Source organism: Harpegnathos saltator, unplaced genomic scaffold (assembly GCF_003227715.2).
Source record: "Harpegnathos saltator strain DR-91 unplaced genomic scaffold, Hsal_v8.6 scaffold6, whole genome shotgun sequence".
Taxonomy (NCBI): Eukaryota; Metazoa; Arthropoda; class Insecta; order Hymenoptera; family Formicidae; genus Harpegnathos; species Harpegnathos saltator.
The window spans coordinates 1-265000 of NW_020230426.1; the positions used below are offsets into that span (position 1 = coordinate 1).

Here is a 265000-nt window from a genome sequence, read left to right on the forward strand (position 1 = left end):
AACGGTAGAGATACAGGCCTGGTGCGGACAAGGTACCAAATTAATTGCCCTGTCTCAAAAGACCCTGACATTTTATGGACTACAATGGACGATCTTCTCTACTCCCAGTAGAAGCGAGAGATATCGACGGATGAGGAATGCGATATCGACGGAGAAAGGTTTGGAAAACTTTAACCTTCGAATCTCCTAAACGGTTAGAGATCAGGCTTCGGACAGGTACCAATTAAAGCCCTTTTCAAAACCCCTACATTTTGCACTACATGGACGACTCTCTCCTACTCCAGTAGAAGCGGAATATCGACGGGGAAAAGGTTGGAAAACTGTTAAAAACCTTGATATCTCCTAAAACGGTTAGAGATACAGGCTTCGGCAAGGTACCAAATTAATAGCCCTTTCAAAAACCCTACATTTTGGACTACATGGACGCTCTCTACTCCCAGTAGAAAAGCGGAGACTATGCGACGGATGAAGACTGGATATCGACGGAGAAAGGTTGGAAAACTTTAACCTTCGATATTCTCTAACGGTTAGAGATACAGGCTTCGGACAGGTACCAAATTAAAAGCCCTTTCAAAACCCTACATTTTACACTACATGGAAGAACTCTCTACTTCCCAGTAGAAGGCGGAGATATACGACGGAGAAAGGTTAGAAAACTTTAACCTTCGATATCTCCTAAACGGGTTAGAGATACAGGCTTCGGACAGGTACCAAATTAAAGCCCTTTCAAAACCCTACATTTTGGACTACATGGACGACTCCTCTACTCCAGTAGAAGCAGGAATATCCGAGACGGATGAAGACTGGGATATCGAACGGAAGAAAGGTTGGAAAACTTTAAACCTTCGACTATCTCCTAAACGGTTAGAGATACAGGCTTCGACAGGTAGCCAATTAAAGCCCTTTCAAAACCCTACATTTTTGGCACTACATGTACGACTCTCTACTCCCAGTAGAAGCGGAGATATCGACGGAGAAAGGTTGGAAAACTTTTAACCTTCGATATCTCCTAAAAACGGTTAGAGATACAGGCTTCGGACAGGTACCAAATTAAAGCCCTTTCAAAACCAACCCTACATTTGTGCCGTAAGTGACGACTCTCTACTCCCAGTAGAAGCGGAGATATCAACGGAGAAAGCTTGGAAAACTTTACCTTCGATATCTCCTAACGGTTAGAGATACAGGCTCGGTTCTGGCCCCAAATTAAGTGCCTCTCAAAACCCTATACATTTTGGCCGTAAAGTGACAAACTCTCTACTCCAGTAGAAGCGGAGATATCAAAAGCGAGAAAGCTTGGAGAAATTTAACCTTCGATATCTCCTAAACGGTTAGAGTTACAGGCCTGGTTCTGGTACCAAAATAAAGTCTTCTCAAAACCCTACATTTTCGACTACGTGGGACGACTCTGCTACTCCCAGGTAGGAGCGGAGATATCGACGGGAAGGGCTGGGATATCGACAGGTAGAAATGGCTGGAAAAACTTTAACTCTTCGATATCTCTAAAACGGTTGGAGTTACAGGCCTGGTTCTGGTACCAAAATAAAATCTTCTCAAAACCCTACGTTTTCGACTACATTGACGAGTACTACACTTTGATCTTAGGTCAGAGGGCCGAGAAAGCATTGCTTTACAACTGCTACGTTCGCATTTTATCCTCTCCGAGTTGTTAATTCGACTCCGAGTATGCCAAATGCCCATCGAGCATCACATATCAGCGGCGATAGTTGTTGTAACAACAAAGGTACGTTCAACTGCTGAAAGAGAGCTGTAGTGATTCGTGCATCGAGATAATAATATGTAATAATGAGAATATAATAATATTTTTCCTTATAGGTGAATAGGCAAATATGGGTCAATCGATTTTCCACTCGGATCACCGATTTCACTGTAAAAACGCTACACTTTTCCATAAATTGCGACTCCCATCTCACTCAGAAAATTTATTTTCGGTAATCCGACGTTTCATTCAGAGTTCTGGTTAGCCCCGCACGGGTTCTAAAGAATATTATTAGCACTAGGAGCGCTAAAACCAAAATTGAAAGGGTTCTCGCCGATTTTCGTACTGAGGGACATGGAAATATTCGACTCATGGGACGAAAATCGGCGAGAACTCTTTCAATTTTGGTTTTAGCGCTCCGAGTGTTAATAATAATCTTCAGAGTTCATAAGGAGCTAACCAGAACTCTGGAACGTCGGATTTCCGAAAAAATCTTTCGATCCGAAGAACATGGAAATATTCGACTCGAGGGACAAAAATCGGCGACAACTTTCAATTTTGGTTTTAGCGTTCCGACTGTTAATAATAATCTTCAGAACTCGTGAGGGGCTAACCAGAACTCTGAATGAAACATCGGATTTCCGAAAAAAAATTTTACGTGTTTAATAAAACAATCAATTTTTTGAAAATCCGATGTTTTATTCCAGAGTTCTGGTTAGCCCCTCACGAGTTCTGAAGATTTTATTAACACGCGACGCGCTAAAACCAAAATTGGTAGAGTTCTTGCCATTTTTCGTTTTCTAATTCGAGAATTTTAAATATAATTTTTCTTATTGTTTTAAACAGAACTATTTTTAAAACTTATCTAGAACTATAGAACTTAAAAATCTATCTAGAACTCTAAAAAATTGTCATTTTTTACATAATGAGGGGCGTCGTGAAGTTGGCCCTCCGATTTTTAAAATGGTATTTTCTCTACTTTAAATGACGGAACTCTTTCTATAAAGGATTGCGAACTCTAGAACTCTGCGAGGGGCATTCAGAACTCTAATAATTTTTTTCAAATTTGAAGAATGAAGGGCCATCTTCACAGAGGTGATGGAGTGAACACATTCTCTGTCTCTCTTTTGCTTGACTCGTCAAAACAAATCGAGCGGAGGGCGGGGTCTCAGAGGAAGTGTCATCGACAAAACGTGCAATGCTTGCGATGCCCGTGTGTTGTATGCAATACGTGCATTTTCTTAAAAAATGAAAAAAAATTTATTGTGATACACGTATGTTGTATGCAACACGTGCATTTTCCTAAAAAACGAAAAAAAAATGATTGGCGTAAAAGGACAACGCCGACCGCCGAGGAGATGCGAACCACCGACCTCAACCCCGCGAGCCTAGCGTACTTCCACCAAGCCACACGCTCTTTGAGAAGCTCGCTCCTTCATTTGTTTCATGAAACACTCGCGATTTTCAATTGTGACTTTCTTGCAAATGCTTCAATGCTACGCCGTATCTTTAAGTGCAATGTTAATTTGTCATGCAAATCTATCGACACAACGAGTTTAGTCGAAATCAACTGCTATTGATCATCTCGTTGGATTCACGCCGAGAGTGAAACGTCAGTCTCGGCCGTGTGTCGGGAAGCACAATCTCGGCAAAGTTGCGAATCAGAGCGAGATGGAGCGAACACATTCCCTCTCTCTCTCTCTTTCGCTTGGCTCGTCAAAACAAGCCGAGCGGAGGGCGGGACTTCAGACGGATAGACGGGAGCAGTTTTTCTGTGTGTGTGTGCCGACTACATTCTTACATAGAAACGTATGGCAATTAAAAATGTTTAAGCGTATACCCTGAGATTCTATCTGTTGCGTATGACACGTGTGTGTGTGTGTGAGTGCGTATATGCATACGTACGTCACGCACACTTTCAATGCAACACATGCACACGGACACAACTGCGATAAAAAACGCCTGCCGGAGTATAAATAAATACTAACGTAACACTGAAATATTTTGGAAAAATAATTTTGGGTACACACAAAATATTATCTTATTATCATATATTTATATATCGATATAAATCGTATATAATCTTCATGATATTAATCATATACAATCTCAATTCTTATTTTTTTGTGCATGTTAACATGTTAATTCATGTTACAAATGCATAACAATGCGCGAGACCGTGCTTGTCAGGTACGCTATTATGGTTGTAGCACGGACATAAACCGCCTGAAAGTGGATGTAGCACGGACAGCCACCAGATGCAGGTTTTACCGTCGAGACCTAAAAGTGGATGTAGCATCGTAGTTCCCCTCTCAAAATGGATACAGATAGCGCCCATTCCCAGTGCGAAAAATCAGTGCCGCTGAAAACGCCGTGTTGGCCGTTCTCAGCTTCCTCTCTGGTCTGGTATAGAGATGGCAACTGTAGTTGCAGCACGGACATAAACCGCTTGAAAATGGATGTAGCACGGACTTCCACATGCAGATTTTACCACCGAGACTTGAAAGTGGATGTACCATCGTAGTTCCCCTCTCAAAATGGATGCAGATGGCGTCCTTTCCCAGTGCGGAAAGTCGGTATCGCAGAAAATGTGTTGGCCGCTCTCAGGTTTCTCTCCGGTATTAGGCCCAGTTCCACAATTTGCTTTAAACGGAGTTTAAAGCAAGTTGTGGAACTGGGCCTTAAACTGTTCACTTTTCTCCTGCAAACACTCAACAATCCGTTGTATAGTTTGTATGCTAACTCGTAAAAACCTCAAACAAAGAAATCTTTTCGAAATCAGATGGATATCCCTTGCGTCAATTCCCTTGCGAAATGATGAGTATCTCAAATTACTGACATCATTAAAATTATTAGCGTTAATAAAATTATTTAATATTAATAATTAAAATATAATAATTATTGCATATTAACATTTACAATGCATATGCATGTCTATGTTCATATGTTTATATTCAGTTTCTACGCGTCAAAATATACAAAATAGGTGAGTTTAAGCAAAATCCAAGGTGTTGTCAGACTTCTAAATAATTACCATAGTTTTACTTCATTTAACTTACCAAATATATGGAATGATATATTTTCATATATATATATATGTATATATATATATATATATATATAAAAGATAACATAAAGGAACTTTATTCAAAATATATATTAAATTATAAAGTACACACTAAGATCAATGATCTATTATGATTAATTCATCAATGCCCCAATCTTCATAGCTGTTGTCAGGCAGGTAACGGCGTATAACTATGGGAATTTTCCTTTGCTTCAATTCTTTCATGGCAATTTGTAATGGATCTGTTTCTCCTTCCAGTTCTACCATTACAGGAGCACACATGGCTATCTGTAGTGCTCTTGTTCCTAAAACTCTAGCCCTTTCATATCTGTAATAAAAATCTTTTATTGTATCTAATATTCTTTTGTACTTTCATATTATATAGAAGTTATGTATATATACTTTGTCATATATCTTGTAGTTATTCTGGTTGATCTTTCCACACCACCAGTAGCTTCAGTAGGATTCAATAATTCGATATTCTCACCTTCATCTTCCTGAGGTTCCAACTCAATGTTATCTTCGTCATCTACATCATCGAAGTCATCCGCGACGCTACAAAAGACCATGAATTGCATGAGATCATATTAATTTTTGCATTCTTTAGATATTTAATATTTTCTATTGCTTTTAATCTTTTACGAACGCGTGTTTGTGGACAGCACTCAAATATTTTAACTGTAAATTAAAAGAAACAATAATTATAACAACAAAACTATTAAAACTTGTGTAAAAGTTGACTTTATTATTATATTATTATTATTGATATTACTGTTTCTGTTTATAATTTTGTTATATTTGGGTTGCTGTCCGCAAAGATGCATCCGAAAAAGGTTAATGAAAAAGAAAAAGGATAGAAATTTAAAGAAATATAGCAGCAGTTATTGGAATAGCGAACTATATTACTTACTCATCTCCGTCAAAATCTTCATCAGCCATTGTTCGGAATTGTGCAAGCACCAAACCGACATTCCAATTTACTGTTGAGACATGTGAAACGGCACAACACCGTTCCACGGCGTCTCTTTCTGCCCTGCCTCGTGCCTTCTCACTCGGGCCCGCTATATCTCGCGCAAGGTACCGCCAGAGAGAAATCTGAGAGCGGCTACCGGGCCGATTACGCTGGGACGCTTTTTCCGCCGAATTCTGTTGCGCCCCCTGAGAAAATGTGTGCACACTACATCCGTCCTGACGGTAACAGCAAAGCGTGCACGGTTCTTGTTCACTCTACTTCCTTAAGGAAAATAGTAAGTTAGAAAAGTACAGACGATCAATGGCTGCGTTCAGTAGAACAAAATGATCAGTGAGCGCTTAGTGATTATTGTCTGTGATTGGAGCATTCTTTTAGATTCTTCATAGACCCAGAAGTATTTACCAATCAAGAGCGAGAATCACTAAGCGCTCACTGATCACTTTGGTCTGTTGAACGCAACCAATCGCTCTCGTCTTTGTCTCACCACCGATGAGCGAGCGCGCGGCAGGAGGGGGCACGAAGCGAGTCAGCGGCAAATTTTATCGCTAAGCTAGAATTTCTCCCGTCTGGCCCCTTCACCTTTCAATCTTTCACGTAACGCACTACCCACAATTCAGGAAGAAATATTTGAGACCGCGCAACTTCTAACAATGATACAAAATGACGTTAATGGGGGTGGCCATTTTTATAATTTTTATATTCAATTTTATAATTTTCATATTCAATTATGAACATGCACATGCACATATGTTGTAAATGTTAATATGCAATAATTATTATATTTTAATTATTATTAATATTAAATAATTTGATTAACGCTTATAATTTAAATAATGTCAATAATTTGAGATACTCATCTTCTCGCAAGGGAATTGACATATCCATCTGATTTCGAAAAGATTTCTTTGTTTGAGAGTTTTACGAGTCAGCGTGTAAATTTATGAATTGCTTGTAATGAATTGTTAAGTGTTTGCAGGAGAAAAATGAACAGTTTAAAAGAAATAGAATGAACAAGAACCGTGCACGCTTTGCCGTTATCGTCAGGACGGGCATAGTGTGCACACATTTTCTCAGGGGGCGCGTCGGAAAAAGCGTCCCGGCGTAACCGACCCGGTGGCTGCTCTCAAGTTTCCTCTGCACATATACATACATACACACACACATACACAAAACATAACTTTTTGCATCGATCAAATGTATGTTGAAGAAAAGAGATTTATCAAATGTATAGTTTTATTGTGAAAATTGAATTACATAGATATTTATTTCATTTAACGTCACCGATTCACCGTTACCGTTACGATCCTGATCGGAAATCGGTTGAGACCAATCTTTGTCAAACTCGACTTTAATTAAGTACGTATGATTATATACAAAGAGCAAATGCGAAGAATATTATGTTACATATATATAACAATCGGAAACGCACATTTGTAATCAGTACTGCGAGTAGTTTTTAACACAGAAATAGAGCCAGAGCACAGACTTTTGCATAACGCATAATACACAACGCATAAGAGAATCAACCAATCAGAGTTCTTCATTTCTGTCCTGAGGAGGGAAATGAAGGAAACTAATTGGTTTATTCTCTTATGTGTTATATATTGTGTTATGCAAAAACCTGTGCTCTTGCCCATAACCTAACACATGCATACGAAATATCCTAGAAAGGACAAAGACTTTCCTCAGTAAACACTAACCAATGGCTGCGTTCAGTAGAACCAAATGATCAGTGAGCGCTTAGTGATTATTGTCTGTGATTGGAGCATTCTTTTAGATTCTTCATAGATCCAGAAGTATTTACCAATCAAGAGCGAGAATCACTAAGCGCTCACTGATCACTTTGTTCTACTGAACGCAGTCAATGTATAGGAAAAGAGCACAGGCTTTTGCATACACGTAATACATAACGCATAAGAGAATAAACCAATTAGATTTCTTCATTTCCTTCCTCAGGACAGAAATGAAGAACTCTGATTGGTTGATTCTCTTATGCGTTGTGTATTATGCGTTATGCAGAAGTCTGTGCTCTGGCCCATAATCTCCAAAATGTAAGTATAGTAAATGTTATATATATATACATATATATATATATATATAATAGTTACATTGTCGAATGTTATTTCTATTAGCATCGTTGACTTTAATATCAATATTATCGACAAATTGTTTGCATATCGCATAATAATATCAATTGGTAATTGTTAGTTCAAAGGGCTCTAAATGTTGACAGCAAAAATCGAGGGATAAGAAGAGGATGTCAAAAATTGTCGACATAATTAGCGACTCGACCTGCTCGTGTGAGAAAGAAGAGAGTCGAAGAAGAGATGTTTAGGGTACGAAGTTTAAGAATACACGAAGGGGTCATAGGCGGAACGCGAGGACGGGGCGGAGAGGGTGAAACTCGGTGAAAGTAGTGGACGGACGAACGTGGCGAGGGTGAAAGCGCTATCGGCCGTGAATAATGCGCGGTGGCGTCCGCACATCGTTGCGTCTCTCGTGCGTGCATGCTCGTGCGTTCGATTCGGCCTCGGCTGGATGGATTGATAAAGATTAAAGGTAAAGGGAGGTGGCAGGGTCCAGGGGTGTTTTGGAGTTAGGCGACAGAAGTCAGCCAGCGAGACGAAGCGGCCAGGCGAGTGCGCGTGGGGGATGATGTCACATAGGGGTTTCCCCCTTGCTGCTCTGCTTCTCCACCTTCTCTTCCACCTCCTCCCCACCGCCAGTCTAGCGTAAATACATACAGATGCAGGCCGGATTGATGCATTGACCGAACGCAATGACGTAGGTACGCGACATGACGCGATGGACTTTCCTTCTGCGCGCGTCTGTTCACACACCGATGATTCGAGCGATTTTCTCCGACGTTATCATTCAGCCACTTAAAACGGTTCCCTCGTGTACCTGAGTATATTCGGGATGCGTTTCTCTGGCCAGGATAAATATATTTACTGCGTCACAGCTTGAAAACAAAAAAGAGTCAGATATATTAATCAATTGATATAATTATAGTATATTATTTCTTCTATCATATATAAAAATTTCTTCACACATTCGATAAATTGTAAAATGTTTCACCCGAAGATACCCGAAGATACAATTGTTCTTCAACGTCGTTAAAGAACATTTGACAATGCTCAACGACTCTCTTGTGGTATTTTAACGCGAATGTTGTTTCTCGACTAGAGCGAATTTCCTGCAGAAGAAAGGATGAAGGTTTCTGGGAGCGCGCACGCCCATCGAGAAGACATTCTACGCCAATGCGCCCGAAGCTCGGCTCGGTATGACTCACGCGATCTCTCTCGCAGCCTCCCCTGCACGGTCCCGTATCGTAGTCATGCACAATGGAGAATAGCAAACGCAGTAAAGGTAACTCACGTTCGCCAGGGCCGGGGCCAGAGTAATACGGTCCGAGTTTCCCTCCTGTTTCTGAAGTACCCGCGGGCCACGTGGCACGATTTTCACCCCGCCGTCGAGCTGTATCCTTGCAGTAGCGATCGTGGAAACGATCTCGTCGTCGTGAAATATATATTACGTCGTTTCTCTCTTTCTCCCCGCGATCGGACTTTGCACGTAGACTCGACCGCTTCGTTGTGGCGTTTCCGTCTCTTATCGCGATTTCTCTTCCAGGGACACTCGTATCCAGACACAGATCCTATCTGAAAGCCGTTTTACAAAACTACAGCAGTTGTAATATCGGAGGGTGACTCGGGCGTATGCGTTAGCGGCGCTGTGGCCGTCTACTTCTTACAAGAGATCGTTAGGAATAAATTTACGATACCATATTTGTATCTCGAAAGAGACAAAAAAGCGATAACCAATTTATTTCTTCGGCCCTCGGTTGTAGAAATCTCAAAACACGTAAATCGCCTTCAAAGTCGGAACATTTCCTCAATCGTAAATTTCGCTCATCGATTACTGAGGTATCAATTAATCTGTAAAGAACTGTAAAGCGAAAGTCTCGTATTCTTTTTGTTGCTAGAAGTGTTGCCCGACCAGTCAAGTATATTTGTATATCTTAATTTAGCGTGCGACTTGTTTATTTTACAAACGATAAGAATGCACGTTTATTTTTTACGATAGAGAAGAAATGAATTGCATGGGATAAATAAGGCGAGATCGTCGTTTCTGCGCTGCTGCTGCTGCTGCGGCGAGACTTTGGGAAACGTGCGACGGGAGAACAGAATCGTAAACGACCAATTTATACGGCGAGCGCCTCGGCGAGGATCCTCAATTAAACAATTACACTTAAATTGAGTGGAATTCCCACCGCGGTGCCCGCATGTTCGTTAACGATCATTCGTGCGCACCTACGAGCTGTTAAGGTAATAATACACAGGCGCAGGGAGCTAAATAACCTTTGATCAGGTACACGTGGACCCACATGCGACGAAATTTATGAATCATGAGATGAGCGATCTGCCGAAATTGAGATCGACGATAAATTCACGATTATGGTGGCTGCGTTTGTACGAACGAAAAGCCGCTCCCAGCCGCGGCAATTCCTGCGGGAATGTACGACCATGCGAAGCACGGTTGAGATAAGCGTTTACTTTCGTGGAAGCGTGTCTAAATTTCTCTTTCCGTTCGCGATACGATACCGCGGCGGCGAAATAATGCGGAAGATCGAGAAATAAGAATACACACCTCTTGTAACCATACACATATTTCAATCTAATTCACCCAAAAATAAAAGTAATTTCAAAACAAGCGGAATCATTTAAATTTTAGAAGATTTTATTCTTATATATGGCCTCTAAGATTAAGAGGAAAATATTATAAATACATTATTCTTAAAGTTAGAGGGATTATATGTTATATGTATAATGCAAATCTTATCGATTTTAATATAAATTTTTCCTTATACACAGATTACTTAATCTTTTCTCAAGAGGATTATTATTTATTCTTACTGTACTTTATTCTTATTGGTTGTACTAGTTAATTTAAAAAAATTATAATATATAGCGAAGAATAATATATATATATATATATATATATATATATATATATATATATGTATTTCTGGCTACTTCTGGCTAGGTAGTTCTACAATAAGTAGACACGAATGAGATAAGATCATCATAACAAGTAAATTTTCAGTCAGTTCTGTTATGGACTTCATAGCTACAAAGATGTTCATCATAATCAATTGTATGAAACATAGTTAAAAGAAAGAATGTATTATTCAGCTTCTTGCAATAGATTATAAACTATATTTGACCAAATACGGGTAAATTATTTTTGTTATATGCTACAGCAACACGCATACCGTTTTTAAAAAGCGTTCTAAATATTCTGACCCATGAGCATATGGTTATTTTTTTATTTATGAAGGTAGAGCATGACTGAACAAAAGAAGCCGACATTCAAATCAATATATTCCTCTTCATACAAGAGGAAAATTAATCGATATAAGAGGAAAACAGTCAGAATAATATCTAATAAACTTTACGATGAATAATTCACTTAACCCGTAACTGCTGTGAAGCCATTTTAAGTTAACGCGCACACTGTTCACCGGTCAAATTGACCGGTAGGAAACGGAATTGATGAATATCTTGACAAATAACACGACCATACAACTGCGCGTATATCAGTCGACTGACATTCAGAATGTAAGAAAATACACTGACGGATGAATACGCAACTAGAAAATTAACCGCGTTATTTAAATTTCAAATAGTGCAATGGTCAAATTGACCGGGGAACAGCAGTTACGGGTTAAATCACTTTATCGAAAGAGGAATCCTCTTTCTGTAAAAGGCTTCGCTTAGAATATGAGACTATGGGAAAAATCACTTTACAAGATAGAACACTTTTTTTGGGGTGATTAAATCTGAGCAATGGACGTATCAATGAATGCTTAGTCACCGATCGTGTCATCACCTCCTTTTTTTTCCAGAACAGTTTCCGGAGCCTACGAAGAGAGCTGGAAATCACCGATAACGCCCGCATCATCTGTCGACGATTCTATCGCTGCAGCATCTACACACCACCGAGGAATGTACCTTCCACATCCGCTTCATGGTTCCGGCGTGCCGATAGTCGTGTAACGAGACGTACGCGCACGACGTACGCGCGAGTGGAAGAACGCGGAAAGCGGAGGAGGGAACGGAGGGAAAATCGGGGAGGAACGAAGACGAAATACATGCGGACATGTACAGAACTCGGCACGTCGGTGTTTAAATGCGAGAAAGTGGAAGGCTGCAAGGGGGAGAGAAGCAAAGGGAGAGAGAAAGAGCGAAATCGGCCGCCCATTGTGCTCAGGTGTGAGGCGTGTGCGCAGGGGTAGGATTCACCTAGGGGTGACCAGGGGGATCAGAAAGGGGAGGTAGGCAGAGCGCGGTAAGATGGGGGTAGATTTGCACACGCGGCACGAGCCGCTCCAACAAAGGGATGGAACAGATTGGAAGCCATTCATTCACTCGCTCGCCCTGTCTTTTTCCCCTGTATTTGACCGGGAGAGCATCGACCATCCTCCGCTCTCACTCCACCCCTCCCGCGCGAGCGAACGCACGCGCGCGTGCGAGCGAGCGAGCGAGCGAGCGAGCGAGCGACCAAGTCGCCGAGTTTAACTCAGGATCACCCTCCTGCGGTACAGGTACAGTCAATCGCGTCACTAATTCGAAGTTTCATTAGGGAGTCTTTGTGCCACGGCGACGTAACGCACGTCGAATGCAGCGAGCGATAAAGTGTCTCACGGTTGGGTGCGAGCACCCGTGGAGTTTCAACCCTATCGCGGTGTTTTCCAGAAAAGAAGCTATCACGTCATTATGATTTCAGTGATTAACTGACAATAACGTTGCACGATGTTGAGCATGACGATTCGTATTTGCATCTTCTTTTCAGCAAGAGTCTGCGAGAGAGATCCTCGACCGCCGTCTCTTCGCAAGTTGAGGTGATAATACCTAGCCGGGGATGCACCTAGCCGGCGCATCGACGCGATTCCTCAGTTACTACTCAGCCCTCGCCATTCCGCGACTCGGGATTCAATAACGGCGAACGTGTGAGTACTAAAAGCCTTTTAACGTGACCGACTGTACGTGGGGTACCTTCTCAGTCAGGGTGAAGACCCCCGCAGCCACCCTCGAGCCACGTTTCGTGCACCGTGCCAGTAGTTATACGTGCGCAGATTCGTATGTACTCATGTGCTCCGAAAAGAACGAGAGATAGAGAGAGGGGGGAGGGGGAGAAAGAGAAAGAAAATGACGATGGGAGAGAAAGAGAAAGAGAGAGGCGGCGAAGAGGAACGACGAAAGAGAGGCTCGGAGGGGTAGGTTATGTTCTTTCCGCCTGCGTGCCCCTCTATTCAAGTTATTGCATTACTGGCTTAGCTTTGCTACCCCACAGCCGCTCCGTGCGCGCGTACCTCGGCCCGACACGGCCACCCCATCATCCACATCCAATATCCATCGGTACCGTGGCTGCATTTCGCAGTGCACACCTTCCCAGAATGCATAACCGCTGAATCCCTTTAAATTCCACCTCTTACAACGCCGGCGTATACCTGTGTATGGACTTTCACGGGTCAAAGGCCGACGTTCACTGCGAACGAGCAGGCGGTTACTCGCGATATTAAATTCGCGGGGATAGCGTGCCGCTAAGAGCGATAAACGAGTCGTCGAGCACGAGGAATTTTTCGAGTTTACAATGTTTACGGACTCCGCGGCGCCTCTTCACCGAGATGGCGACTGATCGCCCGAAGGACTGATCGCCGGAAGGACTGATCGCCGGAAGGACGATCGATTCTTCACCTCCTTCAACGCTGCTGATTTCGATCGAACCTTGAAAAATCGCGGGCTTAATTCACACTCGCGCTTAAAAAAATCTCTCTCTCTCTCTCTCTCTCTCTCTCTCTCTCTCTCTCTCGACGACACGTCGCGACGTTCGCGCTATAATACGCGCGCGTGTTCGCGTCTCGTTATCTGGAACATGTCAGATGAGTTGCGCAGCGCGAGAGCCGTACCCTCGCGCCACGATAAATCCTCGGTGTTGATTGAAACCAGAAGAAAGGACACTGGCGCGCATCGCAGAAATTGCGGTGCGTCCGCCGGCACCGTCAAATCCACGTAATTACACCGATCTCGTTAATATGGCGGACGAAAATCCGCCAATAGTGCGTAATTAACGACGGTGACGCAGCGTCGCGGTTGATACGCTTAGAACGGTACGTCGATTTAGCCATACGTATCAACGAAGCTATTAATATTATCCTGCATTCCGTTTAAATATAGCCCGCTCTCCAAGTTAGATAAAGAAATAAGAATTTATCGCCTATTTGCGCGCTTTCGCGCGGTCGTTTGTGAATGAAAAAACGAAAGTCTCAGCAGACAGTATATGTGTGTGTGTGTGTGCGCGCGTGCTCTTGCGTGTGTAGAATCTTTCTCTTGAATCATTCGGTTCAATCCCGGAGAGAGTTTATACAACCGCTCTCCACAATGACGCACTTGTTATTATGGCAAACTCATCGCGATCATTCCGCAAACAACGCGCGTGAGTACAATCATCGCGCGAGCGTCGCGCCGGCGGAATCGAAATTTATCGCGACACGCGCGCCCACGATTCGTCACGTATTAACGGAGGACCTATCCCGCGATGCCTGTCGCCCGCGATAAAACACGCCCTACGTCCACGATTCGTACGACGCGCCGAACGACAGATTTATGGCTATCGGCTCGCGTACACGTGCGGCTCTTTTCAATTAATTCAAACTGGATTACGTCCCGCGCCGGCGCGGCGTTGCATAATTTCGCGGTAACACGTCAATCCCGTAATTTCGCGGGACAAACGCCCCGGGACCCTGTTCCCCCCTCCCTTCCCCCCATCTCTACCGGGTCTGTTCTTCGACCGAGCTGGAAAGTTATTGTAAGAAGTGAAAATGGGGAGAATTATCGAAATAAAAAATAGTCCGGAGTTAGCTGGCGTTCGCGCGTGAGCCGAAGGCCGCATTTGCCGAAAGATCAAATAGACCAAGATCGCATAGCAGAAGTCACTCTAACTACTCTCAACTATCTCAACCTAGTAGTAATGACGCACATTCCCGAAGACCATTATTATCGTCTGATAGCCGCTACTGTCTCCGAACCGCCACATGTGATACTCCGGCGGAATAACATGAAGACCTTTCCGCTCGAATGACTCAAAGTTAATCTTCGTCCTCCGCGGGGAAGGGTACCAGACACCAATGTTTCTTCCGCAGAGAGAAAGAGAGAAAGAGAAAGAGAGAGAGCACCGTTGTGGGAACGACGGTCGCATAATGTTCGGCGGATATATCGATGACTCACGTGCGCGATCTCGTGCCGGCACGTTTTTGCAGAATCGTTTTCCTAGGGGAGAGCAGGCGGGCGAGCGGGCGGAGAGAGATGGGGAGTTTCACGGATGCGTGGTACTTCGATTCGTGCGTACCTCGTCAAGTTCTCGAAAGCTTGCTGGAGGGATCAGGAGAGCGGTGGCCATGCTGCCCCTGGCTGTTGCCATATGGCAGATATCGCTGTTCCGCAGCGGTCTCTATGCAAATCGATAGGTACATTTTTTGCAAGGGGTCATTCCTTACGAATAAGTCTACCTTTGCCTCCATCCCGATTAACAGAGATGCCATTGTTTAAAGCAGTCTTACAGACGAGGGTAGCGCACGGCTATTATTAAGGATGAAATTGCATACGGAAGGCTGTTTTCAAGACTATTTTTTCAAGAACTTTTTTAACAACGGTAAGATCAATGGACTTGAAATTTTCACAGGATATTCATTAATGTTCAAAGTATAAAATAAATCTTTTTGAATCACAAGAACCGATCCAATTTGTAATTATAAGTAAAAATGCAGTCATTCGTTTGCGAGCTCTATGTTTGCTGCCGATATAATTCCGGGCCTCTACTCTGAAACCAAAAAACGAGAAAGATTTTTCAAATATACGGTTGCCATTATAGCCTGTAGCAAAATAAAGGCAGCGAAGCCAAGTTCGGAAAAATAATGAATGTGCAAAAAAAATATCGAAAATGAAATTTTTTTCAACTTGTAATCATGTTTAAAAAAAATGAATAAAATAAAATATAACTGTGTTCGACGTAGGAGCGAAAACTACATGTCTACTGTATATTGTGTAAAAATTTCAAATTATTCGGTTCAGTAGTTTTTGCGTGATCGTGTCGACAGTTTAAGAAAATGGTGTTTCCAGATAAACGCATTTAAAGTTTTATGTGTACTTTCCATATAAATAATAACAAATTTATTTTATACTTTGAACATTAATGTAATACGCTGAAAATTTCAAGTCCATTGATCCTATCGTTTCGTTACGAAAAAAAATCATAAAAATATCCTTGAAAACGGCCTATTCCGCATTCCGTAATTCTTTCCTTAAAAGCCTTTTCGCACAAAATGCTATAGTCATAAATACGCGCCGCAATCTTAATCTGAATAATCAGTCGGGATATCCTTCAGGTTTGTATACTCTAGAGGAAGATAGAAAATTAAACTGTAAGCAGAAGTAACTGGGACTTGAATTGGTCGAAATCAAATACAAAGGATTATTCAAAATTCAAGTGGAAGATATTAATGGAGCCATGTATGAAATCTGATACTATCAAACACTACTAAACACGAATGAGATAACAAATAAAGGAACTAACTTGGTGCAATATATAGCGCAAGAAGAAAAAGTTGTATTAATGGAATTCGATATAGCTACAATCAGATAGTAGCCTCAACATGCACAATCCAGCGCATACTTATTTCACTCGAACATTTGTCGATAAGCAGAATTTTCGAGGTACAATGAGCAAACGTAGAAGCAATACCCGAATCGTTACAACGTTACCTTCGACAGCAAAAAATCACGCGACTGAGATATCTCGCGTCATCGCGAGAGTTTATCTCTCTTTCGGAAGAAACGTCATCACGCATGGATGGCGGAAAAAAAGAAGATTGCGCAAATGAGAATAACGGGAACACAATGTTTACGTTAAAATTTAGGAATTCATAATGATGTAACATCTCTATCAAATTGCTTATAAAATGTAAGATAAAATATTGATGTCCAACATAAAGCTTTTGTGTATGTTCACAATTCTATATTATTTTAACGCACATCTCAAAGAGTCGATTCCTTATATTGGACGAGTGCAAAAGTTCTGATGGGTTTCTCAGAAATGTCATAACTGATCCAGTTTTGTGACCGAACTTACAAATATGTAGTTGCAATATGTAGATACAATATACCAAAGACGATAGAAAACAATGGTGATTACTTGGTAGAATGAATAAGTCGTTTTTAATCAAATTACTTAGTCCAATTTCTATCGTGAAATTCATCGAAACTTTTACCCAATATTTAGTCCTATATATTAACAATGTGTTAACAAAATAATAACTTGGACAATTTTGTTGCATGGTAGATTGTGCGATACATCACACGATCACACGTGCGGTATATCACACGAAAGCAGATATCAAACTCTCTAAGTCCAGTCAGTTATGCCCACACACGACCGAGGCTAACCATTAGATATAATGCACTTCTATCTCTTTCTCTCTCTCTTTCCACTCTCTCACCCTCCTTCCTCGTTCTGCCGGGGTCAAGCGGCAAATATTTGTTACGATCGAGAAAACGCGTCTGCAAGTTCAGATTTCTGTTTGCCTTCCGAATGTCGTCATGAAGTGAAATATTGACTTTGACTGCCGTTTATTTTTATAGTCACACACTTCGCCGTAATGAGTAATGTAGCGCGTAATCTAAACCCTTAGCCGATAAAGGAATACGCAGGAAACCTGGGTGACCTGGGTCTACGTATTCCTTGACACGTCCCACGTTATTTGTATGATAAAGCTGCGGTGATTAACGACGATCTTCAGCTTCAGTTTATCATCGATTGCTGAAAGACCCGATTGTCTCTTACTCATATTATTGATGAAGTATCATTTCGAAGCCTCGATTTTCACCGAGTGGCGCTGAACCTCTGACACGTTCCGACATTCTAAAGTTTCAGAATTGAAGAGAGGCTTTTCCGACGTTCCCCAAATTTGCAACATCGAATCTTGTGTTTCAGATACAGCAAGCACATATAAGAAGTAATATTTGATATTTCCAACTTAATTTCGAGATGCACCTGATTCTGAAACAACCACTATCTCGAGAAGATTAAAAAACTTTAAAGGAGAAAAGAGTCATATACAGAAACGTACAGCGTTCAAAAAAACGTCAGCAAAGGACGAATAAGGATATCACGCTGATGGTACGAGAGAAGAAGAGAAGGAGAATTAGAGGGGGGAGCACATGTTGGAAACGCGGCACACATGTTGGCGGCATGCAGTTGTTAAGAGGTCAAGTTTTTGTCCACCTTTAGCTAGCTCTCAAGCGAAGCTAGCTTTCTGTTGCCTGTCGACCAGGTCACACAAACTTCATAGGGGCCATTTGCCTCAACAGACTTCGAAGCTTAATGTGAAATTTACGCGCCTAGGTGACCGGAAACGAGCAAGGCTAAACTCATAAGACACGCTGAAATTCAAGACGTAAAGAATACAAAGTAGATAAAGCTTCTCTCCGAGAGATTACGTCTATCGAACGATGGTCAAAGGATATTTTCTCGTAATCCCGTAATCGATATACTTTTAACAGGTATACCGATGCGAAAATAGATGTAGAAGCCGAAACTGGGGAAGAAGGCAAAACAAATGCAAAACAGCTGCTACTTCATCAGTAGAATCAACAATCCGCTATTGGAGACTAAATCAGTAGCAGATTCTAACAAAAGAAAGAAGCGATATATTCAATAAAATCAATTCGAAATTCATACCTTAATAATCTCAAAGTGTCTAGTTTCTTTCTATGCTGGAAAGCAAATGAGACGGGAGAGAGGTGAATGACCACTCGTATGTATGTGTGACTATTCTACATCCGTCTAAGAGACGTCAGAGTCGGATACTTTCGGCCGAGGATTCTTCCACAGAAATTCGACCGGGAGAAAGACATCTCACGAAGCATCGAATTTTTTCTCATGAATCATTGATTTCTCTCTTCGCTGTCGGTGAGTATTGGCCGCTGAGACAATCGCCCAGACTGAAAAAAAGAAGAAATAGTGAGCAAGGTGGAAGAACAAAGTCGAATGATCGGTAACACAAAGGGGAGCTCGCGTTATCAGAGGGGAACAGCGTGTGCGATACTTTATGTGCACAGTCGTGCCATACAAAGTATCCGCGGTAGAATGTATTTTCCAAGGACTTTAAACCGCGGAGCGGAGCGCATCGCGGAGCAATTTATCTTTGCGTGCAAACACGGGGAGGTTGTCATACCTATGGACGCTGATTCACGCGATCATTGTCTCATCTCGCAGAGAAAAGCCAGATAGAGCGAGAGCGAACGAGCAAGAGAGGAGGGAGCGAAGGCGGAAAGGGGAGGGAGAGAAGGAGAAGAGAGGTGCCGCAGAATCGACGGGCAGCGGGACGGAGACGAAGGTAGACGGACAATATACGAGGGGGAGGTGGATGAAGGCGAAGGAGCGACGAAGAGCAACGATATGGAGAGAGGAAAAGAAGTACGCAGGAACTCGCCTCGGCTACGGCCGAAGATAAAGAAACACAGTTGCGAATCACGCTGCGGTGGCGCCTAATGGGCGGCAACAAAAAGGGACACAGAGTGGCCACCACGGCACCGACCAGGGGGAATTCCCCTCCACGTGCGATACCGAATGCTACCGTACCGGGGGGATAACCTTCCCACTTCGCGCCGCTCCTATTTTTCCCCGCCGAGCTCGGTGCGCTTCGAGCGTGTTCGGTGATCTCCGCGTCGCGTCTGGACCACGACGCGCCGAAGATCAAAACAGTGCCGTATCATCCACACGCGAGCCCATGAGGCTGCCATGGTAGCTGATAACTATTAGTGCTATCGGTAGCACCAATATTAGTTACTAATGATAGTGATATCAACTACTATACTAATATCTGTATTATCAGAGTGCTCATCGGTACATAAACTGATTACTTCACTTTAACCGTTACTTTTTGAACTTATCCTTATCATGCAAATGTTGATCAATGTTAGTGATATTTAAGAGTTTGTCCTCCTTTGTATCAGCAATTTTTCTAGCTCTTCGTTTAACATTTAGCATGACCGTCCGATAATCGGGCGGTCTGAAATATTCGAACTGCACGGCGTATCGCAGCTATTAAACTGGTTTCGAGCTAAAACGGAGAAACTAAATTCTTTTGACCTCGGAAACAGTTTTTACTATCGCTACGCTTTCTCCTCCCTCTCTTGATCTCCTCTCTCTCTCTCTCTCTCTCTCTCTCTCTCTCTCTCTCTCTCTCTCTCTCTCTCTCTCTCTCTCTCTCTCTCTCTCTCTCTCTCTCTCTCTCTCTCTCTCTCTCTCTCTCTCTCTCTCTCTCTCTCTCTCTCTCTCTCTCTCTCTCTCTCTCTCTCTCTCTCTCTCTCTCCTCTCTCTCTCTCTCTCTCTCTCTCTCTCTCTCTCTCTCTCTCTCTCTCCTCCCTCTCTTGATCTCCTCTCTCTCTCTCTCTCTCTCTCTCTCTCTCTCTCTCCCTCTCTCTCTCTCTCTCTCTCTCTCTTCTCTCTCTCTCTCTCTCTCTCTCTCTCTCTCTCTCTCTCTCTCTCTCTCTCTCTATCACGGTCACATCTGGTACACACCAACACGCGGGTAAATTTATATTATACGCGATGACCTCTCTCTAGCGGCGTTATCGATCGCATCGCGCTGAAATCGCGTTTAAGTCCAGCCGACCAGTCGGCGTTACTCATCAAGACGCCTCGACGATGACGGGCGTCGTTAACAGAAAGGGGAAGATTAACATCGTACCAAGAAATTCAACACCTCGAGAGCAGCGTGATTAAAGACGAGACGAGTCGAAGAGAAGGAGGAAGAGGAGAAGAAGAGAGAAAGAGGAGAGAGAGCGGGCACGGCGCTATTGGCTCTAATTGCCAGTACTAGCCGAATAGAAGGCGGTTTACTCTCCGCTCCGCTCCGCTCCTCTCTCTCTCTCTCTCTCTCTCTCTCTCTCTCTCCCCCTCTCTCTCTCCTCTCTCTCTCTCCTCTCTCTCTCTCTCTCTCTCTCTCTCTCTCTCTCTCTCTCTCTCTCTCTCTCGTCTTGTCACGGCTCCCGCTAATGTTCGCTGTATCGCGCGATCGCTGCCTCTCTCGACGCCTCTCGTTTAACATACCGACACAAAAAACATAACGCGGGAGGAAGTGTCATACGTTTTCGTTCGTTCGTTCGTTGCCGCCGCAACGACAGGCACGACGGCGGCAACGCGCTTCGTTGATCTTCCGCAGACCATCTCGCCCCGAAGTGATGCCCTCGTGACTACAAATCAGACACGAGTGATCGCGGCGCAATCGCGCAACAACGCGTGCGTAGCGATACAATATTAAAAAATAAAATACGACGCACGCCAGAGGTGAAACATGACGTACGAAGGAATAAAAGAAAATGAAAAGACAGAAAATTAACAAGGCGGTTGTAAACGACTACGCGTGTATCAACGCACAAAAAGACTCGGTCAGAAGAAGAAGAAAAAGTGAACACTGAAGTAGTACCGAGGTGTCCGGGAACAACCAAATCGCTCGGTACCGCAAGCGTACAATTAATTTTTACTTTTACACATGACAAAAAGTTATCTTTTTTTTTTTAATCAGCACGTCACGAAAGAACTTATTGAGAAAGAATTAGGCTGTGCAACTAACCGATTAATTTGTAGCGCATGTTTGCGCGCTCGACAGCGGTTCGGCTCCGATTACGATCATTGGCCCGACGACGCCTGTTGTTTAACCGTTTGCTCTTGTCCGCACAGAGGCACCTCTCTCTCGCTCTCCTTTCTTTCTTCCTTTCTCTCAGACATTGTTCCGAGGCGGTCCTTCGTTTTCATTCAGTAATTCGCAGGCAGCTGCACACTAATAATAGTAGCGGACAGTGCTGCTACACCACGTCGCCGGTCTCTCTGCCTTCAACGTGATGACGCGTACACGATGAGGAGAGCGCGGGCGTGCTCGTGGAAATACGGGAGAAAGAGAGAAGAGCGAAAGGAAGCCGCGAAAGAAGAGAGGCGTCAAGAGGGAAATGGTATCGCCACATTGATTCCGGCCGCTGAATTTGGAAGATCCCGTGACTAAGAAGCGCTCGGTCCGCCAATTGATTAACTGCGTCAACTTGGCCGGCTGATACAGGGCGGTAGTGTGAGTGTGACGAAAGCTCGAGATACACATACCGATCTAGCCTCGACACGTCGGGCAAAAAACTGCGCGCACACATCTTAACCTGAGAGAATATTTCATCGAGAAGAATATTTCAACATCGCGAGATAAAAATAAGGCTGTACGGGAATTATCTCTCGAAGCGCTTGCCGTATAATACCGAGGAGAGTCTCTCCGTTTCTTACACCCGTCGAGCCGTTAATACGAAGACCTGAAACGACAAAAGGAATGAAGCAGAAGGAGAAAAAATTATCCGATCGAGCAAAATGGCGTAAAAATTACCGGTAAAAAGCGCGTTTCCACAATCTGAATATTCCGCGCTGAGATACAAAAGCGCGTTCCTTGCTTTTACTTTGTCGAACGTGGTGTATCTAAACAGAGAAATGGAACGTCGGTAACATTTGTAACTCCAGCTACGTTTTCAAAGAGAAAATAAACGGAAGATTTCAAGAAGCGGCAATATTTGTGGAGAGGCCGATATGTCTACATATTGTATGTTACGGCGTTGAGTAGGAAAACCCCGCTCGTACCGCGAACATATCGCGCACTCCGCAGCGGTGAAAAGTCAAGGGAATTAAATGCAGATAACCACGAGCGCGAACGTTATCGCGCTCGTTGCCCCGTCCTCACCGCGTTTAATTAGCGTTTCGCATTTAACCTCGTTAAACGTGCCATGCGCATTGTGTACGCATTTAGGAAAAATCGATTCTGCATTTTGTAACGCATGCAGGGTGTACTGAAAATTGCGGTACAATCCGAACGGAAGTGGTTTCTCGTGCAAAAATAAATCGAAAATGTACATTCAAATTTTATTCGTATAAAAAGAGGCCTTATTTTTGGGAAAATGAATTTGACAATTTGTTGATCTACACTAGATCTAACTAACACTAATCACTCGGTTGAACGTTGCATCTACACTAGATCTAACTAACACTAATCACTCGGTTGAACGTTGCATCTACACTAGATCTAACACTAATCACTCGGTTGAACGTTGCACCGCTCTTTCTGTATGTTTGTGATTCTTACTGTAAGGTAAACGTCCCAATGGCCGTACACATCCCAGTATCCGACCACTTTGAAAAAAATGTTTACTATTTATTTTAACAATATGAATAAAAGTAATAATTATTGTACAAAAGAACTCCTATATTTGACGATTAATTGGAAAAAAATATACCCAATTTGATACTTTTGTATTAAAATGAAAACTAATTAAACAAGTATGCACCTATAGTTTGGCAAAATAATGGTCAATCGTTGATAAATTTATTAAGAGATAGCATCTGTATTTATATTATTTCCCATTAGCGCATACTAATTTTTTAATTGCAGTCAGGCACTGGGATAAATTATAACATTGGACAACATTGGACCATAACCTATTTCAACTGTCCGGTCACTGATATATTAATGCACTTCATTACTTGTATAAATATTTCATTAATAATAGATATATACATTGGTTTAAGTCATTTTTCCCTACTTAAGGTTATAGGAATCTTAAGTTTTCGAATAAATGCAAATATTTATATCAAAACTATTCTTAATATTATATATTGTATTTTTTGTGACGACTTACGCTTAAACGTCTGGTTACTGGGACATTTACTTTACTAACAGTTTAACTTATGGAGCGTTTCCAATAAATTTTTGAAAGATTTTTTTCCATTCTGTCACGATTTTCGGTACACCCTGTACACGTCGCGGAGCCGAGGGAGAAAATAATTAAATTTAATTTAAACCAAATGCCGCGCCAGCGTAAGCGAAGCGACTAATGTTCTCGTAGCTACTCCTGTCAATTTTAACTTGTGAAAAAATATAGAGCCACGTCAATAATTTTCCATGACAAAGAATGACGCGGTCAAAAGTTGTCAGTAATCTGGCTCTAAAAAACATACGTCGAGAACGTTAAGTACGGTTTGTGATAAAAACCGCCGTGTCAAATGACGAAGAACGCATCTTCTGTTCCATTCTCATTTCCCGTGATAGCTCGCAGGTTAGCTGAAGGTTCCCTCCCTTTCGAGATACGGCACACCATTTTCTTCCTGCTGGGTCGGCCCTCGAGACGGAGGGCCATCGCGTTTTGAAGGAAACGACCGTACCACACGCATCTCCATACTACGCGCGCATCCTTCCACTTGTCAGATAAAGAACGAGGCAACAACGTCCGCGTGCCAGTGAGCCAAAGATACCGTGGTTTCCGGTTAACCAGCGCGTTGCGATAAGGAGCCGCTTTGTCGATACATCCGTGAACAGAGACGTATAAATCCGCTCCCTCTTCTTTCGACCCGGTCATTTTGATCCTACGACCATCATCGCGAGCTATCTGTTTTCGAAATTAGAAACGACGCTTTTGAGAACGATTGCAGAAAAGCGATAGATTACAATCAGGAGCATGAAACGCAACATTACTACAAAGAAGAATATTAACGTCGCATCATCATCTATATATTTCAAGTGAAAAGAATAGGTCCGGTCTGAGATATTCGCATAACAGTACTCGATTATCGTGCGTAAGTTACATCGTACGTAAGTTATATCGTACATTTGAACACCGACAGAAAAAAGAAGACACGTTCTCCTGGCTTGAGAGACGTAGATGCTCTGCTCTCGAGAGCAGACATATCGCTACCGCGTCGCCGGCCGGGAGGGTAAGGAAAGTACAATTACTCGTTCTCGCATCGTCCTCCCGGTGTAAATTGGAGCAGGGCGCGCCCCGACGAGAGCTACGGCCCTGATCTTGATTGCGGCCGACGCACACGCCGACGTGACGCGGCGGGACGCGCGACGCAGGTAGGGGATATGGCGACGGCACGGCACGGACAGACGGATACATAGCACACGCACGAATCGCTCGAGGATAACATCTCGCGGCCCCAGGACGGGCGAGGGCGCGTAGAGAGAGAGAGAAAGAGAGAGAGAGAGAGAGAGAGAGAGAGAGAGAGAGAGACGAGGGGGTGAGAATGCGAGAACGGGGAGGGGAGAAATAGCGGCGGCATCGCCGTGGGTGGAAGAGGTGGCGGCGGAGGAGGACATAGAGGAGAGGTTTCATCGGCCGGTAGTTGCGGATGGTGGGGAGGTAGAACAAGGAGAGGGGGGCGGAGGGGCTCCAGCGTGTGTCCATCGTCGGATACCGGCGCAGCGGGGGAGAGCGATTTCGAAGTCGGAGCGGGAGATTTGACTCCACGCTAGGCGATGGCAGGGCGAAACAGGAGGGACTCCGTCGCGCACGCTCGGGAGAAAGAGAGAAGAAACATGGGGGCGGTGGCTGCTAGGGCTACGTAGCCGCCATCACCATCCGTCCCATCCTATAGTAAACTCCAAAGCAGTCCCCGATCTGTCTCCGTGTGTGTTAGTTAGGGAACCGTGTTTTACCGGTGCTTCTCGCGGCCGCTCTTCAGCGCGAGGCTGCTAGTAACGCACTGAACGTTTCTGCCTTGCCCGCACTGTCTGTCTCTCCGTCTTTGCTATGTCCTGACGCGCCGCGCGTTCATCTCTTCTCGCTCTCTTTCGCTTTTTCCCCGGTTTCTTCCCTCATCCATTCCTCTTGTCCGTCCCTTGTCCATTCTCTGCTCCCTTTTTCCTCAGATAATTTCTGATTATCTCCTGTTATCCGTCTCCTCGCGCTAGTGTTCTTCTTTCCTCTCTCTCTCTCTCTCTCTCTCTTCCTCTCCCTCTCTCTCTCTCTCTCTCTCTCTCTCTCTCTCTCTCTCTCTCTCTCTCTCTCCTTTCTTTCTTTCCTCTGCGGGTGTCTTGACCGAGAAAGCAAAGGTGGTGGAGGAAGAGAAGTGGGAGGAGGAGCGGAAGGAGAAGAGCCAGAAGAGCAAGAAAAAGGAACGTGTATTCTCATTCGAGGTATTCTCGTGGTTAGAGCCGGTGCACCGTCTCGCCTCTCCCTTTCTCTCTCTCTCTCTCTCTCCCTCTCTCTCTCCCTCTCTCTCTCTCCCCCTGTCTATCGCACACTCGACGCTCGCACTGTCTCTCTCCCTCTTGCCCCCTCTTATCACCGTTTCCATGCGTCGTGCGATCGCACGAGATATACACGCGCGCGAGTGCAGTGATTATTTACAAAGAGCGGCGCATTATAGCCGCACGTAACAGCCGATCGCGGCATTTTAACCGTCCACACCGCGTCTCCACGACGGCCACGATAAGCAGTACGAAGAGCAGCGGCGCGACAAAAGCGGGACTGAAGAAACAAGCGAGGAGTAAGGAGAGCCAGAGTGGCGCATCGTACTAATGATCTGTCTTCGACGTGTACGACGACGTTTCTGTCACTCGAACCCGCCTGGGACGACAAGAGTCGCTTACCTGGAAGTCCCAAGGGAGACTCAGCATCACAACCGTCCCGCATAATCCGTGACATCGTCGTCGCTCCTCGCTCATCGCGTCGCGTCGTGCCGCATCGGCTGTGATTCCGCTCTGGACGGGGGAATAAGTGAGGGGAACGGAGCGGAACGGGCGGACTACTGCGGACCACCGCGAGCGCTTTTCGACGACTGGAATTCACCGTCCCGTCTCGTCGCGCTCTCGTCTCCCTCTCTCTCTCTCTCACTCTCACACACACACACACGTTCTCTCTCTCTCTCTCTCTCTCTCTCTCTCTCTCTCTCTCTCCTCTACGGTCAACCCTGTCTTTCTTCTCTGCGTTTCGTCCGCGCCTCCATCCGCTCGCTTTACACGCGTCTCGGCTCTCGGCTCCGACCGCGGGAGGAGCATAACGATATTCCGCTGACAGCGGCGCGGCGGTCTGAAGTTGTCCGCGCGCGAGAGGCGACGACGCCGCGGTTGGTTCGCGACGCGCGCGCTTTTAATGTCCGTCGACGGTGCCGGTCGCACCGCGTTCTCGTGCCTCGTCGTGCCCGACGTAGCCTCGAGTTGGCGCCGCGACGTCCGTCCTCGTCGCCGCCGTCGCCGTCGTCATCGTCGTCATCATCATCATCATCATCATCATCATCATCATCATCACGTCGGCGTCATCATCGCGACAGCTGCGTCGCCGTCGTGCCATTGTAGCCGCATCGCGACGATGAAATGAGTCGTCGTTCGTTTCGATCGCATCGACACGCGATTGATCGCAGTGGTGCTGAAATAGTGGGCACGGCGAAGGGAGGATAGATCGCCGGATGACAAAACAGTGATAACGGGACGTTCGCATGCGCGTCGTCCGCGCGGCTGAGGTAATCGCAAGAGAGCAACGCTTCGAATAAAGGAGAAAGAGAGCCGGACAAGAGGAGAGAGAGAAACAAGTGAGGACGCAAGAGTTGACAGGCATGATGCGCCGCTGTGCCTTAGAACGTCAATGGACGACGAACTCGTGAGGCGAGGATCGAGCTGACGCCCCCCTCCCTGTGAACGGAACCTGGCTGCGACGTCGAGGAGCCGAAGCTGGAGGAAGAGGTGGAGGGGGAGGAGGAGGAGCCGCCGGACGTAACCCTCGTCGAGGCACCGGCTCGCGCGAATATGAGCATGACTCTCGTTCGAAATTCGTTCAAAGGTTAGTTCCACGAGTACGAATATAAGCATGACTCGCCCGGAGTACATTTAATGCTGACGAACACTCTCATCAGCTCGTCTTGGATGTACGGAGACCGCAGACACTCGGATTGGCTCCATCGTTTCGAGTAATTAAATTTTTATTTACTAATTCCGAAAGTGTGAGAGGGCGAAATGAATAAGTTTGTGGAGCGCGTCGCAATGCCGGCGTTGAAAAGTACACAAATATACTCGATATTTTTGGTTAGGCGAACGCGCCGCTGCTGGCTGTTTAAAGAGATTGATCGTGGGATAGACGGAGACGCCGATAGTCCGAGACAATCGAGCAGCGATTTCGACGTGTAAGTGGGAGCGCTGTGGGGAACATCGCGGATGACGAAGTCACTCGGTTGCTTTTCGACTCGGTGAACCTCGGAAAATTCGCGGAATGCGTGCCGCGCTGCACGTGCGCGACCCATATTGCGCGCGTGATATAAGGTAGCGTTTAACGGACGAGTCAGCATCTGCGATTGACTCCGCTGACCGCTCGCTATCTCGCGATTTGTGAAAATCCACGTCGCTTCTAGTAACAACGTCGCGGAGCGATGCTCGTCCCTTCGTTCCACGTGTTTCGACATGAAAAATCGCCCGCGCGACTTTCGGCCTGGCGATCGAAATGCGAGAATAAGGAGTTTTTGCAATACCGTCTCCCAAATACGGTAAACGTAAATTGTGAGCGTATTCGCTCGGAAATAACGTCGCAATGTACGCAACCAGTGGCGCAATTCTTTAACTTGTTATTGGAGTTAACGAAACTGTCGTTAACTCCAACAACGAGTTAAAGAATCGCACCACAGTAGCATTCACGATCAACGTTTACCGTATCTGAGAGACGGTATTGTAAAAACTCCCCAGTATCCGCGATTGACTTCACTGATCGGTCGCTATCTCGCGATTTGTGAAAATCCACATCGTTTCCGGTAACAACGTCGCGGAGCGACGTAACGTAACGATGTTCGTTCCTTCGTTCCGCGCGTTTCGACATAAAAAATCGCCCGCGCGATTTTTGGCCTGGCGATCGAAGTGCGAGAATAAGGAGTTTTTGCAATACCGTCTCCCACATACGGTAAACGTAAATTGTGAGCGTTATTCGCTCGGAAATAACGTCGCAATATACGCGACCAGTAGCATTCACGACCAATGTTTACCGTATCTGAGAGACAGTATTGCAAAAATTTGCCAATGAATCGACACGCCGAGTGGCCAATGAATCGAATGGCGATCGAGACGCTCGATTCGACGAATCGAAAATAATGAATTTAAAGTGACGATAAGACTGCATCCTCGATCGCGATTCCGAGTAACTCGCCGCGGCGCTGATACGTCAAGTTGTCCTAAATCAATAACATTCTTACGATTTGAGCAGCGTGATATCCCCAGAATTTGTATTTTTGAGAAGCGGATACGATTCCGTTAATCTCGCGATACACGAGACATTAAAACGTAACCGAAATGCAAAAAACACTTATCGCGCATTGAGGAAAATGAGAGGAAACCGATCCGTGCCGGGGCAGAGGGAGGGGGCTTTGTTTTAGACGAACGTCGAACGCCAAATGTACCTTTCCGATGTTCACAAACTGAAATAACGGTGCACCTAAATCTCGCAAAAGGAAGTGTTAATTGAAAAGATACCTTGACATTCGCCATGCGTCCCCGATAAGGTGTCCAGATGTTCTCCTCAGGTATCGCAAACCTGCGTTGCACCGTCGTTGTTCTCATGGCGTGTCGAGACTCGCTTAAAACTCGAGCTTAAAAGTCAGCACGCATGCCGCGCATACAAGCGGCTTCTTCTCTCAGTTTTCTGAGTCGACTCGTCGCATATCTGCATAACACCGTCCAATTTATTGGCTTCATTCGTTTCGCCTTGCACATGGACTTGCACGCGCACACACGCATGCGTGTGAGCACGCGTAGAACGCGCAAGATCTACCTTGGCCGATTTACTCTTTAATGAGTCTTACCATTCTCGCGATATGTCACTCTCTCGGTTTATTTGGATCTTGGTCGTCTCTCGTCGCTGTGCGATTAGTCGTGTATCGCCAATTGTGATGCAAGAAAGTGCCGATTCTCCCTTGCATCGCGAGCGATTTCTTAGTTTCTCTCTCTCTCTCTCTCTCTCTCTCTGTCTGTCTGTCTGTCTATCTATCTCTCTTTCTCTTCGAATACGACCTCTCGAAATCTGCAGAAAGACGTCCGACGTCCGCGCTCACTTTTTCAGAGCGATCGAAGGTTGACCCTTCGCAGTCGGCGGCTATTTTCGGCTAGTTTCTTCCCAGCCGCTCCGGACGTTGTTGCGTAGTTCGTGTTTATCTCGATATTTCAGTATCTAACTGATGCAACAACACGCTCTTGCAGTGAAATATTTACTATCAATGTAGAAAAGAGAGAGTAATGAATTATGGCCACCGGGCGGGACGAAACACGACGCGCCGGGTCGGCCCCGAAGCGGCGGAGCCGCGAAGGGTTCAAACTCTATTTTGAAACGATAACGAGAGCACGCACGAAAGCGAAAAGACACGCGATTTCTCAAATAGCTCGAACCGGTCGGTCGGGATCGCGTCGGTCTCGCTACAGCCGCCGAGGCACGTAACACTCGAAGCAAAGGCGCTCAGCCAAAAATCAAACCCGACATGTTTCCCGCGACGAGCGAGCGGGCGTTTCTGATACGGCGATTAACACACCGGCGGCGGCAGTCAGGTAGCAACCAAGTCGTGCCCCGTACGAAAATATTTAACCATTCCTAATATTGGCGCACGGGAGGGAACTCTCGCTGGCTCTTATTTCCGTCTCTCGCGGCCGCGAGATCGCCAAACAAAAGTCGCGCGTGCACAGGAAAACGCCGTTGTTTCTGTCGCGGGCTAAGTTTAGACAGTTTTCTATGCGCATGCAAAGCGTAACACGTTGAAAAAATTCCGTATCGAATACAGAGAGAGAGCGCACAGTGGAGTTTCCCATTAGACGTCGCGGATTGCCGGGCGCGCCTTGCCGGTGAAATATTTTTAATCTCGAGAGAGAGAGAGTGAGAGAGAGAGAGAGAGAGAGAGAGAGAGAGAAGGAGGGGATAGGGGCGAGAAGGAGAGGAGGGAAGGAAGGATTCAGAAAAATGAGAAATTACGACAAAGTGATTAGTTGGAAACAAGATCTCTCTCGTCGTATTCTCGGAGGAAGCCGTCTCTGTGATCGAGCGGCTTCTTTCGACATCGTTTCATCGGCACGCTTCAAAGGGAAGTGCCCCGAACTCGATGCTGTTTATGCAACGCGTGCATCCATGTGCACGGGGAGGTGCATTGTTCTCGCGGGAAGATAACGCTCGCCCGACGTTTCATCCGGATGAATGGGCCAGGACGCGTCCCGTGATCTCTTGTATTCTTTTATCTCGTTCTGTTTAATGTATTATTATCGCATTGCATCCGAACATGTTCTTTTTTTTCGCCGGCGCGCTCCGCCCGTTTCAGCCACAGCGATCCGCCGCAATGTGGGAATGATATTATCTCGATGCTCGCGCATAAACACTGTTTCGATCGCTCAAGATGAAACGCCACTGCCATGTCGGGAAAGAAGGAGGATGTAACACGCTGCAGGATATCTCACCCAAAAAAATGTAATTTCAGAACAAGCGGAATCATCTAAATTTTAGAGGATTTTTAGAGGATTCTTATATATAGCCTCGAAAGGATTCCCCTAAGATTAAGAGGAAAATATTATAAACATATTATTTTTATAGTTATAGGGATTATATATATAATGCAAATCTTATCGATTTTAATATAAATTTCCCCTTATATACAAATTATTTAATCCTTTTTCAAGAGGATTATTATTTATTTTCATTGATACTTTATTCTTTCTGGTTATACTAGTTAATTCGAAAAAATTATTATAATGTATAGAAAAAAGTAATATATATATATATATAGATGTATTTCTGGCTCCAGTTCTATAAATAAGCACGAATGAAATAAGATCATAACAAACAAATTTCCAATCAGTTTTGTTATGGAGTTTGTAGCTACAAAGATGTTCACCATAACCAATTATATGAAACATAGATAAAAGAAAGAATATATTATTCAACTTCTTGCAATAGATTATAAACTATATTTGACCAAATATGGTTAAATTATCTTCGTTATATATTACAGCAACACACTTTTTTTTAAAAAGCACTCCAAATATTCTGACTCATAAGCATATGATTATTTTTTCGTTCATGTCTGGAGGTAGAACATGACTGAATAAAAGAAGCGGGCATTCAAATCAACATATTCCTCTTCATATAAGAGAAAATCCTCTTGAAATAAGAAGAAAACAGTTAGAATAATATCTAATAAGTTTTAGATGAATGCTTCACTTTAATCGCTTTATCGAAAGAGGAATCCTTTTTCTGTAAAAGGCTTCGCTTAGAATATGAAATTATGAGAAAAATCATTTTACAAATAGAATACTTTTTTTTTTAGTAAGATCTGAATTATTGGCACATTAGCCGCCTAGCTGAAATTCAGGAACAAAATCTAATTTGCTGCATATGAAATGTGGAGGAACCTTTTCTTCCTTCAAGAGCCATGAATCAGGATATTTGTTCGTTAAATATCAGTCGAAGAGGTTTTGTTTATGTGAGTCGAACGTATCGTCGACAATATATTGACAACCTTCTGAAAAAATGTGCGCGTGGAACTTTATTAGAAAAATAATAACTATAATGATAGAAGTGTTACATGTATAATAGAAGGATAAAATAACGCAATGCGGGAATCATTATAAAGCAGTTATAATTAAGACGATATAATATAATAGAAGAGTTACAAGAGTCGATATGTCACACCGCGCACTTTTCCATTATCCGGGACACGTCGAATGAGCTTCTACTTTCCGATAATTGAAATAATTGAAATTACCGGCGAATGCCGCTAATGCGCAGCGCGCAGAATATCGCCGCGAGACATTGTAACAAATGTCATCCTTCTTGGCTTCAAGGAACAGCGGGCACACGCAGTGCTCTCGCGACATCTCGTTTATACGATAACAAGTCGTGTTTGGTAGGACGATACGAGATTCGCGTGACGCCGGACAGATAAACTCGCGAGCGGCTTACAATATCGTCCGCATACATTTTTCTCACCGTGTTCCAATAATAATCGACAGAGACGCGTAGATGTTTCTCCCTCGTAAAGAGATAACTATTAGATTTCCTCCGACGACACGGTTCGCGGTCTCGCGCTCGCCGATAACTGATTAGTGTAACCGTTTCACCCATTTTCGTAACACGCTTCTTGTTTTTTAGAGCGATTCGATCGACCGCTGTTTGCTGTTTGCTCCTCGCGCTATCGCCGTGCGAAACTATCATTGCGAAACGTCCGTACCGGCGCATTAACAGGTAGTTAACGTTGACTTCGCGACAGTTCGCACCGAGTTAGAAGCGATCGGAAGGCAAGTCCGCATCTCGCGAACAAACGAGCGATGAAACTGTACTCCTCGGTGAATTTCGCGAACGGACTTCACTCCGGTGGAGTTCCAATTCGAAGTTCCGCTCGCAGAAATGCACGAGCCGGCCGGGAAATCGCGATAAACCGACTGTACACGTGGCTTCTTTTCGACCCGCCATCTTGCCATCTCCGCGCGCATCGATCTCGCAATACTGGCGGATCATTGGCCGCCAGTTTCCTTTTTCTTTCGTTTCTCCACCCTTTCATCCTTTTTTACATTTCTTCTTTTTCCTTCCGACCCGGGCTCGACGGTTGCTCAATAATTTTGATTGGTAGGCCAGCGCGGATTACCCACCGCGGCGCTCGTTTATGGGAGCGCGTCGAAGTGGTTTTAACGTTCTGGAAGATGGCGGCCGCCCGCGCCCTATCAAGCTCAATGACCTCTCCGAGAAATCGTTTACTTCGCACCGTGGCAAGAGAGCAGCGTCGGCGACGCGAGAGAGCACACGCGAGGGACCGGTTCGTCCGTCCGTATCTTCGGCGCCGTAAGAACGCGCCTTTACGGCTTAATCCACGTTGTCGGATGACGTAAGCGCACGCCTGTCCTCCCCTGCTCTTTAAGGCCCTGCCCACCGATGTCTTTTTTCTCACTGGTGTGCCGTGTAGATGGGCAGTCCTTAAAAGATAAGCCATTTCACAGTTTTTACGATTTGCCGACCAGCACAATTCACAACAGTATCCTTCTCGGAGATATTGTGCGTTGGATCCTCTCCTCCCCTCTCTCTCTCTCTTTCTCTATTTCTCTCTCTCGCGATTGGCTCCAGCGACGTCTCACATATGCCTGGTTGAAACGTGTTAATTAAATAAAACAATTTACGCGAAATTGACGACGTGGAGATATAGCAACGTTGAGGGAATAAAGGTCGGAAATTGCGGATTTTTATCAAGCGACCCGGCGGTTGCTGAAAAATAAGCAACTTGCAGTTTGCCGAGCGGTTTGGTTCAATAATATTCTTCCCGAGTGTTTTGTACTCCCGCGTAATGTTTCCGCCTGCATTTCCACGATTTTTCCCGGCGGCATGGCGTCTCGCGCACCTTGTTGTAATGCGCGTTTGAGCGAGCGACTGGGAGCTTACGCGCGATCGATGTCATCGAACCATAAATGTATCAGCGTTAAAATAAGAAACAGCGGAAATCGCGGTTTCCCACAGCGCCAGACGAGCGAGCGAGAGCATACCGATATGCATAGGCACGCGGTGCGCGACTAATGACAACGTGAACGACCGCATAATTCTCGAGAATCGAGCGATTGTTACGCGATAAATCCGCGATATATTCCACGACGTGGCCGATTCGCGGAGATTGTCGCCGATGTTATCTCACCGCGCATTTTATTCCGCTGTATCACGTCCAGACCGCTAAGTAATTCGAACAAAGAACTTTGCAAGCTTGACGCAATCATGAAAGCATCTCATCTCATGATATCCGTTATTAATTTTTCTCGCCGTATCTCTCACTGTCAAACACAACGCCGATTCTCAACGTTCGATGAGAAGTAATCGTTTATCCACTCTCATATTCAATATAATTTTTTATTTTATTTTTATTATTTATTTATTTATTTATATCTATTTATTTATTAATATCTATTTAATATATTAATATATATTTAATTATTAATATATGTTTATTTATTATCTTCATATAAATCTTCCGTGTATCGCGCCATTCAATCACGATTTATTCTTAACGACCGGTAGGATGATTATTTATAAGAAAACATTGTACAGGTGTGTCCGTTCCGACCGTGTGACATGTCCTCGCATTGAATTTCGTGTTCGCAAGACCGTGTCGCGTCTTTCTGACCGCCTTTGCGCGAAATTTCAGGGACTTCCGAGAGAATCGCGTGTCGCTGGCTGCCCACTCTCGAGGAACAATTGATGCTGCCGTCTGCGGAGATAATCCCAGGAAACGTCGTTTTGCAAATTCGTCCGCGAATAGATGATCCGACGTCTTCGGCGAAATTGGGTTACGTGCGTCACGCGTTTCGATAGCAAAGGGAGGAAGAAACGGGTTTTACCCGTTAGAGTACTTGCTACTGTTAAAAGCACGTTATCGAGAGGGACATTCCGAGATTGTCGAGCGCGTTAATGCGGCACAATGTCGGAGTGCCTATAGTTAATTTGACCGTAGATGATGGAAGCGGCGACACAGGCTCGAGCGCGCAATCCTTCACGAGGAAATAAGTATCGTAATGATCGGTTGCTCTCGCGCCGACTTTTCAGCCGTAACATTTCGTAATCAGGGCTAAACACGTAAACACGATGCGCTTATCGATTACCCACACGAAGAGCCGCGAAGAGTCGTAGCGTAACTAGGCGAGAGATAGCGCGAACGCGTGAGAGCTATTTAGAACTAATACGGGAATATTTTTCATCAACGTCGTTCTCTCTCTCTCTCTCTCTCTCTCTCTCTCTCTCTCTCTCTCTCTCTCTCTCTCTCTCTCTCTCTCTCTCTCTCTCTCTCTCTCTCCCCCTCCTTCTCTCTCTTTCTCTCTTTCCCTTGACATGATCGTTACGCAACGTCGCGTTGCGACGCGAAACACAAGGTGGCTCTATTGGTCATTTTTTTGTCACGCGATCTCAATGCAGCCGTCCTCTCCGTCGACGTCGTGTCGTCGTAATCGTGCACTCTCTCGGCGTGCCGGCTATCCGAGATTGCGCGGTATTGCTCGCAATTTGCTATACCCGTTTCCACATTCCGCTGACGTCATTTGCGGCGTGTGTCTCCTTCCCGACGCAGGAACACAGACGCGCGCACTCGCGGCGAGTCGGCTCGGATGTTAACGCTCGCTAACACGGCGAAGTTAACCCTTGCTCTTCCCGCGCCTCGGGAAGGACCGCGAAGATGGCGAAATCCGTAATACGCAAGCCTCGTCGCGAACCTGAAACCCCACGTCCGCCGTACACGCATACCCCGTCGTCGTGACGTGCGTCAACATTTACCATATCCGAAGCGCGCTAGCTAACGCTAACGAAGATCCTTCGTACGAGGATCTGTTTTCGCGCAGGCGGCGCGTCACGCATTGCCGACGCTCCCGAAACGTGCGACATGGTCACAGCGGAGGATGACTTTCGTCCTATATTGTTTATTGCGCGAAAGGACCGTGTCGATGAATAGCGATACGTCGTTTCGAAACGCTCGATATAACGCGGTTTCGTCGCGATGGGCGCGATCAGTAAAAAGCGCGTCTCGTCAGCCGCGGCTCGTGAGAGAAGACGCCGTAAGAGACGTCTACGACGGCCGAGCATCACGGATCGTACATAGGAAGGCAAGAAAGGTCACGGCTCTGACCCGTTTCGACGTCTTATCGGCCTCACGGCGAGCAAAGTTCGTTCGTGGAAGACACGAGAGCGAGCAGTCGCGATCCGAAGAGATACACCCGACTTCCCGTTTACCATGTAGTTTTGATTGAAGCTGGAACAACCGCTGGCGTGTTTTCGAGTCGCATTTCAACTCGGACTCCACTGAGCAAATATTACTGTTGCGTGCACTTCTTTTTTCTTTCTTTACACGAAAGTCAACATTTATTCGTTGAAGTTACAATTGTTACTCCGTAAGATTGCACGACAAACGTAAATGCAACGATTATTCGGCGATTGAATAAAAAGATGTAAACACTTAACGCTTAAAGAAAGAATTCGGATATTTATATATTTTTTTCATTATTCAGGCTCTTCCAATAATTAGATTGAAAATATTACATGTCGTCATGTATTTATTTTCTTCTTAATACCATCATCAATTTAATCCTAAAAATTATGATATAATCATTACTGCGTAAGCTTTGTGAGACAAATGTAGATTTGATGATTATTGTTCGGCGACTGAATCACAGTCATTGCGAATAGCTTAGCTTTTAACCCTTTGCTGCATAGTGGTTCTCCCAAAATGCCACCTATCATCCAAGCTTGTTTTTCCAATAATTTAAATTTTTCACATATTTCTTTAGCATATTTGGTATTGTTGGACTACTAAAATATTCCTCTAACTAATACACTAACTTTTAGAACCATTTCAAATAAGCAATTTGTTATTAATAAGCATATACTGAATAAAACTGTCGTTTTTAGAGAATAAATTCGTGTGCATGAAATTTTAAATAATAACGTATATTTCAAAATCATTATCTGGGGGTTTTTGGGGTCGCTGAGTACAAATCCGGTGTGAAAAATACAAAATTCAAAATTGCGGACTCAATATGGCGAATGGAGTTTTCAAAATCAGTCGAATTCGCTTGAAACTTATTAGTCAGGGGTTTTTGAAGTCGCTGAATATGAATCCGATATGAAAAACGCAAAATTCAAAATGGCCGATCTCATATGGCGAACATAATTACAGAAATGAAACAAGCTGAGTGCGCTTGAGAATCGGGCAACCTAACTGGTGTCAATCGAACCTTGCCTTATATATATCCGTCATTGCTGGCATTTCGAATTTTCGATAAAGAATTTGTAATTAGCAAAACCTCGGAAACCCCTAAATAACAAATTTCAAGCGAATTCGGCTGATTTTGGAAATTTCATCCGCTATTTTGAATTTTGTATTTTTCACACTGGATTTTTATTCAGCGACTCTAAAAACCCCCGAGTAACAAGTTTCACAAAATTATATTCATTACAAAAAACGTGCTACAAGGGGTTAATTAAGAGATATAGGCGCACTTTGTTTCACGTGCGCTTAAGATAGAAAAGGTTGTCTTGGATCTTCCTCGTATTACTCGCAGCCCGTCGCTTCCGATCTTGCGAAGTTACTGGGCGCAACGGCATATTAATTACGACGGTGCACGAACTTACGCGCATTGATTAGCGGCCGGCGCTTTCGCGGCAGCCGGTGTACGTACGCGAGATTAATATGCGTTGCTCGTTATGAGACTCGCATCGCGATCGCGAGTATAGCCACGGTGAATCCTATACATTTCCAGACGCGCGTCTATAGAAGCTGCATCCGACCATTTCCTTGACTTGCACGGATATATCCAGATGACGTATCTTCATCGGAACGTAAAACAGTAGGTGGTATAAAAGAGAGACGAGAGAGTAGAAGACGGATTGATGTAAGTGCTCTTGTGTGGGAGAATCCAACCCTTCATTGTATACTGGCGTAAAAATCGGCGATTGCATCGCTTATTAATTTATTCTCAGTTACTTATCGTTAATCATCAAATCTACGTTAATCATCATTAACGTAGATTTTCATTAATCGTATTATTGATTCAGCGTACCTCGCAACCGTAAATTTAGTTTGAGCGTTTGATAACCCCCTATCCCTCCCCCATTGACACGTTTTGATATACACGAATACTGTATTTTTTTCGGAACATAAAATTTGTGATAAAAGACGAATGCGAAGAAATACATTTTCATGTACTTCATTCAGTACATGGAGTCTAATCGTTAATTGTTGGGCACAATTGCACATATATATCGATATTAGCCGATAGATGAGATACTAATTTTTCGCGATTGAATTTATTCAAACTAAGTCATCTAGTTAACGCATCGCGCGATCAGCGCGACAGCGACGACGTCGTCGTCGTCGTCGTCGTCGACGTCACCCCCGGATTTGCGAGCGTGCGATCATCGCATCTCGGTGGGAAATCATACGTCGCAGGCATTTAAATCCGGTCCCGCTGACAATGGGCGCACCCGAAAGTTATCCAGGCTCGAGCGGCTCCGCCATGTGCCACTTTTTCTCGTGCTGCGCGTGTATGTGTACACGCACGTACGCGCACGTATCTGTGCACGAGCCCCGCTCCGCTTTTCTGTACGCACTATTATACACACCTATAGGAACCGCACAATGCCGCTCGTCCGGTATATTCCCCCCGTGATCGTCGTCATCTCTTTCCACCCCACGTGCGTGACACATGTGCCACACAATGGCAGAGGAGACGCAACGAACGGGTGGCTGCGGGTAACGAGAGACGAAAATTCGATCTTTCCATTCGTCTATTTATCCAATCGTTTATCGGGTAGGCTTGATTTTCACGATCCCATCGATGTCGGATCTGAGTAATTAAAAGAGGATATCGATATCGCCGGTTAATCACCTTGGGATTTTCTCTCCGGTTCCTTCGATTGATTAGATTTTCATCTCGAGGGACGCATATCCTCCCTCGTACTCTTCCTTCGAAAAAGTTGTTCCACTTCGTCCACATAAAATTAATAGTACTTATCGTAATTAGCGACACGTAATTAAGTATCCAGAATGTAACGATGTAAGATTTGAATCGTGTATTGTTTCATCATAGAGAGATATCAGCCGCAATACATATTGGATGCTCGAGGACGAAGTTCTCACGTCTATCTCTGTGCCTGGGAAAGTTGGAAATAATATTATTTAAATAATATTATTGGAACCCTCGAAGAGAAAGGAGATCTTTGTTAAGATCGCCTCTTTGAGCATGTGTTCGGATTTTAGATGAACTTGAAAGCATGTGCATGCATGTGAGAAATGAAGCTCTGTTTCTTCCCAATATTTCTTAAGGGGTCCAACTTAAACAATAATTTAAAATTCAAATGTCTCTTTATTTTTTCTCAATTATCGTAAGACATTGTAGAAAACACTATAATGCTGATAAGGCCGTACGATAAAATTCGCGCATTGACTCTGCACTCGTGAAAGCATTACAGTTCAGCGAATTTCTAAATTTTAGAAAATCGAAGAATCTCCCCCCACCCCCAATTTTGAAGAGACGGGAATTTTTGATGGCTCGCGCGAGTGGCTGGCCAGGTTGACGAGTCGATAAAGAATCCGGTCAAAATTATGAGGAAAAATCATCGATCGATTTGATATTTCTGAGATTTCATCGCGATGTCTGGAAAAAATATCGACAATTTAGTTGTTATTCAATTTACATCATACTCGAATCGAATCTCGATACATCCACGTATCGACTATCTGACATCTTCTAGATATATTATCGATATACAAATCTCTCGACTATACATCGACACGACATCAGTGAAACGTGCGAGTATATCGTCGATGCGTCGCATCGATATCAATAAAAAGTTTCTGTCAAATCAAACGGTCAAAAAAATCATCATCGATATTGACTGGATCTTACGAATCTGCGTCCGTACGATTATTCACGTTTCTGGACTTAAGCAATTTTCCCTTCGGGTCGTATCGCATCGCCGCTCGATCAGCTCGTGACACGGTGTGGGCGTCAGTGGATGAGTGCATGCGGATGCACTCGGATGCATTCGCTTAATAGCGGCGCCGCGAAACATTTGGCAACGCTCGCGCGGTATTTCTTTCTCCTCGCGCGTCCTGGCACTACGCCCCGGCCGCGTAAGATTCGATTGTGTCTATCGCGCACGCGTCTATCTTTTTTAGCACCGAACCCATAGCGAAGCCGCGCTATACATTGTCCTCATGAAGCGCGATGCACGTGCGACGCGCCGGGGATTATTACAAGTGACGTGCGGCCATGCATATATCGGTAATTGGCGAAGTCGCGATTAACTCCAGACGCATGTAAACCGCGATGCAGGACTGCCACTGGATAGCCGTACCGTTGCTGATTGATCGCGGCCAATTTTGCACGTGCGGCCCGCCGACGCCGACGCGGAATCTCGAATAATTGACTTCATCGCGGCGTGACAACGCTCGGAGTCGTTAGGGCGTCTCGCTGTAACTGGAAGGAACTGCGGGGTCTGACGAGCGACTTTCTAGATGCCCAATTAGAAATTATTGATCGCAACAAGTGCGACTAATCCTAAATGTTTAATAAAGTTTTAGCAAGTGGGAAATGGACAGAATTATTAATGTCTTCGGTACGGCACTCGTCCACCGCATAATGTTATTTGGATTAGTACCAGATATTTTCATATATATTTTAATGAAGCATTACCAATGTATATAATTAGCTTTTAATAAAAAAGAAAATAGTATTGAAAGTTCAATTAAAAATGACAAATTATATGTTGATTTAACTATGATATATATATATATATATATATATATATACATATATAAGCAACAGATAAACGTAAGGAAGAAAAAAATTAAATTTAAAAATAAAACTTGGTATAATAAATTTCGAAATACGGAACTACACACGAACCAATATTGTTTACAACAATTGTAACAAATCGTCGTGGTTATACATCTATCTATACGACTAAAGTCGACGATCGTACCGAAGAGGTTTAATTATCTACACGGTTGCAAAAGTCGCGTTATCGCGCGAATATAACGCATTCGATTACTTTACATCCGAGAGTAAATCACCGGAGAGAAAAAAGACCGAATCGCGCTCCCGTGATGACGTTGGTCCGTTTTAACGAGCGGTTCGATCTTCGTGTTTTGCGCGATGGCGCGATGCCGAAGCGAGATATAAAAGTCCTGCCACGTGTGCGCGTGTTGCAGGCTGCAGCGAGGACGACGCAGGTGTCGTGGATGCGGAGGTAGGCGGAGGTTGTGCGGGTGGAGCACCAACCGGAGGAGGTGGAAGTATTGCCGGTGATGGAGGTGGTGGTGGTGGTGGTGGTGGTGGTGGCGGTGGCGGTAGTGGTGGCGGCGGCTGCGGTGGAGGTGGCTGCGGAGGGCGAGGAGCTGGTGAGGGTGGTTCAGCGAAGCAGCAGCAGCAGCAACAACAGCAGCAGCAGCAGCAGCAGCACCAACAGGGTGGCGAAAGGTGCTCTCAGTGCGGCATCCTCTGTCGGGACGTCCATGTCCTGCAGCTTCATCTCGAGGACGCGCACAAAACATCCTATCCCATTGATAAGCACGATCTCAACGCCCAGTTCTCCCAAGTGGTGAGTGATCGCGATGACCCGTCAAGGACACACACAGCGAATGGGTGTCCTCCGAGTTTCGCGCGCGGACTTATCGATTATCCCGAGAGCGGAGCCAGCTCTCTTCACCGAGAAGCGTCGCTTCGCCCTTTTCGCACGCGATTCTCTCTGACGAAGAGGTAGGAATGTTTCTAGGTAGGAGCATAATTATGATAGTGGTGGTGGTGGTGGTGGTGGTGGTGGTGGTGGTGGTGGTGGTGGTAGTGGCGGCGGAGGGTGAGGGTGGTAGTAATGGTGTAGTGGTGATGGTGGTGGTGGGAAGTTGCCAGTTATTATACCCCTTTTCTCAATCGGTTTTTTTCTTTTACGTTTAAGATGAACGTAACCCGTGATGTTTAGGGGTGACGATGAGATATGTAATTCATATTGCAATTTATTGAAAAAATTAATTAATTGCTTATTCTAAAAATCGAAGAAGAGTCCTTTACGGAAGAAATAATGAAAAAAATATGAAAAATCCTTCATCTGTCTAACAGTTCTCAAAGGAAATAGTTCCAGAGATGAAAATAGCACGATCGCGTAGTAGTTTTGCAATCTATTTAATTATAAAATTCGTATTGTATGTAAAATCTGCTTATGTGATGCTTTGTTACCGGTTATGTATAAGTGTGCGCGCGCGCGCGTGTGTGTGTGTGTGTGTGTGACGCTTATACATCTTATATGACTAACATCTTCAATAATTTTACAGTCTTGCAAGGTGTGTAGCAAAACTTTCGCTAACGTCTATCGACTACAGAGGCATATGATCAGTCATGATGAAAGTGCCGTTCTGCGAAAGTTCAAATGTCCTCATTGCGAGAAGGCCTTCAAGTTCAAGCATCATCTTAAAGTAATTTGTCACTATAATTATCCATTAAGATAAACGATTGATTATTTTGCTATATCTTTGTCTTCTCGGCACATATTCCGCGTTTATCCGTCCTGTTTCTTCCTTAGATTAATGTTTTTAATTATGTTGGATTTAATTGTAGTATTTTATAGATATATTTTATGAAATAGGTGTATTTTAATTATAGTATTTTATAGATTAACTTTTTTTTTAATTATAGTAGATACTGTTTATTCTATCATATTGCTCTTAAAGTATTGTCTCAATTGCATATGATTTGATATATATTATTATCATTTCTTCAAACTCGATCTATTTTTGCATATTCTTTGTACTTCGGACGCCGATATAAATCGCAGTGATAAGTGGACATCTTTAATAATACATGTTCTTGGCATTTTTTATAGGAGCATCTGCGCATTCACAGCGGAGAAAAGCCATTCCAGTGCAACAATTGCGGCAAGCGTTTCTCTCATTCTGGATCGTACTCGAGCCATATGACGGCGAAGAAATGCTTGATAATGAATCTGAAGAAGTCCAGGCAGAATACCATAAGCAACGTCGATCGGGGACCGAAGAAAGCGCATCAGCCGTTGTCAGGACGACGCGACGTTGATCCGCTTGCCAATAATAACACGTTCCTTCCGATTCTGCCGAAGCTGTCACCTTCAGAATATCAAGATATGCAAAGGGAGGGTACAGGTAATTCTGTTAACATTATTTCTTTCTAATATAATATAATAACCAAATTATATTTATTCCCAATGTATCACTTTCTATATTTATTTACGCTCTTGCTATTTCTTTCGTCTAAAAATTTACTAATCAATTCGAAACATCTTTTCTTGATTAAAGAGATGAAAACATTAATATATCTTGAATTTTAAATAGTTAAGTAAAAAAAAGAGTAAAAAAATAGCAGTGCGCTTTCGTGTATTAAACTTTAAGCCAATGACAAGACTGCAAGGTGCGTCACTAGAATGCGAACAAATTTGAATTTGAATTTCCTACTACTAGGTGCGCAACTAAGTTTCCAGGTTTTTTTGATCAATGAAAAATTGAAAATTTCAAGAGAAATACAAAAAATGATTTATTCAAAGTATCGTTCCTCACTAGCTACACATTTCTGCCATCTCTCTGGCAATACATGAATACCGCGACGATAAAACAACGCGTCTTTGGACCGAAACCGTTCATCCAACCAATTTTGCACTTCTTCGAAATTGGCCAAGTGTTGCCCAGCCAAGCCATGCGCCATCGACCGGAACAAGTGATAATCGGAAGGGGCCAGGTCTGGCGAATACAGCGGGTGCGGTAGTAGATCCCATTTCAGCGTTTGGTGGTGTCCTGGACGATGGAAGTGCGATGGCACGGAGCGTTGTCGTGCTGCAATATCACTCGTTCGTGTCTCGTGTCCCATTCTGGCCGTTTTTCGAGCAATGCATGGTTCAAATTGATCAGTTGTTGTCGATAGCGATACCCATTGACAGTTTCGCCCGGCTTCTTTTCAGCAGCTCATAGTACACGATTCCTTTCTGGTCCCACCAAACGCAGAGCATTGTCTTCTTTCCGAAGCGATTTGGCCGTGCCGTCGATGTTGATGCTTCGCCAGGTGAAAGCCACGATTTTTTGCGTTTGGGATTCTCGAAATATATCCACTTCTCATCGTCAGTAACAATTCGATGCAGGAAACTCTTTCTTTCATGCCACAAAAGCAAAATTTCGGAAGTGGCTCTTCGATTTTCCATCTGTCTCTCAGTCAACTCATGCGGCACCCATTTTCCTTCCTTTTGAATTTTTCCCATGGCATATAAACGTTTGGAAATACCTTGGCGAGTCATGTTTAATGTCTCCGCAAGTTGATCTTGTGTTTGCGTATCATCTTCATCCAATAACGCTTGCAGATCGACGTCCTCAATTGTTTTTGGTCTTCCGGAGCGCTCTTTGTCCTCAGTGTCGAAATCGCCACTTCTGAAGCGTTTAAACCAATCTTCACAGGTAGTTTTCGATGGTGCATATTCGTTGTAAGCCTCCTCAAGCAAACGACGTGCTCCAGCTGCACTTTTTTTCAAGTTAAAGCAGAAAAGCAAAGCTTCCCACAAATGCTGTTTATTTGGCACGAAACTCGACATCTTCGTTGTTAGAAAAAGTATTTTTGTGTTGCGATATGTATTGGTATTATGACTGGTTATTGTTAACAGATGTCCAAGCTATAAAAAAACACAACTTCAGACATATATGTCGACTACATGTGTCATTAGCGCCATCCATGTGTGAAACCCGGAAACTTAGTTGCGCACCTAGTATATTAAAGTTCAGTAGTAGGTGACGGTTGGCGCCAGGTAAGCCAGAAACATAGCCAAAATATTATTAACTCGAAGTGGCCAAGTCAGTCAAGTCCAGCTCAGAATGTAACCAGAAAGCAGCTATTACCAGAGGCCTTCGCACTGGAAAGACACCGAATGAGATATACTTCTTCAGATACTCCAAGTCGATAGTGTATAATATTGCCCAGATGTACGCGGCTTCAAAGGAATCTAAGGAGGGCTCCTTCATCCCGGCGTAGAAGATACAAGTAAGAGAGAAGACGACATGGATTCCGGAACTCGTCCAAAGAACCTCATTTTAGAAAATCCAGAAACTTCACTCAGGAAATTAGCGGCCGTCTTAGAGGTGAGCGATTCTACCGTTTGTCGAACCGCTCAAGAAGACCTCAGGTACATGTCCTATGTCAAGGTCCGATAGATGCTCCCCGAGGTCGTCAAGGCTAAGAGATTTGCCTGGTACTAATTGCTCGTGTGTTCACCTGTGTGGCCAAGGACTTCTAGCCTCCTAAAAATCTCGATCTGAACCCTCTCGACTATTACATATGGAGCGTAATCGAGAAGGTTTCCAACAAAGCTTTCCAGGCATCTCAACGTGACCTTTCTCCGAGCCATTATTGAGGCGGCATTCGCGACTATGGATAAAACCTATTTGAAGACTGTGTGCTGATGCTTTAGGAATAGAATTGACGTGGTGGTTTAAGCAAAGAGAATACAAGAATAGAATAAAAGAACTCTAGAAGAATGTCTTAATTTAAATATAAAAGCATTTCTTCGTACTTCTAGATTTTATCTATGATAAAAAACTTTTTTGATAAAATATTTTCATGTCTAGATTCTAGTGACGTATCTTATATATTTTCCAATTAATGTCAGACGGATTTTATTTTCGCGAAATTCTAATTGGAATCTTGCTTGTAAAGATACATGTGATTCTAAAGGAATTAGAGGATGGAACTCAATTCGTAAGGTCCACTTTAACCATGACCATATTCATATTCATCTAATCATGGCTAGTTCTGAACTTATGTCGAGATGAGGTGTCTGCTACTCAAAATTGAATGGTATAATAAGTCATAACATCTGTCGACATTTTCATTGGGAAAAATCTATCTAGATTTGAAATTTATCTAGATGAATGAAATCACATAAATCAAAATTCAAATACCCAGGTGTCTACGACATGCCGCCGTCCTTGCTACCCTCGATGATCGGTTTGGGAAGTTATTTTCTGCAGACTTCACTGGGTAAACTCTTACATCACTTGCATACTAAGCGAATCGATGAGCTTACTGAACATTTCGAGACGCATCGGGAAGTAATGAGTCCATCAACAGCGGACTCTGAGGGAACGGAAGGCACAGAGGGCAAAGAGTCTCCCGCGCCAGCTGACTCTCAGGGTCTTGACGCTGTCCGGCGAATTTTAGAGACCGTGAATACTTCCGTCACGAAGCAGTTACTGGAAGCGAATGTGCGGAAGCTCTCCACGTCTCCAGCTATAACGAAACGAGAGTTTGAGGAGGATTATCAAGTACGTGGAATATTAGCGAAATTCAGCGCGCAATAGAATAGCAAGTAAAAATACTACTATAGTTGTTAATCTTATAATGTTGAAAATACACAGAAAATGAACAAAATAATGAAAATACACGTGAAAGTCACACACACACACACACACACACACACACACATATATATATATATATTAACATGGAATGTTAGACCATCACTTGCTAATAATGTAGCTTATATCTTTCGGAGAGAATAGATTCATAAATCTTCTATGATCATCAATTGGAATTTGTACCATTCTTTATAAGCATCTCTTTGGATATACTAGAGAGATAAAAGAGATGGGAAATTTATGCTTCAATATTGATCACAATTGTTTGATTATATGATTTAACGATTGTGCTGACTAAAAAACAGTTTGTTTTTTTTAATATTTAATAATTCCTTTCATTTAACTTATTTAGCATCTTTTACTTTTGTGATGTTTTTTGATAAGTTACTTTTAATGATGTTTTTTGTGCACTGTAATACTGTTATAGTGTTGGACGCTGTTGCTTTGACAATGATCACTGCATTGTTCTTACCAATATATAAAAAATCAGGCGCTTAACGCTAGAGCGGCACAACAATTTACATCTCTAACATGGTTTAGTATTTTTATTACTTTGTCTACGTCCTATGTATATAATGTATATACATATATATAATGATTTATAGATATTCAAAACTTTATCCCACTTTTACTTTTTTCGTCGCACTATCGATGGCATATTCCCGTCGGTAAATTAAAAATTTATTCGCAGGATCAAGATAGTGAGATGTCCAGTGAGATGACACATTGTCCGGACTGGGCTGCGACGGATCAATATGATTCACAGAGTGAAGGTTTAGCCGCAAAGCTCGAGAACGTCAATCAACCAACGTCGAGATCAACCTACAAGAGAAAAAGGGAGGACAGTTCTGAGGCGGATTCAGAGGATGAGGATGAAGGGAATCAAACTCACAACGACAATGGCAGGCGGGTGAGAGCTAGATCACTCATAGATGATGAACAGTTGGCTGTTCTGAAGGGTTACTATGCTATTAACCCGCGTCCTAAGAAGGAGGAGATCAATATGATCGCCGATTACATTAAGTTTCCTACCCGTGTTGTACAGGTATGTGTTAAAATTGAAGATAATTATTGTATTATTATACTGTATTACCACATATTGCAATTATGCATTTATTTTATAGGTTTGGTTTCAAAATTCTCGAGCCAGGGATCGAAGGGAATCGAAGGGAATGCCAGGTCTGGTACCTTTGACACTACCAAGAAATCAGGCTGTAATCGAGCAACCCTTGGATCTCTCTAAAAAGGAAGCGCTTGCTATGTCGACAACCAAAGAAAGCGATACGTCGAGTAGAAATACTTCATCTCCCTGCGAGCAGAAGGATGATAATAATCCAGCCCCGAACGTCGACAACGATGATCTCGAGGATTCACCTCTCGTCATAGATGAAGAAACTACTACTGACCCTGTTGAAGTCAAGCGTATACCACCAACTGGAGAGATAATTGCGAAGGTAATATTGAATTAACAACAAAAGGAAGGAAAAACAATAAAGAAGTGTTAAAATAACACTTCATAACAATCTTATATATAAATTATCATATTTGAAATTTTGCAATAGTTAATTCTAATATAAGTTATGTCATTCACAGAGCCAAAATCAAGTGAACGCGAAAGGCGAAAGTGAGGTTATACCTCAACCAGAAGTAACCCCCATAGCAACGGAAACCGAGCAGGGTCTTTATTTCTGTGATCGGTGCGACAAAACATTTTCCAAACACAGTTCCCTCGCGAGACACAAGTATGAACATTCCGGTGAGTCTTCATACTGCCATCACGAATTTCTACGAATTGCTGTAATGAGATACGTTATCTAATCATCTTTAGAAAAGATAATTTTTTCCATGACGAGAAAAGAGCGATTTCTTTCAATATTCTATCAGTCGAGTGTTTTCATACTTTGATGTAAAATTGTTATTCTACTCACAATATATATATTACAAACAATTGGTTTAGGATATAAGCAACCTTGATATATAATCCATGTGGAATCAGTAATCTTTTAAGCATTAGTCAATAACAATGTGATTCGAAATTGGTGAAATTTTCAAATTTTTCAATACAAAATTATAATCCCAAATCGCGACCATTTTAGGGCAAAGGCCGTACAAATGCGTGGAGTGTCCCAGAGCGTTCAAGCACAAGCATCATCTGACTGAACATAAACGGCTGCACAGTGGCGAAAAGCCCTTCCAGTGCTCCAAGTGCCTCAAGCGCTTCTCTCACTCCGGCTCCTATAGCCAGCACATGAATCATCGTTACTCTTACTGCAAGCCCTACAGAGAATAGGAGTACTTCGCCTGCTCACTCAAGGCTCGCTCGCTTACCTAGGTAGTCTTTTCTCCTTACATCTAGGATTTCCCTCTTTTACGCGTAAGTTTTTCCTCCAAAATTTCCGAGAAGGAAATCCACGATTTCACTTTGCGAAAAAGTGAAAACACAAGGAAATGCTAGAACGCCTTTCTATCTTCCACTCGGCACGAACTTTAAGAAAAAGATACCGCGACGTTTCGCGGAGCTATAAGTATAGTATACATAAGATACTGCGACATCACATAACGAAATCGTGGCGTTATATATTGGGCCAGTTCGTACTTCGAAGAAGGAAAGGAGGATGTGGATTAATAATTCGGAGAATGCGATTCAAAGAATCGGGAATTAAGTTCTGAGTCGCAAGTTAAAACTCGCGAGATCACAAAGATTTAATAATGCGTATAGAGTAAGATATCGATATCGATTACGAATAAATAATCGATTCGAAATCTCGCGAGTATATATGGGGGTGATAAATCGCGTATTAAGACAAATGTCGTTGTATCTCGTCTGGATTAGCTTTAGATTTTATTAATCTTCTATTCTACGTCGTGAAGAAAGGGGAAAGAAACAACTAGTTAATGCGAACGAAAGAAAACTATTCGCGGTAAGCGTAAGTTGACAAATAAACCAAACACGTGTAACGGTACCAAAAATGCATAATGCAATAATCTATATATAATATATAATATACATAATATTTTAGTATTTTTATTAACAAGATACTATATATACCATGACAATAATAAGGAACTAATTAATGTACAAATTTGTTAGCCACGTCCGCATGAGGAGAGAGCGCGATGTCCATTCTCAATGTTCGCGTGTAAGTAGCATACAAACCTCAATAATATACGAAGCCAGATTTGACGATTGGAAAACGCATGACGTGATATATACTCGGTGAATTCGTTTCATGAAAAGACGGTGCTTGGTATCTCGACAAATAACTTTACATCTCAGGTTCCAATGATATAATTCAAATATAAGAATGGAGATCGCGCACGCGCGCAGTGTAAAACGAGCGCTCGTTCTACACGGGTAAAAATGGATATATTGAGTTTACCGAATCAAATATGTCTGGACTCAGCTGTTAATTGAGCTTAACGTTAAAAAAGGAAGGAAACAGTCGGATGTAAAACGGGGAGTAGAATCTCATGTTCCGCCTCCTTAAAATGGATAACTTCACACGACAAAGGGCTATATAGTAATTATTATATATTATTATATATATATGTATAGACTGGGAGAGACAGAGAGAGAGAGAGAGAGAAAGAGAGAGCGAAAGAGAGAGAGAATGTGAAAATTTTAAGGGCCATGCGGGTCGGTGATTGATGTCATGCGAGCGACTTTTTTTTACTATTGTACTTACAAGTTGACAAGTTGATAACGCATTATTCCTATAAATATAACGACTACCGTTCAAAACTACACAAACGCATAGTACATAGAAAGTGCGCTATACATTCCGCGAATATTCGTTTTCTGTTTTCTATTTTCTCCTTTTCTTTTTCTGGGCCTCATTTACCGTTTTTTTCTTGCAACGAATAACACCGCATGACACGTAATTTTATCATAATCCTTCCGGCTTTTGTGAAAACGGTCACTGATTTTTTCCCGTGACGCGTTCGTTTTACGTGGCGGAGCGTAGATTCGATGGAATACGAATAACACGAAGTTCCGAAAAACATAAAAGATATCTAAAAATTCGTCCGAAGAGAATATCGTTTAGAATATCTTTTAGACGCGTTTCTTCCGATCATTCGTGTTGTTCGAAAAAGTGCGCGACGACGAATGAGAAACATGTAATAAAACCTCGCAATAATCTCTTCACCGAAATCCGAGGCCCGAATACACAGTAAACGTCTAAGTATGATATTAAATGCTTCCAAACACATACTATTATAAAATTATTATATTACGACGTTTATATGATTTTATTTGTTCGGACGCGTAGGGGTAAGAACGTGTGTATATATATATATATACATATATATATATATACATGTATATATATACATATATATATACATATATATATATATTATATATACTCTACAAGATTGATAATACTCGAGAATGTATTTTATAACAGTTTATGCGTCTTTTTATTTACACGAATACCACAAGTGATAAGTGATATTGTTATTGATATAATAGAAAGACGAGAGAAGAAAGAGAGATGATACAGATATTACCGTATTATATTGAAAAATTTTTGCCAGTGTGTGTGCGTGCGGCATATGGCAAACCGGTACGTCACGGTTGTACTTCCTCGACGCGTGTAGAAGCTTCGGTTATCCGCGACAGGCATCGTGTCTCCACTACATTACGAAAGAAAGACGAGAAGCAAAAAGAAAACCAGAAAGATGTGCAGATTATAATGCTTATAATACTCATTTATTATAGTGTTAAAATGATTAAGAAATATATTTTTATATAATTATAATGTAATATTACTGTACGGATATGATATAGTACACTAATCGATCGAGCAGCGAATTTCGAACTGCAACGGATCTCTTCCTCACACATTCGACACACGGGCGTACAGAGAACTGTCACGTTTCTTCTCTTACTCTAGATGTTCATCGCGACGCGAATTCGTTCATCGCATTTCCTTTTATTCAAGCACTTTACGCATATTACTCAAACGCGACATGTCGTTCCTAACTGTATTCTCTCGTTAACGATTCATCGTCTATCAGTTCTTGCTCGACTAGCATCGCTCGTCGAAAATTCTTCTATATCTTCACTTACCTCTTATTTTCGTTGATGAGATAAGTTTGAACCCACCACATTTTTTTGCGCATCCATTCTGTAACTTCTGCATCTCGTTCTTTTCACGTTGAATTGAATAGGTAATCAGCGTTCGAGTCGTTCCGCTTTGCATTCGCATTGTGGGAATCGAGACCGACGGAATCTTGGCAGGTCCGCGAGCTTGCGGATAATTCACCGCGATTTATACCGGTTTCGATCCCCGATTATATTCACATCCTCGTTTTAAGTAACTTTTTACATGACCAACAACGGGTTAAGACATCCGAAGGGAAAGGCAGAGAACTTACGAAGACAATATTATATACGTATAGATGATAAAAAGTATATATATATATATATATATTTCCTCCGATTCGGGAGCTTTTGCGACCCGCTTGCCTCAGTATATGTACGTACTACTAAATAACGGAAAGGATAAAAAAGCAAAAAAACGTATGTAAGTCGCGCCAGCTTTCGTGCATCGACATCGATTATCGCCGTTATCTCCTGTTCGAACAATAACGAGATGAAGTAACAGACGCAGCGTGAATAATTGAAAAAGGAAACAACAAAAAGCGTGCAGAAAAGAAAAATAAGAGCGAGAAAGATTGTTATGATTGTTGAAGCAACGATTTAATAAGCACCATACGATGCCTTCCGTGAACGACCGAGCTTGCCTAGTTGCCAAGAGATAAAAAAAACGATAAATACATTAAATGTTAGCGCGACATTGATGCAACGTCGGCGTCGAGAGCAGAGTTACCTTCGCGATCCTCTTCGAATCGGATTATACGTTCCATTGTTTTTGTTCATCTTGTTCGTCAAATAAAGATGATCGATAAATGACAGAATAAAAAGGCTTGATGAATAAGTCGCCATCAAAAGGAATAAAAGATACTTTTTTTTGTATTCTGCAAAATAGATTACATTGCGTCGACTATATGCGAGGAGTGTCGCGAAGCGTATGGACTTTCAGATTTATTGTACTCAATGAATACTACATGGACACGCCATTGAGCTTTTCATTGACTAATATAATATAAATACTGAAAAAATGAGAAAATTGTATATACTATATATATATACATATATATATATATATGAATATATATATATATATATGAATATTCGAAAACAAAAAAATACCGCAGACAATAATGTACCGTTTCTTTTAGAGTTTAGATGGCGTAAGCACACACTACACTATAGTACATATATATATATAAATATATTGTAGGCGTATAAGAAGATAAATTTACTATATATAAAAATTGGCGTATATATATATATATTATATATACACAATTGTGTGTGTGTATATATTATATATTAAAAATATATTATATATATATATATATATATATATATATACACAAAATTTACATTTAATCGCCAGAAATAGCGATGTGAATATTATTATAATGCGACAAAGTGTGAACGTATTCGAACGAAAGAAAGAATGTGAGAGAGAGAAAGAGAGAGAGAGAGAGAGAGAAAGAGAAAGGGGCAACTTGAAGGTTTTTTTCTTGATGATGTAGTGTTCGCAGCGCAAGTTTCGTGCGAGGTGTTCTTTTATAATTAATGCATAATTTAATGATAAAACGGGAACGAACTATATATTCGAATACGCAGTAACAGAATTTGGCGTCGTAATGTTTCCTAAACGGTGTTTATTACATTGATATTTAGGCGCATTCTGCAAATTGTTTAACCGTCGTGTCAACATTATTTTATAGCAGTCACTATGACTGAAATAATTTGCACACATAACGAAAGCTGAAATTTGCACAGATATTCTGAGAGCAAGATTAATGAAACAGTATGTGTATAAGTAGTTTATTCTAAATTGGATAATTAAAAAATTAAGCAGATGATTCTTTCAAATTTAATTTTACCTAAATTAAGAATTCAAGTGTTGAAGTTTTAAGAAATATTGAGCACAAAATTTGATCATGTGATTTATTCTGGAAAATTTTTCTCATAATTTTGAAAGGATGCGACCTAAAATTGTCGCGATAAATGCGATGACTCGCCTTTAGTGCGTCCTAGTTATTGTTCCGATTCTAATGCTAGTACGTATATAAATAATATTGTAGCTATGTAAGAATTTATTTCAGCATACTCGATATTAATTCTAAAGTAATCAAATTTGGCGAAAACGTTTGATATGAGAAACGCCTTACTTTTATCTAACAGAAGGGGACGATCCAGTCGTATTCGATAGTCGACAATGGGCATTCGAGGTAGATGTAATAACATGCAAATTAAGTAATTGTAATAAGTCGCGATTTGATCGATACGCGGAGAATCTTGCGCTACGTACACTACGCCATTAACTTTCGCGGCACTAACGATTTAACGGGCCGAAACCGCCGTGAGGCCAATGGGACGACGGTGGGGGAAAAGAGAGGAAATAAAATAATGTATTGTGACACGAAGTTCCATCCATAATAAATAAATGAAAATATTATACAGTTAGGCCGACTTTTCCGCCAGTTCGTGCCTTTTTTTCTGCAGGGAGAGAAAGAGAGAGAGAGAGAGAGAGAGAGAGAGAGAGAGAGAGAGAGAGAGAGAGAGAGAGAGAGAGAGAGAGAGAGAGAGAGAACGCGAGAGAGAAAGAGTGTGCAGTTTTGGAATCCGATCTAATATGTGCTACGATGTAATGCGATTGTGCGATAATAAGAGAGCAAGAGAGCGAAAGAGAGAAAGAGAGAGAGAAGGGGGAAGAGCGAGATCGAAGGAGTAAATTAGCCAGTTTAAAGAGTAAAAAGTAAGAAAAATAAGCGATAGAGAGAAAATGAAAGGAAAACGAGGAAACAATAAGAGGGACTTGAAAGGCGAAGAATCGACGCGCGAATAAAGAACGATCGAAGGCAGGCACGCATTGCTTAAATGCAAGAAAAAACGTGAAAAAAAAACCGCAAAGAAAGAGCGTAAGGACATCCGATTATTATATATATTTTCGGAGTACGCTACGGCGCGCTACTCGTATTCTTTCGAATAAAAAGAAAAAGTAATAAAAGAGCAGATAGATCGAGAAGCAGAGAAAGACGAAAAACGCGTGGTTGAACACATACGTGTTCAACGACACGTGTGTATGGCGAGAGCGAGAGAGAGTGAGAGAGAATGAGTGTGAGGGGGAGAGAAAACTATAGCAATTGTTGAACGTTCGTTAAATTGTCCTCGTTTCACGATGTAATAAAGGCTATTTTACTTTGACGTTCCAGTGTTGTGTTTCTTGTCTGCTGCGCTTATATCGTATTTCGTATCATATATGTGCGATCCTTGAAAATCGTCCTGAATCCGAAATGAACTACCGGGCAGAATAGATGTGGGAAGGAGACGGTGACGTGACGTGACGAGGGTTCGGAGCTCTGAAAGAAAGAATCCGCAGGCGTTTGTATAACTAAACATTATACTTTTATTCTCTCTCAATATATCACAACGATTACACCTTCCCTGAGGCTGAACGCTTCGCGACTCAAGTCCGTGCGCGGTCGCATCGAACGGAAAGAGAAAAAAAAAGAAGAAAAAGCAATAAATAACTCAACGTGGTGATGTCGAAGCTCCGACTGTTCCGGTTTGTGTCTGTGTACTGTGTGTCTGTGCGCAGTGGTGTGGACGAGATCCACCTTTGCGCAAATTTTCAGCTAGAACTTATTACAGTCAGGAATGACGGAACCGGCATTCCAGATCGCGCTAACATTGAAACAGTAACAACTGTACACCGTACTAACATCATATTGCTAATTTCAGACACAGAATATCCGCCGCGTCGCCCTTGTATCTGTTGAGCTGGCGCAGCAGGTGCAGCTTGGTCTGCTTGCAGTGCGTGGTGTGGAGCTCGTAGGACGTACACATGTTCAATAGGATCGGCTCCTGCAGACTCTTGATCGGATTCCTACCGACGAGACTCTCGTACAGTCGCACAGCGGCCTTCAGCTGACCGGTGTAGAGCAGGCATACGGCCATGTTATTAATCAGCATCACATTGGACGGATCCATCGCCGAGGCGGACTGGAAGCAGCCGTAGGCCTCTTGGAAGGCGTTCTGCGCGACCGCCATCAGTCCGCTATCCACCAATTCCCGGACACTCGACGTCCTCTCTTCCTTCCCGTCGCGGACGAGATATCTCTCCGCCGCGGAGACGTCCCCGAGGAACAGATGCACCCTTCCTATTGCCGACCTCAAGATCCCCACCTGCTCAGCGCTCCAGTCAGGTAACCTGCACAAGTCTTCCAGGATCTCTATCGCGAGGACGTAATTCTTCATGCTTATCGCACAGTTGACAACAGAGATGAGGATTCTGGACTTCCTGGCAGCCCATAGTCGCATGGCATCCTGCTGTTCGGACTCGCTAATCTTCGTCCGCGTGCCTTCACCGTGTAGACCCATTTGAAGGTTCGCCACGATCTGACTGACGGTCGCGAGAAGCCTGTACAGATTGTCCAACGCCTGCTTTGGCTTACCGCAGTAAGATGGAATCTCCGCTAACAGTAGTCTGAACGCGAACGACGCCATTGAGCCTGACCTGGTGCCGTACAATTCTGGATAAAACCTGAAGTACATATCGGGCTTGTCTAGATTGCCGAACGGCCGCGACTCGTTCTCTAGCACCTCCAACTGCCTAAGCTTAGCCAACAGCGAAAGTCTCGTGTACCACAGCTGCAAGGAGTGAGGAGTGTGCTTACTGGGCTGGTTGATCTTGCCGTAACCTTGAGCATAGATTGCCAATAACCTGCCGGACAGATTGACAGCTGCACGGTAGCAGCCAGCTTGGATCAGATTCCTCAGACCACGCTCGTCCTGCGTCACGTCGGAGGCGGTGAGCACGTTCCTGTGAATGTTCTCGTCCTCGCCGAGTAAGTGGATGGACGCGTTCTTGATGGGGTCGGGCATGTCGCCGTGCACCGCCAGACCTGGCATGGTGAGGTTCTCGCGTTCCAGGTGGTTGCTGCCAGCGGCGGTGGTCGCGATGGACCGCAGGATCTTCCGCGTGTGCTCCGATGGAATCCAGGCGTCGCGATGTGTGTCGTTCGACGCGCTATGCTCGGCGACTCGCTCAGCGGGCTCCAGCAACGAGTTGACGGATGTTCGCAGGGGGTCCGAGTTGAAAAAAGGCACGCTCGACGTGCCGTCGGACAAGGAAGCGTAATCCGAAACGCGACTCACTGAGGCTGACTGCACGTTGAAGTAGTCGGGCTTCTTCGGCGCGACGATCTCGTCGAAGATCGTCGGCGGTGCGTCGTTGAAGTAACGACTGATATCCACCTCATTGTCCTCGTTGTTAACCTCCGCGCGTTCGATTTTTGCTTTGGACGCTGCAGCGTTATCCTCCGCCATAATTGCAGGTTATCTCGCGCCGAGTCGTTGGATATGCATCTGCGACTGAGAAATCAAAACTAGAGGGACAGTTATTACCGTTTACGATTAAAGAATACCGTATTACACTGAGGAGAACTGTCAAACTCGGGATTGAGGTTATGTAGCTGTCCGCTGCACGGGGTAGCTGCTTCTAGAGATGGGCCGTGTCAGGTCACGTGCTTGATAACGACAGATCGGATGATGGATCTTCTTACCTTCAAGTAGTACGGGCCGACGACGAATCGGACGATATTTTCATTTTTTACATATAATAAATATAAGAGTCATGTATCGCGAATAAAGTAAAGCAGCCTTAAAATTTAATAATATGAAACCTAACGGAACGTAACGACATCGAATTAGCGAGAAACCGAATGAATTGAATTAGAAAAAAAGCCGAGAAGGTCGATTCTTCAACGGAAAAAGGAGGAAGAATCGAACATCGACTGATCGATCGGTACACACATCGCTTATCTCTGGTTGGTGCCACATGGCGCGCGACGTGATAGTCGGTCGCGATTCTCACTCGTCAGGTTCTCAGGGGCGGATATTTGCAGGAACAGCTGTTCGATGAGATATGTTTATCTCCGCGAATGCACGATCGGGATCATCGGGATGCACTGTAGTCGTTCTATCGTTCGCCGAAGACTCGCGAGATAACGAGTGGCGGTAATGTGATCCTGCGGGATGCAGCAGGCCGATTGAGTCGCAAATCAATGAGATAGAAAAATTCGTTCGTTGGTGCTGTGAGCGCGAGTGAGTACGGGTTATACATGTATCTTGATGGTTTGCGCCCAAACAAAGTCATGGCACAGTGCAAGTTAACCCCACGGGAGTTCATCGGCAACACCTTCTCCCCGCAGATCGCCGTGGTCTGCTCGGCCGCGGCTGACGCTGCGTGCCAAAAGAATAATCTGTCATTCGTCGAGCTGCTACAGCCTTTTTGCAAATTGAATACCGAGGGTAAGCCGAAATTTTCTAGCGCTTCCCACGCGTCCCCACGCCAGTGAGCGTTCAGTTGCCGAGATCATCGATGCAACATGTATATAATCGGTATTAGCTGAATCTTTTCATGCTAACATTAACGTATGTCCGTGTTGATTTATTTAGGTCATTTCAAGGATCCTCAGGGAAACACTATAGCGATCAGGAACCTCCGGCTTTCCATACAAGATATCAATGCACGACCACCGGAACCGAGTCTTGCCAAAAAGATGTTGAACGAGGCGGTCAGTTCTGCATTGTGCGAACGAACAACTAGTGTTCGTATCGGTACAACTGAACTCGATATTCCTATATCTGTCCCTTGGTTCGAGGCGTGGAGAGAGACATTCCTAAGTGTCCAGTTTCCATCGGATCACGAATTTACAAAACACTTACTCGCTTGCATGATAGTTGTTTCCACAGCCGAGGACAATCCATTAGAAAAGATTCAGAATATGGGTGCACAATTGCATCAAAGTATACCAGGGAAATTACCCAAATGGTTTAACAACAATTCTCTTAGATATTATATTTTAGTCCATGATGCTATCCAGGATGATAGAAATAAGCAAGTATATTATTCATTCTTTTTATGTTACATACTGTTTCTAAAACCAGTAAAATATAGAATTCCAGTGAGTTTTATATAGATAATCTACATTTCTTGTACAAATTTACATGAGTATGTATCTTTCAGAGCGGAAATAGTATTTACAGAGATGAAGACTATTTATGGTGCTAACAATTGTTTTCTATTGCAAATGAACTCGAGACCGCCAGGTATCTCGGATGACAATTCGCATTTACCTGATCCCTGGAGTCAGTTTCTAATTAAGCACTCAGAATTGTCTGGCAGCAGCGAACAAAACAGTTCTCCTCGTACACCCGCGGATACAGGTGGAGTATCTGCCATGCCGAGTGAGCTGACTACAGAATCCGACAAGTATAGCCTTTTTCCTACACATCTTAGAATTATTATTTCTATATACATAAAGAAATATGCGTATATATATATATATTTTTTTTTTTTTATTCAGAGTGCGAAATAATTCTTCACTTTTCATTGCAGAGTGAGCCAAGCCGGCACGCCGCTGATGCCGCAAAACTGCGCGTTGCCATCCCCGGACTTGGCTGATACGATTAGTCTCTCTTCCGAAATATCCGAATCGACGAATATGCATCTAGAAGTCGGACAGGAAGCTGTTCCGGTCACGATTCATCCGCTCAGTCCGGACAACGAGAAATCGCAGAGTTTTATTGCCGCAGCCAACGTCAAGAGTCAATCTGTCGTTACCAGTTCGCCGATAAACACGAATGTTTGGGCGGATTCTCCGAATTACGTTGTTGCTCAACACGGTGCTCGTCTCTCTACTCAAGATCTAGAAAGATTGCGGACGTTGATAACAGAATTCTGTTTACGAAGTCTGTTACCTTACGTAGAGAAGCAGATTGGCCTATTGAACGACGTGATCTCGAATAAAAAGGGGGTCAGTAGATCGCTATTCAGCGCCACGAGAAGGTGGTTTGGTACAAATAAGCCTGGTGCACCAGGTTCTGCGCCGTCAAACGCTGTAATGTAAGAGAATCGTTCCTCGTCCTCCTTGTTTAAGAGACCACCTCTCTTTTGTTTTTTATTTCTATCTTCATTCAATGAACTTGTTGCGTCCCGACGCGTCGCGATGCAATCCTGAAAATGTTCACGTTCTTTATGTTCCAGTTATACAGCGGAGTCGCCGGAATTGCAGCTACGACGTTTAGGTGACCTGTGCTTCATGTTCGGCCACTATTCGCTCGCCTACCAAGCATATCACAGCGCGAAGCGTGACTTCGCGGCGGATCAAGCTTGGGTATATTATGCAGGCGCTCTAGAGATGGCCGCTCTGAGCGCTTTTATGCAGGGCGAGACGAATAGGAAAACCATCGAATACATGGACGACGCAATCTTAACTTACGCGAATAGCTGCAAGATGCCTCAGTTCGCGACGAGAGCTACGCTGCTCAGCGCTGAGTGTCTGAAGGGTCGAGGACTGTATGGGGAAGCCGCGAAACAGCTGATACGAATGACCAGTGAGGATTCAGACTTACGCTCGGCTTTGCTGCTCGAGCAGGCCGCCTACTGCTTCATCGGCCCGAAGATGATGCGTAAATATGCCTTCCATGCGGTCCTCGCCGGACACAGATTCTCCAAAGCCGGTCAGAGGAAGCATTCGCTGAGATGCTATCAGCAAGCGTATCAGGTAGGCATAAAACAACATAAAGAGAAGTCAGCAGAAGACGCGGGAATGATCAGTCTATCATCTCATGCGACACGTGACGTTAGGTATACCACCAAAGAGGTTGGTCCTTGGCCGAGGATCATATCCATTTCACTATCGGCAGGCAGGCTGCGTCCCTGAAGCAAGTTTCCGAGGCGGTGAAAGCGTTTGAGAAGTTACTTAATGCCTCCAGCAAGCAGTCCGCTCCGCAGCAGGCGGCGTTTCTACGCGAGTTTTTGCATACTCACAACGTAAGTGTGACACACACGGTGTGACCACAAGACCAAGGTCGTCGAGTATGTGCTTTGTGCGCGGTCACGACGGATTAGTGTTCAAACTGTCAACTGTACACGGTGGTTTTGCAGTTACTGTTGCAGGAGAACGGCATGCCTTGCAAAGGACTTCCTATTTTACCTCTACCATTGTTAGATAGCGACAATATTAAAGTGCTGTACGGCCCGTTGGGCGAACAAACCAAAAGCAATATTCCAGCGAGCCATGTTACGTTCAGCGTCGAGGAGACGGATGACGCAAAGTGGGCGAAGATGGAAGAGCTGCTGATTACCGAAGCGCAGGGCTCGCCGCCGATGATATTTAAGCCGACGGTCGCCCTGTACTCCAGAACGAGCAACAACAGCGTGAAACCGAATGCGGTTCTGGGCGAGCCGGTGCATTACTCCATCGAGCTGCATAATCCGCTACATGTGCCACTGCCGTTGTCGGACGTGACGTTGCTATGGTCGTTCGCTCGCGACGACCACGATTTCGTGACGAATGAGGCGACGATGAACGACAACCCGGTCGACGCGGACGTCATCGACGCGATTCTCTTGCAACCTACGTGCAGGCAGAACATCGTGCTGTCTCTCACGCCCAGACGAGTGGGAGAGCTGAAGGTTTTAGGGTTGAGTTACAAATTGTCCAATCCGATACAAGCGACGAATGACCCGCCGGTCGCAAATTCGGCCATCACCATCGCCGGTAAGAGACTGTTCGAGATCACGCCGGCGAAATTGAAGAATGTCAAGGAGAAGCCCGGCACGAATATGTATGGCAAGGACTACCGGCTGGAGATGAACGTAATCGAGAAGGCACCATTCATGCAGGTACATATATCCTCTCGTGAAACTAAAGTACGCGTTTCCGCTTGTCTCCGTCTCGCAGGACAATTTCACACGCGTGGATATTTGCGCCCGCAGATACTCTTCACGAAGTTGTCGCCGGAGATGCTGTGCGGTGAAATACAGAAGGTGAAAGTGACGTTAAGGAACATAGGTAACGCGCCACTGACGAACATTTATATCGCGTGCACAGACGCTAAGCTCTTCACGTTGGAAAATGCGGACGTCGATAAAAGCGAAGGTGATCATCCTCAGGATTGATGTCATTCGTTTTCGTAGAAAGGATACTTCTTGATATTGCACGTCGTTGTTTTACTTGTCTGTTTACTCAATATTTCATTGAGCGCACAATGTCACATGTGCTGTTTACTTGCAGATTCAACAATAAAGAAGAACAGCAGATCGGCCACAAAGATATTATTACCAGTCGTCAAGAACGGCGTATTAAATGTCGCTAAGACTCACGAAATGCCGCTTTGGGTGCAGGCACCTCACGAGAAGGGCACTCACAAATTAGACCTGCTCTTCTATTACGAGAGCGTCGAGACGAAGGCTGCGCTGAAGCATCGCTTGTGTCGGCACACCTGGCAGCTGACGGTGCTCGACTCGATACAGATCAGCGCGGTTGCCTCCAGAAGTGGATTGTTCAAGGACGACTCGCCGACGTTGAATCTGATAATGTCGGTGAAGAACACGAATCAGGTGCACGATCCATCCATAAACGAGATCATGCTGTCCAAAGTGTCGCTCCAGAGCGCTTCGTGGTTCGCGTTTCGCTCTTCCGTTCTACTGTCTAGTATAAAAGTGCAGCCTCAAGAAGTATTTCACTTGATGCTGAAGCTGAAGAAGAAGACCGACAGTGAGTCGGCCATCTCCGACGTGTCTTTGACCGCCGATGATGGCGATGCGACATCGATCGACGATTACCCGTTCATTAATTTTGTACAGAGGCGTCACATTCAACCGTTGGACGTAAACGAGAGCGCGAGCGACGTGCAGCAATTCCAGTCGCAACAGAACATTGAACACAGCCCGATATCGAACACCATGGCGTTGAATTCGACGTTGATCGTCAGATGGTGCGCCAACGTGACGGAAAGTGGTGTGGTCACTCGAAAGGCCTTCGGACAGCATCATCTTGAGTTGGAACATGTAAACAAAACGTACAAACATCCCAAAGAGCCGCGCATCGCTCGCAGTGAGTACGGTTCTCGCTTGAAGATCTTTGGACCGGAACGAAATGTACCGAATGTGGTGACGATTCCCGTCAAGGATCCCACGTGGGAAGCGGAATGCTTGAAGAGTCTAATCACTTTCTCTCTGAGCCACGCGAGGCAGCTCGTGCATAATTTCCAACAGAATCGACTGTGCATTATCTCCGTAACAATGTACTTGCAGAATCACTCGGAGTTGCCAGTCGACGTTAAAATAAGTACGATAGGTACTAGCAGGTAAGACAATCGATGTACTCGGTGTAGTTGTAATTCTATTGTATAATTTGCACATAATAGGTTGTAATTTTGCCAAATTATTTATTGCACAATTTATGATCTGATCTTATTACATATCTTGTGGGGAAGCAGGGGCATCATTTCTTCAGTTTTCAATGACAAAAGTCAAAAAGAAGATCTCTAATGATCTGTCTCTTCCAAGATATGCAACTGTCCCTATGTTACCCCATTGTGTTAAGTGACATCACTCTTGTTGCAGCGAAACTCATCTTCCAAATATTAAGTCCCAGCTGTACTCGCCGCAAGCTTCGCCGTATTATAGGTACGCAGGCCACTCGTCAATTCACGCCACCGTTCAAGCGCACGCGAGTAACAACGTGAAGCTGCACGCTGTGCTGCCGACTGCGGGAACGTACGACTTAGCAGCGCGGATCGAGGTTTCCGTGAGAGTTGTAAATAGCAGGGAGTACGTCGTCCAGAAGGGCAAGATGGAGAGCATATGTATAGTCAACAGCGGCAGTGCATAGATAACATTTCGTGACGTTGTCGAAGTTAGAAATCGCTAGCGGTTGTATACGGAGGTACTATTTTTAGCGTGATTCAGAAGCATTCCTCGTCGATGTACGTGTACATACATACCGTCATACGTTTGGAGATTGTTACATTATATTACAACAGATATTTTAATAATGCGTCTCGACGTGTTTTTTACCTACCGGTGTGTGCTGTCGTCACGTTTCCTCAGCGTCGATTGTTTTTACATACTTAATACAAACACACACATACCCACATGATGATTTCATAATACGGAATAGCATATACGTCTATGTGCTGCCTGTAATCGTGTAGTTTCTCACGTACCGAAGTTCTCTGTCGCGGTATCGAGTTCTGTATTTTGTCGATTTTATCTAGACGTAGTTACCTCAACCATTTTGTAACCTGTTAGTCTTGAGCTACCTCACAGTGATATACGAAGTGATCGAGCATCCTAGCAGGCATTAAAATAACTCCTTACCGCTACATTGTTAACAGTCAATGCTCGTCATTTTACGGGAGATAACTGCATATCTCTAACTGCCAAACAATCGATACATGTTACCTTCTCTATCAGCACATATCGTCCACGAAATATTATTATTCTCATAATTATCATTATTATTGATTGTCTCTCATCCTCGCGCTCATTTTCGTTGGAGGAAATAACTTTTACACATCGTGCACCGTGTAATCTCTGACACGTGCGAAATAAACGCGGCGGATAATTATTCTCGACATTGAAAAGAGAGAAAATGTTAGCTTGATCTTTTTCTGTGTAAACTCAATATTTATGTATATATTTGGCGGTTGACTTGAATAATCGTTTACGTAACAGCTTATAGAGCATTATAAGGATTAGGCTCCTGCAGATATGGCTTTTCATGAGCGATGGACACGTGTAAAATAGAGTAGCAAAGATTATCAAAAATCAGAAAGATAGATTCGGTGGGAATTGAGAGAACAAATATATATATATAAGCATACTTGTGAGAGAGGGAGAGAGAGAGAGAGAGAGAGAGAGAGAGAGAGAGAGAGAGAGAGAGAGAGAGAGAGAGAGAGAGAGAGAGAGAGAGAGAGAGAGAGGTAGGTCTTTAGATAAATAAGCTCTTGTATTTTTTGTACAGTATACCTCGTGACATAAGATTGTGTAAATCGAGTTTCATATAAACAACATGAAGTTGATAAGCGTAAATTATAGAGTAAAGCGAAAAAAGAACCCTGTGTATATATCACAATGTCGGATTCTCTAATTAAGTAAATAATTAAATCAGAATTATATTTAGTGAGCACTTCTAATGAATGTGCAATGGCAATTGTGTAGTATACTGTCTTTCCATATAACATATTAAACTTTACAATTAAAAAAGTTCTTTTTAGATAGCTCTCTGTAATTCTATATACATATATATATATATATATATATATATATATGAATACGAAATCAATGAATTATCCTTTATAAAGCGAAGAAGCTTGAATTTGTAAATATGATACCACATTAGAACATTTTGTAAATATATTTCGGAAGGAATATATTATAATTTAATAATGCATCAAATGTGTATACAACAATCATGTAGATGCATATTGTTAATATATAGACTTAACAATTTAATCTAATTAACATTGCATATTCAGATGTATGCATTTATTATTTTGCGTACTGTAGGTTTATTAAAAAAATATATTTTATAAATGGATATCTGTTCGAAAATAATTTCTATTTAGTTTTACAGCAATATCTATATCCTCGAACACTTTCGGTAAAAAGAACGATTCGAGAATCATATTACATAATTTGATGAATTATCGGCCTGTATAAATTTCAGTCGAGATTTAATCCACATTCAATGGGGACTCGAATCATATTAAATGAATTTTCTTGAATAAGAAGAATAAGAAATACTGAATCAGCTGATCAGCTATTAACATAGTAAGTAATAAAAAATCTATTCATTTCTTTAATATTGTAAAATATTGTAAAATTAATAAATAAAGTCAAATTTGTAAACTGAAACAATGTATAACTGTGAAGCGTATGGTGCATTCCGTTTCACGCATATGCGCGCATTTATCTATAGTTTATGTCACGTATACTATAAAAAATGCGCGCTATACGTGAAACGGAACGCACTCGTGGTCTACAATGGCAGTAAGTAGTAAGAAGTAAGCGGTAAGAAATAAACCAATCACAGTCGATTATGACAAAAATAATCAACTGTGGTTGGTCACGATGCTTAAGCGTGGTCTACAATGGCCGTAAGCAGTAAGAAGAAAGCGTGAACAGTAAGAAATGGACCAACCACAGTTTATTATTTTTGTCATAATCGACTGTGATTGGTTTATTTCTTACCGTTTATGCTTACTTTTTACTGTTTACTGCCATTGTAGACGACGCTTTAAAGGTCATTCTACAATACGTGTTGTAAGTTGTAAGTTGTAAAAATTGGCGAATCATAGTCGATTATTACAAAAATAATCGGCTATAATTGGTTAGTTCTTACGGTTTACAACTTATGACACGTATTGTAGAATGACCTTAACGTTCAAGCGTAATCAGCAGATCAATTATGGAACGTATCTAAGTTAATTTAAAGCTAACCAATCTTATAACTAAAACCAAAGTTTCCGAAATTTATTTTGGAACAGACCTAAAGGTGCAACCACAATCTTATGTTACTGTATTCTCTATTTCATCACGCATGCGCAACTTTTTCCGTTTTAACATTCCGCTCCGCTGAAACTATCTTTTCAAGCTTAGCTTGGTGTGACATTGGTATGTTGTGCTTTTTGTCATCCGTTTAATACATTAACATCACAATATATATTAAATATTTATTTACATATTATATTCGCTAAGTTCGCTCTGTTTTCATTCACGTTAACATAATTCTAGTATTTGATATGAACTTATATTTATACAAATTTTAATTCATAGGTTCTAAAGGTTCATAGGTTAAAATGGGTCGTCGACCAGCGAGATGGTACGTAATAAATAATAAACTTTAATGTTTTTAACAATTTAGAGGTCACAAATTCAACAAATTCCATAATATATTTTGTTAGTTTTAAGTGAAATTATATGAAATTTATTTTATACAAAATAACCATATGAAGTTATCTTTTAGCTGACATACTGAAATAGCATGTAAACTGTACATTGCTATGTACATGTTAGAACACTATTGCCTTATATTGTGTAATATATAATATACCATAGCTTCATAACTCTATATAAAATATAATCTGCTAGAAATCGAATATAGAAACTTATACGAATAGATTATATATTTTAATATCATATCTCGTTATAGTTATCGGTACTGCAAGAACAAACCATATCCAAAATCCAGATTCTGTCGTGGTGTTCCTGACCCGAAAATCCGCATTTTTGATCTTGGCAAAAAGAAAGCATCTGTAGAAGATTTTCCACTATGCGTTCACTTAGTGTCAGATGAATATGAACAGCTTAGTTCTGAAGCTCTGGAAGCTGGACGTATTTGTGCCAACAAATACATGGTAAAGAATGCTGGCAAGGACCAGTTCCACATTCGTATGAGACTGCATCCTTTCCATGTAATTCGTATCAACAAAATGTTATCATGTGCTGGAGCTGATAGGTATGAATCTGATAAAACACAAGCTCATGAATCTAAAATATGGTTTGCTTGATGCTTTAAAACACTGCAGTATATATAACATGATTATACAAACTGCAAAATACAAGTAAACTATATTTTAGATAATTTGAAATGTATATAACATTTAGCAGATTGTATCTTTGATTTGCTTTATAGTTGGATATATATTATCTTTGAAAAAACTTTTGGAGCTTTAAATAATTTTTTACAGGCTCCAAACTGGAATGAGAGGTGCTTTCGGCAAACCGCAGGGTACTGTAGCTAGAGTACACATTGGTCAGCCCATTATGAGCGTTCGTTCTTCTGATCGTCATAAGGCGGCTGTTATCGAAGCTCTACGACGTGCCAAGTTCAAGTTCCCTGGCCGTCAGAAGATCTATGTCTCGAAGAAATGGGGTTTCACGAAGTATGATCGTGCCGAATACGAAGAGTTGAAAGTCGCGGGTCGTCTTGCTCCAGATGGCTGCAATGTCAAATATTTGCCCGAGCATGGACCACTTGAAGAATGGAAAAAATTCAGGAAGGCACTTGCTGTAGCCTAAATAAGTACCGAACATTTTGTGAACATGGGGTTGAATAAAATAATTGTAATAAAAAAAGTGGAATCGCTTTTATTTCTTGAGAAACTTAGAACAATCAAAACACGCGTTTAAGTCCATTTTTTGCTATTATTGCTGCTAATTAGAATCTAGAATTTTTTGCATGTTGAAGACTTGCTAGACATCTTATTAAATTTTATCGCATTCTACTTTAAATAGTAATTGAACATCTTTCATGAGAAAAACAGTAGACATAAAATAAAATGGAAGCACTTTTATTATCTAATGTTAATTTTCACGGGAATTTCATACATAACTTTACAATTTACCATCTAAAAAATACTACACCATAACATCCTTTACAAGTACTGTCCCAGTCTTTATAATTTGACAAGTACACAAACACATATTGCTCTCAATTCTAACGGTTAATTAAAAGGATAAAAAATTGTAACAAATATAATTTCTTCGTAATTTCTACTTTTTTACAATAGTAAATGTACAGAATAGAAAATATCTGTATTGAGATTCTGGACTAATTGCTGCAACCGTAATAAATTATCTTAAAAAAAAAGGGGGGGGGAGAAGAGAGAAAAAGAGAATAAGAAGGAAAATCGCGCGTAATATTTCACAGTGTTAGAAGTTAGCTTTATATGTCATGTTTCACTGAGAGATCATTTAAGATTTCACGATCCATTACAGATGCAGCAAATAGCTCGGAGCCTTTCAATAAATAACACGATTATCACTTATTCGATTTACACGAAAGATAAAAGATCATTTAAACGATACGAAACTTAACAATGATATATATACTATATGTAAAAATATGTCCTCGACTATCCCTTTAGTGCGATTGACACACATCAATCTCCGCATCGTTTAGGTTCTCCGTGTTCTGAATCTCGTCGTCCATGTCGATGTCGCGAATTCTATGGGAATGTATGTCTGATGCCTCGGTACTCGTGGTTGCGTCCAACAACGGTGACAATCTCTCCGCTTCGCTATCTTCATCCTGCCCTTGGCTCTTTAATGTAAATACACATGATAAATATACAAGGATACAAATATAACAAATATAAATCTGGTGCTACGCGCAAATTAGGATCAATTGCAGGCTACGTCACTTAGAGTTAATTTCAATCAATGAAATTTTCTTCTATCTATGAAATCATATTATTATTATTACAATAGAATCATTGAATCAATTTCAGTAAATCGAAAACTGTGCAACTAGAGCCTTGCTGAATATACATGCTGAAAATCGCTCGAATTTTTTCCTATGAAATTAAGACGTACTTCGTATGAAGAAGCAGGTTTTTCTTCGTTGACCAATCTTAGCGTGTCGCATGTTCTTAAACTAGATTTGTCGCGTGAATGCATTGATTTAGCTCGCACCGCCGGTGACCTGTTATGTAGTTCCTTTTGCGATCCCGAATGCTCATCTCTCGCCAATAACACAGACATTTGGAATTCAGGAGTCGGACAAGCGGTGCCGCTGGATCTAGCTGACATATCGACTTCTTTGGCGGATATATGTTTTGAAACTGGTGTACGTTCAGCCGAGCTGCAAAATACACATTCTTCTACATGCATTGCATTCATAGATATACCAAAAACCATAAAGCTACCACACGTCGACCGATCGTACGTACCGATTTAAGGTTTCAGCGGCTTGAATGGCACTCGCTGTATCTGTATCAGGTGTGTCCGGGGATTCCGGCGCGATAATGGCGGTTCGTGGAGTATAGGGTCCATTTAAAGCCTCTATCAGAGACACCGCTTCGTAACCTGATGGGATATTTTCGCAGCCTCCCTACATACAATTGTGAAATTTACAGCAACTGAACACTGATAATAATAAGAAAGACGAGGTGTATGTTGAGATACCAGCTAACACTAAAATTACCGACGATCAATAGCCTATTTTATTTTGTCTATATTTTTTCCAATCAAATGATGGTTTGAAAAACAGGTTTTCGAAGAACATAAAGAAAAAATTATTCATTTTTCATTCATTCATTCAATGCTAATTAAAAGTGTAAACCGCATCGTTATAAATTTTTATAATTTATGGAAAGAATTACAAAGTGAAATTACACTTTTGATCACTTTCGTAATTCTAGTGTTAATTGTATATTATTGTAAAATACGTATAGTGACGATTATAAAGAAAAAAAGAATGCTGTAACTTATTCTTAATTATCTGTACAATTACCTCTGGTAATGGTGGATTGGATATAATAGTACCCGTCGCCTTTTGCAGAGCTTTAATCTGCAGAAGCGCGCGGAACGGCGCACGACATATCGGACAGTTGTTCGCTTGATATCTTAAGGAATCGGCGCATCCGTTGCACAAACACAAGTGTCTGCATGGCAAGATTAACGTATCGCGTACGTCGCACATACAAATGACGCACTCGGAACCGTTGTCTTCAGTATCTTCGTCGCTACCTTGTTGCTGCTCAAGAGGAAAGTGAAATATAAATATGATGAAAAGAGAACGCTAAGAGAGTACCAATGCAAGGTACTCCTGTACCTTTGCGTTCTCGGTATTCTTATTTTCGATCCCATATATCTCTTGTAACAAATAACAGAGGCCATCGACGTAGAGTTTCTGTTTAAGGGCTTTCAACACATATGTTCCATCAGAATGTTTCTCAACCACAGCTATAGTCGTGTGAGATTGCTTGGGATCATCCGATCCTTCCTCTGCTACACAATGTATAGCTATTGGGATGATCTAAAGATTAGGGGATATACAAGAAATATTTAATTAATCAGAAAGTATCCACCTTATTATAAACAATACATGTGTTGTAAATACTTCTCTGTCCGCATTATACATCAAATCCTCTTCAGTATACAATGTTGGATCAAATATATGCGTTGATTGTGAGAATAATTGATTTGCTCCTTTCTTATAATAATATGTTTCAGAGTTCATAGATGGATCTCGTGGTATATAGCTGGATATAATAAAATATTTGGTTTATCATTAAGATTTCCTATATAATTATGTAAAGTTAAGTTTTAATTTCTTCTAATTTACATACGCGACTCCTTTTGTAGAAATCTCCTCTGTACAAAAGTAATATATTGTTATTGCGCATCTTACATCGCAATCAAACACAAACTCAATATTAAAACGATTAGGTTTCTTGTCAATATCAATGTCCTCGTAATGTTTGCCATTATGATATTGTGAAGAAGTTGACATGTGATCCATATTACGAACCAACCTTAAAGATTCCTTTCGTATATTTACTAAACTCTTTAATGTTTTTGTAGGATCATTGGGTTGTGGTGGAGGATATGGAAACTATAACGACAAAAACATAATCATTAAAATATATACTTTTGTCTTTGTGAAAATTTTGTTCAACATAAAGCATAATCTTATATCCTACATACAGGTGTTGGTCGACTGCCTAAGAAATTCAAGTCTGCATTTTCTCCAAAGAGATAGGCTTCAGGCTGAGGTGTGTCAAATCGTTCACCACCCATTATAAAATGGCTGCCAAAATAAGAACCTGTCGAGGATAATTTTATAAATTAAAAATTTGGAAATGCTATGAGATGTCATAGACTAAAAACTTTTTCATATCTCATCATATATATAGAGAGTAAAATTACACATACAAAATAATGACTTTATAGTAGTTAAAATAAATCGAATACCAGATCGCGGAGGATATTTATATGCATGGTTGGAGATAATATCAACTTCTTCGACGCCAGCATTTTGCCTACTTGTCAACGATCCCATTTTGCAATTGTTGAGCAATCACAAGCGGCAGCTCTCAATGAAATGACAGATGTGCGGATGTATTTATTATCTTCGTTCAGGAATGCTTAGCAAAAGCGTATGTATAAACAACACGTAAATATCGTTTTAGTCGCTAAACAGCGACTAAAAATTGCCACGAATTGTCACATTTATACATATAAGTGAAATTAAAACGACTCTGTCAAAGGCTATTATCAGTGAGAATATAGTGAATATAGACATCTTCTAAATTATGACCTGGAGAGTTAACTCCTTCGGCCAGTCATAAGGGTCACAAACATTGGCCGCGTTCAGTAGAACAAAGTGATCAGAGAGCGCTTAGTGATTATTGTCTGTGATTGGAGCATTCTTTTAGATTCTTCATAGACCCAGAAATATTTACCAATCAGGAACGAGATTCAGTGGTAAATCTAGTAATGTTGTCCAACTGTTGAGTCTGCTGAATTCAGCCAATGATGCATTCAGTACTACAACCGCTCGCTGAGCGCTCAATGAGCTTTTACATTTGATTGGTATATTCCTCTAGATTTAAAAATATACACCAATCAGATGCAAGAGCTCACTTAGCGCTCAGTGAACTTTTACATTTGATTGGTATATTCCTTCAGATTTAAAAATATATACCAATCAGATGTAAGAGCTCACTTAGCGCTCAGTGAGCGGTTGTAGTACTGAATGCACCCAATTACAGATAGAGTCGGTATCGGGATCGTGCACTCTCTACTACGTAGCACAGACTCGATGATTATAATACTACGCAACGTTGCACTCACGTTGATGGTGACGGAATTTTGCTGCTTGTGCGTGTTCAAATACAGCTGAACATAAAATGTCATTAATGAAATTAAAAGAGATAGATCCGGAATTTTATAAATATTTACAAGAAAATGACAAAAATCTTTTAGAATTCAATGTATCAGATGATGAAGATGATGATTCAAATGCCTCTGACAATAAACATGTCCCTAACGAAAACCTAGAGGTATATAATATATATGTTCTTTTATAAATTTAAAATATTTCTTAAATATATCTTGACATGTTAATAGAACATAATAGACATATTAATAGAATATAAATGATAAATTAATATATTAATATTAATAGATTGCTAGTGATGACAGTGATTTTGAGTTAGAGGATACAAATATCAATGAGGATGATTCTAAAAACAAAATTACACTGCAGTTGCTGAAAATTTGGCAGGAGAAAATACAAACAGACAAGTAAAATTTTTCCTTAGTTGGCACATTGTTACATTTATTTTTCATGAAATATCTAACAATATATTAAATATATAATGTCAATTTGTAGATCATTAAATATGATTAAATGTGCTGTGGATGCCTTTCATGCAGCTGTGGAAACTGTTGCTGAATCAGCTGACCCAAGCACATTACGATATAAAGTAGAAGGAAGTGCAGGTCAGATTTAACTTTTATCTAATAACTGATTAGTTCTTAGATAATTATATTTTAATATGATTAATTTATATTTTCAGTATTTAATGGTGTAGTTCAGTTGTGCATAATGCAATTACCTGAAGCGTTTAAATGTTTTTTAAAGCTTGACTCAACATCTATTAAGGAAGTTCATAAATGTAAAAAATTTCCAAAAGTACAAGGTATTTTAAAAACCTACTTAGCAGATTTAATTAAGGTATGTAAATTTTTACTTATATTTTCTATTCTTATAACTTAAATATATTGAATATTGCATTGTAACAAATGTATTTTATTCGTAGATATTACAAAGTGTAGCATCAGCCAATATTATCATGGTATTTCTAAAGCATCTTTATCAAATGTTGCCTTATACTCAATTATTTTCATCTTTAACAAAACCATTGCTAAGGATCTTATTGAAACTATGGTCAACTGGAGAAGAAAATGTTCGCGTTGTAGCCTTTATAAATATATTTCGTATTGCAACAAATCCTACAAGATCTGTGCTGGAGATGCTATTAAAGGTAAAGTCCACAGTACTGTAAAAAAGTTGGAAATTAGTGCGAAAATATTTTTCAGCAGTCGTATTAAATTGGAGTTCTTTGTTTATAGAACATGTTTGTAAAATATGTAGAGAATGCCAAATTTGTTTCACCCAACACGCTACCAGAGATCAATTTCATGAGACTCTCTTTGGCTGAGATTTATCTACTTGATCATAACCTTTCCTATAATCATGCTTTTCTTTATATCAGGCAATTAGCCATTCATTTAAGAAATGCTACAACATTAAAGAAGAAGGTAATCAATTATGGGTATTTCGAAAAATTATGAAACTTATTTTTAATGTTTACAATATCTTATCTTTTTTTTTCAGGAAAATTTCCAAGCTGTATATAATTGGCAATATATAAATTCTCTACGTTTCTGGACAGAGTTGATAACCAAGACAAAAAAACAATCGATGCTGCGTTCTTTATTATATCCTTTAGTGCAGGTATTATTTGTTTTTTATAAGAAAGTATAAAAAAGAAATTATATAACGGTTGTGCGTAACTGTGTTGAATTGTTTGTTATTTGAATTGGTTTCTAGATAATTACAGGGACAATAAAAGTCATCCCAACTGCACAATATTATCCATTGCGATTCCACTGCGTGCAAATGTTAATTATTATTTCTAAGCAGACTGGAATGTTTATACCAGTTTTACCGTTTCTTCTTGAGGTATAAATTGTTCTAAAGTATCTCTTAATGTAGACTTATTTGATGAGAATTTCATATATTCATTTTTTTCTCCCTTTAGGTACTGGATTCCTATGATTTCAACAAAAAACACAAGACTGTATCAATGAAACCTGTACCTCTTACATGTATATTGAGAATGTCAAAATCTCAACTCGTGGAAAATGGCTTTAAGGATAGTGTCATTGAAACCATTTATCAACTTATATTAGAAAATGCAGCAAATGAAAGTCACATGATATATTTTCCAGATGTATACATTCCTTGTCTAATACAGGTATGTGAAAAATAGCATCATATATTTTATAGTAATCTATTTTTATAAATGTCAAATATTAAATTAAATCACATTTTTAGTTAAAAGCGTTTCTAAAGAAATGTCACGTATCGAATTATTGCCGAAAGATCAAACAACTCTTAGACAAGATCGAAGAGAATAGAAAATACATTGAAACTGAGCGTATCAAAGAACCTATTGCTTTGAAGAACATGGAGGAGATTACAAATTGGGAAAATAGGATAAAGACGGGCGGCACTGCAATAGCCAAGTTTTACGCTTCATGGATTAAAATTCACGAATCGCAAAAACTTAAATTACTTACGAAAACTGAGGAAGTGTCAGAATATAAACTGCCCGTTGTAAAAAAATCGAAAAAACGAGAACTTGAACAGATTAAAGAACAGAGTGAAGAAGAGAGTGAATTTGAATTTCAGGTAAAAGAAACAAATAATGATGTTCAACAAAAGCCAGTGATAAGTAAGCTGAATAAACCAAAGAAAAAGAAAATGAAAAGATTCGAAAAGAATATCGAAAATGAAGATTTGCCAAAAGAAGACACCGACATCGTTCAAGATATAAATAGCGATGATTGGAATTAAAAATACATTTGTATAACCATTGTTAAAGTAATAGTGTAATAATTAATACAAAAATGGTGTAACAATACAAAAAAGTCATGTATTTATTTACTTTTAAATAATACAATCAGTGAAGACTTGAATGAACTTCCTTTTCATTCTTTAACCAAACAATGAATATAACATTACTTTAAACTTTCATTTTGAATTAAAAGATCTTTTCTGTATACATATTACAATTCTATTTTATATTTTACATATTACAACTCTAGTTTTAATTATCTGATGCTAGATCATGTCTAATAAAGAATTATTGTATGTAGTTTTAGAGCTTTTGCAGAAATATTTGAGTTTTCTATTTTGATTAAACTATTTATATAAAAATTGATGTCTCAAATAACATTAGTTTTAATTTTTTTAAAGTAATATGTCTTTATAGCAACTTAATATTTTATTTTATATATAATATAAAAAAGATAACATTTACATAAAAAATAGGACTCAAATCTTGGTCTTAATATGTACATAATTAAATATAAAAACAATTTGTAAAAATAAAAATGATTACTTTATGTATATAATAATACTATGTATATTTGTATATTGTATAAACGGAGTTTAAACTCCGTTTAAAGCAAGTTGGGGAACTGGGCCTAAAAGGTTACAGTAGCATCGACGAAGTAATACTAAAGATTGTCAGCTCTGGGTAAATTTTCGTATTACTAAATCCCGAAAGGTTCGAAGATAATTGAAGAGCGATAATACCGACTGTTATAATCAAGATCGTGAACTCAACAATCAATCAGACAAACTATAATGGTGTTTTTTTAAATAATACGGCTCAACGATAGTTCGAGATAATTTTTTACTTTTAAATGAGATGCCACGAATAATATTTAGATAAGAAAGATTATTATTTTCTAATTATATGACTTAATGACGGATTTTTTTTTTGTAACGATTTAATGACGAAAACAAATTTTTTATTTTTTATGAATATAATGAAATAGCTGATATACATATATAGAATAGATTTTTATTTTCATTATGTACAAATTAAATGCAACATGTATTATTTGAGAGAAAGTAATGCAAAAATCGAACTATCTATTTTTCTAAAAATAATAAATATAGAATAAAAATATTACTTCGTTTCTTATCATATATATGAACATTATATATTTCTTTCTCTTGATTGTAAACACCTTTAAATATTATTACTAACAACCAGATGTTAAATAGTTATGACAAAATTATAAAAATTTATTGATTATTTTCAATATTTTCGAGATACTGATTTCGAGAACTGATTTCTTAAACATCAATCTTCTTTATTGTCTATTTTTAACTTATATTAATTACATGTGTCAGATCGATCAGGTGAGGTTGGATAGCGTCAGTGTCAAGCAGTATCAAGCGTACAGCTTGGTACGGTGCACGTGTATAAGCAATGATGATGAAACAGGTTTTGTGTTATGACCACGTGGCGTACTTTTTATGCCTATTGTGCGACCGATGTATATATTTTTTGAGATTTACACCGTATGTATCTCATATATAGAAACGTTGTCATAATTAAAATGATTTTAGACGAATGAGTAAACGCTATCCTATTTAAATTTTTAGATGTTACAGGGTGAATATGTGACGACATTGTTCTAGATAATGTTATAATAAAAATGTACAGTGACTTTGTATCAAACAAGTATATAATGGAATTCCAAGATAGAATCTAAAATTTAAGGTAATTTATACAAATGTTTATCTCTATATGTTATATCTTTATATTATATGAAATGTTATAAATAAGACAAATGTTATAAATAAGACAACAATTTTGTCACTTAAACTCATATATTTCAAGTAAATTTTATGATTTGACATAATAAAATTCTGGCTTGCACCATATGTTGCATAAATGTTTAATGTTTCACTTTTGATTCTTGATTGTAGCTGTTAATAATTTGTGGGAAGTGAATTATATTTTTTTATGTTCACCAACCTGAGATCTATACATGTACTACTGGATTAAATGAGCTTTAACAGATAATGTGCTACACTGTTTAGAGTCTTTATTCACACCATATCTCCTTTGTAATTAGTGTTATCTCAGGGTCATGTCATCTTGGAATATAAAGTCAATGATCAACATGCACTATGGTCGGCTGATAATCATGATTCATTCCTCACTTACAGCTCGTGTCTAAGTTCTATGTGGCAGGCTCAGTTGGTTCTATTTGGCGGAAAGTAACAGATGTCAGTTTTAATACAACTGTGACAATCATGGATTATTTTGTGGGTGTGGATGTAGGAACAGGTAGTGTTCGAGCAGCATTAGTCAGCTCAAATGGAAAAATAAAGAAAATAGCTACATGTCCCCTTGAAGTATTCAATCCTGCTCCAAACTTCTACGAGCAATCTTCTGATAACATTTGGAGTGCAGTATGCCACGTCGTCAAGGTAGAATATTTATCGAGATAATTAGAGAAAACAGAGGCTAAGTTAGATTTTTCACTTTATCTATACTTTTACTTGCAGTCTGTAGTCGCTGATATTTCTGCAGAAAATGTTAAAGGAATTGGTTTTGATGCCACCTGTTCACTGGTAGCTATAGATAAAACTGGTTCATCCGTGACAGTGAGTCTTACAGGTAAAACCAAGAGACTGATGAATATTTTCCGCTTCAATCTCATATCTGTGACATGTAAATGAATATACTGATTGTTCAGGTCAAGAGAAATCGAATGTCATATTGTGGATGGATCATAGAGCACACGAGGAAGCTGAATTTATCAATGCTATAGGTCACGATATACTACAATACGTAGGCGGCAAAGTTTCTCTCGAGATGCAAACACCGAAGATGCTGTGGCTTAAGAAAAATTTACCCGCTTCTTGGAATTCGGCGGCACTGTTGTTTGACCTACCGGATTTTTTAACGTGGAAAGCCACTGGATCCGAGTCACGGTACGTTATCAATGCAGACTTTTTGATACGAAGAGCAATCGGGATCTCTTATTCCTTATCTTTTATTCTAGATCTTTGTGTTCTTTAGTATGTAAGTGGAATTACAGCGCTAATCCCAACGGTAAACACGGCTGGGACGAAGATTTCTTCGAACAACTTAATTTGCGTGACCTTAAAAAGGACAATTGGAGAAAAATAGGTAAAAGCAGATAATACGAATACGAATTGTGCGCAAGAAAGTTACGCGAGATCGCGAATATCAAATGATATTCATCTCAGTATATTTTTTATATGTAGGTAGCGACGTGAGGATGCCGGGCGACGCAATGGAGTCTGGTTTATCGGCGAAAGCTGCTGATGAATTGGGATTATTGAAAGATACTCCAGTCGGGACGTCGCTGATCGATGCACACGCCGGCGGCCTTGGCATGATCGGATGTTATGCACCGGATGTATCTCCAAATTTCTCCAATCGACTAGGTACGGCGAAGTACCGTTAATGATATTATATATCGCGATGTTACCTGATATTACATAGATATATAAATATAGATATATAGATATTATGATACATAACGTTAAATATGATGAACATTGCCTTGTGGAGAAGAAAATTTAGCATATTATCGTATTGTCCTCAATTTGCAGCTTTGATCTGCGGTACTTCGACGTGTCATATGATAGTAAACGAGAACAAGATATATGTGAGCGGCGTCTGGGGGCCGTACTACAGCGCGATGGTGCCCGGTTTGTGGCTCAACGAGGGTGGTCAGAGTGCCACCGGGAAGCTGCTAGATCACATCATCGATACTCACCCGGCGACGCCGGGAATCTTGAAAAGTTTGGCTGGCAATAAGTGAGCATAGTGTGACCAGGTTGACGTGTTGATGGGACAACGACAATTTCGACATTGTGTTTTATTTCAGACACATCCAACAACACTTGTCCGAGCTGTTGCACGTGATGGCTGAGCAGAGAAATTTGCAGAACGTATCGTACCTGACGAAGGATATACATGTGTGGCCGGATTTCCACGGTAATCGCTCGCCCCTTGCTGATCCAACACTGAAAGGAATGGTATCGATACATACATTGGATTCTTCCTTAAATATGACGCCGTGCATTGTGAAACAGATATAGTTTTTACACTCTGCATTTCAGATATCCGGATTATCTTTATCAGTGGATCAAGAGAACTTGGCATTGCTATACTTAGCGACGGTGCAAGCATTAACGGTATGTCGTAAGTTAAATAGAATATTAACGGTCGATTTATCGAACGTCGATAAATTAATTGAGTGATGCAATTTTTTGTTTATTTCGCGAGGATAAAATTAAGATCGATATTAAAGTTCTTTAAATACTTGATCGCAAAGGAATTACGTAGATACCTGTTACGTGTTTTTGTATGATTATTTATGACTAGAATTTATTATTGAAAGCAACATATTATTGCTTTACTATCATTAGAAAAGATGTCAGTATTGATATGCATAAAAAAATCTCAATCTCTTGATAGATAAGACAAATAATACATTTATTTCTTGATCACTGAAACACTCTGTATTAAAAGATAAATTTTTATTATAGTATGGTACAAAGCATATAATAGAAACTATGATGTCTGCTGGACATAATATCGAGACTATATTGGTTTGCGGTGGGCTTAGTCAGAATCAACTATTCATCCAAATACAAGCTGATGTATTAGCATTACCTGTACTTTGTCCCTTGGAACGGGAATCTGTTTTAATTGGCTCCGCGATTCTTGGAGCGTGTGCCACGAAACAATGTTCTATGCATGAGACTATCAAAAGAATGGCTGGATTGGCAAGTACAGTGAAACCGACGAACGAATGTTACAAGTGAGTATACGATCAATAAATTAAAAATGTATAAAATCCTAAAGAAGAACTGATATAGAAAAATCATGTGTGTGTAGCTTCTTGCTTTCTTTTTTGTTTAGTAATATGTATATCTTCTTTTTTGCTCAATATATTAATCGCATGTTTAAATATTTACTAAAAGTTGACGAAAAGTCAATTGCATAATTGTTAAAAAAAGCTTAGGAATCACATCATTTCTGTATGCTACTTTTATTACACATTTATCTGTGATTTTTTTAGGTATCATTTCCGAAAATATCATGTGTTCAAGAAAATGGTTCAGGATCAACAAGATTATAGAAGATTAATGAGCGAAGAACTGTAGTCTACTCTTCTTTTTTATACCATTTTAGTTCAAACGGATTAAAAACAGTGAAATCTGTCCAAAAAGTTCACCGAGTCCGGAAGTTTATATGTAACAAATAACATTCCGCAGATTCGATAAACTACCAAATGAATCTCCGATAATTCGATTAGAATGGATATTAAATATGATTTTAGTAACGCGGAATATCAAGCAATACGGTTTGAAAATACACGCGAACAATGATATTTCGCCGAAAAGTATCGAGGACTTTTCGTGAAATATTTTTATTAGTAGACGCAACAGTGGTGAATATTCTTCGTAATCGATTAATCTTATGATCTGGAAAAAGATATTGCTTTTATTAGTATATTTTTATAGTCATTTGAGCTATTATATAGCTATTGTAAAGCTATATTATAATGTCTAAAAATAGAAAGATATAAAGATTTTCTCTATCACCGAGGATATTTCATATATAATGACTGTTGAAAACAATAATATTGTATTATACTGATTTTATTGATTTTATATTGTACAAAGATCTTTTTATTTACAAATTATATTTTTTATTAACAAATTATCTTAGCACAAGCGTTATTTACATTTTGGAGAAAGACCCAGTGATTGTTTTCAATCTATTATCTTTTTTAATGATGAAGGTGAAGCAACGGACTAAAAGATTTCTCCTATTTGATAAAAATATAAGTAAAATAGAACGCTGCTGTGCAAGATCAAAAATATAAAAGAAAATAGAGTATTATCTAACTACTTACAAAAAGTAATTTATTTACCTGTTTTAAAATTGTAGCTCTCTACAAAGATCATCTTTTTCATTCATATGATCAGAGAAGAAAAATCATAATGTTATAACAAATAATTTCTAATAACATATATTACTTGGTCAAGAATTATTATATAACATGAAAAAATTATATACATAAAACATTTTGTCAAACTTGTCAAACAATTTATTTGAGACAATGTATGTGAAATATAATACTTATATTTATATTAACAGCTCTGTGGTATAATTTGAGCAAAAGCACTGTGCTTCAATATATTATGTTGCATTATTGTTTGTTCATGATGTGATTTTGATATCACTAAATATATTATCTATTTTTATTTTTATGCATTAGGTAAATAATCCTTCAATCTCATTGTTGAATAAGTATACTAATTATAACTTTTCTTTACACATACAAAATATATTTTGCATTGCAGTTCCTTGAATTTATTGAGAAAATGTGCTTTTTTTTCTCTTATACCTATGAATTTACTCCTTAATATTCAAATTTGTTTTGTCATTCACAGATTTTATTAATTTTATCTTGTAAAAATCCACTTATAGAGTGGAATGGACTTTATATCGTGAAATGTAAGAATATGGAAAAATAGGAAATATATTCAACTATACAAAAGAAAAATGAAGTTACTTCTGTTAAAGAATTATTTATGATTTATCAAGAGGGAAGGAGAGAGAGAAGGGACAAAGAGAAAGAGGGATCATCAGATTATCAGAAAGAATATATAATTCTATAATTCATTCCTATATTTTATGTTACAGCCTGCCAGTAATTATTTTATTTTAGCTTTTACTAAATTATATTAAAACCTTTCTGTGAAGTTATATCATGCTATTTCAATCATTAGCATATTTTGACTAATAATATTGACTGCTAATGCTTAGGAACTAGTAGATTTTATTATTTTTCACTCATATATTCTTTCATCATTTTATACACATTATATTAAATATTATATTGATAGATTGCACTCTCAGATGTAAATGCAATATGAATTAATTGAATCTTTAAGAATAAACACACATAATTCACAATTCCAAAAATGATTAAAAAAAGGTCATAAATTTCATGTGCATATTTCACACCTATAAGCTAAGAAAAGTATCAAATAAAATGTTTGCAAAATCTTCATATCTTTAAATATTTAATGTTTAACGCTTAATATCAAGAGCATTATCTCGTGCAAAATCTCATTCTACATGAGATTTGTATCCGTCACACCAATAGCAATCATCACACACACAGTCCAACTGGAGGAAATTGATTTCCGATAAAATCTGCTGTCAACGTGTGTTAATGTCATCTGTTAACGAGTGATATTTCTTTGCAGCTTGTAAGCTAACATGATCTACCAATTGTTATATATATTTTATTGATTTGCATACACATACCATTCATTTCAAACGACATATGGACTAAGATCGATATTCATAGTCAGGTTTTATATTTAAGACCCAATGACATACACAGTCTGTCCCAGATACGATGAGACTGGTCCCATCAAAGTTGTGGGGACTTTGAGTTCCCCAAGGCGCACGCATCTGTTTCCGTGCGGCGCTATAGAGCGCGCGCAAGTCTCATTCGTGCGCGGAAAAAGAGCAACGGAAAGCAGTAACCGTTGGAAGCGCTCACAGAGCACGCTGAACACAGTCGCTAGTTCTTAGCTTCGATTGTTTCTTTCGTGTCGTGTGTGATACCGCGATTTTACACGCAGTCGCGTGTGTGCGAGAGCAAGCAGGCAGGTGCATCGGCTCCGGTCTGCCTACACCACAGATGTCTATACTATACTAGATTGCTAACTTCGATCTTTGACCTATACAAGAGCTGTGTCCCGCCTATTTTCCGGTTCGGCCATGAAGACCGTCAAAACATGGCGGCGGTGTGTGTTTGTAGTGCGTACGTGAGTATCCGATGCGTGTGTAGTAGTGCTGTACTGTAAGTATGTGATACCTGATGTGTCTACACTGATGTGTGTCGTATCTACTGCTATTTATATTAGTAAAACTGTAAATATATAAACGAGATAATGCCAAGTACATGTTGCATTGTTAATTGCAATAATACGAATAAAAAAGGATATCACTTATTTAAGTAAGTAGAATACATTTATATATAATAAATGTTCGAGGTTTGTAATATGTGAGGGTTATCTTGCAATTAAACATTATTAATATTATTAATATTATGTTAATATTATTAATATTATTAATATTAGAATGTATTCACTTACAAAAACAACGAAAGATAGAAATCCTGCAAGTAACAGACACAAATTTATAAAATTAATATTTAATAACACATAAGTTGCATTTTATTCTTTATATGTATGTAAAAAATATTAATACAAATACTTTGACATATTTTGAACTGTATATATTCAATTTAATTTTAACCTTTACCAAACACTTAGATTAGCAACACCTTATTAATACACATATCTTTAAATGATATTCTTTCTTGTTCGTATTTTTGAAATTTACAATACTTATTCGGCATTATCTCGTTTGTAGATTTGCAGTTTTACTAACATAAATAGTAGTAGATACATCAGGTGTCACGTACGCATTACCACGCACTACTACATACGCATCGGGTATTCACATACACACTACAAACACACACCGCTGCCATGTCTTGGCGGTCTTCATGGCCGAACCGGAAAATGGGCGGGACACAGCTCTTTTGAGAAGTTAGCAATCTAGTATAATATAGACATCTGTGGCCTATACACATACAAGTCCCGCTGTGACTCGTATGCCGTGCGAGCGCAGAAATAGTTTTGTACCTTCGAGGCGCATACGCCACATCTGTGATTCACGTGCTCTGCGACTGGCAGGCACGTGCGCAATAAAGATACCAAAGGAAAAGAACACGCCTAGGTTGATTTAGGAACCTACCCTCCACTTGCAATCGACGAGAGAGCAAGAGGACATCAAAAAACCCTAAAAAGTTCTTAGCGCAGCGACATCTATGAATGAATAATGGTAGGTGAATGTTCTACCCTTCATCTACTTAACCTCAAAATTTGAGCGAATTCGGTTGATATTTTACTGTGGTTTGACATTTTATGTAAAGTCACTTTGTGTACGTCGGTCGAAAAACCAACATGGAACAAAGAGCGAATATTAAATTCTGTTTTAAATTGGGTAAAAGTGGTACAGAAACGTACGAAACGCTGAAAAATGTGTACGGGGATGAATGCATGTCCCGTGCACAGGTTTTCCGTTGGTTTGGCCGATTCCGTGACGGTCGTGAGAACCTTGCAGACGATGATCGAGCACCGCCGCCAAAAACCACTCGCAATGAAGAAAACATCGAGAAAGTCAAAGAAATTCTTCGAAGCGACCGCTGTATGTCTGCGAGACTCATCGAAGAGGAAAGTGGGATACCGAAAAGCACAGTCTATCGAATTTTGACCGAAGATTTGGGCAAACGGAAGGTCTGTGCGCGCTTCGTGTCACACACTCTGACAGACGACCAAAAAGATTGGAGAGTTCAGCATTGCAAAGACATGTTAAAAATGTCCCGAAGGAATCCGGCAAGCATGTCAGCCATTGTAACTGGTGGTGAAACGTGGTGTTTTAAATACGAGCCAAAAACAAAATGTCAGAGTGCGGCATGGAAGTCACCAGAAGAGCCAAAAGAGAAAAAATTACGCTTTCAGAAGAGCAAAATCAAGACAATGCTGACCGTTTTCTTCGATTCAAAGGGAATTGTTCACAGTGAATTCGTTCCAGAAGGTCAGACGATGAACGCAGAATATTATCTGGGAGTTCTACAACGATTGTGGGTCAGAATTCGACGAGTTCGACCGGAATATCGAGAGCCAGGCAGTTGGTTTTTGTTGCACGATAATGCACCATCGCACAAAGCCATCATGGTACGTAAATTCTTGACCAAAAAAGGCATCATTGTTATCGATCATCCACCGTATTCACCTGATTTGGCTCCGTGCGATTTCTGGCTATTTCCCAAACTGAAATTGGCGATGAAAGGAAATTGTTTCGATACCATCCCGGTCATCCAAAAGACTTCGACCGCCATACTAAAGGCCATTCCAGCCGATGAGTATAAAAAATGTTTCGAAAAATTTGTTGAACGTTTCCAGCGCTGTATTGACTCAGAAGGAGACTGTTTTGAATAAACAAGAATAAAAAATCAAAATAATAAACGCTTTGTATTTTTTTAGACCAGTCTCATTGGATCTGGGACAGACTGTGTATATAACTAGATCAAGCATTCCCTCGAGGGGAGTGAAGCCGGAAGTTGGCAGTTTACGATAGAGTGAGGACGTTGCATGGCATTAAACCTCTCTCACTCTATCCTATAGACTGTCAAAAGTAATATGGCGTACGACGTATGGACTAAGGTCGATATTCATAGTCAGGTCTTATATTTAAGACCCAATGACATATACGACTACGTAAGTCATGTGAACGTTGAATGCAAATATATGAGCACAGACTTCTGCATAACGCATAATACACAACGCATAAGAGAATCAACCAATCAGAGTTCTTCATTTCCCTCCTCAGGACAGAAATGAAGAACTCTGATTTGTTGATTCTCATAAGCCCCTTGCACAATGCCAAGCAACAGGTAATCACATTAAAAATAAACCAATCACAATAGATTATTCTTGTCATAGTCGATTGTGATTGCTCTATTTTTATTCTTATTGCTTGTTGCCTGGCATTGTACAAGGGGCTGTATGCGTTGTGTATTGTGCGTTATGCAAAAGTCTGTGCTCTGGCCCTATATCTGCATTAGTAAGTTAAATATATATTATAAGCATAAATAATTAATAATTACATAATATGTAGAGTTATTGATATCATATATTTTTCTGACGAATATTTTGATATGTTACATATACTATTTTCCAAAAGTTGTTTACTGTCAAACTTACATGATTAGTACTTCCTCACTCTGTTCTATACCTGTCAAACGCTTACGAACAACGTGAATAATGTGAATGTTGAATGTGAATGTGTACATTTGCATTGAATCATGTAAACATCAAGTACACAAAATATATATTAGAAAAATAAGTATCAGAATAATGCAATAGCGAAAACTGTTCAATGTAGATGTATATCTTTGCACTCAACCCAGCAAAAAATATTACATATAACGTCCTGGCTTTTCATCGTTTTCCAGTTCCCGGCCATCTTTCAATCGTGCATACTAGCGAAATATTTGTGCACGGGATAGATGTTTCTTTCCATATACTTCGCATCAGTATTACTTTTATTCATTTTGAGACTGAATTTTATATTTGCCCTTTGTTCCATTGTACTTCTGTGGTCACATTTTCGAAACGTTGACGGTATGAATCAATACAAATGACAAATGGCAAATACAGTTTTCTTGTTATATGTGGCTAGAGGACTCCTGAGTATCAGTCCGTATAGAGTTCCTATAATAAGAGTTGCGACATAGTGATGATGATTTCTGATTGGTGCCCTATTGCATATAACGAATCATTTAATTATTGCATATAACGAATCATATTTAATTACATTAGTGTGCACTAGTGCAGAACGATTTTTTTTTAAAAGAACATATCTGTTGTGACAGTATATATATAATTTGATATATGCGATATATAATTATATAAAATACTTTGAAAACTCGAAGTATTTTATATACTCAAAAATACACTGACAAGGGGACGGTCGAAAGTGTCCCTCACCGATTTGGATGGGCTTCGGATATATTACAAAGCATCAAAAAATATTAGACCCATATTTTTTTTATGTGCTTATCTCGAGGTTTAGGAGGTGAAACCACCCCTCGAAGAAAAGAGAGGTTTTCGTTTTTAGCGAATATGTCGAAAAGTATGAGGCATATGAAAAAATTGTTTATATAAAAGTTGTAGGGAATTTTATACTCTTTGCAACTGTGTACTCAGATTTTGCAAAATTGCAAAATTTTGTTTACCCCCTTTCCCCTTCTCATTACCCTCGCAAATTTTTAAATTCTTGTTAGGATGAATGTAAAGAGTATCAAATACCAAATTCATTCATGTATAATAATGGAAAATGGAAGCCATTAATTTGGTTAATATAGAGATGATAACATGGAGCTATAGACGCTGCGTTATAGATAGGCGCTTCTTATGTACGCTGTACTCGATATCTCTGTATTTTCTTTTGCACAAGCTGATAAAAGCTCCTAATGATATACACAACGTATTAAATATCATATGAACGTGACTTCGTATGCAATTTCGTATCCAATAAAACAAGTACGAAATCAGTGGATAAACTCAAGAGCGGCTTAAAAGTCAAGACATGTCTATGAATTCTGTCCATAAACAGAATTGGTAGAGCTTCCGAGAGCGATAAACGTTATCGTGCACTTTGATTATTGAGGCACATCATTTGATACAGGTCGACCTCACTCTTTACACTTTGAAGGACTTAAGTTTAAAACGCACTCGGCCTTGGGCTGCGACCGTGATGCTTGATAACAGTGATAACATGATCTTATCTACAAGCGAATAAAAACTTAATTCTAATGATATACGCATCGTTTTACATACCATATAAACGTAAGCGGATACGACTTTGCATATATAGCATATATAGACACCTTCGACCGTCTCCTTGTCAGTGTATTTTTGAGTATATAAAATACTTCGAGTTTTCAAAGTATTTTATATAATTATATATCGCATATATCAAATTATATATATACTGTCACAACGGATATGTTCTTTTAAAAATAATCGTTCTGCACTAGTGCACACTAATGTAATTAAATATGATTCGTTATATGCAATAGGGCACCAATCAGAAATCATCATCACTATATCGCAACTCTTATTATAGGAACTCTATACAGACTGATACTCAGGAGTCCTCTAGCCACATATAACAAGAAAACTGTATTTGCTATTTACCATTTGTATTGATTCATACTGTCAACGTTTCGAAAATGTGACCACAGAAGTACAGTGGAACAAAGGGCAAATATAAAATTCAGTCTGAAAATGGATAAAAGTAACACTGATGCGAAGTATATGGAAAGGAATGTCTATCCCGTGCACAAATATTTCGCTAGTATGCACGATTGAAAGATGGCCGGGAACTGGAAGACGATGAAAAACCAGGACGCTTCGTCTCGGTTTGCAACGAGATACTTGTCCAAAAAATACGAAAACATATCCAAAGTAATCGCTGTGCCACCTTGCGAATAATGGCGGAAGACAATAGTGTCAACAAGGAAACAATACGCAAAATTTTATGCGAGGATCTGCGAACGCTTCGCTCCGTATATCTTGACGGATAATCAGCTCTATGACTGCATCAAATATACTAAAGACTGTGACGTAATGGCTCACCTCGCCCTCGTCCCAGAGCATAAAGGACAACGTGCCCGCAGAAGGGCAGCGTGTTTGGTCCTAGGCAAGGAAGGCGCACCAGGAAAGGGTTGTAATCAATAATCGGCGCTGCGGCGCGTGTAGCATCCTTCGCAAGCTCCAGGATCGCGGGGGGAGGGGAGGGCGAGGTCCATCGCTCGCGGTACGTGCTCTGTCATTACTTCGTGGCGCGGTGCGAGAGTGAAACGAACGAAGTGAGCGGAGCAAGCGAAAGAGCGGAGTGAGAGAAATGAGCGAAAAAGCGGAGTGAGAGAAACGAGCGAAAAAGTGGGGTGAGAGAAACGAGTGAAAGAGCGGAATGAGAGAAACAAGCGAAGCTAGTGAAGAGCTTAAGCAAGATCGCTAAGGCGTCGTGTTCGCGACAAGTAGCGAAACGGCCGGAATCTATGTATTGTCACACTGTGTGTATATAAAGAATAATTGTCGCGTGCATGCATTACGTCCGATAGTCTATTCTATATTATTCTTGTCAGATCGAGTCGAGCGCGTGGTTGGCGGGGTAAACCGCAATCTTTGGTGTTATTTTGGTTGGACCAACCACACTCGTCGAGTTCTTATTTCTTTTATTTTCCTTTTGTTATGTCGTATCGCAAATAAGTATCTCTTTTATCCGTATCTATCTTTAGATGTTGCACGGATTATTTTATTAGTTACAGATCATCTGAAGATAAACTTAAGGAAGCCTTAAATATAAGGCCTGACTATGAATACGAGTGTTTCTTTTTTTATTTGTTAATCGCATGGACTTAAGAATCTGTGGACGGAGCGCAAAGCATATAGGTTGGGAAATATGCGGTAAGGGAGGTCTCTATAGTGCTGTCTCTTTCTACAATAGGACACCGTCGGGTGTTGTCGGGTCTGCCACACACACGATGATTTCCGAAAGACTTATATATGTTATATTCGTTAACTTCGGAATTAAGATACGTAATTTGAATTGTTTCTAGTCGTTAATTTAATGAAATATAGATGTATATTTAACATAATTAACATTAACATACGCTAAACATCTAAACTTACTTTAAATATAACTACGTTTCACAATGTTTATAAACGAAATAAAGTTAAAAATCAAACGATATTACGTACTTGTGAAATTAAATTCTTCTAAAATACTCCAGTTCGATCTGCGAGGCTTTTTTTCTTTTCGGATCGGTCCGATTAGTACAGCTCGAAATTATGCAGGATGGCATTGTCAAAGAAAAAAACACAGAACTTTCTTTTCATTCACAATAAGCTTAATAAAAGACTTCGAAGCTCAGTCTCTTTGACATGTTTATTGACTATATATCTTAAGCTTCGGATATTTTCGGTCAAATTCGTTCATTAGCCGACGGTGTCCTATTGTAGAAAGAAACAAAAGGCGAAGAAAGAAGGAGAGTACTCTCACTCCCCTTATTGCAAATTTCCCAACCCCCTTGCCATAAAGCTTACTTTGTACTCCGTCCATAGATTCTTAGGTCCATGGTTAATCGATAGTCGTCATTCTCAGTGCTTCCCTCTCAATCGTCCGTTTTCCCTGAACCACGCCCATCTCCGACTAAAAATCACCCGACTAAAATCACCCGGAGCAGTGATGACAAGTCGTTTGAAAAGTCGCGCACGCGTCGATTTTTACGTGGGGTCAGCTCATCCCCCACAAAAAGGTCGTTATTATTAACAAAGTATAATATATTATCAACTGTGTTATAGCTTATTATTATTCGAGGACATTGTAAATATAGACGCATTCATCATTTCTCGAAAACAATTAAACAAAATGGCAAAAAATATGTAAGAAATAAAATAAGAGCATAAAACGCCTTGTTATGATAGTATGTCAAATAAATGAGAATATCAATTAAAATACGCTATTGTACTGCTTTTTTTTCGATGGAATCTCATATTTAAAAGTTTATACAGAATAATTCTAATAATTATACAGAATACTTCAAACAGATTGTAATTATATTAAATAATATTTATTTTATAAGACTGTAAAGTAAGGCTGTGTCGCGGTCTTACCGTCGTCGGGGCAGAATCACGCTGGCCACTCGTCGATCTATGTGACTCGGTCCAGTCACCCCCGAGTCACATAGATCGACGAGTGGCCAGCGTGATTCTGCCCCGACGACGGTAAGACCGCGACACAGCCTTACTTTACAGTCTTATAAAATAAATATTATTTAATATAATTACAATCTGTTTGAAGTATTCTGTATAATTATTAGAATTATTCTGTATAAACTTTTAAATATGAGATTCCATCGAAAAAAAGGCAGTACAATAGCGTATTTTAATTGATATTCTCATTTATTTGACATACTATCATAACAAGGCGTTTTATGCTCTTATTTTATTTCTTACATATTTTTTGCCATTTTGTTTAATTGTTTTCGAGAAATGATAAACGCATCTATATTTACAATGTCCTTGAATAATAATAAGCCATATCACAGTCGACAATATATTATACTTTGTTAATAATAACGACCTTTATGTGGGGGATGAACTAACCCCACGTGAAAATCGACGCTAAAGAAATAGGCGCAAGAACTCCCGGATTAAGTAGCGGATGCTCGGATGTCTACGTAAACATCTTGTGTTTGTCTTATATCGTATCGTCCAATTCTCTATCTTTCGCTTTGAAGCAAGACATTCTCCTGCCGAAATACTGGCTTGAAATATTATTTCGATAAAGAGTGCGGGGTCGTCTTCGTAGTACGCAACGTAGTAAGGCGCAATAAGACGAATAAGGGTGAGTGAGTGCAGCGTGCGTTCAGGCTTCGCGCGGGGAGAAGGCAGAGCATGGTTGGTACCTGGAAGTACCAAGTAGTCTACCGGGTGATTTTGTCCAATTATATTTTTCGTTTTGTTTTGGCGTAATCTTTTGCGATCTTTACTTTTCGCGATGTATCATTACTTTGTTAAACAATGGCAGGTCGCGGTGTCTCCCGCGGTTGTTACAAATGTGGATTACATCCAAGAACTAGATCATTGGCTAGACACTCTATCCCTCGATCAGCTGAGAGCTGAGTGCGAGCGTTTGGAAATCCTGACAACGGGAACCTGTTCGGCTTTACATGATCGGTTAAAACAATATGACCGAGACTTTCGAGAAAAATTCGGTTCCGCCTCGGCTCCGAATCCTGGACGCCTTACGGGAGCACCTCTGACGGGGGAGAACCGCTATCGATACCGAAATATCGCTACCGACAATGTATGTGGAGATGACGGAGCGAACCCTGAAGTGCGACTATTGCGCTCGGTCTCTGCCTCCAGAAACCGAGAATCATCCAGATGTGATGCAGCATTGCCAGGAAGGGAGATGATCCATTCGCGATCGTCATCCTCGAGAGAGGACGCGAGGCGACCGCAAGATCGGTCGCGGGAAGGCGAACCGTCTGCGTATAAATTGTGTAAGATTTTGTGGGTCTGGAATTTATCGTTCTCAGGAACGAGAGGAGATGACGCGTACGGGTTTATACGAAAAATCGAATACGCTTGAGCCCTCGCTCCGACGGCGGACGAGAACATTTTGCACAGTTTACCGTTTTTATTAATGGCAATCACGGCTTATTGGTTTGAGAGCAAACAATTTCGCTCGTGGGACAATTTCGAGAAGGCATTTTTAGCACGTTTTAGTGTCGCGAGCCCATAATTGAGTAACGAAATCTTACACCTCATGCAGAGTAAACATGAGCCGGTCGCCGATTACATTACGTGTTTACTCGCGTTCTCCAACAGACTGAATCCGCCGGAATGGCGGTTAGCTCAACAATTGGATATTGCTTATCGAAATGTATTGCTGCGATTTAATCGAACTCATAATCGATCGTCGCGATTTTAGTGATTTTGTCATTTTTGAACTTATCGCGATCAGAGTCGAGCGATTTCTGGCGATCGCTGCGACTTCTGAATATCCTGTGTCTCTGCCACCCGAGCACTCCACGTATCCCTAATTCGCTTACCGGTCGCCACCGCGGTCGGCTCGAACTGTCGTTAGCGCAGCGGAAGAAGAAGACCCGTTGAGCTAGGACGCACCGATTAGAATTCAACCGGAGTATACAATCAAAATTTCCGCTAAGACGAAGGATAATTCGCGTACACATCGGTCGCCGTCGCGAGACCGAGAGTCCTCGGAGGAGCAGCGGTCGCCCAATAAGGATTTACATACATCATTCGGACCGTTATCACACAGACACCGATCGCTTTTTTCAGACGATCTGGACTTGCCGAGTGGGAATGGGACTTCGCGTGAAATCTATCGTTCTTCCGCGGGAAAATCGCGTCCGCTCATCCGCAATCGACAACCTGTGTATTACCATTTCCTGTCAGATAGTAGACATATCGCTAAGTCATCATTGCAAGTAAGCAAACCTGCGGAGCGTCGACGACGATCCCCGTCGAGAGAGCGCCGTCGTCAGTAGACCAGGTACACCCTTGCCAGTTCTTCGACAAATCAATCAACTGACGAAACGAAAGTCACTTCCGCTTTGCTTGTGTATAGGTTGTACGATAATAGAATATTTTACCGTTTTAGTAGGACAACGACAAATTAGCAGTTTAGTCGTTACTTGGACGAGTCAAACTATCTTCGGTATGGAAGTGCGTGCGATTGCGACGAAGTTAGGCTGACCTATCATGACCAAAAACCGCCGAGAGAAATTCATTTCCCCAGTGGAGAGATTAGGTATATAAAGGAGTCGATCAACAGCAATATCGAACTGCGCGGTATCCGATGTGGTCCGGTGACTTGCGAGCGAAAGAATGAAGTGAGAGAAACGAGCGAAGCGAGCGGCGATGCGAGTGAAGGAGCGGAGTGAGAGAAATGACCGAAAGAACGGAGTAAGAGAAACGAGCGAAAGAACGGAGTGAGAGAAACGAGTAAAGCGAGCGGAGCGAATAAAAGAGCGGAGTGAGAGAAACGAGCGAAACTAGCGAAGGGCTTAACCCTTTCGATATGGCTATATCTTTCGCGAGTATGCTTCCGCTATATATATATATATATAGATACTCGAGTCGCGAATGAGATTCTATGATATGAGCCAGTTGCAACGTACATTTTACCGTGGAATGGGTATAACATTTGATATTCGGTAGAATAATGTAAATTATAGATAAATTGTTTATAAAAAGGATAAGACATTACAATGTAATATATTTTAAATTATTCAGATTTAAAAAATTGTTTAATAATATAATTTCGATGATAGGTGATTATAATCACCCGTAGGACACAGTGAGTGTACGATGATGAGTGACTATAGTCAACGGTATTATCGAAAGGGTTAAACGAGGTCGGTAAGGCGTCAAGTATCCGCGCCAAGTAACGAAATAGCCGGAGTCTATGTACTGCCACACTGTCTATTACTGTGATCAAAAAGTATCCGAACTTTATTTTTTAAAAACTGCGGGTAAACTGTAAATCAAATCCGTTTGCTTTCTTAAGTCGGTACACATGTCCTCCACATTTGGTGAAAAAATCATGGCGTTCCTTCAAGCCGTTTGAAAGTGGCAGTTGTTTATGTCAGTGAAGATTGTTGTGCACGGCGATTTTTACGATGTCGAAAAATATGGAGCAAAGGATTTGTTTGAAATTTTGTGTTGCGAACGAAATTTCGTTCACAAACGCATTCAAAATGTTGCGAAAAGCTTATGACGATTATTGTTTATCGAAAACAAGTACGTTTGAGAAGTTTAAGAAGTTTCAAGAAGGACGAGAATCCGTTGAAGATGACCCACGCTCTGGAAGACCATCAACGTCAACGGATGACGCTCACATTGAGAAAGTGAAAGAATTGGTGCTCTAAAACCGTCGATTGACTGTGCGAGAGCCTGAGCAGAACATCGCCCCATAGTCGTATTAAAACCCCATCTGGCTTCCAAATTTCAACTAGGGTCCGGATAACTTTATCGGATCCGGCACGTAATAAGGAGTGAAACGCACTGCTGCATAATGCCCTGAAATTGCTTGAAATCGAGAAACCTGATCAAATGTCCATCAGGACCAAATCAGGCATCCAAATAATGACGTCATCGCTGGTCAGGGTATAATCCGGAAAATATTGCAAGACAATTACCACATTCCCACCGGATAAGGACCACTCATAATGTCTTCTTATGGCTTGCCTAATCATGTCATATCATAAAAAATTGTCGTATTTGATTCCTGCTCGGGAGATAGCAGATGAAGCTGGAATATCATTTGGATCGTACCAGCATATTTTGTCCAATGTACTGGACATAAATCGGGTCGCATCGTGCTTAATTCCGAGAAACCTGAATTTTCTCCAAAAAGATAATCGACTGTTGGTATCGTCTGAGATGATTTCCACGAGAGATGATTTTTTTTTTTCATACACTTTAGCGGAGCTATTTAACACTATCACGACTTCCTTCCGGCAATTTTATCCAGAGACAGCACATACATGAAACGGATCATAACTGATGATGAAACATGGGTTTACCAATACGACGTCGAAACCAAAGCAACAATTATTGAAATGGCGTTTGAAAAATGAAGCAAGACCGAAGAGAGTTCGCCGTTTGCAGTCAAAAGTCAAGATTATGCTCACGGTTCTCATCGCGGTATTGTGCACCAGGAATTCTTTCTAACTAGTCAAAAAGTCAATGCAAAATACTACTTGTCCGTCACGATGAATTTGCGCGAAGCAATAAGAAACGACCGGGATTGTGGGGAAACAACTCGTGGATTTTGCATCACGACAACACACCATTCGTCATGCATACCTCGACACTTGTGCATGAATTTCTGACAAAAAAGTCAACGAATGCCGCTCCGCAAGCACCGTATTCACCAGACATGGCCTCCTGCGACTTTTTCCTGTTCCCCCTACTGAAAAAACCACTTCGCGGACAGCGTTTCGAATCGATCGAAGACATCAAAGAAAAATCGCTGCATGAATTGAAGGCCATACTGTCTGCCGTATGAGCGATGTTTCCGAACAGGACTGGATCAAACGCTGGCATATGTGCGTTGCAAGCAATGGGGACTATTTTGAAGGAGACTATAAGAATTTTGATTGAATTGTAATTTTGATTTTTAAAAATTAAGTTCAGATATTTTTTGATCACAGTAGTATGTAAAGAATAATTGTCGTGTGCGTGCATTAAGGTAAATTACGCCATGTTAAACAAAGACTGATTTTTGAAACTATATATTTTTGAAAAAATAAAGTGATATTAGGTAAGACTATGAATCTTATTAAAAGTTATTATTGTAAATTAGTGAAAACACACATACAAATTAAAAATAAATAAGATTATTTATTTATATAAAAGAATTAAGTGTGAACTGTGTGAACTGTGAATTAAGTGTAAATGTGTGAACCAAAAATATTTCATTTTATCATATTATAAAGTACATATTATAAATGTCACTTCATAGGTTAGTAATCATTTAAAATTCAGTCGAAAATAGTCAAAAGTGACAGGTCTTTGATATAGACTTTTGAAACTGATTTTTATGGAAAATTACATTATACATATATATATATATTTTTTTTTTTTCATACACTTTAGCGGAGCTATTTAACACTATCACGACTTCCTTCCGGCAATTTTTAGACACTTTTACTCAACTGTGTTTTATTACATACATAGAATAAGCTAAAGTGGCATAATTCGGTACGTTTACCTTACGTCCACTAGTCTATTCTATAATATTATTCTTGTCAGATCGAGTCGAGCGCGCGTTTGGCGGGATAAGCCGTAATCTTTGATGTTTTGGTTGGACTAACCACATTCGTTGAGTTCCTATTTCTTTTATTTCCCTTTCCTTATATCGTATCGCAAATAAGTATCTTTGTTTGCTAGCGCGATCTTCCCGCTCGATCGACCGCGCCGCGATCGCCGCACAGTGGGCCAGAATTCCAGAAAAGTGTAAAAAAATACATTTTTCGACTGTTTTCTGGATTTAAACAAATACATGTCATTAATATCATTTAATCATTGAATATCGTTAATTTTATTATGATTATAGAATTATAATTATAGAATATGATTATAGAATTATAAATAATAATAGTAATAATAATAATTATAATAATAATTATTATTATGCTTGCAAGTTTGCTTTTGAATATAATGAGTGGTAGTAATCTTCTCAAAGAAATATAATACAGTTTAAGGATAAGAATTTTACATGGCTTAAGGAGATTGTCATAATTCTTATACTACCAGTCGTTAGTGTGAGTCGTATTCGAAAGGTTTAAAAAATCTGTTTCTTTTATTATATATATATATATATATATATATATATATATGTATGTGTGTGTATGTATCGATAATTTGTCTCAGACTTTCGTATTTAATATTATGATTTGTTGATAAATAGTCTTAGTTTTCAAATTTCAATATTTTTATTTTTCGGGACATTGCGTGTCTACCAACATTGCAATAATTATTTTGTTCTAGCTGTCGTAAAAGCAGATAAAAGCAGACGATCTTTTCTGGATACTAAAGCATCAGTTACAAAACCGATCAAGTCCAATCGACGAGTCACGACGAGTACGTTCTCAAAAATCAATATGCTCTGAAAGATAGCATTGATATGTTCGTGCAAGCGAACTAAGTTTTGATGCGTTATTATATGGTAATAAAATTATTTTTTTATAATTTATTATATACTATTAGAAAGAGGAAGAGTCATAGAATTTCCTTATATAATAACGATTATTATTCATGTCTATTTTATAGCTTGTTTTATTCGATAAAAATATTTTTTGTATCAGTTAAATATGGCAATCGATGGCATTTGTTAAAGACGTCAACTTTGTGAATATCTTGCGACCTTAATATATGTCTAAGAGGAAAATCATGTTACATTTCATCAGTTTGACATTAATATTATCAAATAGACATGTATTTGTTTAAATTTAGAAACAGTCAAAAAATGTATTTTTTGACACTTTTCTGGAATTCTGGCCCACTGTGCGCCGGTATCGCTCAGCGCTGAGCAACGAGATCGATAGAGCAACGTGTAAATGAAGCAGAGGCTGGAGGAACAGATGGCCAAGAAAGGATCCAAATGAAGGCGCGAAATACTTTTCCACCCTTTAATTGCACCATAGATTGCCGCGCGAACGGAGATCTTGAGTCGCCCGAGCGGGTTCGCGCTACTCCGCGACCGGAGATCTTCTGGGCCGGTGAGATGTCACCGCCGAACCGACGGAAATCTTCCTCGCGAACGCCGGATGGTCCTGCCGCGGGCGAACAGGCGATCGCGAGCATGGCGACGGTCAGCGCGGAGTGAGAGCGCGGCAGTAACTCGATATTACAAAAAAAACCAAATACAAAGAACACAGATGAATTCCGGCCGTAAGCGAAAACCGGCGCCGCACGTCGCAATAATGGAGTAGTTCGCGGGTCCGACAATGTAGGACGAGGACCTGACCCGTAGAATCAGGCGTCGAGATTAATCAACCACGTACACAATGTGTTCGATGGCCGTTCATAAGCGCACATGCCGAATCCCTTGGCGATCAGCCACTATATTCTCGGCGCGATATCAGCGGTAAAACTTTCTGGAAACACCCAATTGTTTCGTGACGAGGAAGAGATAAACATAATTCGAAATATAATAGATCCACCATTGGCTCGCCAGCTATTGTTCGGATGTTTATATTTGATTGGAATCGATTTCTCTTCACGATTTCGATCAACCTATGTTGTATCCGACAGCGCCGAGAATATTCGGCCGAATCGCAAGAATTCGATCGAATTTAAAGACTGAAATTAATCGAACTCCCGAACAATCTTCTTCTTTTTTTTATTTGTTCATTTTATTTGTTCGATAGTCGTCACTCTTCATGCGGCCCTCTCAATCGTCCGTCTTCCTCGAACCTCGCCTATCTTCGACTAAAATCACCTGGAGCAGCAGGACCTGCTGGCGAGCGACTAGCGATCGGAGATCTTGCGCGTGGATAAAGAGCGCGGGTGCGTTGTCGCATTCGCGATGGTACAGCTGATACCTGACGTCCAACAAGAAAATTACGCGATAACAACTTGAGCGAGAGAGGGCCGAGATCTTCGTACGTTGCTGTTCCGACGGTTTTCTGCTTGCCGATATGATTCCGGGGAAAATTGTGGCAAGACATTATCAGAGCTTTTCTGAAAAACCCCAAGTTCCTGCATATATTCGATCGATTGATCGACGATGAAACCTGATGCTTCCAGTATGACTTTGAGGTGAAACGCAAGACTGGCGAGTCAAAGTCGACGGAGATCCGCAAAAAGTTCCGCATCGAATTAACATCAAGATGCTGTTGATTATGTTTTTATGACAGTAAAGGTATCATCCATCAAGAATTCATGCCAAGTGACGTAAGCTTCATCGGCGCCATTTATCTGACCGCTTTGGAACATCTGTAGAAACAAATTACTCGCAGAAGGCTTGAATATTACGAGCCGGACGGCTGATTCCTTGTGAGACAGCAACACGCTGGCTCACAAGACGATCCAGGTGCTGAGCTTTTAGCGCAGAAACAAATCTGTGTACTCGCCGTTTTCATCCGACTTGGCGCCCTGCGACTATTTTCTACTTCCGAAACTGAAAATACCGCTGAAAGAGAGACATTTCAGAGACGTCGAGAACGTTCAGAATTTCATGTCGCTCTATCTGGAAGCCAGGAAGATCTCCGTCGTCGTTCCAAGTGTTGATCGAACATGCTACTCGAAGCTGGAGGGATACATGTTGAAGAAATAAAATAAACTGATATCAAACGTAATCATCGCAATTCTTTTTGTTGTTCTTTTCTTTTGTTTTTTTTTTTTTTTTTTTTTTTTAATAAAATCAGTCTCATTATTTAGTCGCCGGACGGCATATTATAGCTTGCTATTGTATGGATTACAAATATAATAAATGTGATATTTCATTGTTCATACGTGTACTCGTCACGAAATACAACAGAATTGATGTAATTAAAGCTCAATCATTTGTGATAATTATATGGGTAAAGAAACGTTATTTCTCCCCTCTCTTCATTCAATTAATCCCCTATTCTTCTACACTATTGCAATAATCGCACCTGTGGTTACAGTCCACACGATTCTCTCTCTCTCTCTCTCTCTCTCTAAAAGTCAATATAAAGAGAATTATCAATATATTACATTCGAGTTTCCTATACAGAGACAGAGTGTAAACATGTCAAAACAAGCTAATGGTACACAATAAAGAACAAGCTAGCGTATAACAAAGTATATAACAAAGAGAGCAACGATGAAGATATGTCAATTTTTGTATTCAGCGCCACTAATTACAATTAATTGTGCTCGTATTGCCTTATCCAGCAAAAATAACAAGTACGTCTTGAAGTCGGAGAAATTAGACGTGACTCTCTCACCGTTCTCACGCACACTCTCACATTGCACACGTATTCATACAAACTTGACGGTTTTTCCGTTCGAGCGAGTAAAGAAGTATCTCGGATATGTAATTCTCTGTGATTACCGTAATCGTTACAATAATTATGATAATTACAGCAGATAGATATGTCGCAGTTTTTCGTTGAGTTACCTCGGACGGGACGGGAACCGTGCGCTATTGATAACTCTGAAAGACAGCGTCGACGACCGTCTTTCATCCTACTTGTACCACAGCACGTAAATGCAGTTCCCTTGATAGAACCTTGCTTACCTCGCAACCGAATCTTTACGCGAACTTACTGCCAGTAAATGACTCAGACTGTCGTAAACGACTAATCTGTAACAACAAGCGAAAAGTAACGAGTAACTCTTGCAAGCGTTAACGCATCGCAACGCGCGCCACGAAAGGCTGGATTAACAGCGTAAATCAGTCGCTCGTTGCCGAGCAACATCGGCAGACGATGAGATTCACTCGATTATAAACCGAATCCGTAACACGATTCGCCCAAACATTGTGGGACGCTAAACGTCTTGAATATGACTGTTAATATGCATGGTATTCCTATCTGACCAGCTTATGGATATTCAGGTGCAATAGATACTGCGAGATACTCGAGATATAAACGACGAAAATTGACTCCGTTCAGTTTTCCCTACTTACGATATGTATTTATTTCATATGCGATACCGCGCGGGTTTCAGAACCAGCCGAAATCCATACCCGCCAGCTGATAGAAACGCTGATTGAACGGCCGATAAAAATCACGCAGACGTTGAACCGCCATGGGATCGATATAAGGATGACTGCGACCTTTGTTCTTTCCTGCAAAGTAAGCGAATGGTCCGTTAATTAACAATATATCGAGCATTGTTCGATTACACTACGTGAAATATCTTGCACTGAGAAAAAAGAAGAAATTGTATTAAAATTGAACGAATATTTCCTCGAATACGACTGTGAATACATTTATTCAAATTAAGCGACTAATTTCTAAAATGAAATACGGAGGTTCTCTCTCTGAATGTAAACTTTTTTCTTAAATTTTAGAAAATAATTGCTTAGTTTAGATAAATATATTCACAATCGTATTCGAGCAAATATTTATTTAATTTTAATGCAATTTTTTCTCAGTGTACGCGGAAGTAACTCAAAATTAGGATGCGGAAATATCCATTTTTCCATATCCAGTTTGATCGAACGTATAGAGAATAAAATTGAGGAGGTCGCGAGCCGAAGAGAATCAATATCTCGGCGACTCGCGTTCCTCTTCTGGAGAACGGTGGAGAAATGTCCGAGTCGTCGTACCGAGGCAGTGCGGCGTCGCACGTTCCTCCGACTTGAGCAAGCAAGGGAAGCCTTTGGTGGCGTTGAAGTAGAAGTGTTTCTCGCATATCACCCGCTTCAGGCCCAGGAAGTCCTGCACCCTGGTGACCTCCATCACGGGGTCGGCGATCAGACGTTCGCCCGACACGAACAAGAACTGCGACAGCGGGAAGTACTGCAGCCACCTCTCCAGGTGCCGCACGTAGACCCCGATCTTCAGCGGCACCCAGGACGTGTCGACGATCCGCGAGCCGTTGAGGAAAGCAAGGTCCTCAAACCGCGGCATCTTCACGCGCTTGCTCTTCACCTGCGTGTAATCGGATATCGCCCGGGTCACCGGGTCCCGCACCACGACGATCAGTTTCATTCCCGGATTCATGTGCTTCACCCGCTTCGGCACCTCGCTCGTCACGAAATACGACGGCGTCTTCTCCATGGTGATCTGGCCGACCATCGTCGGAGGCATTCTGCGTCTGCTTGGAAGAGAAATTATTAGACGCGCTTGTACTCACGTGTGAGCACATGTCGCTCTCTCGAGGATCATTCGCAAATTCGCTCATTTTACTAAATCCTCGCATAAAATTCTATGATCCTTTTGTACGGAGAGTGTAACTTTGTTGTTTGAAGCATTTTTAATTGTCCAGGTGATCTGGTCTATTAACTCGATTTGACCAAGCTTAAACAGAGGAGACTGTAAAATTTCAAAACTGCGAGATTCTTTCAGTAGAATTTAGACAGAGGCGACTGGTGGTATCAGTTGTAGAAGTGACTCGCCGTACACACCTGTACCAGCGGAATCCTTTGACATAGTGGTGATCGAAGAAGTGGACTTCCGAGCCGGCGGCGCGGATAGCAGGATGCAGTCTCAGGAATTCCAGGAGAGCTCTGGTGCCGCCTTTCTTCACGCCGATTATCAGAGCGGTTGGCAATTGTCTGCTGGGTATCAGACCTTGCTGCTTCAAGGTCTGGTACTTCGACGTGGACAAGCTGCCCTTGAACGTGTCGTTCGGGTTTCGCGGTGACGTCGACTGCGATTTCGTGATTCTCGAGGCCGCTCCGTCGTCCACGGACGACACCTCCTTGCCTTTCGACTGTTCGGCATCCTGGTGCAGGACGTTCCTCGCCGACACGGAGACCCGCGTCCTCTGCAGAGCCATCTTCTGCGACAGCGTGTGCGAGTAATCGACGAAGAACATCCACAGGTAGACGGCGAACACGCAGACGAGGATTATGACCTTCCAGGACCCTTTGCACAGTTCCATCGTGATTTTACGAATCGTCGTACTTCGTCGGCCTCCTGGATGCCATTATACCGCAGCATCCGTCTCCTTCATCGACACCGACACGGCCGCATCGATATCTTTCACGATGTCTGAAAGACGTTACAGTGTCTTATATCGTGGACGTCGACAGGATGGGAAGCTCGCTCATGGACAACGTGCGAAAACGCAACTGGTGCACGCGGTGTGCCGGACGAAAACTCAAACATCGGCATTACGGTGATCGCACTTAGCGAACCGCGGCGTGTACCGGTATCGAGTCCTCATGTTCTCTCATATCTCGGTTGTACATCCGGCAAAAAGTGAAAAGAAGGAACATACAAGAGAATTTGCACAAATATAACGTGTAGAAAAATGACTTTCTCTTCCACATTTCCTTTATTTTTCTCTTAGAAACATCACTTTCCACATTTACTATATAAAAATGGATGCATATATAATATATATTGAAACGCATATAATTATATTACATAAATCGGGAGAATGTAACTGAAAATCGAGATTCGCTAAATCTCTGCCGTCCACTCCCTGCATATTTCGACTTCAATCATCAAACTCGCAATTTTACTTTCAATCGATAGTTGGGGCAAAAATGCCAAATGTTCTCGCACGCGCTAGCACCTCGGAAGGACGCGTGATAAAATACCTTGAGGGAACTTGCTCTTCTTAATTCAATCTCTCGAGGAACTGAAGAACGCGACTTCGCCGGTCCTACTTCTCACACAGATCTGCGAAGGCTTTGCCGAGAATCCTCGAAAGTGGATGTCTCTCGCTCCGGGAGGTCCGATTGTCCTATCGAGCCGGCAGGACGAGACAGGTACAGATATAGGATTTCGAACGTACTTACCTCGAAATAGCGTGCCGCCGTCCGCGTCGGAGGCACGTTAGCTGTCAGCCTGTGCGCATCCGTCATCGGCCAACGTGCGACTGGCGCAGCCGGTGGTGAGTTGCAGATGTGGACGCACGCTCTCGCGCACGGAAAGTGCACATTTAGCGCGTTATCAAACGGTAAGGTCAGAGCCGTAACTGAGCCATGGCGAACACACGGTTTTCCGCTACGAGCGATGTGCCGCGACCTGCCGCGCGATAAGAATCGCGTCTTACTCTCAATCATGACAACGAAATATCTCGCGACATCGACTCGTGTGCGAAATCCGTCTTACCCGTCGATCCCCCCCCCCCCCATGTCGGGGAGATGATAAAAAAAGCGAGGTAAAACGCGACCGAGTTTTCACCCTTACGCTAGTACGGCTAGTTGCGTCCCGCCGACAAGTCGCGCTGATGTTCCCTTTCAGGCTCGCTCTCCTCGAGACGATCCTGAGGAAATTTTCGCGGTTTCTCCATCGGCTTTCGATACGGCCGAAAAATCAGCCCCATCGTCTCGTCGTCCTCGTGCGCCCTCGTCGAGAATAATTCACCGTAGGCGCCGTAATTCTCTAGTTACGGTTCTGGCTTCGGGGTGCTCGTAACAATCGATAACGCTCGGCTGGCCAGGAGAAGGGAGAACCATCGCCCTATATATAGTGCGGCGCGTAGGCGCGTAGGATATATTCGCCGATGGACAATCGGGCTAATCAGGGCGCGAACGGTCTTCACCCGTGGTAATTCACCCCCGTTATCGCGTCCGCATTGTCGTGTCACCGCATCTTCAGATAGAGCGAGAGAGAGAGAGAGAGAGAGAGAGAGAGAGAGAGAGAGCGAGAGAGCGAGAGAGAGAGAGAGAGAGAGAGAGAGAGAGAGAGAGAGAGAGAGAGAGAGAGAGACAGAGAGAGAGAGAGAGAGAGAGAGAGAGAGAGAGAGAGAGAGAGAGAGAGCGAAAGCTTCATTCCCCGGCCGTGTCGTCCGCGACGAGCGCGATAAGCGCAAGATCGACCTATATGCTATGCAACAGGGACCGGCGGTGAGGGGGAGGGAAAGGGGAATGGGGTGTGAGGCCAGTTACGAGTAACAACTTTTCTCTCCCTTCGGGATCATTTTCTTTTACGTATTAATCGTATAAAATTAACGACGCCATATGAATGCGCAAGCATAAGTACATCGTTCGGCCGTTTTACAGATCCACTGTGTGCGACATGCTTCTCCGTCGACGACGATATCGAGCTGGTAGGCTACTTTAATCGCCGGCGCAGGATGTTTCGTTCTGTTATTCAACAATGTTCAAGGAAACCTTTCTCTTCTTTTCTTTTCTCTCCCCTGTTCCCTTTGAAACGCCCGTGAAATCCTGATTACACATATAATGCACAAACTATCGGTCGACGTTGTCTCCTGACGAAGCGACGAGCCGCGCGCTGAATTTAAACACAACCCTCAACAATGAACGATTCTTTCGATCGCTGCGAAAAGAATGCGACAATGTCCGTCTCTCGTCGCGGAACGCTCGACATTAGAGCGCTCACGCGAGCACTCGCCTTGACAACTTACTCGGAGAGAAAGAGAGAGAGAGCCTGCCTCTGTTATTTAATTCACAGGGAAAGCCTCTCGCCTTCGCGCGCCTGCAAATCGCGTCGCGAATTGACAATGTAACAGCACTTAGCGAACACTAACGAGACAACATCGTCCTCTGCTGTATGACCATCATCTCATCTCCTGACCTCGTTTCTCGATCGTCCGCGCTAGACGTCCTTTATAAAATTATCACAGTATTGTTCTCGAACTTATTATACTTATATACAGGTGCTTCCAGACAGAAAGTTCCGTCCGAATGCTACCAGGTGGTGGAGCAGATGGGAACACACAGATCTATGGAATCTCTCCTTCACGTATGCACCACGATCTTAAATGTAGGTCTTAAATGTCTAAAGCATGAAGATCTTAAATATGGAAAACTGAATGAGGACATAGAGTCTTTGTTCGCGTCTTCGCTTTCGGTCGCGTTGAGCTCACGACAAGTACTCGAGAGCGGAACGATAGAGTTTACGAAGACGTTTCTCTCTTAATCCTAGTTCTCGACTTTCGTTTCTCGGGCCGTACGTGCCGTACGGAGGATCAGCTGGAGTTACCGTTCTCTTTTTTAATCGTGTCTCGAGAAACTACCTTGCGAACGAAACGAGCTTGCCTCAATGAGTTTCTTCCTTCTCAGGTGAGCAGCATCCGTTATCATCCGTCGAGATGTATTCGCGTCCCGGCACTCGCGCTGTCTTCTACGATCTCGCGCGAATCGAAAGTATTAATTTTATATTCCTCCGCTGAAGTACATGTACCGAATCGACTACGTTATCTATGGATCTTCGCTTCTAAACTTACATTGAATACTGTCGTTATCAGATATTATATAGATCGGCGATATATATCCTTCGGCTGTGTTGTTGATCGACGCGACGCAATGTCTGCTCGCCGAGCATTTAACACCTCGAGTCGCACGAATCTCTCCGTAAGCGGGTTAAACGCGAAGATACGATATTTCCTTGGATATCGAAATATACGTAAGTTCGCACGAGAGAAAGAGAGACAGAGAGAGGGGGGAAACGTTCGCGCGCGCGCGCGAGATATCGCCGAGCCGACGATGATATATAAATATGATATATAATACATACGTGTATATACGTCGCTTTGTGCAGATCCGCCGCTCTCGGCTGTGATTTCAAGATAGCACGTTAACTGCCTCGTTAACAGTCCCGGACTCCGAGTGATGCGCTACCCGAAAATAACCGCGAGACCGCGCTTTTCGCTCATCGTGCGTTCGCCAACCATTCGTCGAAATCCCTTTGATCGTCGAGGTAACAGAGAGGCTGATAAGGCGGCGGACCGATAACACTCGCGATTTATCGTCCCGTCAACATCCATCTCGCCCACGATCGCGGACCGCTCACTGGTCGCGTCGTTACCCCACGTCATCCTCATGGCGTTTCGCTATTTCTCTACGAATACTGCTTTCGTATCTGTCGCGCGTTTGGTAGCCAGCTGTTGTATCTCGATGACAGTCTTGATGAACGGCACGAAAGTGCCCGCGCATTTTGCACAATCACGCGTCCGACCATTGCGGCGGTCTGCCGCTGTTATTTGATCAGCTTCGGGTAGCCTCTCTTCTTCAGCAAGTCGTCCAGCGCCTCCTGCGTGTAATAGACGACGAAGTCCGTGGGCTCGACACCCTCGAAGACGGCGTACACCGAGGGCTTCAGGTTGTAGAAGAAGAGTGGCTGGCCTCGGCTGGCAAAGTCCTTCGTCAGGGTCTCGATGACCATAGCGGCCGTGAAGTCCGCGCCGTAGATGTGCGAGCAGTCGATCACCACGGGCGTAGCGACGTTCCCCGCGCGTTGGCTGTACTTGGTCACCAAGTTGCGAACGTAGTCCACGGATGGGAATATCAAGCAGCGATCTGGCGTCAGCATTAAGTACTCGATTCCGTGATAGGTCTGGAAGAAACGGTCAATCAAGTTTCGTTGATCAGCCTCGCGATGATGTTCTGGCGAATGACGTAACGCTACGCTACATTGCAAATTTATACTTAATTACTGATGGCAGTAAATGGATTTATATATAACCGAGACTCGCTCGTGCATCGTTTCGATTTGACATTTCTGAAATTCATGATTGTGGTACTGAGAATTGCGTTTTCTTGACAACGCGGGTGAATAACTCTCACCGTGAGCTTCTCCACGGATATTTTCGGTCTGGCGGCGTGGTACAGGATGAAGATAATATTCAGCCCCACTCCGCAGAGGATACCGATCTCCAGCTGCAAGACCAGACAGGCGATGAACGTGCCCAGGCCTGGGATCAGATCTGACTCTGAAACACCGAGAGGTAATTCACTCGTGGCGCGTTCACGGCGTCGGCATTTCCTGCATCAGAAGTGCGCGCTTACTTTTCGTCCTCCACATCGGCTTCACCACCTTGACTTCGACCATGAAGATGACCGCGGCTATAATGATCGCAGCTAGACTGGCGCGCGGAATGAAACTGAAGTACGGGGTGAGGAACAGCAGGGCTAAAATTACTAGCGCGCCTGGAAACAAAAATTTCGATATTCGTATCTTGCCGATCGTACGAAGAATGCAAATTTATGCCGCAAGCGCAAAGGAACACCCCGCCTCTTTGCCGGGACCAATGAACCAGAAGGGAATTACTCGATCAGACAGACTTGTGTCGTCTATTATTGAGGAAATTCAAGAACTTTCTAGCGTAAGAGGCGTCATCCATACTTAATCTTCTTCATTCCTGACTTTACGCTCTAGTCAAACAATTCGAGTTTAAGTAGACGTAATAATTAATTTCCGCGCGAACCGCGGATACCACACGCAGAGACTCACCGGTGTAGATACCGCCGAACGGAGTTCTAACTCCGGAAGCATTATTTACCGCGCTCCTGCTAAGAGATCCTGTGCCTGGGAAAGCTTGTACGAAGGCATTTCCAATATTCGACATGCCGATCGCTATTAACTCCTGCGTCGCGTCTACCGATTTTCCATTAGCTGTGGAATACAGAGATTTCATGTCAATCAACAACCTTAACCGTATGATAAAAACCGAATTGCTGGTTGCGCTGAGCAGAGCAGAGCTGAATCTATTTTTAATATAAAATTATGAAATAACGGAACGGAAAGAAGTTTTTATCGATTTTTATTAAGAAGTCAACATTAGTACATTGTACTCACCAAAGGCTTTGCAAATGGCGATATCCTCCATTAAAGAGATGAGTGGTATAACGAGAATGCCGGTGCTCAAATTACTGACCATGTCGACGAACGTGACCGTCGTGTTGGCATCCTTCATGTATCCGAACGGGGGGATTTGTACGATAGGCATACCTCCCGGTATATATCCTGCAACGAAAACTCTTTTTTAGCCTGACTCGACTTTCCAGAATAACCATCGATTACGTAGACCTCTGTAATGATAAAAACGAAAGTATTTTATAATTGTCGACTGAGCGTAATATGAATGTTTATTTATAAGCGCTACAAGCTTCATGAACGATGTCGGATAATTATATTAATATTTCCGAAGAGAAATCCAGGAGAAAGAGAATAAATAGAGAAGCGAGTATGTATGTCTAAAAGATATCATTTGAAATTACTAACTCTACTAAAATATAAACGTGTTGCTCTGTTTAGAAGTTTATTCGCAACAGTAAACTCTCATACCAATTAGTTTAACAGGTGATTCGTTTTGAAAGCTGTAGCCCAAACAGCCACAGAGTACCACCAACAGCGCATTTCGCGAAGTGCTGATCAGCCAGAGGATCTTGTTTACAACACGGTGTTTCGTGGTGCGAAGTTCCTTGTTTTCCGGCCCGATGTTGCACGAGGCTAACAACTACAATTCACACATCGCATCATATAGTCTCACATAAATTAAATTAAATCTGTATCCAAATGATTTGATAACATTTCAATATTAATTGCGGCGTAGAGAGAAAAAAAACATTCAACCCCTTCTTCCCACAGAAGAAGAATAATTACCCTCAAGATTAGGAGCAGTACTATGCAGGATGCCCCGAGGGCAGCGTCCCAGGCTGACGTGTCGTGTATGTTTGCAATGATACTCTGCCACATCTCGATGAATTGAGAACCCCTGGCGGAGATGCCGAGGATATCTTTAACTTGCGACGTGACGATTATCAGAGCTACTGCCGATGTGAAGCCGGAGCTTACCGGCCCAGATACGAAATCTATTAAAAATCCTGAAACGCAAAAAGGTATTCTGCATTCCTTCCATTCGGAAGTCTCCTTAAAAACATCTCAGGTGTCGTTGTCGATGGCTTAAAGAAGACATCGACGCCATATTGACAAATTATTGAAATGTTGACTCACCGAGGCCGAATATACCCATTATTAGCTCGACGAGCCCGGCCATGAAGCTCAGCAGAATCGCATGCGGCACCGGGTCCTCCAAATGAGACACCGTTTGATAAGTCAGCAATGAAATAATGGCAGTGGGTCCCATGGGTATATCCTTACAGGAGCCAAAAATTACGTAGATGAAGCAGCCCAAAAAGCTGCCGTACAGACCGTACTGAAACACGTGAGTGAGAAGAATTAGGCTGACATGAGAGATGTGATTTCAAAAAGTTCTTTTAACGAAAACCTCATGAAGAAAATCAGTACCAGACGCTGTTGATCGATTTCCAATGTTACGCGACCCGGTTGAGCCCGACATTAAAACGATCATAAATTAAAATCCTTATCGAAGATCAATCTTCAAACGACTCTTTCTTTCTAGAGAGAGAGAGAGAGAGAGAGAGAGAGAAAGAATGATCAATTGGAAAAAGAACTTCATCTCAGATTAATTAAAGACTATCCTCTTGAGAATGCATCGACTGCGACCGTTGCCGCGTAAGACCGATGTAACCCTCCACGTAATCTCTCGTGAGTCGTCGTGAGCGAACGATAAAAATCTCTCGGCGTACCTGCGGCGGTAAACCGGCGACGTTCGAATACGCCAGCGACTGTGGGATGACGGTGAGGCCCACGGTAATTCCGGCGACCAGATCTCCGAGTGCATCTTGACCATTGTACCTTGGTAGCCAGCTCAAGATCGGCAACCTCTTGTAAAGGGTTTTTCTCGTGCACGTGGCCCTGACACGGCGCTTCGTGTATCGCACTGCTGTCCTCACGACACCGTCCTTCTGCTTAACCTCGTCATCTCCTGGTTCTTCGATCACTGTTGGCGCAACAAACGATAGCCTTACACACAATACAATCATGGCGTTTTACGCATGTAAGCGAGAGATGCAGAAGCGAGATCCTGCGACTTCCTACTCGCAGCGACATTGAACCGGGTGGAGATCGAGGGAGGAGATTAAGATTGGGGAACATGTTTCTTCGCTCCTATATTCCGTATTACATGTAAATTCACTTCCTAAACGTATATAATCATACTCTTGCTACCATAAAAAAGTCTTCGTGTCTTCGAAAGTTCCGTTACAGCCACATTCGTGATTCGTTCGTTCGATACACAGGATAAAGCAATAACGATTATCACTTCGAATACCTTCGGAACATGAGAGTGTATGAGAGATAGAATAGGAGAAAAGTTTATTTAATAGAAATGACATGGTGTTGGAACGGTTGCCTGAAGAAGGTGATACTTTCTTTCGACTCTCGTTTCATCGAAGGAAATGTCATTAGCAAGATATTCAAAATGATAAGAGTTATCACTCTGTGTGTACTGGTCGTTTCTCCGTGTCAAGTATGATTCACTGGAATTCCGGACATATATAGACTTCCTAAGACGCATTTAATGAACTTACGATTACACAGAGTTCTTTCTCCAAGATAAATAAGAGCGACCCCGAGGACTGTTCTCTCAACGGCTGACCAAATTTCTCACCGTGACTCGAAACTCCCACGTACTCTCAACACACAGGGATTCGCACTCGTCGCGCTGTTCGGCGAGCACGCGCTTAACTCATAAATAATTTCGCGTACGCAAAAATGCGACTTGTCGCCGGTGACAAGGACGACGTACGTGCATATTGTACGGACAGTGCGTTGGATTTATCATCTCTCGTTGAAAGGAAGACGAGAAAAAATAGTATGTACTTCCAGGCACGTGCCGGAACGTGCGGTTCGCTCCTTCGAAGGACGACAATTCGCGCAGCACGTCAAGGAAGGCGAACCAGTTCCGCGGAATAAAGTCATTAATGACGTGTATAAATTGTAGTGTATGTTTTCTCTTTATCATATCAGATTCATCGCGTATCGCGAATCCGTGTTACAGCTTCCAGAATCTCGACGAAAAAGTCTGGATGATCATCATTTCTCCGAATTATTCACGATGCGCGGTGCAAGATGTTCGATGTACGGTGTATTCGAAGCCAACGACAAAGTTTTTCGTTAAAAATAAAAACCGATCGATAACGACCGTTCGCGTAAAATAAACGACGCGAAAATCGAAGGATATTTCTCTCTCTAAAAGCGAAGGATATTTCTCTCTCAGCTTGTCTCGTATTTGAAATCTGATTTCTGGTCGGTCTATTCAGGAGAATTCCTCGTCGAAATTTCGCATCAACTGCGTGCTATCTCATGCCAAGTATGTCGCTTTATTCAGAGTTGAACGATTGTTATCGTATTTCAAGCTAAAGGACGTCGTTGACAAAATTCCCCCACATTATCGGTTTGTTTTGCCGGCGGCGATGAAAGCGCATTAAGCGCAATTGACGACTGCACAAGTTGCTACTCTTTATTTTCTTAATTATCGTAACTACCGAACATACTAAAGTTACCCACCGATAATGCAAGCTTCGAGTGTTTCGTAACACACGAAGGTCGATTTTAATCAGTTTTTCGTAGAAGTACATGTCTCGACAATGAGCGACATTCCAACTTGTTCTCTCTCGAACTCTAGCGAGTCGTCGCGTCGCGCGAAACTGCGGCTACTATTTGCCGGCGACTCAAGCACTTTGTGTCTCCGTCACATGATCGGATCACATGAATCGCCAATATAATGAAGATGATTCAGGACTATTTATCCGCCAGATCGAGAGATTGAGCGAGAGTATTTTCGTATTATCGTCACGTGTGCGTCGTACGTAGGAAGTACGAAACTGCACGCAAGGTTGCCGCCGATTTCATAAGATACGTCGTTATTACGTGCCTGCTCCGTCGCTGGTAAATATCAATCCGGACGCCGCTGCTCCTGCGATATTCCCGACGCGCGCGCGAGCTAGCAGCTCCTTCGAAAATTTATACAATCGCATTTATATTCAATTTACACGTAGCTGCTGCTGGTTTAACATATGCGCCACATTCGACGCGATTCACCCCCTTCCGTAAATTGGCCATCGAGAGAGAGAGAGAGGGAGAGGGGGAGAGAGAGAGAGAGAGAGAGAGAGAGAGAGAGAGAGAGAGAGAGAGAGAGAGAGAGAGAGAGAGAGAGAGAGAGAGAGAGAGAGAGAGAGAGAGAGAGAGAGAGAGAGAGAGCACGATTGCGCGATATTTTATCGCCCGCGCGGGAAGGACTCGCGTCTCCGATACTCACAGATAAAATCCGAGGAGCCTTGTATCCCTCGATGAGTTTCATGCGAATCGCCGAAGGACTGGTACATGTCGGTGCCGTACGAATCCACATTGGTGATGGAGCCGCTCAAGCCGTGGTTCACGTAGCCGTCCAAGCTCGTCCTGCCGCCCGCCGGGCTATCGCCATTTTTCATTCTGCGAACACGCAGAACATAAGATCAACATCGTCAAGCCTCATGTCAACATAATACCGGCGAGAGCTTACGGAGAGGGAAGGAAGAAGAGCCCGTGTATTAAAATCGTAATCACGTGGCGACGTGATATCGCGAGACTCTGATCGCCGGTTGAGCACGATTGGACGCAATATTCACGAACGGAAGACAACGAGCCTATTAAACTTGGCCGTGAACCACGTGCTAATTGCAGTCAAGGCAACGCCGCCGTCGCCGTCACGAGGATGTCTTTAACCCGTGTCCATTAAATAAGGATAATGTATCGCAAAAATATTACACAATGTCGCGTAAATAGAGCGACATGCTCCGCGGCACGTACGCACAGCGCGGAACATCCGCAGTCGCAGCGCGCGACTGAGCTGCGCCGAAAAAAGAACCGCTTCGACGAATGAAGCCTCCGATTATTCTTTGTCGGAAGAACGTTAAGTCAATCGAATCGAACGAACAACACAATCGACACGGGCGAATGTTTGGTCGACCCAACGATTACGACTACCGGGCTTTGTTCCTCATCGGCGACGTTCACCGGTGCGTCAATTCCGGCAATTCCTATTTCCTGCTTGTCTGAAGAAATAACGGGATGCTCCTTTGGATAAAGGAGGAACGACGGCCAGCCTCGTCGTTTTCTCGACGCAGGGCGCTCCGCCGGTGCTGCTCGTCCAGGTGCACGCGTCGAAGATCGCGACGCGACGAGATCGCCGCCCCCGGTGCGTGCTGCCGGTTACGTGAACGCGGTTATCCTTACGGCTCCTATTTTATGTAAGACGCGCAGTTTCATAACTTTTTACGGATCCTGCATCCTGGTACCGATCGATAGCACTCGAGCCGTGGCAGCAGCTCGAATGGTCCTCATTTTTTCAGGATGGAACGTTCGCGCGCGTTTATCGCTCTTCGTTTAAAGTGGCTTAAAGTTATCCTTTAAGGATCCTTTAAAGAGGCTTTTTTACGGCTTTCGCTACAACTTTCATGATCTTGTTATACTCTTTGATAGAAGATTCTCAAGATCGCGTGACGCTCGCGATCCAAGTGCCGGCTAATCCGCGAGGATCTGCGCTCCCGCCGGTGCGTTCAAGTTGTTTGCACCGTGTAAATCACACGGCCCGTGAACTGTGCGGTGCATTAATCATTGCAATTATGCAGATAACGGTAATAAATAAAATCAGCCGATTAATCTTATCTCTAAACGGGACGAGCCTCGTTCGGTTCGTCGCACCGGAATCGTCGGTCTCAGGCGCGAGTCAACGTTTCCGCTCCTCGGCGAGTCATTTCATCTGCGCAATTCACCTGCACGTGCGTCGACGTTGATGATAATAAAAGCAACGGGATTTTATATCCTACCGCGAGAAGACAGAATCGAATGCGAGATGGAGATCGATAATACAAAAGAATAGAGACATAAGGATAGAGAGAAAATAGAGAGGAGGATACAAGATGGGGATAATGAAAAACCTAAATAGAGCGAAATGAGATTTACTCATATCGTTTTAACGGGCATGTGAAGAAATTCGGTACGAGACTTTTCACCGGGTAACTTCAACGTAGCGAACTGAAATTTACTTTTCTTTTTTATTTTCCGAAATTACCATCTCGGCGTTCCAATTTTGGCTCGCCACATTTTCGAGGAGAGCTACGTGTCGCGGAAATCAATCGAGCCGCGATACAAAGTATATAATATGCCGACGAAAACAGTCACGTGTGCGATCGTCAACGGCGCCAATATGATTCATCGTAGAGGCCGCAATTACCACAAGTGGGTTCGATTGACTGGCGTCACTCCGGCCGATTGTTCCGCCGTTACCGGCGTTTGCTTACAAAACGTTACATTTCCGAAAGAGAAAACACATTCGCGAAAAGCGAAGAGAAGAAAAAAGGGAGAGACCGACTGGCTTGTTTCGCGATTGTGCAACGGCCAGGCGGGCGCATTTTTCCCCGCGGCGATGTGCGTCCTACGAAATTCAACGATTCACGCATCTCGTGTTTTCCGTCTATCTCTTTATTGCCCGGCGTTTCGCGGGAACGTGAGGAAATCCACCGACAGTTTGCACGGATATCTCAAATATTGAGCAATACGACAGTCGTGTCTGATCTCAGACACAATTCATCTGAGATTCGTGACTCACGTGCGCTCATCCACGTGCATCTGCTTCGTCGGCGAGTCATCAGTTTCTGTCGGCATACTCTCTCGCGCGCGTTCAATTCAACGAAACAAAACGGCGAAAGAATGTCTACCTATCGCCGCCGAAACAAACACATGACGCGCTAATTCGTGTCCGTCGCATGTAATTCGCGCGAATGGTATATGGAAGTTTTATAAACACGTGCCGAGTTTTGCCGTATGCATAGCTGCGCCGCTCCACCTGCACTAATATATAAGCATTAGCCGAGCGACGCGAGTCTCATGGCTTATTTGCAAGAGAGAAAAGATCACATCAATTGACAAATGCGGTACAAAACGTCGCTTATCGTTTCTGATAATGACATTCTCTTGGTGCCAAGGCCTGTGAGATCTATGAAATCTAGGCGACAGCTAATTAAGCCGCGCACGTGACTGAAAGGTTAATAAATGGAACGTCGGAATGAAGGATTTTCAAACTGCGATGCGATTCGATCGTCGAACATGAATTTTCGCGGTTTCCCTTCACGCAAAGCCGGCCGTGAAAAATTACCATTTGTATTACGATCCCCGGATCTCTTCTGTCGCAGAGAGACACGTGCAAACATTAGAGACAGATAATTGGCGAAGTAGACGAAGAAATGTACTGTGAGCGATCAAAGGAAGATACGTTAGAAGTCGTAACGTATCTTCTCGTTTAATCGCTCGCAATAAATCTCCTTCAGTTGAACTTCAAAGCGGAATTAGACGCCGGCGGCTAGAGTAGAGATTAGATGTGTATTAATTGTTTAATTTAACAGGATCAAATTTGTTGATATCAGATTTGTTGATACTCGAGTTCTGCTTCGCGATAAATTGTTTGCTATTAACTTCGAGTCTCCAGATTATATGCGAGCGAATATCCATTTCGCCCCGTGAAATTTGTTATGCTGATGTGTTTCTTCCGATATTATAATTTGTTTAATTTTAATATTTTTGTGTAATTTTTTTAACTTACGCTCAATTTTTGTCAAATTATACACTTAAAATTATATTTTTCGTCAGGTGTGGTAAACAACAAGAAATTAATAACTAATTTTAAAATAGATATTATTAAGATTTCTTGTGGAGGATGTTTTAACCTTGAGAAGTCAAAAAATTAGCAATCCTTCACAAGAAATTCCATCCCAGATTCGGGATTGTAAGCTCCTCCACGTGTTGTGCATTCTCTAGTTGCGAATCAGTCTGCACACACGAGAGCAGGTCAGATTTGAGCAATATCTCCGAAGATTCGAGTTCGAGGACACATGAGACAAGAAAGAGAGTGCAGGAATCCTCGAAAAAGACGAGGCGTCTTAAAAACAAAGATAAAAAAGGTCGAGAGAGATGTAGCAGGAATGCGTTGCACTCACTTGAATGATTTCGCTGAGTAGTCTTTTCTCATAAGAACCCCGAGCTCGTTTAGTTATCGGGGAGTTTGTTCCTCCAACGAGAGTCACGTGACCCCACGTGAACACGACAGCTATCTGGAGAAATTCGAGCTTCGTGTTCAGTTTCCAGGATTTCCTCGGTTCTCTCTGCTACCTGGTGACATCACAGTCACGCGGATCGAGCCTCGTTAAGACATCAAACGCCGGCAAAAAGCATTGGTCGAAGGAAAAGGCAAACATTCGCCCGCGAATGGCGAGAAATTTCGGTTTACGTCGCAAGTGTCTTCGCGACGTTCGCTGATGGTTTCCCGACCGACCGGCGGCTATAACGTTGAAGAAACGTCGCTCGACGCGAAACGAGGAAAATAAGTGTGCACGAATAACGCGAATGGCGCGAGATTTCAGTGCGTTTTTCACGACGCAATGAAGAAACTGAGTTTGCGACGACGCGCGGCTCGCCATTTAAACGCGCCGCGGTTCGCGGGGCAAGCTCCCTCTCTTGTCCTCAACCTCCCCCGCGATGACGTCACCGAAGAACGGCCGTCACGTGCCGATCGTCACGTGATGACCTAAGCCTGACTTCAGAGCACGGGCGTCGATTCCCGGGAATTTGATTCGACCGTCGATCACGCTATCGGTGGAATGGCCGCCGCGCGTGGCGTAATTTAATATATAAACTGTGCCACGTGCTCGCGCGCGTTAGTTGGAAGTTTTCGAACGCACCGGTTTGTAGCTTTCCACAGTTAGTCACAGTCGTGAGGCCCCCGCCAGGTAATAATCTAGAAGATCTCTCCGTTCGATAACCGGGACGTTTGGCGAACAGGATGAGCGCGGTGAATACTTTTCGCCCGAGAGGCCGGTTTTTCCGATGTTTGCACGATGAGATAAATCGGGTCGACTCGATGCTGCTATGACTTGCGATAATCGTTGAATCCACCGATCACGCGGACACCGTATTTTTAATAGCGATTCTCCACTTTCGATCGATCGATCGCTCGATGTAATCCGTGTTTCCCTCAGAGTGTGTTCTAATTGCAGTTTGTTTGCTTGATCGTTTGCTCGTATTTTTCTCGATTCGAGAGACGCTCTACGCGGTCAATCGCAATAGGATTATTTGTGCGATTCTTACGTCAATATTATCCGTGGAATGGGCAAAATAATTGTAACAAAAGTCGCATGCACAATCAAGGGAATACACTGCAATAAACGACTACTGATGCCACTTGATGCTTTCTTTCCAAGCATCGAGGTTTCTCAGTTCGCTCATAGCTTACGACGCCATTCGATGCGACGCCTATCGAGTATCGACATTTAGTTCAATATCAAAACATCGAGATGACGGAGACCCTCTTGTGACGCGAAAGTCGCTGATGCCGATTTTTAGATAAGATATTCTCACAAGCGCGGGCGCGAATAATCGATAATTAATATTCGGCTAATGTGAGAGCGAAAGTATCGAGATCTCGGGAGTAGGATCTCACGGGATCGGAAACGAAGTATCGAAGTACTTGCGGGAGGCTAACCTTTGCGAACGCGAACGCGATCTAGCCTAGCCGTTTTATAGACAATGAACGATCGCAATGACAATTAGGCCAAATATCGACGCACAGATAAGCATACCGATACGTCGATACGTCGACGTGCGCGCGCGCGAAGTGTACGGCTCCGCAAACAGTGGTGATAAAGCTCGCGCCTTGATAATGCGAACGGATTATCGAACGCTCTATAAAACAGGCGCGACTACGTCACGTCCTCTTTCTCTCTTTCCTCGGCTCTGCGAGGAATTTGTCAAGCAAACATATTGTGTTGTTTGTGCATCGTCCCATTATCGGCTAATGCGGCTGTCACGAAAAGTCAAAAGCGGAGCTGAAGATACAGAAGGCTCCTCCTGGATCATCGTTTCGTCAGCAATTCCGGCGGTCTTACGCAAAAATCACGGTCTCACGAATTAATCCACTAAGTGGCTGCGGATAAATTGGCTGTTTAATCGCCGGAGCTACCATGTTGGCCTTAAAACGAATTAACTTCTAATTTGAAAGACCGTGTTCGCGTTCAAGATCGTTTTCAAGGAGTTGCCTTGGATTGATTTTTTATAAAGATCGGTCCATATTGCATAATAATGTATCTAGAACACACGGTTGAGATATATCGTAGAGTATAATACTAAATTTTAAAAAAATCCCGTGGATCAATGCATTTTTACATCGTATAATACCTTGCCCGAAATATATTCCAGCAAGTTGGGAATCCCTGATATTCGTCAACACAATATATCTCCATGAAGTGTCGTATCGTTTATATGATTAATTGCCCAATTAGTATTTTCACTATCTCCGAATTGGTCGCTTATTACAATAAATATTGATACTGCAATCGTAAATCATCGTTAATGTTTAAGTTCGGTGCGTTTTGACAATTGTTAAGTGCGCAAATACTTGAGCGTACACCACGAGTGTTAATATTCAATTAAAATATCATTTACGGCTCGTTTGAGAGAATTTGTCGGCGCGCCGTATCTCGCAAAATAACATGTACTCGCAGAGTTTTCGTCTCTGACGTAAGTGGTGCGAGGATTTTGCTGTGAGCGAGTGTGTATCAGTGACTTTAACTTTGCGCGTCCTTATCATTATTGGGGAGATATCGAAAATCTGCAGATTTGCGAATTTTTTAAGATACTACGTTCTTCCGAAACGGTTCTTTGTTTCTAACAGGAATTTTGTGTGCCGTAGTGTTCAAAATAATGTCAATATCGATTGAATGTAAGTCAATCTTTTTAAGTCTCTATCCGATATATAAACGCGTGCAGCGACTGAAAAGGATTGTTTTGAATCGTGTAAATAATTATATAAAAGTAGTTTCCAACAAATGATGAGCAATTTATCAAAGAACAATATCTGAATCGTGTTAATAATTATATAAAAGTAACTTCCAACAGAAGATTACAAATGATGAACAACTGTTATCAGAGAACAATATCCAATCTCGCAATTGGTTAATCAAATCTGCGCCCAGGTGTTAAAAATTCTAAAAATCTGCGAACTCATTCGACGTTATTTTTCGAAGGTGAAAAACTTTCTCGCAGAAAGAAACCGAGCGGAAAGATAAGAAAGACCGTTGACATTAAGAAGCACTGAGAGGCTGCTGTAACAGGTGCAAGTTCAATTTCAAGCCTAATATTTGCGTTGAATTATGCAATATATAAATATTCCGCGAAGTGTCTCCCGCGCGGCTGAACTCGCGCGAGAAACAAACGCGCGCCAGCAGTTGGTTTCCAAGGTAATCTCGTTGTTTTGCGGCATTTTAATCGGTCACGTGTTCGCATTCAATTGATAAGTAAATGAGCAGATAAAACGGAGATAAGTACCTTTTGCACTATTGCCTCGCGACTTCACCCTACAAGACGATCGTTGCAAAGTAAAAAAGAAAAATATTAAGTGCCTTTATTCGGATTCCAAATAACAATATTTACGAAAGGATACCAAGGGGAATCGTTGTTACATAACTTTGTATTTTTAAAGTCAAATATCTTCGCAACCAAGCCGGAGAAGGGGCGAGGTCCTCTCGTGGAAGTAAGATCCGCGTGAAATTAAACGACGAATAAAGTTTCGTTTTGTCCACTCCTGCGAGAGTTCATTAAAGAAACTTCACCCCGTTATCATTCCGCGCCGTCCCTGCGTTCCTCTTAGCTCGCTCGGAGTGGAATTATCCCGTGGAGCTGAGCGAGCGTAACTTTTATACGACACACGCGACACATCGTCGCTCTTCTAATCTACAGATTATTAGACCGATTTGAAGCACGTGAATCTAATCGATCAGTCTAATTAGACGATATCTCATACCATGTACCCTTTCATACACACACACACACACACACACATTCAGGGCAGAACTGGGCACGAGAAAATTAAGGCACGTCAAACGAAAACATGCGGTCCAAATTTCGCCCATAAACAGCGATTAAGCTTGCCTCCTTGGAATCCGGCGCCTCGTGCAAACAACATAATATATGACTTTCGAGAAACTGATATTTTGCATAATAGTTGCCGGAAGAGATCGCTGTTGACCAATTAAACAACGACATCACCTGCGAAGTTACGCGAAGCTTCTAATGTTCTCAAAGACTTACAAGACGAGAACTTTGTCGGGCGAAGGATCGGCCCGACGAAATTTCCCTGTCGATTTACGCGCGCGGCTGCGCTACATTTAAGTCTCTGTTATACATTTAAGAGGAGAATCACATGCGGAGCTAGCCGTTTTCAAAGCTATTTTTACGAATTTGTTTAACAGAAACGGTAGGATCAATGGACTTGAAATTTTCACAGTGTATTCATTAATGTTCAAAGTATAAATTAAATTTGTTACTATCTATATGGAAGAAGTACACATAAAACTTTAAACGCGTTTATCTGGGAACACCATTTTCTTAAACTGTCGACACGATTACGCAAAAACTACTGAACCGAATAACTTGAAATTTTTACAGAATATAGACATGTAGTTTTCGTCCCTACCTCGAACACATTTATATTTTATTTTATTCATTTTTTAAACATGATTACAAGTTGAAGAAAGTTTCATTTTCGATACTTTTTCTTGTATAGTCATTATTTTTCCAAACATAGCTTCATTGTCTTCATTTTGGTACGGGCTATAATGGCAACCGTATATTTTAAAAATCTTTCTCATTTTTTGGTTTCAGAGTAATGAAAGGCCCGGAATTATGTCGACAGCAAACATAGAGTTCGCAAACGGATGACTGCATTTTTATCTAAAATTACAAATTGGATCGGTTCTTGTGATTCAATAAAATTTACTTTATAACTTTTTATAAGTTATAAAATATATTTTATAACTTTGAACATTAATGAATATACTGTGAAAATTTCAAATCCATTGATCTTACCGTTTCTGTTAAAAAAATTTGTAAAAGTAGCCTTAAAAACGGCCTCCCGCACACTGAGGAAAAATTGTATTCAAATTAAACAAGTATTTATTTGAATATGACTGTGAATACATTTATTCAAATTAAGCGACTAATTTCTAAAATGAAATACAGAGGTTCTCTCCGAATGTAAACTTTTTTCCTGAATTTTAGAAAATAATTGCTTAATTTAAATAAATTTATTCACAGTCGTATTCAAGCAAATATTCGTTTAATTTTAATACAATTTTTTCTCAGTGCATATAATTCTCCCCCTTAAGACCCCGTCGCGAGATTTTCCACCGTGCTCGCCTGAAAGCATTTCGCTCGTTGCCTTCTCTCAACGTCTTCTCTCGCGGCGTACCCATGTCGTTCGATGAGAGCAAACAGAGACAAGACATCGCGTATATTCGATTTATGAATTGATGCGTCGAGCGCGGTACCACCTCGTTTCCGCGCGCAATAACAGCGCGACGCGCTCGACCGCAGCGTTACTCAACGCGACATGCAAACGTCATTCGTACCTCATGGGGAGATTTTCCTAATGCAAAAAATACAGCAGTCGAGCGGACGCGTGAACACACGCGCGCACATGTCCGTGTGTTAATTTCGCCGATAATTCCGCAAATTATCGGGCTGAAATCGATCGGAACTCTGCCTGCCGCGTTAATCAGCTCGCGCTGCGTTACCGTGCATTAATGCGCTTGTCACGCAACGTAATAACGCGATAACGCCCGACCGGCCGCGGCGAGCGCGTGGAAAACGCAAACGGATGCTAGAAACGAAAGGAACCCCCGAGATAGCCTACGAGAGATAGACACGACATGCGTCATATTCGAAAAGCCGCTCGCCGAGCGAGATAACGATTTTAATAACCACGTTGCGTATCGTCCTCACCGTGACGTATTGTTGCATACTCCGAATACCTTACAAGCGCTCGTTTATCGCTCGTACGCGACGGTACATACGCGGGTGATCACGCGAGCCGACTCTCTCGAATATTTTTCACGTGTTACGGCTTATCGGCGCATGTTGTTTCCGCGGAGGACTGCGTTACTTCGTCGATAGGATAGGCTCGTCTCGTGCGCGCTACTCTTATCGAACCTTTGCGATTGTTTATCGCTCCATCGCGAGGGAGCATCGCAGCACGATTAATTCATTATTAACGTATCTCTCGAGTTTTCACGATTATTGGTGAAATTAAAATACGGATCATCGGATCACGCGATCACACTGACTTTCCGTTAAGCTTAATAGAATGTTCCAGATTATATCGTCGTATTTTTAATTATTTTCTTCTCTGCTTTTTCTTTTTTAAAAATGTCAATTCGTGGATGATACAGCTCCTCCGTATTTTTCGGTATAATGATGCGGTCGGGCGCGTCAACGGTTTTCATAAATTTACAGCCGCGTGGCTGATATGACAATGCGGTTGAGCGGTGTGTAATTTTGTAACGAAAACTGCTTGACAGCCGATTGTCCGGGGTGTCGCGCAAAGGAGAAAAAAACAAGACAGGGCGAAATAACAGCTTTTCTCTAAATAGAATAACGAGGAGGAGTACAAAAGCAGACGGTGCTTTCGTCGCGTACATGAATGTCATGAATGTTAAAATGCTACAACGATACCGGGTTGTAAAATCCCCAGTGGCGTTGTTGTGTACTCTAAATTAAGAATGTGCGTATTAAAAGGCGACAAATAATAATCGCGATACTCAGCCACACGGGAATTCTTAATGCCTTCTTAATACCCGCGCAGAAGAAGCGCGTTTGTTTACACACGTTTTGCCAAATCACCGCGTCGGATAAGATTGCACCTTTGATTGCTCTCTAAATGCTCAGCGGCATAGGTAATGGCGCAATGGCATTCATTGCGCGTCTCTCCGCGAACGGACAAAATAACGGAAATAACGATAAGATTGAATGAGCGAAAGTTTCATACGAGGAAGCGTCATAGAAATATGGTATTGGCGATTCATCGACTAAGAAAATGCAATGCAACGGATCGATTAAATAACAAAGACCACAAGAACTGTCCGTCCAAATTGTACGGACGATCTGTGAACTGTTAATAAAATACTTATATATCTCTAAGTCGATAAAATAAGAGAAGTTAGTAGAATTAATAAAGAATATCTGATTTCAGCACAATATTCGACACACACTCGTAACCACACGTGGATTGGCTCTCTTACGGATCTAGTCATTAATTTTATATTTTCACGAAACTTCTCTCCCCCTCCCCCCCTCTCTCTCTCTCTCTTTATTCGCAATATAATAAAATCGATAATAATCTGCAAGACGACTCGAGCAAGACCACCTTCAATCGAAAAGAATTTTCTTAAATTTTACCTGGACATGCTGTGTTGATTCGTCCGGAGAAAGCAATACGAGGACAGTGTTGCTGCGTATCCGACAGGTTTCGAATGTTGCGCTTAACCTGACTTAGGAGACGTAAGTGTGATGTAACAGACCCTCGTGTCCCTTTCGTGAGTTTTATCAAATTCCTTCGAGAGGGGCATAGATTTTTCCATTAAGAACGAAACCGGTTCACAGCATCTTCACAGCACAAAATTATATCAACGACTGAATGTAAATGTTTGTTGACATTTCGTATTCGTACAAGTTTTGATTTATATACAGATCTGTCGTCCTTGATTCTTATTATTCATTCCTATTCACAAACTAATGTCATAACATAAAGGATCACTTTTTTGTCATTATTTCACAAAATAAATCTCCGACATACTTCGAGGATTCGTTGTTGATTGTTTTTGCCTTTTTCTTCTTTTATTATTACTATCATTATTATTATTATTATTATGAATTAAAAATATTCTATCCATGTGAGTTTTATAAATTTCTCATCTTGAATTATTCAACAAAATCCGCTTAAAATATTGGTAACTAGCAGGAATATGGCATTATTCCTCACGTGTCTCTTCTTTATACGATAAATTTTGTAAACGTTAATCGAAAGAGAAGTATCTGCGCATCTTTTTTGTTATCATACGCACTTTTACGAACTCTTTTTTTCCCTGTTGCGGTGAACACGAGTTCACGGACTCGACGATTGACGCTAAATCGAAACTGTAAAAAATACGCAGATACATACCTTCGTGGAAGTGTCAATGGCGGATCGGATAATTGACAGTTCGATTGAAAGCCATCGTTAATAGATACTTTCAACCGCGACACCAATACCACCTTTCCCCCATTATACCGCAGAATAAATTGTAGACTTTCCTTGTAGCGACTGAGTAATCGCGTTTTTTAGAGGAAAGTCGACGTCATAGATCGACGGGGAAATATCACGTGTAACGCATGTGAAACACCTGTGAGGTAAATATTCTCCGCAATATCCCGTCAGAATGTGGAACACGATATCTAACATGTCCCCAAGACGAGTCTAGATGCAATCGATATCGATCAGATATTGACAATTCGACTGGTCGCGTGCGAGCATAGTTTGTCGATTAATGAATATTTTTCTTTCTTTTTCTTATACGCTTTCAATTCGTACTATCGACGAATCGACTGAGTTCCCTGGAGCGATGAGAGAGGTTTTATGAGAAAATATAACATATATTTATACATTACTATCTATGTTACAATATGTATAAATAGCTTATTAATATTTCGCGTCACTTGACGTTATATAATTATCATAATAATATCAGACCTTTTGGCGTGCCAATTTTGATTTAACGTCTTTGAACCACTGTTCATTGGCTGCGTTATATTGCTGTCCGCTATTGCTCACAATTCACGAATGAGCTAATGCGCATCCCTGCACGCACGTGCTGCTGTGCGACGACAAGATTTAATCTTGCACTACCGTGGCCCGCAATCTTGAACAATTATATTCTGAATCTCGCACTATGTGTCTTGCACAATTATATTCTGAATCTCGCACTATGTGTCTTGCACAATTGTCTTCTGTATCTCGTCTTTTTGTTTTCCCGACACGTGTACTTTTAACAATGATACAGTGAGCGTTTATATACAAGTGCGAGTTATCAATTCTCTTTCATATTTCACCCTGTACATTCGAAAATATCTGCGCGATGTAAAGTGAATAAAAAATGCTTCGAAGCTCTATTTACAAATTTTCGAGATTTTCCCGAGTTACAAGGACCTCTCAAACAGCCTATACCAGTCGGGGGGAGCTAGTAATAATACCAATTTTGTAGAATATTGTCGCGTTACAGGAATCATCGCATCTCGAGCGATGTACCATGTGAAATTCCTATTCATAAAACGATGATTGCGGAACGATATGGAATCTCAGTTTGTAACGTAGTCAAATAAGATCCTTCATAAAACTTATAGAACGGATACTGCGAACGGAGAGAAGAGTTTCCTTTTGATACGTAGAATCCACAGCGGAATGAACAGCCATTACTTCTGTAGTACCTCATAAGGCACTCTTAAGAAATCGTGCAGGTATTCTGCGACGAGGAGTCTTCCGTAACGCTGAGATTATTGTAGCTCCCATGGAACGCAGACTCCTCGACAATCAAGGATGACTCATGCGTGCGTTCCTCTTCCAACGGAGCTGTATTGGAAGCATGACTGACCGACGAGTGTCTTGAGCGAGAGAGAGTCCCGCGTTGATTGCTGCTGGCCGACGGAGCCGGACTCGGTGAGGGACTCTCCGGTATCTGTTCCTGCTCCTGTTGCTGTTTCGATATTATCAGCCTATTCAACAACGATATTTGGTATTGGATGTTGGACATAAACGGACGGTATCCTAAACTGCAATCGAAACGTACGATCAATATTTTCGCCAAAAAGTTGAAGACTGAGCAATTGTTGCGATTAATATGAAGTATTACAGTGCATACCATTCTGAATGAGACCACTTAGTCAAAGTGAGTAGTCCATCTCTCAAATTAATCACAGAATCGATAGTCTGCATCGGCGCATGTGCCGTTCTCACTGTTCTAGCCATGGCTGCTCCGTCACGAAGAACGGTTGCCACTACAGCAGCCCATCCTAGGCAGCAGCCTTCGAGAAAGAGTTGCAGCAAATACCTGCGGCGATTTAAAATACAAAAGAAACAGTTATAAGGTTGGATACAGTTGATTGTGCATGATTTTATAATACAGGCGCATATGTTATTACCTAAGCTGCACTTCGGCTCGACCGATTGGCGCAGAGGCTGATGAAGCTGGTTGGACCTCTGTGGGCCCCACTGATTCCGGTGAGACCCAACACACTGAGCCAACGATGGACTCTGCGTCATCCCTCCAGATAGTACTGGTATCACTAAGGACACTGTTGGCATCTGAAATTTGGTAAACAGGAATATTATTTGCACATTTGAAAAGTTATTATCTACAAGAATATGAAAAACCGCGACTTCGCGTAGAAAAATTCGCGTAAATGAGAATCAATACGCGTTCTTCTTCTAAATGAAAGCTACAACTCACCGTGTATTAGATTCGGTGTTAATTTGGCTTCTGCGGTCGGAAATTGTGTTTCTAAGCTGGCAACGGGTGAGACCAATGTTGTATATGGTGGCCTACCACTTGGAAGACTGGTGTATCCACTATCGGGTAGATCGACGTTTAAATTTGGCGACAACGTCTCGTCATCAGACATCACAGAGTGTAGAGACGTGAGACTGGATCTACGAAATTTCTGCAATGTCGGCAACGAAAGAGTCGGATACGGGAATGCAAAGTCCTCATGAACCGCCTTCAAAGTTCCCACGTAGTCATCGACTTTCGCTGCTCTGTCACGTTCTCGGGCGAACCAAGTCACCAGGTGAAAGTCAAGACGAGCCGCGAACCTGCCCAAATCAGTCAAGCGGCGAGCTGAGAGGAGCCGTCGAGCGTGGCGTTGCAAAATGACGTCGATGAAAAACTCCTCTGCCGATCCTTCCCTAAAATGAGATTTAAATTTGAATATATATTTAGTATATTTAATTAGACAAAAAAACAAAAATATATACTTTAATCGAAGCAAGCATTCCTTCAATGTTATAGAAAAAAAAAAAAAAAAAAAAAACAAGCCATCGAAGAAGTTTTGCAAATCTACAATTGGTAAACTTCACTTTAAATAGATTTTTTAAATGTAAATTTGAAGAAGAGTGTAATAATTACTTGTTCTCAGTTTTCTCGGTTTTTACTGTCGGTACCGATTTTTTCCGTCTCATAACGACATTCCGGGTTTTCTCGAGCATAGAGGATGGCGCGATATCTTTCTCGGATTGTACTTTGGGCGTAACCGTAGTACTGTAACTACGGCTTCTTGAGACCTGCATAGTACCTAAGACCAAGGACAGATCGTCCTCGTGCGGAGAAAGTGGAGGTGTCTGCGGAGGACCACCCAATTTTGCACTGCCGCTCCATGATGTACGCGGCGACTCCACATCGTTTGGATCTGATAACCCGAGAGAGATATGGATTTACACAAAATTATGTATATGATATTACTCGTTACAAGAATGAATATAAATTGAAGCGCTTACCGATTGCTCTGAGAAACCTCACGAGGTCCCTCGACAATTCCCATCGACCTTGCTCCAACGCGGCGTCTAACAATAATGTAGCGTGTTGTCTGCTGACGGAGGACGGCTCCAAATTTTGCAGAATGATCAAGTAGCTGGCAGCGGTGTCGAGCTGCTGACGTTGCAAGCAATCTTGCAGCAGCTTCTTCGGAGGACCAGCGACGGAAAACAGATACGGCCAAAGGGCGATCTCGGTTTTCCGGGCGCATTGTACGACAGCTCTCGCCCAAACACCGGGAAACTCGCGAATAAATTCCACAACGGACGGCAACTGTGCGTCCGGAATGGGATCCTTACTCGTTGCCTCTTCCTCTAGAACTTCATGCAGCAGCAACTCCAGCGAGTGCGGGAAATACGGCAGTGCGGAACATGAGCGCGCTATCTCCCACGCGTGATAACCCAAGTTTCGACGTATCAATTGGCGCAGTATCTGATGCAAATATACTTGGCTCTGAAAATACGAAAACGTTATTAGAAATAAAAGTAGTTTAAATATGACATCTTCCCAAATTGACATCTACACTGTGAGTTTTACAGTAAAAGAAAATTTACATTAAGATATTTTTAAGATATACTATTTAAGGTATGATATGAAATGAGAATAAAATTGGTACCGTGAGCTCCAACAAATTGAAGGGCAGTGAAAAGGGCGAGTTAGTATCCGATGTGAACAACACAGTGTCGTTTTCGGCTCCAAGCAGAATCGCGTCCTCAAAGAGTATCGCCAGCGGATAAATCCGCAAGTGAAAAGGCAGCATTATGCGTTTGCTCATGAAGGCGTGTGTCTTCTCTTGGTGATTACGTGGTACCCAAAGCGGCAACCAGACTCTCATGCCGTGAGCCCCACAAAACAACCACAGAGCCTCTGTTAAATGTGGCTTGTCTCTTCTTGAACGCGACGGCACCCAAACGTTCTCGACGTAGGATGCTAATACTGTCGGTGCGCTGCATGTGAACGGAACGTCCGAACTGTCCGTGGAGTGTTCCCGCTGAACCATGAGGAGACGTCCGGACACATTCAGCAAAAGACTCTCAGGATGAGGGTGACTGCCGGCGGTTTCCGCGCGAATTGTAGTCAATGTGGCGCTGACCACACAAGCAGGATGTACGCACAGTCCGCTGATGTCCACAGTCTGTATTCTCGTTAGCTCAATGCCTCCAGCTTCTATGAACAGATAACATAAAACATTTTCATTTCTGTAATGACTATTTGCTGCTCTTGCTATATATATATATACCGTCAGCGCACCGATTCATTTGAAAGCGATACGGAAGGTTTGTCTGTCAAAAATGTCTGTTCAGAAACCCGTTGAGAAAAACTGTTAACCCATTTTTTATAAAAAAAAAAAACAATCTCACGCGAGATGAGCCCCACTTACCAACATCCTTTTGCATCACCATGTCGTAGATACTGATCTGCGCGTTAGCGCAGAACGTCAAGAGACTGTCCTTCATGGTATTGAGTAGTAACACCTGCGATGGCATTCTAACGCTCTTGACGTAGCTATTATCCAGACGCGTGTCACGTGGATAAATTCTGATCTCGTCTTTATCATCCAAGATGGAATAACTGCTAGCTATCAGGTATCCTTTATGCCATAGCAATCCACCAGTCACTATAAAGTCTCGCTCTTGCGTCTCATTGCCGAACAATTTCCACTTTCTCGAGGGTAGAGAATAATGCGCTAATCCCGTTCGGCCCGCAACCGCCAGGCTCAAACCTTCACTATCTATTGCAGTATACTATCAAACATACAAATATATAAACATATAATGCAGCATATCTATGTATTTAAAAAATAAAGATTTTACACAAAACAATTTTCTTCATTGATATTATATACAATGAACTCTATTACATGTCGACATTGCTTTATCATCAGAATTGTGAGTTAATAAAATTAAATTCTACAAAATTCACTAATAATATAGCTTATATACTAAGTTCATTTATTTTCTTAAATATGCAACTGGTAATGATTTAGATCGAACTGCGATGATAAACACTTACCCGAATCGGCCAGTTGGAACCACTATATGTCGTTGGAATAGGCACAACGAGCCATTGCTTGCAACCGGCGAGTGTCTGAAGCATGCTATCGCTAGGCATTTCAGTGGCAAGATGAAAACCTGAGGCTGACGAAGATATCCCGGCGCCTAAATTTAAATACAATCTATCCTCGCCTTGAAGATACAGATGCCCGTGATGGCCCATGCAAGGATTAATCGTCAAGGGACTTTTGGCGAAATCTAATTGAATAAGAGAGCGATTGCTATTGATATAGGTTTCGTTTCCGTTCTCTTCAGTAACAGAAGGTCCTGGAGATTCTCGTAACATCCATAACTGATAACCCTCTGCCGACCATTCCATCGTATGAATGTGCAAAGGATTGTCATGTGTCAGATCTACTCTTAGGCCATAGTCCCACTTTAAGCTACAGAGTAATAGAGCACCAAAGGTGCTCCACAATGCCAGACCGCCGCCTTCCCAAGCTAACGCAATAGCGCAACTGTCGGGAGTCCATCTTAGACACCTGACACTGCCTGGTCGACCTGGATAATCTTTGGAGGATAGGCTCAAAGTATGTGACATCTCTAAGCCTCCTGTAGTTTCATCAACATAATAAACAACACCTTCAGAACTGCAAACGCAAAGATATAAAAAAATTATATTAATTGTCATAAAACTACTGTAAATTACATTTGGTAATAAATTTGCTTTATTATGAATTTGGAAAAATATTTCTATAATTTTTGTATAATTTTATAACTAAGATATAAATCATATCAAATTTTATTTTCTCATAATTTAAAACTATAAATTTATTTCATGTACAAACTTACAAATATATTATATATCACAAATAATACTTACTTTTGCTTACCAATGGCAATTAGTCGATATTTATGATTAACAGCAGCGCATGTTGCATCGTCTAAATCTCTAGCCCAGATTCCTTGTACTTGGTTAGGATCAAATTTTAAGGACTGAGCAGTGAGAAATGCAGCTCTACCATCACTAAGCACGATAGCAAAACCTCCAACAAGAGGTGAATATTCAATGTCAGTGACATAGATATTGTTTTCTGTGAGTGGCACAGCTACAGTAGAAATTTGCTGATCAATACTGAACGGTATACGTCTCAAATCTAAGGAATAGTCCCGATTCATATTGCCATCCCATTTGTAGCGTACTACATGGCTAGTTTTGGTTGCTATCATGAGTTCATCTCGTATGCAAACTAGAGAACTAATGCCACCATCAATCCAAGCTGATTTTTCCTAACAATGGATAATTAGTCTTATAAAATCTAGGCAACTTTATTACTTTCTTTTTAAATTCCTTCGTGAATATATTTTTAGTAATAACAATTATAACAATACTTACAAAATTTAAAACAAGACATGGAATGACTTCCTTGATGAACAATTCTGCACTATCTCGTTTCAGACTAGTAACTGGTGAATCTCGTTGTTCATAGAGTCCACGACCTTCTGGATTGCTATCTGAAAGCCTGTAAAACAGTAAATAGCTCTCTGATGTTGCAACAACCAACATGCTGGAATCTGGCCTCCATTGAACCAAAACATTCCATCCATATTTTCGTAAGGAAGCCTCAGATCGTCTGCTGAATACAATTGGTACACAAGGCTACAACATAATATTCTTATAAACAGACGTATACAAAGATGTGAAATTAATAAAGTTTTAATTAAACTAAAAGGAAACTCTAAAATTACAATATAACTAATTAAGAAATGCCTTTCGACCTAGATACATACTTTGCAGTACCAGATGGTGAGAGAATCCGTGGTGAGGATAGCAAAGAGAATCTTATCTCTGTTACATACTACGGCATTTATTTTGCTCGGCTCGTTGGCGTTTAAGACCCGCGGCCATCCTACGGGGAAAAACATGATTCCCACACAAGAGTATTTGAATGTTCGCCTTCAGATATCTGTCATGCTTCGCCTATGGTCTACCCAATAGTGCAAATTTAATAGGTAAACATTTCCTAACCTCCACATAGCGTAATTAAATTGGTTTCAGTGGCGACTAAAGCGAGGTGTGTCAAAAGTGTACGTAATCGTAGTGTACGTACGTGTAAAAGTGTAATTAATCTGTTCTTTGTAGCTGCACTGGTTCGAGAAGTGCAGTGTACTAAAGTATTTTTTCGACCATGACAGTCTGTTCCTTTTTAGATGAATTAGTTTACACTTTTGGTCGTTAAAATGAAATAAACATATAAATTTGCGTTGAACAGAAAAGGGATAAAATTTTAGGTAATTGTGAAGAATACGGGCTTCCTCACCAATTTTGCTGAAACTTTGCACAATTGTGTATTTTGGTGCGTAGAACACGATTTTGAAAGAGAAAAGTGTCGTTCTCAAACGGATCGAAAGTTATGAAGTGATAAAAAATGACACATACGAGGTTAAAAAATCTATTATGCTGGTAATACAGAGACTTATGGTCTGTTCTTTTTAGTCGAAAAATGTAAGATAGTACATATAAGCGGCCGAGGGGCGGAGTTCTACACCTCCTTCCTGAAGAAATCCTAACCTAACCCAACTTATTGCATCTTCATATGTTGTTGTTGGGCATTGTTGTAAAGATTAAAATATTTAAAACTTACGCTTAACAATACATAAAGATGCAATAAGTTGGGTTAAGTTAAGATTTCTATGGGGAGGAGAGTGTGAGGAAGGAGCGGAGCCCCGCCCGCGCTTATATGTACTATTTTACACTTTGACGCATTGCGCATGCTTTCCAGTTAGTCTGTATTATCGGCATGACAGAGATATCCTAACTCTATGTATATCATTTTTCTGATTTTTATAATTTTTGATCCGTTTGAGAGCGACGTTTTTTTCTTTCAAAATCGCATTCTACGCACCAAAATACACAATTGTGCAAAGTTTCAGCAAAATTGGAGAGAAGGCCCATATTCTTCATAATTACCAATAATATATTTTATATAGTGAGGCATAATATCCGGAAATGGAAAACGACAAACCTGTTATATATGGGCTCGAATTTCAAGTATGAAATTATGAATTTTTAATCGGTCTATGTCTTCCCTTTCCATAGCTTTTTTATCCAGCTGACAAATAATTATATTTTTTTATTGTCAACTTAAGCACTATAAATAATCATTATTACTCAATAAGTTTTTTTCTATATAAATTAACATTTTCTGTATAAAAAATATGTATTATATATTTTTTACACTTTAGACCAGGGCACTGTCAGCTCAAACAGCTGAGACTGATATTGTAAGATTTTTAGTAGGAACGCAGTCTTTAAAATTTAGTAACAATCAAGTTCACTTGGTAGAACTTAATGAAGAAACAGGAAATTTAAAAACTCAAGTGTTTCAACATCCAATGGGAGAAATCTGGTCTATACAAGCTTCTCCAACAGAACCTGATACATTTATTACATGTTATAATAGTTTGAGTGGTAAATAATTTATTATGTATACATACACATACATACATTTAATTTATTTATATTTAAATATTTCTTATTATCTAAATAAAAAAATAAATAGATTGAATGATACTTAATAATTCAGGATGACTTAAGATACAACAAAATATGTTTCTTAAAACTGAAATATTTATATCTTTTTAGAAGAAGGTACTTGCCAAATGAAAGGAGCTGTTTGGCAATTTCCTGAGATAAGAGAATATACTAATGATATTCTGCAACTCAATAAATTAGCAGATATTGATACAACTCCATATGGTACTGATCTTAAAACTATTGCCTATCATCCTACAGATAGTAAAAAAGTTGTTTCTGTAGTGGATAATAATTTTGTTTTATGGGATTTGTCAAATGAAGGGCCGCAGGTATTGATATCTTTAATTACAAGATTATAAAACTATTCTATTATTTAATTTTGAATTTACTACTAGAGGAAGAATTCTGTCCATTTGATATTTTTTCTATATTCTATTTAGACTATGGTATCAGGTACTCTGGAAGGTAAAGGTCAGCCACGGTTCACAAATGGCAAATGGAATCCCCATAATGGAGCTAATCAGTTTGTAACTTTAAATGAAAACAATGTACGTGGATGGGATTTTAGAAATCCAACCAATGCTGCTTGGTCTATTCTATGTGCACATTCACAGATTATCAGGTAAAAATAATATAAAAATTAATCTTCCATAAAACTAAGTGTATTATTATTTCTACATCTATCTGTTATTTGATTTGTTTATCAGGGATTTAGATTTCAATGCAAATCGTCAATATTTTTTGTCCACTTGTGGTGACGATGGATACATGAAATTCTGGGACATTCGGTTTCCGACAGAACCAGTGCTATCACGTATGGAACATTCACACTGGGTGTGGAACATAAGAATCAATCGTTTCCACGACCAACTTGTTTTAACATCCAGCAGTGACTCAAGAGTAATATTATGCAGTATTGCATCTATCTCATCTGAGCCATTTAGACATATAGTATCAGCTGAAGACGAATCTTCACAAAATGAAGAACCTTGCAGGAAAAAGAAGTAAATGAACAAATATGCATATCACAAGCTGACTGACAAGCAAATTAGAAAAATTTATATATTTATGGCATTTCAGATTGGAAGATGGTCTTGTAGGCAAATATGAAGAACATGAAGATAGTGTATATGCAGTAGAATGGTCATCTGCTGATCCCTGGACATTTGCATCTCTCAGTTATGATGGAAGATTGGTTCTTAATAAAGTACCACGTAAATATAAGTATCAAATACTTTTATGAATTTATGAAATGGTATTAATTATAATCTCACATTATATTTATAGAAAATAATTGTAATTATTCATTGTATATATTGTTATGTATATATATACACACAGTATTATATAGAACACGAAGTATAAAATATCTTTCTATTATTAACACATAAAGGAGAGAATAAGCAACTATACATATGTATAAAGTTTAAATGATATATTTTGTAACTACCTTATAATCGGTTTGACACTCTACCAGTTATGTTTTTCAAGTGTCCATAAATTTTAGAAGGTGGACTGCCCATAATCAGATTACATACTACTCTACGGGCTAGTTGTATATTCTGATAAGAACCTAATATGTGTATTTTACTACTCGCTAATACAATTCGAGTTTTTGTTACATTTTCTATAGTAAACTTTGTTCTTCCACCTTGGCCTGCTAATCTTCCAATAGCTCTAGATAAATGATCACCCTTTAATGTCTGTTTAACATCCAATATTTCAAATGTTTCTACAAACAAGTCATCCAAACGTAGTAAAGCTAAAGCATCTTCCACTTCAAATCCACAGATAAATGCTTTTACAAAATCAGCTGCTTTTTGAAGATTTGAAATATCTGTGGTGTCTGGTGCACTTCTAATTTCCACATGCCTCGTTCTTAAATTAAAGCGTACTTGTAATTGTAAATGTTCAACAATAGGTGTAAATATCTTCAACCAATTTTCCTTCAAAGGTGTATATCTGTGAGCTGGTACTGGAATCTATATACAAGACATAAATTTTAATAAAAAATTAGGTTTGTTAAAAATATATCAAGAAATTATATAAATATTATTATCTTACTTTTCTTTGTTCTATAGTATTCCTTGCTCTTTTTTTAGCTGTATGCTGGTTTACTTTTCCTTCTATGCCATTAACCACTTCCACCTTAAAAGATAATTGCAATATAAGATTATAACAATGGACAAGTAACAAAATCTATTACATATGTAATGCTATCACTTGTAAACTTGTTATGTTTTAAACAATCCCCAAATTGATACAATAACTATGTTAGAAAAACAATAATTATTCACTGATATATTGAATTATTTTAAATTTATCATAAATATAAAAGTATACATTTTTTGCAAGTAGAAAATACAGGTTTCCACTAAAATGCTTTGTTTTTTACTGAAAGCAACTAATATTATTCAATATAATATAAAACCTGGAATACATAGTACCTCCATGTGACTTTCACTAGCACGACGTTTTTTCAATTTTCGTTTAACGTTCACCATCTGAAGTTCCTGCTTAGATTCTGTATTTTCTGAATCCATTTTTATCTTTGTTTATTCAAGGAGTGATTTTATATTATTTCATCCAAAGAAGTAATAATCGCAGATAAACTTTAAATACCGAAATACTCTTCAGAAAAAGGTTATTTAATATCATCAAGGATAGAAGAAACATCTAGATGAGAAACCACTCCTTGAATATATTTGGAAATACCTATGAAAGACTTATGAAAAACCTAAGATAGAAATATCCCTAAGGCCCAGTTGCACCAACATTATTTTTAACACGTTGAGCGCCACGCCGATTTTGAAGGCAGTCCCCATCAGGCCACGCGCGCCACTTAGAAGCGCTGGTATTATAGGGCCAATGTCTCTTATCGCAGTTCTGCTTATCGCAGAAAATCAGCATTACAGATTTCCGGAAGAAATTAGCAGTATATCTTACAAATTGTGAAAAAGAAGACATTTCATCGGACAATATTGCAAGAAGGTCTAAAAACAACACCAACTCCAAAGAAAACCTGGAAACGTTTCCAAAGTACGAAGATATTGTAAATCATGTTACGATAAAAATGTAACAAAAGATAGTAGAGAAATGGCCAGGAAAAGAACTAAGCGAGTTGTCACATTTTGTAATACCTGTAAAGGAGAACCGTTTTTATGTTTACCGTGCTTCAATGAAATCCACTAATCCTGTAATGTGTCAAAATTAAGTAAATTTTGAATAAATTTTCTGCAATTCCATAAAAGAGTGTAAATTTTATAGTTCTATATCATGTTATACGCTGTCAGCCAGCTGTTTTTCGCGGCCTATGTGAAAGGTCAGTGTCACCCAGCGGTGGCAGACACAGCCTAAATGTAATTTCAGTGTCAGCCACCGGTGGTTGACGCGGCCTAAACGGAAAGTCCAGTGTCAGCCACCGATGGCTGACGCGGCGCTCAACATGTTAAGTGAGACTTAAATATAAGTTTATCTTTATCTTTCTTACTAAATAAATAAAGACAGAGATATATTTTAGTCTCTTAAAACCAAAATAATGTTGGTGCAATTGGGCCTAAGCTGGTCCTTGTTAGCTGAGATTGTAAAGCTAAAGCTAAGACTCCATGCATGCGGTGAGCTGCGGCAAATGTTGCGGTGACCAATCAGGAGGGAGGCGCAAGTCCGGTTGCGGCAAGCTCCGGCATGCGTCTGTCTTCTGATTGATCACCGCAACCGTTTGTTGCAGCTCATCGCATGCATGGAGTCTTAGCTTAACGCGTTGATGTTTTTCATAAGCTTAGTTTTCAAGAACGTGAACTTTGTAGAACGCTTTATAAAACGCAGATTGCAGAACGCAGAAATTAACTAATTACAGTTGCGGCCTCTTTCATATGGGCCTATATTCAGAACGTGCTTATAACTATGTTAGCGCGCTGTTAACCAATGAAACCAATGGAAAGCCACGCAATATGCCTTCTGATTAACGTGCGTTAACAGCGCACTAACATAGTTGTAAGCATGTTCTGAATATGGGTCTTCGAGCGTAAAATGTGTACGCGTAACTTGCGACAACCAATCATTCATCTCAGCTATGATTTGCGTATAACAGCTGAGACAATTGATTGGCTGACGCGGTTTATGCATACGCTTTTTACATCGCATGGGGAGTCAGCCTGAGTGTAAATGATCAACTATGATTGGTCAATTTCTGCATCCTATGATTTGCATTTTGTGTATGTGACCTATGTAGGCCGTGTTCTAAAATTCACTGCTAACGCTGAAAAGTTATAGTTTGCGTAACACAAATTATATATTTTCAGTACTGGCAGTAAATTTTGGAATACGGCCATAGACGGACCATAACCACAGACTTCTATAGTATAACTAGACTACTAATTCCCTTATATACTGTAGCACAAAATTGACTCCAAAAAGTATGTATTACATAAGGGGATCAAACATCTGTGCATGCGTGAATTGGAGTCCACAAGGAGAGGGAATATATAAACAATATGGCCCATCCAATTAGAAGAAATGTGTCTTGATTCAACCAATCAGACGTGAATATCGGACACCAGGACGGTACATACTTTTCGGGGTCAGATACTGAGTCGGAGTTATGACCTCGGAGTTAAATATATGACCTCGAAAAATACATCCTGGTGGACCGACATTCACGTCTGATTGGTTGAATCAAAACACATTTTTTCTAATTGGATCGGTTATATTGCTTATGTAGCCCCTCTCCTTATGGACTATTAATTTCACGCATGCGCAGATGCTTGATCCCTTATTTAAAGCCAGCGGCACACGGTGCTTGTTTTCGTGCTGGATTGCTTGCTGGATGAAAATACTGCGTTCTGATTGGTATATTTCCGAAGATGGATGGAAATGCACTAATCAGAACGCAGTATTTTCATCCAGCAAGCAATCCAGCACGAAAACAAGCACCGTGTACCGCTGGCTTAGGCTGCGTTCCAAAATTCACTGCCAGTACTGAAAATCTATAGTATACGTGACACAAACTATGTATTTTCAGTACTGGCAGTGAATTTCGGAACGCAGCCTTAATACATACTTTTTGGGGTCATTTTTGTGTTACAGTGGCTGCGTTCCGAAATTCACTGCCAGTACTGAAAATACATAATTTGTGTCACGTATATTATAGATTTTCAGTACTAGCAATGAATTTCGGAACGCAGCCAGTATACAACGGAGTTAGCAGTTTAGTTATATTATAGAAGTCTGTGGAAATATGGCGCCCATATAGCCGACATGTCAGAAATTATAGACTTAATAAATGATTTCATGTAACATGGAGTAGTATACGGAGAGATCAATCAATCAAATGAATAAAAAATGATGAATAAAAAATAAAGCGATTGATGGATTTCTCTGCGTATACATGTATCTAGATAGATCAAAATATTGTTAAACGTCCAAGTATATCACGTAGAATATTACGTAATGATTGCAGAACAATTGTTATGAGTAAGAAATTTCTAAGCATTCTATTTCAGATCTCTTGAAACTGAAATAGATCAGATAGTACATAGTCCAAATTCTCCTCGTTAATAAAACTAAACTATAAAATAAAAATTGATTTCATCATTGATACTCAATAATACTTGATTCGCGAAAGGTCAACCTCTACGTCAATCATTTGCGTGTTTATTTTTGTAACATATGTTCATATTGCTAACAAGTTTTCAATGAAATTACTCTGATTCGATATAATTAACCTTTAATTGTTTATAAAAAATGTATATATTGCTAAAATTGTTATTATAATTTCCTAGATCCTGACACAATTATTTATAATGTCTTAAATAAGTATAGAAGATAATAAATGAAAATAATAACAAAATTAACAATTACAAAAAGAAATTATTGAATGCAGGATTAAATGACTAAATATTTTCGATAGAAATTTTACAAAGGATAGACATGTATAAAAATGGCCTCACATTGATCCTTTTTTTACACATTTGTTATATATATATATATATATATGTATAATTTTTAAAATACACATAAACGTGTAAACGCAAAATATAATATTTTATGCAGAAAGTTAAAAATAAATTTATATTATATTAATTCTAAGTTCTCTTTAACAACTAAAAACAGCTAAATGCACACAACTAAATTAAATAATAAATCTTATTTTGCATCTGTGACATGTCTGCATGTAGGCATGATGTAGCATCAATTTTAACAATGCAATATCAAAAATAAAATGTTTTTGATATTATGATTATCTGCAAAATAAAAACTTTGACAGTAAATATTAATGAAATAGGAGTGTCGCTATGCAACTATAAGCGACAATGAAAATAATATGAACAATTTATGGATAAAGATGTATAGGATGGTGAGTAATATGTTTGAGTTTACACAATACAATGATTAAGATACGAGTTGGTCAGCGCACGATGAAAATGGGTAGAATATAATATAAAAGAAGCAAATGCAATTTTTATAACACATTTTTCATTGTCTTATAAGTCTATGGTAATTAATAATTAATAACAAGAAAAAAACCTTTCTCATCAATGTGTCTACAGTAATTATTAAAAGGTACAATTAGCAAATTACTATGTTGTGTATTCACTTTGTGTAATAATAGGTAATAATATAATTGTAATATTTTCTCCATAATCATAGCGCGATATCTCTCACGTGCTCTCAATCGTTTCTACAAATATAATATATAATATGGTATCTAATTCTTTATTTCATGTGTGTGTATGTGTATGTATGTGTGTATTTATATTTATATTTATATATATAGATTTATCCCCATTTGTGTGAGGATTATTATCAATCGTTCACTTCGTTTTACAACTATTTACGTCGTATAACCAAATACTAAAAATACAAATGTTTTGCATATAGCAGGCTTTAAAGTCATCGTACTTCACCTCAATCTGGTGATCATAAAACGCACATCCATATACATAATATAATGTTTGCAGCTTTGCCTACAAAATTAAGGAGCTCGTCAAGCGACTATATTTATACATAAACGGGCGTAAAGTGATCGTTCGTTATTGGCATAATCACTGTAGATTGCGCGGAAATGGTAGCATGTAAACTTTACACCGTTTTACGAACCACAACGTTAACACCAATTATTTATTGAGCTTCTCACACGTACACCACTTTTTCAACTGCGTCAACAGTCAACGACATCGTAGTCAGCATCTGATCTTTGGCGCATTATTACTGCTCTCCTTACATTACATGCATACATATGCAATTACACGGCATAGATACTTTAGAAGCTCCTTAATTATGCGAGCGCGCTAAATATTCACTTATAATTAAGATATTTATATTTACACACAGAACTTACTTTTGTTTGTATAGTCTATACAATCATATAAATGTAATATTCCGTGATAAAATTGTAACATAATAATCCCTAGCCTAACTATCTAATGTGAAAGAGAATATTTTACATCGAAATTATACAATCAAATTTTTCCTCAATTATATTTTGCATGTTACTATGCAACATTAAATTACTATACATATACTTGCTTCCATTTGCGTTACATGATACGGTTCACATCAGACACACGAGTCATGTACTTATCTTTTTGCAGATTTATATACAGAGTTTGTAATTTCCCATCCGAGTAAAATAAGTATGTTATTATATATACAATATATGATCCAGTGTGTGTCTATAGAAATAAATTCTGATAAACAAGCAATATCCTAATTAAATAATTTAAATTAATATTAAAAATAGGAACGGATTTGATGAAACTATAACCCAAGAAGCAGTCTCTTCCTTTATATGTTGGGTATATAGATCGATGAAATTCTTTCCTATTTTAAATATTATTAAATCTAAGTATGTGTATGTGTGTGTGTGTGTGTGTGTATATGTACACATACACATACACACTCTCAATATTATAGCGTGAGAAAAGCAATTTCTATCAAAGTATCGCCTGGTAGCCATCAAGCTCTTAAGAGAAGCATTGAATAGAAAATGTTTATATATTGTGTAATTGAGCACTGCACTTATCATATTTTGTACGTGCTATATTTGTAGTAAATGTAACAACACACAATCTTTCTACATCATACATTTGATTTGTTACTGAAAAAACAGAGGTTTGTTTAGAATAACACACATCGAAAATAAACAGTAATCGAAAAACAAAAAAAGACTATTTAATTTTTTAATATATATTAGTGGCATCTACGTATTCGCAATAGTAGAACAATTTACAAACTTATAACCGAATATTTCAAATAGAACATGTTAATTTGTTGAATTTTCCTAAGAAGCTGTTTACAAAGCATTTGACATTAATTTTAGAAAATTGAAGAATATCTGCAAGAATATAATTAAGACGAACACTATTACAATGTTTACCGTTGAAATAATTTCCTAAAAAATTTCCCAAACTTTCCTTATGAAATTAAAAACAGTGAGAGGGGAGAGGCAGAGAGAGAGAGACAGAGAGAGAGAGAGAGAGAGAGAGAGAGAGAGAGAGAGAGAGAGAGAGAGAGAGAGAGAGAGAGGGGGGAGAAGAGAGAGAGATGTTTGTTACTAAATTGAATAACAAATGCATATTTCCATGAAAAATGTGAACAGTATTGTATGATGACTACTGCAGGCTCAGCTAGAACTTTAAATTCTTTAACTCCTCTCTGTATAATTTATATTTATACAATATAAAACTAGATTATCTGTGTGTGTGTTCACACGAAAACAATAATCGAGATATAAATCACATACACAGATATATAATCTTGTATATACGTATGCACATATACTTCAATGCAATTTTAAATCTGTAAGAAGAGTTATTAGTATCTTAATTATACATGAACCCGAGAGAATAATTAATAATAATAATCATGATGCTTACACGACTTCGATTATTACTAATTTAATAAAAATTTAAACAGTTCCTATATATACAATGAGAGGTGCTTTGTCTATCTTTACAAGAAATTATTTACAAAATATATTCATTCATATATTACTTATATATATATCAAATTAACATTGTATCAATAGTTTTCTTATAATAATTATTCATATCTTCACATATATTTATGCAAGTTTCCTCAACGTTCCGTTCTCGTTTTATAAATAAAATAAATCCGCTTTAAAAGTCCTATATTTTTTCCGACCTCTGCGATATTATACTTCAAGACGAACTTTTTACTGAAAGACTATGTTTACTAAATGAAAAACAGTACAATTACAATAACTTAATTGCTAAACTTTTTGCTGTACTTTTAATGCAATTAAAATCATATATATATATATACACACACATATATGTGTGCTATATATATATATAGACACACACACACATACATACATACAAATATATATATACATACATATATACATATATGTGTGTGTTTTAATACTCTTCATGATGGTATGAAATAATAATGTTCTGATTTTTAGCAATTTTTACGTGATGTAATTTTTATCATACTTAATAATATATACATATTTCATTTTCTGTATATATATACATATATATATATATATATATGTATGTTTTTGAAATATAATGGCAAAAAAATGGAAGGTCCTTTGCGATTTTTGTGAAAATTTTTTCATATTTATTATTTCAACACATAACGTGAATAGTTTTAATGTTCGAAATTAATAATTATAATTTATCGTGTAGTACGATTACCTAATTATTGACCGGATATTATCATTTTTTACAACTTTTACGTAAATAAGTACGAAAACAGTAACGTACTGTATCTTAATGTGCATACGGTAAAAACTAATTTGTTGTATAAAATCCATGTACTATTTTATATGTACGCATATATACAATCGTAAAATAATACATGAATATTTTTATACTAAATAGTTTGAACCATACGTACATATACATACACTATATAGTATTTATAGCAAAATTAATGGATATATAGCAAAATTTCAGAATAAGTGATATATAATAAATAAACCATGTACATATAATATAAATTGAACATATCTAAACAGAGTCTATCAGCAAAGTCGTCAGAATAGTGATTTAAATCCCATCGATTAGTTAATTTGTCCACGGCAAATATACATATTTCACTTACGGCAGTACAGTCGGATTCATGTTTGACGTTTTAAATTTGGACTTTCTTTTACCTTTCTTATTTTGTACTGATACGACGAACGAAAGAGATTATAAAAGCGAAGATAATTTCCGTAACACAAATGGTATAAGTTTCGTTTTCCTTAGATGCCACTAAAGCTAATTTTATATATCTTTTACACCTAATATCCACAAGTCCGCAATTATCGCATTGGTAAAAATGCTACTTTGCAATCAAAATTTCTACTTACGATCATTAGAAAATTGCACATCGAATAATGAAATTTAGTACTTTCGAATAGAATGAAACATTGGGCTGGTAAAAGAAAGTTACATACAATGTCTCGGCAGTTTTGAGTTAGTTCAGTTACTTAGATCATAGCATAATGCTTGAGCAAGTCAAATCTGAGTAACTAAACCTTGCTGTTTAGGAGTACAGCATGAATGAGAACGCTAGACGGTGAAAAGAAAACCGAGTGATGCATTTTATTTTATTGTTTAGTTATTGGCTATTCTTAAACATTTAAGAACATAACAATTGATAATTGTTTGCTAAATGTACAAAACTCTTTTTAAACGTTGCAACAATATAATGCTTACTAATTACGATCTACATTCTATGAAAGAAGAAAAAGAAAGAGCAAACTTTAAGAATAAAGAAGAACAGAAACTGGAAGGTATTACCACACGCATAATTAACTTAAGGTTGGGCAACAAATGTTACAGCATAAAATATTTTCACACCGTCCAGCACTTCTTTTGACACAATACTCCTGGTACACATACAGCAACGTTGTGCGCTAGAGTGACGCATACAGTTTCACCAGGTGGAGTCCAGCCACACGGCGATCAAATACCCATTCATGTCACATTTATAATTAGACAGATAGGCCTTGACGAGCGACGGTAGCTAATCACTGTCAAGGTCACTTCCTGAAGGTCATTTGTTTTCTCGGGATATTCGTCTCCGTTTCGCTTGCTCTGCTGTTTCTGCTGTTACTAAAACAATGTTCCCGCTGTACGAGGTGTTCTCAATTAAAATATGCAAAACATATATTTAAAACTATAATTTGTTTTATCTATTATTTATATATATATATATATATATATATATATATATATATATATAATGTGTGTATGCGCGTGTGTGTATGTGCTTGTAGGTGTACAAAATTTTAATATTTAATAAAAATTCTATCGTATTTTTAACATTTCATGCTGACAATTTAGAAAGAGTTCAAAATAGTATAAATAAAATAGATAAGCAAATTTAAACAATTAAATTTTATTATGATGATGACAATGATGATGGATAATGATGATAATGATAATGACGATGATGATGATGATGATAATGATAATGATGATGACAATGACGATACAAATAACAATAAAATATAATAATAAAATACAATAATAAAAGTAAGCAACATGCCTGATAAATTGACAATTGCAAATCTAAAGATCAAGCGCAGTCATGTGCTTTTCGGATGAATTATCCGAGAATAAATAGACTACGTACCAGCACTACTACGAGTTTTCCTTCTGTTAATATCATCCGAAGATCTAGACGCACCCCTAGTATTGCTTGCTGGTGTAGCTAATGGTGAAGCTGTATTCTGCCGTACAGACCTTCTTGTTGTTACTTCGCCTATGGACTCGTTGCTGGACACGGAAGTGCCCCTCAATCTCTCTTTCCCGACAGTAACTGCCGCCGTTGCCGCCGTTGTCGTGCTCGGCTGCTTGGTGGTTAATAAACGGCTCTCTCTTTGCACTCTATTACTGGCATTGAAATTTGATATATTACTGGAATTAATTTGACTGCCAGAAACAGCTGTGCTTAAACTTGCTTTAAAATAACAAAAGTTTATTTTATGTAGCAAAACTCTCAAATCTCTGGCAAACTGTTTTTTCATTCTTTCGAGCACGATCGCCATTAAAAGAATGCATCAGTGTTGCTTACTTTTGATCTTTAGGCTTTGGGGAAGCAGCGGATGTTTCATCTGACAATCGTATTCTTGCTTTTCCTACCGACTCAATCAACGGTTCGTCATCAGACGAATCTACTTCTACCACAATGGGACCTAAAAATATAAAAACGCTTATGTCACATATAAGTCTGGCCCAAGTATGATAGATCAGACAAGTATGGAGTACGAGAGACAGGCGAATTTAGAATTAGAAGCACACGAGTGAGATTGAGAGGTAGCTGTGTGTCAAATATTGAAGTATTCAAAATGCTATCCAACCATTCTGATCATTTAAGTCACTATGTTTGCAGAGTTGACAGCTATTGTTATAAGCTTATATTTTCGCAATTAGTTAGATAAATTGTTGATATGCATCGACATAATATGAATTTAAACAGTCCTGTTTTTGGCAGTCGTTGTTTTGCTATATTATAAAGTCTATAATATATATACAGGGTGTCCACCTACCGCATTAGCTGATAATGAGAAATTCCTTAATGAATTCGGGGTTTTGTTAGCGAAAATTTGCTGAGAGACCACTGTTTGCTGCAATATTTTGATATACATTTTTAAATAATTTAAATAATGTAAGAAATTAAGTTTTTTAACGTTTATATCACTGGATACATAATCAGGCCTCCCACAAAATTCTCGCTATACTGAGGAATTTTCATGCAACTCCAAATTCGTCAAAAAGTCTGTCATTAATATTTAATGCGCTAATAGCTAAACAGCCTGTATATGTAGAAAAAATATAGTTGAATAAAAAAGAAAAAAATATTTAGAACGTAAAGTATAAAAAAGAAAAACAAAAAATTAACGAACTCAACTACTACAGAGAAATAGTAGCATGAAATAAACACCTTTCTTAGCCTTTGTCAATATGTTGAACCCCTTCTTTGATTGCTCTTCCTTGCCAGGTACTTGTTTCTTTATAGAACCAGCCTCTTCTACACCCATGCAAGCTTTAATAAGTTCTGCAACATTCTCTGAGCATTTCCGTTTACCTGGTCTTGGTTGTGGATCGTCAGCTGTGCTCGACGCAACGGAACTCTCGCTCTCTTGCCTTTTCCGTTTCCCTATTTTTATTGTCGCATTAGGAGACAGTTTCGATACTCCCAGTTTCGGACTTGCTTTCGCGTAGGGCGATATACTACGACGTTCCTCTAACTTATTAGGGCCGTGAGGGCTGCTTTTCGGTGTTTTCGCGATGTCCGGGCTGTTCAACTTTTGCGATCTGGTTCTCAGGGACCTCTTCTCATTGCTGTCATTCGGAATCTCTATCAGAAGCTGCTCCAGCAACGACTTCGGTGGTCTCTTGATATACTCTTCCGGATTGTTGGAGTTGAGCCTCTCCACGTAATGTCCCTCGTCATTGTCCTCTATACATATGACGTCCTGCCGACCCTCGAGCTCCTGTTTTCTTCTACGTTTACGCTTGAGATACTCCGCCTCACTCGAGTCCACCTCGGGATTCTGCGCAGCCGGACTCGGAGTCTCGTCCCGTTGCAGAACCACGGGATTGGAGTATGTATACAAGGGCGGTGTGATTCTGATGGGCTGCGGATCCTCGCCGAGTGGCGACTGGATACCTACGCTCAGCTCGTTTGAGTCGTTAACGATCTTCTTCACCAGGTCGTCCGCTACTTTTTGCAGATTCACGGAGGGCTCTCTGAGTGGGATCTGTTGGTGACTTTGTACATTGCATTTCTGGTTTTGTTCAGTACACGTCTCTAACTTAATGGGAGTGGTTGTACTCAGCGGAACGTTGCCGTTTTTTGAAATTTCGGACCGGTCAGCTTGCCTGGTATCGTCCACCTTTACGTTAACTTTAGATTCTACTTTGATTTCTGGATTGCAATTCTCGCCGTTCGCACAAGAATTATCCGTCGCCACGCCGGCACTGTTAGCGAGCACACTATCGAGCTTTACCGTTTCAACTTTACTATAAGCAACATGATTTTGTATTATAGGCACACCATTATTATTATTCTGTCCGTGAGGTTCGTCGCTTAATCTAATTGCACTGTTACTTTCTACAACCGCTTTCGTGCTGTCCTCAGATATACATTCCACAGCTCTCGTCTCTTCGTGCTTCGTGCTATTTGCCTTACCCTGATCATTTTGGTTAATAGTACACTCTAATTTAACGCTAGAACTGTCTTTATCAGAAAAGTCCTTCACTTGCTGATGCGCGCATTGCAATAAACTACTATCACTATCCATACTGCTTGTTACAGACGCTGTCACAACAGTCACCGATCCCGTCACCAAAGGACTGGGCACACTTTTGTCATTACTAGCCGCATCTAAACTAGCAACCAAATCACTATGTTCACCACCAGTTCTCGTAACTGTCGTCGATTTCTCACTAGATACATTCCCCTTCGTCGCGTCGTGTTCACCGGAGTTTGATATATTGCGATTCAACTGATTTTCAAGATAACTCGCTACAGACACAGGACTTAACCTTTGTGGGCCACTGGACTTGAGAAGTTCCGAATGGGAATTTGAACACATATCACTACTACTAGTTGAGGAAGGCACGTTCTTATTGGTGGTTGACAGGGCGGGTTCCCCCTGTATTGCGTTCTTGGCGCTGCTTTGTGTCACTGATTCGGTCGCTGGCCTATGCAGAGGAGACTCTCCTTGGTTTGGTGATTTCTCCGAAAGCGCATCCATCGACTCGATCCCCGAGTCTTCGCCACCTCCGCCGCTGCCGACTCTCTCTATATTTGCGTCGACCGTACCTAGCCCGATAGGTACAGTCGTATTTTCAAGCAATTTCTGTTTAACTTTTGCCTCTGTCACATTGATCTCGCCGATCGGCAAGGTTGGCTTGTTCACGGGCACCTCGACATTCTGGGTTCTGGAGACTTGGTCCACTGAGTTGCTCATTACCGAACTCTGAGTAGTCTTCAACAGACTGATCCTCTGCGACGTGTTCTCCATCTTGCTTTCCATCACTGGTCTATCGATCTGCTTCACAACATGATTCATCTGAATAGACTTTTTATGACCAAAGTTTTCGTTTGTTTTATTATGCCTGTTCATCACGGAATTCGCATCGCTCTTGACGAGCATTCTTGCATGATTCTTCAATTTCTGAGCAAAGATTTGATTTTTCACGGTAGCGATGGCGTTGGCCTTGTAACTGTCTATATCTGATTTACACTTAACGGGAAGTATCCTATTTATAGGAGGCTGGGAATTTTTCGCTGTTGCTTCCGTGTGCACAGGTATCTTGTTTTCCGGATTGTTAGGTGGGGTTCTGGAATCACTTGGTACCGACGTATTCGTCGATTTTAAACCAGAATCGCTGTCGAAGGATAGACTGGTGTTTGCTTTTATGCTTGATACCGCGGGACACTCGGGGGTTGTCTTCTGACTGTTGAAATGTGTAACTTCTGTATTCGGAGATTCTGTAACATATGTAAACGATAATTATGTAACAATATAGAACGATACAGACGCGTGCTACGCGTGTACAGGCATGCTATTTAATTTCGTCGTTGTATGTAGATAAACCATAATTAAAAGAATATACACATAAATATCATAATTTCAAGATTTATTTGCCAAAAAATTCTTTTAAAGGCTTTAAAGAGAACACAGCATAATTATATATATTTGCTGACCAAATACCATTTTTTTAATGTGTATTTGAATTTATTTAATAATAAAATTTTGAGCAAACGTCAAAACTTAATTTCCAAATAAATATAACAAATTTGTTCACCGATAAACAAACGTTTTGTGAATCCTTTTTCTCTCTCTCTCTTTTCCTAAGATACTCTATAGACCATAGAAGCTTTCGTCGAGTAAATTCTAAAGGGACAATAATAATAATAATAACAAAATTATAATAATAATAATTAAAAAGTATTCCAATGTAAAATAAATGGGACGAATTTATGTAGACTAGAATATACAAAATAAGAAATAAGAAATTAATATTTACCTCCTAAATGCAGATCTTTTTCATCCATCAAGCTTAATCGTCTTCTTTTATCTTGGTTCATTAAATCTTTCTTCACCCCATTAAGCTCCGTTAATCTAGGAGCAATACTGCTCAGCGAATTCGATTTTTCGATAGCCGATTTATTGATATCGCTATCACTCGTCCTTCGGACTTCGCCGACCTTCTTGACCGCGTTAAATTCACTTCCAATTAAAAGCGATTCCGGCTTTTTCACCGGTTGGGTAGTATCACTTTTGTAACCAAGCTTTCTCCACTTCGCTTGATTATCTAAAATTCTACCTCCCGACAATAGATTTTGTTCCCGATGTAAACCATCTCCGGTGTCTGATTTCTTCTTAGAATCCCTTCTTTTCGTTTTGCCTGTAATAAGAACACAATATTGTGATAATTAAGAAAAAAGAGAAAAAACGTAATTTAGTATTTCAATAATGTAGATATATTTCGGTTACCTCCTCCTATCTTGTGTTCTTGCGTGTGGTTTTGCACATCAAGGTCCACTTGATTCTTCGTTAAAGCTTGCGGAGTATTCAAAGATTGATTCGTAATCGCAGATTTATGTTTCGAAGGAGACGGTATTCTACTGTTCAGTGGTATATCATCTACGTCGCTGTTTTTACTTGAACTCGGTTTAATGATACTAGTTTGTAAACGTACAGCGTCCACCGGTAGCTCTTGTTTTAAGGCATTGGGTTTGGTTACAGCGGCTTGCAGCATGTTATTCATTTTGCTAACGGTGTTAGCGCTGTTTATCACCGTAGAATGAGATAAAGGTAATTTCGATGCGGATGAAGTGCCTATGATCATGCTCAGCGACTTTTTCTGCAGCAACTTGTTCCGATCAATGCACTCCTTCATCTTCTTCAATTTGCCTTTCCTTTTAGTCAGATCACATTCGCCTTCCTTCAGAGACTTCTTCTCCTTCTTCCTTTGTACTACTGAAGCGTTACGTCCTCTTAAAGAAATGTGTAATGGAGGCACTCGCAGTGGCTCATCACCGGTTCCCGAACTTGGGACACCAGTCGTAAAAATCTTATTCACGGATTTGTCAGCTTTCCTCATGGGCGGTGTGTTTACGAACGAGACGTCAACTTTATAAGCTGGCGTGACAGGCTCCGATTTTTCCAACTTCAAACGCAGTTTGATTTTCTCCCCGGGCATCGGGCTGTGCGCGGTTTCTCTGCCCGACTTTATACGGCTGTGCTTCAAACTACCTTCGCTAGCGGTGGACTTCACCGTTGTCTCGGAATCGGACTGATCCGTGTTCGTCGTCGTGTCGTTTCGCCTCGAGAAATTGCTGTCCGCGTCGTCGTCGGAGAATATGGAATTTGATCTGTCGTTCGACGGAGATGGAAAAGGGAAGAAATCGTCCTGATGATCTACTGCACTCTCCGGCTCTGAATCTGAACTTTCACTGGGCATTGGCTCTAAGTGTCCTGTTAGAGGATTAATCAGAAACTGTCGTATTTTCCCCGTCGAAGTATATTCCGGCTCCGGTGGGGGCGTCTCCTCGGGTTTCGGAGACTCCGAAGATTCTGTTTTGTTAACAGGTGGAGCAATGCTAGTAGTAGAATTATTTATACGAGACCCACATTGAGGAAAGGCACCTGAAACCTGATTTGAGACTGACAGACGTGTGGTGTTGACTTGAGCACCTTGTGGAATAGAACTGTTTTGTGCGTTCCACGTGGTCCCATTAGCATTGCCGGTAGGGGGTTGATAATTTCTGCTGAGGATATTCTGGCTTTGCCCATAACGAAAATCAGTGGTCGCGCTAGTGTTGATGTTGATGTTCTTCACTTGATTGTGATGTAATTGTTGTTGTATATTCGGAGCCTGATTCTGTTGACTTAAATGCGTTTGTTGCGGAACTGGTTGCCTCGGATAAGGCGGTGGAGTTTGTTGACGTTGACTGTTTAAGTAACTTAGCCGTTGTTGCGGGACGCCTAAGCCTACTGTCGAATGCTGTAGCAGTTGCGGATGATTCGGTTGTTGCTGAACAAGCGGCTGATTAGCGAGAGATGTAGTCTGCAACGTTGCGCTCGTATTCTGTTGCTGTAGTAGAGCTTGCTGCGTCGCCGAGACCTGTGGGATACTTTGTTGTTGATTTATCTGTTGCTGTTGCGTAAGAAGCTGTTGTTGTTGTTGTTGTTGTTGTTGCTGCTGCTGCTGCTGTTGTTGTTGCTGATGAAGTAGCAGCTGCCGTTGTTGCAAGGACGTTCTGATTTGTTGTCCATTCACTGAGTGCCTGGCGGGAAGCTGATTCTGCATCTGAACCTGCGAAGTCCGGTAAGCCAATTCTTGCCTAAGGGGAAACTTCTGCTGCGTTTGTACTTGATGTGTGTGTAAAGCAGTAGACTGCTGTTGCATCTGTCCACCGGCCGGCACTTGATGTACCGGTTGCGGTGGCATCATGCTTTGACCAGTACCACCAATCACGTTGACTGTATGTTGTTGCGGTATTGTCGACGGTTGATTTACATTGACAGTCGCAAATGCCGATGACGTTGTGGGAGCCTGAGGTAAGTCGGAAATGATCGACGTTGTTGTTCCGCCGATTAAATCCTCGTTTCTCAATGGATCCAAGTTTGGTGGCGATTCACCGGGTGACGGAAGATCTTTCCTTCTAACCGTGGGCTTTTTGGTAGGTCTCAAACGATTGGCAGGCCCAGAACTGTCTATAACAGCTGGTGGTAACATCTTCTGACCAGGTACGACGTTGTTCGCGTGTGAACTGGCGTCATTTTGCAAAAGATTCACGAGTAACGGACTGGACAGAGCGACTTGATTCCCACTGCCGTTCGAGCTCCCTGCTAAATTGGTACTGTTGTTTGGTGACAGACTAGATGTTGTAGCGATCGTGGACTTATACTGATTCGTCAACTGTCCGACGGTAACGACCGGTTGAGTCGTCGTGTGACCGGTCGTCAGTGCAGTAACTGTCGCCAAATTCTCCTGGGTGGGATAAGGGGGTGGAGGTTGCGTATGGTGCTTGAACTGCATCGTGTTCTTGATTGTTGTCGTCTGCAATTCACGATTGTGTATGGCTTGGGCAGCGTGTGCCATACTAGTGAACGGGAAGGGGCCGTTGTAGTTGCTTCTAGGTGATGCACTGGGATTAACTACTTGTTGGTTTCCTGAGACACCGACATTGCTCGCTGATGTCGACTGTACTGTTTTCGCGAGAAACGGTGGAATAGGATCACCGTCTGGGGGCGCGACTACATTCGGAGAACGAAATTGTGGTGTCTTCTCGGAAGATGTTCCTGAAAAACGAGAATTTTGTGTCAGATATGATTTGTACATATTTTATATATTATTCTTTTTTACCAGTTTTACCTTACAACTTATGGACACACATTCTCATCATACATACTCTCTCTCTTTCACTTATACATACACACACACACACACAAAAGCTTACCAGCTGCTATTATCTGAGCGACATTACGTAGCGCTGACGAAATGGTAGTGGCGTTACTAGGACCAGGCAAAGCTGTTGAAGGATTAGTGTCAGCAGTGGCTGTATTATTAGTAGCGTCGCCTTGTGACTTTGCTCCGCCATCTTGCGCGGTTCCCGAATGTAGCACTATCTCCTGTGCATCTCCTCCAAAACGACTGGCGATCCTCAAAGATATTACCTATAAAAAGTATAATTATAATGTAAATAGTACTTGCCCATATTATAATTCACAAATAACAGTGTGATAAAAATATTATAATATAAATTACCTGATCTCCTTCGACTTGGACAGAAAGTATACCAAGTTGTGTGAGTGTTGGAGAACCCTGAGCTGCTAACTCTCGAAGTCGTAGAGCAGCTTCTCTGGGTATCGAAAATGTTACCCTGACAGAGTTCCATGGTTCTACCTTGTCCACTTTCAAATCTTCTCCTTTTTCTACAAATCATATATGCCAAATATGGTTTATTTGCCAATAATTACTTAAATAAAAATTGTCACTTATTTTGTATGATTAAATTCTAATTGTATATTAATAAGATTTACCTTTGCTAAGTAAAGCTTTGAGACTGTCAACAATGGTGTCTAACTTTTCCGGAAACTCTGGGTCTCCAAGGTCGCCCTCACACGTTACCACCGTTTCAATCAGATCACCATCACTATCTGCCGCCATGACTGCAATATTTATTATTGATGTTATTTCAATAATAGTACAATAAAATAAAAAAGAAAATCATAATAATAAGAAATATAATGAATATGTAATATATTAAATGTAATATGAGAAGTACGTACATATGCGCGCGCGCGCGTGTGCGCGCGCGTGCACACATATACAAATGTTAATTATTCTACATTGGATACTAAAAGTTTATAATAATGGTAGTCATAATAAAATGAAGTTTTTTATAATAATAGTAAAAAGTTAAACTTTAATAGTAAAAAGTTAAACTTCAGAGTAATTTAAAGAAGAGCTATGAAGATCAAGATAGAGAGGTTAGGTTAAATATACAGGGATTCAGGAAATAATTTATCCTTATGAAAGAGTATGTTACGAATATTGGATCATTAGATATTGACTTAATAAAGTTGCTCACAAATTACTGTATACATTATGTAATTAAAATATATAATATGATGAGCAATTTGACATTTATATATATTTTTAATAATATATGTATTACTTTGTATATTACTTTATATCTTTATATATTATATAAAATTTTATGAAAAATAACTTTTTATAAAATCTATTACTAGAAATTGCAAATTTAATCTTAGTTTAAACATCAAGATACAAACTTATTTAATGATATTCAACAAACTTATCAATTTAAATTATACTGAATTTACACAAGTTTAATATAATACGTGTGTGTATGTGTATGATTAGGATAGACACAATATGTATATAATAAAATACATACCAACCACAAATCACATAACTACCCAGGGAGTCTAGGAACGCCTCAGGGTGTTGCTCCAATATGTGTCTGATGAGATGTTGTCTGTCAGTTGTACACCGACAGCTCCAAATCACACCAGCACTAATAATCTTGCTTACTGTTAGACAAATAAGGAATTGAAATAAATAGGCCATACAAGAAAACATACTTCAATAACATATTAAGATACATTCTCTTATATAATTATATATTGCATTGTATGTATACATAATTAAATATTGAGCGACATCATATGGTTAACATATAGGTAAGGCAATATATATAATTTTTGCAAGTTTACAACATAGTAAAATATATATAGGACATAATTTATTATAAATAAAGTATATCACTCAAAAAGCTAACATAGTAAAATATATATTCAAATATGACAAAAATTTATAATAGAAAAAAATAATGTTAGAAAAAAGTATAGGAAACAGTAAGATTTTAGAGATATTTTTAGAAATATTCTAGTGATGCAAAACATTTTTGTATTGTATATAAATATAAATGCATCAAATGTAAAATATATAAGACATAACAAGCAATTAAAAATTTTTGATCACTTTTGAGTCATAAAATTATAATAGCTTAATAATAAGAAAAAATGCAAAAGCAATATAAAAAATCATATATGTAATATGGCTAATACGATATAGCATTAATTAGCATATCAGTTTCCAATATATATATATATATATATGATGTATATGTGTGATGTATCTATGTATGTATATATGTGCTATGTGATATATTTTACAGAAGCAACATATTTTGTACAACAATACAGTTAATGCATATAAAATTATATTTATTAAAGGGATAAATTCTGGACTTATTGTAGGAACTTATTAAGCGTAAAAAAAGTTTTCCACGATTACATAGCATACAGATAATTATCTGATAATAATAAGAGGGTGGATGCTGTTAGTAATTGGGAAAAGAACAGTACTACTTAACAATCGGTACAGTTAATCACGCGAGAATGCCGAAAAAAAATAACAAAAACACAAGCGCATAAACAAAAAGTAAGGTCTAGAGGAATTACTAGGTTATAATTTGTGCGCGATTTCCGGGAAACCCGGATAATTTCCGTGACGTCTCCCGAGTGTCGGCGGCTCCTCGTTGTCGTTATTTCGCCGAACGTACGCACGAGCGTATCGCAAAACGGATCCCGAGGTTCGTCTCACCGTTCGCGAACAGCAATTAAAATCCTCTGGTGCACAAGCGGGGGCACCGAGCGCTCTACGCTTAGGAAATAGGTTATAGACCGCATTTTTTCGGCTGGGCGCGAAACGCGGACGAGCGTGTCGACGAGAATCGACGGTTTTCTAGCGTGAAACGCGCGTCCTGACGGGCGCCGTAATGATTTTCGGCGAAATACGGCATCCAGACCGTCGGACATCGGGGGGGCCACCATTTTGTCCGTCGGGGGAGGTACGTGAAGTGGGCTCAAGCATGCTCAAGATAGACCGTCAAAAGTCGGAGTCATTTTTATTTGGCCCGTCCCGCCGTGCCGTTACGCACGTTACGCGTATACACAACGAATGTAGCCACTTAGTGGGTGGCGAGCAATGCGGCCTGCCCTACGAGCCTCACTTCAGTCGTCGCGCAGCGCGGATTTGATACCGTATGAACACAGGAAAATTTCAACGTTACCCCATTTCTTTCCGACTCCGTGCGCGATCTCTCGCGTCCGTACAGCACGGAGGCACACCACCTGGACACTAGTCTTAACCTAAAATACACCGCGCGAGTCTTACTTCACTCTTAACACACAGCGCGCGGCAGGAATCGCGAAAAAACTCGACATAATCGCTAATATAAAGAGACAAGTCATAAAACGCCATGAACAATAACAAGGTGCCGCCATTTGCAATGCGACCAACTGACATGCGCAAATCAATCGCGCAGTGCATGCTGGGTATCCACGGTGCGCCATCTTGCCGATCGTTTTAACATATACGCCCTAACCTCAAATCTCGCCTTGAGTCGTTACTCCCAACGACGGCTTCCTTTCCGCTTCGGGATATCCCGCATTTCTTTCATAAATGCACTATTGTATATGCATATTACTGAGGCTTGACTATACTTCTACTATATGCCAAAATTAGTTTCTTCCATGTAATGCGTAGAATTTCGTTTATCACTAGAAAATAACTTCGCATTTTTCGTAATTGGATAAAAATGTTTAAACATAAAGGATATTGCAAAACTGCAAATTAAATAGGATGATAATGAAGAATCTGAATATTGAATAAGCGTAATTATATATAACATGGAATAGTGGAAGAATAAATAATACAAAAGATTCGTATTATTCATTAGACAGAAATATATAGATGATTAAACCACTACAATTAAAGAATTTTCTACAAAAGTATATTGCTCATATACTTTGTGTAACAGATGCAAGCCTTCCACGACAAAATTAATGTTTAATTAGAATAGAAATTGTGTGAATTAAATACATATGTAGTCAGCAAGAAATTTAGGATATATACTATTTAAATTTATTTATTATATATATATATATATATATATATGACATATAGATGTAATAATTATGAAGACTATCCGTCATCTTCTTAGATTTCTATCAATCTAATTCTTGCCTTCCTTCGCTTCCTCGCTTATATAAGACTGCATAAGACCAGCTTCGTTCATTATTTTCAACTGTTTCTCTGCATCATAGGTTCTATAACATAACAAGTTTAGTAACATATATTAAGTAACAATAAAAATTATATTAAGAATACATTACATAATATTAGGATAAAATAAAAAAAAGTATTTTTAATAGAAATAAATAGCTAGAAGTATTTTAAATATAAATGTTATCACTAGAAAATAACTTCGCATTTTTCGTAAATGTTACATACTTATAAAAATCAGCATATCTCTGCTTCCTACGATCACAAACAAGAATTTTATATGCAATAGCTGTACTGATACTAGCTATTGTCATTCCAATAAGATTCTTTTTAATTTGTGATGTGAGGAGACCATGGAGCTGAGGCTTCGCCGCAGTAGACATCTGAAATTTAAAGAACTTTTACTTTTATGTAGATTGTTTTATTTTAAATTTACCTGGTATTTATCTACTTATATAACATTTTATATTGTCAAAACTGTAAATTTTGTTTACAGTTTAAATTAGTAATAGTGCGAAAGCTGTACTTCAAAGCTGCAAAATATGACTAATAAAATATATCTTGTTATTAAATTTCCAACATATTATTTATTCATTGGGAATATTTACTAATTTTTCATATGAAAGTACAATATTCTGATTTTTGAAAATAACAATTGAAATATCTTCACATAAGCATGTTAATGTCACAGTGTGAGTACACAAGATATAATTTGTATTTAGATATTTTACACAATAATATTTTACACAAATCGTGATACTTATACATACATACATATATATATATATATATATATATATTATATAACGTTTTGAGGAATATACTTCGTGGTTTATTTCATCAAAAGAAGAGGTACTACTTGTGGATAGTAAGATAAAAATAATTTCGCCGGAAGAATATATCTTGCCTTGAATGCTTTCGTTCGCTTCCACAACTGAATCCGACTAACTCTAAGTAATATCCCGACAACTGGAGGAATATCGACCACACTACCACACTCAACAAAATGACAGCGGAATTGTTTTGCTTAAGTCCCGTTTTAAAATATCACATAGGGTTTGTTCTTTTTAGTTGCTCCAAGACTCCAACCTATGTGTTCCCAATGAAGTGAATGCAGATCTGTTCTTTTTATCTGTACTTCCCACATTTTCTTGTAATTTTCCTTCTTTTATCTCTCTTATATCTAAGTGCGACATATAAATCTATCTCATTCTGGGCTCTGCACAAACCCACGTCGCCCATCGAAACTAGACGTAATGTTTACGTCATTGACGATCGCATGCTGGGGGGGGGGGAGAATCAGATGAACTGTTTCAATGAGCAGAGTTCGTCGGGGTCTAAAGGTTGATGGAATGGTGTTGTAAAAAGATTCTTTACCACAACGCGTTGTGGTTATCATTCGTATGTGACGTAACTGATTTTCGTTAGTGCATCGTTTTATGTTATCGAGATCAACGCGTAATTTGGCGGGATAATCTAGCGACTGTGTTTGTCGCAGGACAACTAACAGTGACAGCTGACTAATGTAACGAATGCTCTCATCTTGGCGTCATTGCGTACGCTTGCACTTACTTCGTACCGCGAAGTAGGCCCGATACACTGCGGAAGCAACATATATGCAATATCGGATCAGATCGGTTAGTCAGCGACAAAGAAGGGGGAAAAACTTGTTTCCTCATACGGAGGAATCCATTTCTCTGCTAGATTGGAGGAATCCATTTCTCTTTGTTAGAGTGTACATACAATGTTTATCGTTCGTTATCAGTACTCGTCTCATTGCGCGTATTTGCTCCTTGAATGAAATTAAATATATAATATCTAAGAATACACGATATTTGAGAATCCATATTTCGGTATTGTTTTTTATTTGTCATTATTATTATTAAATGTCTTTTATTACTTTTTATATGTTTTTATTGGTAAGGTCGAGCGATATAATCGTGTTTCATTATATGACTAGACTGTCTTTCTTTCCTTCTTCTCTCTAAGCATGAAATACAAATTATTTTGTACTTCATAATAATTCATTGAAGCAATAAAAATTGAAATTATACGCAAAGTTATGCATGATGAATTTATTATTTGAAATTTGGATTGTTTCTTGATTTGTTTAAACTAGTTCCGGAAGTATTATTAATTTTCATCTCTATTTGTAAATTTTTAATACATGATAATATAAGATAAACATTTAACACATGATAATATAAGATAAATATTTAACACATGATAATATAAGAACAATGTTTTCTGTAACTTAGAAATATATATTGTATAAAAATAACTAATATAAGCTATTTTTTATTTTATGAAACAGCTTTCCAAAGAACTGTACCGGAGCAGTTGCTCTGTATCTAGCGATCATGGAACAAGTGATCGCATTAAGTACACAAAATCCATTGTCTTTGTTAGTTAAGTTTGGTATGATGGCTTGGAACAATAGCTGTGGTACTGAAAATTGTTCTGGTCATGGAGAATGTCATAATGGGACATGTTTATGTGAGGTAAAACTTTTGTTAGTTTTGGGATTTATTATTATATAATGTTTTAAGATTATCTTCAATTGTTATTTTATTTCAGATCCAATTTGATGGGCCAGAATGTCATATTCCAAATTTAAGTTATTATATTGCCTTTGCCACAATGTTCTTTATATTAGCTTTCATTTGCTTGATACAACTTGTTATGTGCATTGTAGCTGAATGGCAGAAAATGAAGGCACCATCATTTTTAAGAGCCTGTAGGGTTACCACTCAAAAAGTATTATATTTTGTGGTTTTCCTTGCATCAGTTATGCGAGGCGCATATTTTACATCATCAGTATGTGGATAAACATTGTTACTTTAATACTATTAAATTAACATCATTTATTTATTTTGATATATTTTTATCTTTTTGTAGACTGCTTTCAAGGAAGGATGGTCCAGAAGTCTACTGTCAGCATATTACCCACTGCTCCTGAGTGGATCTTCATTAATTGTTTGTTTTTGGGCTGAAGTTGTTCATTTGAGAGACATTCGATGGGACAAGCCTCAATTTTTGTCAAAGTCCTTCTTGGCTTTTGTCATTTTCAATATAATAACATATTCTCTTTTATTTGCGGACTTTATCACAGCTCAGATGTATTCACAAAAAGATCAAGTAAGCAACAAAATTGAAAGTAGAACTAAATGGTTTATATTTATTATAATAATATTCCACTAATTTATACACATGTGTGTATATATTTTATATTAAAATAGTATTTACTCAATATATCTTTTATTTATTTTAGAGCTTTTATACACACATTTTCAATGGTTGTTATGCTGTGTTGCTATTTATAGTGGTGGTTTTCTTCTTGATATACGGAGTTGAAGTATTTTTCAAAGTATGTTCCTTTTTGTATATCATAACATTTGTACAGTAATTTTTATATTCTTAAGTTATTTAAGATATTTTTTATCATTAGATTCGTGGTGGATTTTTAAACGAATATCAAGTTGCTTCCATAGCAACAAATAAACGTACACCTGACGAAACAAAAGTTCATCCTGAGGAACAAGTAACTGCAAAATTGTTTGATCCAGTTCCATCTACGTCTACGTCAGAGCCTTTGCATATGCAACAAGTGAACATGTCTCAATTGCATCAATCTAGATTTGGATTAGTCTCACAAGCGTTTATGTTGTTTATAATAGTTGGCTTTTTGTGCAGTGAGACTCTCAGCGAATTTTGGAAAGCAAAGTAAGGACTCTTGGTGACTTGTGTCAATTTAAATCTTATGTTTAAATAATGCACGTATTAATTTATATTTCTAGAGTACCATTATACAGCAGAAATTGGCATGATGTCGTGTTCCGTGTTATTGAAGTTGGTGTAGCGCTGTGGTTCCCCTGTGTCTTATGGAATTGTATAAGGTATATTTATATGTACATCTTATATATTATTTCCTTTTATAAATTATATTTATACGCCATGTTAACACATGTCTCTCTTATCGTTTTTGCTTCAGTCCGGAACAATTGTGGATTCTAAATCCAAAGCGAATTTTGAAAAAATTGGATCTGGATCAAGGGAAGCATACAAAGGAGATAGAACTGCAAGAGAAAGGATCTCAAGACACAGCATTTCTTACGGATGCAACGTCGATTAATAGCAAGGACTGTTGGATTTGTTACGACAGTGACAGACAGGATGCTGGCCCGTTGATACAACCATGCCAATGCAGAGGCGACGTAAGCGCTGTACATCACGATTGTCTTCGCCGTTGGCTGGTTGAGGTGAAATGTTTTGAAATCTTATACATTTATTGTGTTTAGTTCAGTATATTATCTTAATTGTGTTTTCTCACGTTCTCCTTTTCTTTTTCTCTAGAGTTCTGTAAATGCTGATAGCCTAACTTGTAAAGTTTGTGGCACGAATTACAACGTTGAACACGCGAGTCGATTGGATTGGCAAAACGGTTTAACTTCACGACACTGCTTACAAACTATCGTTATTGTTACAACGATGTGTGCGTCCTCGGCTGCTTCGTGGATAGTTATTCAACTTGTAGAGGCACCCATTATCAAAACGATCGCTGCTGCTGCTGCACTGCTGATCATATATGTTTGCATAAGGTACATAAAAGCTAGATCTATGAGAAGTTTTAATATCGATGGTGTTGCCGCCACACGATTTATGCAATTAATAAAAATCGTTTGTTTCAGATTCTTGAGTTTAAATACCGTTGTGGCGTATCAACGGGCTAAAATTTCATCGTTGAATATCGTTAACAGCAGCAGTGAGAGTAGCGGGAGTAGTGCGCACGTTGCGACAATTAGTCATACGATTTCCGTAGACTTGACAAAGTCAGATATGGCTACGATATAATCTACACTTGCCAGTGTTTTACAAAACAGGTATTTTCCTGCTTGAAACCAATTTTGAAGTAGGAAAAATAAACGGTAATGTAGATTAGTTAGCTCTTAAAACATATGTATATAGTGACTGTTATTAAGACACAATATGTTCTCATTCGGAATTTTTATATTTTCGTGTTTATAGAACACGCTGCAGAAAAATGTATTGTGTTTATATTTTTGATCAACATCTGATCAATAATTCATAAAGAAGACATTTGCCAAATTTTCGTATCTTATTACACACATTTGATTATTCAGTTCATTAAACATTTCTAAACGATAAATCAGAATTTTGTACATGTTTCGTATATTTTATATTAGATAATATTTAAAATCTTATAAGATGGGCAAATTATGTTGTAGTTGCAGCTACTTTATTAGTTATTTTGTTTATAGATGTCTATATAGAGATTATGTTAATGATATTATATTTTATATTTTATACTGCAACAAAATTTGAGTATACCAAATTTAAATTTTCTTTTTGTGGAATCGAAATATAGATTATATCATACTATTTATAGGTAATTGTAACAATTATAAAAGCGATGGCGTTTCAAACATGAATATTAAAGTCATTTCATTGGTGCAATTTATCAACCAGAAATTATATTTAAATGCACTATTTTAATAAAGTATCAATTATTAACATTTATTTGATATTTACCGATAAGTATAAAATATTTGAAGGAAATATTAGCTGAGAAAGTATAGATAGAGTTTGAGAGACTTTGATAGCATATAATGATGGCGACTATAAACAAAATAAATTATGCTCAATTTATGAGTAATTAAGCATTTTATATTCTGTGCTTAAAATCTGGAGGCTTTTTTTTAAACATGTAGGGATTGTTTATTAAGACAAATAAATAAAGTGCTTGTATGCTTAAGCACTTTTGAATACTGATGGAAACGGATCGATAAACTATATCTTTTGTTTTGCTATTATTTTTCTCGACATTAAGAGCCAAAAACTCGTCAGATTAAATTGATCAGTTATTGACAAATTCGTATAGCCCCATATAAAATCCTGTTATTATGAAGTATATTAAACAGTGCTATAGTATAGTACGAAATATTTCTGTTATACCATAGTTGAAAAACGTTAACACTTAAAAATGTGATAGTTATAATATGTAGCTATATATAATTATAATATTATATAGTTATAATATTGTACAGATCATATCTTGAGTAATTATATATAATTATTATTATATTAGGAATTACATAATAATAAATATTTTATTAAAATTTTTATTTCTGCAATTAATAATTTTTTGCATAGAATATCTGATACGTTACTTATAAGACACTCTACATACATAGGTAATATACTTCATAATATAGTTTATAAGAATTTATTTTGTTTGCAATGATATAATTATGAATTTGTCATTGATATGATAATTGCACTAATTCTGAAGAATATTCAAGTATTAATATCCGTTAATTAATAAAAAATTCCATAGATATTAAGGATCTTAGTAGGAGACTTTATGTTAATTGTCTTTGATAATAATTACATAATTTTTTCAAAAGCTCAAGTATAGCAAATATAATACAGTGTTGAATATACAATATACCTATACTACGGAACATATAATTCTATAACCATAATACGCTTATCCAATGCAATAAATGAAACAAAATTAATAATTATCTTGTGCTTTTCATTGTAGAGCAATGTCAAGTAAATTAAAAGTTACCTGTTACAACGTATGTTTACCACTATCTTATTAACATGTAAATAAAAAGTCACAATTATTAAATAAAGTCTTAGTTGATGGAAAACATAAATATTGTTTTTAAGCTAGTAATAATGTATGGGATAATTGATTTTATGCTAGTTACCATGTATTAGTAAAATTTTTGATTTGATATGTTCGCACACATATATAAATATATAGTACCAGTGTTCTATAATCACGAAGTAAATTTCAATATATAGCGAAATTTATTAAACAATAATAGTGATAAGCTGTGATATCATGTGAAATACCCATATTAAAGGCTATGAAATAAAATTAATTACAAGAAAAAGCTTTGTTTTTGCTTTTTTAAAAATTATACATAAATTGTACCTAAGATATTAAAATAATGTCTATTAAAGTAATGACTAAGATGTTAGTTGATAAAAATAAAAATGTAAATCATAATTAGGTGCTTAATTATGGGAATGATTCCGAGAGACATATTTTATTATATTATTTTTTAAGACAATTAATCAAGTATATATTAGAAATACATGTTACTAATTAAGTTGAATATTGTACTCATTACTGCAATTATAGATATACAAATACAACAAAACTTAAGATATGATTCAACGTGATCTACTAATTAGAATTTTTATGTTTTGTTGTTGAAGTTGGCTCCGTCTGTGCATTAATATTACCTGTTGCCATGTGTAAGTAAAGTATCGTGGCATATTTTTCTCAAATTTAAGTTGAATAATGTTGGATAAGCGATAAATGCACTGTGTTGCTCAACCTACGCTAAAACATAATCACAATTAAAGTCAAATATAATTAGAAAAGAAAAATATTAAGTAAAATATACTCTTTTCACATGAAGAAGTGATAATATATAAAAAATGAAACTTTTTTATGTTTAATTTATATTAGTCATTTGTTTTTTTTATATTAACAAGATATAACAGCGATATGTTTACCTGCAATACCAGCAATTGCTTCTGAAGCGAAGTATTTCACATCTACGTCACTGTCGGTGTTGAGTTTATCAAGAATGGGTTTTACTTGAGTTTGAACTGCTGAAGGTTCGAGGAAAGGTCCAATTCGTTGGAGGGTCTTGGCGACATTAAATCTTACATTTGCGACATTATCAGTAGCCATGATTAATACAGTCGGAAGCATAACCTTTGTGGTTATTTCTGGGCCACATACTTCAGCTAAAACCTATTATAAACATTATGCCATCCATATATTAGATATTAGTTGGATATTAGAATATTTGTTACATTATTTTTTAATTGTAACATAACAACGTAGCTTACATTGATACAGAACAAGCATGTCATTCTATGAAGATAATTCTGATCCCTCGACATAGCCAAGACTTTAGGTATCACTGTATTTTGTGCCCATTCTGGTCCAAACTTCTCCACCAGTTTCTTTAGATTTAACGTTGCGGCTTCTCGAATTGCATAAACATGATCCACCAACCAAGTCATACACAAAGAATTTAGTTTCTCATCGAAGAACTCCACTCCAAGCTGTCCGGCTAACAACGGCATGTACCTGAAATTTGATTCATAGCATATTATGTACTTTTGATTTTTGTGATGTAACTTATACAAAAACAAGTGGGCATAGTTACTCAATGATAGCTAGTCGCACACGCCATTTAGAATCTTCAGCCAACTCTACAATAGCTGGTAAAAGGGACTGTGAGAGCTGTTGAATGCCAATAACTTCATTAACACATTCTAAATTGCTAATGATATTGAGCCGCACCTCGGGACATTCATCTCTGAGCTGAGATAGGAACAAAGGTAACAGGTGTTCGATCGTGCTGTGAAAATATAAAATACGATTATTGACCGATTGGTATACTTTACAATGTTGTGCCGAAATCGTTCGTCCTTACTTGTGCTTGCCGAGTATGGGGCTCAATCCCATAATCACGCTCGCTAAAGCTGATTTTACATGCTGATTAGGATCGGCCACGAGTTCTTTAACTATAGGTAATATATTTGTCATTATTATAGATTCCTGATTGAACTGATCGAGATTTTGACAAAAGTCGCGGACTTTATCAGCAGCAGCTGCCCGCACCTCTGCTTCGATATCTTTGAGTAATACTTGAAATGCTGGTACGAGATCAGTTTTTGTGATTTCCGGTCCAACAGCCTTTTGAAGCTGAAAAAAATATTTTATTAGTATACTTACAATATAACTTTATATAAAACACAGAATCATTATTAAATTATTTTTCTGCGTTAGAACTGTAAATAGAAGTGATATATACATCTGTAAACTTATCTGCCACCATATAACGAACGCGCCATGATTGATCGCTAGCACACTGCCGAAGCGTAGGCATGACTAATTGTTCAACATCTTCTTGTTGCAACAATGCTGCAATACTGACACAGGCTTCAACAGCCAAAAGACGAACCGAATCCTACAACGAATTATTATGCAATATAATCTCGATGTAGTTAAATATTTTTGAACATGTAATCATTTAATATACTTACTTGTTCATCCTGTGCAAGTATAACAAACATAGGTATTAAGTCAGACTTGAGATACTCAATTTCTACGACTTTTGCAAATTCACCTAGTTTAGAAGCAGCTGATCTTCGTGCCATTGGAGTATCATCTTGGCACAAACCGCGAAAGTGATTTCGCAATTCCGCTGTAAAATTAAGATTTGAAGAAAAATGTTAAGCTCATCTTCTTATATTTTGGCTTCATAATAAATATTAAACATAGAGATTTGTAAAAAAGATTAATCATTGTATAATTACTTTTAATGGCTGGTCCTACTCGTGGATAACAAACACTGAACAGGCCACATGCAGATGTCCTTGACGTAAACCAGTCTCCTGAAGCTAAGCGTTGCACCAATGGAACAAAATGTTCTTCCAGGTCCACAGGACTATGTTGACTTGCAATATTTCTTAAGGATTCCACAGCTTTGTCACGTACAACAGTTTCTTCCACAGTAGCCAAGGATTCCAGAGGTGGCTAAATTGGAGATTATTAATTTTTTTAAATGGTACAACAGGAAAGTCTTATTTTTTTCTCTGTTAGTAGAAATTAGTAGTAGAAATCTTGTAATTATATCAAGCATTCTTACTAATAAACAATGCACATATTCTGGTCCACCGACAAGAGGAGTGAATGTACCAAGCTGTTCAGCTAAAGCAAGGAGGACTTCATCCTCATCATAAATCGTCTCTGTCAGAAAGGGTATCAGCTCACTCCGTGTACGCTCGATACCCAAAGCAAGTGCAATAGTCGACAGCTTCTTAATGGAATTGAGACGTAGCTGCAATAAGAACCCATATAACATGTGACTCTTTTCTTCTAAAATGTATCAACAACTTCAAAAGTAATGATGCAAACTATTCCTTTTCACACTTTAAACATCTAAAGTCTAGTTTCCTGTCGAAATCTTCTTTCTCACAGTGTATTTTTGAAATAACTACTATGCCTCGACATATATTCGTCATCGAATTCGCTGTAATAAGTGTAAACACGTTAAAAATGCTCCAATCTTTCCTTCGAGTGTTGTTATCTCGAACTCATTTTCGTTAATCAGAAGGCATCGAGAAAGAAAGAGAATTTCGGGGAAGATGACAAAGAAAGAAGTGCATGTTGTAATCATCGTGAGGAAATTACCTGGACGTCTTCATTTTTTAGCTCGTCAATCAAAACCGCGATTGGATAGAGACTATCGTCCGTAGTAGAGTCACTCGCTGCCATTTTGCTGCCGGATACACTCACAATGGTAAATCGTTGAACGTTAAACGTTCGCAAAGATTTTGCGCAGTCCGATGTGGCGTTAACGTCAACGATTGTATCAGAGAGAAGAATGAGAGCGGCCACCGGCCGTATTTCGGGGGATACGGCTAGGCGCATTTTAGATACGCCATCTGACCAAAATGCGCCTAAACTACGTCCGCTAGGCGCACTTTCGCGGCGATAAAAGTAAAATGTGCCTAGGTTCGTGTCCGTACTACTTTCATGCAATGGATAGTAGATTAGAAAAAGACAGACGACAGACAATCGTTCCGTCTTTGTCTCACTACTGAGCGGCGCGCGGCAGTAAACACGAGGCGAGGTAGCGGCGATCTTATCGCTTTTTTGGAGGAGGTTTTTGGCTGTTTCGGTTACTTTCCTCTACATTTATATTGATGAGTTGAGGCACTTGTTTCTACGAGATGTTTAAAATTCGACTGACTTTACAAGTGTTAACACTCGTAACTGGACCTAAGTAAGACTTACGTTTAAGCGAATGTTCTCTTGAAACTGAAAACATTAATAATAATAATAATGATAATTATATTTCTATTTATCTTTTTTTCTATACTATCTATCTATCTATTTCTCTATATCTATCTATCCATCTATCTATCTATCTATTTATCTATCTATCTTTTTTCTTCCTATGTATCATTGCAACCTATCCTGTTCTATCCATATTTCTTGCAAATGCAAACAATTAATATTACATTAATTTTTATATTAAAATATATTTTTTATACTATAACATGCTGAATTAATAATTAATAAAATTCAACAGGTTATACTATAAAAACAAACACTTACGTAAAAAAATTATTATATTATTAAAAAGTTTGCATTTATTTTTTGACGGAGATCACCATTTTCTCGCGGTTTCTGTTGAGCAACAATATGCACGTTATCTATTCGTAAAATTAAATAATAAAGTCGTAATTGAAATATGATAAAACTAATTTCTTCTTTTACTAGACTAAATTTATTTTTGCTACGAAAAGAAAAATGTAACAATGGAATATCTTTTACAAAACAAATAACATTTCATTTAATTTTTAATTTAAATTTATTAGCATAAATAAATTATTCTGTCATATACTTTAATAACAAATTATTTTTAAAAGATGTATATATTGGCTAAGAGTGGATTTCTATTAACTTTTCGTCTCATTATAATTCTCTCTTCTTTATTTGTGCATTAATACTAAATATTCTTTATATACATATACACTATATATGTGTCATTTATTTATATATATATATTGTCATGTAATTAATATATTTAATCAAGCCGTAAGAACACGAGAAGAGAGGAAGAGCGAGCAAGTGCGCGAGAGAGAGAAAGAACGAGCGAGAGAGAGAGAGAAAGAGCGAGGTATAGGAGTAGCGAGAAAAATCTCGCGGCTCACGCAGTCAATAAGCTAGACGAGCAGGAAAGAAACAGATAATATGTCGACGCTCGTCTAGTCTCCCATGTGCTACCTCGCGTGCGTGAAAAATAATTCCTCGCTTCGCACGTTTCCTTGACACGAGACGCTATCGCGTCTTTTGATGTCTCTGGAGCGTGAAAGATGAAAGAAAAGTGGAGAGATGTTCGCTTAGCGATAAGATCGCCGCTACCTCGCCTCGTGTTTACTGCCGCGCGCCGCTCAGTAGTGAGACAAAGACGGAACGATTGTCTGTCGTCAGTCTTTTTCTAATCTACTATCCATTGCATGGAAGTAGTACGGACACGAACCTAGGCGCATTTTACTTTTATCACCGCGAAAGTGCGCCTAGCGAATGTAGTTTAGGCGCATTTTGGTCAGATGGCGTATCTAAAATGCGCCTAGCCGTGTCCCCCGAAATACGGCCGGTGGCCGCTCTCATTCTTCTCTCTGATTGTACTTTCGGAAACTGGAAAAGGATATCGTTTCTGGATCGCCCTCGTAATTACAGCATAATTGCACGAACACTATCAATTTAAAAGCTCAATCGAAATTCACCTCGCGACTCCGTGAATCATTGACAAATATGATGACTCAGTTTAATTGGCTTAACGTTCAACCAAATATTTAATTTCCTACCCAAGAATGCTTATCTTCACACCAAAAAGAAAGTTTTTTTTAACGTTAAATATTTAAGCTGTGCACACAAGAATGGATCGAATAAGTTATTTCTCCCTGTGGCTTATCATGCAAGTATTCATTGTTTTGCATATTTTGACTGGTACTTATATTTTATGCTTATCAACAGATTTAGCTAGCTGATTTTTAATTCACGATAACATCAAATGTAATATTTATGTTCACAAATTTAACAAATTTTACATATATAGGATACAAATGTTGATATATTTGATACGAAAGTGTCACTACAACATTATATATTTTTCCAGGCTTTTAGAACGGTGCTTGTTTGGGTGCTGGATTGCTTGCTGGATGAAAATACTGCGTTCTGATTGGTGCATTTCCATCTATCTTCGGAAATGTACCACATGTAATCTTTGTTTTCAATTATTATAAAAACTTATTATTTCCCAAACGTTAAAAACATTACAGACGTGTTTCCCAAATAATTTTACGTTAAATAAAAATTAAAAAACATTTTTCTTTTATTATATCTGCTAACTTAACACTTGATTAATTTTTATTAATTACTGATAAACTATTATTTCCCAAACTATGAGGCTATGTTCCTAAATTTCCCTAAATAATTCCCAAATGATACAAAAAAAAAAATTAGAAAATCTTCCATTTGTCTGCTAACTTCACGACGGTCTCGTCGGTGCCTCCGGGCAAAGTCTGGCATAAAGGTGGCAACCTTTACCATGTTTGTAACACGGACATAAACCGCCTGAAAGTAGATGTAGCACGGACTTCCACCACATGCAGGATTTATTATCGAAACTTGAAAGTGGATGTAGTATCGTAGTTCCCCTCTCAAAATGGATGCAGATGGCGTCCTTTCCCAATGCGGAAAGTCGGTGTCACCGAAAATGCCGTGTTGGCTGCTTTCAAGTTTCTCTCTAAGTTTAATAAAATAAGGCTGAGTACACAAGTCCCTCTTTCTCCCCACACTGAAGGTGCCAATACATGGGAGCGTCGAGCGTCGAGCGTCAAAGCGTCCAACCAATCAATTTTTCATTTCTTATTTCACGGATAAAAACAAGGAACTTTGATTGGTTGGACGCTTTGACGCTCGACGCTCCCATACATTGGCATCTTTAATATCACAGACGAGACCTAATAAAGACTGCTGATTACAAGGAATGGCATATGGGGTAACTTTATTCCCTCAGAGCCAATATTGAGTTGAATTGAATTGAATTAAAGACCGCTGGTTTTACGAGATTTACAGTACTAGAAAAATCTCGCTAAGCGTTAGCACTCTGAGGAATATCGTAGCTGGAAAATGAAGCTGTAGCTTGAAATAAGCATAAATGGAAACAAATATGGAATAATGGGAAAAAGATATCGGAAAATATTAACATCGACCAGATAATGTTAAAGACTGTCAGCATTTTCGTAAATAAGTTTTATTAACGCTTTACGTTGCAAGCAAAATTTTGTTACTTGTACATATACATATATAGTATTTATTCTATTCTTACTGCCGAGGAGGGAGATTAATTGTCCTCTAGCAATATGATAATTAAGTGTCCAGCGTACGGTCGAAGAATTTTGTATTGCTACCTCGGAGGAAATTGTCCTCTGAATAAAATTAATTGAAAAATAAAACCAGAGTTAACAAGTTCAGGCAATTCAAGTTTATGTATACGTTAATTATAAACTCTCAGGAACTACTTCTCCCCCCTTTTCACTGTTTGAAAATTAAATTCTACAAGACATAGAAACAAAGCAAGGATATAATCGTGTTATCTTCGGTATGGTGAAACAGTCGATATTGTCATAACTCTTGAATTACCTCCAAATCCTTTTACCAACACGAAAATTTATGCTAAAGATTGTTAGTACTTACGAAAATCATACAAAAATCTTGTATGGGACAAATTTTAATGCATCTGGTAGTTCTTGATTTTTTATTTTACTTTTTACAAATCTTTAATCTTTTTCTACTCATTATAATGTGCAATATTAATATTATTTTCTATGTGAAGTCTGTCATATGTTGATGTTTGATACATTGCTATGCATGTGAATGCTAAATAGCAATATGTAGATTATAATAATATGTATTAATAACAATTTAAGTTATCAGATATTTTGTCTGTGATCGTTAAAATGTAATAAAAATTATTATTATAAAATAATATTATAAAATAATTATAAAATTATTATAAAATAATAATAAAAATGATAACAAAGATGGTTTAAAATTAATTTAAAACAATAATTTATTTTCATCTTTTCTTTTTTAAACTTATTAATATAATATAACAATACATAAAAATTTATTATACATTCTTAAAAAAAACTAGATGTATAATTGACACTTAATACGTTAGAAATAATTTGTATTCTTATATGAAATGAATTATTCATTTTTAATGTTATAAGTTACACTGATTTTTTTAATTAAAAACGTTAAATATTTTTATTAGGCCACTGTAAGGACACTGGTAAAGTTTTTGGTGGTTTTCTTTACCCATACAACAAATATTAGTATCCGATAAGATTTTTGGCAAATAAAATTTATTTTTCATTACACATGCTATTTTTATTTATAAAATTATTTTACCTAACCCCCATTCCTTTATTCTTCCATTCTATACCTTACCCACACAACAATATGACATTTAAAAGACGTCTTAACATTTTTTTAGACGTCTTAAAAAGTTGTCAGAATGATGCCTTTATGACGTCTTTAAGACATCTTACGTCCCGATTTAAGACGTCTTTTAGATATTATTTTAATGCCTTTTAGACGCCTTTTAGACATTATTTTAAGATGTCTTTTAGACATTAATTTAAGACGTCTAAACGACGTCTTATTTAAGATAATTTTAAAACGTTTATAATCTAATAGTCGGTAATACAGGTAACTGTAATTTTAATAAATAATTTTAATTTTATATATTAAAATTTAATTTTATTTAATATAACATAACATAATATAATATAATACATAATATAATATAATATAATATAATATATATAATATAATATAATATAATTGATTTGGAAATGATCTGCACCATACGTTTGGCAAAGATCCGGATCACATTCCCTGATAACCAGATAACGAGGACACTGCTTTGTATTGCATTGCGCTTTGCACCTACACTCAGGAAATCTGTTCTGGCATTCGCTGCTGATAAAACTGATAAAACTTCTCGCAGAAGTTTTGTGCTTGTATATGCATGGGCATGAATTATCACACTGACGGTCGGGATGATCATAAGGTGCAAAATTGTGCACGTGATTAGCACTTATTCATTCAGATGAAACGTACGAATTAGAAGCAAATAAGATGAGGGGATAGTATAAAATTTAACATACCCGAGTCCTTAAGTTGTATTTTCCAGCAATACATAGACCACACTGATGCTTTTTTTCTTTTTTCGCGGCGGTGTGAAGTCCTTGATGAGATTTTCTATAGCAGGAATGTCCGAAGCTCCTTTCTGCGCAAATTCGTAAACTTCCTTGCATGTTTTTGTTAATAATCATTTTTGTTAATAATCATTTTTGTTAATAATCATTTTTGTTAATAATCATACTTCTTAATCAATCACTGATGTTTAATCAAAAAATATCCTAATCAATCACTAATGTGTATCCCACTGATGATGACGATGCACCGATGTTGCGTACTTAATGTATGTATATATTCTTAATCAATTACATGATGTTTAATCAAAAAATCCTAATCAATCACTAATGTATATCCCACTGATGACGATGCACCGATGTTGCGTACTTAACCCACCATTTCTTCCCAATGTTGCGTATACGCAACACGAAGTTTAACTTCACAAAATGCAGTCAAAATGAACTTATTTCAGTCTAACACTTCGTGAAAAAAATAATTACTGACGTCAGTAGTTAACTATATAAACTTCGTGTTGCGTATACGCAACATTGGGAAGAAATAGGTTAATGTATGTATACTATGTTATAAAAAAAATTGAACAGCAATCTTCCTAGACAACGAGTCAATAAGCACCTCTCTCTCACTCTCTCTCGCTTGCTCGCATTCGCTGCTGTTTGCTCTTCAGCGCTCTCGTAGCGCCCCTGTGGTGCGATTTTGTAACTCGTTATTGGAGTTAACGATAGTTTCGTTATCGTTGTGCAGCTTTTTTACGGTATACAAAAGCTACGCAACGATAACGAAAGTGTCGTTAACTCCAATAACGAGTTAAAGAATCGTACCACTGGTGTCGGGAAAACAATGTGCACGTTTTGCCCCACTCCTTCGTGTCCGACATTTCTTACTGAATCGAGATTTTCCGTGATTCAGACTTATCTTAAAATATCTCCACTTAGAGACAACGTACACAAAAAGCACAAGAACACTTTTCTTCCTATTTTTGAAGGCCGAATCGATTGGGACTAAAAAAACCTCGATTGGTTCAGTCATTGCTGAGATATGAAAATCTCACCTCGTTTAAACTCGCAGTTTCGCGCATAATAAGCACTACCGTGCCTCTTGATACATCTGATTGGTCTATGCATGCTCTTAGATCCAGTCAAGAATATAAGACCATACACCAATAATGTTAAATTGAATTAATTTTACTGATACTTCTAAGAACAGTTTGAAAAAATAAATAAAAAGCAGAATCATTTACCAGTGAGAAAGAGAGAAATATGCCGTACCCGTTCATCTGAAATGCCTATGGTATGAGCAATTTCACGCGTAGTCACACTTGGATCTTCAGAAACAATAACATGTATTTGCTCAATGATTTCTGGTGTTGATGCGCTTTTTGGACGTTCACTGCGTGGATCATCTTCAACGTTTGTACGACCACGTTGAAACTCAAATGCCCATTTACATACCATTGTTTTTGAAGGAACAGATTCCCCTAACATATTTACCATCTCGGAATGAATTTCCATTGCCTTTAAACCTTTTTTAACAAAGAACTCAATCACTGCACGCTGTTTCAAATTTTCCATTGCAAACAAATATACTGACACGTCAACTTCAATTGGCTTGTAAACACAGAAAGAATTGGCAGATGGAAATGAAACCTAACCTAGGTAGGTTAGGCATATGAAGAGTGATTCTATATAACCAACTACAATTTATAATTCTACCGTTTACTTATAGATGCCGCTCCGCGAACTTTTCACGCAACCTGTATAGCTAGCGAGTATAGCGTGCAGGTGCAGTGAGGAAGAAAATGAAGGGAAATAAGTGGAAGAGAACTTCCAAAAATCGTCGAAAAAGTGAAAGTAATTCCGAGCACTGATCTAGTCTAGTGTGTCTTTCTTGCTTGTTGTAGCTGCAGATCCGGCTACGTTAGCCAAGGTCACAACTACATTTACCGCGCGCGGTTGTAACAAATATGCATCTTACCACAGCTACCATGGCCATGTTCCGATATTGCTAGTATTGCGAAAACTTATATAGTATACATAATATGAATTATATATTTTCAGTGCTGGCAGCAATTATCGAAATGTGATCTGCATATAATAATGTATTATGCAATTACACAATTTTCAAATTGCACAAGTTTCTCAAATAACAATAATTTAGCGATATTATAAGCGTCGATAAATGATAAGAATAATTTTGTTAACTATTCATTATGTTATTAGACTGCATATATTAGAGCGAGGTTCAAGATTTTTAGATAGACGCAAGTGAACACACGCACGTTGCTCACGATCCACCGTTGGCGTCTCTCGCGTGATATAAAAAACATTTCGTTCGATTGTTAAACGTTACGAAGAAATACAAGTCGTCAGAATGTCGAATTAGGTACGCGTGTTTTTGGCCGATCGATCGTAAGGTTGAGGAGTATCCGTGGTTTGATTACACTGATAAAGCATGAAAAATGAATAACGTATGCTGGTTGTTTTTTTTTACATACTGCTAACATTGTTGACGAGAGAAGAACGGAAAGAAAGGCAAATAAAAAGTTGGCCACGGCAACGCTAAAGGAGAACACGACGAGACAATAGAGAGGAAGATAGACACGATTTTCGACTTCGATATTCGAAAAATAGGAGTCTGTGCGCGAGTCGATATATAATAAGTTTTCCTTTTCTTTCGTTTTCATTTATTGGTTACAGAATAAAATTGTCATATCGTGTACATTACTATTTCGTGAAAGTGTGATTCTTCCTGACGGCGCAATCCTATAACAGTTAAATTGGTGGAGGAGTGTCGGAACAGTCAATTTTTAACTTGACTTTTATTTCTTTTGTTTCTCTCTGAAATCTCATTCTTCTTTCTTGTATTAGAGAATTGTTTATTACTAGTAATATCTGAATTGTTCACTCTAGTTGTGTACATATTCCTAATATACGCATTGTCTGTCTTCTTTCTCCTCTCTCTATATTTTCAGCAAGTCATACAGGATGTATAAATCTGCCCGGATTATTATTAATAAAATTAATAAAAAGAGTATTAAAGATAAGTTGTTCTCTAAATTGTTCTAATAGCAAGCACTGACACATTTTTGTTTATTCGACGATGAGTGGTCGCATTGCTGCGTGGAATCCCTCGTGTATAATCTTCGCGTAACGATACAGTCTACCAATAGAAGCTTGCATTGACTTCCAGGAATCTTATCGCTGAGCAAACGGGGTACTGGCTGTGATTGTATTTAGCGTGGGACACAATGCTTATCACAATATCTCGGACCGTTTATAAGTACTTAAGTGCTTTTACTTTTCTGCACAGCGGCACATTTCACACGGAGAGTTCGTTGCGCTCGTTTCGTACGTTAGCATCGGTCATCGGACGACATGTCTCTTCACGACTTCAACGAGCTCAAAGTCTTCGACGATGCGGTGGAGAACATGGATATCATTAGAACCATAATCGCCATGGAGGATCAAGAGGACCCTTTCTACATCGTGGACATTGGTGATATTATTAGGAAGCATCACGAATGGATCACCAAGATGCCCAAGGTCATCCCGCACTACGGTACGTTCGCCGTGTATGTTCCGCGTCCTCGAGGATCTTCCCTCGACAGTTTCGAGGCTCTGCCTGGCCGCTCATCATAAACCGATGTTTCTTCGAAATTTCAGCGGTCAAGTGCAATCCCGACCCGACGGTCATCAAGGTGTTGGCTGCTTTGAACGCTGGTTTCGATTGCGCGTCTCAGGTATGTTATTGCGCTTTTTACTACAACCTTGCCGTGTCGGTCGAGATGAAGGACGCGGTGAAAGAGAACTCGAGTCGCGATCGTTGGCGTCTCTTTGAGTCGAGTTATTCGAACGACGTACTTTCCCAATTATGGAATATCCTATTACTCGAGTAACGAGTCCTCTATTATCTTACGAGTCGCACAATTCCCTTCTTTCCCGGGAAAAAGAACGGTATAAGCTCATCGTGTACGTAATATGTCAATAATAGCAAGAGATCAGGCAAGTGATGCAGTACGGCGTGCAGAGTGATCGCATCATATTCGCGAACCCGACCAAGTGCCCGTCCCACATCAAATTCGCCAAGAAGAAGAACGTCAGTCGGATGACGGTGGATGGCGAGCTGGAGCTCCTGAAGATCAAGGAACTTTACCCCGAGGCCGAGTGAGTATCACCGTACACCGCCGACAATCTTCGTGATTGTCTTTATCGAGATTCGCGATTGATTTTTATCAGTCCTTATGTATTAACAGATGCATGTCCTGCGTTCCGCGCTTCCTATCTCTCTGTACTTTACACCCTATCGTTTGACGTCAGCGCAGCATAATGTAATCTCCCGCAATGATCTCGCGACAGGATCGTGATACGAATACGATGCGACTCGAAGAATTCGCTGGTCCCCCTCGGATCGAAGTTCGGCTGCGAGCCGGACGAGGAAGCCGTGCGACTGATACAACTGACGAAGGACCTCGGGCTGACGTTGCACGGCTTCAGCTTCCACGTCGGCAGCCCGTGCGGTGAGATGAGCGCGTTCAGTAAGGGCATCGGGATATGCAAGCAACTGATTGCGATCGCCCGGGCGATAGGCTGCGAGAACGTGCAGATGATCGACATCGGCGGCGGTTTTCCAGGCGCAAGTGACACGGACATCGATAAGGTAAACATCGACAAAAATGTCCGTTTTCTCGCGTGTTACGTCTCATCGCGTCGTCTGCGTCGCGATAGCAGAGCCAGCCGCGACTAATCGTCTCGCGATTAATCTTCTCCTCAGCTGGCCAATATCGTGAACGACGCGATCCAAGACCTCGATCCTAGCATACGGGTCATCAGCGAGCCGGGGCAGTACTACGTCACTTCAGCGTTTACCCTGGCATCGTACTTGCACTCGAAGAAGCTTGTTCGCAGAAGCGGCAAGCTCATGAGAATGTACTACGTGAACTGCGGAGTGTATAATTCGTTCATAGAGGAGATGTTGGGCCTGAAAGCTAGATACCCGCAGTTTCTCTTCGAGGTAATCCACGCTTTCCTTTTCCTTTGCGGGTGTAACCTCTTGGTACGGCCGTATCCTTCGTCGATGTAAGATCAATCATGATAATCAACGCAATTTCTACCGCCGCAGCCTGACAGCCATGAGAAATTCATTTCGAGCCTATGGGGACCGACCTGCGACTCGTACGATGTCATCCTTAAGGACGTGTTGATGCCAGAACTTCGCATCGGCGATTGGCTGGTCTGGAAGGACATGGGTGCCTACACTTTATCCATATCCAGCACGTTCAATGGATTCCCAAGCCCAATGGTCGTGCCGATTATCAGGAAGAGTCAATGGTTGGTGTCAGTTTGACTGTTATCACTTTCAAGTGCCAGTCCGCGAACGTCATTCTCTCTCTGGATATTATCTTGCAAGTGTGTGTGTGCGTGTGTGTTAACTTCACATCACGATCGTTATGATATCGTGCTCTAGTATCTTGATGTAACGGATGAAACGTTTTTAAAGTCCGCGAACCATTCGCTTTCAGAGACAGTCTTGCACGATTTAGCCTGATTTCCCTTTTAGCATCCAACGAGATGTGTGAAATTTCCTTCTTCTTTTTCAGGGAGAAATTAACGTCGGAGATCAAACTAATGCACATGCCTGCAGATTTCATAGAATGGTCCGACTCCGTCGAGAGGGAAGATTATATCGAGAGCCGCTGACCAATGTTGAGTCGACCACGATAGGATTAGAACGTGTATATTTTTGACAACTATGTTAGATTGATTGATATTTTATTTATACTTATTCTCTCAATACATCTATTTAATCTCTTTTAATATCGCGCATGTAAATAGCGATAATTACGAATATCGTGATCTTTAGCGTAGATTGATTAAGATACGCGATAGTATTTCAACATCAAGATAATATCTTTTTTATCTTTGTAAGATTTTTGTAGAGGATAAGAGTGATATACGATGACGTATATCTATGAACGAAATGAATTTCTTAATAAGAAATAGGAAAATATGCCAAAGACTTTCGTCTTTTTATATATATATATAATGATTATATATGTATGCTTGTGATGATAAAAAGTAAGATATTTATAAGATTTAAATTATTTGTTATACGGACATTATATTATATATTTGTTATGAACTTGTTATATGAAAACAGTGTGTGTGATTATTGGTAAATACAATATTTTAAGAAAATAAACATGTAAAAACCTATAAAAACACAATATGTTCCATTTCTTGTTCTTGTATGTTCATGTATTGTTGTAATTAGCAATGATCGACATCTTATCACTAATTTAATATTTCGATTATTACGTAAACAAGTTAAAGTAAACAATTTAAAAATCAACTTGATTGCACAGGTTTGATAAATTACAAGTCAATTATTTCGTAAAAACAGCGCATAACGAAAAGTAAAGTTCTTTATTAATTATCAATAATATCTCGATTATCGCGTAATCAAGTTAAAGTGTTGACTAATCAAGTCAGAATTTTAACATGATTACATTCTAGTTCGATAAACTGAGGAGTCATTTTACAAAAATCGGCGCGCATGTGTCGTAATGAAGTGCTTTGTTAATTACTGGCTGGGAAATCCGAGTTTAGTCATCATATCTCGTGCACTTCATGCGACGGACAGTTATAAATTGCGACAGGTTATTCGATGAGAAGATAATGTCCTTGAGGCAGATATCGTTAAGTGCAGAGAACAAGTACATTTTGATTTTGATTTATATAACACGCATGCGGGGGGGATACTGAACGTGTGTGACTTATTCTGTAATATAAATTGCATCCTTTATTATATCCAGAAGGTAACACATCTTCGCCTTATTTTATTGTTGTTGTCGTAAACATTTTAATCCATCGACACAAAACAGGAAAATTGCACATAGATAGCGAAATATGCTTTATACATGTACGTCGAGAAAGCAAGTTATTCTTACTCTGCTCTCTGACAAAAATATTACGAAATATTGTCTTTCCTGGGGGGGGGGGGGGGGGGGGAAGAGAAATAAGGAGTATTTTATCGCGATGATTCTAATATTAGCATCTTCGCGGAAGGTATCGTTCAATTGGAATCATCAGTTGAATCATCGGTGGAGTAATCGTTATCGTGTCTCGCTCTTCGCATTCTTCTATTCAATTTTTAATACTGGATCTACGTCTTTCCACCTGAGAAATGGTAGGGGGGGAAGTATCTTTAGATATCGGAAGACAGAAATAGCGTCGTTTTTCTTTTTCTCCGTGACAAGTCAGACATTTTTGAAGATTGACATTTCGCCGGATAAAATATGATTTCTTTCGCAAAATAATACTCACTCATCCGCGGTTTGGCACTCGCCTGGCTTAAGCCCTGCTCTCTTTTGCGCGATATATAATTCATTTCCGGTGATAATGTCTTCTCGGGGCATCTCGGATGATAAAAAGTCCCGCACCTTTTTTTTTTCGACAAGTCAGATATGTAAGTTAATAGATTGAGAAAAACAAACGATGTCACCTTCGCCGGCGCGTTATCTATCCTCGATAATTTTTATACTTGCCGTTTCTACCATCTGGAAAACCCGTATGAAGTTTCTGCCGGCCAGCTTCTCCAAGTCCTCCTTAGTCCACGTTGGCTCGCCTTCTCTGCTGTCGTACAAACGATCGAACAGATCGGGGTACTTCGATACATCTTCTAAGCCCACCGGTAGTCTGGTGAAAATTTCAACTCGACATGCTCCCTTTTTTCTTCTCACGGGCTTCGCCACGTGTAATTAACATTATAATCGCACAACTAATGTCGACGTAATTACTTACGAATTTACACCGTCGTAATCTGCGCCAATACCGACGTAGTCCACTCCGATAAGATTTCGTATGTAATTTATATGATCTAAAAATTCCGATACCTAATCAGAGCGGGACTGACACTTCACAGGAGATAAACATTGCGCATGAGAAACCAATCGGAACTGATCGGTCGTCGGAATAATAAAAGCCTCAGATGCGCAACTCATCGGGAAATGAGGAGGAGAATTGCACTCCACTGAGTATGATTAAAAATACAATACCTACGACATCCTGCAATGTGGCGTTTCGCGAGGAGTTGCAGTTTACGAAACCGCTGTAGAAGTTCACCATAACGATACCCTTGTTCTCTTTCTGGAAGGAAGGAATGCTCATCAATTCGACTCGTCATCTTCTCTCTGAGAGAATTTTCGTACTCACGACCGAGTGCAGAACGTCGTCGGGGACGTTCCTGTAGTTCTGGCAGATGCTGAAGGCGGACGAATGCGAGAATATGATGGGAGCCCTCGTCACTGCGAGCACATCCCTCATAACGTTGTGCGACACGTGCGCCAGGTCGACCATCATTCCAATTCGATTCATTTCGAGAACGATTTTCTACAGTTCATAGCGTTTACAAAGGTCCATATTCTGGACTCTCTTTCGTCACTAGAAGTGACTCTAAAAGTGGCTTACAACCAGTCGGGAGACTGATAAGCCATTTTTATAGTTACTTTCAACGATAAAAGAGAGTTCAGAATCTGAAGCAAAGTTTATCGAGACAGCCGGAGACCGGCTTGGAATTTCTGTTTGTTTTCACGAAAATCGCATCGAGCCGCGTTTCATCCGACATGACACGCCGTGCGATCGATAAAATTGATGTAAAAAGAGATCATGCAGCTTTCGCAGAAAGTTATTTCTGAGCTCATTATTCAAATGTCACGAAAGGCGTGCATATATTTTTAGCTATTTCGATTTAATCGCTCCATTGACGTGTCCTCGCTTAATCAGATTTTCGATATATCTCTGCTTGATCCCATCATGTCGTCTTATTTCCCGGTTAATGACGCCGCGTAAGGTATCAGCAATTCGCTATCACAACACAATCTGATATAAATCATCGCGTGTCACGCGAAATGCGGCGCGAGCAATTTGGGCTTTTCCATCGTATGAGAATGCGAAACAGAAAATGCGCAGCGCGTCTCGATTTAAAACAAACAATAACAACGCATCGCGATCGTTCTCACGTACTTTTCCGAATTCCGTCAGATTGTACACAGATCCGTCATTTACGGACGACGCGTCGGCCCTGTGGAGAAGCGAAGAGATGGGATTTATCATAAATCCATTACGGTGCGAGGCGAAAATGCGAGGCGCGCGTGTCTTGCGCGAGTGGAAAAGATAAAAATCAAGGAAGTTTCCGATTGTGTCACGCTACTGGAATCTTTTCTCGCGCGATCTTGATATCGCCTCCGCGCCTATCTCTCTTACTCTCTCCTCCCCTTCCCTCCTCGTTCGAGAGAGAAAGAGGGACGAAGCACGGGATACGATTAGAAGATTTATTTCCTCTTTAAAATGAACCTCGCGATAAGTGAGCCAAAAATTCCATCGCGTTTCCATTCGCACCATGCGAATAGCGAGGTGCACGATATGCAACGTACCAAGGTGTATTGCAGGTGTGAGTCAGGGTCATGTAGCGTACCCCGAGCTCGTAGTAGAGCCTGAGGACCGCCAGGCTCGACTCTAAGGATTGACCGCCCTCGATGCCTATCATAGACGCGATTCTCCCGTTCCTCCACGTGGTCTCGATATCCGCCGCGACGGTAACCAATTGCAGATTGGTCGGATATCGGTCGATTAGACGCTTTATCACGTCGATCTGCCGTAACGTCCGTTGCACGGCATCCTTGTACTGCGACTCGCATCCGGTATACGCTACCCAGAACTGGAAAATAACGCGATGCTCGTTATCGCGGAAGTCCCAGTGTCGTCATATCGCGGCTAGTTTTCTGATAGGTTTTTCAGGGGCTCGCAGAAGGGATGGAGATAATGATCTTTTTACGGCTGGTGTAGCTAAAAACAAAGCAGAAAACAAACAAGCGGGGGAAAATAGATAGATAGATAGATAGATAGAGATAGAGTGAGAGAGAGAGAGAGAGAGAGAGAGAGAGAGAGAGAGAGAGAGAGAGAGAGAGAGAGAGAGAGAGAGAGAGAAAGAGAGAGAGAGAAAGAGGGGGGGGACATGACGAAAGCAACATCAGATAATTTCCCGGCAGGCAGGAGGATAAGGTAAGGTCATTGAGAGAAGGTGAAAATCGATTAGTCGCACAAAATAAACATGGGACGAGGGATTCCCGGCGAGATAATTAATCTCGCGCGATCGAACGTGTACACAGCGTGGGTCGCGCGTGACACTTACTTGTCCACCCACTTTTCCTGCAATTAAACGGTGCAAGTCGGTGTGACATACGGGACAGGCGGTTCTTCCCCAGGCATCGTCGTTGCTCAGATCGTCTTCGAAGTGAAAGCCCGATAAATTGTTGCTCAACTTTTCATAGAGATTCTCCGGTAGATCGTTGTGACTACAAACATAATGATCAAAGATGAACGAACTTAACTCGGATCGTCGCTTACAGATAAGAGCGCGCAGATAAAGCCAATCCCGGTCGGCCGGTCACGCGATTCGCCATTTCTCGCATTGGGGCATTGCTTTCAGGCGAATTACGCTACGGCGAAATTTACTGCGATTTATAGTCGTGTCTCGCCGTTAATTAGCCCGTAGCAGGGCACGCATGGGAATATCATTTGCGCTGGAAGCGAGAGTAACCTTTGAATCGAGAGGAGAGATCGACGAAGTGTAGATTAATTGCAATCTCCGATCGCGGGATATTGGTCTTTGGATATGATGTAACTTTCAATTATTTGTCATTGACTAATGATTGTAGATAACGAGAAACGTAAGAGGATATATTATATAATATTAATCATGAGTGTGATTTTTATCTATGCGAGCGGTAGCTGAATCGAAAAGTACTGCTTGGTAAAATGCCACGACGAATGTAATTGTCTGTGAATTATAATTATCAATTGTTGCAAATTATTAACGGTCGCATCTCTCTCTCTCTCTCTCTCTCTCTCTGTTCACTTCCGTTCGTTTCAGTTCGCGTGAGAAAAGAAAAATTGGAAATTAAAATTGCATTCCTGATGGCAAATATGTTAACGTGTATTACAAAGCGATATTTTAAACATTTCATAAACAGTAAAATAAATCAAATATGCGAATAAAAGTGTCGAAGAAACTCTGTTCCGTTTTCATCGAGTCATTATCGGTACATCTCTAATTATAGAGGAGGTATATATCTATATTATACGATTGAATTCTCAATTACCCATCGATAAGCGGTACTGAGTTGAGAACGTCTCGGCCTTTAAACGTGTTTACGCTCAGTCCCACGGATAATCCAATCATAAGCAGAAGTACAGACAGGCAGACGGCGACGTTGATGTACACCATTTTTCCCGTACAACATACAGAAACCTTGCCTGTAAAAATAAAAGCGTCGCAGAAATTAGAATCTGCTTGAATCAGGAGCGTCGTGTGGTATCTGAAATATATATCTCGAGAAGATATATGTATATTTACTTATATATGAAATATTACGCATGTCATATTTTCTATCTCATTTTCTTATCATATACATTTTCTATTCCTGATCAATTTTTTTCAACTACAAGCTTTTTCCTAGCACGTATCATATGAAATATTTTTTGTATCGATAAATCGGATTTTATCAACGGTATTTAATTAGGTACGACAGACGCCACGTGTGGAATGGTCAAGGGTTATTATCGTGAAGGAAATATATTACGAGTCTTTCTTTTTTTTTTTTTTAACGAGGTGCACTCTTAATGATGACGCTGTAAATCAGATGAAATTGAATTTTTTTCGGAGCTGCACGCGCGCCTAATGCTGCAAACGTAATTTCTACGCTTCTTCTCGCGAAGATAGTCATTTGGCGATAGAAGATAGTCAAGTGGCGAACACTTTTGATTCATGCCGTCGAATAGATCTTAGCTATTGACGTTCAGAAAGATACGTGATAAGAAAACACGTGACACGTGTTAAGTACGTGTACCCATTCGCAAAAATTACCGATATAGAGCATTAATCGCTATAAATCTTGTTAAAACATACAGATACGTTTAATTACGTAGTATCAGGTATATCTTAATTCATGTTAGATAACGCATCTCGCTCCGATGCAACTTTTACGAATTTTATTTTTTAACAATTTTCTTGTACGTATATTTTTTTATATTATGTATAACACGTGCGACACACAGAGTGGCTGTAAACTTGCGATGAATTCAATAAGGAGAGCAAACGCAATTTTATACTAGGCAAACAATTCTTTTATTCTATTGAAAAAGAAAGAAAAAAAATAATGTACTAAAAAATTCCTTATTCTAAATTATATTATATATATATATATATATACGCAACAACAAAATGAGCAAATTGAACGATAAATCACGTTGTTATCTATGTTCGCATAATGATAGCGGAAAAAGTTATAAAAATGAAATCTCAGTTGCGAAAAGACGGCGCTTGTCATGGTAGGAAATCTGATAACTGTTTGCATTCTTAATAGTAGATCAGCCGCTCGTGCCATGATTCCTGCGAGATAAGCGCGAGAACGCGAAAACAATTATCAGCGGGGAGTGATATTGCGCGACTGGCTGGAAGAAATCGCTCATTGATACGCCCTTTTTTACGTGCGTCGTAGTCGCTAGGGTTTTGCCAGATCCGATATAGCTTTATCGGAGTAGCTCATCGTCAACTTTAGAATTTCTAATCTCCTTAACGTTCTCCATTTCTCTAATCAGAGAGGATGAATCTCAAGATTTGCCACTCTAGGACGTCAAGCTAGCGAGACTATTACTACTAATCTACACGGACACTCTCGTGACACGTGTGGATTAGGACAAATGAAATAAAAAGAACTCCTTTCTACTATCTCGCGGACAATCGCGTAAAATTTTACGTGTAGTTTTTCGCGAAATGGACTTTTCTGTTTCATTTGCTTTACTCAGCGATTGTTCGCAAAGTGTGGTAAAGAAACCTTTGTTCGGTTTGACCTAATCTACTTGTAATCGTGCAGATACGTACGCATAACACGTACAGAAAACCTTCGTGAACTTCGACAACAAAACAATTCAAAATTACCTGTCTCTCAGATGTACCGAGTTCAACTAAAGTGACGAATTTTAGCGCGCTATTTTATAGACGTTTCCTCGATATTAATCTGTTAGTATCATTGATACATATCATAAATGAAGTATTTGCTTCAACCGCACGATGGATCGGTCACGTAAGACAATCAAAGTTTTCGAAGTTATTGAACGTACGGCTAACGGTGTGCGATAAAGAGATCGCCGCAAATTTTAAACTTTCCACTTCTCGTTGCGGCGAAATAGAGGCTATCGAGATTATCAAAGTATATACATCGCGAGCAGATATCTCCTCTCCGACCCGATACCCGATCTGCTGCAACTCGGTAGCTTAACAAGCCGGCGCATCGTAATTAATATATTATTTTCGAAAAGATTGTCATCGCGTCGAGTGGATGATATTTTTCTTCCTGGAGGCGGAACAAACGCGAGCGCGCGCAATGAGTACTTTTTAATTGTACTTATTACTCGGTGAACGCGAACGTGAAATAATTCGCGGTCGAGATTTCGCGAAAGCTCACACGAACGCGGCTACATTCGCTACGAATCGTCGTGGCCGTTCAGCTGGAGAAGGAATTCTTTCATTGCAAAATCGACCGACCGCGATTCTGTCGGCGCGTCGCATTCGCGTCCAACGATACTTCGCATCACACGGGCAACTACTACGGCGCGTATCGCGATTTCCAAATCTTGATTTCTTCTTCCAGCTCTCAATATCCGCCGAAGTTATATATATATATATATATATGTATATATATATATATATATGTATGTATTAGATCTCATCGGACACTGCGCGCTTATCGATTAATGCGATAAGTACTAGTTTCACCCATGCCGAACGTGGTCGAGCATTCCTCCGGCGTTGCGTTGCTGCGATCAGGCGATGTACTGTTGAGAGAACAGGCTTCGCCTTGAAACGCGTTTAACATGTATGCTCCAGCATACATATATGTTGCGCGGTGCTTTATGCAACAGTACATAATACATTAGCTTACAATTGGTACCTGCTACGATTGATATATCTCCGCTCTCCAGTGACGCCCGGCCCGTGTGCAGCAGCACCTCCCGTTCGCGACGACGACGACGACGACGATGACGACGAAAACTATCTCCTCTCCCTTCTTCTCTGTGTGCTCTATTAAACAGCTAGATTCGAGTAACGACGAACGAGCGCAATATGGCTCGGTTATGTAACGTAAACGTCGAGATGTGGCCGGAGGGAAAAATGCGCGTTTTCGAAGTTTATCGTGCACCAGCGATTGGACGATCTCCTCCTATCGGTCATTATAGATAGCGTGTAATCTTTATTCATGTTGCTCGATAGTTCTACGATGCGCACTCGATTCGTTATAATCTGAATAAATTCGAATTTTAACGCCACGGACACGCGAGAGAGAGAGAGAGAGAGAGAGAGAGAGAGAGGGAGAGAGAGAGAAACGGCCGCTATGGTTTTATTGTGTCGAATAAAAAGACACGTATTTTTCGTATCTACAGCATTGGACGAATCGTCCTCGCATCGATATTATATCGAGCTCGATCTTCGTTTCGAGGATATCGCCTTATCGGTCGCGGATTACTTATAAATAAAAGCGAAGACAATTTCAGATATTCCAAATTTATGTGCGGACTTCGCGAGACATTTTCTCGGATTATCTCTCACTTTGTTGCAGTGTTCACTTTGAAATAAAATTTCGTTTGAAATGATCGCTCATCCCTCCTCCTTTGTTATATTCTCCCATTTGCAGACTTTGAGATATCGATCTCGGAAGATATAAGATCTGCCGGCCCGTTGTTTTTCTTTATCACGTCTCGGTCGCACTAATTAAAATTAATTTAAATTAAATTAAATTAAAATTAATTTAAATTAAATTAAATTAAAATTAATTTAAATTAAATTAAATAAAAATTAATTTAAATTAATAGATTTAAACCAATTTAAATTAATTTAAATTAATTTAACGAATTTAACTCGAATTAAACGAATTTAAATTAATTTAAATTTTTTGCGCGCAAAATTTTGCGCGCATTGCTGAGTCCATAATACTTAAAGATAAAATAAAATTCTTTGTGAGTTGACTCGTTGTCATGTTCAATAATAATAATAATATTTAATAATGTTGTTAATGGACAGTCAGGCGCCATCCGGTGCCGTCATGAGGAAACTTGTTCAGTTATTGTCTCGCATTCAGAGGCTCGCATGGCTAGATTCAGAGAGAAGTCCGAGAGGACATCTATTTCGTAAGGTTGACGTTATCTTCCTAACACTCGAGGATAAAGTCATTTTGTATTACTCAACAAGTATCATCGAATATAATTCTAAAAGATCACTAAAAAAAAATGCCTGATTTATTTCGGCCCAATATTACGGAGGCCGGTAAATTGTGGCTCGAGTCTCGACTAAAATCTATTTTTAGCTGAGTCTTGAACCACAATTTAACAGCGTTAAACATCACGTTGGTTCAGGAAGAACCAGCTTATATTGACTACCTGAAATTTTGTGCGACCGGATATTGCCGCAGCCGACTTGCGGGGGTTTCCACACCATTGGATTAACCTAAAGCCCCGAGTTGATCAAACTTTTACAATGTTTCGTCGGTATAACAAGGAGGTCCAACTTCCCTGAATAACGAAGAGCGGTGACTTTATCTCTTAATATGTTGCTACATGTCGCGCAAAGATGACGCTTATCGTATCGCTCAGGAGATGCTGCCATCTGATGACCAAAATATAAAATTTTTCACTCGTGCTCTTATTGTACCATTATTAATTGTGCGGTTATTAATTATTAATTACTCATTTGTCTTTCTTTTAATATATATCGTTGGGAAAAAGATACTGATGGTCAATAAATCATCGGTCACTGGAATACAGTAACTCAAAATGATGATGATGATGATGTATTAACACAGATACTTGTATACGTAAAGCACAAGGTTATTTCGCGTGAAAAAGTTGATTCATTTAAAATTTAAATGTGTCCTGCGTACGATTTATTAGCGTACATACACTTTTTCCAGGTCAACTTGTGGAGTTGTGGAAAGAGCGCGAAGTTTGCCGCACGAAAAACAGGGATTAATCAACATTAATGTCGCCACCTAACACGCATTCTGGCGTGTTTTTTAAACCGTTTTCTGCGCCAAGTGAAATTTCTCTCGGACGATGTCGGAGTACTCATTGGACTCGCTGGAGAACGTCGCGGAGGGTTCCTTGGAGAGGAGCGCCTCGACGAACAACGAAGATAAGGACGATACGTATAACCTCCGAGCGGTGAAATCCGCCGAAGAATTTCTCGAGAGCGAATTGTGTCACCTAAATTCAACATTAACGACGTCCGCCTGGATAAGCGGTAGGAAAAAGTCATCGAGTAAATACAATCCGATTAAAGGATGTTAACTATCGCCGCGATTCCAGGCGTTTTATCCATTTTCGGCGAGAAATGTCCTCGTTTCGGACGACGCGATCATGCATTTCAAATTAATTAACTGTTAACCGAAGAAGCGAAAAGAGCATTATCTCTTACGACATACATACACATACATATACACATACACACACACACACACACACGTGTGACAATGTTGCTGATGATGAGAGATAACGTTTCGAAGCAGAGACATTTGTTTCGCGACGCTGCCCCTGATTAAAATCCTATTTTATCAGACTGCACCTGAATGTATTTTCCCTCCTTGTCTCGTTAGCGAGGAATAATTGCGTGTACGTGCGCAAAGTACGCGTATGATAAAGTGGCGGCGAGAGACGATGCGGCCCGCGATTTAACGTGATTCGGCGTAATCCGAGAAACCCGACGGTTCGAGTCGCGACGGTCTCTCTTCCTCTTCCTCCTCCTCTCTCTCTCTACTTTCGTCGACGAATGAATGAGCACACAGATATCGCGCGCTAATTAATTAATGATCAGTGCACGGTACCGTCAATGTGACGGCCAGCAAGTCGGTCGAAAGTTTGGGAGCGCGGCATCGAAGCGAGCGAGCGAGCGAGCACGGGCGATCGATCGCCTCGTTAACGACAGTACCAATTAAATAATATAAAACGTAATGTCCGCTTGACGGGAACGACTCGTCGTCCGCGGTAATGTAAAACTCGGCGGACATAATTAAAACGACGAGAAAAGTTGAGCGGGGTAAGAGTGGGGACGAGGATAAGGGAAGCAACGCGGGCGGAACGGCGAGGAAATCCTCCACAATCGATTCCAGCGGGCAAAACGGCGAGGGGGACGGAGTGAAGTGAGCTTTATTATGTTTTCCCGGTAAGATTGTGCCGAGAATATTAAGCGATAAATCAATGTTAAGCGAACAGGACAAATTGCACATACTGCCGTTACACGGGCGCAGTCGATATCTAAGGGTACGCGAGGAACGATGGAAAAAAGTGGGAAAAAGATGGAGAAAAGAATTCAGTTGGGTATTAATGAATATTAAGGAGCGGGAAGCATTGTCTCATTCGAGATCTCGTTCGGCAGCTCGAGCGAGACACGCGCGGAGAATCGTTTATTTAGTTCGCGACGAGGACGCGTCTCGCCACCGCGAAAGGATTATCCGTTCAGCAGTTCGCGTTCGCGCTCTGTTCGTTGCGATGTTTCAGACAATGTAACGCAAGTCGATGGGAGCGTGCGTGACGGAGCGAGCGAGAGCAGGTGCGCGAGGACGACCGGCGGCAGGAATTCGATAATTGCGAGTGGAGGAGGATTCGCCCGACGACAGGAGTGCCGCGCGCGGGGCGAGTCGCGGATTTACATAAGAAGCCTCGCCGCCGACGACGACGACGACGACGACGACGCTGGCGGATCGCGCGAAGGAAACGACGACGCGAGTCATCGTCGGGCTCGACATGCGACGACAACGACGTCGACGGCGACGATGACGACGACGACGACGTCGCGGCGTTCCCCAAGGGTGCAAAATTCTTCGTCAAAATGCAGCCGGCGCAACGGGAGCGACGTCGGCACGGCAGCCATGAAAACCGACAAAAAGCTCGGCAATGTGCTCGCATCGTGCAGCCGGCGACCCGCCAGGACCTCCTCGTACTCGGAGCTTTATCGTCGTAGATTCGGTTAGTGTCTAACGAGATGAGACTTTTCTTTCAGTCATACGTCGGGGCGCTCGTTCTCCCCTTCCCCCCCCCCCTCCGTCCGTCGTGTCATCGGCGAACCGGACGAAAAAGAGTGGGCCGATTTTTCCCCGAGGACGGTTACTCCCGTTTCGTGATTAGAAACGGCGGAGGAGACGCGTCGCGTCGCGGGAGACAGAAGGAGGAAGAGAGAGAGAGGGGGAGAGAGGACGGGGAGAGCGAGGTGCTCAATCCGGCGGACGAGTCTCGTCGGATAGACGCTCGACGTTGTCGTCCGTTTCTGAAACGGTCGGGTTTTTAACTCGCGACAGCCAAATGCCAACGGCAGGATTCCCAGGCTGAAATTTCTGCGTGCGCGCTCCGGCTCCGTCGCGCCGGCTCTTAATCCGCCGGCGACAAATGTAGCGATTTCCGAGTGTTCTCATGAATACAAAGGATAAGATTATCATTTGTAATACAGGATGTGGAAAAAACGAGCCGCCGCTGTGCCGAGTGAACGTTTAAATTGCTTTCTCCACTCGCGGCGAGTTATTGACACTGGACCACAAAGGCAAACGTGAGCTTCGCGCTTCGTAACTTTCGCTCGCGTCGTAATTCACCTCGACGTGGGTCTCACGTGAATTTGTCGGAAATGTTCCTCGTCGGGTGAATCTCGACTACCGCTACGAGGGCCGCTACGAGGGCCGACCGACGCGATAAGGTCGGAAATATTAAATCGTACGTTTGAGTTTCGCTCAAACACATTGTCGTAACGCGGGGAATTTTATTTCGCTCGAAGAGTTCGCCGCGCGCGCGCGCGCGACGGGCATTCTACCGCATTGCGATGCGTAGCGGTTCCGTCATAGTTTCTACATATTACGAGGCGGCAAAGTTGCAAGATGAGGAAAGTTACATTTTTATGGAAGAGGATTAAACGCCCGTCTCGCCGTAAAACATCCGAAACTTTCGTCGAAATTGCTCCATTTGCTCCTTTTGGGACGTGTAGATGCGGCTTGCGATTGCGACGGTGAAGTGATTTTATGCGCGAGAAAAAAAAACATTTCCAAAGCCCGTAATCATCCTTCATTCTCTGCGAGCAGTGAATAAAAATTGCAAAATTCCATCTGCGTGCATGTGTGATTACTTGTGCGTTTACTCAAATAAAATTCTTCGACAACGAGCGGCTTGGAAAAAAAGAGTCCTCTTCCAATCGGCAACCGGAAGAGTCATTTCGCCTTGCGCTCATCAAAATATCCATCCCATCATTGGCACATCTAGGCCAATTTACTTCTTTTTTTCCTCTCTTCCGGAAGGGAGAGGTTTTCCAGGCGGCAGAGCCGAAAGATACAGCGGTGTCACGTCTTCCTCCTCAGAAATCCAGCACCTTATGGAACTATGACGTGAAAACTTCTCAAGCACCATTCTCTTCAACAAAGAATCACTGCCGCCTCGCGAAGTCGACAGTGTCATTTTTCATGTTTCTGTCTGTCACTTTTCACGTCACGTCTCCTGACCGCTTAGGGACTCGCCCTCCCCCTCGCCCCGCCTCGACCTCATCGCCGGTAACCTTCGGTTAAAGCAATTAGGGTTACCTGCTGAGTGCGTGCGTGCGTGCGTGCGTGCGTGCGGCTGTTTTCACGCGAAAGTCGTCCTCCATCGCCGCCGCCTCCGCCGTCGACTTCCGTCCAAACCTAATTTCGGGCTGTCGCGCCCCAGCGACGGAAAGTTGGAGTCGTCTTCTTCTTCTTCTTCTTCTTCTTCTTCTTCTTCTTCTTCTTCTTCTTCTTCTTCTTCACCTTCTTTTTTCCTGTTCCTAGACATCCCGAGGTACTCGCGACACATCCGGTCTCCCGAGGGCTCCACCCTGTCGATTTGTGGCGACAGCCAGCTCGAGGAGCTCAGCTTAGACGAGGGTCGCTCATCCCTTCCGGCCACCTCGAGGGACGACAGCAGCGAGCTCAGCTTCTATCGCCGCTTTGTCGAAGGTCACACCGAACTCGCGACACGCACCGCGCTCTCTCGCGTGATGCTATCGCGTCGGGGACCTCCGGATAATAATAACGTCCTCCCCGGAGTGGCGGGAACAGCCGGCGCGGACCGAAAACCGAACGGACCGACATATCGGCCGTACACTATCGAGGAGTACAGGAGCCTGTCGGTGCCGAGGCCCGATCGATCTCTGGGCCCTGATAAGGACGAGGTGCAAACAAAGGTGCGTGCCCGTGTAATCCCGAATGTAGCGATAACGCGATTTATCATGACGATTTATTACTACGTTCCGGGGAATTAAATTTTAGCGAGACAGTAGCAACAGAAATATATACAGGGTGTCCGGGATCTTTTGGAAACGAGAAATTGTGAAGATTAACCCTTTGTTGCTTTGTTTTTTTTTTTAATGAATATAATTTTGTGAAACTTGTTACTCGAGGGTTTTTAGGGTCACTGAATGCAAATCCGATGTGAAAAACATGAAAGTCATAATGGCGGATCCAATACGACGGACGAAAATTGCAAAATCAATCGAATTTGCTTGAAATTTTTTATTTAAGGGTTTTCGAGATTGCTAATTACAAATACGTTCTCGAAAATTCGAGATCGGGGGATCTACGATAGAATATTTACTATATAAAAAATCCAATTAATAGCCATCTTCAAATTGAATTATTTCATTTCTATAATTATGTTCGAGATCCGTCATTTTGAATTTTGTATTTTTCACACCGCATTCGTATTCAGCGACCCTGAAAACTTCCAGATAATGATTTTAAAGTATATGTTATTACTTAAAATTTCATGTAAACGAATTTATTCTCTGAAAACGACAGTTTTGTTCAGTATATGCTTATTAATAATGCTTATTAATAATAATCAGTATATACTTATTAATAACAAATTACTTATTTGAAACGGCTCTGAAAACTGAGGAACATTTTAATAGTCCAACAAATGCCAAATATGCTAAAGAAATATGTAAAAAATTGAAATTATTGGAAAAACAAGCTTGGATAATACGTAATACGTAACACTCTGGGAGGGTCACTATGCAGCAAAGGGTTAATCAGATTAAAGAAGAAAAGTCTAGTACCATTTCGCAAAAATCGCAGCAGTTATTAAGTTATTAATGATAGAAAATGACCACATCTAGAATTCTACCTTTAATCGATAATTTGAAAATTTGCGTATTTATTTACAAAACGGTACATGACTTTTCTTCTCAGCTTGATCCGATTAATTTTGATAATTTTTTGCTTCTAAAAAATTCCGGATATCCTATATATATATATATATATATATATATATATGTGTATATAAAATGTGTGCATAGAGCGGCGACGCGCAATACAAATACATTCAAATCGTGAAATGATGCAATATTGAGAGAGACAACGTGTGTATTTTTAGTAACGCGTAAATAAATTTTTAATACGCTTACGCCGTGTGTGACACAGTCGGGCGGGGGATGTATCGCTTTTGATAATCTGTTTTGCGACGCATGTTTTTGTTATACGTATATCTGTGTATTGCAACGCAACGTTCGGACGTTTACTGGGAATTCCGAAGCGTTAAACGCGTGCTCAATTCCCCGGCGATTTTTTGACCGACAGATTGACCGAGAGAGAAAGAGAAAGAGAGAGAGAGAGGGGGGAAGGAGAGAGAGAGAGAGAGAGAGAGAGAGAGAGAGAGAGAGAGAGAGAGAGAGAGAGAGAGAGAGAGAGAGAGAGAGAGAGAGAGAGAGAGAGAGAGAGAGAGAGAGAGAGAGAGAGAGAGAGAGAGAGGAGAGAGAGAGAGAGAGAGAGAGAGAGAGAGAGAGAGAGAGAGAGAGAGAGAGAGAGAGAGAGAGAGAGAGAGAGAGAGAGAGAGAGAGAGAGAGAGAGAGAGAGAGAGAGAGAGAGAAGAGAGAGAGAGAGAGAGAGAGAGAGAGAGAGAGAGAGAGAGAGAGAGAGAGAGAGAGAGAGAGAGAGAGAGAGAGAGAGAAGAGAGAGAGAGAGAGAGAGAGAGAGAGAGAGAGAGAGAGAGAGAGAGAGAGAGAGAGAGAGAGAGAGAGAGAGAGAGAGAGAGAGAGAGAGAGAGAGAGAGAGAGAGAGAGAGAGAGAGAGAGAGAGAGAGAGAGAGAGAGAGAGAGAGAGAGAGAGAGAGAGAGAGAGAGAAATTGCGACGTTCGCGCGAGATTTAGAAGCGCTGCACGCAATTCTCATTTCCGAAAACTTCTCTGTCGGCTGTGCGCGCGTCCGTCCGTCCGTCCGTCCGTTCGTTCATTCGTTCGATCAAAGTTTCCAGGACAAGGAAAGTTCCTGCACCTTGATAATTCACGTTTTCTATATTGCTTTCTTGATAATGAGTATAAAAGTATTTTATATTACTCGGGAACGTCATTAAAACTTGGCGTGCCGAGTTCGCTTGTGCTTTTATCGCGAAATTTATCTTCCGTCCGTTTCTTTTATCCCTATCGTTTTATCTCGCCGGTTGTTTATTGCCGCGTCCTCGCCGTTACTGTCCCCGACGTGAGATAACTGCGTTACGGGTCGGATTGCGACAGGAGAGGGTACGTCGTACGTTAATAAACAACGTTCTCGCTCCTCGTTCGCGTGACCAAGTTATTACACTGGGACGGGACACATCGGGATCCGATTAATTCGCCGATATTCGATTAATTCATCGTTATCATCGGTATCATTGTCGCGGCTTGCGTCGCAGTCGCGAGCTGCGAGCACCGTATTTGCAGGCGCGCTGCGAGCTGCGAGACGAGAAGACGCAGCGAGAACGCCGCGATGAAACGTCGCCGATCTCCAGTCGGGCTTTCCGGCATCGATCGCTGGCTCGCTGGCCGATCCGGAAGGATCCGTGCGCGAGAAACGCGCAGGATGCGTGTCGCTGCGCGGAACGGGACTCATTCCTCGAGTGGCCGCGCACCGCGAGAACGTCTCCGCAATGTTCTCAGCCGGGTGTATTTGCTTTCGTAGCTTCGCAACGCGGCGGGTGTAAACTTGCCGCTCTCGACGCTCGCGTGTTTCTCGCAAGCGGCGCTTAGCTTACGATCCGTATACGTTACCTGCCGAGCAAATTCCTCGACAAAATCTGTTAAGATACGAGTGTCAGGAACAAGCGAGACTGAGACACGTGTGCGTTCGCTCAGCGCGGCTAAGTTCTCCTTATTATTCGCACTCGCGCGATTCCCTGCTTCTCATTTAGCTCGCGTCCTCTCCTCCTCCTCCTCGTCCCCCCTTCCTCCTCCTTCTCCTTCTTCCTTTTCTTCTTCGTACCGTGTCGACTAACGCTTCGCAACATCGCGACGAAGGTCTAGGAGGAGAAGGAAGTGCGAGAAAGAGAGCGAAGGGGAAGGGGGAGGGATGTAGGACCGGGAAAATTCGAGCAGCACCGATCCGGCCGAACAGCGCGGAAAGTATGGACGTCAAGAACGTTTTGCATCGAGATAGCAGCCCGGCTCGGGAGCGGAGAACTTTATTCTACCGCGCGATTTCATTTCTCGCGCAGCTAGTTTGCCGATAAGTTGCCGCGCGCTCTCGGGAACAGCTTCCATCGGCGGAAAAGCGAGAAGCGAGGGAAACTCCGCCGTGTGCTGTATCCTCCGACGACGGAGGACTCGACGACGCAGTTAACACTTTCACGGAAGACCTGGCACTCCGCGCGCGGAAGGAGTTGGCCCCGCGACGCGCACGGCGTTTCGCGTAGCTTCAATCTAATAAGCACGCCGAACCGGCCCGGCCCGACCCGGCGCGGCGCGGCGCGATGTGACGCACTTTCTCGCTCGCGTCTACTTGCCATTTTCTCTTTCGCGCGCGGACAATATCGAATTAAGGACTGCGTACGACAAATTGCAGCCCGGCTGAATCGCGCGTGAAGAGAGTTGTCGCGACGACACGCGTCGGCGGCAGCTTCCTTATGTGCGTCGTCTCCGGGTCTGCACGTCTGAAAACAGGACGCGCGCAAGAAGCGAGCTTGTCCGGGCAGTTTCGCCGGGCCGAGAAATTCAATTCGCCGAGCACTTTAATCCGCTAATTGCGATAATCGCTTTTCCGATGTAAAAGCCGCGCTACGTTACACCGCCGCGTCGTCACGGCGCGCAGGAGAGGCAGCCTCTTGGTCCGGATTTCGATTTCGAAAACTGGAATTTCCGGGTGTATTTCCTATGAGAGAGAGAGAGAGAGAGAGAGAGAGAGAGAGAGAGAGAGAGAGAGAGAGAGAGAGAGAGAGAGAGAGAGAGAGAGGAGGTGGGGGAGGAGAGGAGAGAGACTGCCGAATATCCTCGCACACAGGATTCCAGGCAAATCCATTAGCCGCTTAACGTGGAATCTTTTTCTCTCCATCTCTCTCTCTCTCTTTCTCTCCCTCCCTCTCTCTCTCTCTCTCTCTCTCTCTTTCATACGCGTTTTCTGCTTCCTCGAGATCTTCAGCTTTATCGCCTTGCACGCAAACTATACAAACTCTCGGCGCACAACGCGTGTTTTTTACACGATCTCAGAGAGCTTGTTAATGACTGCACACACTGCCATCATTATTAATCCTTTGCACTCGGATGTCCCCTCTGAGGGGACATCGTAAGTTTAGCAAACTGCTCGGATGTCCCTTTGTCCTTATGTCCAGAGGACATAAAGACTTTATTAGTGATTATGCAGGATAAACTTATATGAGCGTAAATTTTTCAAAAATACATGTTTTCCTCGTGATATACCACATGATACGGTGCCAGTTGAGAAGAAACAAGCAAGCCTTAGACTGTAGCCTAAGAGAAAGAGACTGTCAAAGCTGAAAGCAGATCGTATTGAAGTATCGAGCGACACAGGTCGTTACCTGCAGTTACCTAAGTCAAAAGAGTAAAATTGGAGAGAAAATTGGATTCTTTTAATAAATTTCATTTTGTGATTTCGTAATTTACAGTTCGAAATTTCTGACCTAATTATTCAGTTTACGGAACAATGGCGAAACGAACCCGCAATGCATATCGGCGACTGTTTCACACGTTACCACACGTTAGAGCAACGTTAGAGAATGAAATTTTGATATTTTTGTCATAAATATGTTCCTCAATGTTTAAAGATTCATATAAATCAAATATCATTATAATAAATTACTTGGTTTCAGAACTACGCTATTTAAGGGGACTGGAGAGTCAGATTGCTGAAAAATCGTGTTTGTTTTTGACAATATTTTGTGACGAACTGAATAAATGTGCAAAAATGAAAATTTTAGATATATTTACATAACATATGAAGAGTAGAAAAATTTTGTTTATTAACAAATACTCATATAAATATACGTCCACTTAAATTTTAAACGCGTTTTTCTCGAAATTTTATTGTTCAACTTTTTGCGATGATTTCTTCGAAACTGAGCTTCGTATCGATTTGAAATTTTAAAGCAATAATATTTGTTCACCTGGCCCTCAGATGAACCATGGATAATTACGTCAAAATATTTCACTTCGAGATATTAATTTTTTTATTTTAAAAGAACTGAAAAATTTGGATTTTTTTCCTATTAATAGCTGCCATTTTGTTAATTTTGTTCGATTTTTTTTTGTAGCGGTTCATCGGATAATGATAAGCCTTCTCAAGATTTCTAGCTAAAATTCGCTCTGATCGGATCATCGAGAGCCAAGTATATTACTGCAAAAACGACAACTTGAAAGAAAAAGGAGATTATATTTCAGCTATATATATCGTATATTTATATGAGTATTTGTTAATATACAAAATTTTTCTATTCTTCATACGTTGTATAAATATACCTAAAATTTTCATTCTTGCACCTTTATCCAGTTCGTCACAAAATATTATCAAAAACAAACACGATTTTTCAGCAATCTGACTCTCCCCAGTCCCCTTAACGTGACGCGATTCCTATTTGCACATTTTCTTAAAAAGCCGCCGAGCTGTTGATAAGTAACTCGCGAGATGGCTCCGAGTGCAAAGGGTTAATACCATGAAAAAAACCGTGTTGGAATCCTGATCCTTTGTAGAAAGGATGCACGAGGGAGCTTCTTCGCGTAATCCGCCGGTAATCGACGATACGCGGGAACGGGTCGCGGATTAAGAGCGCACACTGGCTGGGTGGAATTGACAAATTACGGCCTGCAGGCGCGTGTTAACTGCGACGGGACGAGGCGACGTCCCGAGGTCGCCGACGTCGCAGGCAGCCGACGCTTCAATTTCCCTGGCGCGTCGACGTCACGGAATCTCGCGTCACGGACGCGGCGGGCGGCAGGTGCGCGACGAGAAAATAGCTGTCGTCCTCGCGGCTCGGAGACTCGCAGTAAATTCCCGCGGATCCTTTGAGCTGCACGCCTCCGGCTTGCTCGCGAAGGCGGCCGGGCGATCCGTAAATTTTTCAGGATGCGCCGCGCGGCCGCGGCGGCAACGAGTTTGCGGGGGGGCCCGCTTTTCCTTACTGAGCGGACCGATCGTGTGTTTGTTTGCGCCTGCATGCGCGCGGAGAAAGGAAGGAAGGGAGGAAGGAAGGCAGGCAGCCGGGAAGGAAGCGGGATCCCGGCGTGTGTTTGCGCGGCAATTTTAGCAGATTGGAAATTAAAATTTCACGCGAGCTCGCGCACGCGCGCGTCGCGAAATGTCGGAAACCCTTTCCTCTTTGAGCCATCACCAGCGTCGCTGTCGCCGGCTCCCCTTCCCCACCCCCCGCGTGGCGCCTCGGGACAAGCGGAAATGCTTCGTTACTCCGTCAGGACGGCTCCTCAACGTCGTTTCCGGGATGGATGTCGGAACCGCCGGTAAAATGTTTCAAGGTGTTTCTCGGCTCGGCGTCCGAGGAGGGCAACGGCGAGCGGATGCGCCGGCGGCTTCTTTCTTCGAGCTTCGCCGCGAGCGACCGGAAAACGAGCTCGATAAAACTCGTTTGGCGCGCATGCACATTTGCCGCACGTCCGTTATATAAATTACCTCGTCGGTCGGCGTTATCTCAACCTGTGTTTTCCCCCCTTTTTTCATGGGAATGTACAAGGTGCCTTCTGAAATTGTGCGCGCGCGCTTACGTAGATATTAATCAATCGCAATTAATACACCTCGTACGTCTGTTCGTTCGTTCGTTCGTTCGTTCGTTCATAGCGGGCTCCGGCGTATTTCAATTCGCCGAGCTAGTCTCCTGCTCCGAATCTCCCGTCAATTGGTCTTGCGGAATTATTTGAATTCGGCTTGCACTCTCAGCCCACGTGCTCGTGGGGATTCCCGAGGAATCAATTATAAACGGATAGAATACAAAGTAATTTACGACCTCTCCGGCCGAGTCGAGCGAGCGCCAAAGAAGCGACTGGCGGCTAACGTGAGAAAATGCATAAGTGGTTTCAACTTGGAGCGTTCCGTTGAAGAATATATTATATATCGTTCGAGTTCACACTTCGTTCAGGTCGAATCAACGATTCCATACGGGCCGGGGACAAAAGTAGCTAACGGCAGCTAATGCTTCGTTCAGTTCGAGTTACACTTGACTTTAAAGCAGCTTTAATTCGGACATGTTACGGAGAGAGGAGAGCGTTTGATGGAATCTTCGTTAATTAAAAATTGAATACGAATTGATTAAAGAATCAATCCACGAGCATGCAGACGGATCGAAAGGGCGAGCGGCTACAGACACGCTCTAGGATGTAGGGCGTTGCGGAAGGGCGACGCGTCGCGCCGATACGTTATCCGCAATTAGACGCCGTAGAGAACCGCCACACGTAAGCCGTAAAAAGCTTCAATCGCGCAATCGAACTTCGACGATTCGTTCAAGTACGGCGAACAGGAATTTCCGCTCTAACAGCGAGCGCGCCGGAGAGAGACCGACGGGACTTTTATCCAGGTGTTTCTTATAAGCGAGCGAGCGCGCGCACGCGCGCGCTCTCTCTCTCTCTCTCTCTCGTTGTACACTCGCAGGCTATTATCCGGGATTACCGGGCCTGCCCGGCTACGGGAGCAGATAAGTACACCAATATACGGGAACAAATTTGTTCCCGACGCTACCGCCATCGCCGTCGCCGTCGTTGTCATCGTCGTCGTCGTCGTCGTCGTCGTCGTCGAGGACAGTTTAAATGAAATGCTGGGAGTAAAGCCGACGAGGCGCTCGCGGATGACAGCGGCGGCCAAAGTGTGGGAGCGACATAATGTCTATAATTATAGCGAGTCCCGAAAGCCTGCGTTAATATCGCGCTCAGTAATTGCGCGCGATATTAACTAGCCCGACGCGCGTTAACACCGCTCGGCTGCACCGGTGAATATCTGCTTGAGGAACATTTTCGAATGTTAAAATCCATGAGAGATGGAGAGGGGAGAGAGAGAGAGAGAGAGAGAGAGAGAGAGAGAGAGAGAGAGAGAGAGAGAGAGAGAGAGAGAGAGAGAGAGAGAGAGAGAGAGAGAGCGAGAGAGGGGAGGAAGGGGGGGGGCGAGGGAGAGACATTAGCTGTAAGTGATCGTTTATTTCGACAAGTGATCGTTTGTAATTGTGAATCACTTGAAAGTAGAGCGTATACTGCAATGTTATTGGCATATGGAACGCAATTACATTATTACAATATACTTAGTATAATTAAATTGCTACGATATCATATTATTGCAAGTACAATTAATATTGTGCATTATTACGATATAATTAAATAATTTTGCAGAATCGCGGAATGATGAAAACATGCATGTACGATACACGGATAACGGAATGACTAAATATCACGAGGAATAAAAGTGCTTCGAGTTAATTAACAAAAACGTAGACTTGATGGATATGCGATTTATGTATAGATGTGCGAGAAACATTGGCTCGTCATGAACGAGAAAAGAGAAAAATCGGCACCAACTTATCCCGACTTAAGTCTGCCACGAGATTTGACTGCAATTGTCCACAGAATCGTCAATAAAAAATATATGCTCGTTTAGAATCCTATATGAAAAGAAAACATTTTCTTTCGTGTTTCTACGTCGATTCGTTCATGAGTTACAGGCCCTTCGAATTTCGGGCCGCTCACGTTTAACAATAACGAACGCTGACGTTAGGTGGCGCCAGCTAGCTTGAAGCGCTTCGATGTTTCCCAAGCGTTAAGGCGATAGACATAGTATATCTAGACTGCGTGTTCGAGGAGTGGGGGTAGAGCTCACGTAGAAAAGGATATACTCTGTTTTTACTGTTCGTTCTCTCTCGTACAGTCCCGATGGAAGGGGTATAGGGGAGGCAGTTGCTGTACAGTGCTGTACAGTAACCACCACCCCTATTCCCCTTCCATCGGGACTGTACGAGAGAGAACGAACAGTAAAAACACAGTGCTTCCTTTTCTACGAGAGTTATACCCCCACTCTTGAAATTTGGGAGAACGCGCAGTCTAGATATATTATGTCTATGGGTAAGGCCGCGGGGAAGCACGTGGTCGGTCGCCCATATATGGATGGGTCGGTGACACGCGCTAGAGTGGGAGCAGGTCCGTATTCTTCGGTCGCATGGCGTATACATTGTATGCGGATAAAATGCGGTTGTACTATCGCTTACGTCAAGCGTCTCATTCTGCAAGTATCAGTGACTCCGCTTCGGCAAAGTCGAACCGATCGAGGGCGCGGCTCGATACAAAAACACCGATATCTCCATTTCTAGAGGTCGTAGCGGCTTGAAACAAAAACTGTCGTAAAGCTGAAACTACCGCGCTTCTGACGGGCGTAAAGTAATTCTTCTTGAAAATAGCGATCAGTTGGAAAAATTTGATTACTACGACAGGAAATATCGGCTGTCCTCAAGTTCAAGTGGAGATTAATCTATGATGAAAACTGAAGAACTTTAGCTTGAATAGATAATATTGCAAAGCGTCAATTGCCTACTTTAGTAGGCACAAATATATTTGGATGTATGTGTTTAGTGGATTTATATATATTCATTAAAAAAAATATGTATATCAGGATTTAAATATCACTATTAAATATGTTCAAATATGTGATATATTGGTGGAAATAGAGATTTAGTTTTACATGAATAAAATGAAATTTAAAAGATAACAATAATGAGGACATGTAGCAAGGACATATACATTCAATATTTTTATACATGAATTAATATTAATCAACATGCAATATTACCTAACCAGATATGCACGCACGCACACACACATATGCATAATCGGTAATTATTTACATAAGGATTAATTTGAAATGTTAAATCACACACAAGTGACTGCTACTTGTGTACTTTCATTAACGATCACTGCAATTTATAATTATGTAACATTTAAAGACCCATTATATTATAAACTTGATTAAATTAAAAATTACATTGTAAAGTCTGGTAAATTTGGAATAGCATGTAATATTATTATAACGTAATTAATAGAATTATCATTATAACATCAGTACAAATATTATTGAATAAATTATATGTATTACTGCGCGTGATTCGATGTGCGGTTAAACCACATCAAATGAAAACCTGCGGGTCCAGATTATTTAGCGCACTCGGCCTAAAATGCTGGGTAAATATGGAGGCGACAAGCCTCGAGCTCTTTCTTTCCGGGCAAGGTGTAGTAAGTACAAAAGTCGTTGCTCGTTGAATCATCCATTTTTAAAGAATAGCGCCGTTCGATTTATCGTGCCTGATCCGCTCGTTCTGCCAGATGCTATTCCTCTTACTTTTCTTCCATTTTCCACCCTCTATCTTTCGGTAGCCACCTAACCGTCATCTCTCTTTCCGCTTGCCGCTCGGTCCGTCCCGTTTCGTATTTCTTCTCGTTGTCCCATCCCCAATCCCCCGCGCGCCGATTTCCCGTTTCCCGTTCCCCCCCCCCCCCGTCATCGGTCTAGTTCGACGAGCATTTGCATAATCTGCTTTGTATCGGATTCGAGTGGGTCGAGCTGGCAGTCCGCGATTTTCGGTGCGGCTCGCTCGATCGATCTCGCCGTGTCTGCAAGGACTCGGCGCGAGCTTGACAGCTCGCAGTCTCAAGATGAAAGACACACGTCTGCGCGAGTAAAGCTGCCAAAATCCCAAGATTTTCGCTGTCGTAAACAACGATCGACGAAGCTCAACGAGGAATCGGTCGCGCGTGAACGCTGCTAATGCGCCCCTCGACCAAGCGCGCCATATCGCGGCGGCGTTCTCGATATGTTTACACCGAGAAAACTTCCAACAAAATATTATTCCTCGACGCGGCAAATTTTCTTGTTTACCAAACGAGGCTTCCCGGCGGGAAGGTTAACGGGCGACGGCTTGAATTAATATTTGACGCTCTCGCTTTCTTCCAAAAGGACGAACTTTCGGTGCTCGGCGGGCGGGCGCACGATGCGCCGTCCGTTTAATATTAAACGCGCGCGAGATTGCGCTGAATAATTCGTCGAGTCGCTTTTTTATTACTCATTACTTCCCCCGTCACGTAACATTCTTCTCGCGTCTCTCGTTTTATCGCACTCCCGCGCATATTAATGTCTTATTGGCGAAAATGGAGCGTTCGTGCGTAATCGGCGATTAAGATTGCGCCGGCGAATGTGCAGGACGTCCGCGAAGGTCGGGGCCGAACTTGTACGATGTATCAATGAGATCGGGTGGGTGAAAAAAAAAAGAAAGAGAAAAAAAGTTTGTACAAACTTGCATCCGAAAATGCTTTATTAAAAAGTTATACACGCTCAAAGATTTACGAGCAGAATTGTTCCCCAGCAGATTTAACGCCTCTTGACTTCTATTTATGGGGTCACGTAAATCAATAGCTTCACGAGATTCTGATAGAAACAGAAGGCTAGCTTTGGGAACGTATTCAAAATGGATTTATTACCATTTCTGCTACAGTAGAAATATTCGAAAGAGCTCGACTTTTACTTTTCTGCTCGTAAATCTTGCGACGTTTGTGACCGCCCGACTAGAAATCTATCCCATGGTCCTGGTCAGGTTAACCTCATTTGGACATCGGGTCCCAATAAGATAATACTATCGGGTCCTGATAAGTCATATAGTAACGTAGTGTAGATATTAGGACTTTATTAAGAATTCATAGTCAAGTCCTTATTAAGTTACCTCATTGAATCCTTATTACGTCTTTTTTTCATATTCATATTGTAATTCATATTATATACATATAAAATTAACTAAAAATGATTTTTCTTAAAACTCGATAATGCAAATCATATTAGGTACAATGAATAAAAATCCCGACACATTTATATCATTAACTCCCGAGCAGAAATTAAATACGGCAATTTCTTATGCCTGATACGGATATGACTAGGCAAGCCGTAAGAAGGCATTATGAGTGTATATCCTTATCCGGTCGGAATATGGCAATTGTCGTTGCACTAGATTGATACATTAAGATCCTAATATGGACCAAATCATTATAACCTTATAAAGGTCTTCCTTACTCAATAGTCATCAGGACCTTTATAAGAACTGACTAATTAGGATTACCTTTCATTCACCCTATTATTATATATTAGGTCCTTATCCAATATCAAGCGTACCTGGTCAAAATTTCTAGCCGGGTCTTTGATAAGGCATTTTCGGACGAAAGTTTAGACAAACTTTATCTCACCGCTCTACCTCATTAACGCATAAAGTACAAGTTTGGCCTCGACCTTTGCCTGAACACCTTGCATAACGCTCTCTCTCGCAGAGGAAGCAGCGCCCGCGCGAATGTGCGGCACGAACAAGCGAACGAACGAACGAACGAACGAACGAACGAACGAACGAACGAACGAACGAACGAGTTAGCCAACCCACCAACCAACGCAGACGTCACACATGTATATCAGCATTGCACTCAGACTTCGTTACACGCAGAAAGATATTACCCGTACGCCGTGTTTACTCGCACTTTCGTCGTGTATGCCTCTTCACGGTAAACAGCAATCTACAACCACATCGGCCCGCAAATTTGCAGCCGCGGTGTACTCTCGTATGCGCAAGTGCAGACATATGCGAGCGGGCTAGAGGGGCTGCCGCCCCCGCACCGCTGAACTTTCGCAAAAAGTAAATAAAGCCTTTAGTCAGACGTAGCGTATCGGTGTGTTTAGCTTGAAAGTTTCACCAGGCCGGGGTGCGGCGGTGGTGCTGGTGATGGTGATGGTGGTAGGTGGTGGTGATGGTGATGGTGGTGGTGGTGGTGGTGGTGGTGGTGGCGGTGGTAGCTTCAGGGGTTGTTTGTTGTTGCAGAGAGAATGGCTGATGCGTCGGAGATCGTACGGGGACTCGGTTAGCGCGCGAAATCGAGAACAGATATTGAACCGAGCGAGAAGGCTCAAGGTAAGACATACACGGCGCGTGCCGATGGATTACTGACTGCAATTTATCTCAGACCGAGTCTCTCGGCGACTTGAGCTCGGCCAACTCGCCCTCGCCGTCGATATCATCCGTGGATCACGCTCGCGTGGTTTACCATTCGTCGTGTTATTCGAAGTCGAAGTGGCTGCGGCCGAACTTTGTTTATTTATTCATGATATTTCGCGCGTTCTGTTTTTCCTTTATATCTGGTGTCGCGGAATGCTTCCGCGGGAAGCGCAAATATTTTGTTGACCAGGAGTTCATTTCAAGCCAGCAAGTTCGGCCGGAAGTCTGTTCACGTGCTAAAGATCTTATTCGTCGTAGCGGAAAATCAGGCGAGAAATTCAGGCAAGATCGGTGTTGTTATCGGTGTATGTATGTTCTCGCGTCACTTACGATCAGCGACTCGACTTACCGATTGATATTACGCGCGTCAGTGCCTGTCCGATTGTCATATGCAAAACGAGACATTTCTCTCGGATCGGAGTATTTCCAACAAAGAGGCATTCTGAATACAAAAAGAAAATTGAAACGGAAACTATTGGGTTGTTCGGAAAGTAATTTCGGGTTTGCGCATAAAAATAAAAGACGATATTTTCAATAGACAGAAAAGTTTTATTCCGTTGAGTATTGACCATTTTGTTCTAACAATTAATTCTGACACTGGCGTTCAGTCAAAATATCCTCTCCATACACGGCACGCAATCTTTTCTCGCTTGCGCTGCATTTTTACCTTTACGGTTATAAAAAAGCAAAATGTGACGAAAATACTCACGATGATTTTCATTTTTGATGCGACGTCGAGCAAAGTAACTTGACAGATTGCAAAACAACTTTTTTTTCGAATAAAGCTTGAAATGTGCGTTGTAAAAATGTAAAATGATTTTCTGGTTTAGAATGAGGTTAACTGCTTGAAAAGGCAACTAATATCATCTATTTGAGAAAACCGAAATTACTTCCCGAACAATCCAATATATCAGGATTGAATGCTGATTAGATGCCGATTTATTACTGCTGCGTTTCCCGTTTCAATGTTCCATCAGTTTCAACCAACGGAAGTTTCGACTGTATTTATTTATCTTATCTGAAAAGTGTCCAAAGAGCACGAAATGCATGATGCATTTACTTTTGCAGAGTCTGGTTATATTTTCAGGCAATTAGAATTCCAGATTGACGCAAGCTAATAACCTCCGCGCATTTTCAAGCGCGAACTCTTGGCGAACTGCTCGAGCGCTAATTTCGGGGATGCGCGCTAAATGATTACCCAATCTACTTTCGGTATACTTCTTATTTCGACTTTGCGCAAAGTGACTGGGAGGGCAAGGGGGAGGGCGATAGCTCAGCAGAGATGATCGCACGAACGGCCGCGTGCGCCTCCCGCCGGCCAAGGAATCCGAGACATTATCGGAAACGAGATTCCGCAAAGTTTCGCCAGGGCGCACGTTGCGCATATTTGAGGACCCGTAATTGCGTTTCCACCGGTCGCTTTCCCGCGAGTAGTGCCGATCGCGACTCGCCAATCACGATCGAGTTGCCCGTCCGGCCGGGCATATAATGCTGCGTAAAAAAATAACGAGTGAGAGCGGGCGAGATGGAAGCGGTGTGGGAGAGGACAGAGGAGGGAGGGATGCGGTTCGTGCTGGATAAATTAGCATCGATGGCATTCGGTCGCGTTACGGTCGATATTTAATTGCCAATTAGAGGACGCAAAAGAGGCATTGCTGCCGGGCGCTGGTTCGTTTTACTCGGCGTACTCGTGAAAGTCAAGCTTCGTAATGACCGGTCGCAAGATTTATAAACGAAATTAATTACGTACGTACCGCCTGCGCGTTAACAATGCCGCGTTTTTCTTTTTTGTCCCCTCTCGCGCGCTCCATCTTCCTGCAGCAGCGATCTTGTGTCATTACCCATTTACTTCCGCCGCCGCAGCCGCCTGGATTCGTCGTTTCACTTTCGGTCCGCGACTCATATTATTAATAAGAACGATATAAATAAACATGATGACGTCAACTGGAACTATTTACACTGGTGAATTGAAAATATGTCTAATGGATCCTGCTGATAAGTCGAGATTAGCATATACGATCGTGTGTTAAATTATACGCGCGTCTCGTCCGTTTTGTCTCGAATAATTCATAAAACGGTTCATAAAACGGTTCCGCCGTCCTCCAGATTTAACTTCGCATTTTGGATTAACATTAATATCAGATGACGCTTTCATTTATGTGAATCTTTCCGCCTTCGATCTATACATATATGATTCACAAGATATTTTAAAATTGCCGATAGAGATTCACAAATGATTGATTAAACTCGTTTATTGAATAAGAGTCTTAATAAACTGAGATATACTATTTCTATTCAATATTTTACTTTATGAGATATATGTTTTGTATAATTACATAAATTATGGAATAATATCTTAATCTTAAAGAATTTATATATACAGTATGTTTAGAGTCAATTAAAAATGCTCCCAAGTACATAAAGATGACGGATATCTATTTTATAGCGTGCGAGGGAAATTTTTCTTTCCAAAAAATATTCTTTTCCTTTGAATTTATCACGATATTTGACTGAAATTCCTTTGTGAATAGACAATTAAAAAAGAATAGCACAGACACGCGTGGGACGACTGGCTAACAGGATCACTTTTTCTTCCGTGATTCTACGACGACTCATTCGCGAGTTACAGACCTTCCGAATTTCGGACCGCTCACGTTTAATAGTAAACATGTTCCGAGTTAATTAAAAAAAAAATGTAGACTTGATGGATACGCGATTTATGCATAGATGTGCAGAGAACATTGGCTCGTCATTAATGAGGAAAAGTACATCGGCACCAATTTATTCAGATTTAAATCTGCCACGAGATTTGACTGCAATTGTCCACAGAATCGTCAATAAAAAATATGCTCGTTTAGAATCCTATACTGAAAAAAAAAAACATTTTCTTTCGTGTCTCTACGTCGATTCGTTCACGAGTTACAGGCCCTTCGAATTTCGGGCCGCTCACGTTTAACAATAACGAACGCTGACGTTAGGTGGCGCCAGCTAGCTCGAAGCGCTTCCCGTAGCGTTAGGTAAGGCCGCGGGGAAGCACGTGGTCGGTCGCCCATATATGGATAGGTCGGTGACACGCGCGAGAGTGGGAGCAAGTCCGCTGGCTCTTCAGTCACGTGGCGTATACATTGTATGCGGGTAGAATGCGGTTGTATTATCGCTTACGTCAAGTGTCCCATTCTGCAAGTATCGGTGACTCTGCTTCGGCAAAGTCGAACCGATCGAGGGCGCGGCTCGATACAAAAACACCAATATCTCCACTTCTAGAGGTCGTAGCGGTTTGAAACAAAAACTGTTGTAAAGCTGAAACTACCGCGCTTCTAACGGGCGTAAAGTAATTCTTCTTGAAAATAGCGATCGATTGGCAAAATTTGATTACTACGATAGGAAATATCGGCTGTCCTCGAGTGGAAATTAATCTACGATGAAAACTGAAGAGCCTGAGCTTGAATTGATAACGCTATGAAACGTCAGTATCTCGCTTTAATCGATATAATGTGCATTCGAAGATGAGAATGAATAATGAGGATTTTGTTCCTGATTCTAATATTTTCGCGAATTAATACTCTTTTGCGAAATTGTACAAACGGAAGGCAATATACAGAAATTGCGATGTACATGCATACGCATGCAATTATTAGAGTAAATTTTGCAGAATTTTGGAAACGATACATATTATATATCTAACTTTCATTTAACTATTTGTAAATTGTTGAAATTTTGAAATCTCTGAGATGTCATTCCACAGCACGTTTAATCTCTTTATTCAGTTTACGAAACAAAAGCAAACGTAAAACTGAATATCTGCAAAACGATCAATTCACGGGCCAATATTTGTTACAATCTCGTTGCTCATTTCGCGAGTTCTTTTTAATCGGTTAAATCATGATCAATAATCCCGAGTATTACGAACTGATATTTTGCAATTCGTACAGCGTCGGCGAGAGGGCGCCACGGCAATTTCGATACTCTTATGTATGAAATTTATTATGCATCAAGGGAGGAGAGCGAGGGACGAGGGTACGTTAGGCGCGTTGCGATTTGCAAGATGAAAGATATCGAGAACGCGCCGCGGAGAGTCTCGCCGACAAAATATTCATAACGGTAGAATGAAATTCCGCCGGCTCGGATCCTCCATTCGCGCACTCCCGGGATACAATTCCTGGAATAACTTAGTTTCGTATCGGCCGCGGCTAAGTCAATTGCACTTTGGCAACTTGTATTCAATTATTCCATTTCAACCGGGAATGTGCTTACGAGCTGATCTCGCGAGATTACAAAGGTTCGAGCTAACGATTATTCGCGTGGAACGCCGTGCCGTCGTTGCTGCGTGCGTTCCCATAACCACTCGGCTGACCCGACGTCGGAAGATCCCGCCGTGTGTGTGCACGACGATAGTATCGTATTACTTCGCTCGTTACGTTAAAAGGTATCTTTTGTTTGAGTTTCAAAAATTGCTGGGATAACGCGGGGATCTCGCGACTCGCGGTCGACTGACGATGGCGCGGTATTACCTCGTTCGTTACGCCGGAGATGCTCTTTCGTTCAAATTTTGCAGATTGCAAAAGTAATCGACAATTTTCTGCCGCGTCGATTCGCGCAGATAGCTGACTATAAACGCGATACGAATCCGTCCAATTTCCTCATGCAAATATCGAACTCGATCAGGACTGTCGAGTCCTGCAATTCGCGATATTGTTTTAACATTTGCCGGTAGCTCCGTTAATGAACGGCTATGCCGCAATGTTCATTCGCGAGAACGTTTTTCGGGGCACTGAATGAATTATCCGTTAAATTAGAAGCAATAAGGAATGCCGAAGATTGTAATTCCAGCCAATCCGCGGGAACGACGAATTTCGAATTGTTCGAGTATTAATTTGCTCGTTCTGGTGGTACGTAATACGACGAGCGTGATCATCGATATTAAATACCGTGATGATTGCGACGCAACTCGGCAGAGTCATTCTTGAAAAATGACTCGTTACTGTCACACGAAGTGTTACTATAAAATTTTTATATAAAATTTTTCCAACGAGAGAATAAAGTTGAGTGCGATAAGCGACTTGCATTACTAATTCTAAAAATTACGTTCTATACAAAACAATTTCGCCGTGGCTATTCAATTAGCACGCGACTTTTTCTGAACAATTACCCCTCACCCTTCGCGCTGCAATTTCTCGCACATAAACTCGCGTATATTTGATTGTTTCTCGCTCTTTCATTATTCGTACAGCACCCAAAGAAAAGTAATTTCAGAACAAGCGAAATAATCTAAATTTTAGTGGATTTTATTCTTATATGATATATATGGCCTCAAGAGGATTCCTCTAAGATTAAGAGGAAAATATTATAAATACATTGTTCTTAAAGTTAGAGAGATTATAGTTATATCTATAACGCAAATCTTATTGATTTTAATATAAATTTTTTCTTGTACACAGATTATTTAATCTTTTTGTAAGAGAATTATTATTTATTTTTCCTGTATTTTATTCTTATCGGTTATACTGGTTAATTTGAAAAAAATTATTATAATGTACAGCGAAAAGTAATATATACAGATGAACTTCTGACTCCAGTTCTACAATAATTAGGCACGAATGAAATAAGATCATCATAACAAACAAATTACTAATCAATTTTGTTATGGACTTTATAGCTATAAAGATGTTCATCATAACCAATTATATGAAACATAGTTAAAAGAAAAAATATGTTATTCAACTTTCTGCAATAGATTATAAACTGATACTGACGAAAATTATTTGACTAAATATGGGTAAATTATCTTCGTTATATGTTACAGCAACACATGTATCTTTTTTAAAAAAACGTTCCAAATATTCTGACCCATCATGACCCATCATATGCTTACTTTTTCGTTCATGTCTGGAGACTGAACATGAACAAAATGAGCGAACATTCAAATCAATATATTCCTCTTCGTATAGAAGGAAAATTAATTGATATAAGAGGGAATCCTCTTGAAATAAGAGGAAAACAGAATAATATCTAATAAATTTTAGAGGAATGGTTCACTCTAATCGCTTTATCGAAAGAGGAATCCTTTTTCTGTAAAGGTCTTTGCTTAGAATATGAGACTATGGAAAAAATCACTTTACAAATAGGATACTTCTTTCTTTCTCACTCTTTACTTGAGTATCGTTCGGCCGCCCTTCGGCATTTCGTCTCGATTAGGTTCGCATACGACGAGACATAAGACGAGTCCGGGCCGTGCAACGAACGTACCGGCCCGTCGAAGTGGCCCTCGCCGAAGTACCGCTATTCGCACGTAAATTCAATTACACGTACAAAGCTACTACTGCGGACCGCAACCACCACGAGCATAGGCAGAAATTGAGGGTACGAGAGGCGAATAAGAGAGAATAGCGGCGCTCTCTCCGCACGCGGATGAACCTATGCTATGCCTCTCTCGCAAGGAGAAGTAGCTCCTCGTGACTCGCATACTGCGGCAGAATTTCATTTGTGGCGTTCCCCGTGACCGGGAATACGCGTGCACGATCCGTATCTCTCGTTCGCCGGACGACCGGCTGACATCGATCTCGCCGGCGCGGGCGCGACGAAAAGAGCGATATCGGCTTGATTTAGGAGCCGCCGCCTCGTTCGCGTCAGTTAACTCGCGCTGCGCTTTAATTTACGTTCTCACACTTCTCGCTTCTCCGGACTCCGCGGCGGCCGCGGCGCCGGCCGCGGCGGAGCGAAGTTGAACTTCGGGAGAGTGTCTGAAACTCAGGCTGCTCCCGAAGGCGAAATAATTTTTCAAGCTTTCCACACGCCGTATTTCTTATCGGAGCGGGAAATCATACTCCCGCGGATTACTAAACGCTCCCTTTCTCGACCTCTCCATCAGCCGCGGATCGATTTCGTTCCTCGCTTTATAACGCGACGTGACGCCTCGGTTTGGGTGTATTTGCTCGAAAATAAAATATGACTCTCGGCCGGACGACGCTCCGCGGGGGAGAGACGCTCGCGGGGGGTTTATCGACGGAGGCGCAGGGCAAAGTGTAAAATCACGATCCGTGAATATCATTCGATTCTTCCGTCTTTCCGTCCTATTTATCCGATCAAAGCGAGCCTTTCCTCCCACGGCGACTTGTACGAGCACTTATCCCCTTTGTGTTCGCAGTCGAGACGCGCCGTCGCTCAAAAATGTTTCTTGCCCCCTTTGAAGGATCGGATCGCCGCCGCCTCAAAGGTAAATCGAGCCCTTTTGCGATCTCGCCGGGATGCAGAGCTGCAGCCCGGCTGGCTTTCCGCCGGAGGACGCCGCGCAATTATTCCTGTGTCCCCGGTAATGGAGCGGAGACGCTGGAGGAGGTCGCGCGCGCCGTCAACAGCGACTCTCGAGCGAGGATCATCGTCGATGGTTAACGTTGTCTTGCTTATCGCAGGACCATGAACACTCGAGGATCCCTCAGACGAACGACGCGACGCAGGAGAGTCTCTTGAAGCGTCCCATCAGACGCCCCGCCGAGAGACTCGGCCCGTTCGCGAAGACCGGCATGCTCGGCAGCACGTCGACTTCCGGCCGCTCGTCTCTCGTCCCGCGTGACTTCGTTCACGAAGATCTGCATCTGGAGACGCTGCGGCAGCGTCACTCGCGAGAGAAAGAACTGGCCGATCGCCTGATGCGTCAAGCGCTGGGTTCTTGATCGCGCGCGGATCTCAGGGGGAAGTGGGGCTGCACGAAGGAGTGGCGAGCGGGCGAGCGGGCGAGGGAGCGAGTACCCAGAAAAAAGTAATTTCAGAATAAGATTCGGAATCTAAGCTTTAGAGGATTTTGCTCTTATACTTATAGGGTGTGCGGTAATTAGCTGCCAACCCGAAGTGTCAGGGTAGATTGGATTAAGACGAACATAAAAGTCCTATACCGTTTTGCGAAATTTGCAATAATTATCGAGTTATTAATGACAGAAATCTGAGGAGTGGGGGCGAATTATTGCGAATCTCGCAAAATGGTGTGAGACTTTTATGTTTGTCTGAACCCAATCCTACCTTCGCACTTCGGCTTGGCAGCTAATTACCGGACATCCTGTATATGGCCTCAAGAGGACTCCTTTAAGATTAAGAGGAAAATATTATAAACACATTATTCTCAAAGTTAGAGGAACTATGTATGTTATATGTGTGATGCAAATCTTATTGATTTTAATATAAATTTCCTCTTATATACAGATTATTTGATCTTTTTTTAAGAGGATTATTATTTATTCTTATTGGGTTGTATGCGAAATAAAGTATTTTTTGCTCATTTTCTCTGCATCATTTCTCTGCATTTTTTCGGCTTTTCGCCGCCATATTAGATCAGCCATTTGGAATCTTGGATCGGGCCAGATGACATTCGAAAGTTTATGTCATTACCTACATTTTAAGCATCGATTGAAGTATTTTATTTAAAATCTGTTCTGGGCGGAGGGTATTCGATTTCACGTGGAGTGACTCATATATATGATATATATATATATATATGTATAGATGTGGTTCTGACTGCAGTTTTACAATAAGCAGGCACGAATGAAGTAAGATCATCATAACAAATAAATTTCCAATCAATTTTATTTTATTACGGACTTCATAGCTACAAAGATTTTCATCATAACCAATTGTACGAAACATAGTTGAGAGAAAGAATATATTATTCAACTTCTTGCAGTAGATTATAAACTGTATTTCACCAAATATGGGTGAATTATTTTCGACATATATTGCAACAATACACACATCTTTTATAAAAAGCGTTCCAAACATTCTGACCCATGAGTATATATAGTTATTTTTTCGTTCATATCTGGAGATAGAATATGGAGCCTGAACAAAACAAGCCGACATTCCAATCAACACATTCTTCTTCATGTAAGAGAAAAAATTAATTGATATAAGAGGAAATCCTCTTGAAATAAGAGGAAAACAGAATAATATCTAATAAATTTTAGACGAATGGTTCACTTTAATCGCTTTATCGAAGGAGGAGTGCTTTTTCTACAGGAGAATTCGCTTTAAAATATGAGATTATGGGAGAAATCATTTTACAAATAGAATACTTTTCTCTTGGTATTTCATATATTTTTTCATTCGTGCCTGAAGGTAGAGCCTGAAGGTAGAGAAGGTAGAGGTTGATAAATTTTAGGTAAATGGTTCACTTTAATCGCTTTGTCGAAAGAGGAATCCTTCTCTTGTAAAAGGCTTCGCTTAGAGTATGAGACTATGAGGAAAAATCACTTGACAAATAGAATGCTTCTTTTTTCGGGTGAGCAAAACTTGAAGAAATCCCGTGACTTGTATCGTTACTCGCTCTCGTAACGACTCATTTTTACAACCTGCTCGCCGCTTCGCCGCTGTTTATTTCCCGCCGCGTTATCGCCGCGCGCGCTCTGTTTATTCGCCTATGGGCGACTCTGCACGTGCGTGCTTTTTATACTCTCACACGCGTCTGTCTCGTTCCTCCGTATCACCGTGGCACTCCTTGACGCAAGACGAATGTGTGCACGTTGCACTTCGCGTGGCACGGGTCAATTTGAAAACGGCACCGTTTACGTGCTCTCTTAATGCGGAATGCCGCAATATCGACCGGCCGTTTCCGCGGATGACCTTGTTTTTGACCACCGATCCAAGTTTCTCGTGCGATCCCGCCAAGAACTAACTTCCTCTCTCCCCCCTTCCTTCTCTCGCACCCTTTCTTTCTCGCCCACGTTTTGTCGCGCGCGCGCGCGCGCTTATATCGTCGAGACTCGGTTGGCTGAGTCGGCGGGTCGACGAGGTCCCCGTAAATAAATTGCGCTCGCACCCAGGAGATTAGTCCGAGGATCAAATATTTAAACTTAATCCCTTCCGCATAAATAATTTACTGAGTTATCCGGGGATCCGTATATGCCCGCCATATCATGATTCCCTCGACGCGGACTTGTAACGGCGTTGCGCGTACAAACAGGGACTCGCGTACGCGTGAATACTGAAAAATACCACGAAAACCAAAGCTGCACCTCGATATGCGATTGCAGGATCCACGGGAGCCTGGAATTAGTAGACGTCGCGCGGAAGGAGGGGAGAGAGAAGAGGAGAGGTCGTGTCATTCGTGGAGCCCAATTTATCTTCGCGCGCTACGAACGGCGCGCGAGAAGAAACGCGCGAAATTCTCGAAATACCTCGTCCGCTGATTATCGCGGCATGCATGCGTGATGGCATGACGCGTGATTGCATCCGATGGCTTTATTCGCTCTCGTTCTCCGAATGAGCCGCCTTCAGCTCGCGCGAAGCGCATGCGGTATGTAGCTGTCGTGCGCTGCGGCGAACTTGTCTCGGAATTATTCAAAGTTCTTTTTACCCACTCAACGATATCGTGCGGAAAATGAGCGCATGCCAAGAGCAGCAAGATGCTTGGAAAAAAGAGCGGCAGGGAGAAAGGGAGAGAGAGAGGGGGGAGAGAGAGGGGGGGAGAGAGAGAGAGAGAGGGAGAGGGAGAGAGGAAGCAACGAGCATCTTTACCGCGACCATGATCCGCGCCGGTATTATTCGCAAGTCGTGGAGCCTAAAAATCTGGAAAATCAGCGACCGTAAAGCTCGCCCGGCTGCGCGGCCACCCTCTTTTGAATATGTAAACGCGCCCCTCCCCCGCTCGGGAGGCCAATTTCGCCGCCGCGGCTGAGACCGTTATTACGCCTCTTCTGCAAACAGGCGGCCTGCACGATTCGCGTTATTCGCGGCCGGCATTATTTTCGCGAGTCTCGCGACGACACGTCTGACGTCTGGTCGGAGAAAAAACCAGCGCCGGGTGAATGCGATCAGGTCGAGTCTCGAGGCACCTCTGGCCCCTCGCCGCGCGAGTCTCGCTTCATGACGTCAAAAGCGACGTCAAAGACGACGACACAACTTTCTAAGAGACGCGTTAAAGACGCTTAAAGACGCCTGAAAAACATCTAAAGATAAGTAAGACGTCCTCCTCGGACGTCCTTAAGACATCTCTTGGAAATTTGTGTCGCCTGGCGCGGAAAGCCACGCTGAAGAAAGTTGGAATGTTTGGAGTCGCGCTGCGACTCTCACCGTGGCGGCTCAGAGCGCAAAGTGCGCGATTCGTCGCGACGTGTAGATGCTGTTTTTAAAATACGTGGCGATCGCCACGTCGACTCGCGGCGCGGACATTGTTCGTTATCGCGTCGCTACGCGGACGGTTTATCTTCACTTTATTATTCCGCGGCGAGAAGAGAAACTCGGGATTCGATTAAGAGTCGTTAGTAAGAGTCGCGGATGGACTGCGAAATATTCTTTCTAATCAATTAAGCGCCCCCACCCCTTCTCTTCGTGACCTCTTTCAGACCTCCTCGGGTCGACTTCTCACTAAACTGCAGTATTTCCCGGTAATTCCGTCAGTTCAGTCTTATTTGATTTCACCCGATCTCAGCGGAAAGAAGGGGAGAGGGTAAGGGGGGGGGGGAGAGAGAGAGAGAGAGAGAGAGAGAGAGAGAGAGAGAGAGAGAGAGAGAGAGAGAGAGAGAGAGAGAGAGAGAGAGTTTCACTTTATTAACAGCGATATATTATTGGGCTTACACCGTCGTTCCTTTGTAACTCGCCGTGATGATTATTTTGTCGTTACTTCCTTTGTAACTGTGTTACATCTCGAAAGAGTCGCCTTTGATCGCGCAGTATTAATACGCGCATCATTCTCTTTCCTCCCTCCCCGAATCTTTTATTTATTCGTCGTTTCGAGCGAGTATTGGAGGAGAGGATACAATATTCAGAGTAACTTCGCTCCTTTTTATTTTTACAGCCCGGTGTTTATCAACTTTGCAACGGGGCGCATTCGCGATGCGCAACGTGCTGCATCTTCGAATGCGAAAGTATCTTTACTCGTATGCTAATTTGCTCGGGCTATGCAGTGTGCTTGCGGAAGGATAAAACAGCGGAGAGATAAATTTAGCATTGGAAAGTTATGAGTGGGAATTTATTGATACGGAAAACGCGTTAAGACTTGCACGTCGGTTCTCACTCCGGCGGCTCTGTTTCCCGCGCTTCGATAATTTCGATAGCAATTTTCCGACGATGAAAATTGACGATAATACGGCCTCAAATCTTGCCTTCAAAGTGTCACTCTCTGAACGCTTCGCAACTAGAGCTCATGACAAAGAGAAAATAAAAAAAAAACATAAGTCTTTTTCTCTTTCTTTTTATGATAAATACAAATATACACCCAAAAAAAAGTAATTTCAGAACAAGCGAAATCATCTAAATTTGAGAGGATTTAAAGAGAGAGAGAGAGAGAGAGAGAGAGAGAGAGAGAGAGAGATATATATATATATATATATATATATATATATATATATATAATGCAAATCTAATTGATTTTAATATAAATTTCCTTTTATACACAGATTATTTAATCTTTTTTTAAGGGGATTATTATTTATTTTTCCTGTATTTTATTCTTACTGGTTATATTAGTTAATTTGAAAAAATTATTATAATATATAGCGAAAATAAGAAAAAACACAAGTCTCTCTCTCTCTCTTTTATGATAAACACAAATATACACCAAAAAACAGTAATCATCATAACAAACAAATTTTCAGTCAGTTTTGTTACAAGAATGTTCATCATAACCGATTGTATGAAACATAGTAATTTACCCATATTTGATTAAATATGGGTAAATTATCTTCGTTATATATGTTACAGCAATACACACATACCCTTTTTAAAAAGCGTTCCAGATATTCTGACTCATGAGCATATGATTATTTTTTCGTTCATGTCTGAAAGTAGAGCGTTACTGAACAAAAGAAGTCGACATTCAAATCAACATATTCCTCTTCATATAAAGGGAAAATTAATTGATACTAAAGGGAATCCTCTTGAGATTGGAGAAAAATAGTTAGAATAATATCTAATATAAATTTTGGACGAATGGTCCACTTTAATCGCTTTATCGCAAGAGGAATCCTTTTTCAGTGAAAGCTTTCCCTTAGAATATATGAGACTATGGGAAAAATCACTTTACAAATAGAATATTTTTCTTTTGCGTGTACAAGCATGAATATTCGTAGAAACCATTTCTACTATTCTCGCGCGCTGATCGCAGCTTCGACTCCGGTTGCTCCTGCATATCAGTAAATACATTATGTATCCCTATAGATAACTCTTCAGCTGTCCCCCCCTCCCCTCCGTACTCGTGGCACGGCCTTCGCTTGCAAGCAAGCAAGCAAGCAAGCAAGCAAGCAAGCAAGCAAGCAAGCAAGCAAGCAAGCAAGCAAGCAAGCAAGCAAGCAAGCAAGCAAGCAAGCGAGCGAGCAAGCAAGCAAGCAAGCAAGCGAGCGAGCGAGCGAGCAAGCAAGCAAACGAGCAAGCAAGCAAGCGAGCCAGGCAACGAGGCGCTACCCGGTCGAACGGCGCGGCGGCAGTCCGAAGGTTGATCGATCCACCGGTTGCGCGCGCGCTCGTCGCATGCGCGATGCCAGGCCGCCGACACGCCGTGAGTCGCCACGCACCGCGACGGATAGAAGCGCCGACTGATAACTCGCGTGTTCGGCTTCGTAAATAAAGCCGTCTCGCCTCTCTTTTTCCGCGGTGCCCGACCGCGGCTCGCTGCCGCACGCGGGCGTGGTCGCGCGCGCTCTCTTTCTCTCTCTCTCTCTCTCTCTCTCTCTCTCTCTTTCTCTCTCTCGTTCGTTCCCGTCCGCTCTCGGCGGCGAGAGTGTGTCATCGTCGTCGGCGTCGTCGTGACTCGCGAGAGCGCGAGGGGTGCGTCGGGGACGTCCCGGCGGGACGGGTCGTACCGTCGATGGTACCGACGGCGGCGGATGTATGCTGAGCGTCAACCCGCGTCGGCCGACTTCGCCATCAGGCTGCCGCCAAGCGGGGAGGAGGTCTGTCTCGCGTGCCAGCACACATCAATGGTTCAGGTGAGTGCACGGCTTGTTTGTACGAGGACGTCTGTTGGGGGCTGTGGTGGTGTCGCGGCGGCGGCGGTGCGATGCCGCTGGCGAGTTCCTCCGTCTGAAGGACGAAGGCGGCGGCACGCGAGCGCGCGTGTCGTCGCGCGATGCGCTACTTGGCTCGTCCCGCCGTCGTCGTCGCCGTCGCCGTCGCCGTCGCCGTCGCCGTTGGAGAACGTCAGCTGTGGCCGATGATAAGCAGCGCGAGCGTCGGGAGCGCGACAGAGAAAGGGAGAGAGATGTCGCCACTCGACGAGGACGACGTTAACGATTCGCGCGCGCCTTCTCCTACTCACGTGCTCTCGCGGCTGCCGCTTGGCTTCGCTTCGCGTTTTCTTCTCCGTGCCGGGAAATTCGGTGTAGCTTCCGGCGGCAGCCCACCGAACGACCGCACGGCGATCGTCGTGCGCTTCGTAAGGTTGAGGTTTCCCAGCCGCTTCGGAGGTTCTTCCCCGTTCACGCGACGTGCTCTGGGTCGCCTGTGACGCGTCGCTACTCGCGCCACGCCGCGCCACCCTTCTTATTCATAATTGAAGACGCTAATGTAGCGCGCGCGGTGCATGCGCGCGAATATGCTTCGTTCGTGACGGTGTCCGTCGTGCGCTATCCGTATCTACTGTAGTAGCCAAGGTCAAGTGGCTGCCAAGGTCGCTTCGTGCGCGTGTGCTCGTATGGCAGTGTAAATTAGGTCAGAGATGTTTGTCACCCTCGTGCGCCGATAAGCGATAAAAGTGTCGCATATAAGTGGCGCTACTATTGACAAATCCATATGATTTTTAGGAAGTACTAACCTTCAAATGATACGTGTCAAAATTTCATGACAATCGGACGTTTGGTTCAAAAGTTACAGTGGTTTTAGTGACGCACGACGTCGACTCGTTTTAGCAACGCGTCGACGATTCAGCGGGCTGTTTGGAGTTGTTTCAGCGCAATAAAAAGGATCTTTTGATGCGGTATGTGACAATGGATGAAACATGGATCCATCACTACACTCCAGAGTCAAATCGGTAGGGAAAGCTCCAGGGAAAGAGATTTGGCTCCAATGAAGAAGTGATCGCTGAAACTGAAGCCTTGCTAAAACGAGTCGACGTCTCGTGCGTTACTAAAACCACTGTAACTTGTGAACTAAACGTCCGATTGTCATGAAATTTTGACACGTATCATTTGAAGGTTAGTACTTCCTAAAAATCATATGGATTTGTCAATAGTGGCGCCATTTATACGTCATCCTACGAACTTATTGAGTGATGTGTTATGCCGGTTATGCGTTGTATCTTTCGCTCGGCGATCAGCTTTCGCTTCGCTTCGCGAGATTTCAGCGGGATGGTCGAATGTAACGCGATAAAACTACCGACTGTGTCCGGGTATTTATGTTGAGGATTCTAATTTGAAGATTCTCTGCGGAAATCAGAAACTGATCGTTCTCTCGCGAAAATTGCCGAAACGCGCCGAGCTTTTCGAGCTGTTCATTCATATAATGAAGAGGCTGCTTCTGCGCCGAGCTTTAGGAAACGGTATCTCCGGCTGAATCTCCGACGAGTCCCACTTTTAGCAACGTTTTACTTTGGAGCTTCATTTCATTAGCAACATTTCAATTTTTAGACACCAAGATATAGCTCGTTATCAAATTAGCGAGGTATGATAAAGCGTTTTTCTCGAGAAATGATTAAAAGAGGCCGCGATAAAATTAGACACGCGCGCGCGGCCGCCCGGGTACTTCTCGCATAATAAAACGAGCGTGGAAGCAGGATCGGATGAAAAAAGAGAAGCTCTCGATAAATCCGCCTTCCTTTAGAGCCAATAAAACCGCGAATACACGGGCGAACGGTACCGTTTTAAGACCTGGACTCTGGCTGCGCGAGAAGAGCGTTAATATTACCAGAGCCGTCTCTCTCGTGGCCGTACAATTCCAACACACAGTGGCGGTCCTCTTGCGATCGCACGGCCATGAAAATCGCGCTGTATTTTATCGAAGACTATTAATCCGCAATGGCCCTGAGCTGGCCCGCCGGCAAGGTAGGGGAGGAAGCGAAGCGCGCACTGTAAACCGTCAGCCCCGACCCTGCAGTGGCCCTTTATGTAAATGGATAATGGTTCTACAGCGGTTGGCTGGGTTCCTAGACGGCGAGTACGTTGCGACTGCCGAAGGGCAGTTCATTAACTGCCAGACTCCGGTTCGATGAAGGAGCGTTGGGGGGAAAGAGCGAGCGAGCGAGAGAACGAGAGAGCGAGAGAGAGAGAGAGAGAGAGAGAGAGCAAACGGCTTTGAAGTGGCGGCCTCGCGGGCGTCCAACACGGAACAACGAGAATTATCTTCTATTTCTCTCTGCGCGCCCCCCTCCGCGCCCCGCAACATTCGTTTATACCCATCCATCCCTTAACGCGCGCGTACAAGAATACCCGACTGGCTGTTGATTGGGACGCTTCAGGCGAAGCAATAATCGCTCCGTTGCCCGGCACACCGGGTATGAAAGCTGTCTCAGTGAATTGACGTGAACGAGAAATGTTGATACGCGCTCTTCTATTCATCCCGTATTATCGCGGTTCGGTGATGCAGCCGCGACGAAGTAACGTGGCGGAGCATGCATTAATTGCCCGAACGGGGGCGGGGGGGGACGGAAATTCCGTTCCTATGCGTGCGCATTTTCTGGTACGATATATACATGTAATATATAAATTTCTCTTAGTATATATACATAGAAAAAAAGTAATTTCAGAACAAGCGGAATCATCAAAATTTTAGACGATTTTATTCTTATATATGGCCTCAAGAGGATTCCTCTAAGATTAAGAGGAAAATATTATAAATACATTGTTCTTAAAGTTAGAGAGATTATAGTTATATCTATAACGCAAATCTTATTGATTTTAATATAAATTTCCTCTTATACACAGATTATTTAATCTTTTTGTAAGAGGATTATTATTTATTTTTCCTGTATTTTATTCTTATCGGTTATACTGGTTAATTTGAAAAAAATTATTATAATGTATAGCAGAAAGTAATATATACAGATGAACTTCTGGCTCCAGTTCTATAATAATTAGGCACGAATGAAATAAGATCATCGTAACAAACAAATTTCCAATCAGTTTTGTTATGGATTTCATAGCTGCGAAGATGTTCATCGTAACCAATTGTATGAAACATAGTTAAAAGAAAGAATATATTCTTCAATTTCTTAGCAATAGTTTATAAACTGCATTTCGCGGAATATGGATAAATTATCTTCGTTATATGTTACAGCACACACATACTTTTTTTAAAAAGCGTTTCAAATATTCTGACCCATGAGCATATGGTATTTTTTCATTCATTGTCTGGAGATACGAGTAGTGCATGACTGAACAAAAGAAGCTGACATTCAAATCAATATATTTCTCTTCATATAAGAGAAAAATTAATTGATGTACAAAGAAATCCTCTTGAAGTAAAAGGAAAACATAATATCTAATAAATTTTAGATGAATGGTTCACTTTAATCGTTTTATCGAAAGAAAAATTCTCTTTCTGTGAAAAGCTTCGCTTAGAATATTGCTATGGAAAAAATCACTTTACAAATAGAATACTTTTTTCTGGGTAAGGACTTCAAAATCAGCCGGATAAAAATTAAATAAAACGTGCAAATTCCTTTGAGCACTTTGTCCTGATTATAAATAAAACCCTCAATCTCAACCTTAATCGCGTCTGCTGCATGTAATATTAAACGCAAAACGTTTGCGATGTAGAAATAGATATTTCACACATTTGCAGCAGTGTAGACTAAATCATCTATGCACGTCATCTTGGGAAATTTTATAAAGATAACATGAGCATACATTTATAACACTTAGGAAAGCTAAATTGATGTACCTCATCTGGATGAAGATCGTCTGCACAATTTGACCCGCGTAAGCGCTGACCCTGATAATCTGATAATTGTTATTCGCAAACATTATTTCTTCACTCAACTAAATAATTATCAGAAATTATCGGACAATCTTCGTCGCAGTTGGCGTCAATCGCCGGAATCCGCGCCGGATTTCCGCGCGAGCGAGGAGATCACTCCCGGGACTGCCGCGGACTACCGCGATCGTGCTGTATCCACTTATCGCGCGCGCTCCACCGGACGATCATCGCAACCAGCGATGCGCTCGTCGACGCCGCGCGCCGAGCGGTCTCTCGAATTGTGCGCGAGCGCGACGACCGGACGTTTTCCCCTCACTCCCCCCGAGATGCGATCGTATCTGTAAAGCGCCGTTAATATTTTCCGCGCTATTAACGCTTCGGCGTAAGCTTCACGCGGCCGGCGCAAAGTGCCCGCGTGCGTGACCGTTCGCTATCAGATTATACGGTTATGGCGACTCTCACGTAATGACTCCCTATCGGAATAATTGCCGGTGACGTAATCCCGCCTCGTCCAACGCGCAAACGAAGTCGCTCGCGGCTTTCGCTCGAGCGCGTGTAACTCTTCTCAGAGTTTTTCTCTCTCTCTCTCTCTCTCTTTCTCTTTTCCTCTCGCTCTCCCAGTCGCAGACTCAATCGCGCGGCTAATTGGTCCGCACCGCCGCGTTCGTTATTGCCGCGAATCATCATCATCGCGCTCGGCGCGATTGTGAGCAAATAAATCTAATAATTAACAGCCTTTCATTAACGACCGCGGCAATATCGGCGATTATTTATGTAAACCGGCGATTATTTATGTTTTAATTGTGGCGCGTTTATTATTGCATATCGGACGCGAGAGAGAGAGAGAGAGAGGGAGAGAGAGAGAGAGACCTTTGTGAGTTAGCCGATTGTGCGATTACGTATCCATGCCTGATTGTTTTTAACACGGTGTCGAAGCGTTAAGTTCGTCATATTGAATTAACGGTTATAAACGGGTTACCGTTAATTGCGGGCACAATCATTCGTGAATTGTATCTCTCGCTGTGAGATGATGTAATTATCTTATGAATCTCCCTCTCTCTCTCTCTCTCTCTCTCTCTCTTCCTCCTTTTCGCGCGTTCGACCCGTCTGGAGAAACGCGCGCATTCAGTAGATGGAGGATTAAATAAAAAAATAAAAAGATAAAAAAGAAAAACTGCCGCATCTCATTTCGTGCACTACGTTTCTTTTGCCATGTGGCGTGTAATTTCGTTCTTGCACGGGTTTGATACGATTTCCGCGTGCGATGACCGCGCATAATTGGCTGCATGTCGTACATGTTTGACAGAACGTCGCCGAAGGTCTGTCTATATTCGTACAGCGAATAATTACGATATGTCCTAGATACTTTGCACATCTCGCTATGGACAAAAATAAACGAGACCGCAGTGCAATATCTGCAGCTCGTGAATGTTTCTCACTCGAGATGGCTAAGATTATGAAATTTCGTCTGTGATTAATCATGGAAGGAGAAAGTGAAAGAGAGAGAGAGAGAGAGAGAGAGAGAGAGAGAGAGAGAGCTGCCGGAATTTTTTACATATGATCGACGAACGGATGACTGCCACGACGAGTCGAGATGCAGTTTCCCGAACAAAATATTGTTAAATCCTCATGAAGCACAAGGCCCTGATAAGGTTGAAAGTAGGATGCCCTAAAAAGGGATGCCTCATTGTTACCACATCAGGCCTCGAGATGAATCTTTTAGGGATATCTTAGATTTTACGAAATAAAACTTTGATAGGGAAAACTGATAAAGGCCTTAGAAAAATTTATCAGGGGTGCTTTAGATTTAATAAATAAAGTTTTGGTAAGGAAAGCTGAGAATTTTTTAGAGATGCCTTAGATTTTACGAAATAACACTTTAATCAGAAAAACTGATGTGGGCCTTAGGATCTTTTAAAGATGCTTTAGATATATAAAATCAAGTTTTGTTATAGAAAATTATTAAGATTTGAAGCGTGTAATAAAATTGTCGTGGTTTAGTATTGTTTCAGTAGGTATGCTCTATTTGGTTCTTTTCAAGATTTTTTAATTATATTAAAAACAAATTTTGCTAGTTTTATTAATTGCCATATTCATTAGTCTCTTCCAAGGATTTCTCTAATATTGCCTTCGTTTTGGAATGCATCAAATTTTAATAAAAATAGTAACAGGATTTTATGTGTAAAGAATGCCATATTTCATTGTAAAGTATGCTATATTTTTAAAATAAAAAATTCTTGTGGTATACTAACGAGGTTTTAAGGAAATAAAAATATTACAATCTAAATTTCTCGGAGTGAAGAAAAGCACGAATATTTTTACTCAAGCTATAGCAAAAATATCACCTTATAAGCGCCTATTAATATTGCCTTATAAGGACCCATTAAACCATCTGTTATACATCTTGTAAGGCCCTTATTTCTTTCTATCCCTACTAGGACCCGATTAATGTTAGGGAAAAATAATCAGGCCCTTATCGGAGCCCTATTAGTTTTTCCACTCGGGTTACAGATCGCGCGAGTGCGTCGGGAACACAGACGCACCGTTGGAACGCCACGCGCCAGCGGTTTTTCCTTCTTCGTTATGACGTCGCGCGGCCGTCGGATGAGCTGACGAAAATCAGCATTCGTATAATCCGCCGGGTGCTTGATCGGTCAGCCCGGAGCGAAAATATAGAGCACTCGACGTGGATATACCGAGCCCGAAACGACCAATTTATTCGCGGTCGAGTTACCCTTCTGTGCCACTGCTCTCGTTGATAGTATCTCCTGCCTGCGAGCAGCGTCCGAAATCGTCGGTTCGATCTGAACTATCGACCGCGTGTATTTGGGATGCGGGAATGTTCGATAGAGAGTTGACCGGTCCTCCCTCCCCCCCTCCCCCCCTCTCTCTCTCTCTCAATCCTCTCGCTCTCTCGCACCGTCCGCTCGCTTTCTCGTGCTCGCGCGCGTGCGCGCGCACTCGTCAACCTCGTAACTTGTTTGATTTCAATCATTTTCGAGTGTTTTCAATACATTTTCCAAGTGTTTTCGATGCGAGGCTCGCGAGCGGGCGCCAGGTATATTGTTTTATCGTTTCCGGCTGTTTTCAATGGGCTCGGAATCGTGCCGGATATGCGAATCGAAAACGTTGCATTACAGTCGATGCCGAATACCGACGCCGCGTCTGAAGTCCCGCGCGCGCCGGGCAAATTATTATTTTTTTCCCCCGTTTTATTTCCCGATGTCCGCGCGCGCGCTTCCGCTTTGCGCGCGCGCTTACACGCCGGCTTGTCGTCGTTTTTCACAGGATACACGGCGCCGATTCTGTGAAGTATGATCTTGGGATACACACACAACACCGCCGCGCCGCGCAGCATTTGATGAAGAACCCTTATTAAAGGGCGAACGCTGCTGCATTCCAAACGTCGAATATAATATTTCGGAATAAGGGACACGCGAGAGGGAGAAAACTGGGAGGAAAGGGAGGAGAGAGAGAGAGAGAGAGAGAGAGAGAGAGAGAGAGAGAGAGTATTTAATCTCCTCGTAAAATCCTCGCGATTTTTTTCCCTCGACACATCGTTTCGCGCATCTACGTGCAGATTAAAGTAATCCAAACAGTTCGCTGTTGCTTGATTTATTTCGATATATATCGAGACGCGTATAATTGAGTTTGCAGTCCGTTAAACGCGAATTGAACAAACATTTTCTCTTGCAATCAGAGCTCGATATATTCAGACTCGCGTTAACTCGTTTGTGATTAAATTAAACTCACTTATCATCTTCTCTCTCCCACCTCCCCCCCCTCTCTCTCTCTCTTTCTCTCTCTCTGCAGAAACTGTAGCAAAGATTATTAAATATATCGATAAACGTTCCGAATACACTTTGCGATATGAGAGATGACGGCCTCAATTTACGTCTTCGATCTGATTTTTATGACTTAATCTATTAAACTATGCCTTCAAGACATTGTTTTTGTCCCCTTTCTTTTCTTTATACCGGCGCACTTAATCATTTTTGTTGTCAGATTGCTCGTGTTAGTGGTAGCGCTTCGTGCATGAGAGGCGGCAATTACTCGCCGGGACGACCCGAGGAACGTCGCCGCGACGTGATTTACATGTCTGAAAAACAGAAAACTCGAGGAGAGTAGGCTGAAACTACCCTCCCCCCTCTTCCCCCGCGCCCTTCACGGTGTTTCTCAGCCGTGGCCACGTTCCGCGGCATCGCCGTCTGCTGTCAGTGACACCGACGTCTTAGAATCGTAGCTTGTTTAATTATCTCGGTAGTTGTGCAAAGCAAATACGTGCGCCGTGAGGAAAATTGAAGGTACGCTAATTATCGCGTAAAGACGTAAAAAGGAGGGTTGACGAGCGCAAGAGACGAAGAAGGGCAGAGAGAGAGAGAGAGAGAGAGAGAGAGAGAGAGAGAGAGAACTGGGAGAAGGTGCAGGAAAAGAGGAAGAGGGAGCGAAAGAAGAGTAGTTGCTTAATTGCAGTGGTTTCGCCACTCGACGAGGACGACTCTCGTCCTTAACTCCTGCGGCGGGCATATATATATATATATATCTGTGTGTGTGTGTGTGTATTTTATATATATATATATGTATGTATATATATGTATGTATGTATATATATATATATGTATATATATATATATATATGTATATTCGCGGTTTCCGCGTTGCATAAGATCCGCCCTCAAGGTGCTCTCATCGAAAACGACTAACTAACTAGCTTTTGCACTCATACGCGGTCGGTAATTACGCGGATAACGTTTGCGGAAGACGAACTGTGAGCTGACTCGGGTTTCTTGCGTTTTATCTGTCGCAGCGGTCTCGCCGCGAGTCTTTAACGCGATGGAAATAAAACGACAAAGACAAGTTTGAGAAAATATTTTCATACTCGAGGACATCCGGAGTACTCCAGGATACGTCAAAAGCCAGCCCCCTTTCTTCGTGCCTCCCTCCCCCTCCCCCTCTCGTCGCTCGTTCTCTCTTTCAACGTATCTCTAGCTACCGACGTGGCGCGCGACCTACACCGCTGCGAGAGGTAGACGAATTAAAAGAAATCGGCGGCAATTCAACCTGCAAAGTCGCAGATAAGAAATTCAATTTCGCAGAACGAATTACCGCATAATGAATTTTAATCCACTTTATTTCTCGTCTACGCGAGAGATGACGTAAAAATTTATTAGCGGATCACGGAGTCTAACGTAAATTTCCATGAGCGAGCGAGAGAGACGCGCGCGCGCGCGCGCGCGTGGAAATCGCCAGAACGGACCGAGGAGAGCTAGAGCAAACGAACGGCAACACCGAAAGGGTGGCGCCGTCGTGATAGAGTGATTTTTTTATCAGCGCCTGTTTAGCATAAAACGACTCGAGGTATCGAGGTATCCGCGGTCTCGCCTCCGTTCGGCGGGAGATGCCGCTCGACTGAGAGCTCGATAATACGCGCGTCGGCCTATCTCCTTGGCGGGCGAGGATGAGCGAGATTCGTTTATTATCGCGAACCGCATCTCTCTCTCCAGAGAGAGAGAGAGAGAGAGAGAGAGAGCGGCCCTTTCAACCGGTGTATCCGATGGTACAGCGGTAACCGGGCTGCCGGGACGAAAAGGAGAGAGAGATAGAGATAGGGAGGAGGGTGAAGGGTTTCTCTCAAAGAATTTCCAATTCTCAGCTTCTCAGTGGCGCCTTCGACGTTACGTCCGTGCGCGCGCGCGCGAGAGAGAGAGAGAGAGAGAGATGGCTCACCGTAATGAATGGTATTCAGTTTATTCCCGAGCTAAGTTACGCTGCAGCTCGCAGACGTTGCACCGCCCGGTTGCATCCAGCCGGTGAACCAGAAGTAAAATGGGACTGTGGCGAAATTGAAAGGCGGAATTTAGCCTATATATCTGTTATCTGCATGCGAAACTTCGCTCTCTCTCTCTCTCTCTCTCTCTCTCTCTCTCTCTCTCTCTCTCTCTCTCTCTCTCTCTCTCTCTCTCTTTCTCTCATTCTCTTCTCTTTCCCCCGAAGTCGTTATGGATCGGCGCTCTGTCCTTCTTTTGTGCCAGCCCGCTATGGCGAGGTACGACGCAGAACGGAGTAAAGTAAAATTTATTATATATTTTAAAGCGGCGGGCTACACAAATACACAGCCGAAATAAAGGGAGGAGTGAGCGAAAGATAAAGCGACGAGACGTGTGCGAACTGGCGCGCCATGGCAAATCAAGATTGACGCGAAGCATGGCCGGCGAGAGAACGAAAATATCTCACAATGCGATTGGGGAATACACAAAAGTGCGTGGAAAAATTGCCCGCGATGGCGAGAGCGCGACGAAACCAGAAGATGGGAGATAAATATAAAAGTATCGGTATAATGATGCCGATCGCAACCCCATGCTGAATGTATTCGATATCTATATATCTATATTCATATATATATATATATATATATACACACTTGGTGGTAGTAGATTGTAGATGGAAATACCTGGAATCTCGTAACGCTGTTATCGAGGGACATGAAGAATTCAGTTCGTCTGCTTGAAAACACGGTAAGAATAGTCGGCATGAAAGGCAAGACATACGGGATCGTTCGCGGTATTCGATCGTTCTGAAGAACCGCGCGGGGGTCATTATTCATCGTCTCGCTCGCACGGCTGCGCGCGTGTATTTCTTTCTCATTCCTCTCCCCGCGCGAAGATACCTCCGCACACGTACCGTGGCAGAAGGAAGTCACGAAAGTCGCGAAGGAGAGCCCAATGACCCATCGATAAGGGCCGCCGTTGGCGGGAGATAATGATCTTAACATTCAGCCCAAGGTTGTTAGCACTTTCTAATCGTACGAATTCCTTCCCGGGCATAATTACCACAAAGCCGCGCTACGAACGTGTGCCGCGCACTGACCGACGGGATCGTTCGCTCTGCGCTTGCGAAAAATTCAAAAATGATAAGTCAATGTCGCGCACAACTGAGAATCTAATAACCTAGTTGCACAAATTGTCAAGGCTGTTACGCCGATTTGTGTACGGACGAGATATTCGATATATCGATCCTCTAAGTCCTTTATTCGATTAATAAAAGAGAAACACCCGTCGCGCGGTCGAGCGCGGCGAATTTTTACGCGACAACCGAGCGTTACGTAACGGCGAACGCAGATTTCCCATCGGAAACTGCGAAACCGCTTCGGCTTCGGCGCATCGTATTCGGACAACGTCGTGCATAGAACATGCGTCCGTTATCCAAACCGGATCTCGAACGGAATTGAGGACGATGGGGGACGAGAAAAATTGCGCTGGTAATACCGATCTCTCTCCCTTTCCCTGCCCTCCTCCTCGCTCTCTCTCTCTCTCTCTCTCTCTTTCTCTCACTCACTCACTCTGTCTATCGCTCGCGCTGTTCGAGCGCGTGCGGAAGCGCATACGCGCGTCGCGCGTAACTGCGTTACAAAAGTAATTTCGCACGAATGCGCGAGGGCCGGACGTCGCGCGCCATGGGACGGAATAAACAATCGACAATCTCGTAATCCCCCATCGCCCGCCCCCCGAATTATGGAGTATTATTGACGAGCGTGCCGAATTCGAAATTCTCCGGCGGCCACCGGAGCCTGACCGGCCGTTCGCGTTCGATCGTCTCGCCCGCGGCCGAAAATAGAAACCTCGAAATTTATTTGAAGTTCCGCGGTAGCCCGTTTCGGGAAACATTCCGTATTGTTTTTTAATGCCCCGCTTTCGGTCAGCGAGATTTCAAAACCCGATCCTCTTTGGGCCCTCGGTTTTCGCTTTTTCCGTGCCACGCACGGGAACGCTGCGGTTCGCGTCGCGATTCTCTGTGAATTGCTGCGAAACAACAACAGAAAAAAAATGCACCCACGAAAAGAAAACAGTAGGCAAAAAAGAGAAAGGAAGAGAGGGGGGGGGGGAGAGAGAGAGAGAGAGAGAGAGAGAGAGAGAGAGAAAAAGAAATGGATAAATACCAACCCGTGGAGCCACCGGCTTGCGGCGCAGCGATCCGCGCGAGTGGAACTCGCTGAAGGGTGATTTGCAAAATTAGAAGCCGATTGGAAAATCACTCGCGAGGCGGTTCGATCCGCGAGAGCGCGCCGAGAGCGATGAGAAGCACGAGCGACGGAACCACGAGCCCGAGTACACAATTTGATAATGGGTTAGCTGTGTAATGTGCACACATTTGCCGGTCCCAGCCGGTACACGCGCGCTACACGCTGCAGACTGAATCAGTGATAACAACGTGTTCGCATAATCAATCATGCCGTGACTCCACCTTCCGTACAGCGCTCCGCGCCTCCGTCAGTACTTGGCGTACCCATAACCCATACCCGTAGCGGTGCGCCGTCGCCGTCGCCGTCGCCGTCGCCGGCGGCGGCTCTTCATGTACCGTGTGTAGGGCGACGTGTAGCCGTGCGGAAGCAAGCAGCTACTCGGTGTGCACACGAGTTTCCGTCGTGCCGGAATTACCATAGGTCGTCGGAACTTCGTACGTTGCGCGACGATCGACGTGCTTTCATCGACAGCTCGCGCCGGCCTTTCCTTAGGGAAAAAGAGGGAGAAAGGGAGGGGAGCGAAGAGAGAGAGAGAGAGAGAGAGAGAGATTTTCTTGGGAGGTTTCCGTCGAGACTGATAGGAATCTGTCCCTCCTTTCGTCCTTTTCTCTTGAAAAAAAATTTGGGAAATTTCTGGGGAAGAAACATTTTAACGACGAGCGGCATGATATTGTACATTGATCGATTTAATCCTACTCTTGCAAATATCTTCCAATTGTCCGAAGTCTGCACCCAAAGAGAAGTAATTTCAGAACAAGCGGAATCGTCTAAATTTTGGAGGATTTTATTCTTATATATTTTATATTTATATATCAAGAAAATTCCCTTCAGATTAAGAGGAAAATATTATAAACACATTATTTTTATAGTTGGAGGGATTATATATATTATATGTATGATGCAAATTTTATTGATTTTAATATAAATTTCATGCACAGATTATTTAATCTTTTTTAAGAGGATTATTATTTATTCTTACTGCATTTTATTCTTACTAGTTATACTAGTTAATTTAAAAAATTATTATAATGTATAGCGAAAAGTAATATATATATATATATGTACTTCTGGCTCCAGTTCTACAATAAGTAGGCACGAATGAAATAAGATCATTATAACAAACAAATTTCTAATCAGTTTTGTTATGGACTTCATAGCTACAAAGATATTCATCATAAGCAATCGTATGAAACATAGTTAAAAGAAAGAATATATTATTCAACTTCTTGTAATAGATTATAATTTGTATTTGACCAAATATGGATAAATTATCTTCATTATATGTTACAGCAACACGCATACACCTTTTTTAAAAAGCGTATAAATATTCCGATCTATGAGCATATGTCTGGAGGTAAAGCATGGCTGAACAAAAGAAGCCGATATTCAAATCGACATATTCCTATTCATGTAAGAGGAAAATTAATTCATACGAGAGGAAATCCTCTTGAAATAAGAGGAAAATAGTTAGAATAATATCTAATAATCTATGACAACTTTCTGTCAAAATCCAACAGCAATATAGGAGTATTTGAACGTGAGTCTGTTAATTGTTCTACTACTGCGGAAGTATAGACGCTATTGTTGCATACCTAAAACTTATAAATAGCCATCTTTATTTTTGTATTTCTCAGACTGCTTATTTGTATTGGGGACTTGAATAAGTTCTCGCTGTTTTTTCGTGAAAATGAATGCTTTATTTAAAAAAATTAGTAAAGAACATGTCATTGAAAGTATTGTCCATGGCTAGCCACTACTTTCTCCCATCTTTCTGGCAGCATACGAATACCATGTCGAAAGAACGACTCATCTTTATCCACGAATCGACCCATTTTTTGGTATCTTCATAAGAATGGAAGTGCTGCTCAGCCAGGCCATGAGTCATCGATCGGAACAAGTGGTAATCGGAAGGAGCAATGTCCGGTGAATACGACGGGTGGGGTAGCACTTCCTATTTGAGCGTTTCCAAGTAGGTTTTGACCGGTTTTGCAACATGTGGCCGAGCGTTGTCATGCTGCAAAATTACTTTGTCCCTGTCTCTCCTCGTATTGCGGTCGTTTTTCCTACAATGCTCGGCTCAAAACGCATCAATTGTAGTCGATAGCGATCTCTCGTGATGGTTTCGTTGGGTTTGAGGAGCTCATAATATACTACATCCAGCTGATCTCACCAAATACAGAGCATGAGCTTGGAACCATGGATATTCGGCTTTGCCGTCGATGTTGATGCATGGCCGGGCTTACCCCACGATTTTCTACGCTTCGGGTTATCGTAATGTATCTACTTTTCATCGCCAATCACGATACGATGCAAAACATCTTTCCTTTTCTGCCGTTGGAGCAGCTGTTCACACGTGAAAAAACGCCGTTCGACGCTTCTCTCGGCTTCAATTCGTACACCCAATTTCCTTGCTTTTGAATCATTCCTAATGCTTTCAAACGTTTGGCAACTGTTGTGTGATCAACTCCTAATGATTCTGCAAGTTCATTTTGCGTCCGACATGGGTCTTCATCGAGTAATGCTTCCAATTCTTCGTCTTCAAACTTTTTCGGCGCGCCAGAGCGTTCTTTATCTTCAACATCAAAATCATTATTTTTAAAGCGTCTAAACCAATCTCTGCATGTTGTTTCCGGCAGAGCATGGTCGTCGTAAGTCTCCACAAGAATTCTATGTGCTTCAGCTGCAGATTTTTTTTTTAAAGAAAGTAATGCAGTAAAATTCCCCGCAAATATTCTTTTTTTGGCATGAAATTCGACATGTTTAAGCTATGAAAAAATATGTTATTTACGCTTCGGCGGAATAACATATACTGTCACTTCGAGCCTAATAGTGGAGCTTCACGATGAAGTTGGCTTGTAGTATTGCCCGATGCAAAAAGGCTAAGATAACACCATCTGTCGGGAAACAGCGAGAACTTATTCAATAGTCCCCAATATGTTACCCCAAACAAGTTTCTGATTTCTTCAGTAACAAATGCGTAATGCAGAAAAATTGTTGCTACATTTGCCACCGTACAGCAAGTATAACAAGTGCAGCGCTCAATTACACAATGTAACTGTCTCTCTCTCTCTCTCTCTCTCTCTCTCTCTCTCTCTCTCTCTCTCTCTCTCTCTCTTCCTCTCTTTAACCATCTCTCCTCCTCGGCGCAAGAACGACACGCGCGTCAATCAGACGCGAGAGCGGCGCATTTGCGTAATTGGCGACGCAATTACGGACGGTCTGGCTCTATTTATAATCGGAGCCGACCGATATTCGCTGGCCATTATGTCGTCGCGTCAACTTAGTCTCTCTCAGCTGCGCCGCCCGCTGTTTTCAACCCCTCTGCGTTCGCTACCGAGTGCTCTCGAGTCTCCGCGGCCGTTTACCCGCGGCAGTAGGTATCGACGAAACGCGTAGGCTGCGCTGCCGTTAGGACGACGGGATCGCGTCGCGTCGTCCGGCCGACGTCGATCAGCCTCGGCGAGAGCGGCAAGCTCCGATTCCGCTATCGATCGAAAAGCGCCTCCCCCGCCGCCTCTTTCATCCGCTTGGCGCGGACCGCCGTTGCCGCCGCAAACGCCGCATATTTGCAAACGACGTGCGCGCACGGACGTCCGTTGCTTACCGTAGAAGGCGCGGCATTTGTCGGAGGGCGATGCAACCCTGCGGGCGTGCTCGCTTGACGAGCGGTTCGACGTGTTTGTCGGATCGTCGGCAAGCTTGCACGCGCGCGCGCGCGTCGGGCTCGTCGAGTCTGCTCGCGAAACTTCACGAGAGAACCAAGCGGAGGGACAGCGATCGTGTCGGCGCGCCGCGACGCGACGCGACGCTCCGCCGCGCGAAGAAATCCGCCGCGTGTCTCCCGGTCGAATAGCACTCGAGACGGGACAGAAGTACTTCATCTCGCGGATTTCGAGGGGGTTCTCTCCTCGAGCCTCTCTTCAGCGATTCAATTAAGACCGTGAACCCCTTCCAAGACCAATCGATACACACCGATCTTGACGAGGTCGACGCGCGGGGTTATCCGCCGCGCGGTGGATCATCCTTTAATGGACTTTGCCAGAGTTTCAGCCGCCTCCCAATCTCGAAAATATTAAATCCCTCCCCTCCCCTCTCCTCCCCTCCTCCCCACCCGCCCGATTCTTTTATGCGAGCGGTCGCACGTCTGCTGCCTGTCGGCACGGGCGGACGAGAGAGAGGGGGAGAGAGAGAGAGAGGGGGGGAGAAAGAGAGAGAGAGAGAGAGAGAGAGAGAGAGGATAAGAGCGCGACCGGCGGCGGTCCCCGAAAAACGCGGATTCGGAATGCACTTCCGAATGCACATCCCAATGCATCCTGATATCGCCGCGCGCAGCAAAGAGAAAGCGAGCGAGGGGAGGGGCGGAGAGGGGAGGGGGACGAGCGGAGGAGCGTCTCTTGCAATTGTAATGAGCGTCCGCTGCGCGCGACGTGGAGGGTCTACCGGCGTTTAATAGCATGCAAACATCCCTCGCGGAGGCAAAGGGCGACGTCCTCTCGTCCCTCTCGCGCGGCCGGCCGGTGCGACGTCACCGCGGGTTAATACATCTGGCCATCAGAGCAGCGCGGGCGGGAGAGGGGGCGGGGGGAGAGGCAGGCGGAAGAAGCACGGCGCGCGACGTCCTGCCGGACGGCCTGCGACGGCTCTCGAGGAATTCTCTCGCGTTTTACACAGCCGCTCGCACGGCTGCACACGGGGCTTCCGCTTGTAAAAAGCACCCTGCAGCTGATGTGGCCCGAGGAGACGCGGCAGGCCCTCCACGAGGGCGCTCGCTCGCGGAGCAGGGCCGCGGCGTCGTACCTGCTCGCGGGCGCGGCTGAATCACCGAGGGCGACGACCAGTGTCGGACTTCGCTTCGCGAGTCTACCTTTGCGGCTTTGTTCGGCGAGAATTGCTGCGGCGGAAGAATTGCCTCCGCCTCGTGCGTTCCGTTCGCGCGGCTGCGCTATAAAAATGCTAATGCGAGCCGCTAATAGAGAATCTTCCGCGGGAGCGCGAACGTTTATGAAATCTCCGACGCGCGCTCGACTGCGCGCGTCACCGTCATCGCTTTGCGCACCTTTGTCGGCCGTAGGTTGATTCACGCGAGCGAAAAAGGCAGCTTCGACGCTGACACGCGAAGCTTTGACGAGAGCGCGAATTGACTTCAGCCCGACATCAGAGCGTCTCTCCTCGCGCGAAACAGGGCGACGGCGCGGCGCGGCGCGGCGCGGTGCGGCGCGGTGCGGTGCGTCGTCGGGAGACACTTGTTCGCACTTTGACGCAACACCGCGACGGCGAGCGGCGAGATGGAACGAAAACACGACGGCGGAAAAATCGCGTTTGCCGGGGAAATTATAAAAAAATAACGCACGCGGCGCGCGAAGCTCGTGCGTGTCGCGGCGCGCGAGACGTGTAACGCTGGCAAGAAAAACATGGCGCGTCTGAATTGTTTCTGACGGTCTAAAGAGGCGCGTTGGAATTCTTCCTTCGCTCGTCTCTCCTTCTCCACGGCGAGTTGCGTTTCACGGCTATCCGGAGCTTATGTGCGCCGCCGCCGCCGCCGTCGTCGTCGTCGTTTTCAAATATTATCCGCGAAAACATGTAGTAAACGCGGAGGGCAAACACGACGTGTGTACGTTACTAGTTTGTGAATACGCTACAAACAGCGAAAGCCGCTCGATAACGCAATAAACCTGCGCCGGGGCGATTACCAACAACGGACGCACCCGCGTTGAACAATTAATCCCCCGCGTTAGCATTCGCCTCCGCGCTGCGCCGGGCGGCATTTTGCACGTCGCGGTGCTCTCGTCATTTTTCATCGGGACGCGAGCGCGGATCGCTCGCGACTCAACCGTGTCTCGGCGGAATCGCTCGAAGAACGAAGAAATTCAGCGGGAGACACACGAGAGCGAAAGAGAGGAGAGAGGACGAGAGTGCCGGCGGATGAACCGATAACGCGGCAGTTCGCCGCCGCTCATAATTTCCCGCGCTTTCCTCGCGCGGACGGCGAGCGCAGAGTGTCGCTCCCGCTCGATTTTCGTCGAGAGCGCCGACGTAGATGCGCCTTCGAGCTCGCCAAACATTTGCGTCTGCCGCATACATCGAGCACAGCCGCGACGACGACGACGATGACGACGACGGAAAGGCATGTAATGCGTCGCGGTATGCAATCGCGCGTCCTTGCCGCGAGTTCCCCGTCGTGGCCACAACCGCACCCGCGGTGACCCTAATGCATCCGATATCCGCCTCCCCAAGTCGGTCAAGGCTCCTCCAGAAGATGCATTTCCACTCGAGACCTTCTTCCCGCTCGCGGGAAAGACGCTCGCGCTCGCGTCGTCGGAATAGCCAACGTTTGCTCACCGTTCAGCCGAGCACAAGGACGAGGACGAGGAGGCGAGGTCGCCGGGAAGGGGTTGAGAGTCGAGGGGGATGATTTATCTCCCTCGGGCCGCGAAGATTTTATCCCGGGTGTTAGTTCCGCCGGTTGAACATCCAGATGGAAAGCGGGCGGCACGGGGTGGCGGGCGAGGCCACCGCCGCCGCCAAGTTCTTATCGGCGTGTATATAATTTTCGGTGAGTTCGCGCGCGCAGTTGTGAGAGAGAGAGAGAGAGAGAGAGAGAGAGAGAGAGAGAGAGAGAGAGAGAGGTGGGGCGGCGCGCGAGCCCTTCGCAGCCGGCTGCGGAACGCGGCTGCGGGATACTTACGACCGACGTTTACGCCCGCGGAGCAACACATTGTTCCCCAAGGCGCATTAGGGCGGATTCCACGTCGGTTAGTTGGCCGCGGTTTAGCAGCGCGATTTTTGCCAGGGCCGCTATTGGAGCAGCCGCCGTCCCGGCGAGGGTAAAGCAAGCCCGTAGCCGACGCAAGTTCCGCTCGCATGTACGCGCCAAGCGCACACACGAAACTCCAGCGGGGAAACGAAGAGCTGAAATTTTCTCAAGGCTGAGTTCAGAACTTGAAACGCGGCTGTCGGTGTCTTTCGATTTCGGGCGCGCAGAGCGATAGCGTGGACGAGAGCGGACGCGATTATCCGGAGGACCGGCGCGGCGGGCTGCAAGCCGAGCAAAAAATTGTTAGGGCTATCTTCATGAAGCATAAGGCCCCCCGATAAGGCTGAAAGTAGGATGCCCTAAAAAGGAATGTCTCATTATTACCACGTCAGGTCTCGAGATGGGTCTTTTAGGGATACCTTAGATTTAATAAATAAGGCTTTGATAGGGAAAGCTGAGAAGGACCTTATAAGGATTTTTTAGGGATGCCTTAGATTTTACAAAATAAGGCTTTGATAGGAAAAGCTGAGAAGAGCGTTAGAAAAATCTTTTAGAGATACCTTAGGTTTTACGAAATAAGGCTTTGATAGGAAAAGCTGAGAAGGGCCTTAGAAGGATCTTTTAAGAGGATATTGCTTTGGATATACAAAATCAAGTTTTGTTATAGAAAATCAATAAGATCTGAAGCGTGTAATAAAACTGTCATAATTTAATGTTGTTTATGTAGGTACTGTAGGTAATGTAGGTACGCTCTATCTGGTTCTTTTAAAGATTTTTCAATTATACCGCAATTAAAAATAAATTTTATCAGTTTTATCAGTTGCCATATTCATTAGTCTCTTCCAAGGATTCTACTAATATTGTCTTTGTTTTGAAATGCAGCAAACTTTGATAAAAACAGTAGCAGGATCTTTGTGTGTAAAGAATGCTATATTTTATTGTAAAGCATGCTATATTTTTAAAATAAAAAACTCTTGTTGTGTACTAACAAGGTTATGAAGAAATAAAGAAATTACTACATTTTTTGGAATGAAAAAAACGAATTTTTTTACTCAAGTAATAATAAAAATATTTCCTTATAAGGCCCTCATAAAATATTGCCTTATATGGACCCATTAAACCACTTGTTTAAACATCTTGCAGGAGCCCTTGTCTTTTTATTCCTACTAGAGCCCTATTAACGTTAGGGAAAAATAATCAGGCCCTTACTAGAGCCTTATTAATTGTTCTACTCGGAAAGTGGCGGAATCGGAGGCAAAAGAAATCAACATTTCCGCCCCGTCGACTGTCGGCCGTTTCGCTGTGGGCGTTATTAAAAATTCGACGTTTCGTCGTCGAGACGTTATGCATTCATCGCACGATGGTGGACGCGGAGGCGTACTGCAAACTCGCGCGGGCGCAATATTCCGCGATTTTGATCGCGTGTTTTCGTGCCGGACGATTCGACGAATACACAACCGTCTTAACGCGGCACGGACGAAGCCGGCGAGAGAGAGAGAGAGAGAGAGAGAGAGGGAGGGAGAGGGGGGGGAGAGAGAGAGAATATATGTAGATTTCCCTCGCTCGCCTTCCTCCCCCTTATCCTCCTCGGGGCGCTCGAGACAATCGCCGCCGTTACCTCGCCGTAGCGTCGGCACTGATTTTTGCATCTCGAGTCTCGTCGGCGCTGGCGAACCCATGGTAATTAGGGCGGCAAAATGGCCCTTGCCCTGCACTCGACAGTCACGACAGACTATTGTCGGTAAGTCGCCCGGCGACCGAGCGCCACTTCCGAGCGGGTTTGTTTAAAAACAACGCCGCCCCATGCGGTGTTATCGTAAGTTCTTCGCCCGGAACACGCCGGGTAATCTCCCTATTTATAGAAGAGGGCCAAGTATCCCCCCTCCCGCCGCAGCCCGGTCCGGTTTAAACGCGCTCCGCTGGCTTTCTTGACTTTTCTCGTGCGCGCGCGCGCACACAGAAAAATATAATCCGATTACACGTTTCGATATGTTCCGAGACGGTGCGAAGTAACGTTCGCGCGCGTGCACTTCGCCCGCCTGACTGCATTCTCTATCGGGTTGTATTTTCCCGTCGTTTGCTTCGCAAGTCTCGCTTTATGGTCGGGGGAGACTATTTTTTGTTTTGGAATTCAAAACTCATAATTTTTGCAGACTCCCAGCAGCGGCGTGGCCGAAGCGGCGGGCATTAAGCGAAATTCTATTTTACGCTATATTTAACTCTGAAATATTGAAAAAAGATTTCCGCCCGGCATTACTCCTCGTGGTGGTATCCCTCGCGTGCCATTTGTTGCGAATAAATAACGTATTTCAGATACACGTGAATAAATAAAGCGCTCTGCGCTCCGCGTTTTTAACTACTTTTCGAAGGATTTGTTTTGCTCGGCGGAATCTCTCTCCCTCTCTCTCTCTCCTCCCCTCCCTCCCTCTCGAACCATTGGCTCTCCGGCGCGGACTAATGCGAGATTCGCCGTTATACGACGGCCTCATCTCGCCCACGCGTCCATTTTATTTCGCTCACGTATGCCTATGAAATTATTCACGCTAGCCGGCGACACGTTGTACCTCGCGGTTCTGGAAGAATAAGTGGCGAACATAAAACGCGGCGAGAAGGGAGAGCCGCGTCTCGGCTTAACGCGAGGACGCGTTACCGCGCGCGCGAGAGAGAGAGAGAGAGAGAGAGAGAGAGAGAGAGAGAGAGAGAGAGAGAGAGAGAGAGAGAGAGAAAGAGAGCGCGCGATATTCGCCTCACGTCTATTTTCTTCATCATGTTTTCGGCGAGTCCCGCCGTAAGCACGGCAACGAAAATTTCCAATAAATCCGCCGGAGGTCACGTCGAGACGCCGCGATAACTTACGTGTCGTCGCCGTGCTCGGTTATTATCGCACACCCCGCCGCCTCCTCCTCAGCGACTCGCCATTCCGGCGAGTTCATAAGTCGCCGATGTGACACGGCCGCGGCGCGGCGGCGAAATTCAGCCTACGACTCGCACGCGATCGGCTGCATAGTTTGACTCATTAGCTGCTGATTAATTAGCCTCTAAGGTGTACACCCTCGATGTACTCTCCCTTGGAACGTTACACTCGTAACTGGCGGTTCGGTCGCAAGTATTAGGTGGTAAACTTAATTCCTGCCGCTTTTTCGTCTCTAAAATTGATTTGTTTCGAAGGTAAGATGAATGAACCTTAATCAAAATAATTAACTCCATTTTCTACTACTTTTTCGCACTTCTCCGGCGGCATGGAACGCGCGGTGTCTTTCGAGGCGATCCATTCATTCATCCGTTTCCTCGGACTTCCTCGTAACTGGAGAAGTGTGTGTCCGTAAGTGCGTGTTGCATCGACCGGAAGAGATGGTAATCCGACGGTGCCAAGTCCGGAGAGTACGCTGGATGCGGGAGGACTTCCCATTCAAGCTCTAGAAGTGTCTGCTTCACGCTTTTCGCAACATGCGGTCGAGCGTTATCACGCAAAAGAATGACTTTGCGTCGATTGTTGGCTACGGATGGCCTTTTGCAAGGCATCAACTCACGTCACTCAGTCGGCATAATTGCTGTTGGTAGCGATCAGCTGTAACGGTTTCGTTTGCACGCAAGAGCTCGTAATACAGCACACCCACCAAATGCAGAGCAAGGTCTTGTGCCCGTGAATATTCCTCTTCGGCGTTGAAGTGGATGATTGGTCGGGGTCCACTCATGATTTCCTCCGCTTGGAATTATCCAAATAAATCCACTTTTCATCGTCAGTCACGATACGCCGCAACGAACCTTTTTTCCTTCGCCTGGCAAGCAAAGAAGTCGCGACAGACAAACGATTCAAAGTGGGATTTTCTGACAACTCACTGTGGTAGTCATATCCTTTCCTTATGAACTTTTCCCATGGCGTGCAAGCGTTTTGAAACGGCCATTGGCCAAAGCAACACTCAACACTTTCGACAACTCTAAAAGCATTTGAGCTGGCTTCTCATCGAGCAACTCTTGCGGCTCAACATCTTCAAATTTTTTCGGCTGTCCGGGACGTTCTTTGTCTCTCACGTCAAAATCACCGTTTCCCGAAAGCGTTCAAACCAAATTCTACATGTTCTTTTCGATGGAGTTTCATCACCATACACTTCGGACAATAAGCGATGCGTTTCAGCTGCGATTTTCGTGAAGTAGTCGAAGTAGTGAAGAAGTAGAATGTTGGAAAAACAGCTTATCGCGGCTCATTTCCAGTCGATTGGAAAATCTCTTTGGCGTCGAGAAATCTAACCTGTGAGGACTTCAGTCACTTTCAGCAATGTCTAAACTACAACAAACATGCGACTTTACCGTCGGAACTCGTCAGTGTTGGGAGCCGACACCCTCTAGTAGCGAGCGGCAGGAATGAAGTTTACCACCTAATATAGTCGCACTGCAATCGCGGTAGAATCTCGCTGAAAGAAGCGGTCAATAGCGGCGGACTGTTCCCATTATTGATGCAGTTTGCGAACACAGACAGCGACGGCGACACGCAAGGCGCATGGAAGCCGTTAATTCCGCCGCCGCGAATGCAGAAAGTTGGACCTGGTATAACGGCCGCGCATAACGACTTTGTGTACTGTAGATGTCGAAAGTTCGCCACCACTGGCCGAAATCGGCGCGATATAAGTCGGGACGGCAAAGCGAGAGTGTTTCCAGCGGAAATCGATGAATACTCCGCCGATATTGTGCCGCGTTACGTTAAGTTTTCACAGCGACCTCTTGCACTTTTCCTCGTGATGAAGGATCTCGTTCTTTCGCAAATCGGCTGCGCTGAATACGAATATGACGATCCAAAAAGTGTCCGTCACGTAGGGTCTCCGGGAGACGCCATTTCCATAAACTCGCAACCGCACGGACCGGCTGCACCGGCGACTCTGTCAAGGTCTGAAATTGAAGCACCGACTTATATCTTGATTTTCAGAAGTTGGAAACTTCTGAAGGTGGAATCCGGTGGAAAGCTCACAGGGCGAGGAAGCGCTCTCTCTGTCACAAGTTTATACAACAAAGTGGAAAAATTGTATGTCACACCCAACAAATTTCCGGATAAAATCCTCTCTCAGAGGGGCAGTCTCAGGCTCAGTCTAATAAAAGTTATAGAAAAAAATGCCTCATTCATCCATGTCGTACAAAGCACCCTTGAGACTGCAAGATCCCCGTTTTCTCGAGAGTCCAACTGTCCGGACGGACAGTTTTGGAGGTCACACGTTCGTCACACGTTTCAGCGCACTCGAGATGCTGAAGAACGATCCTCGGTGACAAAAGTGCAAAATCTTGTAACGCGAAGCAGCGTTCCTGTAAGACATCGGCGAAATGGTCCTTTTGATTCCGATTCAGTCCGAAACATTGTGACTGGCTCGCTTTGGGAAAATAGCTCTTTCGTTCTCAAGGATGCGAAAAGTCCGGCTCACGTCGCCGTGCCTCGACTCGATCGCCGTGCCGCGCGTTTGATCGTCCATCGGAAGTTACTCTCGCGTATCTCCGACGCCTGGAAACGCCTGCGAGCCCCTTAACGTCGCGACTAGCAACGCGACGGTGAGAAACGGCCGGGTTGTAGCTGCTCGCGAGCAGCATCACTCGAATTTTTGCACGACGACGAAAGGCATCTTGCCTTTCTCACGGGCGGCCTCGTCGCATGAAACCGAGAGGAGTAAATAAACATTTCTGCGTCCTCGCCCGACACATTTTCGTCGTTGTCGCTGCAAAAAGCCGTCATCTGGGTGGCTCCGCCGCGAGTGAGAAGTAGGTCGCGTTAATCGCCGGTACGGTTGTAGCGTTTCCGAGGAACGCCGAGTTCGTGCCAAGTGACCGTCATTAAGTAATCCGCGTGTTCTATCTCTCGCTTCCAGCTGGGATGCCGACCATGGAATCTCAGTCTGACGAGCGTGATCATCCTGGCGCTGTCGAACATGCTGCTGACGTTCCTGCTGCTGCAGTCGGAGACCTGCGTGCCGGAGCCGATAGCGCGGGAGGTGGTGGAGGTGAGCGCCGTGACCGAATGGAATCTCGGCACCCTCGTCAAGGAGCAACAGCCGGAGTGCATCACGCAGGATTACCAACCGACGTCACCTGACGCGAGCGCTCTCAAGCTGGACATTAAGCTCGGCAGATGGGACGCGCGGCGGATATTCCGCACCTTCGACTCGGTGCTGGTCGGCAACCGATTCGCCGAGCTGTCGCAGACCTACCGGGTCTGCCTGGCCACGCAGAGTTCCGTGGAGAAGCTGCACTCGCTGGTGCAAGTCGCCCTGCACTGGACCGGGCCGATGTCGGTGGCGCTGTACGCCGCCGGTGACGAGGAGTTCGAGGTGCTGCAGCGGTACCTGGTGTACCTGAGGCGATGCTACGACGCCATCAGGGAGAGAGTGGTCTTCTCGCTGGCGGTGCCGAAGACGAGGCCGCCGAAGCAGCAGCCGCGCGTCTTCGAGCTGCCGGAGGTGGTCGACTGCGCCAAGCCGGAGGCCACTCTCAACGAACTGGCCAATCGCATATCCAGCGAGCAGACCAACTGGAGGATACGTAACGTCTACCCGCAGAATCACATGCGGAACCTGGCGCGCAAGAACTGCCAGACCGAGTACGTGTTCCTCACGGACGTCGACATAGTGCCGAGCTTCAATCTCACGCTCGCGCTCGACGACTTTCTCAGGAGCGACAACTGTGATAAGTGCGCCTACGTTATACCCACGTACGAGCTGGACACGCGCGTGCGCTTCCCCCAGAACAAGAGCGAGCTGGTCAGGCTAGCGAGGAAGGGCCTGGCCAGGCCTTTCCACCAGAAAGTTTTCATACATAATCAGTTCGCCACCAACTTCACCAGGCAAGTGCTCTCTCGCTTCACCGCTCTCGTCGCGGCTATTAATTTCTCGCCGATTTACCCTCCCCCCGCCTTACCCCTACCCCCTACCGCGAACATCGACCTCCGCGCTTTTTTAGGTAGGGTTTAGTAGGGTGAAATTAATTAACGTTAATACAGTACTTACATAATAAAAGATACATATATAAACGCGACCGACCGACCGACCGATCGACCGACGTTGGTCGCATACACGTGTAATTAAAATTATTGATTGGGGAACAGCGTGACGACGTGAGGCCATAATGGTTTTCCTATAACAAGCTAACATTATTTATCTGACTTTAATAATAACCGTTTGATAATTTTGCCGTTATTCAGTGGTTATTGGACGTAATTTGTAGCGCGGCTTCGCGCACACAGAGCGTGTGAATTGTTGACCGATTGTGCGAAATATTATTCGCGGACGACGCGACGCGCGGCGGCGGGGCGCGGTGGGGCGGGGCGGGGCGGGGTCGGCTGGCGCACTTGAGAATTTTTTGTTTCGCAGATGGCTGCAGGACGCGTTGCCGAACCATAAATATCACGAGAACCTGAAGACCGGCAAGGTCTACGTTAGTCACGACGTGACGAATTTCGAATTCCTCTACGAGCCGTTCTACGTGGCGAAGGACATCGTGCCGTCGCACGACGAGAGGTTCATGGGATACGGATATACGAGGAACACCCAGGTACGCGATATTTCTAAGATGTGCTTCTTGCTCTCTCCTCTCTTTCTCCCTTCCGTCCCTTCCTCTTTCCCACTTCCTCCTCCTCCTCCTCCTCTTCCTCGAAGTTTTTTTTATTTTTACTGAAGAATACGCAAGAGATGCCGCTGAGTGCTGAGGCTCATACCTCAGCCGCCCACGCGGGTCGAGTGGCGTGCCACCCGTGGCGGCGCTGAAACAATTCGCAAGGCGCAATTTAGGACGCGGCGCGCGAGATAACGCGGAGCGCGCTACAATGCGCGAAAATTTATGCTCGCTCCTGCCGGGTCGATCGACGGTAAATGAACGTTAATGCTTGAAAATACTCGTATCTGCGAAGATAAACGCCCAGCGTGCGCACACACGATACGCTCGCGGGGCGGACGGAGGGGCGGAGGGGAGGGGAGGGGAGGGGGGCCCTTATTTGCGAAACGCACCGAATCAGTTTGCAGCGCGATATCGCGGAACAGCTCGAATTATAAAGCAAGCCTGCGGCAATCATCCCCCGCTCTCCCTCCCCTCCCCCCCCCTCTCCGCCGTCGTCACGGATATTGCCGATGAAAAAGTACCGTTACGCGCGAATGATAAAAAAGAGTACACACGAGTGCCGGATCGTGTACGCGAACGCGCGATAATAATTACACGCGCGCGAGATAGCGTCTGATTTCGCCGCGGCCAGCGACCGCGCGGCGGTTTATCGCAACGTCAGGAGAGTAAAAGATATATCCCATCGAAAATTAATATCTTTCCGGAGCGGAGAGAGGGTAGGAGAGGAAGGGAGGGGGTATTAATGGAATTAATGGAATTAGCGCGGATAAATGGCAATAATGGAACGCCGGCCGGCCGGCCATTACGTCGTATTTCTACGCTCCTCTGTAAATAGGCGGCATAAATTACACTAAAAGATATATATTTTGGGATATTAACGGTAAAAGCGGGGCATACGTGTACGCGCATATCTCCGCGTTTCGTCAGCCGCGTGATGCGCTTCGAATTACGCGCACATAGTCGGCTGCTAATCCGACGCGACGCGACAGGCCGTGTCGCGCGGAAAAGTGCACGTATGTAGCGCGGCGGTCGTAAAGTTCTGTGCGCGATTAAGCGCGCGTGTTGGCCCGCGGTCCGCGGTGTGAGTCGAGGGAAATAACGAGGGAACGGGCGAGAGAGAGAGAGAGAGAGAGAGGGTGAGGGAGGAAAGGGATGGTAGTAGTTTGATAGTAGCAAACTGGAATGAACGCGCGCGCGCAGCCGAGATATTAATTGAATTACATATTATCATCGCTGCGCCCGTTATCGGGCGATGGAGGCTCATTTTGCGGAACGGGCATTATTCAATTTAAACTTGATACATCTCATGGCCGTGTGGTAATCGAACGTTTGCGTATCGGCTTCGCCTCGTCGCGAGTAGTCGCAAATTGCGCCCGTTAATGCACTTACTTTTCGGGCCCGCCGCCGCCGCATTCTCGCGCGTAATCGCGAGGACTCGACGGCGCAATCTCCCGTCGTCGAGGAGCGACAATATCAAACTTCGGGGACTAGGTCGGCCGGCTTCGCGGCGAGCGTTGCGGGGCTAATACCGCGGATAATCGGCGTCTACGAGCTTTCCGGCTGGAGAGACTGAATTAACTAAACGACGTTGCGCGCATCGATCTTCCCGTCCGGGCGCGCTGCAGCGATCTTCCCCCTCGAACGAGCGAGAGGAGCCCTCGCGAGACGAGAAGAAGAACAGTCGAAGTGTCGCGGGTGGTCCCCGAAAGGTTATTGCGCCGAGAAGCGCGGAACAACCTTTTACGGCCGCGGTTCCACCTACCCGAGCAAAACGTTGTTAGGACCATCCTCATGAAGCATAAGGCCCCGATAAAGCTGAAAGTAGGATGCTCTGAAAAGGGATGTTTTATTATTACCATCAGGCCCCGATATGGATCCTTTTTAGGGATGCCTTAGATTTTACGAAATAACGCTTTAACGAAAAATAACGCTTTAATGAAAAATTGATGTGGGCCTTGGAAGGATCTTTTAAGAGAAGATGTTTTAAATGTATAAAATCAAGTTTTGTCATAGAAAATTAATAAGATCTGAAGTGTGTGATAAAAAGCGTGTCATAGTTTAGTATTGTTTTGGTAGATACGCTCTATCGGGTTCTTTTAAAGATCTTTTAATTATACCGCAATTAACAACAAATTTTATTAGTTTTATTAGTTGCCATATTCTTTAGTTTCTTCCAAGAATTTTTCTAGTATTGCCTTCGTTTTGAAATGCAGCAAACTTTAATAAAAACAGCAGGGATTTTATATGTAAGGAATGTTATATTTTATTGTAAAGTAAAAATGCTATATTTTTAAAATAAAAAATTCTTGTTATATACCAACAAGGTTTCAAAGAAATAAAGAAATTACTAAATTTTTTGGAATGAAAAGAACGAATTTTTTTACTCAAGTGATAATAAAAATATTTCCTTATAAGGCCCTGTTAATATTGCCTTATAAGGCCCTGTTGATATCGCCTTGTAAGGCCCTCATAAAATTGCCTCGTAAGGATCCGTTAAACCATTTGTTACACATCTTGCAGGGCCTTTGTCTTTCCATCCCTACTAGGGCCCAATTAATGTTCGGAAAAAATAATCAGGCCCTTACCAGGGCCCTATTAATTTTTCTACTCGGGTACGAAGTTCACATATCTCCGTCCCACGCAAAGCCCGTTGTTCGCGGGCTGGCACGCGGCTGGTTGTTTCGGCACGATGACGGCTACGACGACGACGACGACGACGACGACGACGACGACGACAACGATGCTACCTGTTTTCGGAGCCACCGGCGGAAATAACGAAATTCCATCGCGCGGCGAAAATCCGAGCGCGGCGACCGCGCGCGCGCGTCGCATTCGTAAAACGAAGTATGCCGCGCCGGCGACAATAAAACCGACGTAAATCTACGTACCGCGGCCGCGTCGTCGGCGTAAACACTCGCGTGTATCGTACCCTCGCGATGATGTTGGCGGCGGCGGTGGTGGTGGTGGTGTGATGCGACCGGTGCGACATGCTATCCGGCGAATACCGGAAGTACGTACACGTACATTGGTATTCGCGTCTCCTCTGCGCTACGTGTCGCGCAACAGCCATTCACCCCCGCCGGAGAAATGAGAATGGGTATCATCCCCTTTGCCCTCCTGCCGCCTCAGCGATACGCCCGACCGCCCGAATTACATCCCCCTTCGTGTGAGAGTCGTGGATCCGCCACCACCACCCTTTGCCCTCTCACCCTCCCTCCCTCCCTCCCTCTCTCTCCCTCTCTCTTCGGCAAAATTCTCTCGATTCTCCGCCTTGCCGCTCTCAACGTCTTTCTTATTTCCCTTTGCCGGGCTCGTTTCGCGAAGTCATGGCGGACTAGGCTCTCGAGTAAATGTTCCAATGGCGATGATTTTCTCACCTACCTACGACGGCGTCCGTCGCCGATTCGATTGCGGGAGCTCGGCTGAAATTTGATGCCTTTCTCGTTACACACGGCGACTGCAGGCGCGTTCCTCGGCCGCACGAGGACGCACCCGCTCCCTCCTCCCCGCCGTCGGATCGTTTTTATTTCGCGTTAATTAATCCTCGCTTGTTTGCGCGTACAATGCGCGAGGACAATGCGGTATACGCCATAATCGCGATGCAATTACGCCGGTTTCCCGCTCGCCTCGATTGCCCGCCAAAATGAGCATGTTAATTGCCGATCGATTCGTTAATTCTCGCGCCGACCGGCGTAGCCTTTGTCCGACCGCGAGAGCGCGGGCTTAACGTCCCCCGGTACAACCTTCAATTATCCGACCGACGCACGGGGGTGATCGCCGTGCGGCCAATATACAGGGTTCGCCCCGCCGCCGCGCCGACGAGACGAAGCGCGCGCACGGCACGCGCTGCCGTCGCCGCTCGAGCGAGCGATTCGTATCTGCACCGGCGATCGATTCTGTCATCGCCGATTCGACACGCCACGCGGGCGGACCTCGAGGGATTCTTTATTGTCGTGTTTATCGAGTCGGTCGATCGCGCTGGCACGGACCGCCCCGGCTTGATATCTCATCAGACCGGCGTTATCGAATTGATTCCGTCCGCCAGCGTCGGAATACTCGACGTGATAAGCCGGGTAAGTCTGGCCGCGCGCGCGGAGGGAGACTCGTCAAAGCGCGGGCGGCATGAAGCGGCGAGGAAAAAAAAAATAATCGTCGGTGATGGATGAATATTATGTGTAGGATTTCCGGGAGAAATATCGATCCCGGCCTCGTCGATTCGATTTCAAGTCAGGTTTCATCGTCGCGTTTGGGTCGCGCGAAAAATCCGCAAGTTTCGTCCAGTCGCGACCGTCAGTGGCCCGTCGGAGTGAGCAATTTCCGGGGAGAAGAGACGACGAGACGTCAGCGCTACTTGTCGCGCGGAGGAAACGTGTCCTCGGAGTTGATTTTTCACCGAGGGAGCGCGAGTGTGCCGATTTAGGGCTTCTGAACGGCTGAACGGCGCTAACGTTGACCTGGCTCTGGTCAGGTGTGAGACACACTTGGCTCGCGTCGCGCGGCAACGCCGACGTCGTTTCCAATCCGACGCTTCGTCTCTTGCCGATCCATTATCCATTATCGTCCCCGGGGCTGATCCATAATGGCGATACGCTCGGCTAGAGGGCCGCGTTGTCGCGATACAAGTGGCACCGAAGTGGCGCGCACGCGAGCCACCTCGCGGCTTCGCCGCGATCAAACGCCGACGAGATAGTCCGTTCTAAGCGCTTTAACGTTGCAGTCATTCCGTCCGTGGTGATTAAGCGATTTCGGACTCGTAAATCAAAGGCGAGCCGGTACGAAGCGGAGGCTCTTTGCCTCCGCAGATGACTAGCGGCCGGCCGTTCTCTCGCGGCCGCAACTCGCGGAGGTGAACGGCGACGCGACACGTCGCGTTCACGATTTCCTACTGCAAGCTCGTGATTTCGTGTCTCGAACTTCCAATCGGCCGCGATTTCGTATCGCGATTTTTAATCGCGTGTCACTTCGGAGCGCGAGCGACTTGTTGCATTCGCCGGTGATCTCGAGCAGCGGACGCGATTCTGCGACAAAGATCCGATCGCACGTCGCATTGCGACTCAAGAGAACAAGATCGCAGTGCTGCATCGCGAAATCGAACATCTCTAATCGCAGGTCGAGAAAGGAACGAGGAGATTAATAGAGAGAAATTAATAGGACTCTGGTAAGGGCCTGATTATTTTTCGCTAACGTTAATCGGCCTGTAGTAGGGATAGAAAGACAAGGGCCCTGCAGGATGCAAGATTTAACGGGTCCTTAAGGCAATATTAATAGGGCCTTATAAGGCAATATTAATAGGGGCTTATAAGGAAATATTTTTATTATTGCTTAAATAAAAATATTCGTTCTTTTGATTTCAAGAAATTTACACTGTAATCTCTTTATTTCTTTAAAACCTTGTTGGTATATAACAAGAATTTTTTATTTTAAAAATATTGCATTTTTACTTTACAATAAAATATTCCTTACAATAAAACATTCCTTACATATAAAACTCCTGCTGTTTTTATTAAAGTTTGCTGCATTTCAAAACGAAGGCTACTAGGGATCTAGAAAAATCCTCGGGAGAAACTAATGAATATGGCAACTAATAAAATTAATAAAATTTGTTTTTAATTGCGGTATAATTAAAAAATCTTTAAAAGAACCCGATAGAGCGTACCTACTAAAACAATACTAAACTATGACACGCTTCTTATTACACGCTTCAGATCTTATTAATTTTCTATAACAAAACTTGATTTTATACATTTAAAGCATCCTCTCTTAAAAGTTCCTTCTAAGGCCCACGTCAATTGTTCATGTTAAAGCGTTATTTCGTAAAATCTAAGGCATCCCTAAAAAATGCTTCTAAGGCCTTTATCAGTTTGCCCTTTATCAAAGCCTTATTTATTAGATCTAAAGCATCCTTTAGAGATCCTTCTAAAACCCTCCTCACCTTTTCCTATCAAAGCTTTATTTATTAAATCTAAGGCACCCCTGATCAATCCTTTTAAGGCCCTCATCAGTTTTCCTTATCAAAGCCTTATTTCGTAAAATCTAAAAGATCCATCTCGGGGCCTGATGTGATAATAATGAGGCACCCTTCTTTAGGGCATCCTACTTTCAGCCTTATCGAGGCCTATGCTTCATGAGGATGACCTTAACAATTTTTTGCTCGAGAATTCAGCTGAAAAACGTATGGACACAGAGAGAGAGAGAGAGAGAGAGAGAGAGAGAGAGAGAGAGAGAGAGAGAGAAAGAAAGAGAGCGGGTCGATTGAATTTCTCGGGATTCCAGACTCGCGGAAACGAGCGCGTGTTGTCGCCGCAGGCTTGCCCGTTCGCGGTTGACTTTTATTGGCGATCAAAACGATCGATGCGTTCACGATGGGGCGAGCTACACGCATGGACGCGACAGTGGCGATTATGGTGAATCATTTAACGTTGACGTTTGCGACGGATTTCGGCGCAATTTGCCTCGGCTCAGCCTGGCTCGGCTCGGCTCGGCTCGGCTCGGCTCGAGAGCACGCCGCTCGATGATTTTTCGCGCAATGCGTTCTCATCGCGTCAAACGCGATCGGCCGCGCGTGCGGTCCGTAAATGGACATTTAATACGGGATTAAGCGATACTGAATAGGTAAATTTTATTTTATTTCGCATTATGCGTATTTAAACGCGCGTCAGGAGCCAAGCGTCGGGCAAATTAATTTGCGAGCTCGAATTATCTGTGCACACATCGCGAGCGCGCCGGCCGCGTTTTCATAATGCAAATTCGATAATGGAGCAACAAAAATCTCTTATTCGGCCAGCTAACGGGATACGCGCGGATTTCATACGTGTATCGCGACGCGCGTCGGCGCGCTCGATTATTCCCGCCGCGATCGCATTTCCCACCGCGATCTTTCGCCGCTAACCGTTTTATAATTGAATCGGCGCGAAAGTGATTTTCGATTAGGCACGTTCAGGTATTCCGCGCGCGCGCGCGCGCGGCCCGCCGCTAGTCAGCGATCCGGCTCGATCTAAAGAGGTGTCCGTAATTTAGCGGCTAATTCTCTCGTGGAAGATCAATGGCCGCGGCTCGCAGGCACCGTGTAACAAGCGGCAATTTAAGTGTCTCGCAAGATAATGCAAGTCCCCTCCCTCCCTCCCTCCCTCTATCTCTCACCGTTTCGCGTGCGGAAGGATCGATCGGGCTTAACCGCATTGTGCGAAGCTGCCGTGCGAAAGAGACGGCGTTATCCATACGCGGGAGTAACCAAATTCTCAGCGCGGATTCCGCGCGACGTGCCATCGTTGCGTGTCGAACGCAAAAATACTCCCCCCCGCTTCGTCGTCGTCGATTATTGCGCGTGCAAACGCGCGCCGGAGAGCCCGGAGAGGGCGGAAAAGGGGAAGGAAAATCCACCTAAAATTGCGCCGTCCGTCCGCCGTGTCGGTAATCCGGCGGAGATAAGTATCCTCGATCGCGATCGCCCGATATCAACCCGAAAGCATTTGCGTTCCGCTTCCCTTTGCCCTCGTTCTCTCTTTTAACCTCCGCTCCTCCGAGCTGCACCGCGCGCGGATGCCCCTTTACGCCGAGGACGTAAGATGAGTGGCGGCGCCTTGTTCGCGGCAGCGGCGACGGCGGCGGCGGCGGGGCGCCATGCTCGTCGGGATTTACGTCGACGTGCGATGGCATAAAACTCAATTATCAGATTTAGCCCGTCGTTTACTGCCGCGTAACCATATTACTCGGCAGTGCCATTTGAAAAAATTATACGACCCTGTTTACCGTCGCCTGCCTCTCTCATCCCTCTCTGCACCCCCTTTCTGCCCCATTCCCCCTCGCTCACCCCCGCCGCGTCTTATGCATGCGCCGGCACGTCTTCATTTTAATGCGTGTCACTTCTTCGTCCGCTCATCCGTCGAAATACACACACACACACACATACACACGCACGCACGCACGCACGCACGCACGCACGCACTCACTCACGTATGCACACATCCAGCCACACGTCTCGCCGCGGCAGATCCGACATTATCCGAAAAGTGCCACTCGCGGCTTCGCCGTTTTGCGACGTATATAACTGGTTATTCAGCGTTTCGCATCGCGGCTATGGACGTATTCGTAGAAACGGGATATCCGACTGTCGAGCTGTCGAAGTTGTCACGGTATCATATTGCGACGCGATATTTAAATCGTGCCAAGACTCGCCGCGAAAGGAAGCTCGCGAGCAGCCGCTACAATTAAAGCCAATTCGCTCGACGGGGCGTTCAACGAATAACAACCCCTAATCCCTGCAATCCCGACTGGACTTGGCACGCGAGCGAGCGGCTCTCCGCCTTGCTGCGCCTCTGAATCTCGCCCCTGTTCATCGCGATTGTGCTGATTCTGTTTACACGCAGTGTCGCAAAGCAGCAAAGAATAAGAGAAATTGTATTTTTTATGTATTATTATTCATAATCAATAATAGTAATGACGACTTATTATTGTTATCATTATATGGTATATTTGTATCTTGTGATATAAATGTCGCGAACGCGTACAGCTCGAAGGATTCGGTGCAGGAAGTCGAGCTCGAGGCTTACTTGGGCGATTCTGACGAAACGTGGGGAATGAGGAGGGAGGGCGGGTAACCAAATTGAAGAGAGTCGACCCGCGGCTTGCGCGAAGCCGAGAAATTGGCCACTCGATGAGATTGCGTCAACAAAGTCAAAGAATAAGAAAAATTGGGTTTTTTATGTATTACTCATAATCGATGATTGTAATGACGACAATTATACCCCAAAAAAAGTATTTTATTTGTAAATTAATTTTTCCCATAGTCTCATATTCTGAGCGAAGCCTTTTCACGGAAAAAGGATTCCTCTTTCGATAAAGCGATTAAAGTGAATCATTCGTCTAAAATTTAATAGATATTATTCTAACTGTTTTCCTCTTATTTCAAGAGGATTTCCTCTTACATCAATTAATTTTCCTCTTATGTTGATTTGAATGTCGGACTTCTTTTGTTCAGTCATGCTCTACCTCCAGACATGAACGAAAAAATAATCATATGCTCATGGGTGAGAATATTTGAAACGCTTTTTAAAAAAGGTATGTGTGTTGCTGTCACGTATAACGAAAATAATTTACCCATATCCGGTCAAATACAGTTTATAATCTATTGCAAGAAGTTGTATAATATATTCTTTCTTTTAACTATCTTTCATACAATTGGTTATGACGAATATCTTTGTAGCTATGAAGTCCATAACAAAACTGATTGGAAATTTATTTGTTATGATGATATTTTTTTCGTGCCTACTTATTGTAGAACTGGAGAGCCAGAAGTATATATATATATATATATATATATATATCATTTTTCGCTATACATTATAATAATTTTTTCAAATTAACCAGTATAACCAGTAAGAATAAAGCACAATAAGAATAAATAATAATCCTTTTAAAAAAAGATCAAATAATCTGCGCATAAAAGGAAATTTATATTAAAATCAATAAGATTTGCATTATACATATAGCATATAATCCTTCTATCTTTAAGAATAATGTGTTTATAATATTTTCCTCTTAATCTTAGAGGGATTCTCTTGAAGTCATATATAAAAGTAAAATCCTCTAAAATTTAGATGATTCCGCTTGTTCTGAAATTACTTTTTTTTGGGTATATTGTTATCATTACGTATCCATATGTTGTGATATAAATGATGCGAACGCGTACAGCTCGAAGGATTCGGTGCAGAAAGTCGAGCTCGATATCTACTTGCACGATCCTGACGAAACGACACGTCGAGAGTGAGGAGGGAAGGCGGGGTGGTGACCAAATTGAAGAGGGCCAGCCTGCGGCTTGCGCGAAGCCGAGAAATTGGCCACTCGATGAGATTGCGTCAACAAAGCCAAAAGCGTCGGTACGCAGTGATTCCGGCGAACCGTCCGAAACACGTAAGGAATTCGCAGCTCGCTATGAAGGTTCTTGAATATCAAAGGGACACTCTGTCTTTGAATTGCGAGCATCGGGATGCCATGGGATCCCTCTGCAAACGGCGCGGATCGAGTCGCGCGGCTCGCGCCGCCGTTGATTTTGGTCGACGCAACATCGTGCCGCTAATTTGCGTCATGTCTGATTCGCGAGATTCGCGAGACGCCGGGATGACCGGAACGACGCGGAGGGACCAGATTCTCCATACCTCGCGAGACGGCCGAAGAAATACCCAACGGCTGCGCCGTGTAGCGGAGCGTGCCGCTGAATCCCGAGGTCATATATTTTCGCGAGTCTTCCCGGAGACCGCACCGCAAGGCACAAGGTCTCCGACGAGGCGAACCGAAGCTAATTTAATCGCGTGATCGATATCTTCCAATGTCGAGCGACGTCGGGGGGAAGGTCGGCTGCTTTCAGCGCGCCATTTAGATTTATTCGATAAGCAACAGCGAGCAGGATATTAACGCGTTGCAAAATACATGACTCCTCCGAAAAGCCGTCGGACGTGACATCCGATATTCCGACGGACTCTCTTCGCGCGCATGTCACGCTGACCTGACTTTTATCGCGACGTCCGACGCCGCAGGTAGAGCGATAAGGAAGCCGCGGCAAATATTAATATTTATCGGTAATAGATATGGTAATAGATGCATAATGCCGCGCACGCGAGCCCATCGTCGGCGTGAGGTGCGCGCCTTTTATTCCCGCGATTCCATCCGAGCGGCCGAGCGCATTTCGCCGTGACGGCGAAATGAAATAAAGAGCGCGAACTGTCAGCGCCGCGCGGCCTGACAGTCATGACGGTCAATAGCGACGGTGGCTAGGACACATTCGATGGCGAAGCGTGAAATTAATCCGAGCGCATTTCCCCCAGGGTATCGGGAATGTAAACTTGTCCCCCGCAAGCGACATGCAATTCCATTTTTGCGAGCGCGAGAAAGCGGGAGGGAGATAGAGCGAGTTATGCCGCGCGTTTCCGCCAGTTGTAAAATTTTTACTTTCCGGCCTGTGTGTTTGAAAACGCGCGGCTACCTCGTCGCTTTTAAGTGCTCCTCCCCTTTCCCTTTGCCTCCTTCCTCCTCCCCCTTCCCCGCCAACCGGCTCTCCACCGGAACCGGATGTGCGAAGCGCGACGCGCTGGCAAAATAAACGAAATGTCAAATAAAAGTCGCGAGGCGTATCGCGAGTTTAATCGATACGCCGCGGTCGAGGCCGCCCGCTTTGTCCGCATTTTTCACGGGGTGCAATTATGCGAGATGAATGGGGTCTCTCGTCGCGAGCATTTCGGTAATTTCATATAATATCCGTTAATATCCGCTTGCGCGAAAAATATTACATGCCTGTGTTACCGCGGCGCATGTTGCGAATTTCGCTTCGAGATGAGACCGCGAGAGCGCTCGTTTCATTCGAAAATTTATCGCGCCGACCGAAAGGGGGGAGGGGAAATGTGTGTGTATGTGTGTATATGCGGCCTATAAAATATGATAGTCTTCATATTAGGTGTACAAATGAATAATCCAAACTTTTTTAAGCGGCTAAGAAATTAAATTTCAAGTATATCAAATTTTCCCGCTCTTTTACGGTTATGTAGTGTTGACTTATAGCTATTAAAAATTACATTTAGTGTGGCGGAAGGCTCAACATTTTATTCAGTTCAAAATTTATTCAGTTCAATGCAGTAAAAAATGGCATGCATATCCGAGACTGCATTCTTTGCAGTCCAACAAGGTAAAAATGCTGCAAGAACATGCGAATCGATCTGTTTCTTTCTCGGCGAAGATGTTGCATCGTACGATGTGCATTTTGGTTTAGACGGTTTAAAAGGGGCGATTTCAGTCTGAGTGATAAAGAACGTGCCTGTGGAGGCAACAATGATTTGGAGCAACTGCTCGCTGAGAATTCAGCACAAACGCAACAAGAGCTTGCAGTAACGCAACAAAGTATTTCCAAACGCCTGCACGAGATGGGGAAGATTCAGAGAGAAGGAAAATGGATTCCGCGTAAAGTCACTGAAGCCAACAAAAATCAACGAGTGGCAGTGTCTGTCTCTTCACAATAAGCAACGCAGAAAGTCTTTCTTGTAGAAAATCGTTACGGGCGATGAGAAGTGGATACTCTATGACAATCCGAAACGCAGAAAGTCATAGGTAAATCCCGGCGAACCATCAACATCGGTCGCAAAGCCAAAACATTTTGGAAAGAAGATTCTGCTCTGCATTTAGTGGGCATTTAGTGGGATATGAAAGGTGTGATTTATTATGAGCTACTAAAACCGAATGAGACAATTACTGCGGATCGCTACCAACATCAATTAATCCGAGATTTGAGTCAAGAATTAGAACGAAACCGTATAGTGACGAAAAGGAGAACGTTCTGTGAAATTGTTGCGTGATAACGCTAGGCTACACATTGGATGCGTTCAGCGGAACAAAATGAACAGTGAGCGCTTAGTGATTATTGTCTGTGACTGGAGCATGCTTTTAGATTCTTCATAGACCCAGAAATATTTACCAATCAGGAGCGAGAATCACTAAGCGCTCACTCATCATTTTGTTCTTCTGAACGCAGCCATTGCTTCTACGACAAAAGACATCATGATGAGTCTTGGCTGAGAAGACATCTTGCAGCACCTGACCAGACATCGCTCCTATCGATTACTACTTGTCCCGATCGATGCAACATGTCCTTGTCCGATATGCACTTCAAATCAGTGGATGAGATCCGAAAATGGCCTGACGACTTTATCGTGTCCAAAGACACAACATTTTTCCGACATGCACAGAGAGAACGATTTAGTTGAATTTGTTGCAGCTTAGTTCCAACGAAATATTTTTGTTACGTCAAACGAAACTTTGTTCGATCAATCGAAAAATTTATTTAGACTATTCCAAGTAAGCATTTGTTAGACTCAACTAAATCTCGTTCTCTCTGTGCGGAATTCATCAGTTGCCCGAAAGATGGCTTCAAGTTACAGAAAGCAACGGTGAATATTTTGATTGACAAATTTGTTTTACTTTTTCTTTTCTTTCTTTTTTTTTAATTAACCTTGAATTTAGCTGAAAAACTTGGATTATTCATTTGTGCACCTAATACATTCTCCATATGCCCCCGCACGCACTTATCCGCCGCGCCACGCAGGACACGCGCGTTCCCAACTAATGCAAATACAAACCGCCGCGCCGGCGCGGCATGAGCGACTGCAATATTCCGCATTACCGCTCGAAAGCCGCAAACAGTTACCTTATCTCGCGGTGAAGCGACAAGCGGCGTATTATCTCCGCCGCTGTGAGCCGGCTCGGACCGTCTCAAAATAGCGATTTACCGCGCTGCGTCCGTCGCGATGGCGGACGTAACGTTTGTCCCCGACAGAAAAGTAAGTTGAGTACGCATTCTGCCGAAACGTTCGCAGCCTCGAGCTTCGGAAACTGGGGCGATCTCGCGGCAAGTCGATGCTCGAAACAACGTACTACGAAATATTGGCCGAGCGCGAAAGTTCGGCTGGATTCCGCGACGGGGAAGTGCGTGCGCCGAGTAAGTTTGTTAAAAGCGATTTGCCCTCATTCTACCGAGCGACCCCGCCGCCATTGTTACCTCGTGGTATCCTCTTCGTTTCTTTCGGATTTCTGATATGATGCCTTTTCGACAGATCTTTGAATGTCGCTGCGTTTTTTTTCTTTTTTTCTTTTTTTTTTATTTTGCGGGATCACGCATGTCCACCGAGAATTATCATCCACAAAATATCGAAATGTCCTTCGCGGCCATCGGCCGAGCATCGTCTCCTCTCCAGCATACCCGCCGACCTGCGTCTGTTAATCTCTTGCGTCTGTTAATTTTCCCGGGAAGAAGACGCACGAGAACGAGATAACATTTTTCCCTGTGAAGCAGTTTTAAACGTTCGCGCACGTTAAAAAGGACATTATAAAGCGCCCGGGGCGAAAGACAGAATTATGTAAATAATATCTTTTTACTTCCTTTTTCCCGCGCGCTCGGGCGCACGCGCGCGCGCGCGCGCGCACACACGCGCGCACAGTCTCTCTTCTTCGCCGCCGTGTGCGCGCGGTCGATTAATTTTTATTCATCTATTTTTTACGTGGCGCTCCCCCATCGCGAGCGCCCTTTGAGTCCTTTGCGCGTCGCCGGGAGAGAGATCGTGCGTCGAGTTCCGCAAATTGTTCATCCCGCCGCGGAAAAGTTTCAACGGCCCGCCGCTCTCCGCCGCTCTCCGTCCTTTCGCGTTCTCGGGAGCTTTGACGTGCATTATGCGTTATCGTGCGTCGCTGCTCGCGGAATGTTTCCTCCTACCTGCCTGCCTGCCTGCCTCTGCCTGCTTACTTGCTTGCTTGCTTACCCGGACCCAAGCGGTAGTCGCCGATGTTATGGTAGCCTAGCTGTTGGAATTTCAGAGGAGCAAGTTTTATGGAAGGTACGTTCTCCTCCTCCTTCTCCTCACCTTCCCCCCTCCCCCTCATCGTCGTCGTCCTCCTCTTCCTGCTCGTGCTGCGCTCGTTTCGTTACGTTCGTACGTTTTCACGCGTGCACAAGCGCGTCGTACATATGTATATTAATGCTGCGGTGGCCGTACGCATGCATTATCCAATAATCGTCGTGATGACGAAAGTTTCGCGTGCAAACAGACAGACAGAGAGACAGAGAGAGAGAGGGAGAGAGAGAGAGAGAGAGAGAGAGAGAGAGAAAGAGAGAGGAGGGGGAAGGGAAGGAGAGCGGCACCGGTGTGCATTCGCGAGTATCAGGCCGCGTGTAAGTTCAGTAAACATCATTACGCCGCGACTCTGTAACGAATGTGAGGCCGCGGGGTTTGTTAATTAAGAAGATACGTCAGCCCGCCATGTTGTTTAATGCAATCTGCTCCCCGGGAAACCCTCGACAAACAGACCTCCTCTCTCTCTCTCTCTCTCTCTCTCTCTCTCTCTCCTGCGCAACTTGGATCGCGAGACGTGCACTTAGTCGCGCCCGCAAGAATGTGATCTGCGCGCGAAACTGAAAGGAATTTATTATCTGTCCAATTAGGACGGATAATTATGCAGAATGTCCACCGCCGCGTCGGCGCGAGCTTGTTAGTCGTATAATTCTCGCGAGCACGCCACGCGCGCGCGCGCGCGCGCGAGCGTTGAACTATCGCACAGATCAGACCCGCGTCGTCGTCCTGCTCTCGCCTCTTCGAATCTCGCCTTCGCGAAATTACGCGCGGCCGCCGTAATTGTCGCGAATTCTTCTCTCTCCTCTCCCGCCACGTCGAGCTCGCCCGTCGCCGGAGAGATTGCGCTTTGATCAAACTTCACTCTCGATTGAACAGGCATTATCGTTCGCGTACGCGTGCACCGCTCTCCTTCTCCCCCCCCCCTCTCTCTCTCTCTCTCTCTCTCTCTCTCTCTCTCTCTCTCTCTCGGTGCTTATCAGTGTTAAACGTACACGAATCCGACAATTGTAGCTCTCGCTGCGAGAAATTCATCGACGCCAGACAATCAATTATTCTTCATCGGAATAATCTCTCTGGAACGAGCCCGCGCGCGCGCGCGGGAACGCAACACGTCCAGCAGAAAATATCACCTCGACCCGAAACTCGTTATGCGCGCAACTTCGTTATATCGCGAGGCTCCTATATCATCCCTCCGTCATGTCGCGTGCTATCACGTTAGATGCCTCGGTCGGTGGCAATTGCACGGACTCGCCGGACCCGCTTGAGCTGAGGGCGGGCGCACGAGAGAGAGAGAGAGAGAAAGAGAGAGGGAAGGAGGGAGGGAGGGAGGGAGAGGGGTCGATACGGGTTATAAATGAGAGCCCGTAGCGGCGACCGATCGCCGGCGGTACACGTTTCGGCGCGGCGTCAGCACCGCGTTCGCGACGTGACGAATAGCGCGTATCCATCGCGACGCGTTCCATCCGCGAGACAGTGCTGCGGCATCGCGACGCTGTCACACGCATGTCGCGTCGTCCTTACGTATAATTATTCGCGCGCGACTGCGTCTCCGGGAAGGCTGGAGCGCGCGGCAGATTAGATTCTGTCTATCAATTTCAAGCGGCGATGTAAACCGCGCGCGCGCTTATCCCCGCGGGTTACCGGGGCGGTTCCATCGGTATTAACCAACAATATCCCCGGCTTGGTCCGTGGCGTCATCAGGAGCCTTATTTGTCATCCGTGTTGCGTGGCCGATGTGCTAATTTTCATCTATCATTTAGCGCGCCTAATTCGATCACGGCCTTTCATCTCGCGCTTAATCCGCTCGGCGCTCCGCGCGCTTTTCAACCGCCGCGCAATGCACTCTGATCGCCGTGCACTTGTGATGAATAATGATATCAATACGTGACTCGACAGTTTTGCATACATCAGCGCGACGTTGGCTTAAACGTAAATTAATGCCGATTTTAACGAGCTGTGTAGAAAACGGATTATCTGCCTCTCTCTCTCTCTCTCTCTCTCTCCTTCCCTCCCTCCCTCCCTCCTCCCCTCCCCCTCTCTATCTTCCCGCGTTCTCGCGTAAGTGCGTGAAAAATTCGCACGCACCTCGCGCATGGATCCGACCGCGTCTGCGTGGCGAGCAGAGTCGGATAGAAGACGCAATTTATAAAATCCGTCTTATAAAAATGAGCGAATACGCGAGCTTATCCGGGCAGCCGCGCTCGACAAAGCGAGAGGTGTTGTTACGCGTTAAAAGGGGAATTACATGCGGAGCAGGCCGTTTTCAAGGCTATTTTTACGAATTTTTTTAACAGAAACGGTAGGGTCAATGGACTTGAAATTTTCACAGTTTATTCATTAATGTTCAAAGTGTAAAATAAATTTTATTGAATCACAAGAATCGATCCAATTTGTAATTATAGATCAAAATGCAGCGATCCGTTTGTGAGCTCTATATTTACTGTCGACATAATTCCGGGCTTCCAACTCCTCCGAAACCGAAAAATGAGAAAGATTTTTAAAATATACGTTTGCCATTATAGCCCGTAGCAAAATGAAGGCAGTGAAGTCGAAAAATGACTGTACAAAAAGAAAGTATCGAAAATGAAACTTTTTTTCAACTTGTAATCTTGCAACTTGCAAATATTTAAAAAGAATGAATGAAATAAAATATAATTGTATTCGAGATAGGAGTGAAAAAATTACATATCTACTGTATAATGTGTAAAAATTTCAAGTTATTCGGTTCAGTAGTTTTTGCGTCATCGTGTCGACAGTTTAAGAAAATGGTGTTCCCAGATAAACGCGTTTAAATTTTTATGTGTACTTTCCACATAAATAGTAACACATTTCTTTTATACTTTGAACATTAATGAATACACTGTGAAAACTTCAAGTCCATTGACTCTACCGTTTCTGCCAAAGAAATTCGCAAAAATAGCCTCAGGCACGGCCTGCTCCGCATATAATTCTCCCCTTAAACGCGGCGACTAGAAAGACCGCCGCTCGATGCGAGGTCAATCGCTTCGGACGAGGAGCCATTTCGGTCGGTTGCACGCACGCACGCACGCACGCACGCACGCACGCACGCACGCACATGCGGCTCGCGGCGTCGTGCATGTGCCGCGTGCATTGTTACGTGCGATTATTCACGAAGGCGCATTCAGACCGGAGAACAGGCGGACCGGATCTCGTATGTTAGGTCTGACTGCTTGTCCCGGCTCCGGCAAACCGAGGGCGAGATTACGCCTTCCTCCGCCCGCCTCCGCCGCGCGTTGCTTACTGTCGGAAACACGAGGCTTCCCGCGAAGATGTCACCGGCCGGATATCCCCGCCGGCGCGGCGCGGCGGTCCGCACCGAAAAGCGCTTCCGCCGGAGAGGGTAGAAGCGCGCGTTCGAAAGTTGCCGAGGAGCGCGTCGCGCCCGCGGCTCATCCGGAAATCACGCAGCGTCATACTTTCGTACAAATATGTCTCCTGGCCGCCTCGGCAGGGGCGGCGGCGGGGGGGGGGGAGTGTCTGTCAGTGTCCGGTATCGCCAAGCAGGGTCCACGTATCGAATGGGATAATCCACGTGATGTTATATATCATCAGTTTGCGCGAATATCCCAACGCATTGCACGCGAAGTAATAATACTTCTCCATCGACAAAGAGAGAGAGAGAGAGAGAGAGAGAGAGAGAGAGAGAGAGAGAGAGAGGGGGGGGAAAGGGGAGAGAGATTAATCAAGCGCGTGATATTTCTCCATCTTCATAAATCTCCAAGGAAGAATCGATTATCATCGAGCGACCGATAAATCAAGCGGCACTGTATCCACTCTCGTTATTACGCTCTCGTTTCCGCGCTTCCAGTCGACGAGCGGCGGAGAGCTCATTTCGCTTTTCGACTTATTAATAGCGCACCTGACATCCGTCAGCCGCGTCCGTTCTCCGCGGACTTTCCGTATAAAAAGACAAGGCTCGATATAAAGTAAATGTCTCAATAATCGGACGTTTAAGCGTAGGTCGTCGCAACAAATATATAATATTAAGAATAGTTTTGATATTAATATTTGCATTTATTCGAAAACTTAAGATTCCCTTAAGTAGAGAAAAATGATTTAAACCAATATATATATATATATATATATATTGTTAACGAAACATTTATGCAAGTAATAAAGCTCATTGATGTGATCGGATAGTTGAAATAGGTTATAGTCCAATGTTTGGATATATCATATCATATATATCATAATATATTTGTTGACAGTGTCTGACCGCAATTAGAAAATTAGTATGTGCTAACGGGAAATAATATAAATATAGATGCTATCTCTTAATGAATTTACTAACGATTGACCATTATTTTGCCAAACCATAAGTGCATGTTTATTTGATTAATTTTGATTTTAACACAACAGTATCAAATTGGGTATATTTTTTTCCTAAGCTAATCGTCAAATATTGGAGTTTCTTTTTTACAATAATTATTACTTTCATTCATTATTGTTAAAATAAATAGTAAATATTCTTTTCAAGGTTGGATACTGGGACGTTTACCTCTGTCTTCGCTGTATTCGAGACAAAGTGCGTCGCGCGTACGCGTGCTAGCATTAAGATTACCGTTTGCGCCGGACCAACGCTATTTCCTCGGCCGGATCGAATCCTGCGGGAATGACGCTCACACGCATACACGCATGTGGACGCACGTGGATGCAGCAGGTGCGCGCGACGGCTTACGTAGGGACTCTCGCATTTATTACGTCGCGGCGGAAGCTCCGGGTTCTCGAACTAGAAACTCTCCCCGGGCTTGCGGGAGAGCTCGAAGCGCGGGTCGTAAAGAATCCGGG

The 265000-nt window shown here is 42.2% G+C and overlaps 21 protein-coding genes and 2 long non-coding RNA genes across 49 annotated transcripts in view; 10 read left to right on the plus strand and 13 right to left on the minus strand.

Moving 5' to 3' along the window:
• Positions 1-4886: 4886 nt before the first annotated feature.
• Positions 4887-5864, minus strand: LOC105185973 (DNA-directed RNA polymerases I, II, and III subunit RPABC2). Its single transcript, XM_011145869.3, has 3 exons — positions 5695-5864; positions 5187-5339; positions 4887-5112 (listed from the first exon to the last, which is right to left on the minus strand). Exons 1-3 carry the CDS (start codon positions 5721-5723, stop codon positions 4902-4904), a joined length of 393 nt encoding a protein of 130 aa, XP_011144171.2. The 5' UTR covers positions 5724-5864; the 3' UTR covers positions 4887-4901.
• Positions 5865-7754: 1890 nt separating this feature from the next.
• LOC112589771 (uncharacterized) lies at positions 7755-26455 on the minus strand. Its single transcript, XR_003113772.1, has 4 exons — positions 26273-26455; positions 18553-18815; positions 9136-9416; positions 7755-8719 (listed from the first exon to the last, which is right to left on the minus strand). It is a non-coding gene; the product is annotated as an uncharacterized LOC112589771 (long non-coding RNA).
• Positions 26456-26564: 109 nt separating this feature from the next.
• Positions 26565-50843, plus strand: zfh1 (Zn finger homeodomain 1). 2 transcript variants are annotated; one of them, XM_025304248.1, is made up of 10 exons: positions 26565-27458; positions 27532-27585; positions 41359-41747; positions 42475-42615; positions 43023-43317; positions 46112-46470; positions 47255-47608; positions 47688-48017; positions 48157-48319; positions 48660-50843. In XM_025304248.1, exons 1-10 carry the CDS (start codon positions 27425-27427, stop codon positions 48851-48853), a joined length of 2313 nt encoding a protein of 770 aa, XP_025160033.1. In that variant the 5' UTR covers positions 26565-27424; the 3' UTR covers positions 48854-50843. The 2 variants fall into 2 exon arrangements, with proteins under 2 accessions (XP_025160033.1, XP_011144173.2); XM_011145871.3 differs by lacking the exon at positions 27532-27585 and having other exon boundaries at positions 26566-27458.
• A 3737-nt stretch (positions 50844-54580) lies between these two features.
• Positions 54581-57204, minus strand: LOC105185976 (trafficking protein particle complex subunit 12). 4 transcript variants are annotated; one of them, XM_011145873.3, is made up of 2 exons: positions 57089-57204; positions 54581-57025 (listed from the first exon to the last, which is right to left on the minus strand). In XM_011145873.3, exon 2 carries the CDS (start codon positions 56978-56980, stop codon positions 55376-55378), a length of 1605 nt encoding a protein of 534 aa, XP_011144175.1. In that variant the 5' UTR covers positions 56981-57025; positions 57089-57204; the 3' UTR covers positions 54581-55375. The 4 variants fall into 4 exon arrangements, with proteins under 4 accessions (XP_011144175.1, XP_025160040.1, XP_011144177.1 ...); XM_025304255.1 differs by having other exon boundaries at positions 54581-57039; positions 57087-57204; XM_011145875.3 differs by having other exon boundaries at positions 57079-57204.
• Positions 57205-57542: 338 nt separating this feature from the next.
• Positions 57543-63502, plus strand: l(3)76BDm (trafficking protein particle complex subunit 8 homolog l(3)76BDm). Its single transcript, XM_011145876.3, has 10 exons — positions 57543-57964; positions 58112-58553; positions 58683-58928; positions 59055-59561; positions 59703-60222; positions 60306-60491; positions 60606-61346; positions 61440-61602; positions 61738-62812; positions 63072-63502. The coding sequence occupies exons 1-10, from the start codon at positions 57775-57777 to the stop codon at positions 63337-63339; spliced, it is 4338 nt and encodes a 1445-aa protein (XP_011144178.1). The 5' UTR covers positions 57543-57774; the 3' UTR covers positions 63340-63502.
• A 2531-nt stretch (positions 63503-66033) lies between these two features.
• RpL10 (ribosomal protein L10) lies at positions 66034-67589 on the plus strand. Its single transcript, XM_011145877.3, has 4 exons — positions 66034-66125; positions 66288-66333; positions 66664-66969; positions 67202-67589. Exons 2-4 carry the CDS (start codon positions 66311-66313, stop codon positions 67530-67532), a joined length of 660 nt encoding a protein of 219 aa, XP_011144179.1. The 5' UTR covers positions 66034-66125; positions 66288-66310; the 3' UTR covers positions 67533-67589.
• Positions 67590-67788: 199 nt separating this feature from the next.
• Mrgn1 (Mahogunin ring finger 1) lies at positions 67789-71551 on the minus strand. The gene is made up of 9 exons (XM_011145878.3): positions 71211-71551; positions 70944-71062; positions 70586-70851; positions 70357-70498; positions 70069-70272; positions 69748-69990; positions 69185-69345; positions 68829-69096; positions 67789-68556 (listed from the first exon to the last, which is right to left on the minus strand). The coding sequence occupies exons 1-9, from the start codon at positions 71296-71298 to the stop codon at positions 68377-68379; spliced, it is 1671 nt and encodes a 556-aa protein (XP_011144180.1). The 5' UTR covers positions 71299-71551; the 3' UTR covers positions 67789-68376.
• Positions 71552-72030: 479 nt separating this feature from the next.
• On the plus strand, positions 72031-75008 carry Noc2 (Nucleolar complex protein 2). The gene is made up of 10 exons (XM_025304258.1): positions 72031-72301; positions 72427-72545; positions 72634-72743; positions 72821-72978; positions 73064-73288; positions 73377-73565; positions 73642-73761; positions 73858-73989; positions 74069-74284; positions 74365-75008. Exons 1-10 carry the CDS (start codon positions 72149-72151, stop codon positions 74884-74886), a joined length of 1944 nt encoding a protein of 647 aa, XP_025160043.1. The 5' UTR covers positions 72031-72148; the 3' UTR covers positions 74887-75008.
• A 1229-nt stretch (positions 75009-76237) lies between these two features.
• LOC105185981 (FGGY carbohydrate kinase domain-containing protein) lies at positions 76238-80043 on the plus strand. The gene is made up of 12 exons (XM_011145880.3): positions 76238-76407; positions 76492-76609; positions 77062-77325; positions 77404-77515; positions 77595-77832; positions 77904-78031; positions 78130-78312; positions 78481-78688; positions 78759-78909; positions 78994-79068; positions 79423-79697; positions 79959-80043. Exons 3-12 carry the CDS (start codon positions 77149-77151, stop codon positions 80041-80043), a joined length of 1632 nt encoding a protein of 543 aa, XP_011144182.1. The 5' UTR covers positions 76238-76407; positions 76492-76609; positions 77062-77148.
• A 2032-nt stretch (positions 80044-82075) lies between these two features.
• Positions 82076-83113, minus strand: LOC112589775 (uncharacterized). Its single transcript, XR_003113776.1, has 3 exons — positions 83062-83113; positions 82223-82981; positions 82076-82134 (listed from the first exon to the last, which is right to left on the minus strand). It is a non-coding gene; the product is annotated as an uncharacterized LOC112589775 (long non-coding RNA).
• Positions 83114-88408: 5295 nt separating this feature from the next.
• On the plus strand, positions 88409-94940 carry LOC112589774 (uncharacterized). 5 transcript variants are annotated; one of them, XM_025304266.1, is made up of 3 exons: positions 88409-88619; positions 91139-91616; positions 92419-94940. In XM_025304266.1, exons 1-3 carry the CDS (start codon positions 88605-88607, stop codon positions 92625-92627), a joined length of 702 nt encoding a protein of 233 aa, XP_025160051.1. In that variant the 5' UTR covers positions 88409-88604; the 3' UTR covers positions 92628-94940. The 5 variants fall into 5 exon arrangements, 4 of the variants coding, with proteins under 4 accessions (XP_025160051.1, XP_025160049.1, XP_025160050.1 ...); XM_025304264.1 differs by lacking the exon at positions 88409-88619 and having other exon boundaries at positions 90654-91616; positions 92419-92632; positions 92741-94940; XM_025304265.1 differs by lacking the exon at positions 88409-88619 and having other exon boundaries at positions 90654-91616; positions 92419-92632; positions 92744-94940.
• Positions 94941-99445: 4505 nt separating this feature from the next.
• Hs3st-B (Heparan sulfate 3-O sulfotransferase-B) lies at positions 99446-103326 on the minus strand. 2 transcript variants are annotated; one of them, XM_025304262.1, is made up of 5 exons: positions 103037-103326; positions 102836-102981; positions 101693-102281; positions 100892-101382; positions 99446-100408 (listed from the first exon to the last, which is right to left on the minus strand). In XM_025304262.1, the coding sequence occupies exons 3-5, from the start codon at positions 102169-102171 to the stop codon at positions 100284-100286; spliced, it is 1095 nt and encodes a 364-aa protein (XP_025160047.1). In that variant the 5' UTR covers positions 102172-102281; positions 102836-102981; positions 103037-103326; the 3' UTR covers positions 99446-100283. The 2 variants fall into 2 exon arrangements, with proteins under 2 accessions (XP_025160047.1, XP_011144183.2); XM_011145881.3 differs by lacking the exon at positions 102836-102981.
• Positions 103327-105253: 1927 nt separating this feature from the next.
• On the minus strand, positions 105254-123344 carry Esp (Epidermal stripes and patches). Of its 2 annotated transcripts, none has more exons than XM_011145884.3 (11): positions 123114-123344; positions 112111-112283; positions 109538-109791; positions 108942-109143; positions 108591-108811; positions 108273-108444; positions 107784-107951; positions 107439-107600; positions 106994-107134; positions 106772-106917; positions 105254-106541 (listed from the first exon to the last, which is right to left on the minus strand). In XM_011145884.3, exons 1-11 carry the CDS (start codon positions 123119-123121, stop codon positions 106185-106187), a joined length of 2004 nt encoding a protein of 667 aa, XP_011144186.1. In that variant the 5' UTR covers positions 123122-123344; the 3' UTR covers positions 105254-106184. The 2 variants fall into 2 exon arrangements, with proteins under 2 accessions (XP_011144186.1, XP_011144185.1); XM_011145883.3 differs by lacking the exon at positions 123114-123344 and adding an exon at positions 115826-116267.
• A 301-nt stretch (positions 123345-123645) lies between these two features.
• Rich (guanine nucleotide exchange factor subunit Rich) lies at positions 123646-131196 on the minus strand. 2 transcript variants are annotated; one of them, XM_011145886.2, is made up of 12 exons: positions 131062-131196; positions 130667-130930; positions 130154-130560; positions 129290-129920; positions 128658-129021; positions 127893-128443; positions 127240-127729; positions 126872-127151; positions 126197-126651; positions 125889-126051; positions 125609-125797; positions 123646-125462 (listed from the first exon to the last, which is right to left on the minus strand). In XM_011145886.2, the coding sequence occupies exons 1-12, from the start codon at positions 131194-131196 to the stop codon at positions 125192-125194; spliced, it is 4200 nt and encodes a 1399-aa protein (XP_011144188.1). In that variant the 3' UTR covers positions 123646-125191. The 2 variants fall into 2 exon arrangements, with proteins under 2 accessions (XP_011144188.1, XP_011144187.1); XM_011145885.2 differs by having other exon boundaries at positions 123647-125519.
• Positions 131197-131434: 238 nt separating this feature from the next.
• LOC105185986 (EARP-interacting protein homolog) lies at positions 131435-134101 on the plus strand. Of its 4 annotated transcripts, none has more exons than XM_011145890.3 (7): positions 131435-131562; positions 132262-132322; positions 132517-132742; positions 132917-133137; positions 133249-133430; positions 133516-133812; positions 133889-134101. In XM_011145890.3, exons 2-7 carry the CDS (start codon positions 132281-132283, stop codon positions 134049-134051), a joined length of 1131 nt encoding a protein of 376 aa, XP_011144192.1. In that variant the 5' UTR covers positions 131435-131562; positions 132262-132280; the 3' UTR covers positions 134052-134101. The 4 variants fall into 4 exon arrangements, with proteins under 4 accessions (XP_011144192.1, XP_011144195.1, XP_011144190.1 ...); XM_011145893.3 differs by lacking the exon at positions 131435-131562 and adding an exon at positions 131592-131627; XM_011145888.3 differs by lacking the exon at positions 131435-131562 and adding an exon at positions 131647-132013 and having other exon boundaries at positions 132199-132322; positions 133889-134100.
• Positions 134102-134228: 127 nt separating this feature from the next.
• l(1)G0004 (RNA-binding protein pno1) lies at positions 134229-135459 on the minus strand. The gene is made up of 3 exons (XM_011145894.3): positions 135256-135459; positions 134873-134956; positions 134229-134790 (listed from the first exon to the last, which is right to left on the minus strand). The coding sequence occupies exons 1-3, from the start codon at positions 135349-135351 to the stop codon at positions 134260-134262; spliced, it is 711 nt and encodes a 236-aa protein (XP_011144196.1). The 5' UTR covers positions 135352-135459; the 3' UTR covers positions 134229-134259.
• A 7260-nt stretch (positions 135460-142719) lies between these two features.
• On the minus strand, positions 142720-155639 carry LOC105185988 (putative mediator of RNA polymerase II transcription subunit 26). Of its 10 annotated transcripts, none has more exons than XM_019842726.2 (11): positions 155402-155639; positions 153722-153857; positions 152841-152969; positions 152566-152732; positions 152258-152474; positions 149286-152099; positions 148816-149196; positions 145718-148276; positions 144848-144968; positions 144407-144660; positions 142720-143883 (listed from the first exon to the last, which is right to left on the minus strand). In XM_019842726.2, exons 3-11 carry the CDS (start codon positions 152965-152967, stop codon positions 143825-143827), a joined length of 6699 nt encoding a protein of 2232 aa, XP_019698285.2. In that variant the 5' UTR covers positions 152968-152969; positions 153722-153857; positions 155402-155639; the 3' UTR covers positions 142720-143824. The 10 variants fall into 10 exon arrangements, with proteins under 10 accessions (XP_019698285.2, XP_025160035.1, XP_011144197.2 ...); XM_025304250.1 differs by having other exon boundaries at positions 144407-144666; positions 145862-148276; positions 155402-155638; XM_011145895.3 differs by having other exon boundaries at positions 144407-144666; positions 155402-155638.
• Positions 155640-156267: 628 nt separating this feature from the next.
• cype (cytochrome c oxidase subunit cyclope) lies at positions 156268-157503 on the minus strand. The gene is made up of 3 exons (XM_011145900.3): positions 157304-157503; positions 156625-156779; positions 156268-156440 (listed from the first exon to the last, which is right to left on the minus strand). The coding sequence occupies exons 2-3, from the start codon at positions 156777-156779 to the stop codon at positions 156347-156349; spliced, it is 249 nt and encodes an 82-aa protein (XP_011144202.1). The 5' UTR covers positions 157304-157503; the 3' UTR covers positions 156268-156346.
• A 189-nt stretch (positions 157504-157692) lies between these two features.
• LOC105185990 (uncharacterized) lies at positions 157693-161569 on the plus strand. 2 transcript variants are annotated; one of them, XM_011145902.3, is made up of 10 exons: positions 157693-158033; positions 158711-158897; positions 158974-159213; positions 159295-159534; positions 159668-159763; positions 159845-160119; positions 160194-160292; positions 160388-160655; positions 160750-160994; positions 161085-161247. In XM_011145902.3, exons 2-10 carry the CDS (start codon positions 158757-158759, stop codon positions 161245-161247), a joined length of 1767 nt encoding a protein of 588 aa, XP_011144204.1. In that variant the 5' UTR covers positions 157693-158033; positions 158711-158756. The 2 variants fall into 2 exon arrangements, with proteins under 2 accessions (XP_011144204.1, XP_025160042.1); XM_025304257.1 differs by lacking the exon at positions 157693-158033 and having other exon boundaries at positions 158757-158897; positions 161085-161569.
• A 1911-nt stretch (positions 161570-163480) lies between these two features.
• On the minus strand, positions 163481-166844 carry Pp2A-29B (Protein phosphatase PP2A regulatory subunit A). 2 transcript variants are annotated; one of them, XM_011145904.3, is made up of 10 exons: positions 166652-166844; positions 166107-166298; positions 165775-165994; positions 165502-165662; positions 165270-165425; positions 164889-165160; positions 164619-164813; positions 164296-164539; positions 163954-164197; positions 163481-163777 (listed from the first exon to the last, which is right to left on the minus strand). In XM_011145904.3, the coding sequence occupies exons 1-10, from the start codon at positions 166733-166735 to the stop codon at positions 163773-163775; spliced, it is 1773 nt and encodes a 590-aa protein (XP_011144206.3). In that variant the 5' UTR covers positions 166736-166844; the 3' UTR covers positions 163481-163772. The 2 variants fall into 2 exon arrangements, with proteins under 2 accessions (XP_011144206.3, XP_011144205.3); XM_011145903.3 differs by having other exon boundaries at positions 163487-163772.
• An 8653-nt stretch (positions 166845-175497) lies between these two features.
• LOC105185992 (ornithine decarboxylase 2) lies at positions 175498-178160 on the plus strand. The gene is made up of 7 exons (XM_011145905.3): positions 175498-175819; positions 175924-176000; positions 176252-176424; positions 176617-176917; positions 177032-177271; positions 177380-177588; positions 177858-178160. Exons 1-7 carry the CDS (start codon positions 175636-175638, stop codon positions 177955-177957), a joined length of 1284 nt encoding a protein of 427 aa, XP_011144207.1. The 5' UTR covers positions 175498-175635; the 3' UTR covers positions 177958-178160.
• An 876-nt stretch (positions 178161-179036) lies between these two features.
• Positions 179037-186419, minus strand: LOC105185993 (dipeptidase 1). Of its 2 annotated transcripts, none has more exons than XM_011145907.3 (11): positions 186270-186419; positions 183420-183573; positions 182450-182612; positions 181692-181975; positions 181282-181339; positions 180472-180648; positions 180315-180405; positions 180061-180136; positions 179805-179955; positions 179584-179699; positions 179037-179436 (listed from the first exon to the last, which is right to left on the minus strand). In XM_011145907.3, the coding sequence occupies exons 2-11, from the start codon at positions 183542-183544 to the stop codon at positions 179400-179402; spliced, it is 1278 nt and encodes a 425-aa protein (XP_011144209.1). In that variant the 5' UTR covers positions 183545-183573; positions 186270-186419; the 3' UTR covers positions 179037-179399. The 2 variants fall into 2 exon arrangements, with proteins under 2 accessions (XP_011144209.1, XP_011144208.2); XM_011145906.2 differs by lacking the exon at positions 186270-186419 and adding an exon at positions 186086-186260.
• A 32569-nt stretch (positions 186420-218988) lies between these two features.
• Positions 218989-265000, plus strand: part of LOC109504093 (beta-1,4-glucuronyltransferase 1) — a 46901-nt gene continuing 889 nt past the window's right edge. The window contains exons 1-3 of the mRNA XM_019842729.2: positions 218989-219524; positions 244067-245037; positions 245564-245744. Coding sequence (XP_019698288.1) covers positions 219423-219524; positions 244067-245037; positions 245564-245744 — 1254 coding nt within the window. The 5' untranslated portion in view covers positions 218989-219422. The remainder of the gene's footprint in view (positions 219525-244066; positions 245038-245563; positions 245745-265000) is intronic.

Excerpts from the sequence above, each read along its gene's own strand:
- LOC105185990 (XM_011145902.3), top strand. The coding sequence starts at position 158,757 with ATGGAACAAGTGATCGCATTAAGTACACAAAATCCATTGTCTTTGTTA. Across the intron at positions 158,898-158,973 it reads ATGGGACATGTTTATGTGAG|ATCCAATTTGATGGGCCAGA; the intron begins GTAAAACTTTTG and ends ATTTTATTTCAG. Across the intron at positions 159,214-159,294 it reads GCGCATATTTTACATCATCA|ACTGCTTTCAAGGAAGGATG; the intron begins GTATGTGGATAA and ends ATCTTTTTGTAG.
- Rich (XM_011145885.2), bottom strand. The coding sequence starts at position 131,196 with ATGTTTTTCCCCGTAGGATGGCCGCGGGTCTTAAACGCCAACGAGCCG. Across the intron at positions 127,152-127,239 it reads GAGGTTTCTCAGAGCAATCG|ATCCAAACGATGTGGAGTCG; the intron begins GTAAGCGCTTCA and ends TCGGGTTATCAG. Across the intron at positions 126,652-126,871 it reads ACCGAGAAAACTGAGAACAA|GGAAGGATCGGCAGAGGAGT; the intron begins GTAATTATTACA and ends ATCTCATTTTAG.
- Mrgn1 (XM_011145878.3), bottom strand. The coding sequence starts at position 71,298 with ATGGGATCGTTGACAAGTAGGCAAAATGCTGGCGTCGAAGAAGTTGAT. Across the intron at positions 69,346-69,747 it reads CCAATCCACCATTACCAGAG|GGAGGCTGCGAAAATATCCC; the intron begins GTAATTGTACAG and ends AATTGTATGTAG. Across the intron at positions 68,557-68,828 it reads AACCTGCTTCTTCATACGAA|AGCCAAGGGCAGGATGAAGA; the intron begins GTACGTCTTAAT and ends TTTACATTAAAG.
- LOC105185986 (XM_011145890.3), top strand. The coding sequence starts at position 132,281 with ATGGAAAACGACAAACCTGTTATATATGGGCTCGAATTTCAA. Across the intron at positions 133,431-133,515 it reads GCACATTCACAGATTATCAG|GGATTTAGATTTCAATGCAA; the intron begins GTAAAAATAATA and ends TTTGTTTATCAG. Across the intron at positions 133,813-133,888 it reads GAACCTTGCAGGAAAAAGAA|ATTGGAAGATGGTCTTGTAG; the intron begins GTAAATGAACAA and ends ATGGCATTTCAG.
- LOC105185992 (XM_011145905.3), top strand. The coding sequence starts at position 175,636 with ATGTCTCTTCACGACTTCAACGAGCTCAAAGTCTTCGACGATGCGGTG. Across the intron at positions 175,820-175,923 it reads CAAGGTCATCCCGCACTACG|CGGTCAAGTGCAATCCCGAC; the intron begins GTACGTTCGCCG and ends TCGAAATTTCAG. Across the intron at positions 176,001-176,251 it reads GTTTCGATTGCGCGTCTCAG|CAAGAGATCAGGCAAGTGAT; the intron begins GTATGTTATTGC and ends TGTCAATAATAG.
- Esp (XM_011145883.3), bottom strand. The coding sequence starts at position 115,857 with ATGAGAAAAGACTACTCAGCGAAATCATTCAA. Across the intron at positions 107,952-108,272 it reads ATCACCTGTTAAACTAATTG|GATATATACCGGGAGGTATG; the intron begins GTATGAGAGTTT and ends TTTTCGTTGCAG. Across the intron at positions 106,542-106,771 it reads TATCCGTGGAGAAGCTCACG|ACCTATCACGGAATCGAGTA; the intron begins GTGAGAGTTATT and ends CGTTTCTTCCAG.
- LOC112589774 (XM_025304263.1), top strand. The coding sequence starts at position 91,109 with ATGTATCATTACTTTGTTAAACAATGGCAGGTCGCGGTGTCTCCCGCG. Across the intron at positions 91,617-92,418 it reads ACCGTCTGCGTATAAATTGT|ACGATCTGGACTTGCCGAGT; the intron begins GTAAGATTTTGT and ends CGCTTTTTTCAG.
- Hs3st-B (XM_011145881.3), bottom strand. The coding sequence starts at position 102,171 with ATGGAACTGTGCAAAGGGTCCTGGAAGGTCATAATCCTCGTCTGCGTG. Across the intron at positions 101,383-101,692 it reads AAAGGATTCCGCTGGTACAG|ACGCAGAATGCCTCCGACGA; the intron begins GTGTGTACGGCG and ends TCTTCCAAGCAG. Across the intron at positions 100,409-100,891 it reads TGCGACGCCGCACTGCCTCG|GAAAGAACAAAGGTCGCAGT; the intron begins GTACGACGACTC and ends CTTACTTTGCAG.
- Pp2A-29B (XM_011145904.3), bottom strand. The coding sequence starts at position 166,735 with ATGGCAGCGAGTGACTCTACTACGGACGATAGTCTCTATCCAATCGCG. Across the intron at positions 165,426-165,501 it reads TACTTGCACAGGATGAACAA|GATTCGGTTCGTCTTTTGGC; the intron begins GTAAGTATATTA and ends AATTCGTTGTAG. Across the intron at positions 164,814-164,888 it reads CCCATACTCGGCAAGCACAA|CACGATCGAACACCTGTTAC; the intron begins GTAAGGACGAAC and ends ATATTTTCACAG.
- Noc2 (XM_025304258.1), top strand. The coding sequence starts at position 72,149 with ATGTCATTAATGAAATTAAAAGAGATAGATCCGGAATTTTATAAATAT. Across the intron at positions 73,762-73,857 it reads TATTATATCCTTTAGTGCAG|ATAATTACAGGGACAATAAA; the intron begins GTATTATTTGTT and ends ATTGGTTTCTAG. Across the intron at positions 74,285-74,364 it reads ACATTCCTTGTCTAATACAG|TTAAAAGCGTTTCTAAAGAA; the intron begins GTATGTGAAAAA and ends TCACATTTTTAG.
- RpL10 (XM_011145877.3), top strand. The coding sequence starts at position 66,311 with ATGGGTCGTCGACCAGCGAGATG. Across the intron at positions 66,334-66,663 it reads GGTCGTCGACCAGCGAGATG|TTATCGGTACTGCAAGAACA; the intron begins GTACGTAATAAA and ends ATCTCGTTATAG. Across the intron at positions 66,970-67,201 it reads TCATGTGCTGGAGCTGATAG|GCTCCAAACTGGAATGAGAG; the intron begins GTATGAATCTGA and ends AATTTTTTACAG.
- LOC105185988 (XM_011145895.3), bottom strand. The coding sequence starts at position 152,967 with ATGGCGGCAGATAGTGATGGTGATCTGATTGAAACGGTGGTAACGTGT. Across the intron at positions 152,733-152,840 it reads CAAAGCTTTACTTAGCAAAG|AAAAAGGAGAAGATTTGAAA; the intron begins GTAAATCTTATT and ends TATGATTTGTAG. Across the intron at positions 152,475-152,565 it reads TCCAAGTCGAAGGAGATCAG|GTAATATCTTTGAGGATCGC; the intron begins GTAATTTATATT and ends TACTTTTTATAG.
- cype (XM_011145900.3), bottom strand. The coding sequence starts at position 156,779 with ATGTCTACTGCGGCGAAGCCTCAGCTCCATGGTCTCCTCACATCACAA. Across the intron at positions 156,441-156,624 it reads AGATATGCTGATTTTTATAA|AACCTATGATGCAGAGAAAC; the intron begins GTATGTAACATT and ends GTTATGTTATAG.
- LOC105185981 (XM_011145880.3), top strand. The coding sequence starts at position 77,149 with ATGGATTATTTTGTGGGTGTGGATGTAGGAACAGGTAGTGTTCGAGCA. Across the intron at positions 77,833-77,903 it reads GCCACTGGATCCGAGTCACG|ATCTTTGTGTTCTTTAGTAT; the intron begins GTACGTTATCAA and ends CTTTTATTCTAG. Across the intron at positions 78,313-78,480 it reads AAATTTCTCCAATCGACTAG|CTTTGATCTGCGGTACTTCG; the intron begins GTACGGCGAAGT and ends CTCAATTTGCAG.
- LOC105185976 (XM_011145873.3), bottom strand. The coding sequence starts at position 56,980 with ATGGCGGAGGATAACGCTGCAGCGTCCAAAGCAAAAATCGAACGCGCG.
- LOC105185993 (XM_011145906.2), bottom strand. The coding sequence starts at position 186,245 with ATGTACTGTTGCATAAAGCACCGCGCAACATATATGTATGCTGGAGCA. Across the intron at positions 180,406-180,471 it reads ACGACGTTCTGCACTCGGTC|AAAGAGAACAAGGGTATCGT; the intron begins GTGAGTACGAAA and ends CCTTCCTTCCAG. Across the intron at positions 179,956-180,060 it reads GATTACGACGGTGTAAATTC|ACTACCGGTGGGCTTAGAAG; the intron begins GTAAGTAATTAC and ends AATTTTCACCAG.
- LOC105185973 (XM_011145869.3), bottom strand. The coding sequence starts at position 5,723 with ATGGCTGATGAAGATTTTGACGGAGATGA. Across the intron at positions 5,340-5,694 it reads GAAGATTTTGACGGAGATGA|CGTCGCGGATGACTTCGATG; the intron begins GTAAGTAATATA and ends GGTCTTTTGTAG. Across the intron at positions 5,113-5,186 it reads ACTACAAGATATATGACAAA|ATATGAAAGGGCTAGAGTTT; the intron begins GTATATATACAT and ends TTTTTATTACAG.
- zfh1 (XM_025304248.1), top strand. The coding sequence starts at position 27,425 with ATGAGCATGACTCTCGTTCGAAATTCGTTCAAAG. Across the intron at positions 41,748-42,474 it reads ACGCCCAGTTCTCCCAAGTG|TCTTGCAAGGTGTGTAGCAA; the intron begins GTGAGTGATCGC and ends ATAATTTTACAG. Across the intron at positions 46,471-47,254 it reads AGTTTGAGGAGGATTATCAA|GATCAAGATAGTGAGATGTC; the intron begins GTACGTGGAATA and ends ATTTATTCGCAG.